The 288,358-nt window shown below is 41.6% G+C and overlaps 2 protein-coding genes and 4 long non-coding RNA genes across 11 annotated transcripts; 4 read left to right on the top strand and 2 right to left on the bottom strand.

Annotated features, from left to right (window-relative positions):
- The first annotated feature begins 80,989 nt into the window (after window positions 1-80,989).
- On the top strand, window positions 80,990-85,062 carry LOC141567941 (uncharacterized). Its single transcript, XR_012490938.1, has 2 exons — window positions 80,990-81,688; window positions 83,094-85,062. It is a non-coding gene; the product is annotated as an uncharacterized LOC141567941 (long non-coding RNA).
- A 30,116-nt stretch (window positions 85,063-115,178) lies between these two features.
- LOC141567865 (uncharacterized) lies at window positions 115,179-125,146 on the top strand. Its single transcript, XR_012490794.1, has 3 exons — window positions 115,179-115,636; window positions 124,667-124,826; window positions 124,937-125,146. It is a non-coding gene; the product is annotated as an uncharacterized LOC141567865 (long non-coding RNA).
- Window positions 125,147-127,202: 2,056 nt separating this feature from the next.
- On the top strand, window positions 127,203-135,453 carry LOC109457763 (uncharacterized). The gene is made up of 7 exons (XR_002139076.2): window positions 127,203-127,251; window positions 129,902-130,026; window positions 131,048-131,162; window positions 131,254-131,350; window positions 132,534-132,633; window positions 133,314-133,383; window positions 135,323-135,453. It is a non-coding gene; the product is annotated as an uncharacterized LOC109457763 (long non-coding RNA).
- PTPRC (protein tyrosine phosphatase receptor type C) lies at window positions 133,902-230,479 on the bottom strand. Of its 5 annotated transcripts, XM_019750883.2 has the most exons (33): window positions 230,339-230,479; window positions 230,142-230,257; window positions 182,263-182,283; window positions 178,542-178,739; window positions 176,324-176,458; window positions 173,634-173,759; window positions 172,766-172,867; window positions 171,638-171,664; window positions 169,707-169,928; window positions 168,426-168,554; window positions 167,160-167,294; window positions 164,626-164,745; window positions 160,738-160,896; window positions 159,333-159,544; window positions 154,994-155,054; window positions 153,114-153,222; window positions 152,444-152,478; window positions 152,081-152,190; window positions 151,239-151,329; window positions 151,072-151,148; window positions 148,921-148,957; window positions 148,730-148,827; window positions 147,917-148,042; window positions 146,153-146,310; window positions 145,850-145,985; window positions 144,625-144,774; window positions 142,846-142,936; window positions 141,332-141,465; window positions 140,270-140,404; window positions 138,600-138,722; window positions 138,207-138,388; window positions 136,534-136,669; window positions 133,902-135,146 (listed from the first exon to the last, which is right to left on the bottom strand). In XM_019750883.2, exons 2-33 carry the CDS (start codon window positions 230,212-230,214, stop codon window positions 134,871-134,873), a joined length of 3,924 nt encoding a protein of 1,307 aa, XP_019606442.2. In that variant the 5' UTR covers window positions 230,215-230,257; window positions 230,339-230,479; the 3' UTR covers window positions 133,902-134,870. The 5 variants fall into 5 exon arrangements, with proteins under 5 accessions (XP_019606442.2, XP_019606445.2, XP_019606446.2 ...); XM_019750886.2 differs by lacking the exon at window positions 178,542-178,739; XM_019750887.2 differs by lacking the exons at window positions 172,766-172,867; window positions 173,634-173,759.
- A 5,750-nt stretch (window positions 230,480-236,229) lies between these two features.
- Window positions 236,230-245,307, bottom strand: LOC141567940 (uncharacterized). 2 transcript variants are annotated; one of them, XR_012490936.1, is made up of 3 exons: window positions 239,351-245,307; window positions 238,322-238,707; window positions 236,230-238,234 (listed from the first exon to the last, which is right to left on the bottom strand). It is a non-coding gene; the product is annotated as an uncharacterized LOC141567940 (long non-coding RNA). The 2 variants fall into 2 exon arrangements; XR_012490937.1 differs by having other exon boundaries at window positions 238,322-238,439; window positions 239,351-245,301.
- A 28,841-nt stretch (window positions 245,308-274,148) lies between these two features.
- Window positions 274,149-287,788, top strand: ATP6V1G3 (ATPase H+ transporting V1 subunit G3). The gene is made up of 3 exons (XM_019750817.2): window positions 274,149-274,304; window positions 283,824-283,924; window positions 287,572-287,788. The coding sequence occupies exons 1-3, from the start codon at window positions 274,223-274,225 to the stop codon at window positions 287,743-287,745; spliced, it is 357 nt and encodes a 118-aa protein (XP_019606376.1). The 5' UTR covers window positions 274,149-274,222; the 3' UTR covers window positions 287,746-287,788.
- The last annotated feature ends 570 nt before the right edge of the window (window positions 287,789-288,358 follow it).

Below are 288,358 nucleotides of genomic sequence, written 5' to 3'. Positions count from 1 at the left end.
TAAAAATTCACGTGTATATTTGATCTTGCTCTCTCTCCAGTCCTTGGCTTAGCAAAAGAAAAGAAGAGAAAGGAAAGGAAAGGAAAGGAAAGGAAAGGAAAGGAAAGGAAAGGAAAGGAAAGGAAAGGAAAGGAAAGGAAAGGAAAGGAAAGGAAAGGAAAGGAAAGGAAAGGAAAGGAAAGGAAAGGAAAGGAAAGGAAAGGAAAGGAAAGGAAAGGAAAGGAAAGGAAAGGAAAGGAAAGGAAAGCAAAAAAAACACCGGCTTGTTCCTCCTTTAATTTTCTCTTTCAGAAAATGACACCAGCACCAGCCTCGCTGTTTACCAGTCATTTTTGACTCTTCCTTCATCTGATGACCCACCAAGAACTTTTCTTGTGACAGTGTCCTCAGAAATTACCTGGACTTTACCTGTTTCCCTCCTTCGCACAGTGCTTTCCTCATCACCTTCCATTGCATCTTGCTTTGCTGTGACAGTAACTCACTAACTGATTTCCCTGACTGCACACTTGCTACCCTGAGTATGTGCCAAGGACGAGAGTAACCTATCCGCAGAGCCAGACCTCCAAAGGCACAAGCAATCACACACAGCATGGGTTCTTTTATTGAAATTAAATGTATTGGGGTGACATTGGTTAGTAAAATTATGTAGGTTTCAAGTGTACGTTTCTGTAATGTGTCCTCTATCTATTGCATTGTATGATCACCACCCAGACTCAGTTCTCCTTCCATCACCGTATAATTGACTCTCTTTACCCTCTTCTACCAGCCCCTTCCCCTCTTCCCCTCTAGTAACCACTAAAATATTGTCTGTGTCTATGAGTTTTGTCTTGTTCATTTGTTGCTTTCAGTTTTATGTCCCACATATGAGTGAAGTCATGTGGTTCTCAACTTTTCCTGCCTGACTTCTTTCACTAAGAACGATAATCTCAAGATCCATCCATGTTGTCACCAATGGCAGTATTTCACCTTCTCTTATGGCGGAGTGATATGTGTACCACTTACACATAGCTGATTCCAGAATTATTCAGGGCCACGATTAACTCAGAGGGGGATGAACCACAAGGCACCAACCTGACGTTTCAACCATGGGGCCAGACAACCTGTGACCCTACAATCATGCACACATTTGTACTTAATTTTTCCTTAGACTATCCAATACTGCCAGAAACAGCACCCAGGCATAAAAATATTCTTATAATGATGGCATTTGATTCTCACATTTCTTACATTTTCATGGGTATTCAGAGAAGAAAGTGACAAAGTTGAATATTTCCATTTCTTAAGTTGCAGTTTGTGTGAAGCAACATAAATCTGTCCAGGAACAGCCAATGGCAAAAAAAGAAAAGAAAAAAACACACGTTTAATCACCTGTGAATATATGAAAATCCATTATTCATCCTCCACGTGCTGAGTCATAATGTAGACTCGATACCTTTCTCTTCGAGGAAAGGTCTTACTCTGTGTCCTATTGGACAACTTTTCTGCTTCAACCTACGTTTTCCAGCTTCTTTTTCATCGTTTTTCATGTGATTCTTCATTGCTCTGTTCAACTTTTTCTGGGCATTTATTCTTGTCTGCGAACATGAATTCACATCAAATTGCAAGTCTGTACTTTCCAGAATCTTTTTATTATTTACCCTTCGTAAAAATCTGCACAATTATGTTTCTTAATTTTTATTACCACTTTCCTAAATTTCCCCAGTTTGGAGTCACATTTGAAAATTATTTTGGTGCCTTCATGTGTAATTCTTTTGATCATAAAAATGTGAACTCATTCAAAACAAGAAGGAATTCCTTATTTTTGTCATAATACAATGTGAGTTCCAATCGCATGCCCAAACAAGGATAAATAAACCAAACTGAACCTTCCATCAGAATTGATGTCACAGTGCTTTTTGCCCAACTGAAATTTAAAATATCCAGACAGCCTTTTTTTTCTATTATTTTATAAGATATCTTGCTCATTTTTCCAGCGTGAAAATGATGAGAGAATGCTGGAGTACTCCACGTAAAGGTGATCCGATTACCGTCTCATTGTTTTCTCTCCAGAAACCCTCTCTCATTTCATAAAATGCAAAACCAGATTTCCAAGTAGTTTAAATTAATCCATATTTGTGTGGCCTCAACTGTATACCGTTAACAGAGAAAAAGGGGAAAGACTATGAAATGCATATGAGTCTGTAATTTATGACCCTTCCCCATCCTCCATGTAATGAAAACCTGAGATTTATTTTCTTACATGGTTACAAGAGCTAAGGGAAGTGGCACCCTGTGAGTGTGGGCTCCCACTGCAACGTTTCACGTCGCTGGTTAGTAATGCCACATATTAAATTTAACCACCTCGTCTTCTTGGTACGGTTACTACTCGACAGAGTTTCAACAGTTTTTTTTTTCTTCTTCTTCTTCCCCCTGCTCATTATGGAACAGATATTACAAAGGCTAAAAGGGGTCATACATTAACTGGATGAGATCCAATTATGGGGAAAACCAGAGCAGTCCTCCTGGGGAAACTGAAAGCTGGACTAAAGTGATCCCAGGACTGCACACTAAGAAGCATGAAAATGTTCACTTTTTTCCAAGATAATTTAATATATGTATGTCAGTAAAATTATGACTGAAGAAGTCACTCAGTCAGCTATAGATGCCAAGTGACTAGAATCCTTAGAAAAAAACTTCTTGATTAAAAAAAAAAAAAATCTTACTAGATACTTGCTATAGAAATGTACATTTAAGAAATATATAATTACCTGAAAAGAATTGAAAGATGCCTTTTGGCTTTCCATCTATATTTAAATAACCTTTAAATTGAAGTTACTGTTACTAGTGTTACAGGAAAACTATGGTCTCATACAAATTGTTACATAACCTGAAGTTATACAGGTTGAGTATAAAAATCATACATTGTCTGAAGTAATTACCAATATCTGAGCAGACAATGATATGTCCCAAAATATACAGATATAAACATGAATCCACTTTTTCAGCAGAAACCAAACATTATTTGTATTTCAGTTTGGAATATAATACATGTGGATATTTCAAGTATAACCTTTCGGAGGCAAAACATTACTTGAAAGAAAAATGCAACAAAATGTAACTGTGCTTTACAAAACACAATTGCAACTTTTCTTTATCTTTGACATTTCTGAAATTTTTTTCTGGAGTTTTATATTCAAATGAATAAAACAATTGCAAGGAGATATTTACTGTTAAATAAAGTTAAAGTTAAAAAATAACTTTATTTTCAGTACTTATTCTGTTATATACCAGGGTACTGTAAGTAATACCAAGAAGAGTCATAAACTTACCTCCAAATGATCTTATTATAAACATTTTTTTACGAGGAAATTAGAAAGTATTTGGTTGTAGCTCCAAACGGTTGGAAATACCTGACGTGATAAGTGAATACCCATTGCCCGATGCACAAAAACACTTGAATAAAGCATCTTTTAAAAATAGATCAGCCTGGAAAACAGCCCAATGACAAGTAGACTCCTTAGGCAACCCTGGGGGAACAGGAAACCAAACCATGGTCCAGGAGACCCACAAATTCACCTAATCATAGTCATAGGAGATAAAGGTAGTGATTACAAATGAAGACCGAGTTGAATCGATTGTTAGGAAACCTAGGTTCTGCCGGCTAACCTGAATAATGGTATGTGAAGGAGGGCTTTGCTGGGTGGGAAGGGCTTGTTGTCATCTCCAGGGCCCGTGGGGTGGGAGACGGCACCTGCTTTAGCTCTTCAGTTTCAGCTGAATCGCCCCCGACAACCTGCAGCCAGATCCCCCTCACGTCGGTCCATAGGCTCAAATGAGGTGTGAATCAATGGAGAGCGTAAAAATAGGTTTCAGTTTAGAGCAACATTACGATTTTAGACAAAAGTGGTCTCAGTTGGGCAGTGCCCTAGCCTGGGGCATTGGTCTCCCCCCAGGGCCAGTTATGTCATCACCTTGTAAAGTTTGGACTGAAGATCTGGGGCTGGAATGGAGAGGGCAGTGATACCACCACCAACCCCCCTTCGTTTTTTCTTGGTATTTCCTAACTGGGATTCCTGTGGGGTTAAGGTCAGTTTCAGCTTTTAAACTCATGTTGTCAAGGCCGGAACTCTTCCTCTTCTCTTCTGTTGGGATGTTCTCCCCATTCTTTGTGGTTATGACTGAGCCCGAGTCCCGGGCTCTCCCCCGGGCTCCACTTGCGGGTGTGTGTTTTGTTACTGTAATGGATTCACTCTATAAACCCCTCCTACATGCTGCCCTGGGTTTGCAGAACAGTCTTACATGGGGGTACCACAATCAGGACCCCAACGTGTCTCCTGTGTACTACTGCCAGTCACAACTAACTACAGCAGAGAGGCTGCGTCAGGTCCCCACACCTGCCTTCTTCAGAAGTCCTGGGCACTTCTCCTCCCGACCTTTCCAGTGACATCACGTGAGCCACATCAGGCATATTTCCATCCTGGAAATAAGCACGTGCTATAAATCAGGACTCTGTCCTGCCTCCCTTCCACCTCCTCCCAGAGTCAAACATTTACTAGCATGCCGCTGAAAACATTCCTTTTTTCAAAACCATCCCACACTTGTGCTTTGTAATCAAGCCTTGTCTGTTACCTGCATTATAAAAGTCTAAGTCTTATCATCAGACTTTATGAAATGCACGCATTTGCATAGCAGCACACTTCACGGCACTATGGATTTACCTTTGGGGCTTATTTCTACAAATGTTTGGGCAGCTCAGCTCCACGACTGATTCAGTCGGTTTGATAACATTACTCCCAAGTTTAAAATCAGTATTTAAATCTTGATTATTTGAGAACATTGTGTAAAAATAGAAATGATGTTGAACAGCAGAGTTAAAAATTAGTTACAAGAAGAAATGAATGATGTAAATGAATTATGAAATGTCATATAGCTCTTCTATTATTTTTAACTTGTTTTAATATTTCCTGAATACTGCAGAGTTTAATCTTAAGAAAAGTAAAAGTCATTCATGCTAGTTTTCTGTGGCTGCTGTGACAAATTACCATACACTTAGTGACTTAACATAACCGATTTGGTCTCAGTGCCAGGGACCAGAAGTCCGAAATCAGTGCCGCTGGTCGAAAATCAAGGTGTCAGCCAGGGCCACGCCCCTCCAGAGACACTGGTGGAGACGGTTCCTGCCTCTTCCAGCCTCTGCTCCCCTCTTCTCGCCGCCTTCTCTCCTCTGTGGGTGTGTCCTCTCCTTCCGTGTCTGTGTCAGCTCTCCCTGAGCTGCTCTGCTACAGCACACTTGTGATTCCAGGGACCCACCCGGGTCATCTCGAAATACTCCCTCTCCCTAATACTTAATTGCCTCTTTTACTATTTATGGTAATTTCCATGGGATTCAGGGATTAAAACCCAGCATCAGCCCATGGTACCACCTATATCACCTGGAAAAAAAATAAAATATTACTAAAACTCTAATCCAAAGAAGCCTACGTGTGTCTGCCATGTTTCAGAGGCCTGAATAAAGGTATTCAGTGTTGCTAAGTGTTCACTGACCACCTAGGAATGGCTAACAGGGATATAAAATATCTGTCTTATCAATATTTACAGGTTATTTTGGTTATTTTGGAGCTTAAACGTATGAAACTTTCATTTTAATGTTTGAAATATAAAAAAAGTCTTGTCTTTTCCTTCCATAAGTATAATACAATAATACCCTGTTCGCTTTAAAGTCAGGTTATTTATTCATAAACAAACATTTTTCAGCACCCACCTTGTGTTAGGTGCTGTCTTAGTTCTTACCTAAAGATTTTATGACAGGCGTGGCCAATTATGGATTTTTTTCATAAGTTCCAATGTACCTAAATCAAACTGATGTGCCAGAATTCCTTACAATCATGATTTGAATTAGCACAGTCCTACTGGAAACGGTTTCCTTGAATGCCAAGTATGTTCTCAGTGATTTGTTATCTTCTTGGGAAAATAAAGAACTACAAACTATTATCAGAGAATTACAGAGCTTTAAGGGAACAGAGAGAAGTGACCTAGTTCAGGGAAGTACAGTCCCTCTGCCAGCACAGTGGGTTGAAAAAGTCACACGCTTACTGATTCACGTTATGTTATTTCTGCCAGTGTTTCATGTTTATGTATTGATACGTGGAATTTAACAACGGAGAAATTACTCCCATGATCTAGGCAATTTAGCAGGCTAAAGGGGAGTGAGGTGTTGAACTCAGACATGGTTGGTTTCTTGATTCTGGCACATATGTAAGAGTGGACCAATTATTGACCTGGTTGTATTCGTTCATCCCAAGGGACTAGACATTGTAAGCCTCCCCACACGTGCTGTGGGCTGTTAGACTAAAGAAAGTATACGAAGGCCTGTATCATTGGTTGGGACTCTGTGTGCTGATTTGTGCAGGGACTTTTTTTTAAGATGACAATCAACTATCCTTGATGGAGTAAGAGAGGGTTTTAGGGAGAAGGAAGGGTCCTCAGGCTTTAAAGATTGAAGAAAGGGGCGAGGAGAAAAGGTGTTGCACACGCACGTAACACACACGTAGGAGGTCAGGAAGGAAAGAACACAGGGATGGTGAGTGAGACTAGCATGGTATGTTTACATGACCGTGGGAAGCAGCCCTGACTGCATTAGAGAGAACGGTGGATAATACTAGAAAATCACGTTGCATCATTAGAGGAGGGCACAGGTACTGGAGATCCTGAAAATCAGGTCATCGTGGTGACATGGGATGTGACAGGAGATTGGGAACCCATGAAGGTCTCTGAGCAGAAGAGTGACATAATGGAAATAGTCAATAATTTGCATATATAGCGAACGAGTATAAAGAATACTAATCAAATGAAATTGGGAACTGAGAAAAATATTTCTCCTGAAATAGACAATTTAATGGAAGATTGTGACAGTATCCAAATAAATAACACAACAACCAACAAAGAAGACCGCCAAATATTGATTTAATGCATCACTTAAGCAAGAGAATATCTCAGACCTGCATTATCTATGCTCTATTTCCTTGTACTTGGACAGCTGATCTATTTACTTCTCTCCAAAGAACAGGCATATTTTTCTACATGAATTGTTTGCTTTTGATGTATAGTATTTAACGGTACGATAAACTTCATCTCAAAGAGAATTCAGCACTTTTAGAAGTTATGTATTCTTTAATATGCTATGGGTTAGAATATCATGAATAAAAATGACTAAAATTAGATTCAGACCACAGAAGATAACTGCCATCATCATCATCTGTGGAAAACATGTCACTGCCAAAGAAATCACTTTCAATATGCACAAAAGTTTGTAAATTGCAATTTGACCCCATTGTATAAATTTCAATAGTCATCTGAAAGATAGAAAGAACCCATTTAAAATAATTATGTTGATTCTAAATTGTGCATTCAAATGATATGTTCAGTTCACAGACTGGGGACATGACAAGAACATGTGCCATAAAACCAAGATGAAAAGTTGAAGTTAGTTATCAAGCCTATTGTTAATTTTTCAGATGCAGGTAAGAAAGAGCTACCTCTAAATTAATCTGAAAAAAAAAAAAAAAACCCAACAGAAATTGTATGGTTATTTCTATGTGTGAGTAGTTACCATAGTAGAGATAAAATTAGCCTCAATTACAATGAGAGCTCTGTGGAATTCTTTTAGGATAGGAAAATAAATGTCACTCCCCATTAAAATGAGGCAAATGCCTTATATGGTCAAAGCAGCATGCATAATTTAATTAGATGCCCTAATATTCTGGAAAAATGACATAACAGGGCAGCTCAAATATATTTAGCAGTCTTGAGTTTTAGAGACATCGTAGCTACCCGATGTGTGTCCTTACAGAACACCATAATAGCGTCACTTCTGCTCATGACTGCAGAGGGGTCTTGGCAGATTTCTTCTCCCCTAAAACTGCTGAGCACAGTAAGAGCAGGAAGGAATGGCTGTGAAAGTTGAGAGGCAGACAGCTTGATGGATTTCATTACCAGCATCTAAGAGATCAAGGTTTGCAGCCGTCTGGGGCTGGTGAGGGCTGCAGAGGATGTGGCTTCAGGGAACGGAGCGCAGGGGAGCGGGAGAAAGGCCCTTGTAATTGAAATTCTTGGGGGGGGGGCGGTGAGAAGTTCGATTTCACTTTTGCTTTCATGAATATAAGCAAATAAGAAAAGTGATATCTTATTATTGGTAAAACCCTGGATATTTTGCAAAACCCCTAATTGGGGGCTGGAAGTCAGAGTCAGATGAAATACATCGGTGTCATTTGAGTTTCCCTCCCTCCCTCGGGAGTTGATGTGATTAGTTCAAGGAGAGCATCGGTGGGTGTGAGGTGATGTAGATGAACTAACAACACCGATTAAAAAGCTCCCCCAAAGATACTAATGAAAATCACACTATCTACAGGCACCGGAGAACATCAACAATCAAAAGGAAATAATAGTCCTAAGACATTTGCGGAGTGACATTCTTGTTGGCTGGGAACATTTGTGTTATTGTTGACCTGGCTCTTACTTCCTTAATGTCAAGGTCGTTTCGTTTTCTAGGGCACTCATTTTTAGGTTACATGTAATAGATGATACATCATTCAATGTTTTAAAAGAAGCCTAAGAATCAGTGCCATATTCATTACTTTTAGATGCTCTTCAATGATTGTAACCCTCACCTCTTCCTGTGAGGTAAGAAAAGGCATCAGCCTGACTTTTTTTCCCCCAACTGGTGACGGTGCTGGAAACTAGTACATTCTCAGTAAACGGTTGTTGGCTGACTGATTCAATCTCACTCCACATATTACAAATGAAGGAAATATGTAGGTCTGGCCTGGAGCTTGACACAAACCTCAATTGCTCCAGGAAGCTGGAAGTGACTAATAAAAGGGATGAGTCTTTTTGATTAAAATGCAATTTATGAAATAAATCAAAGGGAAAGTGAGGCTTATTTACATATGATAGGATGGTTATGACGGGAACCTGCACCCAACCTGTCTCTGTGAGCCGTCCACACTGTCAGATCTCAATGCAAGGAACACAGGTCTTTGGGGGTTGAAGGAAAGAAGTCAGGAAACCCGAAGGACAGAAGGTGACGGTCATAAGACTGAAACCACACTGCAGAAAGTTCGAGACATCTGCCACCCCCTCTGTAAGCTCTGCGTCACTCTTCGGTCTTGCTGAAAACGGACTTTTCTTTCCTTCTCAGTCTGTAGACTGAAGCTGGAATCTCTTGGTCCCAACTTCAAATGCCGACTGATTACAGGGGCTTCGGCCAGGTCCCATACGTAGGCCAGTACAGTGAGGGCTGAGCAGCAAGAGCACAACTCCTCCCGTGGCGACCTGTGAATGCAAAACTGGGACCGGACTTCCTGGAAGCCTGGGAAACCCACCCCAGAGGCATCCAGGGCTCAGGTCTGCCTCCGGCTGCCGGCAGGAGGTCTGCTCTAAACAAGAAGAAACACCTTCCGGCATGACTTCCAGGCCTTCCCTTGCTGCCTGGCTTTCACATCATTCCTGATGCCCTTGGCTGGACAGAGCCGGTGGGTTTGCCCTTGGCCTGCGGCTGCCCGTCATCTCAGTGTTTGAGTGTGAGCTCCACCATTCCTGTTTCCTCGTGCTCATCCCGGACCTGCCCCTCAGAGTGCTGCATGCCCCATGGCTGAGTGTGCCCGCGGTGCAGCCCAACTAAGAAGCATATTTTTGTCATTTCGTTTTCATTCCCAGAGGCCATTTCCGATGCAAAAGCCTAAGACTGGAAATTCCAACAATCATCCATTAAGGCAGCCAACTGATGTCACCCTCGTACAAGTGGGGCGGGGGGATCTGTTCAGGGGCGGGAGAAATGAGTCCATTTTCTTTTTAACCTTTCTTTCAAGAATGTTCTTGTTCCCATTATATATTCCTCTAAGACAAGTCCCCAAGAAGCATTTTTTTCCTGTTTTTAATGTCTTTTAAAACTATCTTTAAAATAGTACATCCAACAACTCATTTTTCTAACTGATCTTTTCACTGCTTCTTCTAATGCTTTAAAATTTTAAGCTTCACTGGTAAAACTTTCTATGTAAATTATTAATCCGATTTAATTTAAATATCCCTAAGTTATGAAAGAAGATTGCATGTGAGTAGCTAATTTTCAGATTTGGTAAGTTCTAATTCAAGACAGGGCTAATGTATAGCCTTCGGGTATTAACTTTCCTTAAGTAAAAGCATGAAATAATTTCTTTCATCCAAGACAAAATGTGGATGGCAGATGCTTTTCAAAGGGTTTAATTAATTATCTCAATTTTAGACCACCCAAGAGTTGGAAGTAGTGTTGGAATTGAATATATAGCTACAGCTCAAAGTAATGTCGTGTCTCGTAGGCCTAACAATTTTCATAATTGAAGACTTGAGCAGATAATTCGGTGTGTCTGTGAAAGCCATGTACTTACCTAGGTTAAGAGGCTGGAACTGTGGAGGAAACTGTAATTGCTTAGGCCTTCTCTATTTTATTTTCTAGGGTCAATAAGATAATTTCTTAAAGTTCATTGCCTGTGAGATACTTGCTTCCATTAAATAAAGTGTCAAATCAGTCATTACCATGGCCCGAGGGATAGTTTTGAAGATAACTAAGAAATTGCAAAAAAACAAAATAAAAAAAAAAACCTTTGCAAGAAGACCCAGGAAGACTAAAAGAACTTTCAGCAAAATTTCCATAAATATTTACAACTCCCCAATAGAGTTAAAAGTACTTCAACTTTACATTCGTTACCCGCACCTGGACACTCCATTTATACCAAGGAAGTTAGAAGAGCTCAAGTTAATCATATGAGTGATATCACAAGAAACATAAATGCCAAAACCAGAATCCAGCAGATAGTCACTTAATGGTGTTATTTGAGGATCGTAAAGTAATCTTACCTTTTATCAAAATGTTTTTTCTCCAAGTAGCCATTGTCTAAAATTTTCCCCACTGGGCACCCAGATGGATAAATGTCGCACCTAATTATACTTATTCATACTGGTGCCGTCTAGTACAATACTTTTGGGAAATGTTCTTTAACAAAATCAGTTGAGCAGCACGCTGAGCAAACATTTCAGAAAAACAGTAGGTTATTTTCAAACTCATTTTGGCATAAAAACAAAGATAAAATTAGTTATCGTGTTTTTGAGCCAAAAAACCCAAGAGCTAAGTGAAAGCCTACCAGAGTCACAGTTGTGGATGGAAGGGAAATGTAATACCTTGACTGGATTAATAAAGTAGCAGGACTTTGCTTAGGAGCTGCGGAGTCGTTCGGCCGAATTTTTGTATTTTAGACAGTGTTTTGCTTGTGTGTGGCTGAGGACCAGATAAGGATTGCCATGACCCTGGAATTCAGCAACTCTATGAGATGTCAACATGCTGTCAAGTGAGAGCAAGGTAGACAAAACGTGGAGAGTGAGGATGAGAGTTGACAGTAGAAGAGAAAAAACCAATGGGACCGGGGAGGGACTCTCTCATTGGCGATGACCAGTAAGACCTATTGAGTAGTTGGCTTCTAATCTAATCTAACCCTTACAGATGGCTTCTAGAGCCTGCCTAAGAAAAGTGTCCTCAGCGTCACCAGCGTCACGAGGGTCACCAGAGAGATTGTTACACAGACAGGCAGAAGCTACAACTGTGTCTCCCACCTATAGAATCGGTCTCTGTATTTTAACCAAGTCCCAGGTGTTTCACAGGCAGGTTAATGTTAGAAAAGCATTGCTGTTTAGTATCTAGATAGAAACACTAGATAGAGGACGTATTGCTAAGTGAAATGAAAACTTAAAAAATATCTAACACAAATCAATAGAACTGTGTTATTTTGATCTGAGACTATGTAATAGTGATACTTTGTTTGGCGAATTTATTTCTGAAAATTAGAGACTCTGCTCATAGGCTGCATGGGGGTCTGTGTAGCTGGTGCCCTGTGATTGGAAGAAAACAGAACATGTGCTTCACCTTTCATCAGCTAAGGCACTGGAAATTGGGAGATTTAAGACAATGGTAGGTCAACCTACCACTTTTTCCTTTCCACATGAAAAATGAAAACCAAAATAGTGAGTTTTTCACTTTGTTCTACAATGAGTCATATGCATATTTGGGAAACCCTGTCTGTATGAATGTTTAACTTTTACTGACTTGTAGGAAATGCGCTCCTCACACTTGAAAGAGGATAATAAATCAAGGAAACTCTAAAGCATTTTAGTTACTTAAATGTAAAAATCTAAGTATCTAAGTTCATAACAAGGTTTGACCCTTACAGAATCCAAAGAAGAGAGAGAGAGAGAGACTTTTTAGCGTATTTGGCCCAGCTCCCTAAGATCTGGCCACACATCCCAATATGTGCTCATTATAAATTCAGAACAGTTGAGAAACTTCCTGCTCGGATACGTCTCATTTTCATCTGATCCCAATTTTCCCACCCAAGTCTCAGACCACCCGTGACAAACAAAATTAATACCAAGAGCTAATTTTATAATGAAACCAGTTTATATGCAAATGTGTGAAAAGCAGGCATTCCTATGTAGCCTTTCCTTTAGAATACAAGTGTGAGGCCAGTTAGAAGTGTTAACACCGTCCAATCACTCACTCGCACGTCCGAGGTACAGAGCTCTTACCTCTTTCACTGTCATCATCGTTGTATGTGTTGGGAGTGCAGACGTGGTGCTGCTCTCATGCTGTGTTATTGTGTCAAATCATATCATTTCCCGTATCTCAGCTACTCCATACATAACAAAGGGGCTAACGGTCCCTGTCCCAAGTCCCTCACCGTGTTATTGTAGATATCAAATATAACAGCAGACGTTAAAGACCTTTGAGATGTGTCAAGTGCTGTGTAACTATGAAAGATTTGTATTAGTAAGTGTGTTTTCTCAAAGACATTTTAGGACTTATATTATGGTACGTATTCTAGGGTCCAATTCTGCAATCAATAATGTTCATTTTTGAATAAATTCTTCTTCAGAAAGTTTAAAGTTGAAACTGACCTTTTTAATATAGAAAGAAGTACCTCTATGCGATAAAAACATAGATATACTTCTTTTTTTGTTGTTTTTTTTTTACTTTATTTGACTGGCCTTGAAGAATTATAAAAGTGCATCGATACCACTTTGAAAACGTGAGCAAAACACAAATGCAAACTAGTTTATTGGCGTTATTTTTATTTTATTGTCTTCACTACCACATTTAGGTAATTTTTTCAATTTCATTTTCTCAGCTAATTCTTTTATAACTAAATCTCTGTAATGACTGTTGTATATTATATTCAGAATTTTTGAGCTCAAAATTTGAACTATAAACACAACAAATTTCAGACAATTTGAATGTTAAATAGTTCACTGAACATTCAATATCAATGTATTTTTGTTAACTTGTACATTCGGTTTTAGCGTTTAAGAATAATACATGTAGAGTTTCTCTGTTTTTTCAACATAAGGGACTACTTTAATAATTTTTATTGGTATACAGTTTGGTGATTCTTTCCCCTCAAATACACTAGTTGAATTCTCTTATAATTACTCCTGCATTTATTCATTCAACAAATATATGAGTGCCTGTTATATGCGATACAATGTTCTAAGCACTGGAAAAAATAATGGTACCAACGTCATCTCAGGGGTTTCCTATTCAGGTGGGGGGAGACACGGAATAGACATGGAAACTGAAAAATGTTTTCTGATAGCAGTAAGTTCTACGAACAAAAACAAAGCCAGACGAGATGTTAGGTAGATGGATGGGTGTCACTCTAGAAGGAAGGTCTCTCTCTGAGCAGTGACATTCGAAGAGAAACACAGACGATGAGAGGGAGGCAGCAGGTGAAGGTCTAGGGGAGGGAACTGTGGGCAGGGGAACAACTAGCCCAACAGCTTGAGGAAAGTCTGAAGCTCCAGAAAGACCGGTGTGATTGCGGTACAGTGAAAGGATGGATGCCAGATGAGGTGAGGGTGTCGTGGACAATAGGACGAAGTTGTGTCTAATTGCTCGTAGTACCCTCGAGCGTCGGGAAACGACTTCCGGTTACACCACACACGTGACGGTGGTCGCATAAGACACGAGGGAGCAGAAAACTTCCTATCACCTCCTGACATCACAGCCGTGTCACTTCATAGCCCAGGCGTTACCCATGTGTCTGCAGCGACGCTGGTGCAAACAAAGCCCGGGTGCTGGTCTGTAAAAGCACAGCACGTACATTGTGTCCAGGGCACAAGGCTCGGTCACGGTGACAAACCACTGTTACTGTGTGTGTGTTTACTACACTGTGCTTTTCATGCCCGTTGTAGACTGCACTCTCTCTACTTATTAAAAATAGTGTGTAGAACAGTACGACCCAACACTGCCTCAGACATCTCATGTTTAACACGTGTGTTGATGACACCATTTTCTCTTGTGCTTGATTTGGTCTTGAGCTGTTCTATAAATTCAGTGCAGCCCAAGTGTCCAGTGTGTTTCCAAAGTGTCCAGTGGTGGCCGGTCGTGTCCCAGGTCGTCACATCCACTCACCACTCACTCGCCGACTCACCGGTCCTGCGGGGTCCATTCGCGTCACGTGTCCTGTTTTCTATCTTTTATACTATACTTTTACTGTATCTTTTCTATGTTTAGACATGTTTATATACACAAATATCATTGTGTAACAACTGCCTACAGGATCCACACAGTCACTGCCGTGCAGGTTTGCAGCCCCGGAGCATCAGCTGCACCATTCGGCCCAGGTGTGCAGTGGGCAGGACCATCCAGGTGTGTGGACGCCTCGTGATGCTTGCATGATGACGACATCGCCTAATGACACATTTCTAAGAACGTATCACTGTCGTTAAGTGGCCCGTGACTGAAATGAATCAGTAGGTTAATATAACTAAAGTGGGAAGCAAGTGGAGAACTCTTAAGCAAAAAAGTACCATGGTATATTTTATATTTTAAAAGCTAGCTACTTTGTGAAATACATATTGTGCTGAGAGTGAATGCACGTGCAGTCAGAGAGGCCAGACAGATGATTACAGTAATGCATGTGAGAGATAATAGTGGTTTGAATGGGCATAGCAGCAGAAGATGTGACGAGAGGTAATTGCATTTAAGGTCAATTTTGCAGGTAAGCCCCGCAATATTTACTTATCAGGGGGCATGCACATGAGAAAGAGGGAAATTGAGAACAATAGCTAGGTTTCAGACTGAGCAATTGTCGGGGTTTAACCTAGTTAGAGAAAGCTGGAGAATAAGCAGTGTGGTTAACGAAGAGAGGGAACCTCAAGAAAACTGGAAAGCCATGCGCCTTCCCCAACCTCATAATTTTGATTAGTTCTTTTACGTTTAGGAAGCCCTCACTTTTACCCACCCCTGGAAGGAAATGGAGCCATCTTAAGGATACTTAAGGTTTCCTAGATCTGCACTAGAATCTCAAGACAAACAAATGTTAGGCCAGGGGAAACCAGGCCCCTCTGAGTGTATGAGTGGGTTTTGAATCTTCTCTAAGAAGAAAGGTATTTAATCCACCCTGTCTTGATATTCTAGGACTAGGATGTTATATCTGTTGGGAGCTCTCCAAGCCACCAGGCAAATGGTGGTGCTTTGCTGATGCATCAATTTTACTTGAAGATTTCAAAGGCTTCAGAGGTCAAGTTTAAGAGCCTTCACTGTAGGTAATTTATAATATCATTTATAAATTATGAAGTAGAATTTGGCGTCTCCCTGAATTTTTCTAGATAAAACATGAGGTTACAAGCTCCTAAGGGGCCTTTAGGTTTTGCCTTAAGGACAGTGGAGGCCACTGAAGGGTTTTAACCAGAGAAGTGGAAGAGCCAGGTTCCCTCTAGAGGAGAGCCATTTGGCTGCAGGCTTGAGAAAGTGTCGGTACAGTGCTGAAGATGGCAGGGTGGGGCTGAGCAGCACTGGAGGCAGAGACGGGCCCTCTTCTGAACTCTCATGCGCCTGGAAGCTCAGACACCAGGAACGGGATGGAGAGAGGTGGGCAGACTCGCGAGATCTGTGGGCAGGCTGCTCAGTGGGGTGTGAAGCCTGGATTAAGGAAAGGGAGGCTTTGCTATTAGGCCAAAGCTTTCTGTCTTTGGTCGTTGGTGGTACTAGTCACGGACACGGGTAACAACGATATCTGGTGGTCTTGTTCAAAAACAGGAAGAAATGAAAAGCCAGCACGGCAAGAACTCAGTGTTATCTATCACATCAGTGTGGTATGAGAAGGCAGACCTAGAAATGTTGTGGACAGCATGTCAGTGCTACATGCCGGAGTCTGCGGCAACATGCCACATGTGTCCAAGTGTCCCATCCTCCCAGCCCTGCTCAGCTCCTGCAGACTCAGCCTGTGGCCCCTTTTATGGAGTCAGTCCATCTCCTATTTGGTCCCTCTCTTTTCCTGCTCCCTGCTATTTTCCCAGCACTCTTTTCTTTTCCAGAGAACCCTGCCCTCCCACGATGTCCCACAGTAGGACAGCTGCAGCTTTGGTGTTTTGCCTCCAATGATGTTCAGACTTAACTTGCTCTAGGACCCGCTTGTTCGTCTTCCTGGCGGTCCAGGGTCTCCACAGAGCTCCTCCCAACACCATAGTGGAAATGAACCAATTTCTTTCCATCCGCCTTCTTCCCAGTCCAACCTTCGTGTCCGTATGTAGTGAGTGGGAACACGAGGGTGTGATGGTCTCAGCCTTGGTCCCTAATGACACGTCTGTGCTCTTGGTGACCTTTCCTAGTTCTTCCATCGCTGTCCTTCCGAGTCTCAGCCTTCTCTTGACTTCTTGGCTGCAGCCTCCATTTGAACTGATAACTCAGCAAGGCAAGCAAATTTCTAACCAATTTCGACGTCTTCATTGTGTTAAAGTTGTGTATTTCTCTGTAGCCTTGATGTTTGTCTCCTTGATGTTCAAATGCAGTCTTGCCTCGGCACTTTCTTCTTTTACTTTCATCAGAAGTCATTTCACGTCATTGCTACTTTCTCCAGTAAGATGGTGTCATCTGCACATCGTAAGTTATTGGGAAACTAAGCACCACTCAATGAAAGATAAAAATAGTTCCAAAAAGACGAGGACGAAAAATGTTCTAATTCTACCCAGAACCTGCTTAACCTATCCGAGCGGCATCCTGCTCTGAGACAGCAGAGATATTTTAGGATGCAATCATACTTCCTGAAGTAATTATCTCCCGTCTTCAAATAGACCACACGAGGGTAGGGAAGAGGATGGACGTTCCCTTGAATCTGTCTGATTCAGGCTGCTGGAGGGGCACAATTGAGAAGCTCCGTGGAGGCTCTTCATACTTCCCTGGATGACACGGAATGTTTGATGCTCTTTGAAAAGGACCCATGCCTTGTCTTATCCTACTCTTCCATGGCTTTCCAGCTCTGACCCAGTCGCAGGATTCCTCCAGAGCTCGCACGATGGGAGAGGAGAGCACAGTCCTCCACAAATGTGGCAGTTTCTATTGTTGCAGGATTCTGTGCAGGGGCTCTCGTGGGGACCCAAAGCGAAATACAGCTCCATGACTGTCCCACTAACCTCTTTTATGGTCACATATGAGTCACTTAATGGTACGATTTGGGTCTGAATCAGACACACTCACGGGCCTAGAGTGACATTCTCCATTTATGCTGAAATATTCAAATGTGTTTCACAGGAGAAAAACAGCCTCCTTATGCAACACCGATGAGAACGTATGTGGTGTGTAGAGTGAATGAGGGCTGGTTTCAATCAGGTGTCACTGCTTCCAACCACAGGACTTTCCTCGTGTGTGAAATCGCGAGAACTGAATTACTGACTCGCTAACAGATGTGAGGCGTGAGTGAGGCTTTTGCCCCTTACTTGACATACACAGTGGAAAGGTACTTACAAATGCTAAGCATTATTAGCTCGGAAGACAACATCCCTTGTTGAAAAGTGGACATGAAATCAGCGCAATATGGATGAACCCTATGGTGACAGAACACCATCCGAGTCTGTTTCTGCCACCAAGAAATGAAAGTAATAAATCGGACTCTCTGGGTTGTTGCAACGATTACCTCAAATGAGAGGGACTGGCCCCTAGTAGGTATGCAAGAAACAGCCAGCTACTACTCACTTTCACGTTCCCGTCATTTATTTCGTGTGGCTCTGTGGATCAGTGTAAATGAATAGAGAGTATTATTTGGCCGAGCCCCCCTTCCTCACCCTTCACTCCGGGGACATGGGATTTGGTGATCTCTAAGGTAACTCACACCTCTAATCTTTGCAAAGGCACCACAGATCTGTAGGTCTCTGGTCAACAAAATAATCCTGAAATAACTGAAAAACACCTCTAGCTGCCAGTTTTGTGGACATTTTGCATTACCCAAAGAGGTAAATTAAGGATGACTTTGGAAAAATCATATTTCCTCTTGATCCCTGGATAGTTGAAGCCCTTACTTTCATTTATCTGACATTGTTTAATATTTTCCAGTTATTTTTTCCCCTGCCTTCTCCGAAATGTAATAACTGCTGAAAAAAAAAAGTTAATTCTGTTTGTAGTGTCACTAGTGAACAGTTTAGTCTATTAGTTCAGAACTGCAATAAAGCTTCTTTAAATATCAACATAAAATATGAAAATTCACCCTTGAAAAGAAATTGAATTTGTGCTTCAAAACATGACAGAGTTCCGCAAAGCAATGAGACGATAATTTACTCTCTGTCAGCTCCAAAGTTAACTGGGGGAGGAAAAAAAAACACAAAACAAAACCCACAAACACGTTTTTCTGACAGGCAAACAGGCAAATCACAGAGCGAACTGCAGGGCAGGGGATAGAAAGGGAAGCAAATCTTGCAAATGCTGAGCTTCCATTCTCCTCCCACCAGGCTCTGTGAAGGGCGGCTCCAGCCTCTTTCTTAACTAATTCTGTCACTGTAAAATCCTCCAGCCATTCTTCCACACATAAAGGACAAATAATGTCGACCGGAGGACCTAGATGCTTTCAGTTTGAACTCCTCACCAATGGTGGAAAGGCAGGATGCCTGAGCTGGTCTCGGGGGCCAATCGGGCGGCTGTGTGTCTCCCACGTGACTGGCTGGCCTGTCTTTCACATGGGCTGCAATTGAGTTCAATTCAGAACTGCAGAGAGTACAGCTTTCCAGGCGCAGCTGAGCACCCGGGGCTCCGTCCCAGTCACTTCATGGAGCACTTTCCTCCCTCCCTCCTCCATGCAGCCGGGATTCTGCACCTGCCTGGGGACAGTCTGGCAGCAGCCTGTGCTGTGCCTCCAGAGATAAGGAAGTCACCCCTAACCTTTGGGAAATTGTAAGTATGCATGTCTTTCCGTCCAGTGTACTGATTGAAACAGTTGGATGTCAGAAGCATCAAATGTGGGGAGATTTCTAGGGCACTCTTTTGTGTGTGTTAGGGGAGGGTGTTCAACCTGCAGGGAGAACGTCTCAGGGACAATTGTTGCAGCTTAGTTATGTGAACAGTGCAGAATTAAGAATAAAAGTCAGGCAGGGCAGAGGGGCTGCCGGATGCTGAGCCTGCCCCGAACCCCACTCTAGGGTGCTGCTTTGTTCGTAAGAAAACATGAAGGCGCACACATATGTACTTACTTCACTTCTCTGCGCTCTGCACGTCTGATCAGAGCCGACCTGTCCCCAAGGAGAAGAAAAGACAGCCCTTGCCGACTCCACTGTCAAGAGCACTCGTGGACTTTGCAGACACCTGACAGTTATTATAATGAGCTGTGAAAGGCTGCCGAGACACTTGGGGGCAAATAGCTGTTCAATTCTGAACAATGGCTTCAGGCCCCGGCTTCCTTTTTATTTATTTTTAACCAGCACTTCTCATTTTATAATAACAAGGGACGCTGAGCTGCTTTCAGTGTTTCAGCCACAAAATGTGGAATAAAGTCCATCCGGGCCGAAGTGAAAGGCAGGACCGAGAGGGGTCGGTGGGAAGACAGACGGAGAAGATCGCTTTCTGTCTCAGGAGCCAGCCTTCCATGTATAAAGATTTTTTTTTTTTTTTTGAAATTCCTATTAGGGTGGAGTGAGCATGTGGGGGTGGGGACCGAGCTGCGGAAGCTTCTTTATAGAAGAATGCTTAAAGAATAAGATAATTTGGGATTTCTCCTTTCTAGCAGGCAAAAGCTAAGGTTAGCGTCAAAGTTAGTCATGGTAAGATTTTTTTTTTTTTTTTTTGATGGAGTTTCAAACAGAAGCAACCTACAAAGCAGTTTTTTAATTTCCAATTTATAAAATATTTGGAAACAAATGGGGGAGAACGCTCCCGTATTGTTGCTTTCTTTTCACATCCAGCTGGCGTAATCGAGCAAGGCAGTATGCCTTTACTTCTAGAATCATCCAAAGCCTTCAAAAGTTATAAGCTAAGTCTCGTAAGAAATTAAAAGGCAAATCCAATCGATGTGATTTTGACTGATGAAGATTCTGAACAACAAAGCTCCACCAAAAAGAGAGTTTGTGAGAAGACATCGCCCTCCTCATTTTTTAAAAGAGAATATTAACTCCATCAATTATTGAAAGGAATTAGTCAAAGGCTCCAGACATAACTAATTATGGCTCCAAGAGATCTGCCAGCGCAGAGCTTGTGTTCTGATTATGAAAGTCGAAGACGGTAGGATTCTTTTTTTTTTCTTTTCCAGAGAAGACCCGGACACACATTTTCACATCATCTTTTTGAAATACACCATTTTTTTTTTCTTTGTCTGCTCTCCTGTTATCTACACCTCCCCCACCACCGCCCCCTGCGCTGAGACACCTGAAGGCTAGACATAATCATCAACAGAGCCCCAGCCTGTCTGGATCCCAGCCAGTCCCCCCACACACACAATCAAGGAGGCTGCATGCAATGCCTGCCCAGCTACTCCACCGCTCAGCTCAGTGCGGACCCTGGATGGAAGTCCTGCACACACTGCGGAAAGATTAAAGACAACAATATCCCCTTTCTCTTACCCCAGACAGCCTCAATTTTTAACCCTTTCCTTGCCTGTAAAACCAAGACTCCTTGTGCGTCCCCATGCAGGTCTCAGGGGACCCTGGCCCATGTCACACAGATTCACATGCCTCATTTGGTACAGAAATCTCATCTCCACAGACCCATCCGGGATATTTAGGATTAACAGTGTGCCAGCGAAAGGAAACCTAATCTGCTGTGCTCCCGCAGTACATTGCTGAATGAACTTCAGCTGTCTGAAATCTGAACAAAGTCGAAGGTCTGTGGAAAGATTCTCACAAACCTTGGAGAAGGTTATTTATGCCACTTCTGAGGATGCTGGTCTTTAAGCATCTCTCTCTCTCTCTCTCTCTCTCTCTCTCTCTCTCTCTCTCTCACACACACACACACACACACACACACACACACACTCGTACACACTCAGGAGACACACAGCAATTATATCATTATATCACAGAGAAACCCAGGTTTGCTGGTGATGTCATCACATATAAAATTTCGCTGTTGTGGACAATATTTTTGGTCGCCTCATCGCCAGTGTCTGTTGGGTGTGTGCCCATAGGAAGTTCAAGTGTTTGCTGGCTTAACCAACACCCAGAGGAAAGGACTATCTTATTAGCAGCTCCCTCTCTCTTGAAGCTGTGTTTATGGGGCAGCGTGGGCCCATTTATCAAGATATGTGTAGTCAGGCAGAGTTTGCTGGTTCTAGGAAGCCTTGTTAACGTGCTGGTTGAACGTTCCAGAGAAGGCTGAATTTCAGTGGCATGAATAGGATGTAGAAATGGTGAGCATTTTGTAATCATTTGGGTAAAAAATGCTACACTACTGATGTGTTACGACTTGGTGATTCTCATCTGCCATTAAAATGTTTGTCACCATTAAATCACTTTTACTATTAACTTACTGCTTAAGGGAAGATTATAAACAAATGCTTTAAAAGTAATGCTCATTTCGTGTGCTCTGGGTTAGATGAAAGTTGGGCTCAAATTTCATTCTCTAGTACGGTGTTTCTGTTTTATGGGTTTACGTAAGCAGTTATCCCCAAAACAAGTGTTCAGATTCTCAATAATGTGTAGATTTAAGTACATTATTTTATTTTGCTTCACTCAGACAGAACAAAGTGTAATGATGTTACCAAAACATAGTGCTAGATCTGAGCTATAAATATGGGACAACTGTGTATACATAATGGCTCTTAATTACAAATTTTTAATATTTAATGTAAATTAATCTTCATTAATATAGAATGGCTGGGTATACTTACCAGTTCTTACATACCAAGTATTTGATACATTATTTTCTTAATTTTGGAATTTGTTCTAAATATGTCTTTCTTGCATGCTTGAAAAGGGTTAATTTTGAAAGGATTTGTGAGACATATGTATATGAACAGTACTATTTATACATCAACACACAAATTAATGAGAATACTTTTGCCAGTGTATCGTGTGATTGTTTTAAAACAAGTGAAAAAGTGTTTTGTTCTTTTTCTTCTGTCATGTTCCTATTGTTAAGAAAAGTACTTAGCTTGAAGAAGGGACACATTTTGTACTTAGAAAAAACAAGCTACACAAGTTAGGTGACATTCTATGGGGTAAGACTCCAGTGTGAACTAATAAATAACTTTGAGAAAGTCTTGGGCCTGACTCAATAATTTTTGCATAAACAGTTCTTCCAATATATAGTGGAGTGCTAGCCTGAGGATGAATTATGTAATTGTTGTATCAAAGATTTTAAAAAAATGCATAGTTGGACTTAAGTTTCACTTACTTTTCTAAAAACAAAACATGATGTTGCCCACTGGGGATACAGGTTACTAAAAAGGCATCTTTCAAAGAAAAGAAGATAATGGACTTGATTGAAATAGTTGAACTACGTAACGCCAATTCAAGAACAAATGGTTTTTCAGAGCGTAACGGAGAAAGAACAATTTACTATAGTACAGTTTATTCTTCCTGCACAATAGTAATGATTTATTGGAAATGGCAGAACAAATATAGTAAATACACAAAAACAACCAATGGTATCATATGTCAGGGATATATCAAGATTCTTGTGTGTCATATATTAGAATATTCCTAATTCAATTATTTATTTATCTGAAGACTTCAGTTAAAACCTACACTCTTGCTTAGCATATGTTGATATTATAACATGTATTCTTGTGCACATGTTTAGTATAATGCATATATATGCGTATATGTGTATATATATATATATATATATATATATATATATATATATATATATTTGAATATAGTCTTATGACCAAAAAAAAGTTGGTATTGTATTATAACCAGAGCTTTTAAATGCTTTTGAGTTAGAACACTAACACACTTTAAAAGGATGAAATTTGGGTGGCATGTCAGTTAGCTATGTTCTAGCAGAAGAGCATACTCAGATATTGGCTAAATTAGCGTATCAATGATGTAATTATTGCAAATGCCTCATATCCAGAAAATGTGGTCATCTCAAAAGATATGACTCCAGTTTGGCAAAGAGTATAAAATGTTGTTTTAAGTGAAAGGTCTCTGTTTCTTACCGTCATGAAGCTGGTTTCCAAAAGTAGACTGACACATGATTTCTCCTTATGAAAAGAGAGGTTCAGCCTTTGAAAGACTCAGCCTTCAGGCCCAGGGCCTGGAATTACTGTGAGTGGAGGCCTCCACCCCATGCAGAGGGCACACAGGAACCTCAACACTCAGTGAGGAAAGCAGGGAAACTGGTTTGGTTGCTTCATGCCTCAGATTTTATTCTCCCCAGCCTACGTGCAGACAACACTCAAAATTAATTGGAGTGAAGCTATCAAAGATATTTTCACAGTTTTCAAAAGATCTACGGTCCTGTGGACATGCCGTGAAGGAAAAGTGTCCTAAGAGTGATTGAGTGTTCCCCTGCCTGAAACTCAGTCAAGCTCAGGAAGGCTCTGGGGTCAAATGGGCTCATGAATCACAGATAGGAAATGAACTGTGTATTGCATATTTGGAGGCTTAAAAAGAAACATTTGGGATACTTTACCGTACACAGATTTGGGGTTGATTTTTGGCACATCTTTTTAAACATCAAGTCTGCAGTTCAGCTGAAATAACTTTTTATATGTATAGCTAAGGCCAGATGGCCCTGTGCTCCTTTCTTATTTAGATGAGATTTTTTCCTTTCAATAACATCTTTCTTCCTGGTCTGCTTAAAAATTCCAGCGAATGAAATCAGCACAGGATTTTCAATTCTAATTGACCATGTACAGAGGAAGGCCAGTGGAGAAATGAGTGGAGACATTGTAAGGCCAGCGGCCTCAGTTTTGTCTTTGTGTTTTTCCCTTACTCGCCAATCTAAACTCATGGAAACATTTAATTTGCATTAATATTAATAGAGCTGCAAAATTAATCCTCAGTGCAAATTATTTGAGTTGGCGATTTCTGCCACATCACCAGCAATCAAAAAAAGTTATCATGAATTTCCAGTCTCTCAGCTAGATAGTAAGCAATTTACCGGTTTCAAAAATATATTAACACATTGGCAATCATAATAGAATTAAGATGAATGCATGATGATACTAAATTTATTTTCCTTGTCACTTGAATAAATCATTATTAGAATATAATTTTTAAAATACTATGAAAATATCCACTATCTAAAATTCTTGGTTCATTATGTGTATAGTCATTATATGAGGAAAAATGTTTTTTTCTGGATACTTTCTTTGGACTTGGATTAGTAGAAGATATCAAGAATTTTTAAATGGTTTGCATAGTCAGTGTAGCTTAGCTAATTATACATGCTGTAAAATGGGGTGTGTACGTTTCCAGTTTGTTTGTTTTTTTCCTTTTTGACAAATTCTTGGCTCCAGTAATTTTCTCCATAGTTGATATTGCAAAGTTGAAGATGTTCTCGTTGTAAAGTTTTTCATTTTAAAATGGTAAAAGTGTTCAATGAAACAAGCTAGCCTTCTGACACTGACATTATTTTGAGGGATAAAGACAGAAACAGGTACCAACATATTTTTAAAGTATATGATAGAAATAAGGACAACTCCAAATTAATTATCAGTGTCATTGGCCTAATAGCGGCATTGTCTCTGATTTGGAATTCTTTGATTCTTCTCCTTCAGGTCACTTTTTCCCTCAAGCAAATCCACTAGTTGTGAAAAACAGGATGCCCCCTTGGGAGCCATAACAGTACATTCGTGTGAAAAGGGCGTCACGTGACTAAGATCAGTTAGAATTTCTTTGTATCAAAATTACACAAAAATTGAAATGTGGTTGCCCAACTGTGGTAGCACAGCTGCGAAGTCGTGTCCTAAACCACCAACATATGAAGTCAATTCTTTATGAACCTTGTCAAACTTAAATTTCTGAGGTTGTCATATATACACATCCATGTACATCTACATATATATATATATATTTGCACATATTTATCTGTGAGTCAATTTGTGTTACCTAAACATGAGAACTCTCATCAGACCACAAGTGGATGTGTTGATTAATACATCTCATCTCTCATATTTGATGATTTTCCCACTGATTTATGAATTATAAAAATCCATTAAAAATATGCATAGTGGGGATTTAGCCAATTCTCGTTCTACCCCAAAATGAATAAAATATGTTTAGAAACTTAAGAAATCAAAATATAAGCAGAAAACCTAAGCATACTACAGCGTCTAAGGTGTTCAATTATACGCATGCTTAGTTCAGTTTTACTTTTGTAATAACAGATATTGCTTAGCAGTGACTCTAGCCCTGTATGTAGGAGGTGGTGGATCATGGGATCTTGGGAAATATCGTGAAAATTATCTTGGTGTTGTAATGTGGATGGTTGAAGCTACAACAGTCCAAACTGCTAAGTGTCAATAAAGAACAGGCCTCAGAGATTCTCCCATTTTCCCTTCTCCCATGTGGTTCTGAGAACGAGGTCTTGGTTCTGCAGGAGCATGTATAATGCCAAGTCCTCAGTGGCTTCTGGCGTGTTCCCTGGGATGGCGTCCCGGCTGGGCTTTGCTGCTGTCTCCCTGCCCATCCTGACTCCATAGGCGAACAGCACAGGAGCAGTGGTCGGTGAGGGAGGCACAGCAGCCGTGTGGGCTGTGCCCCTCCTCGTGCCCCTTCCGTCCTGTAAGACGGTGATGAACAGTTGGGGACAGAGGTCCTTGGACACGCAGGTCCTGTTCCACTCCCAGCCCCCTCTGGGTCTGTTTTCATGCTCCCCCTGAAGGGTCTCTCCCCAGACTAGAGCACACATCTGGTCACTGAGCCGTCCCCTCAGTGTGCTGTGTTCTCAGCCATTTCTGCTTAGGTGAGACTCCATAACTTCATTGTGCAGTTATGGTTCACAGTCGGGCTGTTTTTTTTTTTTTTTCAATTTTGTATTTTTAAACTGTGAAGGAAGTGGGACTAATGGGGCATACGTGACATCAAAAGAGTAAGGGTAGGGGCAGATGGCATTCTGAAAATCTGCAGTGTTGCAAACAGAATAATGACCTGGACACTGAACTTGACTGGAAAGCTCTCCGTTCCAGCTCGTGGCTGTGCCCACTGGGGAGGGGAGCCCTTTGTCCATACCGTGCTTAAGGTGGGTTCTTCCTCTTTGCACGCTATATGCGATGGGGTATGTTTCCTGCGGGGAAATTGCTGTTTTGATTTCAAAGCCCTAACTTCTCCTTCAGCAGGTGTTGCATTAGAGACACAGAACCTAAGTGTCAAAAGAGACTGGGTCCAGACGAGTATGAGGGCGTGAGCTGTACCAGACAATCCGAAATGAGGAGACTGTGTCCAAAAGTTGGTTATAGATAGTTTCATCCTACAGACGGGTTATCTAGAAACCTGTCTGTAAATGTAACATCTATGTAGAGGAAACCAGAACAGAAATCCCGTTTGAGCTTTTAAGTATTTAAGCTTATCACTTTAGGAATATTCATGGAAGAGACTAGTGGTATAGTCGTCTGGTTCCCTTATACCTGTCAGTCACCGGTCAGGACGCTATTCCACGTGTGCTGGGAGAGAACGCAGCCTGCAGCCACTGCCCTGGGCCGTATAAGCCACTTTACAAAGTGCCTCTTGCCCTGAAAGGACTTGAAGATTTAAGCTGACAGCACTTGACTATGAAGAAATTCATTCTTTGATTAGTCTGAGGACAGAAAGGGGTTAATTTTTCAAATCTCTGTGAAGAGGGGTGGGGAAAGAAGATAAAAACCGAAGCAGAGACTAAGCTGCTGGTGATTTGGTTGTATTTATGGATTATACTAACTACATCTTGAAAAGAGGAAAATCAGGGCTGTAAGATGACGCTGCGGGGGTCGTTGGGACTTCTCCCCGAGTCCCCGGTCTGTTCTGTGGATGCTTATTAAGACACGGCTTTGACCTCTGCTCCCCTGATTCTACGCTGTTCCAGGTGCAATATTTTTGCAAGTGCTTTGCTGCTATTGGGCCCTGTGTGCAAGCTTCAAACTGTAAATGATCAAAGAATGCCGGGTTAGGAGACACTCCAGGAGTTACGATGCCCACGTTTAAAAAAAAGTAAAGATCTGTAAACTTATACCCACTTTCTTTCATAGTTAATAAACAGTGACTACGGTTCTCCTTCGGGATAACTGAGGCTATTCCAGTGCAAATTCCATTTAAACCAGCTTGGTACACTTGCTGCTATGATGAATTTTTGCAAGAATATTTATAATAGTGATTTCTGTCTAAACAAATTCTCTTTGAAGTGAACAGAAAAGTATATATAATGATTTCTTTTAAATTTTCACACATGTGCTCTTGGTAATACATGAAGATCTTATGTTCTAGATTTTTTTTTTTTTAAGAATTAATTTTACTTCTAAGAAATTGCATTAGCTAAGAGTAGAACACACAAAATGCCCTAGTATTTTATCCTGAAATATAGTAAAACTTTGATTTTATTTTATCTTTGTGCTGAATGTTTTGTTTGGCAGACAATTCTCCAAATTATATAAATTTACTCATTTTAAATATATATATTTTTGAACTCTGAAGAAAATGAAATCTCTAACTTATGAGAACAAGAGTTTTAAAATCTCACTAAAGGATTCATAGATAAACGTGCCTTTTTTAGCTAGAATACAAAGGTAGAAAAAACTTCATTTTTCATTGAGAAATAGTTCAAACTACACAAACAGTAAAAGTAACATAGTATCCATCCTCATATTTCTACCACCAAGATTTATAATTTTTAATATTTTTCTCAATTTACTCCCAGCTATTAAAAAATGAAGTATATAGAGTTGAAAATGCCAGTCTCTTTTCCATCTCCTGTTGTCCCTCTGGCTGCAGAAGTCATTTGCTAGGTCATCTTTCATGTCTCCATTTTTACACTTTAACATCTACTTTGTATCAAAAACAATTAAAAGTGAACGAGATATCAAATATGCAGATCCTAAATTTGCTGTGTCCAAATTTACCTTCAAATTATTGGAAAATTTTAAAATGAGCATATTCATTAGAAATAGTATTTACTTACTTATTTTTCCTTTAAAAATCATAATGGTGATTAAATATAAAGATTTAAATTAAAAGATGTCCTTGGCCTGCCTCAACTAAGTTTCTTGGTGGCAGGAATTGAGAAAATAGGCCTCCTACCTGCCTTTTCTTCACATTCTTCAGAATGGAGTCTTTCACATTTTAACGGTTTTCACTTTATGTAGGGAATTGGAAATATGGTGAAAGTTTATACTCTAATGTTATGTGCTTTGCTCTCATTTTATTGTTTTCATGAAGGAGCATTGTTATAGGTACCTTCATGCCTGGATATTAATCGTCATAGTTTACGCTTTCATAGTATTTTGTAAGGATGCTTATTTTAAAAAATTCTAAGGAGCCACAAAAGTTACCTTCTATTTGATTTGCTAAGAAAGTGTCAGCAATCTCATAGTTAAAGAAAGAAACACTACTGCGATGATTGGTTTTTACCTCTTCGTTTGGAGCCAGATTTCTTTCAAAAAGGAGCAAAAGCATTTCTGAAAAAGTGTTGCAACCGAGATCCTTCCTTGAACATAGTATTACCACGGATTTGCATGAACTGTGTGACCTCTTCATGCTGTGAGCATCTCTGGAAATAAATCATCAGAGTAGAAATCTGCATGGCGGGCACCTACTGTCAATTTAAACGTAATCTTCAGAGAGAAAGCTTCAGAGTTACATACACGTGCATTTTCCCCTAAGTTCCCTATGGATTGTTTGGGTAGCAATATAGACAGAGAGGACCATAGTCAATTCAGAACTTAAAAGGGAAAAGATACGCCCAAAGCACCCTGGGTAGAAGCTGGAGATTCTCTCCACATCAACTATTTTCAACTCGCATCTTGTTGAACTGCATGTTATTTCAAGACTGGACAACAGGTGACCCACCACTCGTAAAAATGTACTCCAGGCAATGTTTAGGCTCACACAGTCTAAGGATGGAGCGAGACACGTGTGCAAGACTCTGTCTTTCTTTCAGGTCTAGACCAGAGTGTAGTGTATCATCCACCAAAAGTGGCTTCTGATTCTTTATGCTAGGTGTCAAAAAACACACACCAAAAACGATTCAGGGGTTTTGACTGCATCATTTCTTAAAAGAATATATTGCTCTACAACATAGTTAAATTTTATTTCTTCTATAAGTTTTGTATACGAAATCATTTACTCTGACATCACACTTTTTACTATAAAATGAATTCAAGAGAACAGAAAGCTGGTCTTTACAGGCTCTTCTCTTATAATATAGACCAAAGAACCACAGACATATTCACTAAATATTTATTGAACTTTCCTTACTCTCAGCTACCTATCATCTTCATTAGCCTTTAAGGTTCCGACAATCTTTCCCTCCAGATAATTTCGCAGTCAGTGTCGCTCACTGGGGTCTGCAAAACTCTGGCCAATTCAGTAACTACCTTTCAGTATCTGTATGTCTGTTTCTGATTAGGGTCACAGAGCAGCTAAAAAGCACACTGGGAAAGCAGTGAGAAGATGGGTTACTCGATAACTGGGTGACTCTTTTCGGACCTCGAGTTCTGTATCAGAAGTTGAGGGAATCAGGGCTAGTGGACCTCAAAGTCCTGGGACTCACCTCTGCAGGGTTAACGAACACTGAGTCTATTAAGGGGTCGAGGGAGTCTGAGCTCTCAAAAGCACCTCAGTATGTGGCACCTGCCAAGTGGTCCACCCTAATAACATGTGGGCACACGGAGCTTATTCAAGACTATTCCTTTGCAGCGTTTGTTTGCACTTGGTGAAGTCCTTAGTATACAAACTCTGATTCCCAGATGTGCCTTCTGAAGGGTGTTCTTCACCTGAATGTGCTGTCCTCCTGCAGGAGTGAAGTACCATATGTACGTCGTGCCATATGGAAGGCTTAAGGACGTCTGAGATAATTCTGACCGTGCCCTTCCACAACGATCCAAATAATGTCAGGAGATAACATGGTCACTTCTCTGTAAAGATGCTTTTTGAGGAGGATATTCTATGCAAACTCTGTACTGATCTGGAACCACTGGGTTGCATGACAAAAAAAAAAAAAAAAAAAAAGAATTCACTGCATGGTAGAGCTTAACTGTTACTACTGCAATCATATGACATGACCGTGGGGGTTCCCAAATGCTGAGTTAGACATTCATACTAAGAGGGGCAGAACAGACATCCTCGAGGTATTTGAGAAGTTATTGTATTTCGAGTTAGCACGACCACTATTTTTATTCTAAGGAAGTTGGCCAGTAAGACGCTGCTGAGGGACTCTGCCCACCTTTTTGCTCTGAATTTTAGCAATGCAAATTTACTCAGATTTCTTGTTTTTTGAACAACGTAGAGAAGTTATAAATTCTCTTGCTAATTCAGGCTATGCTTTAGTTTTAAACTGGTTTATAACTGTAGTATATGTGTACTGGACATCCATGGGGAAAGACTATATGAATGGAACTTACAGGCTCAAATGTCAGAAGCAGGGATAACATTAAAAATCCGAAAATCAATAGTGCAGCATGAGTAATGGGCGTCCATGGAGGAAAATGTCACGTCAAGTGAGTTAAATAATTAGTAGAAAATGAATTACAAAAAAGCACTTGAAATATAAAGAGTTGTAACTATATTGAGCTGTTTTGTTTTGTTTTGTTTTTTTTCGCTGAAGTCTATACAGAAGGTTTAATGTATTCTTTTAGGAAATTGTAATCAACAATTTAATCAACTATTCAGATCATGTCATAAAGCAGACAATTAGAAACCAATTTCTTAAACCTATTAGTCCACCAAAATTATCTCTGCATTTACAATATTGTACAAACACAGAACAGATCCAAATTAAACCACTCTTGTAGATATCCACTGCGCATAAAATCCAAGTGTCATCAAAATATCCATAATATAAAACTGAAGAAATGTCTGTGATTTTTTCATCCTTCTTAAAAAAAAAAAAAACCCACACGAACAATAACACTTTATTCAAATAGTCACAGAAGAATAACCGTTAGCTGGGAGGAACAAAGCAGAAAACCAAAAGGTGTAACAGTAGATCATAGTAAATGTAAAAGGAGCTTCTTCGCTGAAAATGTGAAATTATTTTCCGAAATCATGTAGCCTTTCAGAAATATTTACTTACATCACGTTTGGATGCTGCCTGCCATTATGCAAAGCTGTGCTGCTTTATGCCACAGCCACACATTGATCCCTGTCATTGATGATGACATTGGACTTGGTAGGAAAATCTTGAATTCCATAAGTGCTGTCAGTGTTAAGTTGAGCATATGCATCTGGAGTCTCATTATCACTTTCTTTGAAATGAGATGTTAAACTGAGGAAGAACTGACCTGGGTGTTAGTGCCTAAATAAGATGCATAAAATGAAATGTAACAGCATTTAAAAAAATTTTTTTTTGGTGATCAAAATGTGGATTCCTTTTCTTTGAAGATATTTATTTGAGTCAAACCTCAGAGCCCAAGAATTTGGTTATCTAGTTAGCGTAAGAATATTATTTTCAACCAGAAAAGAGCCTTGGAGATGAGCAGTAGACAAGAAACTGAGGCCTGAGAAGTGAGGCAAGTAATCGGAATTCATGGAGGAAATTATCTAGAATGATAAGATACAACCCTTTCAGTTTCCCTGTAAAAATGACTAGATAAAAGAAAGCAGAGAGAGATGAAAGCACAACAGTTTCATTTGGTTAATAACATTAGTTCTGATAAAAGTCCTGCTAAAGATAAAACGGAGTCAATTTGTTTCGGTAAGAAACCTCCCCTCCACCCCCTTCTCCCACCAGAAGCCCTAACCCCTTTGTTATTCAGTGTCCAGCGCAGGCAGGCGCTGTGTATCTCTGAATACCAGGGATGTTGGTTAAGGCTAGGACCAGGAAATCATAGCACACTGTACTCTGCACCCAACTCTAAACTATTAAAACTTCCATGATGTCAGCCCATGATTCTTCCTTAGAAACAGGGAGGCTCAGTAACAGCTTGTGGGAAGGGCTAGCATTTGACCTGAAGCCCAGACTCTCTACCTGGGCACGGAGCTGCTCTCCTTTGTGGCTTTTCTTCCATTATTGTACTGAAATATGGAATAAAATAGGTTGGGGTGGGGGGTGGACATCAATAAAATACAGCCTTTTACGAATGCAAGGTGGTATTAATTTCGGAAAGGATGATGGCCAGATCTGACATTATCATGGGTAACCAATTTTTGGATGTGCAGGTCATATCTCTCTCTTGCGTTCCATGACAAGGCAGATTGAAATAGAACATACACAAGCACGTGGAAAAGGCCATTCATTTTACTGATTTAGTTAAAATGCCTGTGTGCTGAGCTCTCTTGAAAGCTGCAGTAATAGGATCTGACCTGTGTGGCCAATACATCTTCATTTCCACACCAATGGTATGTGTTCTATGAAATCAGCTTGTTCTCAGTCATGTTTCTCTGTGGTTCATCGGTTTCCTCTTTTCACTCCATTGCTTGATCAACATGTTATATTCTGCTCTTCCAGCTAAGTAAAAGTAATGCCTCCAAGAAAGCACACCAGTAATGGTTGCAAACTGAAACATTCATCTCATGGCATTTTAGTTAATGCAGTGAACTTGGCTTTGAGACAATGAGCAGTAGCACCGAAGTCCTGCCTGTAATGGCGTCGGTCCAAATGAATGTCCCACCAATAATCCTCCCCAAAGGACAAAGTTACATCCAACAGCAGACCTAGCAAACTGTCACAGTGCAGCCCTTTCCTAATCAATCTGAATGTTTATTGAATGTGAACTCGGGGGTAGACCCTGGCCATCAACATAGTGTGTGTTTTCAGGGGTTAGAAAGAAAATCCGTAGACAATCTTAATCTCGGACCAGGGTTTATGGGGTCTGTCAAGGATTAAAAATATGTACCTAGAAATCCTAAAGTCACATACCTCTCAATCTTTTTCTGGTAGTTTCTGAAATTTCTGTACACAACCAAAATTTGATTTAGTTGGAGACTTGGTTGTACTCACAAGACTTTCTCGTGACTCTTTAAGCCTTCATCAACTGGTTGTTTCTGGATGTGAAACTCTTGACCCAAATCCGCTTCTCTTTTGGAGAAGAAATGTAAGTCATTACCCGAAAATTTTCTTATTGTTTCTCAGCTTTCTAAAAAATTAGTTGTTGATTTTATGTCAGGTAGTGAAACTCACTGAAGAAACTCATTCATTCCATAAACAACAGTAGAGCATTTTTATACATGCTACATCTGAAAGAATCCTACTCTATTTATTTCATTCACTTGAAAATATCTTTGAAGGTAGTCACTATTTTACATCTGCATGTAGTGTGTCTGTGTGCAACGTCAGCGGACTGCAGAAACATTTTTGTTAAAAGTTCAGGGCAACATAATAGCAAGAGACTGGAAGCTATTTCCTGCCTGCCATATTGGCTCTAAATTCTAAGAAATTCTACAGTAAATTTGGAATTGTCTTAGGAGGTTATGTTGGCTGTCCTGAAGGAGTCCCATTAGTATTTCTCCCTGAAAAATGAGTACTGTAATCAGTCTTTCAAATGTGATAGAATCGTTATTATGAAAGTCATTAAAGAAACTCTTACCAGGAAGTTTTATAGTTGGATACTTGTTCATAATTTGCATTCAGTCTTCTCTTCAGCCTTTGTATTCATAAGTAACTTTTGACTCATTCAACAAAACATTTATGTGTTATCATGGGTTTGTTACCACATATAAGGAGTAAAGTTAAACTAACACGGTGTCTCTCGTGAGCACAAAGCAAGGAGACACTGTCCACATTGCATAGATTACGGTCAAGGTGAAAAGTCAGAGGCCGGATTACTGTGCTACTTGTTCACTGAGCTCTTGTTCACTCTAAATACTGGGCTGCATAGTCAGGAGACACCAAAAACATGAGAAGAACTTTCTCTGCACCCTCAGGGTGCTCATAACCTTGTTGATTCTAAATAAAGTAAAAAGTACTCAGTGTAGTACTTTTATTCAAAATAAAGGCTGAAGTTAAAAAAGAAAACTTTCTATATGTAGGAAATTTTATCATAAGCTTGAGGACAGCAACCTACTAAGTACACAGAATCCAAAATGAGCAGGAATTTCAAGGCATGGCATTTTCAAAGTTGTCCCTATTCAATCGTTTTCGAAGATAATTGATCTTCAGTACTGAAGACCAGAGAATTAATAATCCTACACTCTCAGACATGAAACTCAACACTGGATTATGTTCAATGTAATTTGGGGATAAATTCTATTCTTTGATTCCTAAAGTATTTGAAAATGGGAATCCAAGCATTAATCAACTGTGTCAGATCCTTTTCTGGAAAAAAAAAAAAAAAAAAAAGACCTATCTGTATTAATGCTTCTTGTGTCATGTAAGTTCAAGGAGTTGTTTTTAATCGGGTAGTTGCCACATCCTTTGATAGTATATGAAAAAGGGCTGTCAAGTCATTGTTAGTTGACTAAAATCATGTTCTCCCTGATTCTTTGAGCACATACAAGTCATGAAAGGGAAGAGACAAGTAGCCTTTGCTGTAGGATATTTGTTTCAGTAAATTGACCCGCATTTGGAAGAACTCAGGTGTATTTCAAATAACACCTGGGATCTTAAAATCCCTTTGCGTCCCAGATCCATCTTCATCAATGAGAGCATAAGTGACACACCATACTCACAGTTACTGACCACATGTTCTGCCTGGGTCAGCTCAGTCCCACATGCGATTGCCTCTAGCATCTTCCAGTTTGGTGTATTCTTGTGGCTTGAACGTGTTAGAGCATGTATATTTCTCATAGACCCAATGACCAAAAATGTAGTGGTCTCAAAATCATTTCAGAGCCGTGAAATTTACAGGGTGTCACGTGCCTGTGGGCTGGACAGATGGTGACAAAAGTACGCCCATCAACCTGTAATTTCTGGAACAATTCAGAGTTTCATAGTCATAGTAGATCATAGATTGTAGAGCCATTGGTCCCATTGACAAGTGAGGTCTTGCCACTTGAAACTTGGGGCTATGTTTCTCAGGTCCTGTATCTGACCATTGAAGCCTCATATGAATCCCACCCCATTCACCAAGGTCGCCATCAGTATCTTTCTGTTCCCTTCTATGAACAAGGGAATCAGGAAAGGACTTATTCTGACTCATCCACCGTTCACCTGGAGCCAGGTTACAGAACTATGCTTCCTGGAAATTGCCACATTGACAGCAGGAGTTTTGATTCATTCCGGGGATGGACCTGGAAGGAGAAGTGCCAAGCAACACTGCTGAAAGCTTTCAAGTAAGATAGTTTCCAGGTAACATAGGATTATTTCATAATGAGAATGAAATCGCAGGGAGAGAGCAGAGGACACGTTGTGGAGACGGCCTGGAGGCCATGAGCGCTCTGGCCTGGGACCAGGGTGGAGCGGCGAGGCTTTCAGAAGCTCTGTCATATAGACTCAGGCATGTGCCACTGCCTGTCAAGAGATTGCAGGCGTCACAAAGGCAGTGCCTGGCATCCCGGGCTCTTCTCTCATTTGCGGGAACTGACACTTCACTGTGAGATGGCAGCTCCTGAGATGCCCCTCCCAGAGTGACCACTCTGCCTACTCACACGTTCTTGGTGTCTCAGTACAAATACTGGCCTCCACTCGCCACCTCTGAGATGCTGGCTGTGGCCCACATGCAGTCTCAGACTCTGGCTTCTAGCACACGACTATGTCTCTCTGCTCTCAGTACAACCAGTGTCAACTAAATTGCCGTTGCTTTCATGTGGTTCAACGTTGTGATTCTAGAGTGGTGCATAGGTTTCCGTTGCTGAGAAAGTACATGAGAAGGAAGATAGTCATTTTGCTCCTGGTTTTAATGGTTTTCCTCCCTGGAGAGAAATAGCACCTGTGATTTGGGGAACGCTCAGGAAGAAATAAAGGAATCGTAATTCGGTTGTCAGCCTCCACCCCGGCCCCCCGTGAGTTGGAAAGTGGTGAGTTCAAGGCCGGTCATGGCGGCAGGTCAGCTCTGCAAAAGCAGCACAGGCTGACAAAACAAAAACAGAAAATTGCTATAGCTGTTTGCTGTGCTTTGGGTCCAATTTATATTCCCTAATAGAGCAAAGGAAGGTGTGTAGGATACAGGTGTTTGCCATCAAGTCTTAATCTCTGCTCATTTGATTTATTGTCTTAATTTAGCTACAGATGATCGTTTTACATCAGAGAAAATGAAATGTCAGCACAAGTGAATGAAGAAATTGATTGGGTGATTTAAAGAGAAAAATAGGACTGTGTCACTTTGGGCCCTACGCCAACAGACTTCTGAGTCACAGTTAAAAAAGAAAATGGGTTGTCATAATAATAGCATGAAATATAGATGACAATATGTTGGTCAGACTTTGCCATGCAGAAGACACATACTCGTTTGTTTCAGACGTGCATCAGCCCGTTAGGATTCTTGAGGCACCTTTTCCCCACTTGCGTTCCAAAGGAAAACACAGAGCGAAACAGATGGAGGTGCAGTAGCGGCTCCATTCCTGTGAGAGCTGGCCGCTCTGGATAACGTGGTTCAGCCTTCCCGCCGGGCTGAGAACTATAGTGGACGGGTCATCCCAGAGCACTGAGTCTGCAGGCGGGCCAGTTCTGTGGGGGACAGAGAATGAGAGACAGAGAGACTCATTCACATGCACGCCCACACACACATACACACTCGTAGTCACACACTCACACCTGCGTACTCACACACGTGCACACTCACACACTCATACACACATGCACAGACACTCACACACATGCAGACATTCTCACAAACACACACACTCACAAATGCACACGCATACACACTCATACACGCACAAATGCACACACACACTCACATACACTCTTTCACACACACACTCACACACACACCCACTCTCACACACACAGGCACACAGAGAGAAAAAAAGAGATATGAGGTATACGTACAGCTCACACACTCAGTTTTTCCTGCCACGCTTTCCAATTCAATGCCTCTCTGGAATAGACTGGATAAAGGAGCTTAGAGAACTATGCTTGCAGAGTCCCTACACACAAAATGTCAAGAGGAGAAGAAACTTCCCCTTAAAGATACGCATAAAAGAAATAGAAAGCAGGAGACTATGAAGTAGATAAAATAGTACAAGACAGCTTTAAAGTAAAGGAGAATCCTATCTTTGATTCTTTATCTAAATTAATATTCTCAAAGACAGCTAACAAATAACCTATGTGTATGTAGCAATGAGGAGAGAATTCTCCAGGGAGAAGAGCCATGACCAAAGGTTGTTGTGATTGCCAGAAGCCTCCATCTAGAACCTTAGTGAAGAGCTCTTGGGTCTGCACCAGAGACGTCTGCCCTTACTCCCCTCGCCTGGTGGATGGGGCTGCTGGCTGTAAAGGGCAGAGAGTTCACCTTCCATTTCCCCTCCGCCAACATTCAGTGCTGCTTTCATGAAATTAGGTCTGTCCTTTTAAATAAAGATTCCATTCAGCATGTCTACAAGGGCTCCTTCTGAAACTGCCTGACTATCGTAAATACTTAGAACAATGGGGCATGGCAAATGTCTAGAAAGAATATCTTGGCGTAGGAAAAATGGTGTTGCCTGAGTTTTGTAACCGATAACCATCTTCCACCAGCATGTAAACGTCCTTCGTCATAATCACAAGAGGGAAACACCTCTAGCCCGGTCGTTTCACCAGGTAGGATTAAGTAATGTTTGCAGAGAGTAGAGACAGTTGTGTTCAACAGGTGGATGGGGGCATGGCATTGTCCCATGTTTCTCCTCCGTTGTCTTCTGTTCCCTTCCCTTCCACTGATATCATATCAGCCTTGCCTTCTGAGAGCCGTCAGCCGGGGGCTGCAGCATCTAGCAGAAATAGTGTTCCAAGTCCTGCCTTCAGCACACACAATCTAGAGCCGGGAGAGTGACTTCTGTGATAGCCCGGCCTGTGTGACTCTATAAAAGCCATACTCCATTTTCCTGCCACCTTATTGGTTATATATGTGTTTACTGTGATCAGGAAATCCATCTGTTTACCATTCTCAGCCACTGGAAGAGTGCCAGATTTAAAATAGATGTACTCAATAAATATTTGTTGAATAAAAGCATAAAAACAATGGATAGCAATCCGTCTCAGGGTATGTAAGCCATCAAATCTCCTGGGATTCTATCTATCTCTGTATTCTACAGTCACTTCTTCTCCCAATCTTATAATGGTCCTTCTGTTCTATGTAATTCATTTCATTTCTCATGGTTTATTCTTTGGTGAGCTCTTTATCTGTACTTTTCAATTACTAGAGCACAGGGCCTACTCCATATCAGAACCTATAAAAGGAACCTCGATTACTTTTTCGTTACTCTACAGAGGCCACTTCCTGAGCACAGCTTTGCAAAGTGATGGGAAGGAAAGGAAATGCAATTTATACAAGAAAATCAAGCAACTCCCATCTGATTCCCCTCAATTTTGAAGGTTTCTGTATTCAGCTTCTCAACAAAATGGGGACTGTTTGATCATTACAATTTAGACAGAGAAAATTTTAGCACTCTCCAAATTGCTAGAACGATTTCAGCCCTAGAACTGGCTTTTGCATTTCTGCAGGGTTTATCTAAGTCCTTGCCCGTTCATCCAATATTTTGACAAATGTCCACATTGCACCTTCTAGATTAAGAGACTGCTGAATGACTGAAGTCCTGCTTTCAGCAATTGGTCCTCTAAGGGTGAAAAGACAGGACAAGGTGGTAAAGGAGGGGAATGGAAGGTTGCAAGAGTTGAAAGAAGGGAATCAGTGTGGCAGGAATCGGCGGGAGAGGTACACTGGGGAAGGTGGCATTTGGGTTGGGCGACATTTGGACATTCAGACAGGAGTAGGGAACAGTCATTTCAATAGGAGGAAGCAGCGTGAGCCGACTCGGGAGGCATATGGAAAACAGAACAATAGGTTCACGTAATCACGGGAAACCTTTATTTATACACTCACATTTATACACTCAAGCTCTCTGGTAAGAGCACACCAACTCTCATATGCACACGGCCTACATTTAAATGCACTTGTATGTACACCTGATACCAATACACGTTTAAAACTAAAAGCCTTCCATTTTTCCATAGTTGTATAACTTAAAACAAGAAATTCTCAATGATCAAGGTAGATTAGAATATTAGATAAGTAATAACTACATACTCTTACAGGCAATGCACTCATACCTCGCTCTGAGCCATTGCAGAAAACAAGGGAAAAAATTACATAAATTGTAAAACTCTCTTTACAGTCAGTTTAAATAGGATACGCGCCACTCACGTGAGGTTATATGTTAACGTGTTGACATTATCAGCTCTCTGCTTACATGGCAAGCTGCATGCCTGCACACTGGGACGATTTTCATGCTTTGCACACCCAGTGAACACACACACGGCGAACTTGCTAGGAAAGCTCAGGGTAAAACGAGCTCTCCCATTTATGTATTTCTACTGAGAATCAATATTTCGTCACCATGTGCAGGTCACGACTTGGCCATGACTTTCTCGATCCCTTGCGTTACTAGCCAAGATATGGCGTGGAAGGGAATGCTCCTTTCTGTTAGAATGTCAGCATCGTGCATTTGCCCCCTCGGAAAGCATCTTGCACTTTGTGTAGCTTCATTTTCAAGTGAGAAGTGTCCAGATTCCTGTGCCAAGTGGGCTGGAGCAAGGCCGAGCAGTTACGTGGGGTGCTGGGGGCTCAAGCCAGCGTCAACCTCAGTGACCAGGACACATTCTCGAGATGTCCCTATGGGATCAGCCACTGAGAATCTTTCTTACGTGGCTGCATGGGCTTTCCACACCTCCAGGAATAAAATGACACGTAGCTTGAAACCACCCTGACCTAATGAGGACAAAGATAAGGAGGAAACTAGTAAATGGCTGCTTGATTTTAGTATTTTGTTTAGAGAATAAACAGTTTGGGGAAAATACAAGTTATACTTCCTGCGTGGACCATTATTTAATTCTTGGCAGCGGCGACGTTGCCTCATCTGAACTGATGCCTGCGTGATCCTTCTAGAATGTGAGTTTGAGCCTGTCTTCCTCTCGCGTGTCATTCTCAGTGGCCATGGGCGCCTGACGCACAGCGAGGGCTGGATGGTCGTGTGGACGACCCCTGTGCTTATGAGCGGGCTGGGTGGGGTTTCCAGAATAAAGGCTTCCACAGGTGTATGTTGAGCTTCCCTTTGAGAAGGAACTGTGCAAATACCTCTGCGCACCCACGATGCTGTGTGGGGATTCTGTCGCCAATGAGGCGCCAACTGCCGCCTTCCCTAGCTCTGCAGCCCGTTGCCCAGCCCGCCGATTTCGGACTTGTCACCCTCCTCAATAGCATGAGTAGTTCCTTAAAATAAATCTTTCTTATTCACTCTTCTCTCTGTCATCACATGCACACAAGCATGCACACACACCCTGCTGGATTTTCCATGGAGAATCCGGACTGATACAGGAAGGCTGGATGTCTTGGAATGTCTGAATACTGGCCAGCCTGTTCCGGCGTGTTCTGCTATATAACTCCTCGGTCCATCCTTTCACATACTCCCTCTTAGTTTATAACTAGGTCAGTAAAAATCTGCTGGGTGTGTCGGCTTCCCCTGTGCCCTAGAATTATTTCAGCACATAGAGAGAGACCTCTATGATAAGGTCATATTTGACCTGAGTCTTGAATGAAAGGGTGATGGGAGCAATATGAATATCCATAAAAAGCTTTCCAGACCAGGGCACAGCCTGTGCAAATGGCCTGGGAAAAGAATGTTATTAAGATGCTTGGGGAAGCATCAGAGACCATTGTAGTCCAGAGTGGACCAGGGGTCAGGTCAGGAGATGCTAAGAAGGGGTGGGGTAGGGAGATCCTGTAGGGCCTTTTCAGGACACAGTTAAGATTTGGGATTTTATTCTGAATGAGATGGGAACCCCTTGGAGAGTTTGGGCAGTGGACTCACTGTGATTTGGCTTTCGATTTAAAAGGGCCATCTGGCTTCTGTGTGACTAACAGGTTAGACTAGGGGTGGTGGTGATGAGTGAGGATGAAGCATGGAGCCCAGTTAGGACCATATGGTGATAACCCAGGTGAGAGATGGCAGGTGCCTTGTATCAGGGGACCTGGCCATTCCTCAGGAGTGGAGGAGGTGAGAAGTAGCTGGATTCTGGAGGTATTTTCAGTTAGAACCAAGGTCAAGTTGTTCTTCAGCATTTTTACTAAGTAGCTTCCTACCAGATGTAGATGAAAGAAAACTCCCTTTTCCAGGGGGACTCCCTGGCATCATATTTACAGTGGCAATTATCCTCATTTTTATTCTCTAGGGAACTCATCTGTTAAGATTAACCTTTGTTCTCAGAGAGGCTGGGTGACATGCTTTGTGATGGAAATCAAGCCAGATCCCAGAGCTCCAAAGCTGCTCTTCCTTCCATTACATTTCACATGTTTCTTCTGTTTTTGCTTTTGCTTGCCCATGCGGAGTTCCAATCCATAAGGCCGTATGTAAAGATTTTGAGCATTAGGAAAATTGCTGAGTATTGACTGAATGGCTAGTTAGCTTCATAGAAAGTGGTTAGCATCTTATTTTCAAAAGACCAGCACGGTGAATTTCAGCAATTCTTTGAATTTTGTAGGCCCCCAAACAGATCATTCGTAGTTGAGCAGTTTTTAGAAGTGCGCTCTGTGAGGGCATGCTTACGTTGAATGAGCGCTGTTTTCTGTATTGCCTCGTTATTAAATATGTGTGTTTAGCATTTCAATGTTATTAAAAGCACACCTAAAGATGCCACTTAACAAACTATTTCTATGAGTAAAAATGGAAGTTTGCCAGTCCAGACTATTCAGATATTCATTTATTCTGAAATAGCCAATGACCTATATATTTTTTTTAATTCTGAAAAATCTCTCCGTCACCTCTGCATTCACTCTGACACAGTGACCAGCCTGCCAACAGGCTTTATTGTCAGGATAGTGTCAGGCTGCAGAGTATTTTTTATTGGAACATCAGGACTCTAACCAGTCGCTTCCTTTCTGTTCTTGAATAAGAACTTAAGTATTCTTGGAGAGTCTTAGCTGCTGTTGTATTTAGAATGCTAGAGCATGATGCAAATGCCCATATTTTAATCAGAAAATATGGACATTGACGTTAAAATGTCTAGGCCTCACATACTGTGGGTCAGTTTTCCTCCCCAGGAATCTCTTCTGCATGTTTCTATTAGACCTGTACTCACGTAAATTCTCAGCCTCTTGAGGCAGGCATTCATTCCTTCCTCTTGGCTTATTCTTTAAGGAAAAAAAATGAGCATTTGTCAAGTGTCCAGAGAGAATTTTTTAACCTTTTCTTCTGTCCCATCTGAGATGAGTTCTGTGACGTCTTTCAAGGTATATGCCTCTTGGATCCCTTTTTTCATATCATTCCTCAGTGTTGAGCCAATCCTTGATTACAGGAAAATAAAGAGGTGGAAGTAGGGAGATGAGAGAGTATATGACACAAGAAACAGCAGCTGTTCCTAGCCAGGGTTATTCCCTGCATGACATTGACCGGGCTATGGATATACCAGCACACCAAAAGGGCCCGACTCTGTTTAGGTACTGCAATCATCAAGGGCGTGCAAGATGGCACCCGTATGTCGGGAACAGTCTCATTGGTTAGATGGTGTCTAAGGCCCCTTCCAGTGAAATCCTTTAATGTTCCCACACAGGTATTAAAGGGACCCAGTGACTTTTCCTGTCTTAGGAGGTGCTGTAATGCATGTGCATCGATTCAGTCTAAGTAGGATAATTTACCCCGTTGAGGTCACCGGTACTCAACCTTATTGTTTGGGGTATTAGATTGATTGGAAGTCAGGCAATCTTAAACCCAGGCTGCACATTTTAGAGGTTTGAAAAGATTATGTAAGAGTAGAAATTGGAGTGTATTTTCCTCTGTGTCTTCTATTTAGCCTTGTTCTGTTCCGCTTTCAGTGAGTATACTAAATATGATGACAGAGTATACTGAAATGGTTATTTGGTAGTTTTGTTAAGTATCAGGGCCCCAAATTTCCTAATCCCATTAACAACTATTTTATATATGCATTGCCCCTTAAAATCACAAATATCTCAAATATTTAAGTACATGAAACAAATAATTAGCATAAGATATATTTTCCCGTTGAGCCTCAAGACTAAACCAAACAATTCTGTCTGAAATTATACATAGGGACTTAGTAACAGAATACAAAAAGTAAAGAAGTTCTCTTTTTATAACGTTTTGAAAACAAATTTCATAACCTGCACAGTTAACTTGGTAAGTGCGAATTATTAGAAAAGATTATTGCGACATTATGTACAATTAAAAATGAGTATTATGAGAAAAATAAATGTTGAATGGTTTTTGCTTAATAAACATTCTTGAAGGAAGCATTTTTATTACCTGAAATTATCATTTAAACTCATGTAGCAAGGTGGCTTGATCACCGTGTATTGCCATAGAATTTACAGGAAAAACTGCGGAACATACCAAAGAGAAAAGAAAATCTGTGGTTTTCCTAAGCAATAAATCGTTTTTTCCCAGATATATCAGTGGCAGTTGACTCTATTCCCATCCTATGGGAGGGGAGACTGGAAGTCAGTGAAGACACAGCATCTTATAAAAATGTTATAAAAAGGACACACACCCTGTTTACATGAGCAGAGGATACGTATTTAGCGAATACCAGAATAACAACAGAAACAGGCAGAGCTGATTTGTGTCCTGTTCTCCATGGACCATTTGACATGTCTCGTTATCACACGTCAACAAAGGGAGCAGAAAACTTCAGAGCCATTGTATCCCATGCAGCATAAAGATGTGCAATTGAGCAATACCAGTGCCTAAAAGCTGTATGGACATTGTTCTTTCACAGAGAATGTATATAGTACCATATTTTTAAAGTTTCAATAAACCTTTTATCTGGAAGCAAGTAAAATTCAACAAAATTCACGAGGCATACTTAGCTTTTCCAAGCAATCTAAGTGAATCCACAGTGTCTTAACACATTGGAAATTCTCTTAAAGCCACATCATTTCAATGTTTCATTGTAAGTCAAAAAATGCAACTTACCCTTAAAAGTTACGTTTATTTTTAAATATCCACAGATTTTTCCAAAGCAGAACTAAATCAGTTTCTGAATACATCATGGATGAAATACACTCTACCTGTTAAACCGCCAAAACAAACGTTATGCTTTTCCTTTCTAAAATTAAAATTTATAAATGTAATTTCCCCTCTAGCAAAGGAAATTTGATTTCTTTTGAAGGAGGAACACGTGTAACTGAAAAGAAAGGATAAAAGAAAGAAGAATACTAATTACACGGCAGTAACAGTTCACCATTTTGCTTTTAATGGAAGGCAAAAAATAAAAAATAAAAAAGGCCGATTTTTCTATTTTAGGCATGTTCTGTTGTTTATTATAGACGAATCAGCATTCCTAATATTTATAGACCATGTATAAGTCCAGTCATGACCTATATTTACACCACAAATAAAGTCTTAATTGTTGCTTCAATGTAAGTTCCATCACAACCATCATTTATTCAAGCATAGATACATAAAAACTCTTTAATCTTAGTGATTTCTGCGGCTGGCACATTATTAACAAAATAATGTGTTTTCCACCAATGGTTTCGATGTATATAGCAGGTTGCTGTGTTTAGAAAGATGACAATGACAGGAAATACACTGAGATGTGCACACAAAACACAGGACAAAAAGATCTCCAGAAACCTGGTTGAAGTTTGAAAGAACTTCCTTGTTTTGAGAAGCATAGAACAGTGCTAGAGTTTGGTTTGATGATAACAATGGAGCTTGAGATGGAGCAGGAAGAAGATGCTGAATTCTGAGCAGAGAATGGTACCCGTGCCCCCCACAGGTATCTCGTTCTGCAGTGTCAGTGGGCAGTGCCCAGCTCAAACCTGACAGTCACACCGACATTTCCCAGCTTGTATTGGAAATTCGCTGGGTACCAAATAGACCAGGGAGCTACCAAAGGTGTTAGAAGGCAGGAATCACCAGGCAGCCAAGAAATCCTTGTACCAGCTTCCATTTCTATTTACAGATTTTATCTCTTTAAGATGCCTTTTAGAGAAAATTTACAAAGGAATAAATACATAAATAAATACACACACAAATACAAAGAAACGTGGAGAAGGCAGAAGTCAGGAAATAGGTGTTCACTTTTTCCTGAGGCATGTTCCTGAAAAGCAAATAGAAACCAGAAAACAGTACGACAGAGAAACCATCAACATCCATCTATACGTTGTCGGGTGACATTCGTATACCACACACAAGCCCCTTGCACCGAAAGTTGTAACTACCAGGAAATTTACATGGACTGGGCTTGTAACTTTGCTTTATATATTGTAGCTCTTTGATCAAAATATTGGTCCAAGCCCAGTATTTTACTGAGACTCGTGTATAATGTGTATATTTTTTGCTTCCCGATCTCCTTTGTAAGACATGAATTTTAGTTTTTTTCTACACAAGCAGGATGATTTCCTGACTCCGTGGCACTTGTGTGCAGAGCTCACAGCTGTTCTGCTAACATCAGGCTTTCCCCATCAGTTTCATCTGAAGACAGAACCCTCTGCTCTGATGGAGCAGAAGGAAATAGTATTGTCGCCAAGACTTGGCACCTCTGTTTAACCCAAACCCTGAGAAAGAAGCACATGCAGACCATTTCACTGGATAGCGTGATTCAGATCGTCTGTGTGGTGTCTGTGACAAACCACGTCAAGAACAAGTCGGATGACCTGTGTGTATACACAGTGTCTGCCCGTGAAAAGAAGTACTTTTAAATTTGGTTATGTTCATTGTTCCCATGCAAACATATGGTTAATCCTTAAAAGTCTGTACTTTATTCTCAAAAGTCTTCTAAGAAGATCCTTACCTAAAATTTTTAGAAAACTATTTTATATTTCCAAAGCATCAATTGGCAAATGACATAATTCTAGTATTAAACCTGCTGGGCTTTGCTGTTTTATTTTTTCCCCCCAGAAAGACCTAACAAAAGAGAACTGTAATAACATTTCTTGTAATTTATGATTTATTAACATATTTTTGTGACAAAAAAAAGTACTCTGAATAACTGGCCTAATCCTAATAATCAATATATGTAGTCCATCCTCTATTCAACAAAAATTTAGTCACTTTGAATTTTTACATACTTTTCTTACTCACCTACATACTCACTAAAATTTCATAGCTTAACTAACTTTCGCTTATAATGAACAAGCTTCACTCTGATGATTTTTCTAATTCAATTGTTTCTTTAAAGTCAAGATATTCGTTCAGTCCCTTTTCTTCATCCATGGATGTATGTATGAAACATGAAACAATTTATTTTTAATTGAACCTAATCAGCTCTGAGTATTACCCCTCTGCCTTCAATGTAAACAGATAAAATGGCTTTCAGCAACCAGCTCAGTTATGTGGATGTACATTACTAGTGGGAAAAGCCCTCTGACCATTTTGTCCGGTGTTGAGATGTGACTTCCTAGGGGCTTAGCAGGAAGGTACAGGAAGGCTCTGGCCATCACAGACACTTTGGGTTTCTTTGCACTGCACCTGAATGGTCAAACTGCATCCTTTAATTTGCAAAAAGTACATCATAAAGCAAACACATTTCTGTACTTCTGCCATCATGCCTTATTCTGTTCATCCTACAAAAGCAGACATACACATTTGATTAATCTTAATTTTACATTTAACAGTTCTTAGATAGTCCCCTTCACAATAAAAAATTTTCACTTAAAGAATCAAAATATTCATACCTCAAAACTAACTGCAAATTAAGCAGCTAACTCTGTAAAAAGAAAAACCTCCAAATTCAAACTGAGCTCAATGTTTCAACGCAGGGAAACCACATATCACATTAGTTGCTGCTTTCAAGGTCAGAACTGAGATCAGGCAGTTCCCCTCCATGATGCAATTGGAAGATAAAGACACATTACTTCCCGGGGAAGCTTTGTCTGCAGCTTTAAGCACAAGTGGGTCAAGTTGCCCAGTGATTCTTTGCGTCTGTCTAATTAATGACTTGCATTTAGTTTGCCGAAGAACTCATGAATATATTGCCCCCTCCAAAAAAAATAAAAGAAAAAAGGAAAGAAAAGTATAGAAAGAAAGACCCAACAACAACAACACACACCAAAATTACCCCATCAGGTATTCTCATTTCCAGAAGTGAGCAGCAAGAATAGCCTTTAAAAATCTCATAATAATTTTTTAATAAAGAAAAGATTATCTTCCTTCATGTTTACTTGACTGTCTGGAAAATCTATATTCCAGGAAATAAGGATTTTCTGCCTAAACATTAAGCATATAAATAGCCTGAGATCACTTTCAAACACTAACCAGTGGGAGAAATTACTGCCTTCTGCAAGCATGTGTTTAAATGGTCAGAAATCACCTTGAAATGTGAAAGTAATGACCATTTGCTCTGGGTTTCCACATGAGAACTGCATAAGTGCTCGGGAAGGAGCCCCTCTTCTGCAAGACTACAAGGCTGCTTTGTTTCATTTCCCACGTTCCTGTGTATACGGTACTGATTCAGTTTCATTTGTCAGCAAATGTCTGTTTACCGGGCTTCCTGTTATTAATTATGGGAAACAGATTTTCTTGAACTATATTAGAGACGCTTTTAACTCTTGTCCACACACTTCAAGGTGAGGTACTGACAAGTTCTTTAATGTTTACACAAAGCCGGAAGCGGGGGTAAAATACATCGCTGCCTCCATAGCTTAAAACTTCTCATCTCTCACAGAAAAAAAAAAAAAAAAGGAAAAACAGAAATAATGAAAAACAAATCACAGCAACTTCTATTCCTATTCCTAGACACTGAGATAACAGTTGGGGACTTTGTTCATTGGCCACAGCGATTAATTTACAGGTCACAGTATAAATTTTGAACCCCTCAATAGCCCACAAAAATGTTTCAAAAATCAACTTGAATAGTAAAGTGGTAAAAGACAACAATAAGATATATTCCATGTAAATGTATCCATAAAGAGGCAAAAATACTGACCTGATTACAGGGTGTATTACAAAGCTTTTCATGTTGAAACATCTGGTCTGTCCATCTAGCTCTCTGTCTTTGAAATACACTTGCATGCATTAAAATCATAAAGGAGCCAAAACATCTGGAAGTTTTAGAAGAAAAGCAAAATAGTTATGGGGGGGGGGCGGGATCCAGATTAAAAAATGCAGATGTTTAATTGGGCTGTCAGTTGTGTTACGAGGAAATAAGGGCAGAAATAACCAGAAGCCACTAGTGGAAAATTAAAATAGTTTCATGAGCCATTGCCAAGCTAAGAGCAATGAAACAGGTAACATAATATGGAGAGGGGCCTTCTAAACTGGGATCTGAAAATGTTACCATGTGCAATTTTGTAAATTAGCCATTTCCAAAAAATCTTTTTCATTAGAGCACAATAAAAGTTTTTCAGACTCTCCCCCTCTCTCTTTGGTCATTAACGTCGGGCAGTTACTCCAAGTTTGGCTTTCATCAATGACAAGCTCTCCCCCCACCCTCGCTGCCCCCTTTCTAAGACCCTCTAATAATGCTGAGTGGCCAGAAATTACAGACATAGAAAAGCTGACAAATGACTGCCAGGCCCCTCCGCCAGTGCCTCGATAGTCAAAGCGCCTGCCAGACCACGCCCGAAAGCAGAAGCCGAGAGACAAAGGCACAAAGATTCCATTTTCTCAGTGAAAATAGATTTCATGTGTAACACATGAGTGAGAAAAATTGAAAGCTGACACATATGCGCAGTTTTAGAGAGGCAGGGCTGCATATTTCAAGAAGATTGAAATTGCATTTGATTGCATCAAAGCCTAACAAATGTTGTCTAACCTAAAAGTCTTTTCAGTCTGTAAAAAGACATTCAGTGGCAAGATATTTTTTTTTTTTTTTTAAGCACATGGTTAAAAAGGAGAAAGGATCTCGAGCTCAGTGGAGAGATGTTGATTATATACTACTGCTTCATAAAGAATTAACACTGGCTCATAACACAGGGCCTACAAAATAAAGGGGGAAAGTTAAAAAAAAGAAAAAAACAACCCTATGGAATCAAAGGATTCAGCAAGATAATATTAAATCCTTATGAGTATGTTTCCTATAAAAAGAATCCCCTCCCAGCAGCCCCAGGGTATCATTACTGGAGAGGCAGCGAGTGGTTTATTAGAGATTCAAACCTTGGCATCTAAGCCTTGCCAAGCATGCAAGTTTTAGCTTGTGAGCTCAGGACCCTTGGCTCCTACGAGCCCTTCTGGCATCTCACAGAGAGGGCCATCTGGTTGGCCTCCACGCCACACCAGGCCAGGCGGCATGTAGGTGCAAAAGCTAGGGCTGGGAGACAAAGCGGTATCATCGTCAGGAGACACGGGGCATGCTTTTCCTTCTCCCTAGAGTCGGATGTGCCAGGGTAACTTTTAGAGAAATGTTTGTGAGAAGAAATGAGAAAATGAATTAGGGAATTATCTTCAAGTGATACGAAAGAGGGGAGAGAGTAGGGGACTAGAGTGAAAGAGAGAAGCGAGAAGGAGAGAGAGTTTGAAGTATTCATTTAAAATAATCTTTTCATGAAAAGGAGGGAGCTCCTCCACCTGCCCGCTTAGATTTGTCGGTTGGTATGTGTTTGCATTTCTTTAATTTCATACACCATGCAAAACAGACTCAGTTGTATATGAGTAGTGATTGAAAGGCTACTTTCATGGAGGAGAATTCTATGAGAAGTTTGAAAGGGACTATTTGATAGAATTTTGTCTCACTCAAATGCCCTCAGCCCTGGGCTCTGAGGGCTCAGTTAAAACGTCCAGTCAATATTTCCATCTCAAATCGAGTCTGCTTACATCCCAATGAATTCAGTGGTTCTGTTCTTAGTCGATACATTCAATACTCACAGAATAATTGCAACAGGCTTGATATATGTGGGGAAGTGTTAGATCATTAACAGGTTAAAATGTATTTGATGGTAACCATCAGGGGTTATAGACCAAGAAATTGCCCTGGGAATAATTAATTTTTAAAGAGTTACAGGAATTATTTTTTTAATTGAGAACACATTTTGTACTCCATCACTCCCTTTCAAGATCCTGCAATTCTTAACTTTTTTATTCAATAGAAACATCAGAGAGAAAAGAAACTAACAAATGACACCATAGTCTAAGAAGAAATGACTGAAAGGAGAGTGAGGTTACTAGGAAACTTCGAGGACGATTAGAACATTCTACACACACTCTTCCCACAACAATATTCACGGTACGATACATTCTAACTAGCCTTTCCAAGCTAATCCAAATACTGTGCAACATTTTAAACTATATTTTATAATACTAATTAATAAAATTCATATTTCATCTGAGGTGTCAAAAATACCTCAGCGCTCAAAGCATTCATCTATTTGCTATCCAAAGGGAGTATGGTAGAACCCTTGTTTGGGAATTTGGGAGCATAACTTTTTTTGCATATTCAGCGACGCTGTAATTTTAGTGGGTCTTTAAGCCTCGGTTTCTCTATCCACCATATGATAGGAAATCCTTTGGGGATTTGTCGACAAAGGTAACATTGACTCCAAAATGCTAACATCCGTGTGTGCGAGGGGTCGAAGGAGTGTGTGAAACTACTGTTGTGTTTCAAAACTTTAAAGTTTCATATGAGGACCAATTCAGCTAATAGAGATAGGACTTCCCCAGGGAAATCCGTCAAATACATGAGCCAAAAGCCACACACTCACCGCAGCACAGCCCGGCTGGCTGGTGTATTACTGACTGCACTTTTCAGAAAGGTTCAACCTTCTGTAATACTAATCTGCTACCCTGCAGTTTAAATTGCTTCAAGTATATCTGACGTATTTATTTAGATGAACTCTTTCTCCCTTGTCAGTCAGTGTCCTGCTCAGCAGGTGTGCACAGAATGGCTGTGAGCTGGGAGAGCCAGTGATGCCAGAGCCCCAGACAGGAAACAGGAGATGTGTTCAGCCCCACCCCTGAGTGCCGGGGACAGCTGGGGTGGCAGGACACTAGGCCAACAGGGCTGCATACCTCTTCAGGGTGCTTCCTGAGAGGTCCCCAGAACCTCACCCAGATGCCAGCGAACACAGAACAGAATTATGGGAGGAAAACATAGTGTTTCATGGAAGATACTCAGGAAAACAGCGATTGGCTTTTCAAATGAAAGCAGTGGAAATGTATTCCTGAAAAGAGAATAAATACATCGTGTCTAATCTGAGATCAACAAACTTGTAATTCTAAACAGTCTCTCACGGTATTTTTTTTTTTTTTTAATAAAACACCAGGATTCTATGATTTAATAGTAAAAAAGAAAAAAACACACATTTGCTGGTCTCTGTTTAGCCTAATTGAAAGGGAGAAAACTACATTGCTTAATCCCAATTCACTATTTTCTGTTTGGAAAATTCAACTGTTATCATAGACTAGGAGAACGATATACATAGTATAATTTAAATACAGATGGTGCCAAAAAAAATATACACATTTTAAGAAAGAAGAAAAACTATGAAAATTGTAATACTCAATATATACCGATAAAAAAAGATGAATACAAGTCACGTTTGATTTCTGCAGTTACAAGAGGTGCTCAAAGTGGTTCCCATCAGCGTCCAGATACTTCTGATGACGGTGAACTACCGCTTGAGCAACGTTGACCAAAGTGTCCACTTATACACATTGTTTCGGCACCCCTGGTAGATACATTCATTAGTCTCTTTAAAGAAATTAAACGATAAAAAAAGCAAATATATTTGATATGTTTGGGAATAAAATCTAGATTTATTTAACAATTGTACTAATGTTATTTAATATTTTAAAACCTTTCTACACATGGGAAATACTTCCAAATGAAAACTAATCCTTATAATTAATTAGCACAGTGGAGGTAGCCAAAACTACTTCTTTTATCTCTCCATGGGTCTCTGGTTGTTATTTGACAAGACTTATTTTATGAGGGGGAACCCCAAACAAATGTCTTCTGGGGCCAAATCAGTAGCCCCAGAAAAGGGAAAATTTGGGATGTGAAAAGTGTGCAAATCTCTATGGATGGTTGGCTTGGCAAACGTCTCCATAAGAGGATACAAATCAATTTTAGTTACTTTGCTTAGTACGGCCTGAGTTTCAGGTACTGTCTCTTTTTGTTTTGTACAGGGATCTTGGCAAAATTACTAACAAATCCATAAAGGAAACCGAAGTCAGTTTGATGGGCACCTCTGATGACAGCCCCACAAAAGTCCAAGAAGTGTGTCTATCCCCAAAGGAGAGTATGGCTGCACCCTACAATGCGGACATGATTCAGGTACGTCATTCCTGTCAGTGCAGTTGAAATGCTTTGTTCTTTCCACTCCATTTCTTCTTTTTCTCCTCAATCTCTCTTTCTCTTCCTTTTGTTTGTCTCATTAACAGATGTCTTTCATAACTGATGTTGTTTACTGTTCCTTTCATCAAATATATGCCACATCACTTAGGTGAACCATCGAGAGGGCCCCTCAATACACATTAGGGGACACTAAGCCAGGATACTCGGAGCATCTCATCGGGGACATTAGCATAAGCATCCGGGTGCCAGTGAGCACAAGGCTGCCTTCAAATGGCAGCTTTCATCCTCCTCTTTTTAAATATGAAAGTAAACCTTGAAGCCCTTTGAAGGACCCAAGCAAACAACACACATGTGAAAACAGATCCACAAGCCTTTGAAAACACCCTTACGTCAAGTCTGTAAAGACTCTTAGCAGTTTTTCCAGAAAGACCTGCAGGTAAATGATGGCTTTTAATAAGACACTTGACAATCTCAATTATGAGAATCATCATTGCGTGTCTTCTGTGCCATTTCATGTTCCCAGCAGGACTTTTTTTTCTCATCAAAAGCTTCTGGGGATGTCTACTCTTCTCTGTGTGTAAAGCATATTGTAGTGGTCCCACAAAGCTGCACTAATTTTTTTTTAAAAGCAAAAAACCAACCAAACAAACAAACAAAAAAACAAGTTTGTCAAGTGGTCAGACAGACTGGAACTAGAGGATTATAGGTAAGAGGGATAAAATGAAGGGTTGAAAGCTATAATTTCTATTTCTGTGGTGGCAGTCACATCGGCTGCTGGAGACGGGTGGGTTAAAGATACGGGTCCTCTGGGGAGAGTGTGATGGAATCAGTCTGGGTGGGGAAGACACGGTACGTGGTGGGGACGCCGTCCCCCTGAGTCTCTGCTTTCCCTTCTCCACACCTGTGTCCCCCACTTTCCATTGGATTCCATACCCGTCTTTGACAAGTTCATATATTACTTTCCTTCCTCCCATTTGCTCACCTTTTTAAGCCTTTTTTTCTGACTAATTCCTTGGTCTCTGACTGTAGTCCCGTGCTGGGTGCTCCTAGAAGACACACAGCTTCCTGGCTCAGCCCGAGGCTCGTTCATCTTTGAACATACGAGGCTGAAGATTATCAGAAGTCCCTCCCCGGGAGTGGTTTTAGAGAACACACATGCATGTGTGGGTGTCAGGCCGTCCAAGCTGGAGACGGAGTTCTTTGAAGAATGAGTTATAACAACAGGACTGCCAATAAAATGATGGATACGGTGCCTGTCTAGCTTACATAGTGTTCCCTATGATGGTGGACGTTTCAGTTCGTTATCTGGCCTTATCCTTATGTTTTCTTTTTTTAACGCCTGCTACAAAGTAAAAGTTCATTTTCCTACATAAGCAAATACTTGGTTATCAATATTTCGTTCACAGTTTTTCTTAATCATCCTGTTTCCACCTGCCAGAGAAGAACTAATGATCCTCCCTTCTACTGCTCGCCCCACCTCCCACCCCCCCAAAGTGCACAGGGGCTCTTACTCTGATAGAGTTTACAGCTTAAATGGACTGCAAGGCCCTACTCATTCAATACTTTGATTTAAACCTTGGCAAGGTCCTATTAAATTTAAGATGCCATTACACTACAGGATAGCTAACATAGTCAATAAATTATTCATGGTTCAGAAAAAGGTACTTTCCAAGGTAGACGGGGTTATCGCCACGGCCGGGGAGGCTGTGCATCGCACACCTCCAGGGGGCGCCATTGGCAGAGATGAACAGTGTGAGGTGCCCTCTGGAATCGTGCATTCATGTGTCCCTTAGTCAGGAATAATAGCGAGGTGTCACAGAACAGGCGTAACGTGCTTGTTCTGGCTCCAAGAGCCTGTGGCGTGGGGGAGACCTGGCTTCAGATTTGCACGCATCATTCGGGGCTATTAGCTCAGTACGAGTCCGTCAGTAGTAACATGCACCTGCTGGGAAAGCCTAGTGTTTTAGTAGCGTGACGTTTCTGATGCCAGCAGGGGAGAAGTCCCTTATCTTCACCGCTGGTCCAATGACTCCAGAACTGACCGCTTCTCAGATAGAGTCCTCAGCCTGGCCTGGTTTGTAGATGAACCAAGACACCCCCTGGTCTGTTCATTCAACAAATGTCCCACACTCAGCATCATAAATAATCAAGCACTCAGGAAAGCAACAAATGGTTAAATTGCAGTTTTTTCAAAAACCTGTGAATACATATGGACTGGTTTTGCCAGTGAAATACGCCCAAATCATGTAGTCTTCAAAATTCCCCTGTGGGAACATGACTCCTTGCTTCCAGCTTTGGAACAAATGCTTCTAGAGGTTTTGATAACTTGTACACTTTTGATAACGCAGCAGGCAAGTTGTTGGTTGGGGCCTGGAAAACCCTCATCCACTGCTCTCTACTCAGGCACTAAAAAACAAAGACAGACCTTGGCGCCGTTGTTGATGAAGCAATCAGTGTGTTAACACTACGTTTTCTCGTCATGCGTTGGCAGAACCTCAGTATTTGCTTCTTGGCTTATAAGACCAGCTTCGGCTGATGAGGCCTCGTCACACTTACAGCTTTTGTAAACCCGACAAACAGCTTCGAGGGCGCTCACTCTGCCACACATTGTGGTGATCCCGGCCCATCCTTTTCCACAGAAGCAAACGTACCTCCCTCCACACCTCAGCCTGAATACCTGTAGCTCACCACGTGGACACCAGAACGCTGACACTCATGCCATGTCCCTGGTTTCCAATGGGGACAGTGGTAGTCTTGTGGTAACAACACTGGATCCCTTCCTTCCTGCGATAACCTCACTCTCCCTACAGCCTGACACCTGGAAGCCACAGCTATCGTAGCGGCTGTGGCTCGTGTCCTGTGGCAGGAAGCTAGGTACACCATCCAGAGAGCCCTGATTGTTCTGATATTTTCTGGCAGCTTAAGAAGCTTGCAGACTGGCGGACACGCTGTTTTGTACCAAGCGCATCTTGGAACCCGACACAAAAGCATAACTTGTCACAATCTGAACCACGTGTAGGTATTGGAGGCTGCCTTTCTCTTACCGATTGACACTGTCCATTGGGGTCAGAGACCACGCTTCACCACCTTAGATAGAGAGCACTTTATTAGGAGAGAATTAAACCCAGCGCTGCTCAAGGCATCCTACTCTCTGCTGTTTATTTGATGACCTCACATCTGTCATCATTTTCCCAAGCGATTGCTTGATGTGCTCCTATCTGAGTATTTTGGAGAGGATTGATTACTTGGAGTTAGAAATTGATTCTCAGAATATCGTGAGAACCATTGTGCTCTGTAGTGGCGTACAGAGTGCCTCCGCGAAACGTGGTTGTTAGATACTGGTTGATTTGCTAGAAATCAAGAAATCTCCAAAAGAAGTAGAGAATTATTCAGTGATGAGCATACCCCACTGAAGTCTGGGTTCACGAAATGTCTGAAATAATTTTGTGTTTTGGAGCTGGAAACACATCTGTATGTTGTTTATTCAGAATGCTTTTATTCTTGAAAAAGACTCAAAGGGAATGACTACTGGATTAATTTGTCTTTGAAACGGCTACCAATTATTATCTTTATCATAAGAGCATTAGTGCTTTTTACTCATAAAATTAAGGATGAAATGGCTTTTAGTTAACACCCTACAATTACCTTATTAATCAAAGTCATTCCCAGTGATCTCCTTGCAACTCAACCGGTTTCCTCAGAACAAATTCGGGATTGCTCCAATTCACACAATAACTCTGCAAAGATACAATGACATATGACTTTTATTTAGTTTACAGATTTCCTAATTTTTTTCCTCTTTCCTACCCTTCCTCCAAAACATGGCAGTATTCCCCCTTGTATCTTTTATTTGCCTTAATCTCCAATTTAATTTAATATTTCTCTTTGCTTAATTATTTCTTCTGGAATTTTACACACACAGTGATTAAATCTCTCGCATGATCTAATAGTCAATTTTAAATAATTATGTATGGTTTCTATTTCAGCGACAGTGATCTCTGATATGGCCGTCTGGTGAGAAATGGTTTTGTACTGTGTTGTTAATATATTTTCTGTGACACCAATTCTGTATATGCTTAAACATTTTGTCAGCTTTATTCACCGGTGCCTGTCATAACCAGAAGATACTGTGCCTTCCCCTAGTATTTTAATACTCTAATGTACACTGAGTGTTTAAATAACCATAAAAGCAATATTTGTTTGCATAGTGGTTGGTATGTTTACCTTCACTGCTCCAGTAATTTTGCTAAGACAGTCAGTCTGTCTTGGGCTGATACTTGTAACCATTAGCAATTATGGATTCCAGAAAGATGTTGACATGAATTTTTCAAAAACAACCATTTCAAAATCAGACACAAAATATACAGCGTATGCTCTTGGATTGTTTTGGGTTACCCTTCACTCCCCCACCGGCCTTTCTTGTTATGTTAACTGTAAGTCACTTTGCATCATACCCCCCCCCCCCCGCTCATGTCATAGGAAATTCTGCATCACTCTTGGGTTGTTCCTGAACATTCGTAGAAAGATGAATTATTTTCAGAATCAATAAGCAGAATTATTTTTACCTGATGGTGTTTTTACACATCATTTCTGTTTTGCAGAGGTTTGGGTCAAGTCCAGTGATGTACTCTTCACTGCCAAGGAATTCATCACACGATAGAGGCCCGGCCACCATTCGGCAGGTGGATGCTTTCTTCATGTGACACACACGTTGAGCTCTGGGGCAGGTACGGAGTGTGCCTGGAATGTGACCTCAGGGAGGTCCCTCTCTGTTCTTTACTCATCACATGCCACAGGTGAGTAGCAGGAAACGCTGGGCACACGCTTTTCCCCAGAAGATTCCCCGGTAGTGCCCATATTGGGACAGGCAGCCAAAGAAACCCTGTTTCTACTGACGACACACCCCCTCGCCAACACTTGGAGGGCAGTACTGATGGACAGCTCAGTTACAGGCTTTGGTCCTACTGTTGTTCGTTCTCTTGTTGATGGGCGTTTGGCAGAAATGCCCAGTGGGTTTGAAAGGTTTTGTACCGGAAATAGTTCCAATTAAGCTTTTTAAACTTTTCTTTCATTTTTTAAATGACTTTCAATTTTCCAAAGAACTCTCAATCAGGAAATGGACTTTTAGAACTTGGTTATGCTATGGTATAATAAAATGTATCGAGGCAGAAGAAAAGAAACAGACGATTTCTGCATAAGACATTTTGCCTTCAACTATTCAAATGCCTTGACTAGGTTCCTGTCAAGGATTTCTCACCTGATAGCAGAAATTTGACAGAATAAAATGTTACTTTTGGCCATTAAACATACTGCTTTCTATCCCCCAAATTTCATCTCTATGAGAAACTGGAAGTAGTCCTTAAGAATAATGAGAATAAAGAAATAGATACAAATGATATTTATAATATTAGGTTCAATCTTGGCAAACACATTTCTAACTCAGCGTTTATTTTTTTAAAAAGATTATTTCTCATTTTCAATATAAACAAGAATCAAAATATAAATGCTTAAGACCTAAAGTTTACTGGATCCTGGAAATTATTAGGTGAGTGCAAAAATAATTGAGGTTTTTGCCTTTATTTCTAACCTTTTAAACCACAGTGACTTTTGCACCAACCTAATATCACTGGCATGTGATCCAGACAATTTCTATGTGTGACGTGCACGTACAGGTCCCACCAGTGAGGACCAGACTGTGTGCCGACCACGGCAGCTGGCTCCTTGTGTTCGTTCTCCAAAGATGAAGACAGAGTAGATTATCTCCCCACATCCTGGCTTCCCCTTAAGAATGTAGGATCAGCGTGTAAAATTGAAAGCCCAAAATTGTTAACGTTTCACAAGGTTTGGCATAATTTCAAGAGTTGCTCGGGAGCGAATTCATTGTGATTTTGCATGTGGTTGTGGTATGTATTTTATGACGGATGATTAGCTGCTAAGGTCCCTCACAGAGGTCGTGTGTGTGCGCGTGCGTGTATGTGTTCTACTGTCTTCTAAACAACAGAGGTCCCTATTCTTTAAGAAGAAAAATGTATAAAATGGAGAAGGAAACTGCAATGTTCTGGATTTCTAAGATACAAATGCTACTACACGGCCCATGTCAAGACACTAGAAGTTAGGCCTGCCACTTTCAACCCCGATGTGTGTATTTTGGGCACATTGCTTGAGCGCTGCATAATCATAAAGTAACCTAAAATAACAATGGAAGAAAACTAAGCTCTGCTGATAAAATAGACTTTATTTTTTACGTGGTGTTAACAAAACGGCTTAGATGGGAAGTGAAATCTGTCTGAGCTCAAGACAGAAGCACAACGATGTGGGCCTACTGGGCAACAGGCATTGGCACTGCGAGATCAAAGGGACAGTTCTATCTGCATTGCGACTGCAGACCAAAACAATTTTGCAGTATTCCTGTCTCCACACTAGAGCTTATGTGTCTTTAATGGCATTTAAATTATAGCCCTTCTGTAGTTATGCAGTCAAAACACCACGTCATCTGATGAGACACCGTGTTATAATCTGTCAGTACGTCTTATTTAAAAATTCTTCTAAACTGTATTTGTCCTCAGTTTTCTCTTTCACTAGAAAAATTGAACAAATTGTCTTGTTTGTGAGTTGACCTCAATTTTTTTGCTAGAAAAATTGAACAAATTGTCTTGTAAGCCAGGTTTGTGAGTTGACCGAATCAAGCTGGACAAAAGCCACTTTCGTGGATATTATTTTAACTTAATTGCAATCAGTTTATAGATTTTTTTCATCCTTTTTTCTGCAATAACCCCTCCACATTTTTGTTTTCAGGGTTTTCAGCTTTCTTATATATGATGTGATACACGTATGTTCTAGACACATATTAAGTAAAAATCAAGAATGTGTATCCGTTAGAGAATTATAGGTTAATTTTTTTTCCTCATAGCACAGAATTTTGTGTGAAACTCATAAACACTAGAGTGACTATTATATATAAGTGAAAGGAGGTCTCTGAATTCTTCTGTAGCACCCAATATAGATGGTGTATTTCAATTAGCACTGGAAAGAAAAGTTTTAATTTGAATACCTTCTTTTAACAGAATGTTTATTATAATGACTTAATCAAAACTTTCTAAAAATTAGCACTTTACTTACAATATTCCTGCAGATATAAAAATGAGATGTTAGATTTCTACAGAAGTAGTGGCTTCTTCTGAAACATAGATATAAACAGGAATACGGAATCAATTATTTTATACTTTCAGTATTATGTATTGATAAACAGTTATCATAGGTGTTTAAAAAAGCAAAATGTATTTTGTCTAGGAGCATACGTTAGATTAATAACTGGCAGATATCTTTGCTTTCATGCTTTAGAAATACAGCATAGGACTTCATGCATCTTCAAGTATGTTTACATAATTTGAAAATATAATGAGTTTTTAAATTATATTAAGATTGAGATGCAAGGTGCTTGTTGAGAATATGATTTTATCACGCCCATGGGAGGCATTTATGTTTATTTTGTAATTAAAATGACAGTACCTTAGATAAGAGTCAACTGAGAGAGTTTATACTGGAACAGATCTGTTTGTTTCGGGAAAAAACCAACCTTTACAAATAAATTGGTTCTTAAATTTCCAAATGAGTTGGACCAGCGATTGCTCCTAATATTTTTGTGTAGAAGATCACGACTTCTGTACACTACGTGTGGAGAAGGCAGGAAGGGACTCACCAGACACAGAGTGGGCTGGAGGAGTGAGGTCTGTTCCTGGAAATGTCAGGGGTCTTTCAGATGTGTCACTTACCTGAGGACTGCAGAAGAGAGTTACTGAAAATGGGGACAATATGTCACCTTTTCATGGACTCCTGATTGGATGTCTCCACACTTAGTTGACAATTGGAAGGAAATCCTGACTGTCAGAATTCGATAAAGCTAAACGAATTAGTATCTTGATTTGCAAATATATATTTTCCTTGTGTTGGAAGCAAAAGACCCAGTGATTCTTAGGGGCAAAAAAATAGAGGAGAATGAAAAAATTCTCCGTGTGTGGAAAACAGTGGACTCGATATCCCCATTTTCTTCTCCCCCAAACCCCGGAATATATTTTAGAATTATTTCTGGGACTCTGTTATTTGGTAAATCCATAAGATTATGTGCAACAGAATGAACACGTGTAAACCTACTATCAGATGAAGAACTAGAATGGTACCCAAATGATGCTCTGCCCTGATTTCCCCCTGCCCCAGAAGTACTATTATCCAGGCCACCATGCACAGTTGTGCAAGGTGTGTACTCTACAAATGGAAGCTCTGCCTGCCCTCATGTCCAGCTGGGCCTGGTCTGAATAATGCCACTGGAAGTGGACACTGCATCACCCACGCAGATGTTCACAGTGGCCCTGCCACTGTCACGAGCTGCTGAGGGACTGATGGTCTTTTCATGTACATGATAGCTTTGCTTCTTTAAGCGGTACAAAAATGATAGCGTTTCTGGATAATCTTACTAGAACTAGCTTTGTTCCCTCGAAATTCTGTTTCTAAGCATCATCTATATCGTCGCATGTAAGTTCTATGTTTATTTACTTCACTGCTACATAGTATTTCATTATGTAAATATCCTCATTTTCTTTTTCTACTCTCTTCTTGGACATTTGGGTTGTTATCGCTTTGCAATCACACACACTGTTGCTGCGAATGTCCTTGTGTGTCTTTTGAAACATGTGGGCAAGAAATGCTCTCAAGTACGGACTAGAATAGGAATTTCTGAGTCTTAAGGTCTGTGGGTGGGTTAAGGGCATGTATGTGAAAAGCGAAACTTAAGAGCTCTAATGAGTGTGTATAAAGAATATTGGGCTATACAAGGCTTTGTTTAGAAAACCCAAAAAGGTTTCAATACTGGCAGCATGTATGCAAGACTAGTTGTACAGAGGCATGAGCTCCATTTATAAGGAGCTGTTTGGGTGGTCCCATAAAATTCCTCCCTTTCTAAATCAGTCACTCTCTCCAAATCCATTAGCCAGAAGAGGAAGCAGAGCCAGCAACCCTTTTGGTTATCTGAACATGGATTAAATGCATTTATTTTAAACCTGGGAAATGGGGATTCAAATTAGAGGATTCAGCCAAAGCAAAAATGACCGATTTTGTTCCCTTTCCCACACCCTGTTCAAGTTGTTTTTGGAGACACTGAATATCTACACCCAAAACTGAAGGTTGTGATTACAGTTCTGAGTATAGAGAGGCAGAAAAGACATACAGAAAGTTATTAGATAGGAAAACGTTTGGAAGACGTAAAGTACACGCGATACAACCTTAAACCATTTTTAAGTGTCTTCAAATACATTCCCTAGCATTGTTGTCCAGTCCAGAAAGGATTCCCACTCCATTCTCTTCATGCGTTTTACAAGCTGTTCCTGGAAACTGCATGTTAATTTTTGTATTAGCCTGTACTGTAGACGTCCCAGTGTGCCACTGACCATGTGAATTATATACAACCCTGGGGGGAAAACACAATCATCAGATGTGTGATTGTGTTTTCCCCCCAGGGTTGTATATACGAGGGACACACATGGGTTGCCCGACAAGTACGTTTTGAGACTTGCAACCCTGTGCAAAGACTGGTGAGTCGGTGCGTGAAGGATTCTTTCTGAGCTTTCCACACAGATGGCTGCTGCAAAGCATAACCAGGAATGATGAGAAGGAGGGGGGGAAGCAAGGGAATTAAAAATAAGGCGGAGGGCTCTCTATAAACAGCTTTTATTGTTCCTTAATTTCATGACCACTGAACCAACCACCAAAAGAAATTCTGCCACTTTCTTTTTACAGTTACCATTCTTGTGTATGTTAAGTAAACATACAAAAATTCTCAGATTGACCTCATTTTATTTAGAATTGTCCTTCAAGTCTTACACCTTGTATACCATCAGGTGACTTGGGCAGTAGGTTTCTGTGTTGGTTTAATGCCATCTTCCCCTCGGTGGGCAGCAACACGAGAGTGTAGACCATACACATCACATTATGATGACCTCACGCACGATGGAAAGTGGAAGGGAGAGGGAACCGTCCTCTAATGTTATCGTCTATCTATCCAGTTTATTCCAATCATTTTTTAAAGCTCTGTCTCTTCCACTTTCACCATATCTTGAAACAATTCATGTCAAAGAAGCATCTTGGCACAGGAAATGAGTAATTGTTGCTGTAGACCCTCCTGTAGGCGCTATAGACGTACCTCTGACCATATGCGATATATAAAAATCCTGGTTGTTCTGTGTAGAAACCATCCATGCATTCCACTTCCCATCGAATAGGGTCCAGACTCCTTACCACGGTGGTGAACACTCATCGTATTCTGAGCTCAGGAACTTAGCGTCTTCAAACATCCTCTCTGTCCCTCTCCTGACCTTGAGTTCCAACCATGCCTGTCTAATATGTGTGTACTATTTCCCTAACACGTGGCTGGTTATGTCCCATTACATTCTCTTAAAAACCCTGTCTCCTTGGAATGCCTCTGTCTGTTTTTCTTCGTAGATAATTTCTACTCATCTTTGTAATGCACAATAATTGTTCAAAGCTTTCCAGAGTATTTTCAGGGACTTAGAAATTAGAGAAAAGAGACTATTCAAATGGAAAAGAATGGAGGGATTATCTAGCGCAACGTTTTCATGTTTTGCTTAAGGAAACTGAGGCACAGAGAGAAGACATGGCCCAAGACCAATTACCCATCTCTTGCCAATCTCTCCAGGGGTGATCACTGCAATTCAGACAATTCTAGAATGAACCTTGGGAAATGTGTTAACCTTTCTGAATCTAAATATAAAATTGGGAATAAATGTAGGTAATCCAGCAGAGTTCCTGTCTTTCTGTCTTTTCATAATCTTTTCTGATTCCTGGATCAGCCCTTTAGTCAACATGCCATTTGTTCTTACTTTCAGAGAGAACTGGAAGACCCTATAGCTGCAGAAGTTGTGCTTAGAACAGGGCTGTGGGCTTCGGTTTCCATCATTTCAGACCTTCTGTTCACCACTTCTGCTTACCTGGGTACTTTGGGCAGGTTACTTACCTGCTGTGCCTCAATTTCCTCATTTGGAAACAGAATTGTTATTTGGTTCACTCAACCATGCTTAGTCAGAGCTTTCTCTTCTGGGCTGTGGGGATTTCTCAGTGAACCAGATAAAATTCCTGCTCTAATGGAGCTTCCACCCCAGTGGAAGAGGGCAGATAACCAACTGCTAAGTTACCCCTGCCCTACCCATCCTCCAACCCATAGTGAGTACTCTTTCTTCTTTCTGGAATTTTCTTCCTATAGATGTCTAAAGGGATAGCCCCTCCCAGCACTCAGCTTCTTATTTCAAAGTCACCTTCACTGGTTACCTACGTACTTTACATTTCAATCCCATGCTTGTCACAGTTCATATTCCCTTTCCTGCTCTATTTTAAAAAAGTCTTCTGTCTTCATGACTGTCTAACATACGATATTCTTTTACTTGTAATCTCCATGAAGGAAGGGACATTTGTCTATTTGTTCTGTACTCCATTTTACAACCCTAGAATGTGCCTGTCATCTACCAGGTGTTCATTATGTAGTTATTGAATGACTACATTAACATCTAATATAATGTCCTATAGTAATACTTATTAAGCAAACTAAAATAGAGTAAGTGGTTAGATTGTGTAACCAGGGTACCATTTTAGACAGCGTGGTGAGAAAGCCCTCTCTAAGAAGGTAACCTTTGACTAGAGATGAATGAAGTGAGGAAAATGAACCATGGAGCTCATGGAACATTCCAGACAGGAGACAGCATGTGCAAAGGCCCTGAGGCTCATTCATATTTGGCATGTTCTGTTATTGATGAGGAGGAGTGAGTGAGGGGACTAGAAGTGGGAGACAAAGCGAGAGACAACATTCGGACCATCTGTGTAAACCCTGGAGAGGACAGTGGATTTGACAATGAGTGCCTACGAAATTGAGCTGCAGAGAGGTGCTGAGAGAATAAAAGCTCTTCGCAGAGTATTTGACGGCTACATGGTGTTCAACTCAAGCTAGTTATCATCTACCGGGGGCTGATTCACAGCTCTAGGTCATAAATGAAGGCAGTGAAAAGAAACACAGAAACGAACACTCAATTTTCTTCCTAATCTATATTCTTTTTTAAAAAATTTTCTTTTGTTTTATTAGTTTCAGGTACATAAGACAAAGTATATGTATATATGTGTGTATATACTTACAAGAAGCAGTGATCAGGCATCTACATCATCCCTGAGGTGGTCTCCCAAATGGGACACGTGTCCATCGGATACCCCACAAAATCTTTACATTATTGATTACGTTCCCCAAATTGATTTTCAGAACCCCGTGGCCATCTTGTGGTTACCGACTATTTTCTAAACCTCTCACCTTCCCCTTATCCCCACCCCCCCGCCCCTCTAGCCACCCTTAGGTTTTCCTCTATGTCTCCAAAACTGTTTCTGATTAGTTCATTATCTTATTCTTTTCTTTAGATTCCGCATATAAGTGAGATCATATGGTATTTGTCTTTCTCTGTCTGACTTATTTCACTTAGCATAGTGTTCTCTAGGTCCATCCATGTTGTTGCAAATGGTAAGATTTCTTTCTTCTTTATGGCTGCGTAATACTCCATTGTATAAATGTACCACAGTTTCTTAATCCAGTCATGTACCGATGGGCATTTCGGTTGTTTCCACGTCTTGGCTATTGTGTATAGTGCTGCAATAAACATAGGCGTGCATAAAGATTTTTGAATTGGAGTTTTGGATTTCTCCGGATAGATACCTAGGAGTGGGATTGCTGGATCATAAGGTAGTTCCATTTTCAGATTTTTGAGATAACTCCATACTGTTTTCCATAGTGGCTGCACCAATCTGCATTCCCACCAACAGTGCACCAGCGTTCCCTTTTCTCCACATCCACACCAGCACTTGTTGTTTGTTGATTTATTGATGATAGCCATCTTGACTGGGGTGAGGTGGTATCTCATTGTGGTTTTTATTTGCATTTCTCTGATGGTTAGTGAGGTTGAACATTTCTTCATATGTCTGTTTGCCATCTGTATGTCCTTTTTAGAAAAGTGTCTCTTCATGTCCTCTGCCCATTTATTAATTGGGTTGTTTGTTTTTTTGGAGTTGAGTGAGTTTTTTATAAATTTGTGATATTAACCCCTTATCAGATATATCATTGGCAAATATCTTTTCCCATTCGGTAGGATCCCTTTTTGTTTTATTTATGGTTTCCTTTGCTGTGAAAAAACTTTTTAGTTTGATGTAATCCCACGTTTGTTTTTTCTCTTACTTCCCTCATGCGAGGGGATATATCAGTAAAAATCTTACTCCGGGTAATGTCTGTGAAGTTTCTTCCTATATTTTCTTCTAGGAATTTTATGGTTTCAGATCTTACATTTAAGTCTTTAAGCCATTTTGAATTTATTTTTGTATATGGTGTAAGGAGGTGGTCCAGCTTCATTTTTTTGTATGTGTCTGTCCAGGTTTCCCAGCACCATTTATTGAATAGACTGTCTTTACCCCACCGTACATTCTTGCTTCCATTGTCATAGATTAAGTGGCCATGTAGGCATGGATTTATTTCTGGACTCTCTATTGTAGTCCATTGAGCTATGTGTCTGTTTTTATGCCAGTACCATGCTGTTTTGATTACTGTAGCCTTGTAGTATAATTTGAAGTCAGGTATCGTTATACCTCCCACTTTGTTCTTATTTCTCAAGATTGCTGAGGATATCCCGGGTCTTTTATGGTCCCATATAAATTTTAGGATTATATGTTCTATTTCTGTGAAAAACATCATTGGTGGTTTGATAGGAATTGCATTGAATATGTATATTGCCTTAGGCAGTATGGACATTTTAACTATATTAATTCTTCCTATCCATGAACGTGGTATGTGTTTCTATCTAATTGTATCTTCTTTCATTTCTTTCTTCAGTGTCTTATAATTTTCTGAGTACAGATCTTTCGCTTCTTTGGTTAAATTTATTCCCAGGTATTTTATAGTCTTTGGAGCAATTGTGAATGGGATTGTTTTTTCAATTTATCCTTCTGATGTTTTATTATTGGTATATACAAATGCAACTGCTAATCTATATTCTTTATGACAACAGCCAGCACACAGAAGGCAAGTTAGAGTAGGAAAGGATATGTGGAAAGTTACGCTTAAGAACATGTACGAAGACTGACAAAAAAAGATGGGCTATGGCCTTATTTTTAAAAAGGCATCTCCCATGGAGCAATCACACCCACAGAACCTGAAACATTTTAGTCCTACTGTGTGTTACGGAGTTTCCTGTACTTATAATATATAGCTGTACTTGATCAAATAATCAGTCAATGGAATGACAACAGTTTCCAGTCATAGGATATGTTTGTTCTGAACTACTATTTGATCTCACAAACACACCAGAAGATAACCTGCCGGATCATTTACATCTCTTTACAAGTTTCCCCCTTTGGAGGAAATCATTTTTTTATTATTAATAACATCAATCCAATCCTGTGTAGGTTTATATTCATCCAAAGCAAGAGAGTACAGGGTGAACTTAAAAGACTGCTTTATTACATAACCTATCGATCAAGATTTTCTATTAAGTATTTTCTACAGTCAGCACATGGTCCAGAATTTTAAATACATGTGTTGGCATTTCTGAAGAGAAAACTTGCAAATCATTTAGTAATTCTTTGTCAAAGTAGCACCATAGCTGCTCGTCCCACTTCTCCCAAGAAAGAGGACACTACTTTCTCGAAAGACTCAAATAGGAGGCTTGGGGGATGAGGAGGGGGGTAAAACCGAGGGTCATGCTTATACTTTATAGTGGGGTTCAGTTCTTCCTATAACAGTGAGCACCTAATACTTTTAGCAAATCTTATTTGTCAAGTTCAAAAAGCACATACCCTATTTAGTTCCAAAAGGGTTCTAGAAATTGGTTGAGAAAATTCACTTAGCGTCGTAGACGGTAGGCTTTCAATTATTTTACTTGTCCAAAGGGCATGGCCATTGGGCGGACTGCCTACTATATGTGATAAATTCATCCCATTTGTCCTGAAAACTCGTTCATGTTCCCAGTACTTTGAATTTTGGCCGCCCTAATTCATTGCTATTTTATAATTCTGACACTTCAACTTCTGCAGGGTTGCATTTTTCCAGCCTGTGATCACACCCTCAGCAGACAGCCAAGCTGCAGAAAAGGGCACCAACCCGCTCCCTGCTGTCCCTCGGCTCCATGGGGACAGTCTGTCTGATTCACGTGCTGGGTCCCTCTGGACAGGAATGCCTGGGGCGGGGTTGCCCAGTCCTTAGTCAGGGGTGCTTGGTCCTTGGTTCTTGGTCCCCGGCCCTGTGAAAGCTGTCCCTTGAGTCCTGGCAGAGAGCTGAGAGGCCCTTTAATTTCAAATATTGGCAAGTAAGTGAGCTGCTTTTGAAAAAGAAGAGGGAGAGGAGGGATGGTAATGTACCCAGGGGTTTAAGAACGATATAAAAAGTTTTATTTATTACAAAATAGAAAACGTTTGACTCCTCATCCCAGGGGAAAATAATGCAGGAAAAACCCACGAAGCATCTTTGCCCTTCAGAAGAAAACAACGAGTGGAGGTTTATATGTTATGACATTTTGAGATCAAATGTATTTGAAGCAAGGGCTGGCTGGAGCGGCTGGCCGTCCGTGTGGCACCAGTGTGGTGACAGTGGTCGGAAGGCACTGCCACGTTCTAGGATCTCAGATGCACTTTTTAAAAAGCAAAAAATAAAAGAGACAAACAATTAGAATAGGGAATAAATGATGGGGGAGTTAAATATTGTAAAACTCTACGTGTTACCTTTTAACTGAAACAACACCAAAAAATAAACTCCTAAGATGAAACAAAACTCGAACAAGGGCTGGAACGAGGATGATGGTCCTGAAACTTGGGAAGAGATGGTTAGGTTGCCCATGAACTTCACTGAGCCCCTAAGAGAAGAAGAGATGATTGTGTCAAATGGCCCCCCAATCAGGAAATGACCTCTGGCTTTGTCCCTATATATTTATGGGCAATTAAGGCAACTCACTTACAGTTTCCATTTTCTTCTTTTGTGAGTAAAGTGATTTGGTTATACGAGGTGAGTGAAAAAAATCTAAAGAATTGGAAATTTGAGTACTAGTCTATTTTGATAGGAAGTGTAATCTTAGTATATTCTTTATAGTAAAAGAAATAGAGCTTGGATAAATTGTCAGAATTACTTTATCAAATCACTATTCATTTTAGTGTTACTTCTTAAAATTTCTTTTTATGAGAATATATATTTATGCTTTTAACTAAATGGGAAATGATCCAAATTATACTCTCTAGTACTCTATAATCAAAGAAGTAGTACATAGCTATTTACTGCTAGTATAATAATATATGCTCTATTTGGTATCAACTCCTCATGTTGATATTCTCTGAAATGAAACCATAGACTTTCATAACTTTAAATTTCATGGAGGAAAACAAAGAGAAAGCAATTTTAAAAGGTTTTTTGTTTGTTTGTTTTCCATTTTCTTCAGGTAAAACTGCTGTTAGGATGATGTCATATCCATTTAGAAATCTTTCTTTTTTCCTTCTTTCTTCCCTCCCGCCTTTTCTTTTATTACTAAGAAAAACATTTAAGGAAGCGTAACTTTTGGTGGAAAAAAACACTTTATTTGTTTGGATTTGGGGCTCTGATGTGCACTTGCTAAGTCAGTAGGCAAAGTGGAGGTTTGGTTTTCCTGTTTGCTTGTAAACCTAGGAACAAATGGATCGTGTCTGTTTGGGAAATTGAACTTCTGGTTCCTGAAGACTCCTTACACTTCCAAGGTTTTGTAACTACCTGAGCACACGTAACTGGGAATCCCAAAGCAAACTATAAATGTGTCAAGTTAGAGAATTAACACAACGTCCAGATTCAGGCTATTCTTGTTGAGAGATACTGAAAACAGCTCTGGCGTATATTGCTAAGGACAAAGCTCAGAAATCAAGGAAGGGGTGCTGAGCAAATAATACCTAGGACAGGTACAAAAGCATGGAAATAAGCTTAATGCAAATCATCAATCTCCATTCACTCAAACATTTCATCAAAAAGAAACATTCTATTGCACTTTGAACAATTATAAAGATTCAGTCTTAAGCAGTTTCATCAAATGCAGAAATTGGAATAAAATGCGTTCCCCATCTCCCACCCCAACCACCCCATGGACACACACAAACTGTCCTAAAGAAGAAATGCCATGTTTTGGAAAAATATACTATTTACAAGCACATAAATATACTGAATTTTAGGAGACATCTGTTTTGTATTTCTCAGTATGCTTTGTATATTTTTATTCCATTATTTCTCTCAAAGTATTCCAAATTTGTGATAATGGATGTACATCTAATTTTAAAATTTTACTGTCCTTTCCAATAAGATATCTTTAGTAACCATAGAGGCTTGCAAAACTTGTACTGTCAATATAATATTAGTTTTAACTAAAGTAAAAAGCTATATTTAAAAGCAGTAGGAAAATCGAGCCTCTTGCCATTCCTTCCGCCATATGCCCCAGGCTACCTCCTGTGCGTAATAGAAAGGAAAGCGTCTTTGTTAATATCTTTTGTCTCCAATAGACATTTTTAACTTTTTAATACTAATTTTTTAAAAAATCCCAAAGAAACGATAATATTTATCTGGACTGCCCTCAAATAAATGTCTCCAGTAGACTGTGGGAAAATACAGCAGCTCAAGGGCTCATTGAAAGATGTGTCATGGAGCCAGTCTTGTTTATCAGAGTTGCAGCCTCGTACTTTGGGTCCAGAGAATTATGTGCATTCACGGTCACTTTTAAATCAGTACAGTTAGCAAAACTGTGTGTCATTCAGGTGATCTGACAAACTTGGGCAGAGTGTAGAATTGAGAATGTAAAAACATTTGAGTGAACTTTTAGGTGAACATGAAGATTTAAGTCAAATTTAAGTGACTATTGAGTAAAAAAAAAAAACTCCACTTAGTAAACTATTTTTCATATCCTAAAACAACAAAAAGAATCGAGGGGATTTTTTTGACGAGTTATTGGCAAAAAAATTTTTTTTTCTTTTTTGGCCAGAAAATAAAAGCTGAAAATAGAACGAAGCATGATGTATTTTTATAGCTCTCCCTCCAGGATGACAGAATTTCTCTGTAAATCTCATTATGTAAACTCTGCCTTCTCTGTGGCAAGGATGAGGTGTGGAGAGAGACTGATTGGGTTGCTCAAGTCACTCAGTATGTTGGAAACTATTTTGAAGATGCTCAGCCTTTTAGGTAAACGATATAATTTGTTGTTTTCTGGTCAGAATTTCCTCTTTGGAGCAATAAGCACAATCTAACGTTGTGAGAAAGGCAGTGTTAGATACAAAATCATGAATATCTCAGAGAGAAAGCTGTAGCTAAAAACTGAAAGATAAAATAAGAGTTGTAACATGACCGTGCAATGATTAGCTGCTGTTTAGGCATTGATACAAACTGAATTTAATTAAAGCAAAATAAGTGTTGGGAAAAGAGCACTCTAGAATATGGTATGATATTTCTAACAGTATATTTTTTTGGGGGGGGGAAATATCTTCTAAGATTATTTTAATTAAACAATAACAACAAAAAATCCAAGAGAGCCGCACTTTCCCATAAGAACATTATAAGTGACGGCATCTGAACTATTAGTAAAAACGCCTCTGTGCTTCTTTAGATTGGCTGTGGAACAAAATTTCCACTTGCTGAGATTTCTGTAAACATCAATATTTATGTTAAAGTGGCTGATTTTGGGATGACATCTCCCTGTGTCTACAGCTAACTCCATGGCCCCTCAGAATTAATCACTTTGGAAGACAGCGCCATCAGCCAGGGCCTCTGCCTGCCACCCATACGGCTTTTTTGGAATTGTCTTTAAATCCAACCCCACGCACTTTTTAACCCTACTTTTTAAAGATGCTGAAAGATGACAATGCCCCTTCTTTGAGGCTGGTTCAATCTTTAAGAAATTGAAAAACGCTTAACGTTACCAAGTTTGGTGCAAAAAGCAGTTGATCAGATTGGTTCACAAGGACCAGAATTTAAAAAAAAAAAAAAGAAAGAAAAGAAAAAAAAAACTAGGACAATTTTCACCTGTGCTTAATGAAATACTTCTGAAGGTCATTTCGGTGAACAGGATCAGATTAGCTGGATATCTGTTCTGAATACCCACCATGAAGGGATACTAAAAAATAATGAGATAGGAAAACAATTTCAAAACAAATCACCCTTTCTCTGCTGCTGCCTCATACAGCCTTTCCCTATATAAGACTTGAAACAGTTAAAGAAATATTGTTTTGAATGGGTCCCAAATTATTGTATTTTCCATAGTACCCACATGTCCTGATCAATGGAAAGAATATAGAAATAGTTTCAAAACTGAAAATATTATGAGAAGTGTACAGTCTTACAAACAGTATTTTCAGGGTTAGAAACACGTCCATGGCTGTGTTTTTAAAATGTGATATCTGTGCACATCGTTAGAAGAGCATACACTTCTAACGTTTAAGTTCTGTTGCACAGAGCATAAACTTCCTAATTTAATGAGACACTGCATTAAAGAACGAGGAAGATTATTTGCCTGAAACCCGGCCGTTTGCATTGCTCTATACCCGTGATTCTGCTGGGTCCCCGAGCTCTAAAGAGCATGGACCTGTGTGAACGTTTCCGTGTCGCAGCCTTGAGGATCATAGGCTGTTGATTCAGACCTTAGACTCTAGCACATCCGGACATGGGGGACCCCAACTTGGAAGTTCGCTGCTTTCCCACGGTTCTATATAAGGTCAGGTAAACGAAGGATGGAGGGGGCGCAGACGGTATCTGATTGTGTGCCAGAGATTCATGGGGAAGGCGACAAGCTGAACACCTGCTGTGTTCAGGAAATACCTTAGGTCCTCGGTCCGTCCATGACCCAGAAACAGTTCCTGACCTCAAGGTCTCACTGCTCAGCAGGATAAATAACAAGGAGAAGCCCAGTACGTCCGTGAGTATCGGTGTATCTGGTTTTCATTTTTTTAAATGAATTGGTGTATCACAGATTCATTTTTAAAGGACATTTCACATAGAAGGACCTTTCACATTTCACAATATTGGAGCTAGGCTTCTGCAGACTCTTGATGTCCATGTCCTAAATCCACTTCACCCTCTGTTCCCCCTCGTGTGTGAAAACTCAACAGGAAATGTCAGACGGGCTCACCTCTCAGGGTACATCGCGGGACACTCTTTATGTTGTCTTTATGTTGTGTAATTTTAATAATCTTTATAATCTGTGTAGCTAATCATTTGATAACAAAAGGTAAAACAGAAGCTGATAAATTCCATACATGGGATGATAAAAAGGGGCTGGGGTGGGGAAAAACCATAGAGTTACCTTTGTCTGATGGCTTGTTCCAAATTATTCAGTGTGTTTTGAGTCTGTGTCAGTTGAGTATATCATTTAATATTTTTAGAGAATAAATATTGGTCTTCATCCTGGGGCTGTGTGATACATTTGTGTATTTGTACAATAATCACCATCTTTTCCACAATGTGTTCAAGGTACTTCTGGGCTTATCTATACTCTTAGGTGTGAAATGCTTTCACATCATGATTTTTTCGAAATCTATGCATTCATAGACCCTTTTCTAGAGGAAATTTCACAGGGTGTGCGTTTGGGTGATTCACTCATCGCTGGAAAGCACAAGCTTCATGGTTGGTGTTCAGCAGCTGCTTAACAGCCCCCAGGTAACACTCAAACTGAGATTTAAGACAGGAAACTGGGAAGAGTAATGCACTTAATGGGCCCTTCAGAGGGGATATAAAGAAAAGCACCTAAATTGACTTTGTTCCAAGATTATCTGGGTAATACTCCCACGGACTAAAAATTATAAGCTAGAAAGTTACTTGATTGATAATGATAAACAACAAATTGTTAAAAGTTCTACAAATGTGTCATTGTGTCAGTTTCCCTCTAATGTAATCTCCACTAACCACGTATGACAAATACAGGAGAGAAGATGCTTGTAAATTAAGTCCAGGAATAATTCTGAAAAATATAGTACAATTATATCATATCTTTGCTAGAAACTCGGTGTGTTCTAGCTGGATGAATAGTGGCAGGCGTGTCCTTTCAGGGGTGTAAATAATAAATTCATAAAGATCACTTAAATCTAACCATAATTTTCTACGTTTACCTAATAATGTTAAAGATGGTTTATCTCCTTTTCTGGTAGACTCATTTTTCACACAGTATGTTTTGAAAATTTAAGCCATTTGATTTTCTACAAATATGTAAATATGAAAGGACAGCAGCGCAAGAGTGAAGGTTGGATCATTTGGATGGAAGAAAACTTTCTTTTTTACTGTGAAGCCATTTTTTCATTTCTCTCTCTCTCTCTCTCTCTCTCTGTATTTTAACATATAGTCATTTCTGTGTGACTTTTTTTTGGAAGAGAAATAGTTATAAAGAATAACTGAGTAGTTCAACATTGTTAAAGTATCTGGATCATTGCTACACATTTAGTAAGGAACATTCTTATGTTGGTACAAACATAATGTCTCAATGAACTCTTTTGTCCTTTTTCTCCCCAGTTATGATTTCAGTGAATCGAGTTGCCACATGGTCCTATTGTTTGAGAAACAAGCCGATCTATTAATATTTCTTAAAAGAAAAAAGTACTGTGAATTGTTAACTGAATATGAGGTATTGGCCTGTTTGTTCTTTTAAAATGTAGAATGGAGGAAATATTAACTAAGCCCTATACAATTATTCCCTTTGGTTAAAGAAAAAAAAATAGAATAAAAACTTAAAAAAAAAAATCTCAGAATCTCAGGTCTAGAAGAAGCCATTAATCAGAGATCAAAATCAATGCATAAATCCTTTAGAAAATTAATCCACACGTATCGTATGGCATATATTTGATGAGTAACTTATGCTAAGGTATTTCATTTTCATAAGATTTATTGAGCAATGTGATATGTAACTGTAATGGACTCTTTTGGCTGGAATCCTTTCTCAGCCCACAAGCCACCCGTGGAGAGGACGCAGTGAGCTGCTCGCTATATTAGGTAAGGTCTTGCCTGGCCAAGCGTGCTCTAGAGCGTTCGTTCCCGAAGGATAAATCCTTATCAAGGTGATTTGGACAGAGTAAACCAAAATCCATGTAATGAGGATCACAATTCGGCATAAAAAATTTCTATCAGCTTTCATATTCTCCAAATATAGTACTTTATATAATATTAAAGACATAAGAAATAAGCTTTTTAGTAGAAATCAGTTTTGTACCTAAAAATTGTTAAGTTCTGCTAATCTCATTAATTTTACATTTCTGTGTAAAATAGAAACCTAGAAAGGTATCATAACTATATTTGTATCATAAATCCTTTTTTTTAATTCCCACAGACTGTACTTTGTAACACATTTTATTTACTATTTTTCAGCCCCCTTTCACCATCCTAATCATTCAAACTTTTTTTTTATTATTATTGTTACAAAGCCAGTGTTTGCTCATGGGAAATAAAATTGTATTATATACATTGTTTCAAACAGGTTGATGCAAAAACCATTTGGTATCCTGTTGATTGAAAGAACAGATGCTTGTATAATTTATGAAGCCAGAAATGCATTCACAGTATCTTCCAAAAATAGTAAGGTATGCAAATAACATCGTTAGTAGGGAATGAAGTCAAAAAGCTTGGGAAACTAGGTTGTGGACTGAATTTTGAATGGAGCATAGAAAATTTGAAAGATGTTATCAATATTCTAAAAATATGATTGTAACACTCAGCTTATAATGGAACATGATATAATCATAAAGTAATATTTGATTGTTTTACGTGAAAAATAGAAAACCCTAGCAAGTGTTTTTATGATTACGCATAGCGGGTCTCTTCCACTGACGAATTTTAAACAATCTGTATAAATAAGAGATCGGCCATCTTTACAAAAACTGGTAGGTTTTTCCTAGAAAAATACTTATTTTCTGTTATACACATATTAGTCTTAATTTTCCAAGATTAATTTACATGATTAATAATAACAACAGAATAAGACAAGTTGTGTTACTGACATGGTAATCTTTCCTGGGGGTTAATTTTAAAATTATTTGAGTTTTAGTCAACATGTCTGTCTTTTCCAAACTGAGGGATTAATCAACCGTTCCTGAAAGTCTTAGATCAAAGGAAACGACATTTCTTTGCTAAAAATAAACAGTGCTGAGCATGTTATTGGCACTATTTGTGGAAGTCACCGTGGTTGTGCTATTGAAATAATGTTTCTTCATTATGAAAAGAAATCCTAGCTTCAAGTTTGATGTGAGTTTTTCATTGTATTTGGTTCACCCCAACTTGACACTATCCTTGGGGCCTGTTCTATAAAGAAGAGGTTTTATTCTATTAAAAAAAGATGTTTTCTTGTAAATTGGTTCTTTCAATGTTTAATTGTTCACAAAGGAAGGAATAGTTTTGATAGTCCCATAGAATTTAACTTCAAAACAAGCTCCATGGGTTTTGGAGAAATGTAGTAATGTATATATTTTCATTCTTTCTTTTCCTTCTTCAGGAAGAACTCTAAATAGCAGAGCAAAGAAACACTGGAATATTTTTCTAGTAGATAAACCTTGAAACATAAAAGCATAAATATTTGATGAATGTTTGAAGTACAATAATATTTAAACACTAGTCTAATTCTGTGTAGAGCTAATGACAGATGTATTTGATTTAAAATACTGCATGGCGTAAGCTCAAAGACAAGAAACTATTTTGAAGGTGATCAGGAAAAGTCATCCTGGGAACACTCTAGTTCCACACGCTGTGTTGGTGCGCTAGGTGAATCAAGGGTTCCTAAGTTGAGGAGAGTTTAAAATTAATTGTAACTTGTAAGGAGACATCAATCCTCTCTAGAACTGCCTGTCTTCCAGGAGGGCTCCCTGCCTGTCAGTCAGTACCACCTGCCAGGCAAGAAAGCTACACAGTTGAGTGCTGATCTTACTGGGGGTGTTATGCTGGTGAGAGTGAGAGAGAGACAGAGAGAGAAGGGGGAGGGAGAGGGAGAGATTTTGAGGCCATGTAGAAAAGAAATCTAACATTTCTCTCTATCTCTATCTCTATTGCTATCTCTACCTCTATCTCTATCATCTCTATCTATCATCTATTTATCATCTTAGAAGTGAGTAAACAGCTATGTTTGAAGGGAAAAGGCATTAGAATTTTAGGAGACCTAGATTTAAGCTTCTGCCCCTTGAATAGTAGGAGTACCAGGCTATTCTTCGTAGAATATCTATTATAAAGGATTATTTAGGGGGAAAATGAACCAGTGTATGCGAGGACGATTTGGTTATCCAGCTGCTGTCTGGGAAGTTAGGGCTCCGACAGGTCCCGTAAGCCAGCGGTGGGGGGAGCGTCCCCACCCCCTGACTCGTTGCCTTGGCTGTTTGTTCCGTTCTTGTTTCACACAGCGCAGGAAAGCCCACCTTTAAAATTGCTGCAAGTTACCTGCATAGAAAACTTTCTCCGTGTACACATAGTTCATAAGTATACATTCTCTACTAAAGAAAAGTCTTAATCCGGCTTGTGATAATAGTTAATATGAGGAAAGTAAGGTAAGCAAAAAATATGGATAATTCTAGGCTTTTATTAAAAGTGATGCTCATATTGGAACTATGGTACTTCTTTTTTAAAAAAAACTTTCGCTATTCGATTAAACTCTGTAAATATTTGAGGTAGCACAGTTTTTCAACAAACAACACCCAAATGTTGATGGCAGTGAAGACTTCCAAAAACAAACAACATAAAGATGGCGACAGCGTAGATTTCCAAATCTTTCCAGAAAATGCAATTTTCTTATAAGGGCTCTATCGGTGCCAATTGGATGGATTTGTCTGTGAAAAATACTTTTAAATCACTCACAGTGTATTTTGGAACATGTGTATGGTATGGTTTTTTTATGTAGAAATCTAGTTAATAGGAATATTAAAAATCCGTCCATGTCTTCTCGATTGCTAGTAACTTGGCCAAATAGTACAAAGGTTGTGCTGGGAATGCTCTCCCTCTCCAGAGCCAATCCATGAGACATTGTACAACGTGAGTAGCGTAGAATTGTTTCCACGGTGTCCAAAGGGAGGGGGACCCGGACATCTCAGCCCTTTGGTGTCAATAGCAGTACGGTGATCAGTGCTTAAGAAGCTCTTGGTAGCAGAATTATGGGCCCCGCCAGGGAGTCTGTCTCTCAGGAGTAGAGCAGGTGGAATCTGAGCCTGGCCTGAGTGTGACCAGGCCGGATCACTCTGCTTTCTCCGTGAAGAACGGTGTCCTCTCCTTCACTGGGGCACTCTCTGCATCTAGTCAGTTTCTGCCCTGTGATGCTTTCACTCTTTCTACTGAAGTAGCCACAAATCCCAATAACCACCCAGAATGAGCATTTCTGTCATAGGCACTTTGTATAATTGGTAAGGTGAGCAAGCTAGTGCTAGAACATGGCATGAGATTTCGTGTCCTGAAGAGAGGAAGAAATCCTCTGAGAAAATGGCAGTGGACGTGGGAGAAAGGTCTTGGCAGCCCACAATGCCAGTGAAGCAGGCAGCCCACTTACTAACCAGTTTCAGAGATGGTGTGATTTCCTTTGAGGGTGGTGGGTGCAGAGGGAGGGCAGTGGCTGTCTTTCTAATGCAACATTTTCCACTTGTGACGTTTTCTGATAGTCTTTCCCTTCCGTGTGTCCAGATTGATGCCCATGGGCTTAATTTAGGTCAAGGCACCAGGCAGAGGAAAGGACTGGAGGCTGACATTGAGATGCTCTATTTCACACGCTTGCCCTCTGGAAGGACTGGCAGAGGCAGTCACTTAAATTACATGCAGGTCATCAGACAAGATAGATAATCCATTCCTAACACTGACAGCTTCGGCCTCCCAAGTCCCTGTGGCCCTTCCTGAGTCACGTCACACTCCTTCTCCGTGGTCCTCTGTCAGTTCATGTTAGGGTTTGCTGTATTTCGAAGTGGTATTTCGTGGATTCTGTGATCCTCTTGCTCCCAGCACAGAAATTGCTTTGGATTATTTATGACCTACTAACCTTAAGCAAAACTGAAATGCTTAACGTTCTCACAAGCCAAGGGAGGAGCAATAAAAGCTAAAATAAATCTGGCCTTGGTGCAACTTGGCTTTATCCTGCCCACACAACCCTCCAAAATCACGGGGAGGGGCCTATAGGAAGCTGTTTATCCATAGATGCTCGGGAAACTATGCAAGAAGGAAAACGGCTGCCATCAACCTGGAATTCTCGAATTACAAACAGTGTGTGCTTAAAAAAAAATGACATGGCACACTTTCTTACAGAAAATGTACAGTCTCGGTACTGTTGAATCTCAATGTTAAGATAAATGTCTTCCAGGCAGGGAGTAAGTCATGAAAATAAAGATGTGGAAGGCATAGGATTGGAATCTATACCTCGTGATCGAAAGCGCACATGCACTAGCAGAAAACTAAGTGGAACCAGTAAGTAGAATAATTTTTCCATATGGAACAAAAGTAATTTAGAATATAGGGCCCTAAGGTTTATTCTCTTTTCTGACACTAGGGAACCTGCAAGCAGGGACGCAGAGGTCGTATTTCCAGTTGTGGAAAATGTGAGCTGCTTGGCTTGAAGCTGGACCTATGCGATGCATGCAGCCAGGTTTGCCCAAGGAAGAAGAGCGATCATGACTGTACGTACCCCTGCCACTGCATGTGTTCGCTGAGAAGACACTGAATCTAATTTCTTCTCGCTGTAAGTGGATCATCTTATATTTCAGAATTTTAAGTGGAGTGTATTCTGCAAATGACTTCTAGCAAAGTATTTTGGGAAACAAGCAAGAACATGGCGAGGCACTGCAGTTAGTGGAAACCGCCCCAGGGCTCTGCTTATTCTTTGGCTAAATGAGTATTTTCTGTTAATCCACACTACACAGTTTAGGCCTTTGTGTGGGCAGATGCAGCAAGAGAGGGATAGGTGTGATGATGTGTGTTGACCTGACACTAACCCCGCAGCAGGCAGGCGTCAGGATGGGGGTGGTACGCCTTCCGCTGTCCTTGATCACGCAAACACATGAGTCCCCGGCCCCTGGTAATATTCTTCCCAGCAGTAACGCAGAAATGCCTACGAATGAGGCCCCTGCTAAAGGGTCTTATTCTCTCGGAAAAATTTGCTCATTTCAAAAGCATTAAATACTGCACAATTCAGATTAATGACTGGTTTATATTCTGTTTGTCACCTCAGTATGTACGTCCAGGAGATCACTAACCCTTTTCCTCTAAAAAAAATCAGTTTCCGTGTAAACAACTTGTCTAGAAAGAATTAAACAATTAGTGTCTCTAAAATATTCTGAGTGAAATCCTAGCGTGTACAAGAAGTCAGGGTACATGTTTTACTTCTCTGTGAGGGACTTGCCTTGGTTATATAGACCATGGTCACCTCCAAATCAGAATCGCAAATTGCTGTGTGTTGTCTCACCCACGGGGAATTATAACCACACTGGATGCCAGTTATGTGGGTGCAATAGCGACTTTCTGTCCTGGTTTGGCTACATCCAAACTGACTTTTTTAAGATCAATGATAGAAAACTATTCAAAATGCCTCTAAAAACATATTCAATAGCGTTGGTGATAATTTAAAAAACAGGCATAAATCACAAAACACTCTTGGCGAAAGGGGATATGAAAAGAATTTAAAAAAAAGAAAAAGAAAAGAAAATGTTGGGATTTTCATATCCAAAATGGTTGGAAATGAATAGTTTTTCAGAATGTATGGATGGTATTTACCTTTCAGAGTATTAATGAAATCTTTGTGCCATAAGCTAAGAAAAATGTGTTGCGCCGGTTTCATTTATTATTTGTTTAGTAGTTGCTAAATAAGAATTCTTGGAGGAAATTGTACTAATTTTATAACCCTATATTAGAAAAAATATTAAGTACTAAAGGGTAACACTGACTAACATTGATTTTAGGAAATCTAAGAAAATTCTGTTTAAATACATTATGTTTACCTACCCTAAGCATAGCAATATTTAAATTATAAGATAGTGTTTTGATTGGATACCTCCAGCTACTTGGAATAACAAATTCTCCCTGTCATTAACAGTGAGATTATTTCTTCTCTGGAACTGAGCCAACATAGGCATTTTTTTAGCTTAATGAAACAGATCCCTTTCTCTCACACATCGTGATGTGGAGGTTTGCCAGGCTCTTGGTTGGAAGAATCACACTTCTTCATTCTTATTCTTCTGAAATGGCTTAAAAAGCACAAAATGTACGACTAAAGCTACTCTGTTATTTCTGTCTCCCAACCCCTTCTGATACTTACAGACACTGTCACGTCAGCAGGATTCTGGGTTTCAGGTTGCTTCAGTGAACATTCAACGCTGTCGGTGAGTTTGGAATTAAAGTCAAAACCATCGACCGTTGATTGTACCCTATGGCTAACCTTCACCTACTCCACGCCCTACTCCAGAAATTGCTGGAAACCGGAAACCAAAGCTGGACACACCAGGACATCCTCTGCCCTGGGCGGACATTATTTTTTAAAAGGTCACAATCAACATTCATTGCTGTCGGTGGGTTGAACTGTGTGGACAAGCTCACTGAACAATGAATGCAACTGTGGCCCCGCTCTCTGCAGTCTCAACCCGGAGAGAGTCCATCTTTGAAAAATGCACTGAAAGTAGGAAAGTGGTTCTTTACTTTTCACATCCGCCCAGCTTTTAGGCTCATCTATTCAATTTATATCGTATGGGCAGGTTTCAATGAAAAAGGCAGCAGTTTACACAGCAGTAATACTTATGTGCATGTCCGTATGTTAGAAACAGAACTTTTGGGGCAAAAGGTTAACATTTTGTTCACGGATCTATAGCATAACCATCTGAGTTACCAGCTTCCTAGGGTCGAAGTGTGGGTGAAGACGTGAGGAAGATGCCAGCACCTGTGTAATTGGCACCCATGCCCTTCAAACGACAATGACCCTTAACAACATCCGTTTTCTGCATCATTGGTTAGATTTCCTGGTCAACTTATGACAGAAACACCAGGTAATTTTGACTTTCTCTTGCTGTGGGTGGGGACTGACTCAAATATTTCCTCTTGCTATGGAATTTGCTAAGGAGGGAAGAAAACATACATAAAGAACTATGCAACTATTGGAACACTTAAGAGAGTCTTATAGTAGATTGATTTCTCAAATTAGATTCAAATTTAAGGTTAACTTGACCCAGTTGGTTTGTGTTCCTCCTTCTAAGAACCTAGTCTGTACTATTCGACTTACGAGCATGGCCTATTAATTATGACACTATTTATCAAGAATTTTAAAATGTTTGCAAACTTTAAATCTGTCATTCTATGTCTAGGATTCTCTCTATGTATGTGTGAAGATATTCAAATCAATATTATTTTTAAGAATTTAATAATGAAAGCAAGCTACATGTGCAACGATGGAGAAATGGGGCAATGACTTTTGACAAGAATATCATAGGAAATAGTAATGACCCAACAGTGTTTTAATAGATGGAGAGTCTGCTAATAATTAAGTAAAACTCAGACTGATGATTAAATCTCAACTTACTATAGTAGCCGCCATGGGGAAGCTAATTATCCTTCCTAAGCCCCAATTTTCTCAGCTATATAATTGTTATAATATTCCCTACCTGAGAGTGTTGTTTTGAGGATAAATGAAATAATTCACGTAATGACTTTTGTATAATGTCTGACACTCACTGTTTAGTAGTAGCAGTAAACTCTAGCCTGTGTGTGATAGGATCCCATTATGGAAAAGTTAGTATGTTTACTGAACTCTCAGTGCTAGGATTTGGGTCATTTTTTTTCTCCTCTGTATTACAGCTTTCTTTTTCTTCTTTGGTTTCACAGTGATAACATCTACCTCTTTACTGTCCTAGAAGACTCTAGGTCTTGGTTCAAAATAATCACACCACAAATTATGCTTCCCTTTTGGTCAATTGCAAAAAAAATGAAATAAAGTTACATAGGATTATTATTTACTTTATTTTTATTGAATTCACACAATGATATACTGTTTCTTTTAATCCTCACAAGAGCTAGGAAATACTATTTTTTAAAAAATAGTATTCTTTAGACGGGGATAAAACAGTAATATGTCTGCTGTCTGGGAGAGGTATGGCTCTAACCATCAAGTTCCCATTCAAAATTTGAGAACCTAAGTCTTTAATTAATCGCTATTTCTAAGAAAAGGAAAACTAGCATATTCCTTTCAAAACAATATCGCAGTCTGAATTAACTTTCACTGGCATTTAAGTCAAATATAAAGACATGGTCTGAGAACAACACATGTACTCCCAGCTCTGTATTTAGAAGGATAACCTATAATTTAAGTGACCTGAGACCTGTTTGTTTTTTTGTTTTTGTTTTTTATCATAGAAAATAATCTCTGTAAATTAGAGCTTTTATCTGTTTCATTTGCAGCTCCAACCCGGCACCAAGAGCCATGGCAAACACATGATAAGAACTCAATAAATATTAGTGGAGTGACTGACTCATGAACACATCTACTCAGCAAGCAGAACCTTCAATGACTGACTCATATGATACGATGCTTTAGGCCAGAAGCTATGAGTCAATGTTGAGTCTTCCTTGAAATGTATTTTTTTCCCAGAAAACTACATACACAACAGTGGCCTTTATTTCTACCCTCTAGAGTGGAGTCCTGACATTTACTTATATATTTTCCATATATGAATTTAGCTACTGTCTTTCTTCCAATCTCATAGGAAATTAATGGTAAGACAAACCACCATTGTATGAAGCAGTGAGAAAAAAACGGAAGAACCCTGGCCCTTGTAATTTTAAAATGTCACCAATCATAAGACACATCTCAATTTCAGAGATGTTAAAAGGTAAAGAAGATGCATCTCAGAGTCAGTGAAATACAGTATTTGTCTTCAGAAGTCTACCATTGATGGTTTACCCTCCTTATATTATACAACAGATATAATTAATCCTGGAAAGGCAATGCGAGCAAGAAAACAATGGTTGAGACGTATGGGGAATGATTTTAATTTCCCCCCCCACAAATAAACTGCATGGTTTGAACTTTATAAGTGTTTAAGCGATTTTCAAGGGTTGTTTTAACTATACACGACTTTTATCCTAGACGCTGACTTTAAAATCTAAGTTTCCCCTTGACCTTCAAGGTAAGAAAAACTCCTCATTCTAAGCAGATTTTTGTTACTTTCTAAGATTATAAATTACAGCTAGTAAGAAGAATGGCCATTTATTTAGCAGCCAAATTTGTATTTTTAATCCTTTCTTTTACTTTCCACAATGCCATCGCCACCCAATATAATTTTAATGGATCTTAATTGTATTTTCCAAGTCACTACTCCATCCTCTTCCTACTGCCTCTGGGAAAGCAGATTGGGAATATTTTCAGGCTCCTTTAAACCACCCTTCCCTGCAAAGTCTCCTGAAAAATCAACACCAAGTAATAAGAAAATATTCCACTGTAGTCACTGCCTGAGTGTCTCTCAGCCCTGGACAGACAGCTCGGACCCGTGTGCAGAAAGCCTGGGCTGGTGGCACCAATTCACACAAAGCCATTTGTAAGATGCCTGGTCTGTGCCATCCATCCTCTTACCTCAGGCAACCCGCCGTGCTGCTTAAGTGCTAACACATGCTTTGCAACTGCAGGAAGGGGTATGGTTTACAGATTAAAATTAGATGCAGAATTCAATTGCTTGAGCACAGCAGAAAAAACGGGGGTAGTGGGAAGGGTGGGGACAATTCGGGCATGCCAATACTCACACACACTCAATTCCAAGACGTGGATTTCCATGAATTTCCATTAGCATTCTTGGGTTCAGGTCCTGCTTTCATCACTGAGAGTCCCTTTCAGAGCAATAACACATAGAATCTATCAAAGATTATGCAGCCCCATGAAAACGCATGTTCAAAAGGCAGAATTTATGGCCGTGAGAGATCTCTGAGTTAAATACCAGAGCTCCTTTTAGAAAGCCAAGTAGAGTCGTTTAATGACTACTAATGACATTTGTAACTTTTCAGTCGGCCATAATAAGAGTAATCAGATCGCGGGCTTCAGGGTGTAATGTGATCACCTGTGCTTTTCAGAAAGGAATTTCCGTGCACATGGACAGCTCGGCACAGCTGGCCAAGAACACTACTGGTAATGTCAGACGAAGGGGAGGACACAGCACCTTCTCCAGATCACTAAATGCCTCTGCAGCTGGTAATCACCAGCTAACACAGCCGTTAAGATAGATGCATCTTTGTGAAATTAAAAGAGCCAGTCGTTGCTGAAACCACTGGAAAAGGAAATGAGTAAGTCCGTCGTGTGTACTTGGTTGCTTTAGAGTCTAAGGTCATAAAATGAAAAGTTGTGCACTCTTCCCGTCAAGAAACATGTGTTGGGAGCCTAGTTACTTACTTACTGGCATTTTGTTAAGTGTCGGGAGATACCATCTCCTGTGAACTTGAAGTCTGGTGGCAGAGCGTTTCATCACATAGTTGCATAAATAGAGAGCTGTAAAGTAAAGAGCTAGAGAGTAACAGGGAGACCACCAGAACATTTAAAAAGAGGAAAACTGTCAAAGCTGAGTCTTATTAACTTGCAAAGCCAGGGAACACACGAATGAAGACACTCACTAACTCTGTCACCTGACAGGAGTATTTTTGGTGATGTGCTAAGGTAGGAGTGAAAACAAGCTCTGCAAAGATGACAGATGAAAGCAAGGTGTGTGCAGGGCTGGGCAAAACACATCTCACAGCGTATTGGTCAGTGGAGAGTCTGGTTAGCTCCAGGAAGGGTTTGGTACACCAAGGTCATGCAAAGTTCATGGTCTTTTATGAGCCTCAGCTGGTTAGAGCTAGCTGTGAAAAAATTTGGTTTTGATATCTTCCAGGCAAGCGCTGCTCTAGTGGAAATGTTTCCATTTACAGATGCAAAAGATAACGGGTGAAGGAGTCGGGGCTGTGGGGTCAGGGGACGGAGATAGAGCACCCCGGGACAGGAGAATTACATGTACAGACGGCAAAAGTGGGATAAGAATGGCAGTTCAAGGAGAGGGTAGAGACCAGCATGGCGTGGCTGGAGCTCCAGGCTGAGGAGGTGGGCTGTGGCGAGACCATGAAAGAATGTGTGCGCCATGTTTAAAATGTCTGCCTACTGTCCTAGCAACAATAGAAATCACCTGAAGGATTGTAAAACAAAGGGTAGGGGTAGGGGTTGGAGGGTAGTGGATGGTCTGATTTGTGTTTCAAAACCATCACTTTGGCTACAGTGTGACAGATGAACTGAAGGGTTTGCTAGTAGGAGGCAATTATCATTGTGAAGGAGAGAGAGAGAGACAGAATTAAAAACAATGAGTCTGGATGGTTTCAACACTGAAAGAGTGATAGCGTGAGGGGAGATAATAATTAGGGCACCCAAACGTCACGCTGCCCCATAGTTCATAAATATCACACCTATCCCTCCATCCTGGGTTTTCTCTGTCTTGGAGACTGTGGTTAGCAGCCTCTAAAATGGCCTCCACAATCCCCATCAAGTGACGTGTGCAGTCACCTCCTCTGGAGTGTGGCCTGGACCTAGTGACTTAATTCTAACCAACTGAAAGTGCTAGAGATGACAGCGTCGCTCCCAAGACTAGGTTTCTGTCTCGATGGTTGTCTCTTGCTGTCTCCTGGACACGCTCTGTGGGGACACCATCTGCTGTGTCCTACACAAAACAGTCTTGTGGAAAGGGTCTCATGGAGAGGGGCTTACGCCTGCCAACAGCCCCTGGAGCGAGCTTGCAAGTGCATCCTCCTGCAGTGAAACCTTGAGATGGCAGAAGCTGACCCATCACGGTGGCTGCAGCCTCCAAACAGCCCCTGAGCCAAGAGCAGCCCCGCCGAGCCCTGTGGGATTCCTGACCCACACCAACTGTGAGACCGTAAGTCTTTATTCGAAGTGCTAACGTTTGCAGCGATTTGTCACACAGCCAGAGGTGGCTTCCGCAGGGAGATCGCTGCTTACGCTGGTCGCCCTCCTTGTGTCACATTCACTTTTTAAAACATCTCCATTGAACTCTTCACACGTCTTCACTATTTTATTTCTTTTCACTTCCTTACTAAAGCTTTTCTTAAAACGTTGCTTTTTTGCTGAAATTCGTGTACAGATAGACATAATAGAAAAGTTCATTGTTTTATGTTCTAGTAGTTTCAAGATTGATCAAAGAGAAGAGAATAGGGGGGTGAAGTACATATAAACAGTTCTGTGCTGTGGCTCGGGGGTATTCTGCTTCGGTAAATTCAGCACGTTCATAGAGCAGATAAACTCAAATACCAGAAAGTATATTTATCTTCTCTGTTTTGTTCCTTGTTAGTCATCTTAATACAAACCCTGGTTGTACTTATTAAATACAGAAAACTCTGCCTTTGGGTTTTGGCTGTAATTATGTCATGACAAGAGAAAGGCTTTTAAGTCTCACTCGTGATACGTGGCCACCACAAAATAAGAATGAGCTTTGGGCATATGTAAAATCGGAAATGAGCTTCTTTCCATGAAAATCTTGTCCCCTGGATGCTGCGGGGCAGTATCTGCAGTAGCTCCCGCTCCGTCCCCACCGCACCCCCACCGTGAGGTCCTTCTCAGAGGTCCCAGCAGATTCCCAAGCCCGGGCAGACAGAGTGCACCGGCCGCCCTCCCCTGCCTCCTTGCTGTACGACCAGAGCCAGTTTCCTTATGTCGCTGTTCTTCTGGTGGGGAGAGCCCCACCCCGCGGGCACAGCACCCCTGCCCACGGGGACCCCACGGCTGATAGATAGCAAAGGCTGCCGAGCAGATGATGCTATTCCGGGGCATCTGAGACATTTCACACGATTCCCATAACAGTGTGTCCTCCCTGACCCCTGCTGTCAATACCAGCTATGGCGTTTCTGCTGTCATTTCCCATGTGCTATTGCCAAAGCTACAAATAACTTGACTCTAACTTGACAAATTGGAGCTAAACAGAAGCCATATGGTTCTCGGGAGCATACGGGGTGGTTGCCCCTCTCCCACCTCTCACACTCATAACTCAAGGTCTCAGGGTAAAAACGAAGTGCCTGCAGCTCCGCCTGCAGCTTTTCTCCCCATAAAGCCCAGGGAGGTGTCTTCGGGGACCCTCCTGGGCGGGCATGGCTCTGGCGCCCTATATCCTGCTTCCTCCTTACAGGATGAAGCTGGCCCCAGGCGTTTGAAAGCTGCCAGAATCCACCAGTACCCTCAGTTCAGATTCTCTTTTCTGATCGGCATTATTTTTTCAGACACGTGAGTTCTCTACACGACAGGTATTATGACCTTAAAACTACTCAAACACACTAGCTTTGCAAACAGAATGAGACTAAGAGTGACTCATAATGTACCTAAATTCCAAAATGTTAGGACAGGATTCTTGTTGAAATCAGGCAACCTAGGCCAATCAACAATCACCTGATGGGCGAGGTCATGTAAATCCATGACTGCTGATTGGCTAAGGAGGCAGAGTCACATAAATTCATGGCAGCTCCAACTGAAATACTATAATTAAGAGCGTTGGATGGATCGCTTTCCAGGAGAATGGTGGGAGGGGTGGCGGTCGTTCTCTGCACACAAGAAGGCATCCAGGTACAGGAAGCATCCCAGCTGCCATGGAATGGAACGAACTCTTAGGTGATCTAAGTTGAGTGGTTTATAAACTGACTGCTCATAGGATGTGACCTTCTTCCTAGAGAGCAGAGATGTTTGTTCAGATGCTGTCATTTAGATGAGCAAAAGCAGAGCTACATTCGTTCTCAGTCTTGGTATGGAGGCTAAACTTTCCACAGCTGTTTAGTGTTTGGTATATGTAAAGGCTCTTTCAAATGCAAGAAAGGGTGAGTACATCGGGGGAGTCTAAGTTACCCCATTATAAACTCTTAATAACGTCCCTCGTGTTAGGTTCTTAGATTAGCTATGTAGTCAGGGAAATGCTTGGATTGAATGAGTTAGACAGCAAGAGAGCTTGGGTGCCTATTTCCATGATGCAGTGCCCAGGGAAAATGCCAAATAAAGCATCAAGTCCTGTGGAGACTAAATCCGTTCTCCTTAGAAAGACTATCCCAGCCAACTTGAGGCAAGTGATCAGGCTCAGGAGACACAGGCCTGCTTTTGTCCCGCATGCCCAGGGTTCAATGCCAGGCTTTAGAGTTCACGTGTCAGGTGATGTGAGTTGGGGCCGGTTCCCCCACACTCTGCTTCAGCTTCCTCACTTCTGCGCTGCAAGTGGTTTTCAGCACTAACCTCAGGAGGATGTGATGAATGTAAGTGAAGGCTGTGCGTATAACACAGAGTGCTGCCTGGCGTATAAGAGGACTGGACGAATGTTAGTGGTTGCTGTTAGCAGGAATCTTGGGCACTCAGAAGCAGCAAGTCTCTAGAAGCCATGGGGAAATTAAACGGGAGGGGAGGGCGCCCATGAGTCTGAGCGGCACCAGCGGAAACATTAGTGCTCAATGTTCCATTGCTGCTGTGAGTCCTACTGAGTGTAACACTGGTCCCGCCCTCTCTCTCTCGTGCCCAGGGCTTCACATACAGGCTCGGAGCTGGAATTCTGAGGTCTGTGTCAAGCTGTCGGGGGATGCCTTATCAGACAGTGTAATGCAGAAGTCAGTTTTGCGTAAATGGGAAACTTTCTCCCCTGAGTTTACTCTGTAGCTACTTTTAACTAAAATTGAAGCATGGCTGTTACTTAGCCAGTCAGTGAGAGTTTTATATGCATCTTTTATAAGAAAAAAAAGTGTAGGATTTCCCCAGTTCTTCATTAGGGGATATGAATGTAGTGTAAAGAAGCACACACACACACACACACACACTCACATGTTAGGTTTGGGGTCGTCAGGTTAACATCTGAATTTCAGCCCCACCATAAAAACAGCCATGATTATTGCACCAGTCACAGACCTTTTGGGTCCTCAGTTTTCTTATCAGTCAAATAGCACATTGGGTTAGTGTCGCTGGTTTGTGAGACCCGTTATAAAAGGAAATCTTCCCAGGAAGCCCTGTGTGTAGAACAGACATGAGTGATGCTTGTTTGAATAAACCGGGGAGGAGATCAGAGATCGTGGAGTCCCGAAAAGTGAGGTCTCGGCCCCTTGGTTCCTGAGCAGCCCCTGGCCTGGGGCACAGGTCCACTCTGCTGGACAAGCGCATGTCAGAGGCCTGTTCTGTTTTCACCTGAGTATTTCAGCCAGAGGTCCCACCTCTCCGAGCTCTATGAACACACCTTACATGTTCTTTACTACACCTGTGGCCTCCTGTTGTCTTCTGTATATTTTGTTTCTCCCCTACTTTTAAAGCTTCTTAACGTACATTCTTAAAGGTGTGTCTTAATTGATTTTAAATAGAATAATCAGCAAACCACTCTCAAGAAACCCCTTTCAAGTCTGATGAAAGTACGAATGTGTGCGTATTAAGCAATCATCAGAGGGTCAGTCTCAAAACTCAAGGGCTTGCTCTCACTTTTGGGGTGTGAAGTTGCTCTAAATTGCCTGTTGCAGATAAGAAAGTATTTTTCTCTTGGAACTCACGTTTTATTACAATTAGCGACTATAGCTTATAGTCTGAGGTGGCAGTGTTTGGAGGAAACAAGCTGGGTTTGAAGTCAAAGAGCTGGTTTTAAATCCAATTTCTACTAGTTGCTAACTCCACGAAATTTAATCCGATTAGTCAACTCTTTGAGCCACGTGCATAGATAAAATGTTCCACTGCATCCATTTGACCTTCAGAACAACATATGTCCTTAAACACCTTCGTGTTTACCTCCTAGCTCCTTTGTCACTCCCTCCAGCCCTCTTGGATGGTCCCTGTTCTTCTTCCTCACCCCTCATCTTACCATCCCCTGGGGCCCACGTCTTGGTCATCTTTCTTTGTAGAATTCTCTGGATGAGCTCAACCAGCCCGAAGGCTATAAATAACATCTATATCCAGTGATTCCCAAAGCTAATCTACAGCCCAGCCCTCGTTCTGCTCTCCAGACTTATATACCCAACTGCACCTGGGACATCGCCACTGCAATGTCCCAGAGATGTCATACTTCTAACATGTCCACAACCAAAGTCCTTGATTTCCACCCCCAAAATCTGTTCCATGATCTACTCTTCCCGCCTGGAAAGCAAGTCAGTCACGGAACGCTATTGGCCGTTCCTCACAAAGGCCACCCCTCTGGGCAGGGCCACCCCCATTTCTGTGTGAATCGTTGCAATGGCCTCTTACCTCGCCTCCCTGCCTCACCCCACCCACTCTCCCCAGCTTCCTTCAGCCACCTACCTACAGTCTCTTCTTCATAAGGCAGAGAGAGGACATGTCTTGAAAAGTCAATCTGGTTATGCTGCTGCTCTCCTCGAAAGCCAGCCACAGTGCCCACTTTATGCAGAGAGGAAGACCCATCATGGTCTATAGGACCCGACACGGGTTCTAACTTCATCCTCTTTTGCTCTTCCCCTGTGTCCTTCCCCGCAGCCGCACTGGCCACCGTGCTGTGATTCTAACAGGCCAGCCATGCTTTGGATTTTGAACTTTGGTGAGCCGTGCCCTGGAACTGGACCCCCTCCTCACAGACAACGTCACAGCCAACTTCCTGTCCCTCTCGGGTCTGACGGGGCAGTGGCTTCTCACTGAGCCTGCACTGACCACGCTGGTTATGAAGTGCACGTGCCCCATTCTAGCCCCCAAGCCCCTCACTTGTATTTATTTTTCTTTATCCCATACCTTTTAGCTCCTTCAAGTAGATCCCATAATGTACGTGTTCACTGTGCATTCTTATTGCATAATTTTCTCTTCTGCCGTGGAAACGTAAGCTCTATGAGGGCAGAGATGCCTGCTCTCTGCATTGATGCCCGCTAACTGCCTACGGCAGTGCTTGTGCATAGCAGGAGGCGACACAGTTCTGATTGGCTGAATGAATGAATGAATGAATATGTATTTTGAAGAGCTTTAGTGAGGCTTCAGTCAAATGATTTATCTCTCACAGTACCTGGCACAGAGAAAAACTAACCAAATACTTTTGTTCTTAAGCAATTTGCTCAGAGTAAATTCTGGGGTTATTGGTTCACTGAAACTATTGTTTTCATCCGATGGGAGACGTTCCCTTATACACAGTTTTGTATGAGTCTTGAAAATGATTGGGTTGCATTAAGGAAATGTAATTTGTGGGATTTGTGTTTATTGAATCTCATGCTTGTTTGCATGATGATAAAATTTTTCTTGTAAAAAGGTTTTCCACGAGCATTTTCTCAAAGCAAGATTGGCTGTGCTGTAGTTTTTCTGTCTGCGGTGAATGGCCCATCACTGTTGTCTCGCAGGCTGTCTTTCCCTGAACTTCTGTAGAAGACACTGTCTCCACAATAATTAGCACACTGCATTTTGAAGATTTTTAAGAAGTAACTGGCACACTTCCTTCTCTCTCTGGCATATGCAAGACTTCTAAGAGTGAATCCCATTCCCATGTTCATTCTAGGTATTAACAGAGTGTGGACAGGGCAGACGAAGGGTGTAAAACCTTTGCAGCTGTGACAAAAAGAAAGTGGCAACTGAATGAAGGCTTTTCTATTGTTAGAGAGATTTTGAGCTGATAGCACAGATGGTATCAGCACATGGAAAACAAGATTCTGATCTAAAACACCTTATAAAAAAAGAAGACCATTTATCATCCATTTAAAGGGTAGTGAGTTAACAAGGCTCCAGTGTGAACGCTCTTGCCGCGGGTGGAAGGTTTATGGCAGTGTCACTTCCAGCTGCCAGCAGGTGTTGTGCTGGGTGTCAGTCTAAAGCCCCAATTCATTAATGTTTGCCGCCCCAGCACTGTACTCTTTATGACAAGAAAAACAAGAAGGAACAGTGAGTCTCTTATATGTAGCCCATAAAACTTCGCACTCTGACCTCAACTATATAAACCAGAAGTGAAAGAGGCAATTGCAAATCTGACCAATAAAACTGGTAAAGCGCCTACATGCTGGGATTAGAAGACTGTGTGTCTAGGTTCATGGGGAAAAGAACAATTTGCAAATTCCTCTATGTAGGGGATCCCAGAACTGGTGTCGTCCGTATTCTTTGCAGCATTTCAGGCATGTTTGTGGATGATTGGCAGGCCGCCAGGTGCCTCCCCCCGCCCCCAGAGCTGGATTCCCTGAGGAACTGGGGACACCTCCTGCGTAGAAAGACAACATTAGGGAACGGCCACTCTGTTGTGGGGCCTGGGTCTAATCTCATGGCGGTCAGTTTCCTTCTCCTCATCAGGCCTGAAAGACCCATATGTGTTCTAGAATGAGAGAGGCCCCCGGTAGAGATGAGAGAACTTCTTTATACTAAAACACAAACACTTTGGGACACACACTAGTGCACAAGGGTGTAGAAAGGAATCTTCCAGGCTTCTCTCAAGCAGGAAGCTTTGATGTACAAGGACCTCACCGTGCATTGCTCTGCTTGGCCCCGGTGGGGCTGGTGGTGAGTTTCCTTACAGAGAAGAAAACAGAAAACCCCTAGTGTTTTGCTGTATACAGGGCTAGAACAAATCTTTTGAAAAGTTCCTTTTTATATCCTATTGGACAGAGGTGAGGGCAAGGAAGGAGACTATTGCTCAGAATGAGGACCGGGCCAATGCCTCTTTTGCTTAAGAAAACTCCGGAAGGTGTGTTTGGGTAGCTTTGGGTAGTTAGCGTAGGTCATGAAGGTTGACGTTGTCTTCTAGAAGTCACAGGTAGAGCATCGGAGGAGGAAAAGGTCTTTCAGACGGACAACTGACCCTGAGAAGATGGTCATGAACCAAGTACTACGACTTGACCAGGAAGAAAGTTTAGTCTTTACTCATATTCATTTCATGTTTTTGTATTTATTATATCCTGATATAGTCTACAAATACTCCAACTGATTGTAAAGTGCACTGCACACAATAGCTTTTATTTGCAGTTCCATTGATGCGTTGTGGAAAAAGTGGCGTGTTCAGTATGGGATGAAGCAGGGTGAGAAAAGGGGGAGTGGGAACTAGGGACTCGGGAGAAGAAAGCAGTGAGGCTGGGTAAGCCTCCTCCAGATTTAGGCAGCGTTGTAAAATGACTCCTGTGGCTCTAATGAGATCTCAGTACCGTGACTATGTTGTAGTCCATGGCAAAGTAATTTTGCAGCTGCGCATAAGGTTATTAATGAGTTGACTTTAAGATAAGGAGATTCTCCAGGTTGGTCTAATCTAATTGCATGAGCCTTTTAGAAGCAGAGACTTCTCCTGCTGGCGGTAGGAGAAGTCAGAGAGATTTGAGGTTTAAGAGGGATTTCACCTGAGGTAGGTTCATTGTGCTGTTGCAGGGCGCAGGGAGAAGGACCTGAGAGCAGATTTTTTAGGAGCTGAAATGGACCCATGGCCGACAGCCAGACAGAAGAGTGGAACCTCAGTCCTACAACCACAAGGAACTAAATTCTGCCAACAACTTGAAAGAGTGTGGAAGTAAAAACAAAATAATAATAATAATAAAGAAAAGGAAGAGAGGTAAATCCACATGAGAACGTGTGGCCTATCGCAAACACAGAATGAAGGGTAACGATTCCCACATGTTTCAGATAAGGCTACTTTTTCCGGGGCCATTCAGCCAGGTCTTCAGCAAACTCTTACTTCATGGCAATGGAGTCTCCATGGGTGGCCAGGAAGGTGGTGGCCAGTCAGGAAAAACCTCCTACCTGTCTTTTTTCCTACTTGCCATTCTGAGATTAGGATAATCTTTACAGCATAAACATGGTTCTAGGAGATCTTTCATTTGGTTTATATGTAGAATTAAAAGTAGCTTTGGGGCCAATCTGAAGTGAGGGCTTCATCTCTAAAGGAATAATGATAGATTTTCCTCCCAGTTTGTTTCAGTTCTGCGCAAGCTATCACACAGACTAACACTGCTGCTGTCAAGTCCCGGTTTGCCTACTCGGCCAGGGGTGAGACACACGTGACTGAGTAACCCATGTCCTGTATCCCCCGTGGTCTCTCTGGGCTTCCAAAAACTCACCGGAGTCCTTTAGGTGCCAGTGGACTGTGGTTTGTGAAAGAGTGACTAACTGATCATTTATTGCATTTCTTTGATAGCTCAGACCCCCTGAGAAGAAAACGTGAACCACGTATTTTTTTCCTCAATCAAGTCACTTTATAGTTTTAATTTAATTTTTAAATTAAAGTACAGTTGACATAGAAAATTATGTGAGTTTCAGGTGCAGATATTTATCCCTTACGGAGTAACCACCAGAGTAAGTCTAGTAACCATCTACACTGTACAAATTTATTGCAATATTATTCAACTATATTCCTATGCTATATGTTACATCCCTGTGACTAATTTATAACTGGAAGTTTGTATCTCTTATTCCCCTTCACCATTTTTTTTTTGTCCATCCCTGCAGCCCCCTCCCCTCTGGCAACCATCAGTTCCTTCTCTCTATCTAGGAATCTGTTTCTGTTTTGTTTTGCTTCTTTTGTTATACTTGCATATAAAATTAGTTTCTGAGAGCTGCCATTGTAGTTTGGATGTATGAGACCTGCCATTTGGACTCCTTCGAGGCTTTTAACTGAAAGGTCTCTGGCAGAGAAAACTCAGTACTCTACCTATGAGGATAGCTGTAACTTCGTATCATTTGGTTACTGTGTTTTGAGAACGCTGCAAGTCCTTTCTCCTCTTAGCTTGATCCACTCAGTTGGTACCCAAAACTGATTATACGATATATCCTGGAGTGTTTCAAACAGCTCCTTATATCTAAGCAGATATGGAGAAGGTTGTGAGTGGCAACTTGGGATTCTTTCTCAGACTGGGAATTCCTTTCTGAATCATATCGTAAGTGTTCATGTACAATGTAGGCCTGACGAGGATTTGATTAAGTTACTTTGTACCACGTGTTCTGGGAAAGTGTTGATGACTGAGTTATATTAGCTATGTTGAGAGGTATTTTGAAAATAGAATTTAATTTTATAGGCGTCCCCTCTTTTGCATGAGTGGTTCTTTTTTAAAACATATACATTAGATGATAAAGATTTTCCAATGGTTTTTATTGTATTTCAAAATACCTGATTGGAACTGAGGTATAAATATGCAATGCACTACATTTCCCCTGCAATTTGCATTGCCTGGGAGATAGAATGAGTCCCTCACTTTCTGTTTCCAACAATAAAACATTTATGGGGAAGTTAATATAGAGTACTCTTCTTATCTCCAAGAAGCATTTTATAATCTCTTCAAAGTCAATAATTTTCTATAATTTATAGAGCACTTTGAAATTTCTTGGCATGTTTTTACTTACTTTACCTTATATTTACAATAACCCTGGGATGTGGGAAGCTAAATATTACCATCTTTATTTACAGAAATAGAAGCTGAGTTTGAAAGTGAACTCTCAGCAGAAAGAAGAATAGATACTCTATCTTATAATTCTTAGTCCCATGCGTCTTCCTCTAGACCAGTCTGAGAGGAGAGAAAAAAATAATAAAGTTTTGTTTATCAGTCAACTGGAGTACCCCGTCTTAACCTGTTCCAGTAAAACATTTTCCCTAATGACGAAAACAGCATAGGAAGAAAAAACTGAATCAGCCTTAAAAGTACTGAAATTTTTCTCTGCGGTGTTAAAGCCTTCTCGAAGCTTCTCAAGCAAACATAGAATCAATTATAAAAGTGAGAGCCAAATTAATTTACTATTGATAAGTTCTTTTTCCTTAAAATCATCCTGCATAATTCCTTCTCTTACTGTCTAACGATTGTAGGAGAAACCAAGACTACCAAAGAATCCTGTAACAAACCTTCACAAGCAGGTCATTCCAGCATTATCCTAATTTGCGTACTTTACCTTTGCATCATGATTCATTGTCAAAATAAAAAGTTAAAATGCTTTCGAGTAACACAGTTTTGGCAGATTACTAGTTTAGAGATTGCTGTACTGTTCTGTAGAGCCTAGATGCCGTGGGGCTATGGGGTTAGCTGAACAAAAAATGCAAAAAAATGTAAACAAACACAACCGGAAAAAAAAAAAAAAAAAGTACAAACTCAAACTGGAAGCCAAAGGAAACCATTGCATTGTCACCACTGAGAAATAGCGGAAGAACCTGGATGGGGTCTACCAAGACTCCTTTTAAAAGAGAACCAACTCGCGTCCTTTGCTTTGTCTTTCTGTCTGTCTGAAATGCTGACAGGACAGAAATGGATGGATGCGTTCCATTTGCCCAATTAAGTCACACGGCTAGCTCAGCTCCAAGCAAAATCAACTCCAAACCCACTGCGAAGGGCATACCGACAAGGGTACGCAGTACAGAATGTGGGGCGCGTGAGTCTTGGGGGTTTCTGTCTCCCCATGCAGTACATACACATAACCTCTAATAATGATTTGAGATCAAAGTGAAAGCATGGGAATCTTGCCGAAATGTGGTGGGAATTCAATCATCTGGTCTAGATGGCGGGCCCCACAGAATAGTCTGGGTCCCGCAGTGCTGACCGCCCAGGAAGGAGCCCTCTGACAAGCCGGGTGGCTTTGCTTGTGGATATGGAGACCCCCAGAGAGCTGTCAGGCATTTTGTGCCTGATGAGCCGTGGAGCCACGGGTGCTCCTCTGACGGTGTTTTTCCAGCCAGGGCTGTGGGGAAATAACAGACACACAAACCCCTGGAAGCTTAGGTAGTGGCCGGGGACACTGAGCTTCTTTCTAGGCTGTTTTTGGGGGTGTTGCTCAAATTCCTTAGAGAAAGCCGGAGCCTCATTTTAAATCAGTCCACTCTGGCAGAGGATTTTTCTTGCTCTTTAGGTCCGTCTTCCCACCTCCACTCTTTGCATCAACATCCGTGGTTTGTTTGTGTGTGTGTGTGTGTGTGTGTGTGTGTGTGTGTGTGTGTGTGTTTTCTCCTGTCTCTTTAAGTGTCACTTGTCACGAGTACAAGTCCCAGTCACTTGCTTGGCCTCCTCTCTGTCCTGATCATTACACTCCCCTGCCCTCGGTGCTTCCTTCCCACCCGCCTCAGCTAATCGTGCTCTTTATTGCAATGGCTTCCTGAAAAGGAACACGTATAACGAAAGCCAAGGAAGATGATGACCATTTTAGAAAACCGTTACACCCCAAACGTACTTCTAAGTAGCTGTTTCATCCTAGGCATTTTCTAGCTCCCAGACACACATGCAAAGACAAGCTATCAAGCAAATACTTATGGGTCTGTAATACATGCTATGAAGAAGTGTGATTCCATTGTGTGAAGCATTTGGCCAGAGATACTTAGGGGAAACAGACCTAAAGGACACATAGGGGAGGCAGACGGAGGAGACATGCCAGCCAGGGAAGGCCTGGAGGGAGAGAGAACACCGCCAGTCTGAGAGCTGAGGGCAAACTAGCATGGCCGCAACTCAGAAGAGAGAGAAGAAGAAACTGTGCAGCAGGGAGGAGTTACATGAAGTAGTACTCGGAGACCACTTGTAAGAGGACCCCAGGGCCTACGGGGAGATTGATGGGTTATCCAGAAGGCAGACATGATCGGAGTTACATGTTCCAAAGATGAGGCTATGGATTGGGGTGAGCTGGGAGGGGGGGCAAAGCTGGGTGCAGTTAGGAGGTTATTCCAGAGGCCTGGAGGAGAAATTGCAGCGACGTGTGTGCCGTGCAAGTGAGTATGAAGAAAAAGGATTGAATCCTTTAGCTACTCAGACATAGACACTGCAAATACGGGGGTTATGGGAGGAGAAGGTGTGGGTCACAGGAGAACAGAATAGCAGCTGCGTCTAGAAAGCAGGGGCATATAACATTAGGTACGCCATGTTGTGGAGGGTCCAGAATGCCAGGATGAGAGAGCGGTGCTTATTCTGATAGGCAGATGGGGTCACTAACAGTTCGGGGGCGTGAGGCGGGATGACTGGAGTAATACTTTACGACGGGCAGACGCATACTTTATGGCATTCCTCAATATTAAAGTCTGTTGAGTTTAAGCTTTCGCTGACTTGGAAATATTTTTGTCTGCCTTACCTCATCTTCCACTGCACTTCAATAAAATGGATCTTTCATGTAGGTCATGAAATTCAGTCTGTGTTACTTGTAAAATTCAAGATGTATCCTCACAAGACGGAGGAAGGAGACAGTATGAGCCAGGCTCCTCGGAGAGCATCAGGAGGTTGGTGACTGAGGCAGCCTCTGAAAAATACATTAACTTCTATTTTTACCTCCAACTGGACCTTGGAAGAAAAGACAAGGGGACCAGCGGTGGGCCAGAGCAGAGCTGTATCACTGCCAGGGCTTGGAAGGTCTGGCCACAGGCTCTTAATAAAACTGTCGTTGTGATTCTCATGATTTTTATGGTTGGTTTTTTGTGTTTTCTTTTTGTTTGGTTTTCTTTTTTTAACTCCAGCCCAAACCTCTTCTCTGAGTTCCAGTCTCATTTATCCAACTCCCTGCTTGACCCACTCAGATGTCTAATGGAGATCTGAACTTGAGGAAATCTGTGCTCTGGATTTCCTCCCTCAAACGCCCAAGCATCTCTGCTAGCCCTCACTGTATCTTTCCACGAGAGGCGCCACTCTTCACCCAGTTTCTCAAGCCAGAATCGTGGGAGGTATAAATGGGGTCGCCTCACTTACCACAGGTAATTTTCCTGTTTTTTTTCTTTTCTAAACACATCACCCATTTTCCCCACCCCCACTCCCTGCCTCTTGCAACCACCAATCTGTTCTCTGTATCTATGAGCTTGATTTTGGGGATTTTTTTTAGATTCCACATATGAGATCATACGGTATTTTTCTTTCTTTGTCTGACTTACTTCACTTAACATAATGTCACAAATGACAAGATTTCATTCATGTTTATGACTGAATAATATTCCATTGCATATATATACACCACAACTTTTTTATCTGTTCTCCATCGATGGACACGTAAGTTGTTTCCATATCTTGGCCATTGTCAATATGCTGCGATGAATTGGGGGGTGCAGATATCTCTTTGAATTAGAGATAGTTATAGACATATATATCTAAATATCCAGAAGTGGGATTGCCAGCTCATTAGGTAGTTCTAGTTTTATTTTTTGAAGCACCTCCACACTGTTTTCCATAGTGGCTGCACCAATTTGCATTCCCACCAGCAGTGCGGGCGAGTCTCCTTTTCCCCACAGCCTCTCCAACACTTGTTATTTCTTGTCTTTTTGATAACAGCCATTCTATCAGGAGTGAGGTGATACCTCATTGTGGTTTGAATTGCATTTCTCTGATGGTTAGTGATGCTGAGCGTCTTTCATGCACCTGTTGGCCATCAGTATGACTTCTTTGGAAAAATGTCTATTCAGGTCTCTGCCCATCTTTCATTTGGGTTATTTGGGGTTATTTTGCTATTGAGTTGAATGAGTTCCTTATATGTTTTAGATATTAGCCCTGCATCAGTTATATAATTCGCAATTATTTTGTTCTGTTAGTAGGTTGCCTTTCATTTTGTTCATGCCTTCCTCTGCTGTGCAGAAGCTTTTTAATTTGATATAGTCTCACTTGTTTATTTTTGCTTTTGGTCTTAGATTCAAGAAATCATTGCCAATACCTATGTCAAGGAGCTTACTACCGCCAATGTTTTCTTCTAGGAGTTTTATGGTTTCAGGTTATGTTCACGTCTTTAATCTAATTTGAGTTAATTTTTGTGTATGGTGTAAGACAGTGGTCCACTTGCATTCTTTCTCATATGGCTGTCCAGTGTTTCCAACACCATTTATTGAAGAAGCTGTCCTTTCCCCCTTCGCTCCTTGTCATAAATTAATTGACCATATGTGTGTGGGTTTATTTCTAGGTTCTCTCTTCTGTTTCGTTGATCTAAGTGTCTGTTTTTATGCCAGCACCCTACTGTTACTATAGCTTTGTAATATAGTTTGAAATCAGGGAGTGTGATGCCTCCAGTTTTGTTCTTTCTCAAGATTGCTTTAGCTATTCAGGGTCTTTTGTGGTTCCATACAAATTTTAGGATTCTTTGTTTTAGTTCTGTGAAAAATATCATTGGAATTTTGATAAGGATTACATTGAATCTGTATACATCCTTGGGTTGTATGGACATTTTAACAATATTAATTTTTCCAGTCATAAGCACAGACTATCTTTCCATTTATTTGTGTCTTTTTCCATTTCTTTCTTTAATGTCTTATCGTTTTCAATATGAAGGCCTTTCACCTCCTTTGTTAAATTTATTCCTAGGTATTTTATTATTTTTGACATAATTGTAAATGAGATTGTTTTCTTAATTTCTCTGACAGTTCGTTATTATGTAAAGAAATACAACAGATTTTTGCATATTGATTTTTGCATCTTGCAACTTCACTAAATTTTTTTTTAGTTCTAACCGTTTTTTGATGAATTCTTTAAGGTTATTTATATATATTATTAAGTCATCTGCAAATAGTGATAATTTTTATTTCTTTTTATTTTTTTTTCATACTATGTTGAATAAAAGTGGTAAGAGTGGACATCCTTGTTTTATTCCCAATCCTAGAGGAAAAGCTTTCAGCTTTCCCCCGTTGAGTATGATATTCACTGTGGGCTTATCATACCTGGCCTTTATTATGTTGAAGTACGTTCCCTATGTACCCGCTCTGTTGAGAGTTTTTATCATCAATTGATGTTGAATTTTGTCAAATGCTTTTTCTTCATCTATTGATATAATTTTTATCCTTCATTTTGTGTATGTAGTGTATCACGTTGATTGATTTGTGGATATAGAACCAACCTTGCATCCCAGGAATGAATCCCACTTGATTATGGTGTATGATCTTTTGAATGCATTGCTGAATTGGGTTTGCTAATATTCTGTTGACGGATTTTTGCATCTACGTTTATCAATGTGCAATTTCCTTTTTTTGTGACGTCCCTCTCTGTTTTTGGTAATGCTGGCCTCGAATAATGTGTTTGGAAGACATCCCCCCTCTCCTCTTCTTTGGAACAGTTTCAGAAGTGTTAGTATTAATTCTTTTTTGAATGTTTGGTAGAATTCACCAATGAAACCATGTGGTCCTAGATTTTTGTTTGTTAGGAGGTTTTTGATCTCATGTTTTGATTCTCTGGAAGGAGGCACAGAGTGAAGGGCAGCTCTGTGTCATTTTATGAGAAATGAAAGAGAAGAGAACTGCAAAATAATGGTGTCAACACATTTATTGTAACAATCAGAGGGTGACGTTTAGTTTTCCCAAGTCAAACTAGAAAATGGCCCTTTGTGCATTTCTGCTGTCTCTTTTTCTTTTGTGGTAGAGAAATAACTGTGTAGGGAGATTCATATGTTCACGGGCTTCACACAGCTTGTGTTGACAAAGCTCCACTATCTGATTAAGCGAGGGTCAGTAGCCAACATGGCCTGCCTTCTTGCCTCTCCAGTATCTCTTCTCAGTTCTTGGAAGTAGACTGAGAAGTTAAAATGTTGTTCCCTAAATGCTCCATGCCTGTTTTCCTGCTGTGTCTGTGATAGATATGAGTCATTTTCCAAATGTTTAAAAGACAAAAATATTATGTCAGGGCTCGCTGCAGCGTTATGAAATTCCTTGAAGAGGCTGAAACTTTGAATGGAAGCCACCGTGGACCAGGAGCCTTGTTAGCTTCCTAGTTCAACTTTGTCACTGCTTTGCTACATGAACTCGGGCAAGCCAATGTGTATGTCTGGACGTCTATTTACAGGCCTATGTATAATGAGGACATTGGATTACATAACAAATCATGCTTTCAAGATTTTGGGGGTATATGTGAGGACCCCTGTTTAACTCTGTTAGACCTGCTCAGAGACTACAAACATGGTAATGTACTGGTTATCACCCCAGAGCTCTGACAGGAAGCAACTGAGAGGGAAATAAAAGGGAGAGAGGAGGGATGGGAAAAAAAAATGCTAGACTCTAGGACACATGACTCATTTTAGTGTCTGAACTATATTTTGGCCAAATAAGCAACTTTTTTAGGGTGCTATACCCATCAGCTTAAGCTAGATTATACTGTATCAATAAATGGCCCCCAAAATTATCAGTGGCATAGAACATCAAGAAAAATGTTTTTGTTGTTGTTTTGTTTTGTTTTTAAAATTTACAGTACATATCCAGCATGGATTAGTTTGGCTCTGCTTCCAATGTTCTTCCGTCCTGGGCCCAGGCTTCAGAAGCAGCCCCCACCCAGGATGTGCCATGCTTAAGTCAAAGCAAACAGCAATGGCAGAAGCACATAAGGGCTGTCAAAGCTGCTGCTGAGAAGAGCCACCCTTCCCTCCCGCTCCCACTGTACTGACCAAAGCAAATCACACGTTCAACTCTGAATTTGGTGAGAAAGACGTATGATCCTCTGACAAGGAAAGCAGCAAACCATTAGGAACAAAAACATAATCAACTACAGGAATGTTTTTATGAAAACTGAACAAAACTCAGTGGTCCCACAGGAAAGTAAGGGCCTCCCTCCAACCCCCAACATATTAGATGATGGCCTTCAAGACCGTCGTGACTGGTGGATTTTTTTTGTACTGAGCAATGACAGGCGTGTCCAGTGTCTTCCTAGTACAGTTATCACAGTCACTCTGGCTAAATTCTGCACCAATCAAAGCAGGGAGGCAGTCACGTTCAGCTCGCTGGATCGTCTCCGGCTATCGGACATCTTCTTTTCCTCCCAACTCACAGGGTTCTCGCTCTGCCCGAATCTAGTTTGCCTGTTTGGAGTATGTGTGGAGTATTTTAAACTCGGAGTTTCACAGCTTTTAAAATGTTTATAAAGCACTATATTTGTTCAACAAATGTGGGTGAATGTGGCTTCCTGCAAAGCAAAAACGAATTGGTCCCCGCAGGAAGGCCAAGAGGTGGGCAGATGGGAAAATGTGTACCCTGTTTGTGTGTCATTGTTTTAGTGTTGTAATATTTGAGTTTCTGGAACGTTGATATCACACCTACCATGCTTAAAAGGTTAAAATGATTTAGAGCACTTTCGCTTAATAGCCTTCCAAAGACATAAGTTATTTATTTGAGTGAGAGGAAAACATTGGTCTGTAAATAACTTACAGTTTTGCCACGTATTAAAAACCAACCAATAATGGCCTTTCAGTGTTTGTTGTTTTGTCTTGTTTTTTAAGCAGGGAAGAACTTGTCCATAAACACACATATGCACTCCAGAAAATAGCCTTAGCAGGGCTCTTTAATATTGTTTCGCTTATTTATGTAAAGTCTAAGCCTTCCTCTCAATCCATATTAAAGTATAATGCCCTTTAATTAGCCAATGAAGAATCAGGAACGATCGGAAATGAATATGTGTTATATAACACGTAACACCCGACTCTCAGGTTAGAGTTACACATAGAACCAGACTCTTCAGTCATCAGGTGCCTTCATTTCCCAGAAAAATGTGCTTCATCCAGGTAGCTGGAGGCACAGGTGGACAAACATTTGGTAAAGCTAGGACTACCCTGTTTCCCCGAAAATAAGACCTAGCCAGACCGTCAGCTCTAATGTGTCTTTTGGAGCAAAAATTAATATAAGACCCGGTGTTACATTATATTATAAAGACCGGGTCTTATATTATGGTAGAATAAGACCGGGTCTTATATCAATTTTTGCTCCAAAAAACGCATTAGAGCTGATGGTCTGGCTAGGTCTTATTTTTGGGGAAACACGGTAGCATAAGTGTCTATATATATTTCCCTTTAAAACTAAGAAGCATATGGGATTCGAGATAAAGAAATCAAGGTCAAAATTTTAACATGTAGGAGGAAAAATAAGAAAAACTGTAAAGTGAAAGGAGGGAAGTAGGGAAGAAGGGAGAAAGGAAAAAAAAACGCAGCTAGAAAAGCGATTTATCCTGTCCGAAGAGTATTCCCTTTTTTTATTAAAGGGTAACCCCAGGCAATACGCAAAAGAAGGTTGTGAGATATCAGTAATCTAACAATTAGGGGGAAAGGGAACTTTGGCCAAGACATTTTCAGTCTTCCTCTGTGATTAACTGAAAACCTCACTTGTGACTTTAGAATCCCATTTAAATCTTTGTGGGTTTTTTTTTCCATTTTGCACAGATCTTAAACAGCCTGAGAGAACTAATGAAAAAATATTTTAATCTTATATATAGCAAACTAGCAACCAACAAACCCACATAGAACGAATTCGTGGGGTTGTATGCACTGCGCTGGAAGTGGCTGCATTTGTGTCGGCCGGCAGCCTGTCACAGCCCCGCACCTGTGCAGGCCCAATGGCCCCACGGGCGCAGCCAGGCCCAGTGTCATGCCCACGCTGCTGCATTTGGCCGTGAACTCACAGCGGCTGGCTCCCCAGTGGTGCCTCCCTGTCTAACTGAACTACTTTATACCCTGTAAATTTGCAGTCTGTCTGACTCCCAGAAAACAAAGCCGTCAGGCTTGCCTGCTCTCATCAGTTTAATCTTAGAATATCTAAGCTACTCAACAACCCATGTATCTTTATGTTTAAAAAAAAAAAAAAAAAATTGGCAGAGCCAGAGCTGTTATTAGAGACATGTGTTCCAGGCTGCGATCAGAAATTGTTAGTCTTTCTGGATGAACATGAGAATACGAATATTATATATTAAAAACGAATGTGGCTAATGAATTAGTCTGTGTGCTGAAATTACACAGCCATGTGTAGTATGACGTCATTGGGTCCTGCATATCAGGAAGACATCCAAGGAAAATGGTTAGTCGAGAGTCCTGAATCCGTCAGATACCCCAAGAGACTTGAGAGTGTGTAAGTGCTTCTGATGTGTTAATTATCCTGACACCTGAGCATGTCTTAGCTGCCCTCCTGTAAGTCTGAGAAGTCAGGAAATAGTATCGAACCAATGGGGCCTGATGCCACAGATACTTGGGGACAAAATTGTATCTTTTCATGATCTGTGTCCTTAGCGACCTGCACCGTCTTGGTTCCAGGCGGGGAGGTGTTGACGTCATGTAATGCTGAAGAAGGCAGAATGCTATAAAGAGGAAGAGCCATTCATTAGAAAGAAGAAAACCTTACCAGCAGGTAGGTCTGCTTCCCAGCACCCCTTGGGCAGTAGGTCACAAAACCCTTCCCAGTGTTGTGCTTGGTACAGAGAAAGAAGAAGAACGTCTTTCTTGTATCCAACACTCGCTCTGTTGCAATCACTGCTGGTCATTATGAAATCTAACCCGTATAACCACCCCGTGGACTGAGTACCATCACCACCCCCATTGACCCGGAGGTGGAAACCTTCTAGAGGTGGCACCCTTGGACTTGCACTCAGGCATTTCACACCGGGGTATCTTGATTTTTCCCCAGGCTGTATAGCAATTTGAGCCATGGACTTCTCTGGTGAATGAGAACCTTGGCTGAAATGGGAATTTGAAATGTCCTGGCTGTCCCACTTCCCATGCATAGTAACCTGTGTGTGAAGGGGTCTGACTGAGAAAAGTCGAGGTGTCTTTTATAGCAGAAAAACCAGTAAGTCATGCTCCACATGGGGACTTCCTCTGTGAACACTCCATCACCTTTCAGACATCCGGGCTGTGCTTCTCACTACCTATGGGGCATTGAGCAGTTTTTAATATTTCTCTAATATTAGTAAATCAGTTTCTTCACGATTTACTGAGCATAACAATTGTATTTATCTCCTACATTTGAAGACATAGTAAGGCTTTCCCATTTCATCCTCTCAAAAATAGTCCAAGTAGTATTAACAGGCATGCCCTGTTAAATCCATGTGACAGGTGAGAAAATTAGGAAGTGACAAACTTTAAATTAAACGCAGTGCTTTTTGAACTCCAAATCCATGCTTTTCCTCCTAAATCGTGTATGCCTACTGTAAAGCATGTTTTCTGAATTTCTAAAAACGTCAGCAAATTGTTAGGTGATAAGTTCATGGTGGGTGGAGAAGTTTATATACAGGCTGGAGCCCCTCTGGCAAGGAAGTAGCACTTAGTTGAAGTAAGAGGTGTGCCAGTCTCTTGTGAACTTGAGGTTGCTCGGCTTCATGGCCATCCAGGATCAGGCCGACCATGGTTCTGACTTTTTGGAAGGTTTCTGATTCTACCATCAGAGTTCTTTCATGTAAGCAGAAACCAGTTGTTAGAATCTCGCTGTAGCTAATTAACTTAGCTGGTTATTTCATGCTTCTAATTACACGGAATTATTGAGTTCAGGAGAATACATTTATTACCCCATGAGCCAGTAAGGTTTGTGTCCCACGACTTTAGATTCAATCCTGAAACTCATCAATAGTCTTTGAAATACTAGTATGGATGAACTAACTCCGTTCCATTTCAAATTCTGGGAACTAGATGAAGATTTACTACTTCCTCTGTAGATCTAGTTCTGTTTCATAGTATGATATCTGCTCTGCTAAGGGCAATTTGGTAGCCTTATCTTATCTCCTTATCCAAAGGATATTATTAATCCTTGGGTAGAAACAACTCGTTGTCAAAACAGCTACATTTTATGAAAGGTCATTTCAGGTTGATCTGCCCTAATGTGAGACCTGCTTTCCTAAAATCTGAAATAGACCTGCACGTTTCTGAATTTATACTTAAGCTACACCTGCCGTGCCAAGTTGAGTTTATTTTTAAACTGAACATGTGACTAGATAAATATAATACCCACGCTGGAACACATCTTTTAATGTAATTTACCATTCTCAGACCATCTGTTGTCTTGTGCAGGCATTATGGACATGTCAAACTGAAGATTCATTCAAGGAGAAACCAGAATTCTCTTTGAACTATCGTATTGCAACTGTGCATTCTGCTTCCCTTGGTTGTGTAGCGTTTACGTAACTTTGTTTTTGAAGAGTCAAGCCTCTCATGAGAGCTTTATTTTCTTTAATTTGCATTTATTTTTATGCCTTGTCCTTGCTCTTTTTATGCTCAAAGGCTACTCTCAGTTATAATTTCAAATAAACAGGATCAGCTTGCATGAATTAGAATAAAGAAGAGCTGTACACATACATAGCACGGGGACCTTTGCCAAGATATGGTGGCATCAACTTTGCTCTAGTTTTTAAAAGAGATGAGAATAAAATTCTTATCAAAAAAGGGGGGCAGATTCTCAGATAAATCCTCATGAGCTTTTCAAGTGAATGGGAATGGAAGTGGCCCATCATCTCAGACACGATATCCAACAACCTGTGTGTTTCAGCTTTCACGTCCAACACATTGGGGCACCACTGTTGGTTGACTTAACTACCTGGTCACTCCTTGACACAGACAATAACCTTACAACTGACTGCAATATGGCAGTCGGCACGTTAACCTGCACAACAGCAAGCAGACAGCTGTGGTCCTTGAGAGAAGGAAACACACAAAATGAACCCATGTTCTGCCTCCCAGCCTGCAGTGCGGGGAGTGGAGCCCAAGTGGGGGACACTGGTCCATGCCGGTGCGAGAGCTGAGACGGGAGGCTGGGCCTCGGTGAGACAAGGCCACTGGGATGTGCGGGCCAAGCTCTCAGGAGGAGGGAAGGACCCAGAGGGAGACATCCCTGACGTCTTCATGGATAACCCCGCTGGTTCTTGGCCGAGAGCTGGTTGGCACACACCAGGCGACACTCCGCAGGCTTAGCTCGCGTGGCTCCTGGAGGCTAAACAGAGACACCAGTTGTGCTAGGAGATGGCATTTCTGGCTCAGCCACAGGGAACAAGCCTTGCTGAGCTCCCCGGCATTCAGCTGGGACTCCAGAACGACATACCTTCACAGGAAAGCCTGCTACCTCGGGTAAGCGCTGAAACCCAAAAACACAGTCCAAACCAAGATTCTGAGTCTTAGCAGAACCCATCACTTATATTCCTATCGTTCTTGTCATTTTGCCTACACGTTCTTCACCTTTGATGCATTATAAATAATTCAGTAAGTATTTACTGCGTTCCTATTTTATGTATCAGGGCACCATGGTAAGCGTGACTGTGCTTTTAAACATATACAGTATATGAATATATAAAACATATATAACATATATAAATATATAGCTCTATATAATATTTGTATTATATACTTCGTACTTCTAGATAATAAACATACAATATAACAATATGTATTAGGTATAAAATACCTAACGCATCTTCCTGGAATCTGCTTTCTTCTCGTCTGCTTATTCACCGAACGGCCCACAAATACCCAAAGCAATTTCTCGGAGCCACCTTTCTATGTTCCAACTTGAAAATGATTCGTCCGAGAGCATGGTGCCCAAGGTGAAAACAAGCGCAGACATCAGAGGGCCAAGAGGGGCTGTGACCAACAGGGAAGCAGCCACCGATTGTGAGTGAGTGTATAAGGGTGGTCGGCTACGTGACAATCACCACACCTGCGCTCACGACTACTGTTCCAGATCATAAGAAAGGCACCGCTTTTCCACCCAGTCTGAAACATGAACATGAGAACCACAAACCTCAATTTTAACCTATACCATCTTTGTAGTGACATAAGCATGTTGGCATTTCGAAGTGATTACAATTCTTAGAGTCATCGGGGCATTTAGTAAGCAGATAAGTTCCGTACAGAGATTTGGTGGATTCTCTCCTGTTGATGAAACTCATTTTGAAGCTGAGGACAATGGTACAGCTGTGAGTAAGGGTGTGAAACCCATGCCAGGGACACACGGCGAATGCTGATGAGGAGAGCAAGACACACGGGTTTCCTCTCACGTGTTGGTGTGATGTGATTTCATCCACTTGTTTGTGATTTCGGTGGAGTTGCTTGAATCCACGTGTTTATAACAAAGACCAAAAAAGTTGCTTTGATACCAGTAGGAAGTGGGTTGTGCGCGGATGTCATCCTCCCAGCTGCTGCTGTTGAGCCGCAGCCAGCAGCCCGGCTCCTCGGGGCTCTGCTGGGGCTTAGGGATCACAGCTCGGGAGGAAGCACCTGGCCAGGGGACATTTAGACTAACTACTGAGACTAGTCAAGGGTTTCAGCTTAGGCAGGAGACTCTCCACTAACCTGAAACCTCTCGGAAGACCCCTGGGGCGCCAGCTCCTGTCTGGGCGAGGGGACTCCTCGCAGACAGTGATGAGAAACCAGGAAGAGGCCCCATGAAAGAGACCAGCCTGCCCCTCAACACTGGGTCTTTGTTCCCTAGCAACACGCCCTGGCAACAGGGGACTTTTACTTTTGCTCGGACAGCTGGAAATCAGCTCCAGGTTGGTCACTGTCTCTCCCAAGTGCCTCCTCCTCTGAGAAGCTTAAATCTGGACTTTATTCCTCTCGTCTCCCCTTGCCAGGAACAACAGTGTGACTAATCTGTCATTTGTTTGGGGTGTGTTATTTCTTTATTTGGCTTAAGAGATACTATCCTGTATGCTACTGGCTGGTGACATTATTATAATTCCCACGGTGAACCTGTGCTAAAGTGCTGGCAAAGACAACATCAGCCTCTGAGGGTAACTTTCGCTGCCTCCCACAAAACAAAAACCAAACCGCCCCCTGAGCTAAATGGGTACAGCCTTGCTTTTTCTTTGTGAAGTTAATCGTTAAGGAAGGAGCTAAACTGAAAACTTGCTTTTCAATAATATATTCTGATATTCACAGCAAACTTAAGTTATTCCGTCACTTTGATAAATTACTGTTTCACTCTGTATATGAAGTGGGAATAATATTGTGGCTTTCCGCAGATAATTCAAGGGTGAAAGTTTCTACATAAATGCATAGTATTTAGCACGAGACTGGGCCTTCTAACTTGCGTGGTAATTTCATTTGGGCTTAACTAATGGCTTTTCCATTCTTGCCGGGTAACCAGTAGAAGGGGGCAGGCTCCTGTGGGACCCCCAGACTGGAATAATCTAAAGGTTCCAAGCAGCTTGGGAGACGCGCTGTTGCAGAAGCCTTGTGCGGGACCTGTGGTCTGTGTTGATTCATAACCTTTCACTCCTCAGCCTTTACATTTAATACCAAGTGTTGTAAATATCAAGTTACTCCCTTCTGAAGTAACTTCCACAGCCTTTTGCAGCTCTGAAGTGCTGTGATTCTCGGTAAGTAATATTACTTCTCTTTTGCACAGCGGTTTCTTTCTTCCTTGTAGTAGATCCTGCCAGATGAATCCCTTCCTGAGGTATCATCAGAATGATGGTAGAAATCATCCTGTTGTGACAAATTCAAGCACAACAATTCAGGATAGAAGCCACAGAATTGGAGGGAACACAGAAGGAATAGATGGAAGCCACTGAAACACGATGGCTTCCAGTGCTCAAAGACAGTGCTGTGTAATGCAGTTGTGTCTTTTAAAAATGTCTCTAATGTGGCGGTTAATTTGTGAAAGAACACATTAAGAAAACCACAACATTGAAAACTGGAGTTATTTAGAAATACAGTCTCTAATTAACATATATTTGTTCTGGGGCAATTTTCAGCCATCTAGAAACTCTCCAGCTAGAGGAGTACATGGTCACTGAATTTCACTATATCTGTGTTCTTAGACAGAACCTAAAGATGTTTTCATGATTTTGTCACCAGGCTATCATCCAAAAGACCCTAACATTTTTCAACACCTAAACTATGTCACAACCTACGCTTGCTTGCAGGAACTTTGCAACCACCGCAAAGACCAAGGTGCTGAGAGCAAAAACCAAGGTGACCCTGGGGCATCGTGTGCAAAAAGGACCATGTGCAAAAGGGTCAAATGCAACAGAAAAGTAAATAGCTTGCCTAACAGAATGGGATCACCCCACGCCAAGGCCTATAGATGCAAAGGCTCTTCCCAGCCGGAGAGAAGGTTCCCTTAGCTGAGCTCACCTTTGTCACTCCCTGAGCTAAGGACAAAGGTTCTGCTCTGCGTCACCGAATTCAGTCTTGTTCTGTTGCTGAGCAACAGGAGCTGGTTTGGGTCCCTGACCAGGGACGCTTGGTAACATTTTTGTCAAAAAGAATTTACATAACCCTTCACCATCAAAGATGAATTTTATCCTGTATTTGTTTTGGAAGATGAAAGGTGCTGCATATATTTCTCTTGCTTTATTAAAATTATTTCTGCTCTACAATAAAAAGAAAAAAAAAAACAGGACAAGACAAGAAAAGAAGAAGTAAGAAAAAAACAGGTGGAAAATGGGGAAAAAAAACATTCAAGAATATTCACGGACAAGAGAGAAATCGGAGGGGTCTGCTTTTAATGCTCAACATCTGTCTTTAAAAACATATCAATAACATGATCACTAACAGCTGTTGCATTAGACTTAATCAGACATGATTTTCAAAAGGGAGAAAGAACGCCGTTGGATCGGTTGATGGAAAGTTATTACTCTGAGTGCACCCGCTTGGTACTGGCGACCGATTCAAAATTAAGAAGACAAAAACTTTACGGAGCCCCATAAACACTCCTCGTGTGTTAAATGCTGTGCCATGAGCAGCATAAACGGTCCCACATGTTTGGAAGCCTGAAAGAAGCCATGCCGGTCGGGCCATGTATTCAAGCTGATACATTTAATGTGATATGAAGGGTATTTTAAAAGTCTCTGCATTCATAGCAAGGAAGGAAAGCACAAAAGTGTGGCCCATTTTAAAAGCGGAGCAGAATGGGTCCTCTAAGCTCGGGGAGCCTGTCCCTCCCTGGGTATGTGTCACTTGCACTCACGTTATTGGAAATTAATCATCCACACGGAAATGAAAGCATCAGGGGCTGAGGCAGTTTACGTACATTGGGGAAGAGGTTATTCCTGTTTTGTGTTAACTTTTAGTTTGCTTGGAGACAACCTGTCAGCCCTGTGCCACTCACCTTTTCCCACGAAGATGTAATGGCAAACACCAGGTTCTTGCATGGAAGTAGGGTGTGTTGTTCCAAACATAGGGAGAATTCCAGCACAGAGTATTTCTTAGTTCATCTACCATTTGCTGCTAGACCTGGTGTCCAGTAAGACGGAAAGAGAATTAAATGCGCTTGTAATGCTCTCTAGCAAAATAACACCTGGAAATATGTAGAACGGGCGTGTTTCCTCCAGGGTCAGATCCATGGAGACTGTGGTGGTGATAATGTTTCCCGTGTGATGGTTACAATACATTGTAACTGAATTCCCTTAGAAAACATAGATTTCCAGCCAGAAAGAAGTCCCCTTAAAGGACCAAAACACCAGATTTATCTTTCTCCTTATTTATTATAAATAAAGGCATAGAATAATTGTCGACAGGACTCTTATTAATACAACAGCACTTCAATTTTTCTTGTAAGAGGAAATTATGTTTTGTCATGATTCTAAACGACGTCCTACAAGATTTAGGAGGACAGTCGTGAGTGCGAACCACCCCGTATCCTCCTCTAGCGCACAGAACGGTTATCACAAGCATGTGTACCCACATCCCACATTAAAAAATGGTGATACCCAAAGGGGTAAGGGGATGGGCTTTGCTTTCCTGGTGTTCAGTCACAGAGCAAACACAGAGCCATTGCAGTTGGCATGTGAATGGAAATTGAGAGAAAATAATGACTTCTGTCTTGAGTGGTGGGGAAATAGGGGGTGTGAGTCTGAAAGCTTTACTGGTCACGGGAGAGCTGTGCCAGGCCCAGCAGCGTGTGCCCGACAGCGTCCTGAGGAAAGGAAAGAGCACACCTGTGGCAAGGCAGGGGATGGTGAGTGCCCGGGGTGGCTCCAGCGTGGCCCTCATGCCCAGGGAAGGAAGGGGAAAGTCTGGACAGAAAACTGAACCCCTAAACTGAAGCTGGGTGATGAACAGGCATTAAAGCCATGCTCCCATAGCTGTAACTTTTTTTAAATAAGCACCCGACTCCGTCTGAATACATCATTTTCAAAGTCCTCTCTGAGAAGCCGTAGGATGTATCGGGAGATTCATCAGAGATTGCCGTCGGGGAGAGAGAAGAAGGGGAATGAGTTCTGCCAGAGATGAGCCTTATTCACCCACAAAATGTTATGGAAGAAAGGAGAATAAATATAAGAAGGAAGGAGTTTTGAAAACCACTCTTGAATATTTTGAAGCATGACAAGCACAGATGCACAAAGTTTCTATTGGGTGGTTGGGTGGTTGGGTGGTTGGTTGGTTGGGTGGTTGGATGGTTGGGTGGTTGGTTGGTTGGTTGGGTGGTTGGTTGGTTGGGTGGTTGGCTGGTTGGTTTTTAAAGCCATCTGACCACTGTGTGAAGAATGGGCTTGAGGAAGATAGACCATTTGTGAGGTCAATGCATCAATTCATGTGGGAGATCATAGATGCTGAAAATAGGCCAAGTGAAAACGGAAAGAGGAGGACAGATGTTAGAGACGCATCAGAGGTAGCCCGCTGAGCAGACGGTGGCAAACTAGCAGGTGAGATGCTTTGAAGATGGCGGTGAACAGCAGGGCCACTCTCAGTGGGCTCCGGGGACCAGCAGCATTCACATCACCCTCGTCTCAGCCCCCACCCCACACTAACTATATCAGAATCACCAAGGTCAGGGAGGGGTGGGGGGAGCCCCCCAAATCGTGCTTGTAACAAAGCCACCAGCTGATTCGCCTGCCTGCCAAAGTTGTGGAAACGCTGCTGTGGCGGGTGAGCCAAAACGCCGAGGCTGGTAAGTAGAGTGGAGAGCGAGTGTAAATGAGTGAGTTATGTTTAGAAACCAAGATAATTGTTTCAGTTTTGGATATGTTGTACTTGACATCGTAAAGAACAGCCAAGTAGCTATTTAGAAACATGGGTCTGGAGCTCAAGACAGGAGTCGGGGTGGATTATCAATTACTATAGTGCCTCCTGTTTTAAGGGATAAACCCCTACATCTTCGTGTCTTAACCTGTGGCATTTATTTTTCACTCATGTAGAGTCTCAACCAGGGATGCTTGATCAGTCGGTCATTAAAGGCTTCTCTGGCTGGTGGCCTCACCAGTGTGGAAACGGGCTCACCAGCCTCCGGCTGCAGGAGAGGGAAGGCTTGGTAGCCAGCCTGCAAAGTATGCATGCCACCTGTGCTGCTGCGCAGATGGGAGAATGCAGTTCTTTGGTCACATCTCACAGCAAGAGAGGCAGGGAACTACGTATTCTGGCAGGGACTCCCGGAGAAGGACAGAGGTTTGATGAGACATTGGCTGGCCTCGGCCACTCTGGAAGACAGCAGTTTGGGAATCAGAAGTACAGGAAGTGCTCTCTGACACCACGGAAGGGGACAGGATGGCCCGTATAACATGTATTTTGTCAACAAGTGACACACATCACACAGTAAGATGTATTGATTTGCTAGTCAGCCAATGAGATGCAGTGCGTAATTGTGCAAAACAAGTTCACGACACTTCCAGAAGCAACGTAAACAGGGAATCAAAGGAAGGGCAGTAATATGCAGGTAACAGAGTTGTTTCGTCTTCTTTAGGAAGACAGCTTATTTAGCTAGAGGTTTGTTAGTTTGTTGAGATTGGAGGACGTACATCAACTCTCTAATATATTCCATTCTTATCCTAAAAGTGATTATTATAAAGAAAGTAGCATAGACTGCTTCCTTGAATAGATGCTATTTATGTGTGTTAATTTTTCTTGGTAGTTTTTATGTTTTAACTCTCCTCGAAGTGCTCAAAGAGTTTTTCTCTTACATCGTCTCAATCTTTTTTTTTTTTTTTTTTTTTAAGTCATATACCTGGTAGCGAGTGTGCTGGGTGATTTGAGAGGTGATAGAAAAAGGGCTCTGCGGAAAAAGGTTTTTATCCAAGATGCTAAATGTGAGTCAGTGCTCTTCACATAGAAGGGACTGAGCGTTCCAGCCCTGATCTAATTCGATAGCTGGAAGCCATGACCCATTGAGCACTATGCTTTCTTCTTCAGGAAGCATCCCCTTGCTGGTGAGCAGGGGCGAAGGAAGGTGACGTGACTCCTTTATGTGGTGTGCACAGCGTTTCCCCATTTAATCTTCATCGGCCTGTGCAGACTTGTTCAAGTTCCTGAGTGCCGGCTCAGCAGTTTCTCATTGGCACTCTCCCTCCCCCTCCCCCGCCCCCAGCACATCTAGAGCAGGGGCTGCAAGGAACTCCAGGGCCTCGCCCAGCACATGTGAAAACAATGGAGCAGGAGACAAAAACAAGCAGAGACCCACAGGCCCGACGCGGGAAATATGTTTGAAATGTTCGCTCCATAACGTCTCCTGGTAAGTTGCATGTCCAAAGTAGTTCGCTCCGTTTGCATATTGAATATTTGTATTTGACTATATTATCTTTGTATTTGCATATCCCTTCATTTGAAGCCCTCTCCCCTACACAGGCTCATCATAGTATAGTCAGGAGTGTGTTGTAAGGCACCAAAGAGAGAACAGCTAACAGACTCACAACAAGAACTCAGTAAAGACCAACAGTTACTTTGATTTTGTGGTTTTCTGTCTCCCGTGCCGTCCCGAGATGAATTTCCCCACATGAAAGAGCCGAGGGTGAATGGAGGTTTTTCCTGCCCTCTCCAGGAGACAGGCCCCACAGTTGACGGTGGGATGAGGGATGCTAAGATGAGGGATCTTAGGGGGCCGCTGACCTGAAGGGAATCGTCACAGCTGCTGTGAGGTGGAGGGGCCCTTAACCCTAATACACTTTTCTAAAAGCGGCTCCCTTGGCAATGAGCTTGCGATGTTACGCTGCTTCCTTTCTTGCTGCCAGTGTATGTCGAATGCATGTCCTGAGGTCAACAGTGTCCCCAGACCATCTGAGCTCAGTGTGTGCCTCAGCGCATCACCCGGGGGACCAGAGGGAGGCCGAGAGCGGCAGGGACATCCTACCGCCCCTCTGTCTGGAACATGCTTCCCTCTCTTCCTCAGAAAATTCTAATTATACTTCAAACGTCCCTTCCTTCCTAACATGCACCCTACTTTTACCCCCGTGCCATCTCAGAAAAAGTCTTTCCCACTACTGAGTGTGTGGGGGCAGAGCCCCAGAAAGCAGTTTCCAGGCTCTCGGCCTCACATAGACAGGTGCTGGCTCAGGTAGTAAATGGCCAACTGTGATTGCATGGCCATCAGCTGTGGCTAGTTGGCCATCAGCTGTAACCAGTGAGCCATTGGCCACTAATATAACTGCTGTGGCTACGCTAGAGAGGGAGGAAGAGAGAGAGGATGGGGGCTAGCAAGAAGATGGCGGCTGGGCTGGCAAATGTGGATGGCGGTTTGCGGACAGTGTGGATCCAGCCTCCAATGAGAGTATAGTGCCGCCAGAGAGAATATAGTGGTATGACTCCCCTACCTATGGCTCCGTGGGTGTTCCTTTTTGGCCTCACCATATCCTGCGTTCTTGTGTGGGGAGCGGGAACAGAGACCCCGCAGGCCGCCCTGCACAACAGAGTGTCTCTCCAAATTACAAACAGGAACACCTACTTTAAGCCCCAGGACAGGGGTTGCTTCTCAGTGTGCAAATTTAGTGTCATCACATCCTGTGTTTCTAATTCAAGTGGGCATCTGCTCTTCCTGGGAAAGCCAGAACAGGTAAAAAACCATTTCAAGTAAAGTTCAGGTTGTAGGGGCGTGAGGGGTGCCAGCTACAAAGCAGAGACACAGACCACAGAAGTGGAAGGGCCATTCCAGTGCTGAGAATTAGCTACTGGCCGTGCTGTCAAAGATTTACTGGAAGAAGGTAACTTGGTTACATATAGAAAGTAAATAAACTGAAAGGACAATTTTCTGCCAATAACCACAAGCGTCCTAAAATCAGAAACCAGATTGATATCCATCCAGAAAAGGTTGGGTCTTCATGTCAAAGAAAAAGAAAAACCTTGATTGGCCCAGAAAATGAACAGTATCTTTAACCGTGAGGACATGGTTTTTATTTTCCTGTTTGTTTTAGTTGTGTTGCCATTTTGTTTCTTTGTCAACGTCTACTGAGGCAAGTCGCTAACATTTGTAGAAAGCATATGCTCTGCCGGATGCTGTGCTGGGGTTGTGCAGATGTGTAAGTTCCAGAAACACAGAAAGCAGCTGGTAGGTGGGCAGGCAGCAGTGAGCAGGCCAGGGAGTCTCCAGTCAGCAAGGGAGAGTGACCTTAGTGACCTCTCCTTGTGAGCCATTGGAGAACCGGAACAAGATCCCATTCTGATCAGAGATGTGATATAGCAAAGGTCCTGGACAGCGGTGTATTGGGTAAACCAGAGGTGAGAGCAACTGCAGTCCAGGAGTCTGTGAGGTCGTATTAAAATACTCTAGTCCACAGGCAGCTTCCATAGGCCTGTGGCAGCAGGCATCCAAAATGCAAAGCTTCCCGCGTCTTTGCAAAAGGAGATCAACCAGTCCTGGTGATCCTGGGCACCGAGAGAGAGGACTGGTTCAAAGCCTTGACCCTGGGGCATGGGGAGAACGTCTGTCCTGTCCACCAGGACGAGAGGGCAGTGCCCGGCCGGGAACTGCCAATGTGAGATCGTTCCCTCCGAGGAGTGGTTGGTACCCGACATTGTGGTTTAGAGGCTGTGGAAGTAAATAAGATGCAAATAGCACCATCCATAAAGGGGGAAATAGGGTTACATTTCATTCCATTAAAAATAAGGACTTTTGTTTGTTAAAATATGCCGCGATAAGAGTGATAGTTCATTGTAGAGGAGACTAAGGAAGAATTCACCTCATCGTTGAACATGGTCAAAATTCGAGTCATCGCCCTACAGTTAGGAACAGGCCAGCAGGACCTGTCGTCCTGGGGGAATCCCGTCCTTCTTCCAGGTTCCAGGCTCCACACTCCTGTTTGAGAACCTGGAGGTGACAAGCGGGAGCTAGGTTGGGATGAGTTGGGGGAACGGCAAAATAGAGCATTGTTTTTAGAGTGGGGGGTGGGAAACAAGTCCGTAGTTCAGAAAAGTTAAGAGAAGAAACAAACTTGCAGTGGAGGCTAATGAAGCTGTGCCTGGGTGTGACGCCACAGAACCAAGAACACAGGGCGACGGGCCTCGGTGACAAAGGAGGGAGGACCACGCCTCACACCCCAGGCTGCAGGGAGCCTGAGGGTGGGGCACGGAGGGATTCTGAGTTAGGAGGACGCTTCCTGAGGAGACACAGGGCATCAGCTAGCCCTCCAGAAAGCAGGAGGAAGAGTCTGTGCTTGGGACGGTCGGGGGCTGCGTGCACTCGACCCCGGGGAATCGGAAAGGCTTTTGCTGAGGGGGACAGAGTTTAATCACCGATCCGTGCACAATGCACAGGACACACCGACTTCTATTGTTGTTGTTGCCGTTGTTGTCATGTTTTTGCATCATTTCAGATTCACTTTCCTAATAATATTAGCACTTGAAGAGCCGAGGGAGAGACTGTAGTTTTCTGCCTCCCTGCTTATAAAATACGTTAATAGGCAAAAATAGAAATCAAAGCCATGTCTTTTTTTATGTGAAATTACAGAGTACACATTTAAAACACAAGTTTCCCTTTAACTCGAGAGGCAGACCTAAATCTTGAGGGCTATAAAAAAAAAGAAAAAAAGGTTTCACAAGGGAAGCTGGATTTTTAGGCTAATGAATGCAACTCTATTTTTGATAGCAGGCTGTGTGTTTATATAAAATGGAGGAGCATTTTAGGCCAATTAGTGGCTTGCAAACCCTATACTTTTTCCAGCAAGGGCTAAGCTTGACGAACTTGAGATGTTAACACAGAAAAGTGTTGGCAGGAATCGTGTGGTTGGCGTGACTCAAGGCAACAAAGCTTTAGCATAAATTCGTTTTTATTCGTTAAAAGAAAAAACAAATTCTGTTTGTTTTTGTAATACAGTTTGTTGGTTCTTTTAATTTGGGGGAAAATTGGGGGAACACCAGTCCTCACAGATGCGAGAGGCCCCGGCCTTTCTGAGCCAGGCCCTGGCGGCACCCACCCACCTTGGTCGGAGGCGGCGGGGCGGGCCTGTGATGCCTGGACCTCAGCTGACCCAGCAGTGCCAGCCAGGCGGTGGCTGCTGTGTAAGCCACACGGGATTATTCAGACCACGAAAAGGGAGTCTGGCAAATCCCCCACCAGCCCTTCACCTTGACTCGGATGCTTTGGCCACGGACACCGAGACGTATGGACTGCTATTGCTCCGATGGAACGTAAAGGTCCGCAAGTCCCCCTCCTTCGTTTTGCACGTAGGAGAAGTGAGAAGGCCTAGTTCAGTGCAGTCAAAGCTGACTGGTCAGAGCAGTATCTGACCCACCCAACTCCCAGTCCAGGGCTCGCTGACACAAACTGTGCAGTCAGCAGCTCCTTTGGCTTTCAGGACACGAGAGGCTTTTTTTAGCCCCAGGCTGGAAGAGATGGCATCCATGAAAATCAAATGGCTGGCAGCACAGCTACTGGTAAAATCGAAATTGCAGATTTCTGTGATCACTTTGCACGTCCCTCAGCAGGCATGGACCCAAATGTCAACCGCAATTCCCAGTGGCAACGAAGCTGGGGGCTCTTGCGGGAACATGCTGTGACTGGTGCTGTTGCTTACTTAGGTTTTCAAGCTGGTAACATTTCAAGAGTTGGGGTGCAAGGTTTTCTTTAGAAGAAGTCTGCACCGAGCATACGTGGGTCCTGTCGCCGAGGGTTCCCACAGCTCTTTCCCATGTGCTCTGGGTGCCCTGACGACACTGTGAGGCGCTGGGGCCAACATTTCTGGGTGTTTCCACTCTATTGTCTTCTTGTATAGCCATAGAATTCCTGCCCAGTCAGGGTTCTGCAGAGAAACAGAACCAATGGGATAGATGATAGATGATAGATGATGATAGAGAGATAGAGAGATAGATAAATAGATGGATAGAGATATTTCTTACAGGAACTGGTTCACGAGTTTATGGACCCCCAGAAATCCTCCATCTGAGTGTGCCAGCTGGAGAGCCAGGAGTCCTGATGTCTGAGGGCAGGAAAAGATGGATGTTCCACGTCAAAGAGAGGGAAGCAGCCGTTCCTTGACCTTTTGTTCATTTGGGTCTCAATGGACTGGATGACGTTTACCCAAACTGGTGCTGGTGCAGCTCTTCACCGAGTCTACTGAATCAAATGCTGATCTCTCCTGGAAACACCCTCCCAGACAACCGTAGAAATAGTGTTTTACCAGCTATGGGGCATCCCTTAGCCTGTCAAGTTGACACCTAAAATTAACCATCACAATCCCTGATATGTATATGGGCACAAAATGAAGGCCACCTATGGCAGCCTTCCTTGCAGCGTGGAGTGGCCATATGGCTGCGTTCTGGCCAATGGGATGAGGGTGGGGACACAGTGATGCCATTAAAAGGCAGGGCACACTCTCCTCCCTTTCCACTTCCCACCTGAATGGTGCCGAGGCTGAGAAACCTTGACCTAGATGATTTAGAGATAGCCTGAATGAGAACTGCAGAAGATCGTTACTTATAAATGTCAGTGGTTGTGTGACCTGGGACCCCTCTTAGGGCATTTCCTCAAGTTAAATTGCAGACACTGGTAGTTGCCACATGGGCTCCAATGGGTATGAGAGGGGATAGTACCAAATGCGATCACAGTGCTTGGCTGCTGTCACGCAAGCCCAGCCTGCAGAGTGGGAAGGCAGACGGCCACTGCGGGTGGGACAAGGGGGGCAGCCACAGGAGCCTTTCCCCCCCACTGCGGGGGTTTCCTCCGGGAAGAAGCGGGACTCTGGTTACTGCCGGGGGCTCTTTGTCCTGAATTCACGGTAACAGGAAGAATGACTCAACGCCCAGACTCCAGGGCTGCGGGGGCTGAGTCTGGTTTGGAACTTCCTCCGTCGAGTCAGAATTGGCCTGGGAACTAGATGAGTGAGGCTGAATGTCAGGATGATTCCCAGAGATCTGGGGGCCCCGCCGAAGGCACAGCGGGTGGGAGACGAAGCAAAAGCGATGCAGCGTCCTGGCAACAGGGATTTTATTAGCCTGGTGGTTTGAGCTCAGTTTTAATAGCCAGTGGACCTACGCTGGCCTCCCAGATGTACTACTGCGTGACTGGTGTGGTACCCATCTCCACAGCTTTAGAGTGGGGGCGATAGCTACCTTTTGAGGGCCGTTTATAATCGCCGTCATCTGCTGAGCTCCTAGGACGTGTCAATTCCTCCTCTAAACATTTGTGCACTTGGTCTCGGTAACTGTCACTACAAGCCTGGGAGGTGGGAACTCTCAGGATTTCCAGGTTACAGGAAAGTGACCTGGGGCTCAGGAGTCCAGACATAGTGCCCTGACCTAACTCCACTGCCTGGTGGCTTTGCCATTTCAGCAGACATGAGAAAACATGCAGTGCTGAAGACAGCACTGGCTTGGGTCATGGCCTTGCGTAAATGGTCACTTTTCAAGATTTATCCCCATTTTAGAGGTGAAAGCATTGAAGCTAAAAACAGCTAAGTAGCCTCCTGCAAATCGCATGACTGAGGGGGTAGGACAAGACAAACTTCCAGCGCTGGGGACCTCGCCCCACGTTCTGCCTCACAGCAAAAGGGTGCAAGCCATTTGCAAGCAGCCACCCCACCCAGGACCATGCAGCTGTGTTCAGCCAGCTCCCAGAGGTCGAGACAAGCGCCGAGCTCTTAAGGACAAAGCCTCGTCCTCCTCAGAGAGGATGTTTTTGTTGTTTGATGCCTCTTCAATGCAGCAGCCAAGAGCCGTCTCCACCTCACTGCCTGCCTGCCCCTCCTTTGGGCAGGTCCCAGCTGCCAGAAGGGCTCGAGTCACATGACCTCTGCTCACTTCTGTTCAGGGAGTTTCTCGGCCAAGAGGAAAACCATTAGGTGTCAAGTTGCAAGTAGAAAGCATCCAAGAAGCTGCCTGTTCCAGCACCAGTTCCTGCCAAACAACCTTAAATAAACTTGGTGGAGGGCAGATGTCTAAACCCATTCTAGACATAGTACATTTACTTGGTTAGATTAATGCATAGAACTCTGTGTCATCTAACTAATTAGTTTGGGTTCTAGAAGCAGACAATGGACTTTGCTCCCCTTCTGATTCTGGGTTTCTTTGGTGTAAAATGCGAGTCAATACACTACTTAGAAAAACAAAGAAAAATCTATGTAAAGAGTTAAGTAACTATTTCTTTATATTTTTAGTCAAAGGTGAGAGGTGAGGTCAGGTAGTTTCTCGGAGAATCGATGGCTGCATACAGAAGTCACACAGAGAGAAAAAATATGGACACATATGAGGGGAGATTTAATACAGCCAAAACTGTAAGTAAACACTCAAGATGTTTTGCCTCCATTTTGTAAAAAATTTTTTAAAAATTTCTACACAATGCTTTCTCTAGGAAACAGAAGGAACAGTTTTATTCTCCTTTAAAAAATATCTATCTATCTAATCAGGTAGCATTGCCTTATGTTTTACATGACTTGGTGACTTGCCACCTGATTTCTCCACCACAAGGTACTTAATTTAAATGCCCCTCACCAAGCCCAGAAGCTGGAGGCTGAGCTCCCCGTTAGAGAGAAGAGGTTGAGAGGAATCAGGAAGCTTCAGCTCCTGACACTTGAAATGGGGGAGACATGGCTCGGGCGTTGAAGACAACAGGACTCACCATTTCACCTTTAAGCAAAATGTATTTTCTCAGGAGAAAATCCACATGGGAGAGAGCGCAGATCTCTGTATTCATTTACTGAAATGCTCCAGGAATAACTTGGAGGAACCTGGGTAGAGTTCAAAGCAGAGGCTGAGGCTTTCTGGAAACCCAGAAAAATCATTCAGTAAGGAAGGGTCAGATGGGCCAAAAGCAGACGCTCCAGGAAGACAAAGCAGGCGTCACAACTGAGAGGGAGAAGGAGGAAGGTGGGCATCTAAACGTCATCCTTCGTCCTCTGAGGGTCGTCAGAAGTAAAGCAGTGGGAAATTACCTGAGCAGAGAGCAGGTCAGAAGGGCAAATAAAACCATAAAGTAAAGGGCAGAAAAGTTACAAACACAAAAGGAGCGAAAGGCCCCAAATCCAAGTTGTGAAATCAGTTGGCTCAAAGCGGCCATCACGAGTCACGCATCAAGGAAAACTTAAAGTACTTACAGTTGATAAAAGAATTCCCTTCTCTGAGGATGGCAGCAGCATGAAAAAGAGAAAGTGCACTTATATAAAAGCAAGGTCATTGGTGCCTCTTGGCATGAAGCTGTGGAAAAGGAAGAATGCTTGTAAAGAAGAAAGGAAAAAGCCCTTAGAGAAAATGGTCTCCAGCTCTGGGGCATGTTCTTGCAGGCGGCAATCTCATCCTGGTGGCCCGAGTGCAGTGTAAATAGTCCTTCTCAGACAGAGTCCAGAGGCCGCGGGCTCTGACTGGCACACAGTGTCTGCATCATTGGGGTCCACACATCAGAGGCCACAGGTAGGCGACAGTGAGTCCAGAGTCAATGCAGGTCATGGACCGATGGATAGACCCTGTGAAGATGATCTGCTGGCCACACACCCTGGACCCAAGTGATAACTGACCACATGGCTGAGGAGCCACGTTCTCTCGCAAGCTACTGCTTCCCACACGTGCTCACCTCATGGGCACAGATAAAGGAAAGTAGCTAAAAAAGCACATTGGACTAGACCACGTACTGAAGATGTTGCCGAACTCAAGGGGTTCACCACTTGGGGTGTTCTGTTCAAGAACAAGGTAGTTTTATTTACTTGCAACGAGTAAAGGAGATAAGGGATTCATATCCAAAGTTCTGTGCCCTGGAAGGGAGGCTGAGCCGTTGCTTTTATACACTATTTGGTTAATTACATGTTGATTTCTTCTTTGCAGTTGGCTACACTTATCCCATTGCATTATGGTTCCATTGGTTGCAGTTGCGTCTGCAAAATACTGTGCTACATTGCAGCACTTAGCAAGTACAGCACGTACTGAGAAATGCCCAGACCTGGAAACATTTGTCCTACCTAACAAAGAAGTTGTAGTTCTTACATGAGGCCTGTTACTACTGTGGATGACCCGCCTGAAGGTGCTTGAGGCTTTAGAACCATGCAAGGACAGTGGGGATCAATGTCAAGGGGTGCGAGCCGTCCAGCTCACCTGGTCGGCATGCTTCACCTTCAGGAGGGTTTGAGCTCTCCTGACGTTATGACCTGTAGAGTCAGAGAGCCACCCAGTAAAACAGATGCATGTAAACAAACCTCGAAGGTAAATAGAAAGCCCTGGAAGTAGGTGTACAGAGAACCTGCGCCCCACACAGACGAAGGCGAAGATTCAAGTGCAAAATATACTGCAGCCAAAGAGGTCATTGTTTCTTGAAGTGGAAAGGGGACACACGCCTTCTCCCTGTTTTCTGCAGCGTGTGGAACTTCCAGTGGACAAATGCAAATAACCAGAGACAGATAAAGAGAAGGAAGACCAATGCCGCAGTTTTGTACGATGGGAACAGACTGGGAAAGTGCACACACAGAAGTGTCCAGGCTGCTGGTGTGTTTGTCAGGCCTGAGCCGCATCTCTGCGTAAGTGTATTTGAGTACTTATCTGTAGCAGGTGCGTTTTCCAGGTTTTTGAGACTGCTGCCACTTACTATTTTATCAGCCTTTCTCATTCATTTCTTGCTGTTTTCCAGACTCTAGCTCTTGAGCAGTTCTGGAAAGACCCGGAAGTCAACATTTTCAGAAGCATAACCTCTACAGATGGTCAGCCTAGCAGAGGGAAGCTTGGGGCCCAAGGAAAGACATGCCCAAAATCAGAACCCCCACTAGTGACGACAGAAATGGTTTCTGGTGAGAAAGTGCTGCTCTAAGAGCTATCATAGCTGTTTCAAAATGTTTGTAATTAAAACAGAGATTTTATGCATACATATTTTTCTAAAACTTATACTTCCTCAGGTATTATTATCAAACAGTATCTAGTTTACCATCATCTATCATTGTTTAGTTCTCCTCAAATGCTTTGTTTCAGAAGCTATGCAAAGAGGAAAAGACTTAAACTTACATGAACTCAGCCCGCCATCTGAGAAATACCAAATCTCGTTGGTAGAAAACACCTTTGACTGGCTTTCACGTAGCCCAGAAGACACCACACACAGGGGCCTTAGTGGACGTCCATTTGTATCTGATGGATAGGTAAAGCACTTGTCGCATTTTCTGATTTGGGGCAAAGAGAACTGTGACTCCACCTAGAGCTCCTTACATGCTTTTTGACGTGAAAGGAGCGAGTGTCATGGGGGACGGATGAAGCACATGCTTGTAAAGATTCCAGGTGTGAGATCCACGTGTGGAAGTGAGGATCTCCCAGAGGTCCCTGCCGCCAGAGCTGTGAGATAGGAGTGGGTAGCTGCCATGGGTAAGTGGACATACCAGGCTGGTCCTGTTTGGGATGATGGGATGGAATAGGGTCTAGAGAAAACCATTTTGCACAGAAAGAGTATGATTGACTTGTCCTGTTGGTACCATTGCAAATAACTGTGAGTAAGCGTGAAGACACAAAATATCAGCATGCCCGTGCAAACCTATAGTGCAACCGTGTGGTTTATTGACACGTAAGCTGTTGCATTTAGAAGCACACCCACATCTGTATAAAACTATTGCAAAGGTTTGAGCACAGCCTGGTGGACATTCTACAAGAAGGTGCTGAAAAGCATTCCAGCACATCTGTGCAAAAATACTTGAGTATGACAGAATTACTCAAGAAAATGCAAACTGTCCCAGTGAAAGCTACTATTCTGTGTCACTCGATAATACAATATAAGCACAAATCAGAAACTAAAACACACATTTCCTCAAATTTGTTTTTATTCCCCACTCATTCCGAAAGGAAATATACATTTTGAATGAAAAAAGTGTCCTGGGCTGAAAACTTTATCTTCACAGACTTTTTTTCCCCCTTTGTTCAGAGAGTTAGTTTTTCCCATAGAATTAACTTTTTAAAATATTTTAAGAGTTAATAATTTGGTCTTAGTCAAAGAAAGGAGAAATTGGAGTTTAAAAACAAGTTAATAATAATTTGTTTACATAAAGAGAAATTCTTAGAAATCCAAATTTAAATACTGGTATATTTTATCTCACTAATAAGTAAAAATTCCATTTAGACTAATAAAAAAGTATAAAGTAATTGGGTAACTTATTTGTCTGGTTTTGTCAGCCTAGCATACAAATCCCACTAAATAAAATTTGTATTATATATAACATTTATACACTTATAAAAACTTATTTAAAAACTTTTAAAAATACATATAAATATGTTTTGTATTTCTCATAAAGCGAGGGCTAGAGCAGCCACTTTGGTTGCGATAAAGATCTGGCTGCCAACTTGGGAGATTTATTTTCCCGGGAGCATTCAGGGGACTCATTTCCTCTGACATTTTATATTATAAATTATTGGGGTCAGAACCCTTTAACTCCAAGAATTTTGAATCTTCTTCCAAGACGTTTTTATAGTTTTTGAAGAAAATTTTTATCAAGCGAGTGTCTAAACAACCCCCAGAGTTTCAACATCACATTTATTGTGAACACACAGCCATATTTCTTTGTCAATCTTTTTATTTTCTTTAAAGAGGGTATGCTTTTTTAAAGAGTTAAATATCCTATTTTTCCTAAATTAATGAGTTAGTGTTAAGACTTATTATTGAAATGTGACTATTTCAATCATTGAAATAAAGAGTATTTCAATGATTGAAATAGGAGTATTTTACTGCAATTGGAATGGAATGTGTACTTAGCTCTCTACAAAGCTTCTCTTTTTTTAAATGCTAGAAAATTATATTTTCCCTTGGTGAAATTCACTTCTTTGGGAACTTATTGCTACAAAAATGAGATATTTTATGCTTAAACATGCTTTATCTATTAAAAACATTCACGAAGAAATTCATCAGTGTTTTATCTGCCTTAATAGCATCACTTCTTTGGGCCCCTGGAAACTTGATGACACGTTCCAGCATCGGTAGGTCCTATTGCACGACACTGGTAATACCTGTGCAGTTAGGTAAGCTGGAATTGCTCAACATGCATTTCGGTGGAATTAATCACATGGGTATTTGTGCACGTGTCTGATGAAAGGAAACTCCACTTGTGACTTCTGAGGCATTGCATTTCCATCGCGGCTTTAGAGCAATCCCCATTGCTTGTCTTAAAACTTGGCAGGTAGAGTGAGAAGTCATTTCTGGGTAAGAAAACTCGTTGGGGAGGGACTAGAACCAGAGGCTCGCTCCCCTCTGAGACAAAACTCTGCAGGCAGTGCCCAGGTTGTTTCGTGGCTCCTTTAACTTCCTCCTCGACTCCCCCATCCTGTGGCTGCACCCCTTGTGCCACAGGAGCAGTGAAGCTCTGCTCTCTGCATGGGGTTTGTGGCAGACCACAGAATCCCCCACAAACCGGCTTCCTCCCACTTAATTGCACTTCCGCTCAAGTGTCCCCAGAGCCTAACTTGTGTCAGGAAAGACAAATGGCAAGCTCGCTATTCAGGTGACTCACAATGCAGGAAAGACACAGGGGAGCACATGTGCCATGGAAGGTGCCGGAAATGGCCGGCGGCGGTGGACAACCAAAGAACTAAGTATCCTAGAAGCTGGGAGAGCAGCACAACCTTTGTTCTAAATGTAGAACTTAAATGTGGTGACGGGCTGAGAAAGCAGGGTGCTCGGGTCAAGGGTTACCAATAGTATTTTACTGGAGTTTGATACCAGTCCACACCTGAGACGTTATGCCATGACAGAAACGGAAGTTGACTTGTACCGACAGCATCTAAAACATGCTCTCTGGCCACTCCAGTGTTCTCGCTAGTTGCTACAGGAAAGATGCACAGAGTTCCTGAGTTTGAGGAGCTGGGTTTCCTGGGAGAGGCCCCTGCGGAAACGTTATAGCAGGACTGACATGTACTGTGGAAGAGTTATTAATACAGTCACTGTGCTGTGAGGGTCAGGTGATGGCAAGCAGAAGACTCTGCTCAGGCAGCAAGAAGGTAGGCCGAGGCTGAGCGATCCTTGGGATGATGGGTTAGGAGATGGTGTTAAAGGCTCAGATGTCTACCAGCCAATGAAAAGAGCTCAAGTGAACTCATCAAGAAAGCACGAAAGTCTTGAGTTGCTCAGAGGAAACAGATACAGAGACAATGCCTGGAAATGGGGAGAAATGTAATAAATATGCTCAGAGAAATATTCTGGTTATAAAGTATCAACATGAGGTGATTAACAATGAAGATCCTGAGAATAAATAAGAATTTTGTTAAGAAAATTATATTTTAGAAGGAATAAGTCAATGTAAGATAGACAAATAGACTTGTAGAGAGAAGACCAAAAAGACAAGGAAATTAAAAAAAAAAAAAAAAAAGCAAAGTAAACATAAGAAGATCAGGGAATTTGGAGATTTAATACAAAAAACAAGGTAATTCTCACCCCATCATACACACACACACACACACACACACACACACACAGAGGCATGAGATGGGGGTGGATGAGGGAGAGAGAGAATGGAAGGGAGGAAGGGGAGACGTACATAGCGTTCCAGTGGATGGGAACCTCCAGAGCCAACATTTTGTTACCGAGCTTCCCTGGTCAGGGACCCAAACGAGACTGGGTTCAGTGAGGCAGAGCAGAACCTTTGTCCTTAGCTCAGGGAATGTCAAGGGTGAGCTCAGCTAAGGGCACCTTATCTCCTGCTGGGAAGAGCCTTTGCGTCTATAGGCCGTGGCGTGGGGTGATCCCATTCTGTTAGGCAAGCTATTTACTTTTCTGTTGCCCTCGGCCCTTTACACACGATCCTTTTTGCCCATGGTGCTTTTTTCACACGATGCCCCAAGGTCATCTTGGTCTTTGCAGTGGGGCATCATTTCAGTTCCCGCAAGCAAGCATAGGTGGTGACATAGTTTAGGTGTTGAAAAACGTGAGGGCCTTTTGGACGATAGCCCAGTGACAACTTGATTTGTCTCCAATAATTTCCAACTTCAAAGAAAGATGTAATAAGGAATTTGTCCATATGACATTTTGTAAACTGTACAGACATTTCTGGGGGGCAAATCATGAGATGTGAGGTTTCTAGGTAAAAGTGGAAACGCATCTGTAAATTTAATAACCACTGCCACATTGCCCACGCTAGGGTTGGCTGTTTATTTTGTGCTGATAAACATCACAGAAGTCCTGATTCTCCCCACAGCCCTGAGAACAGGGTGTGGACAAATTTTCCATTGAGACTTGTCTCAGTGTAGTTTTAATTCGCATCTCCCTTACCTGAGGGAGGTTGAGCGTCTCTCATGTATTTAGGGCCCTTCATAGTTTTTGTTCTTGAACTCTCTACTCCTTGGACTATTTTCCACTGGATTTGGGATGGTTTATTACTTTTGTATTGGTGCTTTTCTGTATTGCTTGCTTTTATAGAATAAGACTGTGTCAGTTTTACAAAACAAAATCTAAAATATACACATACCATCAATGAGGCGTTTGGCCTGATAAAGTCTAGAAACACCTCTTTGGAGACAGGCGAGAAAAAGTGAGCATAGAAGGATCGAAATATACTGTAAAATGGATGAAAAGAAATTCAGATGACTGGCTTCTTTTTGTTTGTTTGTTTGTTTGTTTGTTTGTTTTTTGTGAAAGAGTCAATGGCATTTGGTGACAATAGAGGCCATGGAGACGAGCTCAATGCGGAGCAGGAAAATAATCCATTCACCACACGGAGGTTTTGAATCAAGCTCAGACTCCAGTTTGGAGTCAGCCAACAGGTAAGTTAAGTTTCCAAATTAATGGTAGGTCCCAGCAGAGGAGCTGCAGGCACGGATGTGGGAACAGTGATGGGAAAACCCTGACTAACACGGGCTGGGCTGTCAGGAGTGTGTGGGCGCTGGTGATGGATGCTGTGTCCAAGGATTCAAAGTCAGGCACAGTCACAAGGGAAGAATTGGGAAGGGTTGGAGGACTGGAGTTCTCCAGGGAGTCACTAGGAGTTCAAGACCATGCCCAGCTCTCATTTCTTTTGTTGTTGTTTTCTTTTGCGAAAATTAATATCAATGCGTGTCTTGCACTTATAATAATTTCAGTTGCTACATAAATCACAAGACACAAATGTCCGATAATATTCCCGGAAAGATATCTTATATGTAAATCTCCAGAGAATTATGTTAAGTAATGAATAGCCTACAAAGTATGTCTGTCACCTAGCAATGCTAGATAAAATTAATCTCTTCCTTTAAATTATATAAATATAGGGTTGATTGTATTTCTGAAATTCATTTGTTCTCTGAATGACTACAGGGCGTTGGATTAAAACACACAATAAAAATATGTACAGAGAGACTCAGTGGGTGTTAGCAATTTGACTGAACTTGGTGATTTGACTGGTGTTGACCTTTTTTAACTTCCTGCATTTAAATTGTGAACAAATATTTTGCTACCTCTTGAAGGTACAAATACAATTTCCCACTGACTCTCATCAAAGAGAAATTTGACTTCCATGATTTAAACAAAGAGAAAACTGCCAAAGCATGTTTTATTTACAAAAATAACTCATTTCATTTAAGAAGTCCTTTTATAAAACTAAAACCCACGGTGAGCCCATCCGAGAAGCACTGGACTGTCTGAGGAGAAACCCACCCACTTGAAGTTACGCTGGAAACTCCAGACTACAGTGCTTACATCACTGACATGTATCCTCTCACAGAAGTCACATGACTCTTGCTGTTGCAAATAATGCTTCTTGTATGTTGAACTATGTGTGGTCCTTCATGTTGTACACATGTCTTTCAGAAGGACACCGAGTGACTGAGGATTTACTGAATATTCAAAAATAATACACAGATCAAAGTCCAGAAGCTTCTCGGGTGAAGAGCCAATGGATTGTGAACTGTAACCTCATCAGAATGTATGTCCATGGGAAACAAAACAGTAGCGGGGGGGAAAGGCATGTTTTTAAGAGATTATGTAAAAATAATCAGTGCTCTGACGTTCCGTAGTGTTATCTCAGTAGCGTACTGTTATGTGCTATTGTCCACAACGACCCACCATGATGTGTGAGACCTCATGGGAGATTTGCCGGCCAAGTCGTTCAAAGTAAGCTTACTTTGTTTGTTTGTTTTCTGTTATGTCAAAAATATCCAAACGTTTGGTGTTAAATCTTCTGCATCTTCTTTGTGTTCCCTCCCTGTGTTTAGGTTAGGTTGTCAATGCAATGAAAGCAAATAAATATAAATGGAACCGCTTTTATAAAGAGATTTACATGTCAGTTTCTTATGACTATAATAACCCATTTCTCCCCTTTCTCTTTTATGATGTCTAACGTATTACAAAAGCCATGAAATGGAACTCATGAAGGATAACAGAGTCCGAGTTCATGAAAAATCTGAATTACTGATCACCAGTAAAAACGCTCGCTGCCCAGTTACCTAAGCCCTACAGTGAGCCTGTGTTACCCAGTGGGGACAGGGTCAGAGGGTGACCCCACTCTGTGCCACCTTCGTCTGTGTCAATAGTGGGCACAGTGTCCCCTACCTGTGCTCCATCTTTCCACGTCACAGAGTATGCATGACCAGGCTACACAATCCATAAAAAATCAGCACGAGATTTGTGTTCTTGAGAAGGGACCAGATTTGCCTGGTCTACCTGAGAGATGTTACTGAATCCAACAAATTCTCTTTTTCTGGAAAATTAAATGTAGGTGTACCAGAGGTCCCACTCTTACTACATATGAACAAAGAAAGCACTGGGTTTGGGGTTGTTGTTTTTTTTTTTAGAGCGAAATGCATGTGTTATCTTGCATAGAAAGTCCATTTCTAGTTCTCTGGAATCCCAGAAGGGAACAGCTAAGTCAGAAGAACCAAGGTCCCTGGGACTCACTCACCACAGAGAGTTATGCTCTCCTAACTGTGGTTTGCATGTCATGGTGCCCTAGTAGTTTGTTTCAAGTCCTGACTGATGGTGACAAACATACTGAAATGGGACCCAAACCATAAGGACGTGTTCTGATTACCAAATTGAGAGACCGTGGAACAGTGCCATTGGTGATTTGTCGTTGTGTTTGATTTCCTGGCACTCACTTTACTGTTGAGGTGACCTTTGTGTGCATTATGAAAACAATCGTTGCCCAGGGATGTTTAAGAGTGTGTTTATTTTGTATAATAACTTTTATGTTGTGAGTTCAGATAAGCTACCATGGTGTAGAGCATTGTTGAGACTGCACGTTACCCGTGGTTTTGTTTCCAGTCCTAACTGTCATTTGCTTGATGTGTTATCCCAGGCTGGGTACCAACTTTACTCGAAGACTCAGTTCGTCACCTATAAACCGGAGACTCCGAGAGTACATGCTGCGTAGAGTTTGTCTTGAGAAGCAAATCCAGGTAAATCATTAGTACCTGGCAGGGATTGTGCCTCAGGAAATGTTAGTTATTATGATAACAGTTATTATTGTTATTTACAAGTAATGATACAGGATGCATTGTGTCAGTATTGAACTGAGAGCTATCTCTCCCTGATCACGACTTCTCATATGCCGGTGAAAAGTTTCCCAGCTTGCTTCTAAACCAATAGAAATCCCCATGGCTCTACTTTCTAAGTATTTATTTTCTATCTTCTCAAAAAGATACACTTGAGTGGGAAAGACACATTTGAAACACACAACATCCACATTTGAAAGATGTCACTTGCAGCTGAAACCCTCTGAATAAAATCTTTACTTGTAGGTTAGTGAGAACTTCACATTTTTACTATTTGTATTTTGAAGCAGATCACAGATAAAATAGACATGTATAACACTAGTCTACTGAGCATGAGAACTGTGCGTTTTAACTACATTATTATCCAGTAAGAAGAAACAAGTCAAGTTTCAGTTGGAGAAACTGAGGCACAAGAGTTTGAATGACTGAAAGAAGGGAACGCCAGCTTTGCTTCTTTTTGGTGCTTGTCACTAATGATTCCCAACCCCCCTTTTTTCATTAGAAAGTAAAGAGAAGTAAGTAAACAATGTAAATTAGAAACGATTGCTTCATTCTAAAATTCACTTCTTTTCACATGTTTACAGGGCACTACTACACAATTGCTGATTTTGCATGTACAATAAGAAAAGAATTAGAAGGATGAACAAGATAAAGGTGAGTTGAATGGAAAACAATTAGTGATGTGTAGTTAAGACACTGAAAATCAGTCAAGAGCCTAACATAATATTGAATGTCAACTATACTAAACATTATTTTTAGATAAAAAGTTTTTAAAAATAAAATCAGTCAGGAGCATGAAGATATAGAAAACCAAACCAATGTAAAGGTAGTGTGTGACTAATGTATAAGCTGATGTAGAATTCAATAAAAGGAGCTTTGTTTATTTTATTTTTTTTGAAAAATACCATTTTTCTTAATTTTTTTTCTAGATCTTAAACCATTAATAAATTATGGATCTTTTTAAAAAAGTTTTGAGACCTGTAAAATTGTTCTACAGAAGTTAATTGCATAGCCTATATCTTAACATGTGCTTATATAATGCATTTATGAACATGTAACACATTTAATTTATTGTGCACAAGAAAAGATGATTGAATTTTATGATTATTGATGGCAATTCTTGGTAAAAAGCAGTCTAAGCATTTAAGAAATTCAAAGTAAATGCACGTCAGTGAAAGTCAAGGATGGACTTTAATATGGAGAATATTGTACATGCAACATTATATGTTTCCTGTCATCATTTTAGCCCATAAAAATAGCTATATTAAGTTCTGTATGTAAATATTTAGCACAAATACATTTGCAGGATTCTATTTTTATCTTATGGATTTCATATATACTGCATTTATTTTAAAAAGTTTATTGAAGTTCAATTGTAACAAACATTGTTTTGGGTCAAAAGTATCAAGCAATGTACCAAACATATGATTATATAGAGAATAATCCTTGTTGCAAAATGTAAACACCATCTGCAGATAACAAGGTAGGTTTGCTTAAAAATCTTAAATTAGATTAAATAAGCTTGAAAAGAGACCAGTCTAAATGCTAACAGATGGACGACAAGGTTTCCAATGTTAATTTAGTTAACTTTCTTGTTGGAACTCTACACACACACTACTCTTATGTCTATTTCTAGAAGTAAAATACTGAACTATAAGCTATATAGGAATAGAACAAGGAGGACATCTAGAGGTCATTCTATAAATGTACATGTTATCCTTACGCAGCGCTCATAGACAATTTGATTTTAAAAACTAGATGCTTTCAACTAAGTTAATATTTTCAGTACAAATATTTTTTCTTCAGACAAAGGACACAGTTTCTCAAAACTATTTAGATTCACTTGAAAACATCTGCCTACCACACACACACACACACACACACACACACGTAAAGACTGCCAAGAAATTATTATTTTTTTTGCTGAATGACAGATAAAATTTTAAAATCAGCATGAGACTGTACAAAACATTGTGGCAAAACTGTCTTAAATATTTTCTACAGTAGTGAAACAGAAGTGCACCACCAGTGTTGGTCCAACTCCCATTGTTAACACATCCTGTACCTATTTTGCCCTCCTACTTCTAGAAAAATAGAAATAATATTTCACATGTTATAAGCTTCCCTGTTCATTTCTTTTCTTATGCACTTTGGGTCAAAGCAGGACTCGCTGGGCCGTTGGCAGAATGTTCTGGCCCCTCGGGGCCACTGGAGGGGGTGGAAGCGTCAGGCTCCTTGTTTTCTTCTTGGGCTGTATTTGGGGCACCAGGTGGACGCACAAAATTAGCATCCTGTTTTGCTTTGTCCACTTCATTGTCAAATTCAATTTTATCTTCTTGTTTGGTGTTTTTCTTAACTTGTCCATTCTGGGCAGGATAGGTGCCAGCAATGACGTCATAGAGGAATTGGTATTGCTCCTAGGAAAGGAAATAGGCAAGGAATTTCGTAAAGAAAGTCGCTGTTTTTTATATCGGATAAAAATTCGCAAGAACAGGTCATGTACTTGGGAAAGTCCTGGGTCACAGAAAACCACCCTTCTGTGATTTCCTAGAAGGAACATCGTCAATGACTGACTCTCCTTGCCGTTCTACAGGATGGGGAGGACGCTTCGAAATTTACCTTGGAGCCGCACCAGGCCAGTGTCCACCCTCACAGGCCACGTGGGTGTCCCTCCCGCGCGTGCACCCAGGATGCCAACTTGGGGACTTCATCCCTTGGCTGAAGGCTTCGCTGCATCTAATCTCAGGCCAGGCATCTCCGGCCTATGCTGACGGTCACAGGTAAACTAAGTGACCTCATTCATGTCCTCCTTCTGATTTCTCTGTCATTTCACTTGCTACGTTGTCACAAATATCTCCCGTGTCCTTACACTACCCAAGTGACTTGATTAATGGCAGGTGCACATAGCAGGCAGTCAATACACTTTTAAAATCAAGAGAGACGTGGTCAGTGTCAAACACAATGAATGAAAAGGTACCTGTATTCGAGTGAGTACTTAAGTTTACGTTGTGACTAGTTACTAATTCCGCTGTGTGACGGCCACTTACAGAGCCTGCACCTTAGGTTGATTTCAGAAACACCACACTTATCCTCTCTGTCTCCCCACGTCTCTGTGACGCGGCTTTGCAAGCCCTCGTAACAACAGGTGGAGCCCATTTCCACCCCCACCCCAACAAGCAGGCCTTGTGACCGGTTAGGAAATAAAGACATGTTGTGGCCTTCCTGAGTCTGGCTCACTGTGGCTCTCCCTCTTGGAACCCTGCTGCCTTCGTGTGACAATGCCTGGGCCAGGCTCCTGGATGAGGAGAGACACGTGATCCACGTACCCCTGCTGTGGCTGCAAAACGCTAACCAACTGCGGGTCTATTGACAGATGAGGTCATTCTGGACCAGCCAAACCCCACCGGGCCCACCAGTGGTACCAGACATCAAGTGCACCTGGCCCAGATGGCCTCGGCCTGACGTGGCCAGCAGAGCTAGGCAGCTGGTCCAACAGACCTTGAACTATAAGAAAGGTTATTTTTTTTCAGGCACTAAGTTATGGGGTGGCTTGTTACACAACAACACTCATTGATACAGGATTGAAGGCGGGAGGAAGGAAGCGTTCACGAGCCCTTAGAGAAATGCTTGCCAGCCAATCACTGGAGAACTCAAATTAGGTCTCTTATCATATTGATAATAATTCAGTGAATTATCACATGAAAACGGAAGGTAAAATAGGAGAACAAAAAAGTGAATAGAAGAGAAGGAGAGGAAAAGCGGATGGGAGGACAGGAAAGGGGAGAAGAGATGAGGTGTACTTACAAACATGGTGACCATTCCCGGCCTGGCTTTGCGGAGAGACTTGACTACTTGGAAAACATCAACCACTTCTTCCGTTTCCGCACTTTCCAAGAGATTTAACAAAGCACAGAACATTCCTGTTTGCTGAGATCCATCTCTAGAAAAGCAAGAAAAGGTGAAAATGTAGTAATTCTACATTTCATGGAGAAAATGATCGTAGAATAAAAATTGAAAGAGAGAAACAGGCTATATTCCTCATTTCATGCTTATTGTATTATTTTAGTCCAATCTCCTAAGAGCCAAAAGTTCCTGCTAAATGCATTTTTTGAGAACGTAATAATCCTGTAGTCTAAAACTCTAAAACTATTTGTCTTAGGCTTTAAAAATATACTTTCTTCTATTGAGTACTTTACAGATTATAATGTATTTTTATTTATAGCTATCTGAGGTTGTTAGGACAGATATGATAATGCCAATTTGAGGACATTGAGGTTTGCTGAGAGGAAGGCATGGCTACAAGCTGATGGCACCAGAAATAGTGGAACTGAAATTTGGTAAACTAGTGGAACATATGCCTTTCTCCTTCTCTCTCTGCCTCTCTACTGCTTTGACAAATGTTTACACTCTGTATTAATAGAAGAATGATACCTGGTGGAATTATTCATTAAAAAGAGGGCCACCAAATGATTAACTGAAGTGTGAGAGAGGTGCTACGTTATCATGAAGCTCTAATGTAAAGAATGTGTCACTAGCAAGAGTTTATTTATCAGACACACTAGGGAACATATAGGAGGTATTCAACCATATCCTCAGAAACACATACGGTTTTAAAGCCTAAACTTCCCTTCTTCAGCTTTCTTTCCACATACATTTCACCTTTGAAAATACAAGTATATGCTGAAAAGTAGTGTATCTGCAAGAGCTCAGTTCTAGTGTATTCTAATAGTAATAATGAGGCTTTTTCGAAAACTCTAAAAGCATTTCCCCAGGTTTACATTCTCACTTTACTTCACTGTTTTTCATCTCTCATTTACTTTAACATTTTATGTAAACATTTTATAGTATATGCCTCCGTCTTTCAATATAGCTCTTATTTAAGGTAGCTATTCAGGCATCTATCACTGATGAAAGTTAAGGATCTGCCTAACAAATTAATGAAATCAAGTATTATTGTGTATATTGTTAAAGTCTTTGCCTTTTGGGTCAGTTTAGATAATCAAGTGAAGGGTTTCAAACCAAGGTTGCAAAGCAGTAAGATTTCAGTTACTGCTGTATTACACACATTTATTGGAGGCAAAGCATTCAGGCCTCTGGATTCTGTTAATACTTACCAAGTGGATTGATGCATATAAGCATAAATCCATCCATCTGCTCACACCTCCTGCTCATTAATTCATTCAGGACATATGACATTCCAGGCTCAATGTTAGGCACTGGGGACTCAAAGAGGCCATGACACTGGTATTAAGAAACTCACAGCCTAAAATTACTACACTACAGCATCATCATTTCTATTCCATTTCTATAGCAGGTATGCGGTCGGACATAACTGAGAAGCGACTGACTCCATCACAGGCTTTCGCTGTGGTCGTGCATTTCACACACCAGGATGAGGAGCATCTAACAGGAAGTGGGAAGCAGGAAGTCAGGTATGACGGCGAGTTTCAGAGCACATGGCGTCAAGTGCCACCCACCTGCAGTGGACGAGGAGAGGCGCGCTCTTGTGGTGCTTATTCCCTCCTTCGGCGGAATCCCTCGTGGGAAGCTTTTGTCTGAGCGCCTGAATCATAGAGGTTAGTTCTTTGGGTTCTGCAGGGAGCTCCTCCCCTTTCCAGTTGCTGTACTGGTATTGGTACACGGTTCGGGGCTCTTTCCTCTGAAACCAGAAATGAAGGGAATCTTAGCTCAAGCGAACTTCAGCCAGTTGAATAAGTGGATAGTCATGTTTTTTTGTTCACAATTACTTTCATTTAAATCATTATTCTGCAGACATTGTGTAGATAGTTGCTTTGCTTTCGTGGAGTAATTTAGTTTTTCTGCCAGATCAATTGCATCACAGAGATACACTCCTGGAATTGTTTATGTACCTTGGAATGTCTCAGTTCAAACACACGGAGGGTGTAAGCTGAAGATTGGCTGGTCTCTTTCATATCAACTTCTACGTCTCCATATGTCTGCTTTCCTTCCCCCCAGTACTGAGCGCAGGCCTCCTAGATAAGAAAAAAACATGATTCAACAGCGTCTACACAAGTGTTCTCTGTCTCTCTGTCTCTCTGTCTCTCTCTCTTTCCTCTTTTCCTTCCCTCTGTTTTATTTGAAATGACTGTTGTAAAATTGAAAGCTGCCCATAAAATTCTAAAATCTACTCTAAATATGGTGGACATCCATTCAGCAGACACATGGTGTTTCCTTGTGCAGATGAGGGAACCTAGGAGTAACCACGGTGGCCAGACACCCAGGAATGGCCCTGTCATCTCTCGTGTCGGTCTTGGAGATTTGTTCCTCCCATCCAGACCTTTATCGTCACCTCTTCCCAATTTACAGACTGAGCTGCCATCGGTCCAGACCCTGCAGTAAGTTTGACCTCACTGTCCCCCCAGGGGTCCCCTGAGGACGGAGTCTGCATCTTTGGAGCTTCGTCTCTGTATCTCAGCCACCGGCAACATCAGCAGCTTTATCTGTATAATTTGACTGAATAACTCCGCTAAGAATGAAGAGCAAATGGATCACAACAGTGTGTCCTCTGTGCGAATGGTTCTCCATCAACTGCAGGCCTACAACTGCATTCCTCCCTACACTCCTGGCCCTCTTCCCAGCTCTTACAAGTTAGACGAAGGAAAAGACTGCTGGAATTAATACATGCTCGAAATATAAACATACATGTCTTTTTTAAAAAGAACAAAAAGTAAAAATAAGAAACAACTATCCATGTCCAGGGTAGGGGACCAGAGAAAAGAGAGAGAACACAGGTAATAGAATTGCATGCCCATGACACTATTCATTAAAAACGCTTTAACAGATGTCAGCTGATGTGTTTGGTGGTAAGACTTAGTAGGGTCGACTGCCAGGAAAATCTTGATAACTCGAGGCATTAAAGGAAGGATCAAATGTACGTCACAGGCATTAAGCAGAAGGTCAAATTAGACCTTAGGGTCGCCTTCAACTACAGAATTTCATAGCAATGGACATGGAGAAGGCAGAGTTTCGACAAACTTTTCAGGTGTTTTTGTCTTGCTAGAAGAATAGCATCAAAATGGGAAGAGGGCACTTTAGGTATATGGCATGTCAGTAAATGAAGACTCAGTGATGGAGATGCAATGGTGTGTTGAGATCTAGTCAGTAAACCCATTGTCCAGAGTGGAAAGTATGGAGAACATAAAAATATGAGGGAAATGGAAAGATAGCTGTGGGCCAAATTATGGAGGGTCTTGAATCTCAGACTGAGGAGTTTGGTTTTCATGGTGGGGAAATAGAAGGAAAACGTGACTGTTGCATGTTGTTCTTAGAAAGCTGGCCCTGCGATCGCCCTGTTAGAGAATCTGTGAGCAGGACGCCAGAGAGGGGATGAAGAGATGTCAGCCCACCCTGATGTGAAGAGCACCACGTGGATGGAAGACGGGAAGAAGGAACAAATGAAACTCTGTGACAGAGGCATCAAAAAGACGTGGGTATAGCGATCAAGTAAGTAATCCAAGAATGGAGAATGATATTTTATGATGGAAAGACTTTTAGAAAAAAGATTACTAGAAGTACAAACCTGGTCTCCATTCTTCAGCTCTGTCAGCATAACAATAACTTTGACTTTTCTTTGGAAAATCATCTGCCAAAAGTCACCGATGGTCTCTTTTAGTGGTCCCTGAGCAGCGATCATCACTTCAGGTTTCCAATAACTCTTAAAAAAAAAAAAAAAAAAAAAAGTGGGACTCTGTTCTGCCGACGAGAGAGTGGATTCTTACAGTAACCAGTTAGAAATACAATCATTTAATTTTTATATCAGCGTTGTTACATGAAGACATTATGAGTCTTCGGTCCAAGAAACAATGCGATATCTATTTGTAAAATTCTTATTTAGTTCATGATAATAATTAGCTAATAATATGAAATCAAGATTAGAACACATTATGTTATAAAACGAATGTTTTCCTTTCCAAAACTACCTTTTTTTCTCCACAAAGGTTAAAGTGGTTATAAAAAGAAATTGCACACACATTTCAAATTATGTTCATTGTGTCTCTACTTGATTGGTGTCTGTACATTCTTATGGTAGCTGGTCATTAAAGAAATATTTTGGGAATGTGTTTTAGGAAAATTTGGAGAAGAAATAAATCCAACTTAGTGTATATGTAAAAAGGATTTACTGAATGACTGAAGGTTTCTTGTTCGAATTCTCAGTTTACAAAAATTGTAAAGAAGCGTATGTGACACAGACTCACCTAAAAATTCAGGTTAATAGGAATGAAAAGTTTTTAACTACACAAATATGCAACTTTCATTTCCTTAAAAATTGGGTATTTGAGTAAATATAAACATTTTCAAATGTTTATATTTACTCAAATTATTATTTTTCAAATTAATCTTATAGTCATATTTGTCATAATTTGTGACTTATAGCATTTTTTTCAACTTGTCCAGTTTTAATATCTTTAAGCCTTTCAATAAGTTAAAATATAGTATTAAAAATTGAAACTTTCATGTCAATCAAGATAAAATTATGGCCACGCTCACCATTCTTTTATAAAATTACTTAATGCATGGCCATAATAACATAGACATATTTTAAAAGGGTTAGGCCCCAGGCTTTGGAAATGTAAGGACCTACCATTACAAAAGATGCATTGATGTATTTGCTGGTCTCTTCTGTGTCACTGTCATCCCCAGAAGATTCATCCGAATCATGGTCACTCTCTTTGCTCACTTCCAGCTCATGTTTCAGTGGCACTCTGTTAAAGTCATCTGTGTAAAACAGATTAGCCGTAAGCCTTCCTTTAAGAAAAATCAAATCTCTGCTTGACTGTCACGTGGAAATGAGACCGTAATTTAGAAGGGACACATGGCACTATGTAAATTTATTGATCTACATGGAATGAGATGTGATGAGATGCACATAAAATTCAGTTCTTATTAACAAATGATAAAAAGAGGTCTGAGAAAAAGAAGGCCCCAAAAGCATTCCAGGAAAAAAAACACGGGTCGTAACTCTATATTAAACAACAAATAGGTATCGTAACATTCCGTGTGATTATTCAGTCTTTGACACACATACTTCAGTTTTCCGTGGAACATTATTATTCTGCTTGGTATGTTAAAAATGTATGTATAAGTTAATAAAATACATAGCTTAGGTCAAAATGCAGTGTTCAATTCTATCGTAGTAACATTAAATTAACAATGTACAATAGGTACCTCAGATAATTATTTAATCAAGAAAATTATTTATGCCATAATTTCTGTTTCTCTAAATTTCTTTCATGTCTAATGACCTGCTCAAATGATCTGATGAGCCATATCACCATTCAGTCCATATTTTAAACTACATTCATAAGAAAGTTTTCAGAAATTAACTACGTCCACCATGCAATGATCTGATCTGTTCTGCCGCCCAGCTTCTTAGTGTCAGTTATATTTTCTCCATGCTAATTTCAGTGTCTACAACTGAATACAATTATAGTTGTGCCAGATGTGGTCCTATCAAGATGCTTATGTAGCAGAATTCAAGTCTTGAAAACTACATATGTTGATCTGTTAAGTTGGATGAATGGCAGTTTACGGAGTACTTTTCACCAACTGCCGGCCTCCCAGGTGTAAGGCTGGGATAAAGAGAAAACAGAAGGGAGCGAAAGCACGTAACCTCTGCTGTTTGGCAGTCACCCTGGAGGAAATAACTGAGTTAAGCTAAAGATGACACAGAACTGGTAGAGAACTTCGCCTTTTTTCTCTCAGATTCAGAGGTTACATCCCTCTGACAACCCATGTCTGAAATAATTGGTAGGAAGAAAACACTGAGCACAATCTGTCCTCCAAGGTCCTTCATGAAAGTTTGGGGTTCAAAGTATTTGCTGGAACTAAATGTTAGGTATCCTGTTAATGATTCGCTACGGTCAAGCCAATGTTGAAAATGTGCTTCAATATCAGTTGTGGTTGTGTGTCTTACAAATCCCAAAGAGAGCTTGTTTATCTGATACATAAAATAAAATAAAATAAAATAAAATAAAATAAAATATAAAATAAAATAAAATATAAAATAAAATAAAATAAAATATAAAATAAAATAAAATAAAATAAAATAAAATAAAATACAAAATAAAATAAGATAAAATAAAAAATACTACATACATGGAATGATGGAAGAATTCCTGTTTTTACGTTTGTTTTCTTCTTGATTTCCAATGTGCTGTGTCCTCCAGCTCCTGTATGTAGGGAGTCTCTGAGAGGAAAAAACAAATAGAGTGGAAAAGTCCTTTAAAATGTAAATATTGGCTTTGTTTATGACTATGGCATAAGATACCCCCTAAGGAAAAGTATTTCATCAAGTTTTGCAAAATTGGCATACATTCCCGACAGGTCACAATTGGTAAGTCTGCCTCTGAATGTTTCCTTTTAAGTGCTCAGATGTTTAGGACTTCTGACGTGGTGAGTTTGAACTAAACATACACATACTTATAGAACAGAATACGCTTCCTAGTTAAAAGCAAAGCAGCACGGCTTGCTCTTGTACAAGTCGAAAGCCCTCTACAGAGGTGGATTATTACCCGTATTGCAGAAAGCCATGGGAAATGATTCCAGATGGTCAGAAATAACCTCGCAGACAGAGGACCCACAGAAGACTGGGCTCGTGCTGAACAGAGCGGATACTTCTTTACCCTCCCAGATCATTTTTCTTCCACTCATAGGAGCTAGTCAGTCAGCAGGACCTACCAGTTCCACAAGGGAAGCTCTCCAACCCTTTTCTCTTTCTCTCCTTCTGCCCTGCTCACTTCTGTCCCCCAAGCTCTCCACAGATGACCTTGCTTCACATTTTCTTGAGAAAGAAAAGGCACTTACACAAGAACTGCCTCAGCTTCCCATCACCAAATCTAGCAGCCAACCTCCATCTCTGCTCAGTTTCTGTCTTCCTTTGTGCAAAGAAGGACTCATTGCCCTGTGTCTGTCCAGTTGTGGTCACTGCCCGTGCTCTAGACCACGCGCTGTCCGGCTTCCACTTGCAAATCGCCTTGACTTCTGGGCCTAGCATTGTACTCACCACAGACCGGACTTGACCACATTTGTTCAGTGAGAGAATTCACTCGTTTCAGTGACTCCACATAGGAGTGTCTCCAGACAGCAGACGTGCATATGTGGTTTAGAAGGGTTACTGTGGTGAATAGGGTTCATTTCTTGGCTCACAGAACAAGAAAACACTACAAAGCCTCCATGTAGACAGCCCTGGTAGCCTGCGGGGTCTTCCTGGCTACGCTGGGCCCCTGGTGTTGACTGCCTTGGTTGTTACTGCACGCTCTCCCCACAGCCCCATCTCAGCCCCACTTTGATCCAAAACATAGATTCTGCATCTGATTAAAAGTATGTTCCCAGTCTGGTGAAACGCTCTGATTTGACCAGTTTGGTAGTTTGCAGAAAGGTTCGGTAAACTGGTAATTGTAGGTGAAAGACAAAAGTTACAGGACATTTTTGTGACAACTGGGCAATTTGGAGCTCGCCACACTGACTGAAGTCACAATGAGCTGCATCCTGGGTTAGCTCCCGAGTAATTGCCTCGTAAATAGGTTAGGACGTGTATTATCCTTCAGTTTCTGCTTCAGTTTCTGTACGGCTTCAGCCAGTACAACTTCCTAAATAGTCATAAACTCCTCTAATTATTTCCTTTACAAACCAAAACCAGATGCAGGTTTTAAAGGCAAGATGCTACGTTGCCTTTGGCGGGGCAGTTCTGTGGCTCTGTAGTGTTATTTTTACACTTTAGTTTAAACCAGCTTAATGAGGAACGGTTAAAAGTGTTGGCTGCAGAATCCGATTTCTACCATTTGAACCAGTCTCCTTCCTAATGGTTGTGTGACCCCCACAGCACTGGGGCTTTCATCCATAACTATTCTTACTGTGTGTTATCACTGTTGTTACCTGGAATTCAGCCTCCAGAGGCGACGGCTCGCTGGGGGGATCCCTTTTCTTCATGTTGGACAGATACGGGTGGAATTCAGACAAGCTTACTTCTGTTTCTCCAAACTGATTGTACTCCACCAAGGCCTGATGGATTAAGATGTACTGTGCCTACAAGTTCAAGGGAAGACGGAGGCAATTACCTGATGGCTGACAGTCCTATAAGTCACATTTGACTAAATTACATTACACACTTCCCCAGTTTTGCTCATTTGGGACAATGCATGGAAAAGAAAACTGGTATCTGTAACATCTAAATATTCTGGAAGTCAGTTCTCACAGTTCTCTGGAATATGATCAAATTTCATCTCAGACCTTTTTTCCAGCAGTGGGGAAGGGAAGCTTGCTACATAGATTAGGCACCTACTGTGTAGTGTAAAGCTATTATCTTATTTCTAAAAATGAAAAAATTAAAAATAAACATTATCTATTACTTCTTTCAGTGACTGGTCCTAAGTTAGTAAGTCAAATTACTAATATATACCACTATAATAAATTTCACATTATATCTAAGAGAAAAAAAGGAAGTTGATATTCCATAGCGCACATTTTTAAAAGAGTTTTCTAGAACTTTTTAAAATAGAGAAAATTCTTTAAACACACACACACACACACACACACACACACCCAGGTTGTATGTTATGACAACCCAGACTGTAAAACTCCTAACCATCTATCAAATTTGAATCCACTATTTTAAAATAAAAGATGCATTTCTGATTAAGTTCAAACCTGTTTCACCACCTGAGTCTGGCTGTATCCGTAAACCCTATTCTTTTTTTCAACAAGAAAGCATATTTTTCTTGCTGACAACCTGTCTTTATATAATACTTCTACACTAACATCTACTTGTATGTGTCTATAAACATTATACATCTTTGTGCATTTTCTTAAAAATGATGTAAATCTTGTCCTCTACGTTTTATTTGCTGACTTCATGCCCTCGTTGTCCTCTTCGGAGCGTCTAACCATGTGGAAAGAGAGGCCTCAGTTACTCCTTTCGGCTTCAGCGTGCCTCTAACTACAATTGGTGCTTACCACACGCTTTAGTTTTCAGGAAGTTAAAAGAAAACTATTTGTACCCACTGTGTGAGGTTGAGCAGGATTCGGCTTTCCTGTAAGATTGCACTGCCACCCCTGGAAGAGCTGAGTGAGACAGAAGTGGCGGGGGGCACAGCATACCTACCTCTACTTGAACCATCAGGCATCTCTGCTTCCTGAGCTTGACCACGTAGCCGTACACGTCCACTCTGCCCTCTGCCTCCAGGCCTTCCAGCATGGCGTCGATGCCAATGTACGTGCCAGTGCGTCCGACCCCAGCACTGACAGACAGACAGACAAGTGAGTGCCGGACCGGGAAGGAACGGAAAAGCGACAGGTGAAGCAGAGGAAAGCGCATGAGCGTCTCCCCACAGACGGTCCCACAAAAGCCACGGCCTCAGGGAGGCTGGTCGGGCCACCCAGGCCGTGGTTCCGGGGCCCTGCCTACCTGCAGTGCACCAGGATGGGGCCGCTGAAGAAGTTGCTGAAAGCGTTCACTCTCCTTCGCAGCTTGAGGAGCAGGTGCGGGTCTTCTGGAACCCCGTGGTCTGGCCAGCTGGTGAACTGAATGTGGGTCACTTCTCTCCCGGTTGCCTTTTCTTTTTTCTGATTGAGAGATGATACTTTTTCTGAGCTGATATTTTTTTTCCCCAAAGCAAGCTACCTGACATAAATAAACGGAAAGGGGAGGCAGTACACAAACGCCTCGTGCACGTGTTGTTGTTTTTTTCAGCCATGGTTACATGTTCCTTTCCAATTAATAAGCAGTCACTGAGATGGCATGAGGATTGGCATGTCCTAACCAGTAAGCAATGACTTACCAGTAGGGTAAGTAACATGTGGGCGGTGTAGCAGAAACTGCTAGAACTTCCATGCGCCAAACCAAAAGCAAATGCACAAGAAAATGTAGATTTGATTAATTCTATTTCTTAGGCCCTCTCATCTTAGAAGTGTCAGCTGTAGACAGCTGAGGAAAGGCAGCCTCAGATTACAGTTCCTGTTTGCCCCAGTTGCAAGGTAACAGCTAGAACGTGCGTAATCCATCACTCTGACCAGGCCTACAGAGGAACCACCTGCATTTAGGTAACAGGAGAAGCAGCAGAACTTGGTGGGTTGTACTTCTCTGATAACAAATAGCTGCGTTAACTCAGAATGGTGACGTCCCACTAGCCAATGGAACCAGATTGGCACCCTGCTCTGCCTATCACGCATGTCTATGGATGGGGACCTTTGTGGCTCAGTCTGTCATTCATCCACGAACCATTGGTGGGATTTTTCCACAGCTCCGTAGGCATAGCAATTAGTGATACCAAGGGAGACTCAGAGAACTTTGGGATAAATACACAACTGATGGATTTTTTAGTGCAGAAAATGTACATATCTGAACCTCGTATAGAAATGCAATTCAGATTACGGAAAACCCTCCACTAAGTGAAATTTAGAGAAATATTCAACCTTATCTATAAAGACCTCCAATTTTTAACGGCTTTATAAGGATGTTTTTCATATACCGTCAAATTCATTCATTTAAAGCGTAAAATTTTTATTGTATTCAGAGTTGTAAAATCATCACTATTCTCTAATTGTAAAACATTTTCATTACCCCCCCTAAAAAAACACATTACTGATTAGCAATCATCCCTATTCTGCGCCCGCGCCCTCAATCCCGAGCAATCACTAACCAACTCTCTGTCTCTATAAATTTGCCTGTTCTGACTTTTCACGAGTAGAAACACACACATGTGAGAACCTCCATTTTAACTATCCGTCAAGACCACACCGCGAGTGTTCTTTTCTAAACTAAACGCTTTATCTCTCCTACATTGAACTTGATACTTCTTATAGCGGTGTCTAATTGTCCCATTTGTACAAATATTCTTTCCATAATGGTAATAAACACATTGAGAATAGGGACCATTCATTCAGCAATCCAGTCATTTATGTAACACACTTCATAAGCTCTTTTCTTCCTACTTCAAGCGTCCGCATTATGAAGGCTCTGATGGGACTTGGACAGATAACCGCTTTCACCAGGGACAATCACTGGTGACTCTGGTGGCTTGTGCTACGATTCTAACCCAACCCTTCCTCCTGGGGGTCATGAAAAAGCATTTCTCCCAGGTATGTTGTAATTCCTCACATTTCATAGTTCCTACCTGTCTTTTTCGACTAACAGCACGAAAATGAACATTAGGTAAGAAAGCGAACTCACGTTTGTGACGTTGAACTTCTGAATGATATAGTCTGGGCATCGTTTGTGCTCGTTGATCTTCACGATAACATCGCCATACTCCCGGGTGCTCTCTTCCATCGATGGCCAGTATTCTGCACATTTGTTCTGTGTTTTTAAAAAATCGTTAATGATGCCAATGTTCCATTTACATAAGCTTTTCATTAAACATTCCTTAAACAACGGCTTAACCATCGGAAATGCTCAACACAGTCTCTCCTGTAAGCACAGCTGCAATTTAAGCTGGATGCTGGGATTAGCTTCCCTTTCCACGAATGAGCCCTGAAGGATTTCCTTCCTGCCGCCTAGCAGGGGACGACCTTCCCAGGCTTAGCTGCATAGGAAAAGTGGACGTGCTTGGGGGTCGGCAGAAATGCTGTGGTTAATTTCAGGCTGGGGATGGGGAGGCTTTCATGCTTCCGAAAGCCACATCACACGAGTTACCACCCATGTACCCACGGTCAGGTTTGTTTCAAGTATACCCACAAGTACTTGTGAAATCAGCACATAGAAATGTACTGAACTTAGAACGACACTGCCGAGAAATGAGAATCAAATTTAAGACCAGCAGTTAACCGGGAATGTTTAAATTGTACTCATAGGTACATATATGTATATATGTACAAATTTTGTTTTTCTACAGGTCTGAAAACTTGTAATCAAGTGTTATGTTGCTTCAAACAGAGAATGGTCTGATTGTGTCATCAAGCACACACACGTGGCATTTGGATACGCGATCCAACACTCTCCTTTCCTAACATCCACCTCCGCCCTAGCGAGCTTCTGGGTCCTTACCCTGTTTCCTTCTTCACATCGAGTGACCATGACAATCACCGTGGCTTTCTGTTCCCAGATCATCCTCCAAAAGTCATCGACAGTTTCATCCCTGGGACCTAGGCGGTAAGCAAATACGAACTAAGAAAGAGCTTCTTCAAAGTGCTGCAAAACATGGTTTCAGGAAGCTAGTGGACGAGGAGCTACATTACCTTGTGCAGCAATGTACTTCCTGGGCTCTTTGAAACCCTGTTCAAAACACACACAAAGGTATGTCATTTACTGAACACTCACTCACTCCTTTACATACACAATTGGAAGTTAGAGGAAGTTGCTTTCAAGCCACCATTTCTTGGTTGTGGATTTCCCTGGGCATTTCCAAATGATAGGGGGATCTCATTAACTCGCGATCAGGCATTTAAGTGTGCCAAACGTGGTCGTTAGCGTGTACAAACAATATTTGTTTGTTGACACAGTGGCTTGCATGGGTCATCGCTGTATACCCCAAACAATTGAAAGACGACTTGGCCCTCATGTGGGCTGGTACAGCAATACACAAGGGTAATCGAGGCTTCTCTGTGCCTGATACCCTGCCAGCCTTACAGCACCATCTGCCACAGCTTCAACCTCCTCACAGCCATGGCGTTCCCTTCGAGATTTTCACTCTGTTTCTTTCAGCAAGGCAGCCTGAGCTTAGCCCCCCTCCTACCTAGACTCCGTCTCAGCCATTCTAGAGAACAGACAACTTTCATTTCATTCTCTGCAATGGCAGCTTTCTCCACTCCTGCTGCCAAAAAAAAGGAGGAGCACGGAGCCATATAGGATAGTGGGCTAATTTCTTCCAAACTATCTCACGTTCCTAAGATCACCTCAGCAGTCATAGGATGCCTCAGACAGATAGATAGCTTTGCCATGCGACGGAATTCCATCACACGGGCCATACAATGTCATGATTAATTTCAGTAACTTCTTGAAACTTCTTGCGACCTCGTATTATTCATACATTCATTTATTCAACACTTATATGGGTTACACTATGACAAGTCCATGTCTAAAAGCTGAAGACACTTGCTTTCCAGGAGCTCCCAGCTCTGCTGGAGAAACGTAAGTGTAGCTCAACAGCATAATTACCATACGTATTTGAATAGAAAGTAGATATTTTTCCTCCTTAGAGACTATCTAAATTCTTATAAAATTAAAAATTCAGAGGGAGCGTGACTCTACTGACACCTCCAGAGCTATGAGAGAATAAATTTCTGTTGTTTTAAGCCTCTCAAGTTGTGGTACTTTGTTATATCAGCCCAGGGAAACTAATATATGGTGTAAATTAATAAACATATTATGATAATTTAATCACTTCACCTACTCCACTGAAGGTTTATATATTCAAGTAGCTCAAAACAAACAAACAAAAAAGCCCTCAATTTCAATTGAGTGTTTTTTTAAGGAGATTTGCCGAGCCCTGCTCTTTATAATGATAATGTATATATATATATAATCTCCAACACAAATGTTTTAATTAAATAAAACATGATTCAGAACAGTGTGAATGTTATGGTAACATCTTGGATAAAGGGGAGATAACAAATGTGGGCATTTTCTTGTTTGTAAACAGCAACTCCAGCTGGATAAATAAGGAACCACACAGGCCATCTCTTGTGCTATGTGGGGACATTGGGCAGATGGTGCATTGAGTGGGAGGGAGATGTTTTCCAGTCTCTCTATGAATTGATACTGCTTGACATTTTGACATATTTAAGAATTTATATAGTGAATTTCATTTTTAACTATTTTGGGTAAATTCCCCATGCGCCATGTTTGTTTTCAGATAAAGCCAATGGTCGCATGACCTGGGTCCACGAGAGCGCCCCATGGACGTGCAGTGCTGTGTGACGCACTGAAGCAGAGCGGTTTGGAGTCAGGAGGCCTGTCCGGGTCCCAGCCCAAACCTCTACTATTGTACCCGGTCCAGGAACCTGGGGAGGCAGAAGCCCCAGCCCCCACCGGGCGAATGTGGGCTCTCAGGGGACATACACGCTCAGTCATCATCTGATATCCCGCCCTGGGCACCAGGGTATTTTGATTCTTAGTATCATTTTGTTTGTAGAGAAAAAAAATCCTGTGTTAAACGTAGTACTGATAGCAAATAAGAAATAACTATTCTTGCAAATTGTAGAAAGATTTTGCTGTTTGTGGTGGTGACATTATGGGCTTACTACAAACTCTTTCTAGTCATATTCCTAAAATTTTGCCATGGCCAAGAAAGAACTGAATGGGAGGCAAGATACAAGGGGAGTGAACCTGATGGAAGACAACAGGATGAAGATACAACCCAACCCAGCTGTACAGGCCTTTCTACTCACGTCAATGTAGCTGGCATTGATGTAGTTTGACCCCACGTCTCCGTTGAGCTCAGACAGTTCCACGCGGTTATAATCATCTGTTCAGGAAAAGGACAGTGTAAGTTAGTGAAATGGTGAATAACCAAGTAGCCCAAACACGCGGGATCGTGTTCTCCAGGGTCACTTACAGGGAAGAATGTCAACATAGCGGTTTTTATTCAGGTTGAAGGATTTCCGAGCCTCCTTGATCGGAAACTTGCTGAACACCCGTGGAATGCTCTGGAAGACACAACATCTTTGGGTCACAGCACATTCCAAAAAGAAAATAGCTTTCGGGGCGGCTGGTTAGCTCAGTTGGTTAGAGTGCGGTGCTCTTAACAAGGTTGCCGGTTCGATCCCCACATGGGTCACTGTGAGCTGCGCCCTCCACTACTAGATTGAAACAACTATTTGACTGGGAGCTAATGGGTCCTGGAAAAACACACTTAAATAATAAAAATTAAAAAAGAAAGAAAAGTAGCTTTCCCCTTGCGGCTTCTCCGAGTGCGGAAAGGAGACGTCCTGCAATGCGCATCCTTTATACTGATGGCCAAATTGCACAACAGTCATTGACATCAACATTGAGAAATTACACCAGAAAACACTTAGAAAATGAAGGATGGACTACTTTGAGACTAAGTCTCATCCTTCAAGAAGAACTCTTCCATGAGAGGAAATTAAGCATTCATTGCTCTGCGACTTGAAAAATCATTGAAAAATATGTACTTGGATGATTACTGAGAATATAAGGACACACTGAGCCAAACAGGTTTGGTGACACAACTTCACAACGACGAAGCATTATTGTGAACTATGGACTCGTTCCCTAACTACGAGTCACTCTCCTGGTGAGTGAATATCTGCTAATAATATCTGCTTTGATACTATTGCAGGATTCTGTGGGGTGAATTCTAAAGGCAAATATATTTAAGTTGGATTTATCTTGATCACTGAGTACAATTCCTCCTCCTGGATGGAGATGAGCACACACCTGAAATTCAGCCAGAAAGAGTCTCCCTTCATCAGCAATCTTCCTCTTATACGTTTCCAGCAAGTTATCAGCATGGATCGGCTCCACGTTCATCAGCTGCTTTTCATCATCTGCAAACACATTGAAGATTCAGGACCAGTGTGGTGTCTCTCCCGGGTTCACACATGTCATTACATTTACATCTTAGAGTTAATGCTTGCTGATTACATAAATACAGTGATGCACATAAATACAGTGATGCTTCCTCATGGTGTCAATGGAGCAAATCCAGATTAGATAAAAGTTGAATTCTTATTTAAAAGGAATGGCTTCCAATGTGAGGGGGGGAGGTAATTCAGCGTTAAAAATAATACACATACTTACCCCTTTCAACAAGTTCCTGTTGTTCATCTAAGTTGCTGTGAAAATAAGAAACATAAGTTTTTATAGCCTTCAGAAACAGAATTCAGTTGGCATTCAATTTATGTTTAATGAATGTATTGAACAGAGGAGGGAATGGAAGCAGGGAGTTAAAAAAAGGAAGAGTGAAGAGGGGAAGGGAGGGGAGGGGAGGAAAGAATAGAGGACAGAAGGGTGGAAGGGAGGAAAAATGGAGGAAGAAACCAATCAAGGGTTGTCTGCTACACTCAGATAAGTGACTAAATTATTTTAAAACTCTTGTTTGTCATAAAACGCAATTGTGCCTGGCCAAAGGAATACATCTGCTTCCCTGGATATTTTTATTCCTTTCTTTTGCCTTTGTCATTCCTAGATCCCTCTGACTCACTTTGTACTAAAAGAACAGACACACATTCTTTTCATTGATTACTATTCAAAGAAACCCATAACCTTATTAGTGAGTGTAGAAAATACTAATATTGAAATATAAACCAAGAAGACCGTACTGAAAATCTTTGAGCAAAAGTTCAGTGATGAACTGGACTTCATGCTGTCTTGTCACTGTTCCCTTAACTGGTTGCGAACTTGCCTCACAGCTGGGTGCTTGCATCATAATTAACGTCATGATTTTTTTCATTTTGAAATCAACTCTTACCAGGATCTTTTCTTATGCAGGTCATAGATTTTATAGAGAACAATGAGCAGGGCAATTGATGTCACAACAATCAGAAATACCAGGAATATAATCAGTGCTCTAGAATTATCTAGAAATGAAAAATAACACATGAAGAGAGATTATTGTGTCAGATAGTTGGTTGGATTCTTTAAATAATCATTTTTAAAGTACTTAGATTTTGCTATTTTTATTTATTTTCAGGTTTTCAAAAGACAACAGATTTAGAATGAGACTAAATACAACACATTCCTGATGTTGTGAATCTTGCCTAGATTATTCAGAACCAACAAAAACACTTTGTATCTTAAGAAAACACTTAGACTATAGAAGAGCGATTCTCTTTCCTTCCTTTAAATAATGTCCTCTTACGAGATACTATCATGTAGATTTAATTCTCTTTCTTTCAGCCTCTCTATTTGGAAGGGATCAAAGACGGAATCTAGTTATTATAATTCTCAGAAAAAAACTCATATAGTTTAACTTTATATGCAGAAGTGGGTAGCTTCCTATAGGGATCAGAAAGGCCTCTGCCCCACAAAGATAAACTTTCTTACCTGCTCACTGAGGTATGAAACCAATTAACCAAGAGACAAAAATTATGTCATTCTTTGGTTAGGATTACACTCACCCTGATGTAATTTTTCACTAAGGTTTAACATGAAGTCACACCCTTTGCTGGAGGAAGGGCAGAGAAAAGATAATGTATTCGAAATATCCCTCACCATGAATTACTGTGTCATACTTTTCATGTACAGTGAAAGTACAACAAAATAACAGAGTGGCACCAGGACCTCAGACCAGAGCCAGGTGGGTGAGATTCGGATCCTGGCTCTACCTCTTCCCAGTTGGGACCTTTCCGTCTCCATTCTCTAATTCCTAAAACGAGCTTCCACCAGTTGATTCCCAGTAAACGCTTAGCATAATGCCTGGGACATGGTAAGTACTGATTGTTCACTCATCACAAAAGATATTTTTGTGTCTGACTGTGCACCCACCACTGCTCTGACCACTTCAGATACCTATGAAAACAAAGATTCTGGTCCCTGTGGAACTGACCTTGTCAGGCAGGAGGACAGCCCATGAACAATATACATCATAACCACGCAGATGCTAAAGTAGACTAGGACACTATAAAGGCTGGGTGTGACCCTGGGGCAGGTGTAGGTGGGGCAGAACCTGGAGACAGGAACACGCCTGGCATATGCCCATGGAGACCATGAATTCTAGGTGGCTGGAGTGGGGGAGGGTAAGGGTCCGATTCTTAGGGCCTCCGAAGCCACCCATGAGGCCACACAGGGTTTTGAGCTTCGAGGCATGGGTCAGGAAGGCAGGTGGCGAGCAGGCTCCAAGGAGAGCAGCGGCTCGGCTAGGCATGAGAAAGTTTGAAGAAGGAGGAGACGCCCAAGTCAAGCAGCCACATTGTCATTGGGGAAGGCTTATCTTAGCTTCACTTAGGTAAACCAGGGGGGATTTGTGTCTAATGCCTGCTTCCGCCAAGCACAGCACCGATTAAATAGATAACAGCCTCGAAAACAGCACGCAGACCGACGTGCTTTGTTACTAACGTGGAGAATGGCATAATCACAACTTAATGCTCTACTCAGAGAAATCCTTTCACGAGTATTTTATACAATCAACAACCCTTAATAATTGAATCGCCTCACTGAATTTTAAGATGCTGTATTTTCATATCTTGTTCCCCTGTACATTTTTTCAGATAACTTAAAATACTACGTTTATGGAACATGTACAATTCAAACATTTAATAATTAAACACGAGATAATGTAAAATAATAAAGCTTTGCGAGTGCTAATTACATTTTAATATAAATATAATCTATAGCCAAGTAACAACTTACAAGATGTTGAATAAGACACACTGTCTCGAAATCCATCATGTTCCCCGTTGTTGAAATAGACCTGAAGGCCAGTAATAAAAGAGAAAGTCACTTTCTGAGGCCAATGTATATACAATATGTCTCACACAATGCTGCTACTTTTCATTAAAATAGACTGGTTACCTTTCATTTAAAGCTGGAATTTCAAGGATATGTCAAGATTTTATCAAATATTTTTTTTTCCAAATATTTTTTAAAAGAAAATATTTAACAGTGAAAAAGATATAAAGAACTCTTAGCCCATTTAGCAATAATAATAATAATAATAATAATAGTTGTAAATAGCAAGAACAGGTGAAACTGAAGGAATCAAATTCTGCATATAAAAATATTCATAATTTAAAGTTAAATTCCCTATTAATAGGCTAATATCTTTACAGTTTATTTAAAATGTAATTCCACCATATACTGTTTACAAGAATTACACATAAAATGCACACAAAATTTTTCAAAGGGGAAATGGGAATACTATAATGTAATAATCACCATATTTATATTAAAGTGATATTTGTTCACGCAGTTACAATATTTGATGCCCTGAGTGTACAGGGCAAAATCTACAGCAGAGACGTAACTCCCATAAATACCTGCATCTCATAATACTGACTACAAATGAACCAAAAACAATTTAGATATACAGGGAAACTGACAAGAGAAAGAAAGCAACAAGAGCAATAAAAGCAAAAAACAAATGTAAGTAAAAATAGATCTGGATCCTATCATTAAAAGAGATTGACAAATATAATAAATCTGAAAAACATGTACCTGAGCTTTTACCCTATGGAGGATGTATAATTTCCCCAGTATTCACAGAATAGTCATAAACATGTACCATGTACTAAGTGAACTATAAAAAATACTCTAAATTCCAAAAGGCAGAAAGTGTAAAGACCAATGATCTTTTATTAGCTAATAACTAATAACAATAAAAAAAAATTCAAGCACCAGAAGTGTAGAAACCGTCTCTTAAAAAAAAAACAGATAAATTAGTCTTCTGAATTACAATATGAACTCTTTAGAATTTTCAATAATAAGAACTCTAAATATCCACTCCTTAAATTTTATGTCAGTCATGGAGAAATTAGAAATTCAGTCATGGAGAAATCAGGGACAGGGGCTACAGTCAAAATTTTACCAAAGCTTTAATTATTTTTTAGTTAATAAAAAAGAAAAGAATTAAATAAATGGACAAAAAACACTTTCAATCCCCAAACTACCTGAAAAACATGAAAATAAACCTACACAAAAGAAAAGTAATAAATTAGCAATAACAAAAACAACTTCATTAATTTATCAACCAGCGACCACAATGATGAACGAAGCTAAAATGACTGTTCCCTCACGAAGATGTAGGAATGGAAATGAAGTAAACATACAAACAAGTTATGTCATATGCAATGAAGAAAACAAGACAGGCTGCTCAAGAGTGGGGAAGAGAATGGATAACTGAATAACAATCTCCTCACTTGAATTTCAAGATTGTATTTTAGTACGATATTTACCTATAATTTTTCAGAATAACTTAACCATATTTGACAAACGGAAAAAGAAAATGCTGAAAAGAGAGAAGAGCATCAGGTAAAGTGCCTAAAGGACTAAACCTGGATGTATTTTAGAAATTAAAAAAGAAATCAGTGTGCCTGGAGCTTGGCAGGCACTGAGGAAGTGGTGGAAGCTGAGGTACAATGCACGATAGGGAAAAACAAACTACTTCTTCCACATGGACTATTCTTTGGAAGAATGTAGGTGGCACACCCACTGAAAAAAGTCTAAAATATCTAAAAAGAACAATCATATTGAAGGAAAACATAAATGCTCTTAAAGAATTCTGCTCTACATTAAAGAGACTACAACAAAATCTTCCAAGGGAAAAAAATCCTTCCTATCCTCTATAAAGTTATAAAACAGAAAAATGTCTACAGTGTTTTATCACGTTAGCATCTCCTTTACACGAAAACATGACAAGAATGACACCCACGTCTATGTCACACCTTTTCCACCCCCTTTTTGAACGACCTCATTTATGGATGTCTGCTCCTAAAGACTTAATAAAATATTAAGCTGTTAAATTCAATAATACTTTAAAACAATAATACGCAATGACGGAGCAGAATTTTCTCTTGGAATATGACAATGATTTAGCATTAGGGAAACCTATCACTATGATTCACCATATAAAGAAATCACATCATGGCAACATAAAAAAGATTTGATAAAGTCCAACCTATGTTTCTAGTTAAAAAAACAAAAAACAAGAAAGCTTACATGTATAAGAACACTTTTTTTCAGGGATAAGGGATATGAAACCAATTGTCAACATCATATCAAACAGTCAACTATGGAAATTCCCATTAAACCAAAAAAGTAACTGATAGATTTGAATAAAAATAAAAGGGAGAATTGTGTATAACTTAAGGTGCTATAAAAGAGAAAAGCAAACTACAAACTGAAAACAAACTTTGCAACTCATATGACAGAGATTAATATTATTAATATCCAAAAAGCTTCCCCAAAGAAAACCAGACAAAGGCAGCAAAGAGCATGTAACCATAACAATAGCAACAAAAACTGTATTTGTCCTCAACCGCAAATAAAGACGCCCTAGGAAAACAAAAAGAGATGCCAATACCATATTTCACTGCCCAAACATCACAGAAAAAGCAGGACCTGTTATTCACCAATAAGTGTGTTTAACAATTACTGTTTCTAACAGAGATCAAAATAGGTATGGTTAGTACAGAATGATAAAGCCATATGATAGAATCCTATGCAACCATTAAAAATTACATAGTAGCAGAATATGTAACATGGAAGAAGGTTCATGACACAGTGATATATGAAAAATGCAGTTTACCAAACTGTATTCAGATATGTTGAATATATATGAATGTGTGTTGCATATTATGGAAATTGTGAGATAATGGAAAACATGTATTGGGTATTGGTCTCCACCCCCGGTTTCTGGCACTGAGCTTCTGGAACTCTTGTAACTTCCTGGGTGACAGGAGTGTCTTTAGTTTTAACGAGGTGACTCTGGGCGGGCTCCTGGATGGCTCCTGGGTGGGGCTGATCACCAGAAAGACCAAGCCATGATTAGAAGCTTGGATTTTTCAGCCCTGCCCCCCGCCCCCCTATTGTCTTGAGAAGGGAGAATGGCTGGAAATGGAATTAATGATTGATCGTGCCTCCATGATGAAGCCTCCATAAAATCCCAAAAGTACCATATTCGGAGAGCTTCCGTGTGGGCGGACACCTCCACACCGGGAGGGTGACACAGCACAGCCCCATGGGACAGACCTCCTGAGCCTCTCAGACCTCGTCTCATGTGTCTCTTCATCTGGCTGTTGGTTTGCTTTTAGCAAATTAATTGAACCCAATGAGGGGGTCATGGGAATACATCATTTGTAGCCAAGTCAGACAGAAGTTATGGGTGACCTGGGGACCGACTATCTGCGACTGGCATCTAAAGTGGAGGCAAGGCAGTCCTGTAGGACAAAGCCCTTACCCTGTGGGATCTGACACTGTCCCCAGGGAGAGAGTGTCGCAGTTGGATGAAATTATAGGACACCCAGCTGGTGTCACCAAGACTTGCTTCCTGTGGGGAAGAACTGGCACAGGTCTGGTGACCAGAAGTGTCAGAAGGGTTTCATGTGAATAGTAAAGGAGACTCACAGGGAAGAAACACAGGAGATGGATCGATTTGTGTGTTTTTTTCTTTTTTCCCCCATAACAGAAGGGAAAGGCTGAGTTTTTCCATTTTAGAAGTATACACACAAAATATGATCAGTAGGCAGTGAGCTCATGAAGGGTGAGCTTTTTAATTGTCTGTGTTCCCTAGTATTTCCTAATATTTATTTGTACAATTTTCTAACCTCAGGGTACCTAGTTAAAAACAGTCACGTTAGTAAAGATTAAAAAAAAAAAAAAGGAAAAGAAAAGATTTAGCAAAGTAATCATCCATTGTGCACAAAGCGTACTTCCTGACACAGGAGCAATAATTTAGTGAGAAATAGTATGAAGTGCATCAAACTATGTCATCAGAATCTTGAAGGTCCTATTGGTACTATATGATATATTGATAATATAAAGGTAATTTGCTGGTATCATATTGAAGGTCAAAAAATATGCCGACAAAATATCTGCTTGAAACTACGGTGGTTAGTACTAGGGGGTGAGAATTTGGAGTCAAACATTTCAGGCTGTTGAGGTGTGATGCACTGGTTTCCGTTACGTAAGGTCTATGTAACAGTCACTATCATGTATATCAATACTATTGCAATTACAGAGATGATAACCTTACCTGAAGCGTGTATGCTGTTGAATACTGAAGATCTCTTACTTGGAAATGGCACGTGTTTTGTTTGGACTTTTGAACCACGTGACCTCCAGTTTCGACTTCCAAATGATAGAAGCCTGAGGTGGGGCCGTTGAACTTGTCAGGCGGGTCACAGCTCACATCCATACCGTTATCTGACTTCTGTGCGACTTTGATGTTCCTGACCATGGTTGGCGCTATATCCAAAGCAAGAAAGGTGTGTGACTTTAATCGTTGGGTAAATGCACATTTAAACTACTTGATGCTATATGTGCACACTGTCCCCTATTTTAAGTGTTCATGTGGGGGGTGTGGACAGGGAAATGAGGTACATACAGGAAAAAGCACATATTGTACATAGCAAAACACCTAAAACGAAACCACCTGGTCATTGGTGGAGATTAATGAGATTGCAAGTGGTACTTGAACCCACAGCCTCTGCGTCATCCTGTATGTAAGGAGCGTGTAGAATGCGAGAGCAGAGAACAGGGAACCCCGGCAGCCTCCATACAGCCCACGCCCTCCTTTTGCGATGTGCCCACGTCAGCCAGGCACTCATCTACCTGGCTGGACTCTCCAGGATTGGCAGCTAATTGTTTCCTCTGGTATCACAGAAATTCAGGAAAACAACCAAAGTATAAAACTCGAGGACCTGGACTCTTTAACCCCAAGCCTCAATGACATGCAGAGCATTTTCTGCCCAGCCCTGAGGGGACAAAACCCTTCCACGAACCTGGCTCCAGGTAAGGCCCCTGCAGTCTTACCCTTGGGGGTCCCTTCTTCCCTGACCTTGCTGGGCCCAACACTGGCCTCAGAGGCAGACCTAGCTTTGGGCCTGGATATGATGGGGCCATCACACTGGTGGCAAGAGCCAAGTGCCATGCGACGGAAACCCCACGTGGAAAATGTGCCATTAAATAAAACAGTCGGCAGTTCAGTGTAGCAAAGAGAAGAAAATGCTGACAAACTATTTTGTTTTATGAGGTGTTTGGTCAGGTAAGCAGAGGCTAGCAAGTGACTGCTTTGTGAGTGAGGCATGATTAGGTGTCTGAGAGCAGTTACTATTTTGGACAGTAAAGAAAACAACAAACAACGTGTTTTTAGCTAAGTTGGTTAGGTACATACTTGCCTGAACTCTTACAGATTGTACCAGTTAATATGCCCCCGATGCTTCATTCTTACAATTCTTATGATTATACCCGAAGAGTGCAGAAAACCCCAAAACACCGTTTTTAAGTTGTATTTCAAATTATTCTAAACCCTAGATGTAAACAAATGTGCCAGATCAATTATTTCCCAAATGAAGCATAAACAGATGTACAGTATGTTAAAATGGTCATACTTTGCTCCTTACCATTCAGAGAGAGAAGCATGAAAGCGTGTCACTTACGTGATGCTTTTGTTTGAAATACACATGTCACAGGAATTCCATCACGTCTCACTTGCCCGCAGACGTAGGCATGCAATGTTACTTTATAATGTGTATACGGATTCAAATCTGTGAGATTAAAGTTGGTCATACTTTCATTCAGATCGCGGCAATTTAAACCTCAGGAAAAAAAAAAAGGAAATGTTTATTAAGTCATTAAAAGTCAAGATTACCACATATTTAACTGGGTGTCTGCACAAAATCATTCCTCGCCAACTCCAAACCGAGTGATTGAGAGATAAATACGTCCTCATGCACAGAGGGCCACACAGCCATCAGCCACTGGATTGGACAAATTCCATTGTTATAAACAAACTCAGATCTTCGAAAGTTATGGTTTCATATAACTATTTTGGTACATAAACAACTTAATAAGTTAAGGCACATTTGTGAAGATGGTCTCTCTCCTTTCTGAGAAAACACAGCCCTCAGTGGATATTATGAAAGTCCTGAGTTGTGCTGTTTCAGAAAGATGAATTTTTAGTGAACGTTTCTGATACTTAACCTCCAAACTTTGACCCCTGATATTAGCTACTCTGATGGATTTCAGATGTAGGTCTGTACCATGCGACTGTGATTGAAGCGGCAGTGGAAACGAGGAAAGTTCACGCTGGCAGTCGCATCTGAGCTTTTCATTGAGAGTTGAGAGATGAGTGAGACTGAGTAGGTAGAAGGTTGAAAAGAAAAACCAAACCATACAAGCGTTTTGAGTGTAGGGACAAGCCTGAGTGAGGCAGCAGATTCTGCCGGGGGGGTGGGGGGTGGGGGGTGGGGGGCACATAGGCCGTAGGACTTTGTTTCAGTGTGTTTTACTTTTCAGGCAGAAGAGTTAGCATTTGTGACACTGAAAAATCACTAGGCACTGATTATTTTTGAGTAGTCAAGTGGCTCCAGGAAAGAGGGGTCCAAGGGAGGTGAGAGTGGCAGTGGCCTTCGAGAGAGCAGTCACAGTGATGACAGCGAGATGCAGATGAAACGATGGCTGGGCCACTCTGTGTACCGAGCACTGGCTTACGCAAATTAACTAGCCATCACCACCACCCTACAGGCTGGCACCCTTGATATGATTTCACTTTGAAGATGACAAAACTGGGCCAAAGAGACACTAAGCAATCTGTCCATGACCTCACAGGAAAGGAGGGACCCTGGCACTGAGGTTTCAGGGTTTGGTGGAAAGGCCAAAGCACTTGACGCGGACACCTGCCCCCTCCTGCATTTGAGCTGTTTTTCTCAGAAGCCCCGTGTGGGGGACCAGTTAAAGATTTATTTGGCTCAGGGCTTGAGATTTGTTTTTCTGTGAGCCCTCAGGGACATGCCGTTCCTTATGTCATGCATGGCTCATAGAAATGACTACAAAGACACTGGCTTCCTGACTTGTCACCTCTTTGTTTTTTAGAAAGTATCTCAGGAAATCCATTAACAGCTGCCCACATGGAACTGCTCTAAACTATCTTCTTCAACAGTAATCTAAAGAGTATAACCCGCTGATCCCCACAGGATTTTGTGCTGCTTAAAAACTAAAATATAAAACAGGTCGTTTTCTCTTCAAGAAAAAGAAGACATTACATAAAATCATTTCCAGCAGCATCACTGTGACCTTGAAGGGTGAACGCTGGTTTCAATAACTTTTGAAAAATAGTCCTTTGAGTGCAACGAAGTTCCTCCATTATTGAGGAAGCGTCATTGTCAGTTGTCATCAAGTTTATATCCAATACTGCATTTGCCTACAGTATCTCAAGCTAAAAGCATGAACGACACAATTGCAAAAAGAGCACAGTTCAAGCTGTTCAATTTGATCATTTATGTTAACTTCTGTGATTACCCAGCTGCGTCCTATGAGCTATGGAAACATTTATGCCCTTCTCCTCTCAGAGTTGTTATTGAGAGGTTTAACAGAATCTTCAAACATTATAAAAACACCCGACAGAGGAAACGAATAAATGTCAATTACATTTTTCCTCCACTTTAACCCCTAACTTTCAGAGACACTGACATGATTGCATTATGAAATAATGACATAAAACTTAGTACCTAATTTAAAAGTAATATAAGCTGCAATAACAGTTCAGAGACTTTATTCCTGTGGATTGTTAATAGTGATTTTATCTGAAATAATGAGAGTAGTTTAAATAAATGCTTTAACAAAGCTGGAATGCTATCAAGTCCGACTTCGGTAAAGTGGGAGAGGGTCTCACACTGCCTATGTTTCAGGTGAACAAGAGAAGCAAAGCAGAGCACCCTTCCGTTCAGGGTGCTCTGTGTTGATCACTACGAGAGAAAGCGGGTGGCATGTGGGCAGCTTCCAAAGACACCCACCCATCAGCAGTCAGCGCACAGCCCAGGACACAGCTGGATTCTGTTAGCAGCGAACAGTTCGGGAGAAAAGGGCACACACAGAGCCTGACATTGCCCAGCTCCCGCTTCCTTACTTCCCCGCCCCTCCTGTTTAAGTGTTATATTTGGGTAGTCATAAATTTGGGCCCCACTAAATAAGAAGGGATGGTAGTGGTGATAAACACAAAACAAAACAAAATGAAAAAACACACATGAAAAAACTAGTACTAGTTGCAAAAAACTCCCTCATCAGACTGCTGATAACTCACTCACTACGTCATTCTAAGCCTCGTTATGCAAATACTGGATATTTCAAACTGTATAGAATATAAAGCAGCAATAAACATTTCTCCATAAATTTCTACCATATACTCTGGCATAGAAAATACGGTGGAGGAGAGAGAGTACAGGAAGGGAGGAACAGAGAGTAGAAGATTCAGAGAAGAGAAACCCAGACAATGCGTTCATCGGGAAGCCCAGCCCAGCGTTCGTCCGAGGGCTGTCAGGGAGGCAGAGGGCATCTAATCGTCTTGCGGGTTTATCTTCCTGGAACTTCCACTTCCCTTTTCTCATAGACCCAACGTTTGTAATCACCGTGACCCCAAGTGCCTTGCTGATATTTCTCATCCACAGCACTTGAGTCCTCTTATGCGAACCTAAAAACTACATGTGTGTTTAACGTCGCTTTAGTGATTAGATTACTAAGATTCCAGCAACCAGCCAAGATGATATGTTCTTGAAATATAAAATAAGACCCTGAAGAGAAACGGTTTTCTACTTTTTCAAATTCGGAAAATGTGTCTGGTTCCTACCCACCAGACGAGGATGGAGGTCAGTGAGAGGTTCAGCTGAATCCCACCTCCCACAGGTGAAGGGCTGTCTCAGGCTCCCCGTCTGCTCACACGTGGTCCATGGAGGCTCAGTGCTTTCTACAAGCATCTGAGATACTTCAAGTTGTCCAGAAGATGTTTCTTCTCTCGTCTGGAGGACTCGGGATTGAACTAGTCCCCAGTCCCTCTGCTTCCACGGATGTCTGATTCTAACCAGAACTGCGACCCAAGACTCCACCTGCCATCAGACTGGCTTCCGTGGCTACATGGGTGCCTCTTCATTTCAATGCACCCAATATTTTGCGTGCACCAAACTGGTGCCAGTTTTGGTGGTGTTTGTGGGCCTGAATAACGAGTTCAAACCCGTGTGACTCACTTATATAAAATGTGCAAGACAGGAATGGGTATTATCTCCCAGAGCTAGCCTTTCCCCAGACTTTGGAGTGTGCAGACTGGGGCTGAGACAGATCGACACAGGCAGGCAGGCTGGATGCTCCAGGCCGTCATCATGGCCGGACTGGGGAGCCCACTGACAGCGGGAGCTGTCCTCAAGCCACCTCGTGCACAGGATGTCCTTGCTGTCACTAGGCAGACAGCTTCGATGCTCACGACCTCACCCTCCTTTCTAGCTTTCCAATCCTTGATTACTCTTTCCTGATATGGAATTAAATTATATACAAATTACCTGAATCATTATAACAAAGAACATAATTATTAAAATGACTTGTAGAAGGAGGCTTCCAGGTAACCACTGCAATCTTTGCACCTTGAGCCTGGCATCTAATATTCTCAGGTTCTCTGGGATCTGTGGAAAGAACGAGAATAAAAAATAAAAATTACAATGTGGAGAAGACATTCTTCATAGACTAAGCATGCATTATTAATAGCCATATTTTAATTAATTATGAATTAATAATGAAATTAAACAAAAGACAACTGGTCATGTTAGTTTCTTTAGAGGTCATTTAGCAGAGTGAAGGTCACTCCTGAGTGGCACTGTGACACCTAAGCACTCCCCTGACTTGAAAATATCTAAGAACTTCCTCTTTCTCTCATATGCATTTGTGTCTGGCTACCTTGGGATTTCTAGATTTCTCTGTGCTGCAAGTCTGTTGTTGGTAGCACCCATCAACTTCACAGTCATTATTTGAAAGGGCACTTGTCATTGCTTCCAGTCACCAGGCATCAGAAGTCGAGACGAAGAATGTGATAAATGCTTACATCAAATTTATGAGGCATAGTTTACATTCAAACACACCCATCTGAGGTAGAGTTTGATGAGTTTTGACACCTATGTAACCAGCGTCACAGGGAAGCGATAGAATGTTTGTACCGTCCAAACAAGTCCTGTGCTTTCTCAGTCAACTCAGCTCCCTCACCCAACCCCAGACACCCTTGGAACCGCTTTCCGGTACTACCGACGAAATGTGTCTTTTCATCCATTTCATAGATAAAATCAGAGGAAGTACTTTCCACACCTCGCATATTCCACTCGGTAGGTACAATGTTCTAGAGATGCATTCATGTTGTGTCAGTACTTGGTCTCCGTCTCTGGTGAGTAGTATTCCTTTGTAAGGATATACCACGTTTTCTCTCTTCACTCAGTTGTCGATAGATATTTGGGTTGTTTCCAGGCTTTGGGCTATTATGAATGAATCTACTATGAATATTTGTGTAGAAGTCTTCACGTGGACGTGTTCTTTCCTTTTTGGTGAATACCTGGAGTGGCATTTCTGAGTTATCCCTTTACATTCTCACCAACAGTATGGTCAGTCTTTTCAGTTTTAGCCATTTTAGTAAACGTGCAAAGTCATCATCTCATCGCTGTTTTAATTTGCATTTTCCAGATAACTGATGATATTGAGCGTCTAGTTACGTGCTGGTTGGCCATTCATATATCTTCTTTTGTAAAGCATATGTTCAAAATGCTCACCCATTTTTTTAAATTTATTGGGGTGACAATTGTTAGTAAAATTACACAGATTTCAGGTGTACAATTCTGTATTACATCATCTATAAATCCCATTGTGTGTTCACCACCCAGAGTGAGTTCTCCTTCCATCACCATATATTTGATCCCCCTTACCCTCATCTCCCACCCCCCACCCCCCCTTACCCTCTGGCAACCACTAAACTGTTGTCTGCGTCTATGAGTTTCTGTTTCTCATTTGTTTTTAATTGGGTTACTTGATGTCTCATTTTGTAGTTGACAGAGTTCCCTATATTGTGAAAAAATTCCCTTTGTTGAAAAAGTTAATTGTGGATTTTTGTTGTTGTTGTTCACAATGTATGGCTTGATTTTTTATTTCCTTAATAGATTTATTCAAAGAGCAAAAATGTTCAATTTTGATAAAATCCTTCCTCCTCCTCCTTCTCCTCCTTCCTCTCTCTCTCTCTCTCTCTCTCTCTCTCTCTCTCTCTCTCTCTCCTTTTTCCCTTCTTCTTCCTCCTTTTCTCCACCATCATCTTTTCCTCCTCTAACATGTAGATTTTTTTTTTTAATCCCATAACTTTCTTCTACTGCTTATAAGCAATGCCCGCTATTTCTCTGGCTTTCCTTTTTTACTGGTGACTCATCAATTGCCACACACATAAGCAACATTTTTTTCTAGAAGATTCCCAATTGAATTGGAATCTCTCTACTTCCACTAAATAAGAGTGGGAGTTGAGTACTTTGTAGTTCCTTTTCTCCTCCATCTCCCAAAAGCTATCTTTTTCCAGAGTTTTATTTTCCAATTGTCATTAATTACATCCTTCTTGCTATTATCTATACTGCTGGCATTTTAGTAATAACAATTATTATTTTGCTGCCAATTCTTGGACTTACCACTGTGTTTTATTAGCAGATGTGCTCGTTGTACTTCTCTCAGAGGCAGGATCTACTAGAGGGGCAGGGGGCACCAGAGGACCAGAATGATGCTCAGGGGAAAAGGGCATGAAACGGGCAATGAGTGAACACACACTTCACTTACCTCACCGTTTCGCTTCCACCACAACCTCACAACAGTTTACAGTTTGCAAAAAGCAAAACAAGCAAAACCCTTGACAGAGGTTTGGATCCCCTGTCATTTATTTCTAAATAATTTTACTTTAAAAAAATGATACAAATCCATTTTCTGAAACCCTTTCTCCATATGTATAACATCATTTTCAGTGATTCTCAAGTAATCATAGAATATAAGAAGAAATTTTATGCATAAATGTAAGTAATATACTCACTTCCAAAATCTGTTCGCACAATTTTCTCTTCAGTAACTTTATAGTTATCATAGAGAATTTCTGAGACACAAGTATAATTTGTGTAGGGTTGCAAGTCGTGCTTTTCAAATTTATCTTCAATTCCAGTACTATTACCTGAAAGAAATAAGTAATGCGTATGAGTATATTAATGCAATATAAGACATGTAACTTTTATTTAGATTTCATATTTGTAATTAATATCTATTAGATTGAAAACCTATGTAAATAGTCAAAATAATAAGTAAAAGATCCTGAAAACTACTAAAACAATACACTGTTTTGCCACACTCAATTTTAAAGAAAACATTAGGAAGTAAAACTGAATTTGAGAGTGTCTCTAATTTAACCAGTGGAATTAGTTCATTGTTCTCTGCTCAGAAACCGAGACTACACCTCAGTTAGCCTTCACCTAATAAATATTTCAGGTCATTGTTTTATCATCAGTCCAGCATATGTCTGTTCTTGCTTTCCTCATACAACTGGTATCACAGTCATGTATCTTCCCTGTAACAGGATGGTGACAACCGGGGTCACACTTCATCCTTCGTGTGTGTTTGTGTGCATTTGTCTGTCCTGACAAAAATGGCCTAGAAGATGGCTTTATGCCAAGGAAGGGAGATTCCATCTCAATAACCCCGAATAAAAAGGAATCAAAATCATAATATTATTAATCATTCAAAAGTAATGATATTTCAATTATTGCCCCCCACCAATATGAACCCCAACTTATCCCTAGAAGCACGTACTGTTCTTTATCCACTTCCCTTCCATCTCAATGTTCTAGAAGCTGCTGGTGAATGTTGTTGGTGAAGGGCTGACCAAGTAAACGCTTGAATCATATGGTCTTGCCCTTTGGGCAAAACATTGGTTTGCCGTTTCATTTTCACAGAATATGTACCATCGTTTTACAACACCCTTCTCTGACCATCTCTTCTACAATACCTTGTGTGTAACAGTTGCCAAGAAAATGCTTGTAAACTGACTTTTACGATTTCAAGTTATTTTTCAGGGGGAGTGCTTGTCTATTTTGTGAATGTGAGGGGTATAGAGAATACAGTGATTTGATTCCAAACAAATGAGAGAGAATGAGAGAGACAGAGAGAGACAGAGACAGAGAGAGACAGAGAGAGACAGAGAGAGACAGAGAGAAGGAAGGAAGGAAATACAGGAGGGAAGGAAAAACTAGACAATATGTAGCACAACTTTTTACCACAGAAAATTATCTGATCAATGCTATATTCTTACCACATGTAAATCTGTATTTAAATTTATTTCCATCACAAGTATTGTTCTTGGTTTTTTTCCAAGTTAAACAAATAGAAGTATTTGCTTTTTCTTTCTCTACACAGTCACTTAACTGAAAACTTTCAGAATCTGTCAAGAAGAGGATATAGAAATAGGAGATTAATATTTCATAACATGTGCCCTGTGCTCAATTGAAATTAATTCACAATAAATACTTTGGCAAACATTTAGATTACTTTTTGGAAAAGTCTAAACTTAAGATTTTGTGTTCCTTGATTATTTAGTTTGTTCTTTTTTTTTTCATATCACACATTTTGGTAACATTTTATTTAGAATTTATGTATATGCTACTTTTAAAAAACAGAATCCAAGCAAACATCTAGTTAAAACTGCATCTTTTTTTTTGCATATTTGAAAGCACTCACTCCATTTTGTTTTCTTATTTACATCTTCAATTTTCTCATTTACGCTTTGATTTTACATGGAACAGTTCTTACACAGAGTATGGGGCTTCCTCGTGGGCAGTGCAATTCTTAAAAATTATGTTCTGTTTTTAATTGATAATTGATTTTGGTAATAGTTTGAGAAAATGAGTAAGTTACATGGCATTTTTCAGAAAAGCATCAGTCTTACCCTATTTAAGTGTCAATAAATTGATCGATAATCTTGAATTATGAAATGATGTGAGAGAGTCAACAAGTTCCATAGTCCCCGAATCCCTTTCCCAAGTGCTGTTAAACTAAGCTCCAGTGGAGCGGACAGGAGACCTGACTCCCTTTTCTTTCCCAGATGCAGCAGCGCTGGCAAAAGCAACTGGGTGGGCTCCACGTGAGCACCAAGTCTCCTTTTTTGTGTGAAAGTATTTTTGTTCTTTTCACAAACATGAAACCCTTGACTTTGTGCTTTTCCCCAATATATTCCAGACACACCTGTATTTAAAAGAATAAATATGTTGTACGTATATATTTAATGACTTGAATGAAACAGAGGAGGGAAAAAAAACGCTTGTGCCTAATCACTGAGTGGGAGAAATTGTATCTAATCTACATGAACCAACCGCTCCGTAAAAGAAGTGCAGGGAGGGGGTAAGGAATAAAAACAGAAGGCTTATATGGCTTTATGAGTTTGGTTGAGCACAGAAGTCACCCACTGGCCTCCTGCTAACTTCTTTTCCCTCACCCTGTTCTCTCACGTGCCTGGCTCCCGTGACCCTTGGATGGCACCATACATGAAAACACCCTGTTTTTATAAATGTACAAGTAGTAATCAACTTCTATTTACCTGGTGGTACATATAATGTTAAATTTTTAGGTGCTGCAGAGTTGCATGATGTATCAGTTATATTAACACTGGTAATGTAACATGCTTCTAGGTTAAAGATGATGTTGTTTATACATTGGATAGGAGAACACGTCAGTTCGTCAGCAACATTGAGTTTTGCATGAAATGATCCATTCCCATGGTTATAAACATAAGCCACAGAAATATTGGCATACATGTGATCTGAAAGAAAAGAAAACAGGGAGGATTATTTTCCATTTTCCAGAATGAATAAACCTACGTTAAATGCAGGCGCCTTCACATGTATTTTCAGAAATATCAAACCATTAACAGAATAGCCCCGGGAACACGAAAAGAGAAGACACCCATGAGGTGCTTCCACAGTATTCTTCCCTAACTTCCTTTCCTGCGTTATCAAGGACCCCAGCTTATAAGTTTCTATCTGGATGATTATCAGATTAATGTCCGTCTTCCTAACGTGGACTGTGTGCCATGAGAGCCAAGGCCAGTCCACTTTGATCATCACCAAACATGCAGGTCCTTCCAGAAAACCTGTCATTAGTGGGGGCTCAATAACTACTTGTTGAGTTGATACGGGCATGACACCCAACAAATTTCTTCTTCTTGCTGTCTAACTTCCTGTGCTTTCTAAAACGTAGTTCTTGGTGGTCTGTTTCTCCAAATACGTGGACCGTTAACTATTTAGACAACCCAGGCTGCATCATTCCTTTATGTATGCAAAACTATTGATAATAAACCATCCTAAGCAACTTTCTTAGTGTCAGCTCACATTCCCGCCTTTATTTAAACACATTCCATTGACTGGTAAAAATATCCTTTCAATGAGTATTAATTTATTCGTTCATTTATTAATGCAACAGAAGTGATGAAGCCCTCGTGATGTTTATGACCACTGTCCCGACCACTTGGGACACGGACAGTCAGCTTTTGGACATGAACAGTCTAACGTGGAGAGAGGCGCAGATGTGAGTTGCCCAAGACGTACAAACACCTAAAATCAGATTATGCAGAAAATTATAGGGCAGGAAATAGAGAGAGAAATCTCTTCAGAGTGGAGAGTTAGGAGGAGGTGGCTCACTTTATGTTTTAAAATATGAGCAGGGCATGGAAAAGCAGATGGAGGGAGGGGGTGCTGGGTGAGGATGGGGTGGTCTCCCAGGTAAAGAGGAAGAAGAGCAGGAGGCAGGAAGAAACGTTGTGTATGTCAAAAACTGTAAGCCGTTCCTCATTACTTAAGGGAAGGGCAGAAGGAGGCAGCGATACAAGAGGACCCTGGTGGTAGATGATAGCACTCATCCAACAAGCCTGTGAAGGTTGGTCTGTGCACTCAGGGTTCAGGGGTGCACTGAAAGTAGGGACTGCAGGGGGGCAGGTAGAAATGTGGAAGGGGAAGCCCTGGCCGGGAAGAAGGACTCTGCTTCCACTGGGAAGGGAGGCAGAGACTGGGGAAGGGATGTATACAAAGTGGTCTCAGGCCTCTGCTTTGAGCCAAACCCAGGCAAGTGAGACGGACGGACAGACAGAAACAGATACATACATTTTTTTCTTCTTGATAAGCCTTTAGGTAGTATCCACATTCCATGTACATCATTACACTGAAACGTTGCCCCCCCCCACCCCAAAACAAACTTGTATCCATGTTACAAACACCCCACTGAAGGGAAATGCCCCCCCCGCCGAAGTGGTTTACGAGTAATTATTAAAATCCTGGTACTCAACACGAGGTCTGAATACGACATCAAAGGTTCTTGTCCTGAAGGACACTGGCTCTGAAGATTTGGAGGTCATCATTGGTGAGAAATCAGAGCAGTGAGTTTGGCCTGCTAGGGGGTCTCGGAAGCTTGGCATGAGGAAGTAATTAAAGTGCTATTGGAAAGAGACAGAAGCTGCCCCTATGCAAACAAACTTACCACATGGTGGCATAGTTGTAGTTAAATCTGTAATGGAGAAAAGAAGAATGCAAATTATTAACATTTCATTTTTAGAATCTCTCAGCTGTAGTCATATTGGGAAAGGGAGGTTTATAATGTTTCAACTTCGTAAACTAATGTCTGCTGAGTTAGCGTTGACAGACAACACAGGGTTTGCAGGGCCTGGAACAAACATTTCCATCTCAAATCTTCAAATGTTATAAACTAATGAGCTAAGCCTAGAAAATATTTTTTTGTTAATTTTTGTTAATAAACACAGTTGTGATAATAATCATATGAAGACTTTTTGGGGCACACACCTGACTCCAGTATGACGACATGACTGACTATTCACACAGCGAAAACCATTTTCAACGTCCTCATCCCCTGAATTTACCTCAAACTAGATTTTTTTATAATTATAACCCCAGGGAGTTCAGTTTACACCTTTGTTTAAAGAAAAACAGAACAGAAAATAGACGTGGGCTGCTTCATTCTCTAGCTGGACCTCTGTAAGCTGTTTGCACAGATAGTAGGTCCAGCAGATTGAGGGGTATCTTGTGTGAGCATCAAGTTAACTGAAGACGGAGTTGCAGACGTGTTTTGCGGGGACCCAGAGAACTCTGAATCTGGTCTTTGCATTGGAAGGATTTGGGGAAGGATGGTGGCCTCGCAGGCTCGGCCCTGCGAACCACTGGGCCCTCCCCGCAGCCTGCCTTTGTCCCCACAGCCCCACTGAGTGGCTGAGGTTCTGTCCTCTGCTCTCATTGCTCACTACCTGGGATGGAGAGTCCGTTGGTAGGACTGTTCTTTTCTGTGCCAATACCTAACCCCATTCTTAAGAGAAAGAAGTTCTAGTATATTTGGTCATTTCTCCACACGTTTTCATAAAGTACACAACTCCTGGAGGATGCTAATCCAAGGACGTGACACTGTATGACAGCCACTGTGCTCCCTGCTCCCACCCGCTGTCACACTGCAAAAATAGAGCCGTGTCACTGACTAACTGCCCTCCTGCCCTCAGGATTACAACCCTCAATGGAACTTGTCAAAGGAGGGACCCTTCCATGAGCCCGTCCCAGGCCCACTGCAGTGGCATGGCTGCGTGACTGCGGGTGAAGCTGTCACCTATTTTTGTGGAGGCCAGACCAGTGATTACTGTCGGGCTCTGCGTGCGTGTGAGGTTTGCTGTAAGGTTCTGCGTGCGTGGGGTGTATGAGAGGTCCGAATCTGCAAGGCAATGAGCAGAAGAACAACAGTTAATGAGCCTGCCACATGGAAGGGTGAGGGGAACATACAGACCCAGAACTTCCTAGCCCAATCTTCCCTGGAGGGGCCCTCCTTCGAAGGAACAGATGCTTATTGTTAAAACAAGAGCAGGCATCAAAGATTTATCTACACGTGGCCCTTTATGATAATCACTAATAGTTCGAGCCATTACAAACACTGTAAGTGGCGAGGGAAGCATTCACCCCTCAGTGTAATTCTCACCTGGCGTGTGCTCTCCCTCAAACTCCTCTTTTCCCTCACGGTTATGACGCCCTTACTTTGATTACTAATAAGGATGCCACTTACTCTTTTGCACTTTGCATTTCACACCGGCTTTTTACGTCTTGAGCCCTCACAGCAAGCCCTTAAAATGAATCTTATGAGAACCGTCTTTGCAGAGGGGGGCACTGACCCACAGAACAGAGTCGTCACATGGGCCCAAGTCAGCCGCACAGTTGGAGAGGCTGGCTCTGGTCCCCAGCCCCATGTCATCAACAGCTCTTATCTTTCTTCTCTGCCATGAACTTTTCCCATATGAACAAGGAAATGCAATATGGCCAGGAGAAGCTTCCCTGGCAAGGCTCTTATCCGTGTCCATATGCAAAGATTTATAAAGAACGGCGATCCTGCCGACCATATTTGGTGTGAAATAAAAGGGCTGCCTCTGAGGGTCCAGGGTCCCTCGCCTCCTCCGTAACCTAGGACACCTAGAGCATTGCAGGCCGACCTGAGGAGTTGTCTGTGCTGATGCCAGACATGCGTGTGGGTGAGGCAGCTGGGCTGCTGCGTGCAGAGCTGGGGGTTGCTGCTGACGGGGCGCGGGTGCTGGAGAGACTCGTCTCTGCTGGGACACCTGCAATCAGAAAGGTCGTCAACACTGCTGCTTGTTCCTGCCACTCCAGGGCAGTGGCCAGCCAGCCAGGGTAAATAGGATCGGCGGAGGCTGAGCCGAGCAGCAAACACCCAAACACTTCTGCTGCACCACAGTCTATGCGGTCTGCAAAACTACAAAACACAGCAACGCTACCCGAGAGATGACCGTAAGGGCTGATGACTGGAAACCCATGAAGCTTTGTCATCAGAACCCAAACTTTAAAAGGACCCGGGACCTCAGGAGACAGCTTGGACCGCCTCCAATATCAGAACTGCTGCAGAGTGATGGAGTGGGCCCCTGGGTGCTGGCGGGAAGACCCCAGGATGGAGGTGGATGGAGCTCTGGGTGCGTGAAGCCCGGCACAGGCAGAAGCGCCACCTGCCACGTGCTGCGAGCCTCCACGGGGGGAGAGGGGGGCAGCTCCCTGGGGAGGGGACCCTGCTGCGGGGGCTTCCTTCTAATTTTCTTAAACTAGAGCCAAGCGGGTGCAGCTGCAGGGCTGAGGGGTCTTCCTTCCCAGCTGAAGGTCACAATTGTGCTTTCACGATGTAGGCTCCTCTGGCCAGGAAACGCCCAGTGGGTTTAGAACCGAAGAACACCCCCGGGGGTTCTACTGACATCCCCCTGATGTTCCAGCCGCAAGGGAGCTCATCGGTACGGACGGAAGTGTGCCTTGCTCTTTCTAGTTGGGATTGTCCGTAGTCAAGCTGCGAAGCCTGAGGCACGTGACGTGTCCCCAAGTCCCTCACCCAGTATTCCAGCACAGACAGCCACTGTGTGTCACGGGCTGCCTCCGGGAGGACTGGCGCTATGCTGGCTATCACGGCAACAGCAGCGGGACTACGGCCACCCCTAGGTGAGCGTGTTGGGTTATTTCACTGCCACAGTCACCGTCACCTGATGTCACGGTCACCAGGGCATCGTCAATCTTCATTTGCAGCCCCATTCTCAGTGTTTTAGGAGGGCCACACAGGCGGGCCCGTTCTGAAAACGGCTTTGATGCGAGCCCAGGCCATCCGCCCATCACAGCCTCAGGTCATGTGCCTGTCCCGTGAGAACTGAAAATGCACCTCCCAAAATTCCGAGTTTGGATTCCAGCCCTGTGTTCAAAGGCTCTAACCCCCACGTTTCACTGAACCAGGCTAGAGCGAATGGCACAAACCCATCCTTCAGTTTGGGGTCCTGGGATGGGGGGAGGCTCCAGCAGAACAAGAAGCACGTGGAAGGGTTTTCTCCCCCTTGAGGAAAAGTCAGACACAGAACTGGCTCTCTGGGAAGTTTTTACATCAGCCAGGTTTGTTTTCAGCCTTTCTCCTCATCTGTTTCTGCGACTCTTGTCACTAGAGACCCTATCCCCATGCTACTCTGAGCACCTGCCCCCCCCATAGCCAAATCCACTACCCTCCTGCCTCACTGAAGACTGTCCCTTGTGTAGGTGATGGTTTAGGAGTGGCATTTACACTTTTAATAAGGTTAATTCATCCTAATAGCTTTTTTAACGTGTGGAATTAGCCGCTGTGAGAGGAAGATTGAGGGCAGAGCACGCCTGGTCTGTGGGAGCAGCAGCCTCCGTGGGCCCGTCCTGTCTACTTACTTTACAGCTGCTCCCAGCCCCAGTTTCTGAATCTGTGAAATTACCAGAAAGCTCCAAATCTTTTTACTGCCGTTCCCAGGGCAGCCGGAGAGGGTGGAATGAGGCAGGAGGTGAGAATAGCTCTTTCCCCAGCTGTTTAGAGTCTGTAGATTGCCTGGAATGACTTTTTATGCCCAGGGAACAGTTTTACTAGTTTGAAATAATAATTATGCTGTTTGATATGTTTGATTCACACTTAACCCAGGGCCATTTCCATGCCAGCTCTGTGGGCTCCCCATTTATACCTTCAACTTTCAGGCACTTGGGCCCCGAAATTGACCTGTGTGTCTGTGTAGGTTTGTAACCTGACAAACATGCCTGTATTTCAGGATGAAAAAGGGCACCATCACGTGACTTAGACACTGATTTTGGAAAGACCAGGGCGGGGCCACTTCACCTGGTGTTTATAAATACAGAGGTACTGAGCTGAAAACATCTCATGTTTACGTGGGAAATATGAGCATCTATTTCTTTTTCCTTCTTTTAAAAAGCAATTTCATTGTGGTCATACTTTCTCAGGGATAATACAAGTCATCTGCTCGTCACTGTTTGGTTTATGGGAAGGAGGTCTTTCAGTAAAGAGTCACACCTATTATTCTCTATTCCCAGCAAAATGAAGCTTTCACTGTACAATGATATTTGCCCCAAATAAAAAGAAACGTCTAGGAGCCTTGAATAACTGTTTCCTTCTGAACAGCTTGTACCCATATGCTCATAGTTTTTGAGCTTTATTATCTCATCTCTACTACGAGGACCTTGGCTGTGTGGCCTCCCAGACTAAGGGTACCTAGGAAAGCAGGACATTTTGAATGCATCCCTTGGACGGGTGGTTGGACCCCTCACACCACTTTCAAACACGGACAGCTGCCTGCCCCTTGGCATTTGCCCAACGTCTGAAGGAATTGCAAACCTGATGTCTCATTCGTTCCCGAAGACAAGATGAGTGGGGTGACAGAAGCATTGTGGCTGGGTGTCTGAGTGTCAGATCCAACAGAGGATGTCTGCGAGTCTGCCTGCGTGGAAGACAGCGGACCTGGTGTGACACCTAAGGCAAGAAAGGGACATTATTTCGTCAAGATTTCCCCCACTGCAATGGAAAATGTAAATACGAGGAGGGTACAAGGAGCAAATTGCTACCATTTACCAAACTCTGAAATGACCTGATCGATTACCACGTGTGTCTGCCCATGGGTAAGTGCCTGAGTTCCGGGAGGTTCCCTGAGCAGGCTGAATGCAGCTGCCAGGGACGACTCAGGTTTCCAGGCGGCCTTTGTGACTTCTGAGTCACTGAGCTTTCTGAATTCTCCATCAACGTTGCACACTGAAAACTGGGACATTGCTTTGTGGGCAGAATAAGAAAAGAATCTCCCCACATATGGGGTCTCTGATAAATCACAGATAAAGGAAAAAATAGAAAAATCGACAAGAGATGTAACAGACATACATCTAATAGGCACAATGGCCAAAACGTATATGCAAGGATATTCATTATCATGAAAAATGTAAAAAATGGAAATTAAAAAATATATTTTTAACTACCCTACTAGCAGAGTTTTAAAAGATTGGTAAGATCTAGTGTCAAAAAAGATGGTGGAAACAGCTGCACACATGCACACAGACCTTCACAGATCCTGGACCCAAAGTCTGGAGGGCACATCGCGCTGAAAATGTGTCCTTAAGGAGCAGGATCTGGGGACATAGCATTTGCACTGCAGGTATACGTGTGTGTAAAGCCTATACATAGTATATATGTGTACACACACACACACACACACGTACTTCTATACTGATGTTTTGAACATGCATAAACTATTTTTATAAAAATGATATTACATAGTTAAATTTAATGCTATGCATGTGGACATTGATTGCAATTATTTTCAAAACAAGAACAATTTTGGAAAGGTGTGTATGACACTGTTGGAAAACAGATGTAAGGGATTATTTTTTCTCTATGTACATCAGTAAGCAAGACAAATGTGACTGCATTCCACAACATGAATCAGTGGTAAACATACATTAAATAACACGTATAGAGTTGATCCCAGTAGACAATTGAACGATCACCTCACAGCAAGGTCCTTGTCCAGAAGAGAAAATGTGTTCTTTTAGTTGAAAGCCTAAGAAACTTTCCAAACCAATTTCCCTGTCAGTCTTACTGTGCCAGAGAAAGTTAGTATTTTTAAATTATTTATGCTTATTTCTCATCCATTCCATTTTAAGCCTCTCTTTCCATTGTCCACAAAATTTCTGGGGTGGTGTTACATGTGCTTGTTTTTTTCAGACTACAGTTAACGGCATTGCTAAACATGGGCTTAGCCTCTTTGATCAGAGTGTCTGTAGACCTGTTGGCCTCAGAAAACGGAAACAAGCACATCAGTTCAGAAAAGACACGCATATCACTCCTGTCATTCCATTTACGTCCGGAATACACCGGCCCACCTGACGTTAACCATAAAACAAGCGAATGGCTGGTTGTCAGGATTCTGGGGAGCGTCAGGTTTGTGCCGGCAAAAACACCTCCCACGCCGCTCTGAGATTTTGCTATGGATATGGCCACACGACCTGACAGCCCACCTTGAGGACTCACAACCTGGATTACTTAATTTTTTAAAAAAATAATTCAGATGTCCCAGGAAGAAATCCAAATGGCAAAACCGGAGTATTAATCCTCAATGTGATTTTCCAAGAAAAATAAGCTGTCTATCTCTAATCATTTCCTGATTTTGAGAATCTGGAATTGAGTAAAGAGAGGTTCTGCTCTGGGGGCCCAGGTGGAGAGGGCAAGACTGACAAAGCCCTGAGATAGGGTTCTGACCTGTCCGGGCTGCACAAAACCGAGGTGAGCAGGGCCGGGGACAGGGCAGCATGTGGACACCAGAAAAAGTTCCCCTGATTTTACTCGGGGGGCTTCCCTCCCCCGCTCCCCCCAATAACATGCATTCATTAGTCAGCCAAGATTATACAAACCCCTAGATGTCCCCCATTTTATACACTTTCATAAAATCACATACATAGAAGCTGAACACATAAGGTAAAACTGTTCTGATAACTTCAGAATTCCAAAAAAAAAAAGGAAAGAAGACAAGTTTCCCTAAACCCATTTCAGACGACATCTCTACGCCAACCTTTGGTGTCAGGATGACTAGCATTTCCCAAAGAGTTGGGGGCCACTTCCGTGGTAGGGCTGCCTTGCCCAAGACGTGGGGTGGTCTCTGAGGAGTTACTTTCTCGTTCAGAGGTGCTTGCGGGTGAGAATGGAGTGGAGAGAGCAAGTAAGGGGCTAGTCGGAGGCCAATCACTGGACTTTTGTGGCGCGTCCGTTCCTGTGACATTAATGGGAGATGGAAGAAGGAGAAAATAAATATTGTGAACCATATCCTGAAACGCATCCTCCCTGAGTGTATTATGTATATAATATCCATGTACATGTCCATACACACACCCTACAGATGTGATACATGGTGCACGTGTGTATACGGTGTGTATATATTGGTAAATACATACACGTCTACCCAGACATGTATGCACGCAGAGCTGCGTACAGGCGTGTAGATATAGCATGAGGATGTAGATAGAAATCCAGCTGCGGGGCAGTGGCGGAAGCTAAAAATGGGCAAACGGAGTGGAGAGCGGCTTTTCCTTGCCTCTCTCTCAGAATTCAGTCGCTGGGATCTCGCCTCTGCAAAGCAGTTGGGTTGGAAGGATGAAGCAAAGTGCTGAAAGACGATTAAAAGAAACTGTAAAAGATTTATCCATGAAGAAAACAATAGAGGATGATAAAGTTGGAAGGCGATTGTTAGGGGGACTAAGGTTTCAGGAGAAAAAAATAAACGGCAAAAGCTCTAGGTACGCATGAAATTTAAAAAATCAAATTCAGACAAAGCAAAGGCTGGGTGAAAGACTGGGAAACAAAATTCACAAACAGCCGCCGCACAAGTGACCCAAGTCTATGAAAATGCTCTCAACTTTATGGTAACAAAGGAAGTCCAACGGACATGTTGAAATAGCATTTTCTGCAGTTTCAATTCTTTAGAAAAAAGATAAATGTGATAAGACAGTGTTGAAACAGGATCATGCACAGCTCATATGAACCTACAAATGTAAAAGCTTCCTGCGGGGCAAATTAACTCCCTGTGTTAAAGGCCTTCGACTTTGTATGTGTGTGAGCTTTCTTAGCAAGTGTACTTCTTTATAAAAGAAACGGGAAAATACACCAAAATTGTTTTTAAAAGACAAAAAGCACCCTGTGATCTGTTGATCTTGGGATTATAGAATTGTATTTTTTTCTAAGTTTTCTACGTGTGATCTGTGTTTACTTCTATGAATAGCAAAATTTGTTTTTCAATATTTGATTAACACAAATTGAGTTCTATCCCCCAAGTATTTTAATTAATTCTGTTTAACAAGATTGGGGAAGAGGGAACAGCACAGATTTGGGGAAAGGGAGAGAATGGGAGAAACAAAAAAAAAGGAGTAGAAGTGATAAGACTGGAAAGAATTAGGATCTGAAATGGAGCGGTTACTGAATAGAGAATTAAGGAGATAGAAATGGGAAGGGCACAAAGAAGGCTTAGCTTCTTGCATTAACATCAAAGATGTAGTGAAATCAATTTTTACTAAATCCAGACAAAAACCTTCTGAACTAATTGAAGTGCCCCAACGCCAGTGCACACGCAATGCTGGCAGAACTATTCTGGGATTACAGAAATCCAAAGTGGCAGTACGGCTATTATATGCACGATTTCCCAAAGAAAATGTTCAATTCCTAAAATTTCACAGCCCAACAACTCACAAATAAATAATTTTACTAGTAAACTTTCACCCACAATTACATACCAACATATCCAACTAGTAGGCGAGTAGCCTGTCTTCAGTATAAAATCCTAAATCTAACTTTAGGGTTCTCTCACTTGTTCTGTTTAGAAGGAAGGGCGGAGGGTGGGGAAAAGATGGAAGGAAGAAACGGGGGGGGGGGGGGGGGGGAGAGAGAGAGAGAGAGAGAGAGAGGAGACGGGAGGGAGAGAGGAGACGGGAGGGAGAGAGGTCCTTAAAATCCTGTGTAATACCATTGACTCACTTTCATCATTATAGACCTTAACAAACGATTTGTTTGTTGTTTCAGGTGAAAGTATCTTTCCTGTTGGGGAGGGGTTCCTGCGATCCCTGTACTTTTGAGAGAAAGGTTGGGACATTCTCCTTCCATCAGTCACTCCCAGTCTTTTGTTAGATTTGAATTACAAAGAAACTAAAAGGGAATCACTCCCATTCCCCCACACACTAGTGCTATCCTATTTTGATCAGTGCCCTTCCTAAAGATGCCTTGTGGCCAAGCAAACGCAGTCCTGCGTGGAGGAAGCCAGGCCACCTAGGAGCCTTGCAACCCTTGCAACACGTCTTAAGCTCAGTGTCCATCCCCAAGTTCCATCAGTAAGACTTTAATTCAGGGTTAGAAAATAGGCTCCCACTGCCAATGTCACATTGTCCCTGTACCCTTGCTTTGGGGACAGTGCTGCTTTCCACTGATTATATTCTGTTGGCAACATGTGGGAGAGACCCTTCTCTTTGCATTTTTGGGTCATGATTTTAATGGCCCTGGTTTCCTCGTTTGGAGGCTTGTTATAACAGAGTCCAGCACAGAGATAATGGAAACTCTCTCAGGGAGGTGACCTGTCATCTACCATTTTCAACACTCACTCCCCAACCCATGCCATTCTCATCCGCCTTCCTGCAAAAATAGCCAGTGGAGAAGGTGATGGACTCACCCCTCTGGGAGAGGTGGGGGTGCTAAGCTGCCTGGGTGTAAATGGCACAAACCAGTCCCAGTGTCCTGTGCAGTGACGGCTGTCATGCATTTCTAAAACCTCCCTGCATACTATGAAACTATAACATCCCAACGGTAGATCTTCTTAAAAACATAAAAGAGAATCTGCTTCTTACGCAGATCCAGGAGTATGTTGTTACTGTCTGCCTAGTGCTTTGTGGCCATAATTTGGAATGGATTTTCCTTTAATGACAAAAGTGACCCCTTCAATAACCCAATTCCCAGAGCATTTCCAATGTGCCTCCTTAGAACAGTGACTGAGTACTAAATCAGCTTTGTCTTAATGGCTTTACTTACCTTCTTAATGTATACTGTCAACCGTGTGATTAATCAGGAAGTTTCAATAACAATAACATGTAATAACATGCATTTTCAATAACAATAACATGTAAGTGATGTCATTAGTTTTTAACCAAATGCAGCCTAATTTTCTCTCTTATTTTGCATATAATATGTATGGATTTATTTTCAGCATCTTTGTTTAAACTTACCTCAGGACTAGGATACTTGTTCAGAGTGTGGATAGAGTTGTGATAGTGGAATTTGAAAGTAATTATTACAAAATATCTTAATAGTCTCAAAGCCTTTCTCTTGAAGGAATAAATATGCATACACACATATACAAACGTAATTATGTTTAAAATTCTCTCTAATTTCTCATGTAATTTTTTAACGCATTTTTTTAACTATCAAATTTTCTAATCTAACTTGCATTGATGTATTTGTAGTGTTACAATTTAGAGATTGGAATCCTGCCATATGATTTCCTGTCAAGTTTAAGAAAAACTATAATTTATACATAATAATACAGATACAAATAATAATATGTTCAGGTAGTTATCAAACTTTGTGGCTTAAAAGCAGGAATTCTAAGAACAAGAGAATGTGCAAAACCAGTCACGATTACAAAGTTTATGCTTACAAAATGATTTCACTACATAATAACAGAAAAGTCTATCAACATTAAATATATAAACTTTGCCACAAAAAAATAAAATAAATAAAATACAAATATTAATTCTTACCAGCAGGAGTTGAGGTAGTTTCTGCAAAAAGGAAAACAGACATCTGTTAGAAAGTTTCGAATTTCCTACAAACATATGTAAATATAAATATACATCATCTCTATGTTGACATTCACAAAATGACCATTTTCAGTGCCTTTTACCCCAATGAAACTATATTCCTTTTCTTGATGTCAATGTTTCCAAAGCCCTTGTGTGTCAAAACTTGTGCCATTAGTTTTGAATTCTCAGGTTAAACAAGAAAATGACTAGAATAAAGAGAGCTGTTGGAATTAGTTTCAAGCTTGCAAAAGACTTTGGAAAATGTTTTGGAAAGTTTTCCCCAAATGCATTATTTATTTAGACAATGATTATCTATTGAGAACCTACTAAGTGCTAGACATTATGCCATGTTCTAGGTATAAAATACGATCTTAAAAGTGTGTTGATTTGCAAGAGAAGTAACCAGAAAAACAATATTAGTATAAAAATAACTAACAGCTCTTGTATTTTAAGTGAAAGGAAAAAGTCACCCCAATAGTAACTCTTTATAAAGAATTTAGCATGGTGCCACATTCAAAATATTTAAGTTGGTTTGTGTGTGGGAATACATGTTATATAACACACATTTATCAGAGAAATATATAAGCTTTCAAATATCTAAAACTATTTTGACATGCTCCTTCTAACAACTTAATTGATTCAGTTAGGTTTAAGAAATAGGTATTGTTTTGCTAGTAGGTTCTAGGTTCGAACTGATAAGGGCATAGCACTTCCTCCTGGAAAAGCTTATAATCCATGAGATATGCATATACCTCCAGGGGTTAGCAGAGACCTTTAGGTCACACAGGTACCTGCTTCCAACTAACAATAAAAATGTCTTCCATCTGAGCTGAAGAGAAGAAAGAGAAGCAGCTGCCGCTTCTCTGCAACAATACGCAATTGCTGAATGATTCTGAGCAAGAGTGAGTGCAGGGGAGAGAGCCAACCGCTCTGAAGACAACAGTTTTGGGGGAAGAGCCAAGGGCAAGCCTTATTGGCCATGACAAGGATATGGAGCTTTTCCTGGGAGTGATGGAAACCATCGGATCAATGCATGTAGAGGAGAAATCTAATAGATTAGGTGAGAGAGAGAAAAGAAGAATCTTAGTGTAACCCCCACAAGCCCCAGCACTAATTCCACAGACCGTTATACTCTGGGGTTCTGATTTATTAGTTTGTTGTCACCAAAATATGTAGCACAAATGATATAGAGCATTTTATAAAAGGGAATTCAAATTTGTCATATATTTATTACAGAAATAAAAAAAAGAATGCTGGAACAATAATTTCTTTTTGAGCATGAGATTAGTGTAGAGACACCAGAAATATTTCAATCTGTAGACCAGTGATCAGCCCACACAGATTACCTGCCTCAGAGATACGAATTTAATTCCAGGTGCATTTTTTTTTTAAAGCAAATACATGACGTATAGCTATTTTCATGAGTTTTCAAAAGGAGGGCAAGATAAATTACCAAAATGGAGAAGACAATTGCTAGAGACGTCTCTTTTTTTTTTTAAGAATAATTCAGAGAGGATATTTCATTATTAACTGTTAATATTTACGGAGTGTTTCCAGGGTGTCACCCTAAGCTCTTTGCTGGCATTGTCTCCCTTCAGCGTCCCAGCACCCCTCAGCGGCTTAGAGAAGTCGAGATTCTGGCTAAGTTCACAAGGCTGGTGCCTGCTCGCCCGGGCTTGACCCCGAGCCTGTCTGACTCTGCAGGTCACACTGTGAACCCTGACACCCCGCTTTCCTCATTAACTTGTCTTCACTGCCCTTCGTCTCCATCCGACCTCTCCACGTGGGAATTCTTTCAGCCAATGTTTCAGGTTCCATAGAGGCTGGTGTTTATTAAGAGCTCACGAGCTGAGTAAAAGAACATCTCAGTCAGAACTGGACTGCAGAGTACACGACTAGCTCAAATACACTTGGCCCGAAGCATAGATAGTCAGGTTAGATTATATATATGTATGTGTGTGTGTGAGTGTGTGTGTGTGTGTGTGTATGTGTGTGTGTGTGTGCATATATATATACATATATGGTACAGATGAATAGTGGAGAAAATCCAGAGGCGTGTCAATTTAATTTACTACAGGATACGATTTTGACAGGAAAGTCAACCAAACTACAGTGCCGTCAAACAAAAATAGCACAACTCACAGACCTCTTGTTTAGCTATGAAGACGCTTCCGGAGCTTGGGAACAGAAGAACCTATCTATATACCTAGATCTTTGTCTCTCTATACCTATAGCTATAGCTGTATCTATTTCTCCATCTATAGCTATATATTTCTGGTCTAATTGTGGCCCCATAGCCAACATTTCTCCATACCCTTTCATGTTTAGAGCAACAAAACTTGGCACCCATGGAAAACGACATAATATCTAAAGGTCGAACGCAGAGCCTTCTGTGTTCATGCTTATGGCCCATCAGGGCTTCTCAAATTGAACATGCATTTTCTTTTGCACCCGTTTATCTCAGACTCTGATCCTAAATTTCTCCTCTGAGTGAGTGTTAGGCTATAGTAAAGCACTGCAGCTTATTTTGTATTCTATTTCATTTCCTTTGTAGAGTACATCACCTCTCTCTCTCTCTCTCTCTCTCTCTCTCTCTCTCTCTCTCTCTCTCACACACACACACACACACATACACACACACACAGCCTTTTTCTTTTTGAAAGAAAATTCCAAACCATCAGCATCACAGTTCAGACTCAATGTGAAACTTAAATTGTTGGTTCTCATGGTCACAAAATCCCTGTCAGCAGCTTCTCAGTCTCTGTAACACTTGCAGTCAACATGAAAATTATTGAGGTCCTCAAAACACCTCATAAAAGCATTTTCAAATTTCAGAAATGCAAGCCACTCCCTAATTTGAGCTAATGTCCTTAAGAAAATATGTAGGTATTGCAGCAATGCCACTTGAAATGACACTTTAATTTCAATGAGCCATATCCACTAGATTATACGAATTTAAAATTTTATAATTAGTTGTTGAAATATCAAAACATTTAACTATAAATCTCAAAGTAGAAAGACATATAAAGGCAGCCTACATGAAAGAGCCTAGTTAACAACCTAATATCTAAAGGATCTGATCCCCCCAAAACCATGTATAACTTTGACCTAACTGGAAGCAGTACTCTAATAAATGCTCCCATGGACTCTGTCTTCCACAGGAGGTAAAGCAGAGGACAGATGAAGTCACATAAGTATTTAGCAGAGACTATGCTACCAAATATCTGCAGTCATTTGTCACTGCCCCTTGTCACATTTTGTGATTCTTCCTAAAGTCTGTGAACAATGACTGCCAATGTCTGCTGCAGTTCACGGGCACACATGTTCTCAGAACATTGTAGGTGGGAAAGACTGGGCGGAATCTTGAGCTGAACAATAAAAGCCAATGAGATTGGTTGTAGGAGCACGTAGGTATGTCATGAGTCACCCGGGGGGCTACAGTGCTTGTCACAGAGCCATCTGCCTGGCCAGTGCCACACAGGGGCACTAATGTCAGTCGTTTGCAGACCCCCGACTTCACGGATCGCTTGGAAGCAACCACATATCATTAGTGGCGTCCAACAGAAGAGTGGGAGATTGCCTTGAGATCAATAACACTCCAATATGCGTAAACATTATATATGAACAATGCTGGGCCTGGAAAGCAGGTGAAGAACTACGTGAAATAGCAGTGGGCACGAAGGGGCACACGTGCAGGTGTGTGACAATGAAGAGAAGGCATCTGTATTTCTAAAAGTATGAACTGCGTTGAGCTCTGTCTTCCATTCTATAAACATATCAAATAAATATAATAAACTAGAGGACGGTAATGTACTCAGTGTTTTTACATGTGATCCTTTGACTTTACTCTTTCTGGGACATTACCTACTCTTTTTTTTTTTTTTTTTTTTTTTAACGTTAAGTGCCTGGGTTTTCCTTTAGACAAAGGAATATTTAGAAATATTCCAGTAGGTGGCACCATAGCACCAAAAATCTGTAAATCATTCGCCAGCGCTGTGTTCCTGGCAGGGTCCTGCTCAGAATTCACCAATGGAACGGACTCGATACCTGAAGCAGATGAAAATGGAGCTGACAGACCACTTAATCTTCAAAGCTGTGCTGTTCTCACACGTGTATTGTTGCTGAATTTACCTTTGCCAACGTGTTTCTTTTACAACTCAAAATGTTTAAGTGGTCACAATTCAGTTACCTTGAGTCATACCCCTAAGCGTCCTATCAGAGGTTTCAGCAAAAACTAGGAATTGGTTGAATGAAAATGACATTTCAAAAGACGTACGTGGGCTTTACCTGCCACCCATTCCCATCCCGGCTCCCAAAAAAGAAATGGGATGCTATTGCCAAGGGGACTTCAATCTGTCTGGTTCGACCAATCTAAGAGAAGTACAGGGACAGAGGGTGACAGGCAATATGTGAAACAAAGAGCCGTTCTCAGTATCTGCCATATGACGAACGGTGACATCCTCTGAAGGTTGACAACGCAAACCTGCCCTCCGTAAACATAAAGGAAAAAGCAAAGTAAGACAAAACAGGGCCAGTAACACAGACATGCGTGGCTCTCCTTGCTTAGTAAGGCATGATAATAAGACAACACATACGTAAAACAGAGGGATTCACCTTTACTTACTCTGCAAACGAATGGATGACCCACAGACGCAAATGCAACAAATCATATCAAATTAAAAGGAGTAAGCACAGTGTGCAAGTGGCAAACGAGATTATTATCTGGATTTCAGATAGGAAATAGTCTTTCCTTCCCTCCCTTAGCGAACCAGTAAATAGAATAATGATAAAAATGATGGCAACAGTTACTGAAACGTTATTATTTATCAGACGCTATGCAAATCTCTACCTACGTTTTTGTACTTAATCATCCCAGCAAGCTAATGGGTTAGCAATTATTCTTCCCATTTTCTAGGGAATGAAACTGAGACTTACAGGAATTTAGTAAATTGCACACGGTCACACGCATAGGATGTGGGAGAGGTGAAGCAGAGTCTGTCTAATAATAATTTCCTTATGCTTTTTATGTTAAAATGTTGGTTATATTGTTATGAGGTCTGGAATCCCATGAATCAAATAGTTGCTGCTTACCACTAGAAGATAATTTCAGAGATTTCTAACTTGTATAGAAATGTAGGAATTTAATCCACTGATATGTATTTCCTTTGATGGATAAAGAACCAAAACTCAGGGAGCTTAAATGCCTTTCTGATTTCATGTACCGTAGTGAGGCCCAGGGTTTACAAGCTCCGCCAGTGGCCACAGAAGTTCAGCACACCTTTGGGGGGGCCTCACTCTGAAATACTAATGGACATCCAAGAAACACTAGCCTAAGGCCTCTGACAAGACAGAGACCAAGAGAAACAGAAGGGAGACTCGGGAGGAACAGACAACACAGGAATAGAAGAAACTCTGGGACCAACGGCAAAACTGCAACTCACGTTCTCAGAAATGAGACAAGATTGCATCCATGAACAGAGAACAAGGCTTAGAAAAAGCAATGTTGCAAGATCAAGAGGGGGAGTGAATAGACACTGGCTAAAACCTTTGGGGAAAAGAAAGTGGTACCACAGAAAATACCATTGAAAGAGGGCGAAATAGCTTGAAGTGCCTGTGTTTGCTTCTGGAAAGCAGGAATTGACGATGGGGAGAGGGATGGAGGTAAACTTAACTATAGACTTTAGAGTGCTATTTAAACTTTCGATACATACGCACACATCTGAATGGAAATATAAATAAAAAGGGTATCAGTATGCAAAACCGAGGATACAACGGGCAGATGCACTGGGCCCTGGGATTGAAAAAATCAAGGGATTTGTTTTTAAATATGGCAATCATACGTAGCTATTGCTCCAACACTGTCATGTGTGACCTCACAAGCATTCCTGTTCACATGGGTGGGCATGGGTGTGCACACATACACACATACCCCTAAATCTATAAGTGTGCATTGCCATATCTTGTACATTTGGTTTAAAACATAACGGTATCAATTTCAGCCACATTGATTAAGTAAACCAATAACAACAAAAACATTAACAGAGGCAAGATGACCATCTACAAAAGATTGAGGACTTTGCCTTATTTTCTATCTTAAAATATTTACCTGTAAGTCATGAGGAAAATAAAAATAACTAGATGACCACTTCCTGTTTAACAATGCCCAATCCGAGGTCTTTGATTTAGATTCGTAGGTTTTAAAATGTCCTGTAGTCAAATTTGTTTCAGAAGTATGTCATGCCACAAGCCCCTCAGAGAGAATTACAGAGTGTATTACAAAAAGAAATTTATGTAGCTTCCTTTAACCCCAAATCTCCCTAAAAGTGTTTGCATAAACAACGTGCTTTACCATGGACATACTGCAGACATAGTTATGGAACCCCCAAGTGCCCCCGGACATAGCCTGTGGTTCTGGTTTGTTTCAGTTATGGATACTTACAAAGAGAGAGCGAGAGGGTGTGAGAGAGAGAAAGAATACGCAGTACTGATGACACTGATTACTACAAAATCAGGGTTTGTACTTATCTTGCTCTGCAGGCGATGAAAAACAAAAATTACCCAGGTTAAATCAGATTCAACACTCTGGGCTCCATCTCGGCAAATTCTAACTCAGGAGATCTGAGGTGAGCCGAGTCTGTGTGCTGGAACTTTCTTAAAGCTCTAACGGTAATTATGATGGGAACAAGCATTCAGAACAAAGGTGCAGACACTGCCTTATGCATCCATTCTTTGAAAACATTGCCCCAATAGGTTAAGTCTTACAATAATGTCTTTTTGGTTTCTTATGAAAATGTCTGTTTTCATCTATCTAAATCAAGGGTAAATGCCTAACTTACATACTAAAAGATAGCAAGAACTTTTTAATTGCATTAATCCCTTAGCATAGAATTTGTAGCTGTTTGCTTCCTCTAGGGCAGGGTAGGGACTATGTAATCAAAGACACACAGGGATCTCCAAAGGTGTTTGCAGCAGTGGTGAGACTGTTTCATTGGTGTCTTTCATACTAGTACTGTCAGAATACTTACTATTTAATAAGCAGATACTATGTGATGGCCCCAGGCTAAGTAATTACGCACATTACTTTATCTAATCATTACAGAAACCCTACAAAGTGGATGGCATTATCTTCCTTTCACAGATCATGGTTCAAAAATAAATAAATCTATGCAAGACAAAAAAGCTCAGAGCCAGAAGAGTTTGGTTTCAAACGCCGATCTGTCTGACTGTAAAAAACCCATGCTTATCCAACCAGACTCTGCGAGAGGGAAAACTATTTCATGCTAAACCCAGTAGTTAGGCTAGAGAGCTGAGACTCAACAGCCAGAAAATGTCACGGATGAACCATCGGGATGGAATTCAGAGGAAGTCACATGTGAAAACTTATTTTTTAAAAAATGCAAATTGCTGGACAGTGACTATGAAAGAGGTAGATTCTCATTGTTTAGGGGAAAAAAATGTGTGGGTGGGGGGCAGGGTAATGTGAGTGGACTCCTGACAACCATGGTATGAAGACGTCCTCCAGAATTTTTACCCAAATCCTCAAAGGAGGGAACAGCTAAACACTTTTGAAAACGGTTTACTGTCCTCATGCCGGGATGCTTTAAAACAGAACAAAAGAAGAAGCTGGTGCTGAGGGAACCTGTGTGCTGTACAAGAAGGTGGTGTGAGGAAGTGAGTGGGTGAGTGGGGGTCACTTGGGGCAGAAGGGGGTGTGGGGGCGGGGAACGGGGGGGGTGCCTTTATCTATTCTGTAATGAAGGACTTACAGTGCCATCCACAAACACCTTTAAAGGAACCAGGAGTGAAACCTAAATTATGTTGTGTGTGTGTGTGTGTGTGTGTGTGTGTGTGTGTGTACTACAGACAAGACAATAAAAAAGAAACAGACAACAAATGCGAGGTCCCAGGGGGTCCGCCTAACCCACTAGGGTCCCATGTCACAGACGGGATGGGTCAGATGTCCACAGAAGCTGTGAAAAGAGCGAGGGCTGACCCAGGGCCTACTCGCCTTGTCTCATTTCCTCTTAATGAAAACTCAGACCAGAAACACTTGATTTACTCTCAGAATCATGAAAGGAACCTGGGCCTAATGGGAAAAGCTGCACTTTCAGCTAGAGGAGGTTTTGAATGTGTTGCTGCTTGCACAGCTCGGAGCCACCAGCAGTGTCTCTGCCGCCTTTGTGGCTTCTCTTCGCTGCACTTCTGTTTTTCTGCCTTTAGAGGAAAGGAAGAGGTGCGGGCATGCGGTTAGGCCCCCAGCCTCCCGGTGGTGCAGTGCGTTGCCATAGCAGCAGCACAGCCAGCCCTATCTGGGGTCAAGCCACAACTTCTCCAGTTTGCACCGAAGCGGTCTGATTCGACATTGCACTGCTACCAAAAAAAAAAAAAAAAAAAAAAAAATTAGCTTCGGGCTCGTTTCTTTTGGTTGCAATGAAAACACGTTTCAGAAGTAAGGCTGGCGATGAGAGGAGGGCCTTCAGCGGCGAAGCCCTGGGCAGCGCTGTTTTCATGAGACTGAAGTGAAAGCCAGTCTCACCTTTGATGACACAGCAAGTTGCCTGCCCTGCCTTCGGCCGACAAGGCCATGGGATTCATTAGTGACATAATGAAACCTGGAGAAAACTGGTCACATTGTGGAGAAGAAAAGCAGGATAGATGTGCCTCCTGGTAAAGACGATGCACATTTCTCTTACCTCGAGGTTATCAGGGGGCCAATCAATTGAGGCAAAGCTACTTCCCACTTGGGCAGAGTCCTTGAGCCTCACTTACAAACACCACCTACCACTGGGCCACACCGCATCTCAGCTTTGCAAGCAAGAGTCCTGAGCTAAGCAAGGCGAGTAACTTCCTTACACCACACCCCACGGCTCATGAAAGCTGGTGTCTGGAAACAAATGTGGAGGCTCATTTTGCCCCCTTGGCGCCTGAGCTGACACGCCCCAGCCCCCCAGTCAGTAACAATTGTCCATGCAGAGTATTTCTACCAACTGCCTTCTGTTTTCACTAAAAATAATTGCTTCAGGATATAGGACATATTCAAATAATTCATTAACACCCATCAGTTATGAATCCTGGGAAAGGTTAGGGAGATGACTTTGTATTGAATGGCTGTGGAAAGTGTCATAGTTGGTTTTTCATGCCTTTTTATGTCAGAACAGTTTTCCTCTATCTTGAGTAAAAAAGGACCATATTTTGAATGCTCAGGATATCTCTATGTGACACGCATTATCATCCTTATTTTATAAACGAGGCCGTGAACGCATGGCAGTTTAAATAAATTGCTCCGATCAGAATGAGTCACAGGGCAAAACTCAACCCCAGGTCTACCACATGCAAAGCCTCTGACCCCGCACGAGCCGTGTGGGGCCGCCTCCCGGGAGGAGAGGACCCAGGGCACCCATGTCGCGTCTTGCTCTTGAGCGTCAGTACATAGTCCCTGAGTGTCTAACGTCTGGGCTCTGGGCTTTTTCCTCTCTGCTGCCTTTACCCCTTAACCATGTCCTATGTCACCTTTTATCCTCAGCTTCTAAACTGCAGCTTCCTCCCTCCCTTCCAGATTCTTTTACCTTTAAAATGTGCTATGTTGCTCTCTTGTTAAGATGTCTTAGTAGGAGATTCCAAAATCTTTACTATGGTTATTCAAAAGCTTTTCACAATCCATCTCCAAACCGCCTTTCCAAAAACGTTATCAACATGCTTAAATGAAATCCCATATTTCGTTTCAAAGCCAGTTCAAATGCCATGACTGTAAGCGCGTTAGGTTTCGGTGCATGTCCGCTCTCTCCCTTTCGCTTGGACATTAGCCGATGTCTTTCCCTCTTTTACTGATCCTGAATCATAGCCATCCTCAAGACTTGGTTCAAATTCCAACTTCCTGACAGTTTTCCTGGTCTCCTCAGGCCACCAGGGCCTTGAAACATTTGGAATAGTAACCATGTGCCCCACTCATGGGGACGCATGTCACAGACTGACTTATCGTCTTTGTTTTCTTCCTACATGGAGTGGTCCAGTTAAGATCACAGACTCTGGAAACAGCACACAAGGGTTTGAATCACTCCATTGCCGCTCTGTAGTGTGTGACCTTGGAAAAATGACAAATCCTCTCTGAACATTAATTCCTTTTCACTTAATCTATAACATCTACACAGAGGGCTGTTGTGGCTATTAAATAAGACAATGCTTGGGAAGCACTTAGGCAGTAAGGAGCACTGAGTACTTCTCATGTGGGACCCAGTGGACGGTCATACTTGTCATCACTGCCATCACCATCCTCACAACGATCACTTTTGGGCATTAATCCCATTCGTGTTTCTTAAAGGCAGCGTCCCTTGTATCCTACACAACGCCTAGTGCATGGAACGTAAATAACAGATATTTTTGGTTTTAATCTGAATATAGTTTGTGCCTATGGTCCCACGGTAGCAAAACTTGGAGAACATAATTTTGAAACTCATAGTAACATATGCCATGTGTAAATTCTCATTTCAGAAGATGGTATTGCATTTCTTCTGGGCACTTTTATGTGTTCGAATTGTCATACATATGTATATGTATGTCATACAAGGAAGCGTGAAAGGCAAAACTATGGCCATAGGAGCTGGGCTTGGCACTGCCCTGCAGCTGACCTGGTTTTGCAGCCCAGCTCAGCCAACGAGGGCCTTGTGTGGGTTAAATAATGTTTGCAAGCTTTTTTCTGAGGGGACAGAACGCTCACACTAGCATCTGTACAGGATGACATGAAGATTAGATGCAGCGATACTTGCAGGGCGCTTCCAGAGTGCAGAGGTGGTCGGAGAAGTGTTCAGGCAGCTGGCACTGGTCTGTCCCTGTGCCTCATCACTCAGTGGGCACCAGGGGTAACAATTTTAATGCGATTCTGGAATCCAGTGACAGTTAAATAGTCACTTAATTGGCACATGAAAATCTCATTTAATGTTTAATGATGAGTTAGGTAAGAGTCTCTATGTGTCTACTGTCTTGAACTCTGGCGTTTTGCCTGATTTTTCTACGATTATGCAACTTGTGCTGGGCAGGGAAGGAAAAGATCCGTGTGACTTCCGCAGACTGCGAGGCTGAGTGTGCCCGAGCTCGAACGTGCTTATCACACTCAGCGCTGAATTTCATCCTCCTCCTTTGCACTTCCCCTCATCCCTGGGGGGCAGGGGGGGCTTGGAAGAAACATTATCAAAAGCAAGGCTTGTGAGTGACAACAAAGATGCCAGCCCCCAGAAAGACAGGACTTGTCAGGGACCTGTCCTGTGTGACCCTGTCCGTGCAGTCTAACGGCCGCCTGCCCTGGGCTCAGTCCCAAAGCGTGGCAGGTGACACAGCACCACACAGCCTGGAGGACCCAGCTTCTGGGCAACCATCCAGAAAACCACCTCAGAACCCCTCGCCGATTGATACAGATCTACCATCTGTTTCAATGAAAGGTTTTCACAGCTGGATGGAAAAAGGCCTGGCCTCTTTTCGGCTTCATATTCAGTTTTCTGTTCCCCCTTATTGATTGGCTGAGGGATTCCCAAAAGTCAAAAAGAGCCTGCTAGGCTTATGTCACACCTATGCTAAAGTAGTCACGTTTAAAACCTCAGGACATGGCTTCTTTAGGCCGGGGTCCTCACGGCGTCCTGTGCCAGCCTGGGCACACACACAGCACGACACTGCATGTACTGAATTAAAACTGGCCTGACTGCCTGAAGTGACATAAAAGCAGTAAGAACAACAACAACGGAGAGTGGACATGTAGAGGCCTAAATAAGATGACTCAGTCCTGCTCTGTTTCTCATTTCAACCATTTATTTTACTTACTTTGAACCTTAATCCCATCCAGCACCGAAAGCCTCAATTTTTATGGATCGGCCTATCAGCCTCCATGCTGAGGCAGGGATAATATTCTGCTCATCGGCACCAGGCTTCTAATATTCTCTAGTTGCCCTTATAAATGAAACCAGCAGTGACAGCAGAAACGACCCGCCCATTTCAGATCCAGGGGTAAACAAAGTAGACATTAGGGAAAGGGAGACCTGGCTTCCTTTGGTAGCAACAAAACCTTCCAGGGAAAGTGGGCCCCGAGTTTTTCAATCATCAATTCATTAACATATTTTCCCCTAATCTACAGAGATAGAAACTGTTTTTTTGGTTTTTTTGTTTTGTTTTGCTTTTAATGCCTGACCTATCACAAAGGAAATCCAGTTCTGGGTGTAGAATGTCGGTCATCTCACGTCCTAAAACAAAGAGCAAATTTGGGCTGAGATAATTCTTATGGGAAATCTTATGAGAAGCACATACATTTCTTGTTCTTTTTCATTATTTTGTCTCTTTATGATCATTTACTCCTGGTGAGGAGGAAGGTGAGGTTAAAATTAGGTAGGTTCTTATTGTTAATGGGATAGTTTCACTGGCATATACTTTTTAAAAGAATAAGAGCTAAATGTGGATAATGAAATAAAGCTACATTTGAGGTATATTCAGTGAGAAAGTTTGGGATCTTCTTTCTATCATATACCACAACAAAATTACACTTTCTTTAAAATTTAGAGGTTTACTTCTCACAAAAGTTAATTCCATGTTGAAAGATAACAATTATGATATTCATAAAGTGAGTAGAACTGAGAAATATTCTATATTTTGCAAGGATGACTGCAAAATTTGTTCATCATTCTTTACCTCAAACCCTTGAAATCAGGCCTTCAGATCAAACGTAGGTGAAATTCACATACTATCTGACTGTTAATAACTTTTTTAAAGGATTATGCAAATAAAGGGGACAATGCTTAGTCTCCAAATGTGGAATGGGAATTCTAGGAGGATCGTTTTACAGTATATGGTATGATGAAATGTTTTGGTAAATTACATATAGATACTTTGGTGCACGCATGCGGAAGGAAAACTAGAAGCAAATCATATGCATGTTACACTAACATTAATAGTGACATTAGTAGCCATCTAATGAATAGATCTCTGTATTTAAATTGTTACAAGGAATCTGTTGTATTTGTCATTAGAAAATTAATACTGGTTGTATGTGCCTGAGAGAAACTTACTTAAAACTACATTTAATTTCTATATTTTGTTCCTAATTGGCTTAGATACAATGAGTCAAAGAAATCTAAAAGAAACACAGATATGTCTTTAGAAAGGAAGGATCCTGTGATACAATAGTTTCAATTTGTGAACGCTTAAACATATGCTGACACATTTATAATAAATTAAAACAGTTGCCCCCCTGAGTATCTTAGAACTGATAGCAATGTCTTTTTAAAATGTCTTTTCCTTATAAAAGAAGAAAATAAGAAAATACTTGAAATCACTCAGAGAGCCGCCCACTGTAGTAACAGCAGCAGTCATAACCATAGAGGTGGTGACAATTGTTGACATTGATTAAGCCCTCACTATACACTACCACTAGGACACGGAGGAGCTTGGATAAAAAGGCCCCCTTTACGTGGCACCTGCCCCTCTCACACATTTTTGACTAACATTGATAATTCCCCTCCCAGTTACGCCTCCATGTATCTCCCAATCAAATATCTCTTCCAGATGACTATTTCTGTCACTCCAGTCCTGGGAGGGGCTGGGCAGGACATGCAAATTACCTCTGACTGGGAAGTCATCCAGACGAGGTGCATGGTCCCCCGGCCCCCCAGGCCCCCGGCCCAAGGCTCCGGTCAGAACTCTGCTTCTCACCACTTACTACCTGAATCAGACCTTAAGAATGAGATTTACCTTCTGATCTGAAAACTGTCTTGCGCTGGTGTGCTGAAGGTGAGAGCCATGTAAAGAGGCAGGCAGGTAGCAAGCATGCCACAGAAGCGACAGCCTTGGTTGTCGCCAGGGCTGCAGATTGGAAGTAGACATGACCACCTGCAGAAAGGCTATTGCAAATTTTGAGTAGGAGTTTCTGAAAGGCAGTCTGTATTCACGAATATTTGAGGAAGGGAATCTATACGTGAATTTCAAAGAGGGGAATCAGGGCAATGTAGGTAAGGAGAAAACACTGTCTGACAGTATAATTGAGTGGAACATGCATAATTAGGGACCACAGATCTTCAAGCTTCAATACCATGGTGAAAATTAAATGACAGCATGTTAGTGATTATATTGTAAATTACTCAGTCCTAAAATAAACTTAATAAAAAAATTATCTTGAAAATTACTTAGGATTGGCCTCTACATTGAAGAAAGAGCATCAGAATTCAATTTGTACATTTGAAATCCAAATGCAAAAACATTCTACCGCATATCTGACCAGTAACTCTTGTGAAGTTTTATGATCATGAAAAAACAAAGACAGAAAAATCTGTCCCAGATCAGAGGGGACTAAGGAGACATCACGAATAAATGCAACGTGGTATCTTGGATTAGCTGCTGTAGCAGCAAAAGTACATGGGTGGAAAAACTGGCGACTTCTCGATAATTGCTTCTTAGTTTTGCCAAAAGCACTGTGGTTATGTAAATGTTAACATTAGAGGAAGCTGAGTGAAGAAAAAATGGGAAGTCTCTTTGCAATTGTTCTCTCAATCTGAAATTATTCCCAAATGTAAGGTTATTTTTTACAAATTCTGTATTTATAGTTCAGAGAAAGATGATGTAATTTTTCTTTCATTTTCAAACAGAATATTTTTGAGATCAGGGCCTGTTCAAAGCCCATCTGATACACGTTTGCAGTCATGGCCCAGTCATCACACCGTCAAAACGAAGATGGTGTAAACAGCCATTACTGAAAAGACAATTGTATTCCTGGTGCCATCACGAAAGGTCATGATGGAAGAGATAATAAAGCTTATCTAACCATTACCTCATACATGAAATTGCTTTATAAAATCTCTACTCATTGGTTGTATGTTCATTCTTAAACATCTTTATGGAAAATTCACTCACAACGTGTGGGTGTCGATAGCATCCATTATCTAAGGGAAGCGAGGGACCTTCTGCTCCAGATGCACTGAAAAGAGGTGGTGTCCCTGCTACTGAATATATGGAGCAAGCAAATGCAGGGAAACAAAGGTCTCTAGTTTAGGAAGAAAAGTCTGGATTAAGTTGAAAGTGTATAACTATTATTTTTTTCAAAAATAAACGTTTTAATTGCTACTTTATAGCATACCAAATGAATATACAAAAGTCTACTAATCCATTTTAAATGTTTGTTTTAGAGTGTTTGGTCCTCATATGTATACATGACTCACCCATAGTGTAAACATCATTTAATTACAGCAATGTTTGGAGAGCAGTACATTATGAACACCTCAAGACTTCAAACTTCTTAAATTTGGCTTTGCTTTTTAAAAAATACCAGCAAAGTGAAAAGAAAAAAAAAGAAAAAAATCCACAAATCAAAACACGTTTTCTACCATATTTCTGGGGGAAAGTCTAATATACTCTGAGAGTGTATTATTCTATTATCTTTTATCACATTTTCTTTATTTTCCTAAGAGATAATATTCCTTATAAGAGACTCCTGAAAAAAGTACCATCGAAGTTGAGAAGGACACGTCGGCATCAGGCAGAAAAAGAAGATGAGTCTTTTCAAGAAAGAGAACAGTGTGGCCCAGAGCGGAGAACGCAGTTGTTCTCCATGGCTGGGAAGCAAGCTGAATGGGAGGAAGGGGCTTGAAATGCGCCTGGAAGGGAAACGTGGTGTCAGAAGTATGTCCTATTACACAATGAGGACTTGGAACATTATCCGCCGGCAGCAGGAATTTGGATGAGGTTTGGGCAGCTGGGAAATCCCATTTGAGTTGTGCAGACACATGCGTGGTCAGGGACGCAAGATCAGGATACAGGGTAGAAGACCGCAAAATGCTAGTAATACGTTCAATTGCAACTAAGAGAGAGAAAAAAAAAAACTCCAACAGAATAAACACCAAGGAATTTATTATTCCACCAAAAAGGGTTAATTCAGTGGCTCAGTAGTGCCTCAGAGCCCAGGTTCCTTCCACATTCTTTCTCTGACATGCCAGGGTCTGGACCTAGGTGCCCTCAAGCTCTCAAAATGACGAGGTGTCATCTTCTCATAACATACCAAGCATTCTCATGACATTCTCATGCCGTACAGGAAAGGGGCCTCTTTCCTTTCCGTTTCTTTGTAAAGACAGAGGACACAGTTTTTCCAAACCCCTTTTGCTTTTCATCGGTCTACACTGCACCTCTGTCAGAGGGACTCCTGCCGCCTCGACTCACTTGGACTAATCGCGACCTGAGTTTAGGTCACATGGAAACACCTAGATCTCCTTGAACGTGAAGTCACTACAGGACTAAAGAATTAAATATAAAATACATTTCTCTTTAAAAATGAAGGTTTCCTTAGCAAGAAAAATACAGAGGTGCGGGGACGACAGCCTCAGAGGCTGCTGTGGGAGCCCAAGTGGCCTGAATGAAAGGGTGGCAGTGGAAACAGAAAGGAGTAGTTCAAGAGAGATGAAAACTATAGCCAGAAATGTTTCATAACTGAGTTAGGGGAAATGGAGAAATTCAGAATGGGTTCGAAGGTCCTGGCTTGGGCTACTGTGTGGAAGCAGATAGAATTCAGTGGTTCAGAGACTGTGAGCATGAACAGGTGAATAGAAGCAGATTTTGAGCTCAGTTTCGGGAATGCTCAGTCTGAGACGCCATGGGATACCAGCTGGAGATGCCTGGTACATATCTGGACAGAGTCAGCAAAGCTGGAGAGGGAGGTGGCACCAACTTGCAGAAGACAAATTAAGCAACGGGACTGAGTGATATCACCTGGAAAGGTGCCCACACCAACATTTAAGGGGCTTTCAGCAAAAGAGGAGTCAGACAACTGAAGTAAATAAGACAACGACCTAGAGAAGGTGGTGTCACGGTTCATGAACACTAGGGAGGAAAGAGCTGCAAAACGAAGTCAGGCGTCCAGAATGACAAATGTCTCCAAGAGGAGACGCACAGGACATGCTCAAGCTTGGTCCACTGGATTTCATCGTTTAGAAGGTGGGGGTCAAGGTTGTGATACCGAGTAGCTGTGCAAGTACTGTCAATAGCTATTGGGGAAGAAGTCAGAAAACAGTAGGCAGGTAAGTGAACAAGCAGTGAGAGAGTGTGGACTATAGGGCCAGAAAAAAAAATCTTTAAAAACTCTTTGAAGGAGAAGAAAGAGAGATAGAAGAGTAACTAGATAGAGATCTAGAGGAGAGAGAAGGTCCTTACTTATTTAATTGCACTGTCATTAAAATCATTTCTCTCAAAATTGTTTATAAATTGTTTGGAATCTATGGGAAGAAAGTTCTAGATAAAAAACATCATGTAAATATTTCTGGAGTTTATTACATACTAAAGCCATTAGGGAATTTTTAAAAGTTCTTTTTAAGTCTTTGCTTTCATATTATATATTGGATGTGTTCAAAGCTATCTCATGTTCCTTTTTCTATGTTTTTCTTCAATGGTGTTTCTTTTTACTACCAATCTTTAACCCCCAAACTGATCACATTTACCATTTAGGAAGTTGAATATGATTTTTATACCTAATAGGGTCATATAACAATAATAAATTATTATTCTTAAAATGTTGTTAGAGATTTTGGCTTCCAGTGTCTTTCCTTAAAAATTCTAAGAGAAATCAACAATAGAAATTTTCCTATTTAATATTTAAGGCTGTCTGCCATGTGGGCTAGCCTAGCTATGCCAGGCGTGCATTTCACTTGTGACCTAATTTGCATTTGCTGAATGAAGCCAAAAAGTATTATGTCTATACCACTATCAAAACTGAGATAAGTATAAAAATGAATTCAAATCAGAATCTAATAATACTTTTAGGCTTCATTTGACATAAAAAAAAAAAACAGCACTTGTTTTTACGTTTATGAATTAAGAGGCTCACAATGGGAAACATAAAAGGGGAGCATATATTAGTTTTTCTTTACTAAGGTCCTTTGAGGGATGGCAAAGAAATACCTGATTGGAATTCATTCCCTTTACAAACGCAATTGAGAGTGTGGAGAAAGATGGTGAAGAGCAGTTTGGAAAAAACGATCCCAGCATTCACCAGACTTTATACCTCAAACACTAGGTTACTAGTTGAGTTAAAATATAACCTGATTTGTAAAATGTTCTCCATTGTATCTCTTTGTACAAGAACTAGGTTTCTCTCCGGGAGAGGTGGGGTCCCAGAGAGACAGGCAGGGGCTCTGGATTAGACCCTGGCCTGGCAAGTCAGGTGTTAACCACGTCCTTTGTTTCCACATGTGAAGGATTCAGCAGTGGAATGTTGGCGAAGGTTAAAACATGGCATGCAGATCATGTGAAAACTTTAACGTGAAGGAAAATATTTTAAAAGAAATATTAAGCTTTTAAATCTTAATTACATAATTTCTTTCAAAAGAAGTAAACTTATGTCTCTGACTTTATAATTTAAAAAAATCCTGATCAAACAATTCAATTATCTTCCCACTCCCTACCTCCGTGAAGCCTTTATAGGTAGACTTACTAAGTCGTCATATTAGTTCTTAGCCGATCAAAGGAGTTAACTTCTTTTCTAAGCATATAATCATTAATAGTATCAGAAACGAAAAGGCTACCCTTCAGCTATAAAACAGAGCAAGTCATTTACAATTGGCATCACGTGTAAGACGCAGGAAGGTGAAGAATGAAGGTTCTCAAGGTTTAGAAAGAAAAAATCTAGTTCTATGAATGCGCAGCAGATTTGGCAGTGGGGAGGCCCACGCCATGCAGGAAAGGGGACAGAATGCATGAAAGATGGACGTGGGTACAGGTGGGCGGGGCGGACACCAGAAGAGCTGGCAGGTGACCCGGAGAGCATGACCAGTCAGAGAGACAGAACCTTGCATAGGAAATTGGTGGCAGAGGAAACAACGTGAAGATTTAGTCATTTCCAAACATGCTCTAAAATCTGCCACAATTTGAAAATAGGTGTGATCATTTTCTGTGGTTTCTATGCAACCATTTAGTTTTTTCTTTGTAATTTTGGCCCAGTGGCCTTGCTGTGGGTACACTATCACCCATGCGATTTGCACTGAAGTCATTCCTTTGAAATGAGGGCCGAATATTATGCTGCATCATATAAAATGGTGTTTCATAAGTCAACAGGGAGCAAACGTTATCGATTTCACATGTTTCAGCCTCTATGTCACGTGTCACCTACTGTGAATATGAAAATACCTTCTAGCTAAATGGATGATAGCCCTCAGGTGGTCTTGCTGCTTGCAATATGGATGGAGGGCAGGCTTTTGTTCAACTCTCTTTATTTCCCTTCAATATATACCTGCTCACCAAAGGGCTCGAATTCTTCCATACAGAGAATGGATTCACCAGTTCTGAAAGGCTAACACGTCCACCGAGCGGAGTCTGAAATCTCTGTGGCCCCATGTGGATCACCCTCCTCTAGAATCCAGTCTCAGTTGTCTCAGCTCCTTTACTTTCACTCTCCTGTACCCTTCTCACCTAACCTGAAAATGTCCTAGACGTCTTCTGGAGCACATTTTAACTGCGGCCGTATTTCTCTCTTCCCTTTTCCAATCACCTTTCCTGCTGCAGAACCTACCTAGGAATGCCTTTCCACTCACTCTCCCCTTCACCTTGATCATTTGTCTTTCCTCCAAACCATGCAGTTGGAATTATTATCCTCATTTGGTATTGACTTGCTGAATGCAAGGGCCCCGTGTATCCTCCGGCAGGCTGATCTTCATCTAAATCCTGTCTGTGCAGAGCAGTGGTGTGGAAGGTGTCTGGCAAAATTAAAGCAATCTGTACGCAGGCCCATACCGCAGACATCTTAATGCCGTCCACTTTTTTGCGTGTTATGCCCTCCCCCCTTCTTCATCTAGCTAACGCCTAGATGGTCTTTAAAACCCTAAATTCAATGACATTATTTTTGCTATCATGTCACTCTGTGCATTTGTTTTTATAACTTAACACACTCTGTTTGAACCTTGGATTTGAGTACCTGGAACGTTCTTCCACCATTTCTGCTTTGAATCCAATGTCTCTTTCCGTCATGCCATCCTGAGTACTCTAGCAATACCCCACTGTTATTAGAGCACATTGTAACTCTGCCTTCTGCATTCAGGATTAGCAACCAGCTAAATTCCTATTTAGTTTTCTAATATTCGCTCACTTACTCTGCAAACAAATATAGTGCCTGTTCCCTCACTCACCCCTTGTTTATTTTTATTCCCATATGTTCTCATGCCGTGTGCCTGCCTAACATGCCTGATACAGAAACTATGTGTTGTCCAAATCTCAGGCTTTCAATTCTACCAACTACCTGAATATTTCTCTCAACATTCCAGCTTTCATCGATATCTTTTTTCTACATGTCTGTGGCACATTGTGAATTGCTGGTTTCATGCATGTGTACATGTCTTATCCTACGAATAGAGGAAACATATTTTCAGGGCAGAGACTGTGACTTTTTCTTTTCTGAGCTCTCCCCAGTGTGGAGTTCACCGCTTTGCAGTTAGTAACAGCTAGAATGAGTGAATGAATGAATGAATGAATGAATGCCCCACCCTTTGTGGTCCATCAACAATGCAACCAAGCCAAAATCTTGGCTTTCCAGACTCATTTGGCCAAAGAAGTCAGCATCTTACATCACCACTTATTGAAAGATAGACTTATTCCCATCTGAGGCAAACTTACTATTTTTCTTTGATCTCTGTACATTGGGAAGCTTGTCAGACAAAATGCCCTCATAGAGATTCAATCATATGAAGTGACGACCAGCTATGGCAACGAGCAGACACAATAAATATTCAAAAACTTTTCATAATCCCATTATTTCTTTTTTAACTCAGCAGTAGAGGCTGGAAAACTAGACTGTTTTCTTTCAAAGGGTCTCTCTCCCACTCCCTAAAGTCCTGAGGGGCCATATGATGTATTTCCAGCTAATAAGTGTAGACAAAGTCTCTGGGGAAGGTTTTCATCTCTTTTTCTTGCAACAACAAAAAGAGAAAAGACAAAGCTCACTAGGAAAAATCTCTTGCCACTTTGCCCTTCCCTCTCTTCTTGCTGGAATACAGATGAAAGGTATGGGTGTACAGCAGCCATCAAGAGACGTGAGATGGCGACACAAGGACAAAAGTCTATGGAGTATGATGGTGGGAAAGACACGTGAGAAGAGGTTGGGCTGCTTACAACGTCCATATGTCTGTGCCCATCATGAGTTACATTCCCCTAGATGTCTAGTTGGGCAGCTCTTTATGTGAAGCACTAGTAACTACATTGTATTTCGTTTGCCAGCTGAATACAAAGCTGACTGATCCTGTAAACTTCAAGGACCACCCTTGAGGCTTCTTGCAGTCATCTGTACTCAAGCAAGGCTGCCTTTCATTTACAAAGACAATGAAAAATGAATCTCCTATTTGAAAAAGTATATCCATGGTAGCAGCAGTCATAGCCTATCTTGAAAATAGTGTTAAGATACTCTGGGTGGTGAACACACAATGGGATTTATAGATGATACAATACAGAATTGTACACCTGAAATCTATGTAATTTTACTAACAACTGTCACCCCAATAAATTTTTAAAAAATAGGAAAAAAAAAATGAAAATAGTGTTAAGATAATTTTGTTCGTGGAATATATTAGGCCTTACTAAGGCAGAATATAATCTGCTCACCACCAGCTCTGTTCTGACCCTCTGCTTATTTAAAGGCTTCTCTTATGTCACATCTTAAACTCGGTTAATAGATTAACAGACCCTTTAGTTTTACATTCACTTCGACATCTAGACATGTCTCGCAAATGCTTTAAATTACTTCTATCTCTTTATAAGAGATCAGTCTTACAAATAGTTTCTATAAAGTTTTGACCCAGAAAAGATCTGTTAAATCCAGACAATCTGTTTTGGGGCCACTATGATCACCAAAAGAATCTCTCCCTTGTGGCTTCCCTCTCCCTCCTGCACAACACACACACACACACACACACACACACACACTATTCCAGACACACCTGTCTGACTACTTCTGTTGTTCAAACCTCTATGTGTAGATGCCCACAGTCTCCTTACATCTTGAACTGTCAAGCAGACTGTTTGAGCGGACTGAAAGAAAAGAGCTGCCCTGTGTGGGTGAAGATACACTCACGACAATAGAAACAGTGCATGGGCTCGAGGTGTCTTCCCAGGACTGGGAAGAGAGTCCCTTCCATTTTTCCATATTCTCATTTTAACCTTAATGTGTGAATTCAAATTTACTTTCCAACACTTTGCCAAATATGTTCCTTTGTCTGGGCCATGGCACTTCTTGCCACACACTGTATTGAACAAACTGGAATGTTTCTGTTGTGTTTGCTGGTCAGAGGTGACGAAGCAAGGAAGAGGGACATGTACTGGGTTCCGAGTTTATCTGTTCTTGGAGACACACAGGAGTGTGGAGAGATCAGGATGAAATAGCATCAGAATTGTCCCAGTTACCTTGAGGTAGGACTGGCTGAGACAGCCATTGGGTCCACCATTCACAAACAGCCATTGGGTCCACCATTCACAAACAGCCATTGGGTCCACCATTGACAAACAGCCATTGGGTCCGCCATTCACAAACAGCCATTGGGTCCGCCATTGACAAACAGCCATTGGGTCCACCATTGACAAACAGCCATTGGGTCCGCCATTGACAAACAGCCATTGGGTCCACCATCGAAAAACAGCCATTGGGTCCGCCATTGACAAACAGCCATTGGGTCCACCATTGACAAATAGCCATTGGGTCCACCATTGACAAACAGCCATTGGGTCCACCATTGACAAACAGCCATTGGGTCCACCATTGACAAACAGCCATTGGGTCCGCCATTCACAAACAGCCATTGGGTCCGCCATTGACAACTGCTCTGCATTGTTCCCTGGGGAGCTGACTCTCCCGCTTCCTCCCTCTCTGTCTCCAGCTGGACACACACACACAAACACACACACACACACACACACACACACACACACACACACGCCTAGCTTTCCTTCTTTGGAGCATTTTGATGCTAAAACACACCCTTCAAAATGATACTAAATAATAAGATGTATTCCTCTAGAAAATGTGATATTCAAATGCTTTATGAAACTGCTCTAAAAGGCTGTAGGAATGTTCCAAAACTGTCCTCCTTGGACCACCTTCCATTCCATTCAGATTCAGAAGATTCTCTCCAAATTGGAAGACTTGAATTCTCCATCAGAAGCCCCCAGAACTCAGCCCGAAGAGGATAAAGACAGCAGTTTTCTCTCTCTCCTTGTCATAAACCATTGTTGATGTGTGAGTGTCATGAAGTCAGGTGAAGAGAACTGAGGGAGCGTTTGCTCCAGGGTTAGACTCGCTGAGGCACACACAGGGAGGTGCGGGCAGTGGGAAAACAAGTCCATGACTCACATTCCGGTGACTCTCGGGGTCATGGAGCCTCAGAGAGAGACTGTGTATTCTGTCTGAATAGCCTGTCCCAGAGCATCACACACACAACCCTAAGGTAAACTTCTGAGAAGAGCTGCAAGCAGCTCCTGGCATCTCTCAGATGGAATTTCCAAACTTTCCAAAAGCATTCACTAACTATCATTCAAGGCCATTCTACTTGAGTTTATCATCAAGTAACATGACGCTTACAAGTGATCAGCTGACAAAGCAGAAAAGAACCCAGCTGCTTTCTACAGGGAAGCAGTTTCTATGCTGGGTCCCCATGAGGTCACCTAAGGGTCCAAAGGAACAGCGCATCCTCTGAAACCTGGTCTCAGAAAGAGCGGGTAACGTGGTTAGTCTACACACAGCATCTTTCCATCTCTTCTTACCAACCAAGTAACTTTTTTCGCTGTCAAACACTTCACAGGGACAGCAGAATTCATGTCTCACAGCCATTTTGAGCAAATGTTTTCCCGTTTTGGTACACTTCCCTTTCAGATGTGGGAAGAGTGTCTGTTCCTTTTTTCTCACAGCTGGCCAGACACTCTCTGAAGGAAACAAAATAAAAACCCACACTCTCACCTTAACTGTCCACAGACCAATCTTCCTAAAACATATATGCTCATATGGATATACAAAAATTATAATAGACACTGCCTTAAATATTATTTCCCTTCTTGTTCACCCCGTATATTCTTCCCATTTGACATATTTCTCCTTGGATGACCTAAAGGCGTGTGGGGGATGGAAGGGAGTTTAGTTCCACAGTATTGAAAGTGTTTACTGTTATTATTACTACAGAAAAATTCTTTTGTTTGTGTTTCCTCCTCTGCTGGGAGGCAGGTAACGTGAGGTCATGCATAAAGGAATAATGATAGAAAGAATAATAGTACAGTGATGATAATAATAATTGCTAACATATGTGCCACTCATTTATTCTTTAGTACCTGTGAGGTAGGTACTCAAATTATCACCGTTTACAGATGAGAAAAATCAGGCACACGCAGGTCAAGCAACTTCCCCAAAGAAATACGAGAAGCGACAGAGCTGAGACTGAAAGCCAGGAAGTCTAATCATTAAAGTCTGCATTCTTAACCATCCACAACCATCTTGTAATGTGTACTATCTACTAAGGCCACCAGGTCGGTTCTGGATTCAGAGGGAGGCTACAGGTCGCCAGAGTCCAGGAAGGTTGTTATCTGCTAGACCAGGCTTCTAACGAAAGTCTCCTTCAGCTGTTTACAGAAACTCGCCAGGTCCTCAGATGACTCAGAGTCAAAAGCGTTTCCTCCTACTGCCACAAAGTCATCTGGGCCCTTTTATGCCGTCCCAAGAAGTTTGCGCTTATTTAATTAGATAAAGGAACCTCATTGCTCAAAGTGTTCCTCACAACGCAATTTTTCAAGGAGAGATAAAAAGTCACAGACCTTTATGATTCAAATGGTTACCACGGCCAGTTGGTTTGGCTCCGTTAATGGACTGAAAAGAATGATATTCCGCCAGGTATTGAGGGAGCAGGTGCACCCAGCAGGGCTCAGGTCTAGGGAATTCAGAGCTACACAGAAGATGTCGTCATGAGTTCACTCCTGCCTGCCGTGTAATTGTGTCAGGACGACGTCTCTGTTGAACAGCCGAGTGATTACAGACTCGGAGCGTGTTGCCTTTTCTAAGTGCACAGACCTGGGAAGTGAGACCCAGATGCTCTGATGCCCCGTGGTTGGCGCTCGGGTGACTCAGCCCCTCCCTCCCACACTTGGACAATGGACACTGGGCACAGTTACAGCAACCGCACAGTGAGAATGCTTACTCTAGAATGAGGGTTTGACATGAAGTCCTGGAAACTAAAGGAGAAACCATGATTTTCATAACTGCTATGAAACCATCTAGACGAGGCAGTGGCAGAGGCAGACATGTTAAAAGTGCAGAAACACACTTGTCAGAGAGCTAAGGTTTCTGTAAGGCTGTTCTGAAAAAGAAGAGTGGGACTGTTCAGCGTGTGCAAAGTCCCTGGTGGGTCTGAAGCTGACAAAAGGCAGAAGCATCCAGAAGGAGGGCAGGGCGCTCTGCAGCTTTCTCAGTCTTCATAATTACTTTTTCCTTTCTTCTCGCTCTCTCTCCATCCTATCCTCTTCCATTCCTCTCATTGCCACCAAATAAACCACTCCTACCTATGACATTCCAGTTTAAAATATATATGGATATTTATATTTATGCTAATGTAGTCTTGTTTATGTTTTTATATATTTATCTAAACACACAGCTCCCAGAAAAGTCCCAGTCAAAATGACTCTGAAATCAATCTTGGCTCTGCTTCCTATCAGCTATGTAACCTTAAACAACTTACCTAATTTTTTGATGACTTACCCTCTTTATCTATAAGATGGAGATAATAAACATATGTACTTGTACGTGCAGGATCATTGTGAGAATTAGATGAGTGACTGAATGGAGGCATTAAATATAGCATCTAGCATATTTCAGGTGTTCAACATTATCAGCAATTTCAACGATTATTTTTATTGCTATTATTAAAATAACCAAGAAACACATTATCTGAACTTGACTCTGAGATTGCTAGTGTTTAACACAATATGGAAAGCTCGCCAACCAGTTGGACATGGTAACTTCTCAACTGCCATTCTTTGGAAGAAAAATGTTTGCTGAGTCAAGATACCAGATCCCTGAATTACTGTGTCCAGTGCAGCACACGACATATGAAAATGGAATGGAAAGCCAGGGATATTCAGAAGAGGCTAACCAGAAGGGGTGCAAAACGGCACACCAAATACAGAAAACTTAAGAAAATGTAGGATTTTTTTTCCTAAGAAGAAATAGCATAAGTCAGAATACAAGATATACATTCAAATACTTGAAATATTGTTATATGGAAGAAGATCTAGGCCTGTTCTTTGTTGCTTATGGAAGGGAAAGAATTTTATCCAGTTGGCTTAAGTCAATGGTTCTAAAAATGTGTTCTGGAGACTCAAGGGATTCCCCAAGAAACTTTCAAGGTCAAAATGATTTTAACAATAATACTAAGATATTATTTGCATTTTCTCTCTCATTAGTAGAAAATGGATGTTTCCAGAAGTTACATGACATGATATCGCAACAGATAGAATGTAAAAGCAGATATGATAATTCAGCTGTCTTCTACTAAGACAGACATTCAGTACAGATTTCTATAAATGTAAAACAGTGCCACGATTGATATTAAATCTTTGTTTTGAAATATGTGGTTATTTTTCATAAAAGTGCTATTTATATTAATGTATTGGGTGTATTATTAATAAGTTAATAGTAAGTAGTTTTAAATTCTCGGTTTTTTTCATTATGGTAAATATAGACATAACTCACATGAAGAAAAACTCTTCAGGGCCCATAATTATGTTTAAGAATGGAGTTTATTTTATTTTTAAAGAATGTTTAAGAAGGAGTGCTGAGACTAAATTGGTTGAGAGCGACCGGTCACATTGTAGGAGATCCTGAAGCCACAAATTTCAAATAATTTTAGCTATTTACCACTAAACTAGGCTTTTCTTTTTAAAAAGTGGCCTTTAGAAAATATTCAACCAGTGATTGTATGTGGTTGAACTTACTAATATATCTTTCAACCCAGATTGTGCAATTTTCTTGTAAAAGGGATTGAAAAGGGACCTTACTGAGAATATTGTTCTCACAAGGCTGCTGAGAAAGTTAGCAGACAGGCATGTGGTTAGGGGTGGAAGTTTGGGGGTGAAGCAAAAAATGAAGAACCCTAGTGCTAGATATGGTGATTTTGAGTCGCTGTGCTGGTGGCAGGGTCTCTGCTGGAGAGAACAATGAGGTTCAAAGACTTACTACCAAAGTCACCTGGATTTCCTAGGGGGACCTCCTCCTGGGAGGGTAGAGACTGGCTTTCATGATGGCCTCACAAATCTCCCTTGAACATTCCAGAAACCAATAGTTGAGACTTTTTCAAAGAGAAAAACTGACAGAAGCACAAATGGCTTCTCATCTAGACTATGTCACAGCTGACATCCTGGTCACCTTTACTCATTGTTCAGATTTTAACAATGGTATCAACTCAGAATATATACAGTATATTTTCTCTCCTCGTCCATATAGCTTTATATCAAAATTTTGACTCGCTCAGCACAGCTGCACAAAGATAAATGTACAGAGCGTGTGAACACAATTCACAGACGAAGAAATGCAAATGATGATAAACAAGTGAAGAAAACACAATAAAAATCAAAATTGAGGTTTTGAGAACTACCAGCTGTACCTATAAAATTAGCACCGTTTGGAAACAATGAAATTGAACTCTGGTAAATGTATGTGAAAGGAGACCCACATACCCTGCCAGGGAAAGCATAGGCAAGAAAGACTTTCTGAGAAGCCCGTTGGAAGTATGCAGATAAAGACCCAAAATGTTCCTAGTTTTTGACACAGAAATGCCAGGTCAATGACTCTATCTGAAAGAAATGGTCATATGTCTACAGGCAAGGGTTTCGTGTAATGACATACATTTTAAGGAAAATATATGCAGCCAAGATATTCTTCGTTGACTGCAAACTTACAAACTAGCTCCACAGAAAACGTAAGTAAAATAGCCCTCAGGACTAAACTGGATGGGTTATCAAACACACACTGTACATTTCCTCAGACACCCCTACACATGTGAGTCTCCACGGGGCAGCACCTCCACGGCGGGGGACCCACAGACGTTCCACATGGGAGGAGCCACACATCCCTCATCACTGCTTTGTCTACTAATGCCTGGCATAAAGTGCTGCTTACGTGATTTGTGGGTCATACCGTCATTGCTGGTCATTCCTAATTACTAAGCAAACAATACTATGGCATAGTGTGTGTCCAGCGACAGGCAGAGCAAAGCCGTGGTCAAAATCCAAAGAAGCTGGTACGTCCCTCCTGCTTAAAGCCTGACTCGTGCGGACATGCCCTCCGGCCCAGGTGTCTCCCCTGGCCCACCTTGCCGCCCCGAGATTTTAACCTTAAGGAAATAGGATCTCACATCTCTAAGATTAAGAGGAAGTCACTACTTGAAACAACTTGGCCTTTAACTGTGAACCCATCATGAACAATTTACAAAAATATTCTATTGACAAATCTTGTCTGGGAAGAAAATTATTTTTTCTTATTGATGCCACAGTGGCAGCAGGGAGCCCCCAGTGCCAGAACTTGATGCACTTGGAAGGGGAGGGGGGGCACGCCTGCTTATTCAACTTAACGTGATCAGGTGCTTAGAAGGAAAATACTTTTTCTTCTAAAGACTTTTACTCCAAAGGGAACGGAGAACTGGATTTCTTCTCTGATTACCGTGGAAAGCAACCAGAAAACTGTGCTGCTCTTCTTAAAGTCTTTGGGGGGGGCGGGGGGGGGGGCGGGGTGTTCATGATTAGAATTTTCCAGAAACTAGCCTGAAAGAACAGAAGAGCAATTCCACCAAGTGTTGTCGTGTTGTCGTGTGTGTGTGTGTGTGTGTGTGTGTGTGTGCGTGAGAGAGAGAGAGAGAGAGTTTCCATTTAGTTTTCCAGTCACAAACACCACAATGTTAACCTGTCAACCACCTTTTGGGGGTGAGAGGGACAGGAAAGGGTAGAAGAGACACAAAAAAATGTGTTAATTTAGTCTGTCAAAGATGAAGCAAGAGGCTTTGCAGCATGTGTTACTTCACACAGAAGAAATGCGTTCTCATCCTCTAGAGATGGTAAGTCACGGCAGACATTCTCAACTGCCCACGTCATCCATTCTCAAGGACGTAAAGCCTTTCTGTATTGTGTTTCTTTAATGAGCACAACTACCACTGCACACAGTGCCTCACTGTACCCCTTCCTTATACAAGAAAGCTACATAAAATCACATGCAAGCACAGCAGTTTGCCATTTTTCTGTCAGAACATCAGTCATCAGTATGTCTCTATGCAAAATAGTCGAGAATATTCTCATGACACTAAGCTATCTCAAAGAGTGATAAGGGCTCGCTCACTCATTCATTCATTCACTCATTCATTCATTTCATTGTTAATTCAACAATTGTATGTTTAAAAGCCACTCTTTAACGTCAGGTACTGAGGATCCAAAAGCAAGTAAGTAAAGTCCCTCCCTTAGAAGCGCTTGTATTGAGAAACTAAAAAGGAAGGGAGGGAGGGTATTCCAGAGGACAGGATCCAGGGTTGTTCCCGCGGGGGGTGGGGGTGGGGATGGGGAGTGCCATCGGCCTGCGCTCTACACCTCTTCCCAGGAAACGTGAGAAAACCAAAACAAAACTGCGCTGTTCCACAAAGCTGGCTACTTGACCACAGTTTAGTTTAACACATCCATTGAGTATCTAACCATCACTAGCCTATTTCGGTATCATTATGGGAGAGAGGTTACCCACACCTTTTTTTATGGCACATGGGGGGAGCCAATGGCGACAGAAAGGCCAGAAGAATTGGTTCAGGATGAGGACGAGGTACTGAAACGGGAGATGCGATGCTGAGTGCAGAGGAGGCGGCTGTAGGAAAGTAACCGAGACCTGCGGTAGAGCTGCCAAAGCAAAATGGACATTGGACTTTCCTCTCATCTGGGTGGAGCTTGAAAAAAAAAAAAATGAGCAAAGTTTTCTTACAATATTTTGCAACTTCTCCTTCTGTACTGTCAGAACCCAGAAGTAGCAAGAGAGTTAAAAATGAAAACATTGCTTATTTTTTTCAAATGACAATTGATATTTTACCCACAAAAGTGAGTATATTTCCTTCAGGTATGTTTGGGATTTTCAGTGAATATCTATAACGAATCTATTTTTATTTAAAATGAAAACATAGTTTATTTGTGACATCCTTTATCTTAGCCTGGGGAGAAATAAAATCACCATTGTTCGACTCCAATAAAAACAGAATATAGAATGGTTTATAAAAGTTAGATTTCTTTAAAGAAGAAAAAATCTAAAGCCCCACTAATCTGGTGGCAGTAGTCAGTATCAGAAAAGGTTCTTTTCTCCACAAACATTTATCAACTAGTAAACTTGGGAAAGTCGTATTTTGTGAAAGACTAATTTTCAACACTGTGATCAGAAAAAAAGACCCTGCTGACTTTTTCTGCTCTCGTAACCAAATGTTGTAGACATCAGTCCAAACTTTGCTTTCCCAGAAAAAGATAAATCAAAATATTTATTCTAGATATCAATACACATATAAACGACAGGTGTAAAATGACTTAACCATCTTATGGTGAGATTAAAATGTTCTGAGAACATAAGAAACAGATCGTCCAATTGAAGCAAAATGATTTCCCCTCCCAAATTTGGTCCCCTTGCCTTGTGAATGTCACTGTTACAAACTGATAGAGGTGTGCCACCTGGAACAATTTCTAGTCACAGGATGTGGCTGCCTCACCTTCCTTTTTTTTTTTTTTTTAGATTTTTATTTGAAAAAAACTACAGCTAACATACATTATATCAGTTACAGGTGTACACCCTAGTTATTCAACATTTATGTCTCCATCTGACAGAACATAACCAACCTGTGTGAGCTCTCGGCTCTCACTTTAGAGCCACTAAACTCTCCCTGAGCACCTGCCCCACCTCCACGATGTGCATTTCTCGTAAAACCATAAGTTGGGCAACTTCCTCAGGGAACTTGGGCCAGTGCCTGGCAGCAAAGTGACCCCGCAGTGGGCAGCAGAGATCATCTGACTAGCTCTCCGGTCTGGCATCCAGGGCTAGACACAAGTTTCTGATGTCCCTTCGTAACTCCTGCACAGACACTGTGTCTATATTATGCTTCCACCTGCTACTGGCAGGTGTCTGGATCCAATGGGAAAATGTGAGGGTGGAAGAGGGAAAGAAAGAGAAGCAACGAGCTCTCTTAATTTAAAAACTGAGGTTGATAGGTGTCTCTCTTTCTTCCATGTGCCAAGGATGCAAACACATCTGCGACCCTTTCCACTGTGAAACATTTAACATTTGTTCTAGCAGATCTCGTCAGAACCAACTGGACCACACTGCTGAAATCATCTTAGAAAGGACACCTAGGATTTAAAGTGAGTCCCCATTCAACTATGAAACAACGACCAAATTGTTGGGCCCCTTGGCACAACTGGTAAATACATAGGTCATTCTTACTGGAAAAGAATTATGCCACTTACAGGGAATGAATTTTTATGCTGTTTTGTTAAGCCTTCTTGGACCTTTCTAATATTTAATATCTTGTTGCTACCAGAAAATTCTCACCTGTGAGAATTTAAGTTTCTAAAAATTATCCGATGTCCCCTTTGGTCACCGGGGCCGGAACCCAACAAACTTTACAGTAAACAATGCTTCGTGAGTATTTTCAGTAACGAAGTGTCCAAGAATCAACCACATCATCTAGAAGAGCACTGTATTACTGCAGGGTGAGTCCTGAAGAAATGAGTGCTACTATAGCAGCCGCTGTCCAGGAAGGAAGTGAGGGCTGACAGTTTTGCCCTTAAGGGACATTTCAAAACACCTCAAGTCATTTTTGGTTGCCGTGACAGTGGGGGAGGAGGGGATGGAAGGTGTGCGACTGCATAGAGTTTGTAGAGGCCAGCGATGCTGCTAGATGTCCTACAAGGCACAGGACCACCAATTATCCAGCCCAAAAGGTCAATCGGGCCGAGGCTAGGAAACTGGACTAAGCCATTCCTTTCGCTGAAAAAGGAATGGAGGCTTGAAGAAGTCAAATAACTGATTCAGTATCACACATCAGACTCTAAGTCTAGTGAAAGTGAATCAGTGATAGAGTTAGGATGCAAACTTTGTCCCTGAATGTCTCATCTGATACTCATTTCATCGTATGAGACAAAATGGGTACATCCCTCGTGATGTCCAGGAGGACTTCTGGGACAAATGTCCTCATTTTGGGGGTAAAATAGGACAAATTATTAAGTGTGCCTGAGGGCCAGTTCTCTTGCCATCTGGAAAACAGACTAGTTGAAATAGATGATTTCTAAGGTGTCTTTTTTTCTCTGCTATTGTATTATTGTGTAACTAACGATGCTTCCATTATAGGAGTCTCCAAATACCCCGAATTCCCTTTCTCTCTTTAGACTTCTTCTCTAGGAACCCTAAACCAAATAAAAGCAGGAAATATTGCTGCCAATTAAAAAAAAAAAAAAGTGTCTTGAACAATACTTGACTCTCAGTAAATAGAGAAGAACAGAATAAAATTCAAATGTGCTACCTAAAAATAAAGAAACAAGAATAAAGCCACCCTCATTGTCGCCTGCTTTAGTGAGAAGACAAGTTCTTCTGGTCCTTTTACATCCTGTGTATATAGTAACTTATTTGGACTATATGCATGCAATGTAAAGACTGGAAAAATAAAAGAAAATCTGCCATGCAAACAGCAAAGAGTTGTTACTGAATTGATTGAATTGGTTTGACAGATACAACCCATTGGTAAACTTCCTGAGATAAAAGCCATCCAAACTATTCATAGACCTGTAATTCAGCCTTAGGAATTTTAATATTGTAGACAGAAGAATTTGATAACTGTTTAAAATGTTCACTTTAATGCTTATGTATTTAGAGTAAGAGAGGGACCGAAGCTGCTTGGTATGTGCTGTGAGTTTTAGACGAAGGACTTCAGTGGAGTAACGGCTACAATTGAAAAACAGGGCCATGGAGAAAAAGAGAAAATGCAGCTAGTACCTTAACCTGTGTACATAAATTTGGGGGGTTCCATATAACTTGTAAGTCCTCATTCTAAATCTTCTTTCATTATAAAATAAGAGAATACGATTTTAGATGTCAGGTTAGTTCATTCCACTACCTAAATCTTTTTCAATCAGAAGAAATTAAGCTATCAGTTTCTTTTTGACACAGAAAGAATTTTAATCTCACCCATGTGCCATCATTATTGTTCACCTCTGGACCTTTTAACAAAGTTTTGATGGATCTTAAATCAATTAACACTATAAAGGAGAACATCTGTGGTCCTAATACTTTTTCAGACTCTTCATATTGTTTCTAAAGGGAGTTTAACATGCATTTAATTAAAAAGGCCATTGAGAATTCCATAATTCATTGTGTGCTAAAACAGTAGATATTAAAATCATGTCAACTGTATTAACAGACATGAAGCATGGGTGTCTGTTAGAGAGGATGAATAGAAAAGTCAGGGGAAGGCATGTTTTCTCGTCCATCAAAACCAGATGCTCAACTCATGAAACAGGCTTAGCGTGGAAGGCAGTTTATGGTACCTGATACCCTTAAGAAGTGTCACTTCAGAGAGAATTCATGGATAACAAAAGCCAAAATAGATTCTTAAATGAATTATGCTTTACTTTTATTTGAAAGGAATTATAGTAATTATTTTCTAATTCAAATATGGACTGGAATCATGGATAAATTAAGATAAGAGACACATGGTTTTTTTCCCCAGAAACACCATTATGTAAATATTTTGATTTAAAATATAAAGGTTACTCTTCAGCAAAAAATAAATCCAAGATAAGCAATTTTTATAGAAACTGAAGTCAAGATGGTACAAAATTGTGGGTTTATGGATTGGACTGATTCTTGTCCTTGGTCTGTTAGCTCTTCAGCAAACACAGACGGTTGTAGGATCATTTGATTACACAACAGGAGTCCACACCGACAGTGAACATTCCACATGTCTGTGCTTAGATTTATCGGTTAATAGGTAAACTGTTTCTTGTTTTCTAAAATCAAGATTTCAACTTGCATTCCAACTCTTAGAATAAAAAAATCAAAAGAGAAGCTAAGCTATTAATACAATGGTAATAACAGAGCCTGTGCTCCTTTAGAGTTTCCCAACTCCTTCAAGATGTGACAACGCCTTATTTTATTTCATTCCATTACGCTTTTTTATGATGTGCGTTCATGTTTGTTTTCTATAGCCAGCCTAAACTCAGAAATGCAAATATTAAAATTTAGTTTAAAGACAAGACATTCTATTAAAGATAACCAAAAAAAAAAAAAAAAGAGAGAGAGAGAAAGAAAGAAAGAAAGAGTCACATTGGATTCTTTGAGCATCATGCTTTTTTTTTTTAATTGAGTGATTCAGATGGATGGGAAACATACATACAGTTAAATTGTTGTCCGCAGACAAAACCTTCAGTTTTACAGTGCTCCTGAAAAGTAGAATGTGACAAAACTGGCACAAATTGCACACTTAGCAACTAAAGGTATTTTTATTATTCGTACTCCCCGTCTTTGAAGTACTTCTCTGTGCCTCACTCATTTCACTTGCAGAATTTTGAGGTTCTACCTGCCTTTGATCTCTTACTAGCTGTTCTGACCCTTCTTTCATCCATGCCTTCTAGCTGCTCTCAAGGCAAGGCCACCATCTATTCTTAGACCAGGGATAATCTTTCATTTCAAAGGCCTTGGTGGTTTTCTATTGCCGGTTACCCTGAAAATAGCTTCACTCTTTCTCTGTGTGAGAATCTCCCTTTCCTGAACCTGGAGTTGGACTCATGGGTTCCTTCCCTTCTAAAGGTGCCGTGTGTCCAGAAGGCACCACCGCTCTTGACATTTAAATGATGAGACACCCCTTTGATTGAGGGGAAACTTATTCCTTTCATTTGAACTTTATCCTTGAAATAATGGGCAAAAAAGAAAAAGTGATATTTGCAGGCATAATTGAGCTAACCCAACTGAAAATGGATTACTTGGGTTTAGGAGGCTTTTCTCTCCTGACAACTGACGTACAGCCAGATTTTCAGCACTGCAGCAAATGCTGCTTCCTGGCTCACTGGTACCAGTGCCTACACGTGTGTTTATCTAGTCCCCACACGCTAAGACACTCTTGGCAATAAATCCGTCCTTTTTCTCTCGCTCCCTCCCCACAGCCCCCCACCCTTCTCTCTCCCTTTCTCCAGAGCCGAGCTGAACCAGAAGTACTAAACAGCTGCTTTATAGTCTTATGAAAGTAAGCAGGACAGGAAGAGAAAGCCACACCACCTTCTCCTGGACTGAGCCTTTGCAATATGATTGCACCGTTAAAATCACCGTCGATGGCCATAAATTCTGACGTGCTCGTTTTTCCACGGAAGCAAAATACCATCATTCAAAACTAAATATCAATAATGTTTACCTTACTTCCTATTTTGATTCAACCATAATTCTCTTTTCCTCTCTGAAGACTAATGACCAGGGGTCGTCTGAACCTTTATTTTAATGCTCTGAGGAATCAGAATGAAAATGTACAGAGAAATCTAGGGCCGGAGAGCAGTGTGGGTGAAACACCTTACCGAGTGCCAGGCATAAGGGATGAGCTCAGTGTCACTTTTTCAATTTTGATACTTAAAATTAGAACAAGGAAAATTACATTGAACTATCCCCTTTTAGGATACGATGATCAGTACAGTTTATGATAAATATTGGGGAACACACGAACAAATTTCTTTATGTTAAAGCCAAGCGCAAGCTAGACTCCGTAATGAGTTGTATATTTATGCCAAATGAGACCACATTTATATCAGAGGTTGACAAACAGTGACTGGCACGTGGGACCCTATTTTGCTTGTTAACAACTGCTTTCCTTATTAACTAACCACCAGCTACTATAAAACCAACTTGCTCTAAATCTATATCTCTTTTAAGGTAACTACCCAAACCAGAAATTAAAATTTTATATACCTATGTTCCCAAAAGAACAAACCTCTGTTTGTATGCTGTGTAATTATCTAGGCTACTAGGTCCTACCTAACATAAGCCTAAGTGATAACCAATTATTTTTTAAATTTATTCAAGAAACAAAAGATTTAAAATTTGATTTAGAAACAAGCCATTTATGTAACTAATTAACTCGCAACAAACCTGTTCAAGCATCTGCTTCAATAGTATTTTAAAGTATGTTTATCCCTATACATCAAAACAAAATATACAACCCAAGGGACTCGACAGAGAATTGCCTTTTGCAGACATTTCTAGTTAAATGTCTAATCATTAGTCTCTCAATATCTTTTACATAGCTTTCATTAAAACAAATTATCTTGTTGTACCTTTCTTTTCTTAGTAGCTAAGCTAGCAAGATATATATATATACGTATATATGATATTTAATTTTTCCAAATACTGTTATAAATTCCTTCATATTTACTTCCTTGATAATATTAAAGTTAAGTAAGGGTATCTAACAATAATTAGTATGTTCACAACCACTGTCCAATCAACCTTTCAAGATGAGACATGAATTTGGATTTTTATACGGAATTTTCTGGATTCTCTTTTTTCCATCATCCAAAGCAAAATATTTTTCTCCCTCTCCTCTCTGGCTCCCCTTTCTCAGTCTCCTTTCCTGGCTTCTCATCCCAAACCCTCCAAATATGGAGGGTGCCTAGGCTCAGGATGAGGCCCTCTGAACTTGGCCATCTAAACACTCTCCGTACACCATCGTGCTCAGCCCCTCGCCTGTCAGTTCCCCTGTGCATTCTGACTTCCAAATGTATGGCTCCAATCAAGACCTAATGAGCCCTGCACTCCTAATTCCAGTTGGTTTCTAGACCTCTCTGGTTGGGTGTCCAATGAGAATTCAAACATTAATATGGACAAAACAGAACCCTGATTGCCTGGCCTTAATTGGGGTGTTTCCCATCCGAGTTGCTCACTGGAAAAAGAAAGAAAAATGAGTCATTCTGTATCGCTTCCTACTTCCCCTCCACACAGCAAGTTCTCTTCATCTACACAACGCTGCCCTTCCCCCACCTCCACTACCAACTCTTCCGCCCCATCACCCCCTCCCCCCTCCCACCGGTTGAACTGGCTTCTAACGGGTCTCCAGGCTTTTTGACTCACTTCCAGTCTATTCTCCTCACAGCAGCCAGGGGAGTGGCTTGAATATAGGAATAAAATTAGGTCATTCCCTGCTGAAAAAGTCCAAATGGCTTCTTCCCACTACACTTAGGGGAGAGACAAATGCTTTCCATTTCCCACAAGGCCCCATGCCCTCTGCGTATCTCGCCACCTTCTCCACGCACCACGGCTCAGCACCATCCAGCAGGCACCTGCCCTCCTTTCTCTGCCTGGAACCCGCCAATTTTTTGCTTCTCTCTGAAGGTCCTTTGCACCTGCGAGTTCCTCTTCACATGAATCTTTACTTTCTTGTCAGCCAACAAGTACCTTAATGACACCTCTTCAAAGAGGCCTGCTTGATTGCTCTGCCTGATGGGCCATTCACCACCACCCCCAAACTGGCCAGTTCCTACCCTATCATTGTGTTTCATTTCATGGCACCAGTCAGTATTTGAAAATTTCTCAATTATCTCTAGGTTTTCTTGTTTGTTTTCTCTCTTGCTAAGATGTAACCTTCACAGAAGTTGGTACCTTTCGGTTGTATTTACCGCTGTGTCTGCACTTTGTGTAGTTCCTGGCACATAGTAGGAGCTCCATGAACAGCAGGTGGATCAATGAGTCAATCGTCTCATGTAATAGCTACTGCCATTATTCCCATTGCACAGAGGAGGAGACTGAGGGTCTGAAAGGTTAATTCCCTAATGTTTCATGATTGGAAAGCTTAGAGTGGAATCCAGGCAAGATAAAAGTAGAGCTTGTCTGCATCCAACATTTCTAGAATTATGTCTTCAGATTATTTTTATCAGCTTTCTGGCCCTTTTCTTCTATTTAGTGACTTCCCTCAGATCATTACTTCCTCTCAAAGCCAAAACTCGGAACTGATATCTTCTGTTTTGTTTATTTTTTCTTAGCCATTATATTAATATATCTTGATCATAGCTAAAGTATTAATACGTAAATTCAGAAAATAAAAGTGTGGATCCCTGAAAAGTAGAAAAAGACTTTGAGTGTATTAGAAATAAATTATAATCTTCACTTAGAAACCAAAAGGGGATTTGGAAACCTAAGGCTAAGAAGTGAAAGTAGAATATTTGGCCTAAATTATCCAATCGGCAACTCACATTCATCATAGCAACCAAACAATAAACAATTTTTTTCTTTCCTTCCCTTTAAGTTATAGCCAATTTGTTTTGGAGTGGAAATGTAAGCGAGCTCCCACCTGATTCATTGAACATGTCTCCTGAATGACTATGAAAAGATTATCTGGTGTGTACATTTCCTGGAATAAGATAAGAACCTCAGTGTTTTCCATGATCAAAGTGTTGAATAAAGGTCAAATTACTTCCCTTCCACTTCAAAAACAACAACAACAAAAAATCTAGAAACTTTGGTAAATTATTCAATAGCTTTCACTTTATGTCACATCAAAAACCAGTTAGGCGGGGGGAAGTCCATTCTTTCCATCAGAGACCCCGTGTGTGTTCTGTGAACCTCCTTTCCAAGATGATGGGAACACACCACCTCTGCATTATTCATGTGGCATCGGCATTCAGAGCACAGGAAAATGAATCAAAGATGTCTTTGCTTTTTATAGGGGACCCATGGTCTCAGCTGCCTTAGGTTTTGCTACAGAAATGGAAGGCGATCAGGGCACAGTGGCTCACCCGTGTAGCTGAATCAGGTGGCCAGGGCTTAAATGTATGTTCCACGCAAGTTACCTCTGAGAAAGTACGAACGACCCTCCACTCTTGGCGTGATTTGCCCACCATCATGAGGTCATGTCCTCAATTACCTGGTGATTAAGCTGACCACTAAGAAGGCTGAGTAACCCAGTGGGGAAAGAATAAACCTAGAATCAGATCCAGGGCAAAATCTCAGCCCTCACCCCCCAACTCCAACTCCTTATTAGCTGGTGACCTTGAAACATCACCAAAAAGAGCTATGGATTTCTATTTTATTTTCCATTTAAACCACGAACCAAACCAACCAAAATGCATTGGGGCTATCGGCTAGTTCCTCTTCCCATCGAGCACCTTGATTTATCAACACCTAATAATAGTCTGCACAGCTTAGTATCACTCTAGAATCTCCATCGCCGAAAGCCTGCAGAGGAAATCTGTTTGGAGCAGGGCCTTGGTGTAGGCTGGCAAGAAGAGAGTTTCTACTTAAACCGTGCATTATATGTAGATTTAAAAATAATTTTTTATTGATAATTTGTAAAAAGAGAGAATGCAAACAATTATCTGCAGATCATATATATATTTTATATATATATATATATATATATATATATATATATATATATATATATATGATTACTTTTTGGAGGAAGCTTATGGAGAATTTGGAAGATTTAAAACCCTGTCTCCAAGCAGCCGTTGCCTCAGGAATAGAGGATCATAGAGGCTGTGGTATCCCCAGCTCGTGGAACATGGGAAACTCTCCTAAATGGTTGCTCATGAAATGAATCCATGAACAAATACATAGGTTCAGCTAAGCTAATGAAATGAAGCCCTTAGAAAGTTTTCAGGTGATGGGTGTTGGGAACCTGTGAGAATTTCTATTTGCCTCCTTATTCACTTCTGTATTTCTCAAATTGCCTAGAATAATCATGGTTTACTCAGGAAAAAACTTGGGATATGCAATTTTATACACAGCACATGATCACAAGAGGCAAAGTAGGAGGGAAGACAGAAAAAGGAAATGTTAGCAAGGATTTTGAGCAATATTTTTTCTTTCTCCTGAAATTTCTATTTCCTGAAATTTTCTGTGATGGAGAAATTTAATCATGAGAAATTCACTTAAGTAACAACAACAACAAAAGGACAGACCTGAAACTGATTTTGTGTGTGTGTGTGTGAGTTGTTAAGTGTTTTCTACATACAAAATTGGGTTACACTGACAGGCCATCCATTCATTTAACCAAGAAGCACCCAGGATGAGCTGGTACTCACTGGTCGATAAGCAGAGAGACCCAGTGAGAGCAGATGTGAGCGCCCCAACTGCTGAGAGAGACAGCTACGTGCAGGGACCTCCAAGAGCCCTCTTCATGGGAACATGGCGGCACAGGGACACCTGTCCAGGAGTGAAGGTGTGGAAGGGGAGGGGCTGCCCCTGCGGGAGGGCTGCCCAGAATTAAACTTTGAAGAGCAATTATAACTTGCCCAGTTCAAAGAAAGATGTGGAGGAAAGAAAAAACAGAGTGGCCAACCGTTTGGAGACCGGAAAACAGTCTAGTTTTAGGAAAGTGCACGTTACAACAAGACTATATAAAATATGTCACAAAGGGGTGAGAAAGCTGGAGACATCGAGAGGGATTAAATTAGAACTGTGTACCATGGAATAGCTAGTATTTTTCTAAATTCAGTGACCAAAATAGGATGTTCTGACGCCTTATTTTTGACCCCGCCCACCATTGAAAACTGAGAACATTTTAAACTTATTATACGGATGCTTCTCTTTACTTTTTGATCCTCCATTCAGTAAGAAGTTGGCACAAGGTGTATAAGCTAATCAGAGAATGACATACAAATGAAAAAGAACTAAAATGTAACAATTTTAGACTACACAGCACTCCTCTGAGTGTTTTTAAAGTTTCCGCTGACTGAGAAATAACCACAACTCTCAAAATTTAAAAATGAATCCTGCTAAAGAGCTGTCAATCGCAAAATGAATGTTGCTGATAGATATATCAACACAGTAGAAATTTGAGAATGGCACAGCCTGCTCAATCTAAATTTGACAAAAGTGAAAAATTGCCTTATATAAATTACATTTTACGTTACATTAAAATGGAAAAAAGAAGAAAAGAAACTAGCAATGGTTAACACTGCACACAGGAAATTTTGTTTCTGACTAAATAGAAGAATTAAAACCTTTTTGAAATTTAAGACGTATACTGTTTGCCAAGCAAAATTACACTTATGAAAATCATAACCATAATGGAAAATTCCCAAAGGCATAAGCTATCATCAGCAAAATGATGTGGATAAAAATTCATTCATAAATTTAACAGTAATCATAAAAACAAAATGAAAACTGGCTTTGTTGAACATTAGTTCAGTAAAATAAAAATAAAATGGAAAAATTAGTAACGATTTAGTCAGGTTATATTTAAAAATTATTCAGGGAATTAAATTGGCTTACTAGAATATTTTCCTGTGAAATCTATCCTCAAGGAAAACTCATAAATGTTGGTATATTCTAATTAAATGCTTATTTTCATAAAAGTTGAGTCAACACATCCTTGAGATCAAAGTCACGGGGCCAGTGCGTTCCCTAGGCCACAGGAAGCCATTGAAGGAGGGATGGGCATAGGTGAGCTTTACCTTTCACAGAGGTCATCCAGGAGGGGTGGGTAGGACACGGTAGAGAGTGAAGGGAGGCAAGATTTGAGACAATCAGATGTGTTGTTACAATCAGATGTGATTAGAATCCTAGCAGAGTTGGGAAAGGGGATGGATTTACAAACTATTTAAAAAGACTCCAGACTATCCTGAAAGATCCCTAAAACGGGGTACAAAGTTAAAAGAACGCGAGTATCTCTAAGGGTGTATTCCTCTGCAGCTCTCATCCTCAGAGTACTTCCAAGGGGCAGGTGTCATGTGTGATCGTGTTCCAATGGGAGAGAGCTCTGTGCTCTGATCTCATGAGGTCAAATAAAGCGAAAATAAAATTATAGCTTTGCAGAGTATCTCAAGGTTTTCAAAGCATTTTCACAAATATGACCCCTTTGAATGCCCGCGACACTTCATAGATGAGGAAAGTGTATCTCAGAGGTGGGAAATGGTTTGGGTCAAGATCGTACAATTCGTTGAATTAAATTTTCAAAATGGTTTTCTCTCCAAATGCCATGGTATCCTCCAACCGGAATGGCTCCTGACTCATTTCCCATAATGCTTAATACTCCTTTTATCAGTAAACAAATAACTGGAGGGGGGGGTTGTTTTTGTTTTTACTTTAAGGGGAGATATTTAAAATAGAGCAAACACACCTATTGCCATGATATCTTCTCTTTGATGTTATCTCTTAACATCAGTTATTTATATAGGTTTCTTTAATCTATTTTCATGGCCATCAGATTTGAATATGGTTTTTGTTTTATTTACAATACAGATGATTTCTTCTTGTCTATCAGTCATTTTCGTCCTTATCAGCTTTTATTTCCTAATAAGATGATTCTGACCTGACGTGCACTCAGCTCTTGGTAGCAGATCACTGTTTTGGAGGTTTGATGACTTTCTTCCTGTTGCTCGCATTTTGGTTCAAAGTAATTTTTAAAATATATGGGCGGCAATCAATTTTACTTAAATATCATTGCATGGAGTGACCACTTTATTACCCATGCAATATATATATATACAGGAGAAATTGAAGTTTTAGTAAAGTAACTTTTTCACTTTAGAGACTTGTGTCTTATTTTTAGCAAGAAAGAAATGCTTAATCTTTAAAAATTGTACAGCTAAGCATCATGGGAGATGTTTGAGTTGGGGTCCTCAGTAAAGAATCTAAGAAGAACATTGATAATATTGCTTATTACTTTTTCAGAAGTGAATCAATACTATGAATGGACACAGAAGATGCTTATGTATTTCACTAACATTGACTTTATGTATATTTATGCTTGTCCCGGCTGAAGGAGTAGAAAAGTTTTTGCTTCTTTTTTTTTTCTCTTGTTTTTGTTGTGGTTCCTGAACACACAATACTCTGCTAAAAATAGTCATTCCCCAGACTGAAATTGAAGTAGCACACTGACATACTAAAAATTTTAGGTGATAATTTGATATTTTCTACTGTAAATACTGGTTAGGGCCATGTACACTAAATCTAATAGTTACCATAATTTTTATTTCTGCATACTTCAGTGTTATGTAGAAAGAGATGGCAATCACAGATATTGCTAAACGAACAGCCTGCACATTTCGTTTTCTTCATTCCTCCTTCCCTAAACAGCACTATGTTTATGTATGTGCTAGTCCTTTGTTAACAGGCAACTAGTATGGGCGTCGATTACTGATGAAGTTATTTAGACTAGAGTGAAATGAAGCTTAAGCAGAGACTCAGTTCGATTTCCATTCCAATTTTCTCCTGTGTAAATAGGCCTATAAACATACAAGATGGCTGGAAAAAATCAGAGATCTGGAGCAACGCCGGAAGTCTCCCTCTGCACCAAGACGACGTACACACACGTGGTCTGAACTCTAAACCTTGCCGACATGAACTCTGGGCTTCCACCAATGAAATTAGTCTACCTGAGTGCAAATTGCTATTCTTGGTCCACTCAGATGGAAATCCATTATCCCTTTATGGAGTAGGAAACGATGCCCGGACTCTCTACAAACTTCTCTGTGCACCAAGCAACATGCAGCATGTTTCATCTTCCCTGTGGCCTTGGAGCCAGCCCCCTGGCACGAGCATCAGTGCCCAGGCCGGTACCGGCGAGGCTGGACCTGAATTTGTCTTGTCCCACTGCTAGCAGCGTATCTCCCTCCCCATTCCTCACTGTTCTTCCTATTGGCATCTGTGTCAGAAGAACAAACTGACCCACCAGATGAAGTGTCATTCGTGTGACTATCCAAAGAGTAGGTGAAGGAAAACCTTGTTTAGGAACAGCATTGTTGAACTATGGATTTTTAAGGTGCCAGCGAATCTTTCCGGATGAGAGGTAAAATGGGGAGAAGAAAAAAATAGAAAAAAACAGACAAAGCCTATAAAGACCCACATCCAAAATTATTTTGATAAAATGGTCCTACTGCCTCCATCCTCCCTCTTTGCCTCTGACTCATTTTTCGTCTCATGTTTCTCCCGCCTTCTGTCCTCCCTTTCTGAAATTTTTCTTGTCCGTCTCCTCCTTCTCTTCCATTATTATAATCTGCAGTTTTGTTAAAACAAACAAACAAACAAAACATCCCTTATTTTTCCAGTGCCTGGTAAGAAATCAGGTACACATGACACCAAAAAAGCATAAGACATAATTTCTGCTGTCAGGTAAGTTACAACGGCAGTAAGTAAAGAAAGAATAAAAATACCACCATCAACAACCACCAATGGAAACAACATGTGAAAAACCCCAAGGAAAGGTGGTAAAAGTGTAAAATTTCAGTGGCAAAATTTTGTGGCAAGAGTGATAGAAGAGAATATTCGAGAGGAAATAAGATTTGCACAGAGCCTTAGTGGGCAGCCGTGAGGAAGTGTAGAGGGGGTGTTGAAACTGCCTCCTGCGTCGTCTGTTTTAATCAGTCACAGAAGAGAAAGAAAAAAAAGATGCCTGCCCAGCTCTCAGCTGGTCAGAGGACTGTTGCTCTGGCAAGGAGTTCAGAATGCACAGCAAAAGCAGTGAGCAGACATCAGTTATTTCCCCCCTTTTATCTTACAATTTCGAGCTATAGAGTGTGGAAAGAAACGGATGAGACCCCAGACAGAGGAAGAACCTATTCTAATACCCCAGGTGGAAATGATAAGGCCATGAATTCAGGAGATGAGGAAAGCAGAAAACGATTTTATAGATGTTTAGAAAGTAAATTAGAGGACTTGGGGAGCCTTTACATATATATATTTCAGAATATATGTATATATTTTGCAAACACAAAACGAGATGAAGCTTAGAAAAGAAGGCAGGTGCCCCACTTATGAGGGATGAGTCAGGAGATGGAAAATTGGGCTCATCAACACGGAGGACGGAACTAGAAGAAGCTCTGAGAGTAGGAAACACGAAGGCAACTGGCCAAGAATGGAAGCCTGTAGAACCCCAATATTTAAATGTAGACAAACGTGGAGAACCAGCAGACAGATGGTAGATGTGTGTGTGTGTTATGTAACTACATAAAAATATGCTCATTTATTTCTATATAAGTATGTATTTATAATACACACATACATATACATTTATATATGTGTGTATTATGAATACATATGCTTGTGTGTACTATGTAACTAGTGTATATAACACACTAGTATGTATGTGCGATTCCTATGTACATGAACAGAGTAGAAATACCTACGAGTATATCCCACACTAGTTCATTGTTACTGGTGAGAGAATGTCACGTGACCCAGAACACGGACAAGACCCAGCTCAAGCCAACCAACCTGCCCCTGTGCCTCCTAACGTAGAAAGACCCGTGACCCCACCTTACCTTTCCTCTAATAAAATGCATTCTAAATTCCCGTAATGAGAAGGGTCTCAGGCAGGTTTGTATTGGGAAAATACTTTTTTTTAAAAAAATCAATAAATAATCATACTGACAAATCTCTACATTGCAGAGTATTTAGAACATAAAAGGATTGCTTATGAAGTTCAATTCATAATTTGTTTTGAACACCTGTGATGTGCAAGGCATACTCCATGTTTGCAACCTGAGGTGTTTCCTCTTCATGTCGATGGCAAAATGAAGAATTAGGTGCAGGAAATGAATCTTAACTGTTATGACTCATAACTCACGTTCTCCAAGCTGTGATGGAGGGATAAAGGTGCCTGAAACCTTATTTAGACCCAGTGAACATTCATCTCTATCTGCATTCTTGAAACCATCATCGTCCCCCAGAGTTAGAGGTTTTAAACAAAGTTTTGGTTTCCAGCTTTCATGGCAAAAAAGCACAGAGCACGGAGATTACCAGTTTTTGTGTAAAACTTACCCCAGCATTGTTGCCCTGACAAAGCTGAACTTCCTTGTATTTTGGAGATGAAGTAACATGTCTGAATTGTGTACATATTTATCCACTGATGTCTCTATGCATTTGGCCCTATTCTTTATATCTTCAGAGTATACCATATAGATTTGATACCCAAAAGTCTAATATTTCCTACAAACATTAAATTTAACACATTAAAATAAAATATATAATCCAACTCATTGGTTGCTAATGAAGAAAAATATATAATTTAAAGCATTAATTAAAAAATAAAGCCTACTAACTTCCCCAATGATACACTGAATCACAAAATGTCTCTCAGAACTTAAATGCATGATAAACAAGATTTGCAGACATAGATGATTGTATCTATTTTTTTCCCCAAAAGTAAGTATATATTATATTTCAGGAAGATTATCAATGCATTTGAGAAAATTGTTTGCTCTTGATTCTTGTGTGAGCAATTGAACTTAAAAACTTGCTCTTTCCAAATAAATCTATGTATCTCCATTTAAATTGATTTCAAGGGTTTTAGATCATTTTATACTCTCAACTTGATTATAAATTCAAGATGTTTCTTACGGTAAAAAACAGTTAACAGACTGAGTTGAAATTTTTATGGTGGTTTGCTCTATGGGCAACAATATTTTCTTATTCCTTGATGCTCTTTCAGAAATGTGTTGCAACGGTTCCTGGGTGGGAACTTTTAATGGAAGTTTACTCTGATGTATAATACACATATGATCACCCTATTAAAATTGTCATCCTTTATCATTGGTTTTTGGTTATGATAAACACCCTTACAGGGAGGGTAACTTGCTAAACATTTTGTGTTCTGAGACAACATGGTATACCTATATAAATGGCTTTAATCCATCTTTGTGGTTAAGACACACACACACACTATCTCACACTGCTTTGCACACTCCGTGCTTACACTGACCATGTACCACACTCAGGAGGTACCTATACCCTGACGTTCAGAGGAAAGGAGAGCTGTGGACAGTCAGCAAGAAACATTTCTATGTCAATTCCGACAAGCAAAGCTTTTAAAACCAATGTTCTCCTTTTTTTTTTTTTCTAACTGACTTGAAATGCCTACCAAAATACCATTTCCGTATCCTTCCAGTAATAAAAAACAGCATTTTCATGCTACATCATAAGCAGAAATACTAACTATCAACTTATTAGCTACATTTAATCATCAACCAAAATGTACTCATGTCCCGAACTGAAACTGTTCCCAAAAAAATGCCCATTAAACAGACCCAACAAAGATCTCCAACTTAAAGATCTCCAACTTAAATAGGTACCGAGAGTCCAATTAGTATCTTTTCCTACAGAATACCGCATTTACATGATTGCTGGGTTTACATATTTTTATCTCATCGAGGTTCTGACATGTACCCATCCCCAGGAAGGGCGGTGGCTTCGTAAGAATTTCCAAAGCAAATAAGCATTGAAACTGTTAGTAGGGAACCAAAAACTTCACTTCCAACACATTCTGTGATGAGAATACACAAAAAGTTACTATTTTATGAAGTAGCCAAGTGTATTGTTTGAAACTCTATAGCTAAGTATTCAATAAAATAGTTCACTAGTAATCAAAATTTGAGGAAGCAATCTTCTGGCCGGAAACAGGGAGTGGTTTACAGGCAACCAAAGCCATATTGTGACTTTTAAAAAATTCATAAATTTTCTTAAAAGGATAAATAGTCACTTATTTTGTTGTTAAAATTTCCTTGGACTAAGTTTACGTTTGTATACTTGGAAGGCTTCGGTAACAATGTGGCTTTGCTAATACCCTTGAACAGTCCGTAAACAAAGATACAGATAGACAAGGTTTTCCTTGCGAATTGTGATCCCCCCCCTCCCCAAACATATATGCCTTCTTAAACAGAAACAGTGTATTCTGTCGCGTAGCAAGCCACCTCTCTCTCAACTACAATGCCCTTGAGCAGGTCACAGCCACCTTCATCACTTCCAGTCACCAACCCTTCACTTATTTTTTTGTCCATTTCAAACCGATGGCTATCCACAAGGGAAACAAAAGCCGAGGAAAGGATGATATCCTTGGTCTTACCTGCACCAGACACTCCTATGTCCAGAAGGGCACAGCCAAATATGAGAAGTCTCAGCCACACATGCATGGTCATATCTGCAAATCAGCCGTATTCCTATGACACAGCATGCGTCCTTCTGAAAAGGCAAAATAATGGTTATCTCTGAAAAATTTTTCTCTGTAAAACCAAATCAAAAATAACAGAAATGAATGCATACTCTTCACTGTCGTCTTGTCAGACGGGGAGCAATTTCCTCCTCTGTCACCCTAAGAACAAACCACTTGCTAGTGACACGGGCTGCCAGGCAATGATGTCAGTCAGATTCGGTTTTACTAACTTCTCCAAAGTTAGCAAAGGGTCCTCTTTACAGGAAGTCAAGAAAGTTGTTTAAACTGAGTGCAAAGGCATCTTACTTCCTTACTTCAAGCAACTAGACTTAGTAGGCCTTTTACAAGACTTTTTTCCTTCAAGGAAAATGTTTTTGGAGTATCTAATTAATGCTCCCTTACAGTACTCATTACAAAAAACAAACAAACAAAAAATATATTCTCCCCAAATAATCATTTTCTTAGCTAAAAGGTGAAAACACAAATTTAGCACAGGCATACCAAAAATGGGGGTTGGCAAGATGAGCCACGAGTAGGAAATACCTGTGTATGATTTAAAATGACCAAATGAAGGAATAAATAGCAGCCTATCTGGTTATTTTTGGCAACTGGGACCATTGGCCATGGGGCAGTCAAACCAATTTCCTATGCAAAAGCCCTCTCAGAGAGTTTAGCAGGTTGGTCCCAAATCTTTCACTAATATCCTTGTGGGGCCAGGGATGAAATCAGAATGTCCCTCCACTACAGCAAATCCTGCTTCAAAAAAATCAGTGCTTCTGTGACTTGAGATAGTCTTAGAGCTGCTCGTGAGGGGAAGAATTGCCATAAAAATCAAGAACTATCTTTTACAAAAGTTAACTTTTTTTTCCCCTCTCAGCAATACTTCCCAACCTTCTTGATTAAAAGATACATTAACATACTACAACGCTTTTCGTGATCCTGCTGAGGTCCTTAGTACATCTCTAAATTAGAAAAATGTCTACTGGCAAGAAGCCACTACAGATTCAGCAGTACAATGAAATAAATTGATATCGTTATCACATGTGGTTTATTTAAAAATCATAGTGCACACACATACCAGGCATGATTCTGTGAACTATAGGTAATGCCTTAGGGACGTCTACACAGACAGAACCCTTGCCGGAACTCTCCAATCCCCAGTTAGGAAGCACTGTTAGGGTCCTTGTGTTGACGGAAATACATCTTTTGATATTTATAAACTTCTTTGTTTTACTCTCACTTTGGCTGTTAGGAGCTACAGGGCCAAATTTGCACACACATACCCTTTGTACAAACAGAAGTAGTCCCATAGCTCAAGTTCTGGATAATAGCATCATAATAAGATTTTTGTTGTGATTGCGATTTTATCACGACGGTTATGATCATAGCTAACTCACTGGGCTGTCCTCACCTCCAGGACGATGCGTCGCCCTTCAGCTGTGTAATCTAATTTGTACAACAGCCTGCGAGAGACCTCGTGGTTTTATCCCTCTTTCATCCGGGAAGTTCAGAGAGCGTAGGGGATGGGTCCAAGCTCTCGCATGTCGCCAGTGCACAGGCTGTGTTTGGAACCCTCTCCAAGTTTCATCTCACGTTCCTTCCTTTCCTTACAAACCTTCTTCCTTTTTCCCCCTTTCCCCAATCTTTCTTACTAAGGATTTTTATCATTTTCAATCTCTAAAAGATAGACTAGTGATTCCATAAAAATGATGTGGTTCTCTTTTTGCAAAGATATTTTTAAGTAAAATAGCCGCGAATGTAAGCTCCACTTTTCAGTAGGTAGGCCTATTGAGACATATGGCAGTGGTTCCGAATTTAAGACCAGTGGACCTTTGAACACCAGGATTAGGGGCACCAACACCCCACACAGTCAGAAATCCAAGCATAACTTTGACACCAACCACCGCCAAAAAAAACTTATCTACCGTCATCCCTAGAGATCCACAAGGGATTGGTTCCAGGCTCCCCCATGGATACTCAAGACCCCCCTATAAAATGACAGAACAATGCACACAGTCAGCTGTCAGCATCCACGGATTCTCAACCCCAGATGGAAAATACTTTTCCACCTGTGGTTGGTTGAAGCCACAGATTCAAAACCCACGGATACAGAGGGCTGACTTTGTAGTCATTGAAAAAATTGCACATAAGTGGACCCTCACAGTTCAAACTTGTGTAGTTTCAGGATCAGCTTCAACTCCACAGCCAATTTCTTAAAATCCATTTGCAGTGGAGAACTACTTGGGGGTTGGGATTGAATATCCTCAAGCAAACACTTGTGTTCTGTTGTGTTGTTATTATGGCAGCATACAGAGGAAAACACATGACAATCCAGTACAAAGGAGCAAAGGATATAAGACATACTCTGTCCATAACAAGCTAAACACGGGTTTAGAAGCCTTAAACAGACATTTTTAAAGAGCTTTGCAGACATAGTAAGAATGTCAGAGATTCAGTTCCAATTCAGGCAGGTGGATAGAGATTCAACCCAACGCATACTAAGATGAACTAGCACCAAACGAGGAGAATGATATATTTTATTTTCATGTGTTCAAACGGAGTTCAGGGTCTACAGGAAATAAGAGACTGTGCGTGGCACACTTTATACTGAGGACACTAAAGGTGTAAAGAAATAGAGCACCGTGCAGGGAGAAGTCAGTAAGCAAATCTGCATAATTCAGGTGCTGGCAGAGCAGACACAATCGTGAGCCCGAGGTCTGAGATGCCTGAGGCCCAAGCCGGGGTGGGGAGGGCGGTGCTAAGAAGGAAGGCCCCCGCAGCTCGCCGGGGGACAGGGCATCGCTCGCCTTTCACTAACCTGGACACCTAGATGGGGTGGCTAGCGGCTGGCCTTTCCAAGGGCATCCAAGGAAATGTCTGCATTGTCTCTCACAGGCCGAGCATCTGGGCCGGGCAAGCAGCAGCCCACAAAGTCCTGTAGAAATGGAGGGCGTGTGTGACATGCTGGTGGGAGCCACTCTCATTGATTCTGAAAGAGAGAGTGGGCAGGCTGCTGATAAACGGCATTTTTAAAGAACAACTGGGGGTTGGAGGAACAGGTGAAAAAGGTGAAGGGATTAAGAAGTGTAAATTGGCAGTTACAGAAACAGTCACGGGGACATACAGGACAGTGCTAGGAATATAGGCGGTGATATGGTAATAACTGTGTATGCTGTCAGATGGAGACTGGACTTGTGGGGTGATTGCATCGTGTTACATAAATGTCTAACCCCCATGTTGTACATCTGAAACTAATATACTACCGCATGTCAACTGTAATTGAAAAGTAAAATTAAAGAGGAACACCTGAGGCTGGGAAAGGACCAGGAAGTAACATTCGAGTTTATACGTAAAAAATAGAGTGTGGTATTTCCTGAGTGGTTGAAACAGTATGTATTGAAAACAATTTCAAAGTTTCACCAATGCAATTTCAAAATGATCATAGCTGATTGATGTCTGATAGATTGTTAAAAGCTAGTTAATAGATTGTTCAATGCAAAATGATATTTTACTTAATCACCATTTTCCAGGTTTTGAGTTACATGTAGTAAAGGTTTTATAAAGACAGAAACAGATTATACGAGGTGAACTGCAGAAACAGACATTATTCATTCATTCATTCAACAAATAGTCATCCCCTAATATAAGACAATCATTTTTCTGTTCATGAAGAAAGAAAAATGCCGAGCAAAAAACACATGTGCTTCCCTGCCTTCAGTGGAAGGGACAAAAGTAATTAAGTTAATCATTAATTAACAAATGATCATTCCAGCACACAGGAGGTACTTGATGTTATGGAATAAGCACATAATAGGATATTTGATGCAGTCGTGAGGTCAGGGGATTTTGCCTGAAATAAAAAGCAATGAAGATAGACCTAAAATAATAATAGAATGTAAGTGGTCGTGGGGAGGAAAACGGTATTCTGGGCAGAAAGAATCGTCTATGTAAAGGCGGAGAGTGTGCACAAGGATTAGGAAGAGGCATGTATGGCTGGCAGAGAGAAGCAGAACCTGGAAATTGCAGTAGATAAATGCACCAAATCAACATAGTATCCACCTTACACTCACACAGTGCTATGTGTCAACTGTATCTCAAGTTTTACAAAAAGAAGCGAGGCATGAAAACAAAGCAAAAAAGATGACACGTCAGAGGGATAATAGCCAAACTCTGCTAGGCCTGTGTGTCCCAAGAGATTTATCTTTATCTTCAGAGAAATGGGGGGCTCTGGAAGTGCTGGAAACCTTGTTCTTGAGTCTTCTTGCCAATGATAATCTGTGTTCCCAGACGTGACACCATCACTTATCTTTCTGTCCTCATCTCATGTCACTTCTCAGCTGCACGAAATACAGTTAAGTTCTTCTCTAACCCTTTTCTTTGTCAGTTTCCAAAACACCATCATCAGCTGCTTTTCGGGGACCCTCCGCGGCTTGTCCTCAGCAGCTGCCATGTTGGGTCCTCTTCCTCTGCCGGACTTCTAGGTCATCACACATCAAAGCTCCATCGTCGGCCCACTTCTCTCTTTCTGGGTGAGTTCCTTCATGCTGATGTCTCGCAAGTATATATCTCCCATCAGATCTATAGTTCAGGTCTCTGGAATCACATTTGTTATTCAACAGAATGGGGAAGTCTCGACCCATCCCTTTTTTAAACTGCCCCAACTCCCAATCTTATCCCAATGTGTCAATGTACCAGCCTACATCCAGGAACTTCTGCCGGAAACATTCGTTTTATTTATTTTTGTTGTTTCTCCTTTTCTGCCACAACTACATTCAATTTATTGCCACGTCCCCTTTGTTCTAGCTCCACCCGCTTACTCGAGCTCCATTTCCAATTCTATTACTTAGGACCAAGGTACCATCATGGGTGAAACAGCCTTGGAACTGTTCTCCAAGCTTCCATTTTATCTCCCTTTGACATTGTCCCCAGAGCAATCGTTTTGATCTCCTCTAAATACACACCAGGTTGGGATACATCTACAGCACCTCTGAATACTTTTCCACTTTGCACGCTGAATAAAATCCAGCCTCTGTCCACATTCCTCAACTCATTTAATGCCTGTTTCCAGCCACGCTGGTCTTTTTGTTCTTTGAAATGCCAAGCTCGTCCCCACTTCAGGGCCTCTGCCCAGCATGCTCTTCCTGCTTCACCCCCACCACCCACTCTTTACATAACTTCCTTTTAGTAGCAGCTTACATGTCGCCTTCTCAGTGACATTTCCCTGACCATCCCACTTAAAAGAGGCCCCTCTCTGCTAGTTCCTGTCTCAGAATCTTGTCTGTTTTCTGATTTCTGGAGGACGAGCCATGAAGTCTAAGGAGTAAGTGTTTGGTACCATTTGATATTTGTTGAATGAATGAATGAATGAATGAATGAGACTCACACGTGAGGCTGTGGTTGGCCAACATATTGGGGGTTTTGCAAGAGTAGGAGATGGTCAAACGCTTGGGATGCTTGTGCTCTAGTACAAGGGATGATGGTGGAAGAAATGTTTACCAGTTCAATAAATGACTGAGTTAGTTACCATGAACAATAATAAAATCTGATACATATTCTTATCCGTGAACAAAATATTACAGGAGCACAAAGGAGGGAACACGTCTCCATCTTTATCGTTTGATCTAAAAATACATTCCTGCAATTCTGACATTTCATCTTTTGAAAATGTCGGTGTTAAGTGAGGAAATCCATGTTACTTAGTAAAACTGCCCTCTATCTTTGTATAAAATGCAAATCCAGGGCCTGCCTGGTGGCTCAGGCGGTTAGAGCTCCATGCTCCTAACTCCAAAGGCTGCCAGTTCGATTCCCACATGGGCCAGTGGGCTCTCAACCACAAGGTGGCCTCGAGTCCCACAAGGGATGGTGGGCAGCGCCCCCTGCAACTAGCAACGGCAACTGGACCTGGAGCTGAGCTGCGCCCTCCACAACTAAGACTGAAAGGACAACAACTTGACTTGGAAAAAAAAAAAAAAAGTCCTGGAAGTACACACGGTTCCCCAATAAAGTCCTGTTCCCCTTAAAAAAAAAAAAAAAAAAAAAAAAAACCATGCACATCCAGACAAAAATAAGTCTTGTCAACGTCAAGCTGCATAAAGGGGTGAGGTGCTGCTCAGACAGATTTTCCTACTTGGGGATTCGAACCTTGACTCTTCCAGAGAGCTTAGTCCTCGCATCCCTGTACATTACTGCCAACGATGTAAAATAGACAATGCTGATATAAATAAGAAAAAGGGATTTTGCCTAGTGGTCAAGAAAGATGGCTGAATCCTAGTTCCAGCAGTGATTTCATCGCTAATATGGAGTTAAAACACTCTTAGTGTTGCTATAAGAACTAAATGAGTTAACAAGCATTCAGGTCATGGTGTAAACACAGTAGGTTATAACTAAAAGCATGTGCAATAGAACATACAACCTATTCCTCCTTCTGGCCCCAAGGAAAGAGAGGAGGAGAGACCTGGGAGGGAGGGACGAGGACCTTACACAATCGGTCCTTCCGGCAAATCACACGATTGCTCGATTGCTCGATTGCTCGAGCCCTGGCCTGACAGCTGCTAGAGGAAGAGAGGAGGTGAAAGAGTTAGATTGAACCTGAGATTGGAGGGTTTAACTCAGCTGGAATGATCCTTTTTTTTTTTTTTTTCAACCCAAAATAACTCGGAAGTTGTGAGACTTGCCCTATATATTTCCAAGAGATGGAGAAGGGAAATTCAAAATGCTGTTTCTTTTTTTAAATCAGCTTAAAAGCACTGTCAGTTGCAAGATTTCTTCTGATTTCAGCAATGTTAAAACATGTTTTATAAAACGTGTGTCTTAGAATCACGGAAGTCGCTGACCAGAAGCAGGAGACAAATACGATTATTTAATGTTTGCATGTCGATGAGCTCAGATTGCTTACTAGCCAGTCATAAATATAAAGAACTCTGATACAGGCAATGACTGCTGAGACCAGTTTCCAAATGGGCCTCCCAGAGAAAGTCTTGTAGTTTTTAACAAACTAAGAGAATATTCCACTCTGGCCTCGTCTTCTGTGGACTCCAGAGTTCTTGTTTCCTAAGGCCCTAGCTGAGACGTGTGTGGTTTACTGCAGGCCTCACATTACTGATTATAAAACATGTTTACCATTTGTTGGTTCCTTTGAGGTCTGCAGGATGTTTCTCTCCCTCTCCCTCTCCCTCTCGCTCTCCCTCCCTTTCTCCTTCCTTCCCTCTCTTTCTACACTGGCTCCTGGCAGTTCATGACTGTTCTTTCTGGTCTAGTGAAGCTGCAAAGCTGGATGCATAAACACAACATGCACCAAGGTTAGAACAAGAGATAAACTAGCTCCCAAATCCTATGAGGAAATACAGCGCTGGAACATATGATGGTGTGAAACAGAAGTCACACCTCTCTGCTATGTCCTCAGCACACGCTCCAATTATGACCTAACATGTTCTCTCTAAACCATCTCCACTTTCCCTCAATTCCCTCACTACCATGACGCCTTTGTTACATTGCTTAGTTTACAGTTCTTTTTTGGAACCATGAAAATGTACTACCTTATATACAAAATAATATATCGGCAATCCATAAAAAAACTAAAGCGTCAAGATTGTTTGACAGGTAATAAGGTATCAGAAACACTGTGTGTCTCCTAGAAAACAAGAAACGTTTTTAAAGGTCAGACGCCTTTGGTGCCAACAAAACCCCATGCTTGACAATCATGAGTTCAGACGGCTTAAAGTAACAGATTGGATGCCTACTTAATTAATTAACTTAGTCTTCATGATAACACCAAATATTATTATTTTTCAGCAAAATAGAAAATGAAAACCAGAAGATGGTGCACACTTCCCTTTGCCTCAGTTGTTCCTGATGCTGCCTTCACACGTCTGCTGGGGTCCTTGTCTTCCCGCTCCAATATGTTAGCCCCACGTGCATTTCTCCATCACTTGTCACATCCTCAAACTCTCCGTCGTCACTTTAATATGGAAGCACTGGCTGACGGTAGTTTTTTCTTGGTCGCTCTGCTGATTTGAAAATGACGTCAAATAGTAGTCTGTGTTTTACATATTTTTTCACTCAAAAAAAAAAAAAAGAAAAATCTAAAATTCTACCTTTGAATCAGCAGGGGTTTGAATAGCGCTGTGGGACAGCCGCAGACGTCAGCCATCAGTAGACAGGGTTATAAATGTTGCAAAGTGTGCAGTTGCAAGCTAAAATTTCTGAATCCAGCTTGAAATCAGTCCAAATAAATAATGGACGATCAAAAACAACACTCCTTTCAGAAAGCTAAGAGCAAATCTCAAAATTTCAAAGAACATAGGCAGGCAGATATTCCAAGGTCATCATGCAGAGTCACAAAGTAAACAGTGTTACTACGACCAGCAGTAGGAAGTACATTCAGCGCCTACTATGTGCCAAGCACCGTCTGTCCAAGCACTGACATGAATGTTCTCGTTCAATCACAGCACCAGTGTGAGGTTGGTACTCTTGCGTCATCCTGTTATGGATGGACGAGCAGGCCTAGATTAGTGAGGAAACTTGCCCTAGTTCATTTACCAGTTCAATAAATGACTGAGTTAGTTACCATGAACGATGATAAAATCTGATACATAGTCTTATCAGACACAACTTAAATTTGAACACAATCCAACCCCCAAAATTTCACCATGAAGGAGATTTCATTTACAAATAATTTGAACTCTATGTAACTCAGATGGAAGCAGAAATGAATCGAGTAACATTTTCAATCAAATATACCCTCCTATCTCAGAAATAATGAACAATGCAAACACTGCATAAAAAGCATTATTTCTTTTCAGGGGGTTAACACCTGATCTCTGCTACCCAATGTCTAAATATTGCTGTTCGAGGCCCTGTTCTTCCTCCCTGTGTTGATGACCTATTGACACCCATGAAATGAAATACCGTAGATTCCCATGGATTCAAATACCATCCATATTTTCTACCCTCAGCCCAAACCTTATCTCCGTGCCCTGCCCCCCATTTCCTATTGCCCAAAATGACAAGGCCCTTGGGCATCCCACAGATAACCATGTCGAACATGAACTCTTGATTTCCCCCTCCTCAGCCTGCCCGCCTCCTGCCCAGCACACTCCACCAGACGTAGGGCCACCACCTACCAGACATTTGGAAGTCCTCTTGGATCTCCATCTTCCTTGTCCCCCATCGTCATCTCAAGCGGCCAAGCCCAATCCAGAAGCAAGTTCTCTCAAGTCTGTGTCTAGAATGTGCATTCATTTCAGTGCTTTCTTCCCACTTCCACGACTGCCGTGTGTGTGTGACACACTGCGCTCCTGGAAACTAGTCCAGCCTCCTAACCTTGCTCTCAGCTTGCACTCCTGTTCTCCTTGAAGCCATTCTCCACAATGCAGCAAGAATTTCTCAAAATGAAAGTCTGTGTTATGTCCTTGCATAAAATCTGTTTAAAGCTTCCACTTGCAACTCAGATAAAATCCAAACTCCTTATGAGAGCCCTGTAAGTTCCAGCCCCAGCCTGGTTTTCACACCTGATGCCGTCAGCTTTGCTCTCTGCTCCTCCCATGTTTGTCTTGATCCCATTACAGATGCTGTAACCCTCACTCCTTACTTGTCATCACCAAGTCCTTCTCATTTGGACATCATGGCTTAGCTGTCAGGAAGACCTCCCTGGACATCCTCTCCAAACAAGAGCCCCAACTCTGATTCTGTCTTTCTTCTCAAACCCTAATCTTATCCTTTGTCACATTTTCAATCTTTGAGATATTTTTATTTGTCCATATATTTACTAGCCTTTCATCTGCCCTTCCCACTTGAATGTAAGTTCCAGGCCAGTGAGGGGCCTGTTCGTCTTGTCCACCATCGAATCACTGGTACCAGGAAGAGTGCCTGTCTTTTGGAAGGTGCTGGTCGGGGGTTTTTGACCTTTGTTGCTTTAGAGAGAAGCATTATGTTTAGGGGAAATGGTGAAAGGAAGCTCTTTCCCTCCTCTCTGGTCAGTACAGAAGGCAAGCATGAGAGTGGGACCTCAGCCCCCAGTCTGAACACATGAAAGGGCTGCCAGCTGACAACATTCCACCTCACTGATTTAACATGGACTGGAAAATCAAGAGGGCTGCTATTTAATAATAACTTCTTCATTAAAAAGAAATCAATTATCCTCGTTTGGAAACATCTGGATGAATTATATATATATCATGGTCAGATCAGAAAGAACTTTTAAAGTTTATTAGCATGAGGTCAGAAGGCTAAGAGCTATGCGAAGTCTAAAGTCTCTAGTTCTACATTTGATCCTCATTTCTAAACTAAAGGGGAAGGTAAGATGGAAGTAGCTTTCTTTTTTTTTTCTTCAAGTTTGAAATCAAGGCAAAGAGATTTTATCACTTTAATAACTGAACAGTAATTATGAGAATGTTCACTGACTTAGGAGGAAATTATTCGACAAATACCCTCTGCCCTCCAAAAGTTTCCTCTTTTGGGAAGAGGCTGTAGGTCAAGTGTGAGAGATTAAGGGTGACCACATCTTCTTTGACAAGCCTGGGACAATAGAAAAGGTCTTAAGAAAATGGCAGCTTCCATTTCCCGTCTCTTGAACATTCGCTCTTGACCCCTCGAGCCTAAGGTAGCCATATGTCGAAGTCATTTAAAGTAAAGGTCAGCACATTTTTCTGTAAAGGGTCAGAGAGTAAATGTGAGGTTTTCAGGATATATGGTTGAAGAGAGTAGCCAGTAGTTAAACAAACATGTGTGGCTGTGTTCCAATAAAGCTTTATTTACAGATACATATTTGGGCTTCATTGAAGTTTCAGACTCATGGAGCATTATTCTTCTTTAGATTTTTTTTTTTTTTTTAACATTAACACATTTTAAAACCTTTCATTGCTCATTGGCTGTACAACAACAGGCTGCAGACTAGATTTGGTAGAAAGGTAGAGCGATGTCCGACTGGCCACCGATTGTTCCAGCTGTCAAACACTGAGACACCTCAGCTGAGGTGCCAGGTTTCAGGGCAAGATGAGCTATCTGGCTGTGCGCTATCCAAATTCTTGGTCCCCAGAATCATGAGGCAGGATAATAATAGCTTGTTTTAAGCCCTGATTTTTTAGACAGTTTGTTAAGCAGCAACAGATGACTGGAGTAACTCTTATTATAACAGACACAACAATGAAAGGCAACTTTTAATCTTTGAAAACTCCATGACTATCTCACTAGTCTCACCCCTCACAAATGTCCGTTCCCATTGGGCCACATGAATCAACAATTTTGACTGTATTTATCAAAATAATTGGTTTTCTTGGTTCCATTATCAAAATGAGCAGTTTCCATTAAAAATGACGTTGAACGCTATGCGTTATACTAAAATCAAATAGGAGATGAGTTTTCTGGTTTCACCATTACGATTTGAGACACAAACGAAGCCGCCAACTTCCCAAATTCAGGTCCTAAGAACGAGTTTCCTTCCCTACCCTGTAACTGACCTACGGTTTTTGTCACCCCTGCTAATTCACCCTCCTTCCAGCCCCCCTTTGAGCACGTTGTCCTCCTCTCCACTGTCAGGTCCTGCAGCCCTGAAGGAGCACACGACCCCCATTCATCCGCGTAGAGCGTCCTCCCGGTCAGAGAAATGGCTCCCACAGGCGGCATAACCCAGTCAGAGGTAATTCGCTTCAGGCAATCTGAACTGGCATTTCTGGGAAAGAACTTTCACTCTTGTTTTTCTGCTAGACTGAAAATTGTAACAAGGAAAATGGCTGGAGTCTAGACCTTCTCTTGCTGTCGTACTAATTTCCAACCTAGAGCCAAAACAGCTTAGATGCCACGACAGGGCTGCGAACTCAGAGATGTGGGGAAACATGTCATTTCTGCGTGCTTGGTCTAGGGACAGCCCTCAGTCTCTGCTTACAGGAGACGAAGTCACATTTTGTGACAGTTGCAACAGAAAGTGGCCTGAGTTACCACACGGGAAAAGACTTTCCTGCCATGGACTATTCCTTCATTTAGTCTTGAACCAATGTTTGTAGAAGTATATCAAGTATATTCCAGGCATCAGCGATAGGACATCAGGACACCAAAACCCGCCGGAGCACAGTCCATACCCACCAGCAGCTCACTACAGAAACAGACCTATGAACAAATAATTAAGATGCAGTGTGAAGGATCATTTCATTGTGGCCTAAAGGAGGAAGTCATCAAGGATGCTTGAGGGGACAGCAGAAGGTGCAGAGCCCACTGAGGGGTGGGGGAGGGGCAGCAGGCCCAGCCCCCCAGCGCAGAGCGTTCCACTAGGACACCTTGTTTGAGGAAGTGCGAGTTCAGTGTAACAGAGCCAGAGTGCACAGTGGCAGCATCTGCAGCGAGGGGCTGTTCCCAGCCCAGGACCGGCCTGGGATGTGATACTAGCGGTTCAGAATCCCTCCTGTGGGCAAGGGACGACATCAAAGCAGTGTCAGCTGGGGTCGAATCCAATGACATTTATTTTTGGTAAATCACTCTGTCAGCAGCATAGGGTGCACGTGACTGACTGGAGGGGCAATATGACGAGGGCCAGAACCAAAGGAAAAGCCAGGAGGCGGATGGTCCGGTAGATGTGGGTGAAAGTAAAGGCCTCTTTATCCTCACCCAGTTCCAAGCGTCTTCTGTTCTATACCTTCCGAGCACTTCCTTTTTCTTCCTCTCTGCCGTCTACTCATTTCCAATTTCCTTCAAAGAAGACTGTACAACTTGGTAGCATCCCGTGTTCTTTATTTCATCTTCTTTATGTCCTGGTGCTTCTAATAAACTTTTGGTAGATACATTACCTCTCCCCTCCTTTCCCCTCCCCCCAGAATGTGTACAGTGACAGAAAAGAGGACAATGGAGTGAATCTGTGATGTGAGTGGCCCTGGAAAGCGAGGGTGAGTAAGGAAAGACTTGTCGAACCTTAGCCCTGTTAGGGCGAGGACCCTCTGCCACAGCATATCCACGTGGTCTTCCACCGACACATGGTGGAGGAAGTGGCATCTTGGTCTATAAGATGCAAAACAGCTAATGGAGGGCTCAGATGTTGCACTTCACACAGCCCTCTCTGTGTCTGATGTGGGCGGAAATGAGCTCCGCCTACAACGCTCCGCTGGGCCGAGGCGTCGGAGCGGGCTGGTGCAGGTGCAAAGCGTGGGCTGGGAGCCTTGGGGCGAACCTCTGAGAGCCAGGGGGCCCCGGCTTGTGGCAGTCAGTTGGGACCGTATAAAGCCAGAGGCAAAGTGGCCTTCGCAATGGAACCTGGCCCTTCATCTTACTCCGGAATGCCCTCCTGACTCAAACGCGCAGCTCCTTGGGGCTGCACAGTCAGGTGCTGGGAGCAGGTCTTCTGTGGTGAACTGAGCAGGCTCCCCTCTGCCCAGAGCCAGGGCCGGGCGCCTGCTCAAAGGAAGGCGGTGCTTCCCCTTTTGGCAATTCCGGCTCAGAGCCCAGCCTGCTCTCACTGCCCTGCAAAACCTCCCTGTGCTGGATGGGGAGGCAGGGCTGCCCCCTGTGGGACTTCTTTCCAATGCTGGGTGGAGGGGACATGGGAGGGAGGTGCAGGAAGCAGCAGCCTGGGTCTCACAGTGCAGGCTGTTGGCTAGGGTGATGCTGAGCCCCAAGTTCACCACTGAGAGCTGAGTTCAGTGGCCAGGATGGAGCCGGGGTGGTTGTGGCAGAGGCAGCACGTGTCCTAGCGTTCACATGTAGGTGACACACACTGTAGGCAAAGCAGCTCCTCCAGCCAGGACAGGCCCCAGCCACCCCTGACACACACATGGAGCTCACGTACATCCCTGTCCTGGACTCGTGTACGCATCCTAACTCGAGAAAGTATCCTTCTCTGTTTACATGAAGAATGTGTGATTTCAGACCATGTGGATAGGGTTGACAATCTCTATTCTGCCCAGAAACAGGAGTTTTCTGTTTCAGGGGGAGCCCTTCCCTGGTCATCATGACTTTCGTTGTTTATAAAAAGGTAAACCAGTGACTGAAAAGAAGCAAAGGGGCAGGGTGTGCAACAGGACTGTATCGATGACAAACGGACTTTATCTTCTCAGGTGTAGGAGGGAAGGATATATTTTCATGGTAGTCATTGGAATCAAGGCTGCAGAAAGAATTCAACTCATTCTGTTAGATTCACCCTTTTGATCCCAACTGACCCTGACCGAAGGCGATCCTTGGATCCGGGCACTTTTCGTTGTTGTTTTTTGCTTTAAACTTTGTTTCTTTGAAATACAAGGGCAAGGTCCATGTTTGGCTGTGTTGGAAGAGAGTTAGCCTCCGTCTGGTTGTCTGTGGTGATAGTTTTAAACGGGCGTAAATAAACGTAGGCTCTTCCAACAGACATTCATGGATGAACTTGTCTGTCTTCCTGGAAAACGGGCGTGCTCATTTATGGATGGAAGAAGTAGGTTCTGCAGAGCACATTTTGGAAGATTCCTTTGATGTAGAATTGTGTGTGTGAGTGTGTGTGTGTGCACACATGCATATGTGAACACAAATGTGTACATAGATACAGGTCCAGAAGTGTGGCTTCCAAAAGGGAAACAGTGATTCTCTCTGAGTGTTAGACACTGACAGTCTCTTCTTTGTACATCGCAGTCTTGCTTGGTTTTGATAACGATTGTTAAATCACTTTAAAACACAAAAGTCTGGTACAGCAATTCAGTAACACATTGACTGGAATCCAGTCCTATACGAAATCCACGAACTTGTTGACCAGAAACACGGTCTACATGACTGATAAGGACTTTCATAAGAAAAATGTAATGGCAGGAAGCTATTTTTAGGGGGTATTTATGCTATTTCTTCTCCTTTTCCACTTAGGAAAGCATTTGAATATGTGGTTTTTATTTCAAAGAATTTGAAATTCTAAACAGTAACTGCCTCCAACACTGTACTTCCCTCCCTATCTAAGGAAAGAATTATTCATATACTGTAGGCAGGCGAACCCATTAGAAAAGCACGGCCAACTATTACATTTTCAATGAAAAGCTCTTTCTACCCATTTCAAGTATCATTAGCAAGGTAACCCATACATCACCTGAGAGCTGTCTTTTGACTTACTCTCACTGTGTACTTTAGACTAATCCAATGTCGTATGTCAATTAGATCTCAACCAAATTGGAAAAACACTTTTTAAGTTTATAAGATCTGTAGTAATAGCATTTTTTAAATTACTGATGTTCATATTTTATATTTTCTGTTGTTTTTCTTGATTAATTTTGCTAGAGACTTGTACTAATCTTTTCAAAGGACCAGTTTGGGGACTTTGTTCATTTTCTCACATATATTTATTTTCTTTTATATTTAATTGATTTGGGTTTTTCATATACGTGTGTGTGTGTGTGTGTGTGTGTGTGTGTGTGTGTGTGTATAATTATTATATATTATTTCCTTTTGTGTACTTTCCTTTGGTTTGACTCCATTCTGCTTTCTTGAGATGGAAGCTTATACCTCATTTTTCTTACCTCCTTCGTCTCTGAAGGCATTTGGGTTGACAAATCCTCTAAATGGCCGTTAACTTGTCTACAATCAGTGTGACATGTTTATACATTAATAAAAGGTAGCAGAGCAAAGATTCAATGCAGGGTGGTAATGGTTCAGGTAACACTGCGTCATGTGGCCAGTGCTGACCACCTAAGTGACAGCAACAATAGAACACTTATGTAACTCATAATAAACGCAGCCATGGGCATTGAGGTCTATATTTTATAGGATCAAGACCCTCCATTTGGCCCAAGAAAACAGTGGATGAAGCGTGAACTCAAAATGACTCAGAATACGTATTTTCTGAAATAATTTTCATCTCGAGCTTTCTGCTCTTCTAGTCTCAACCTTGCCATAGGAAAATACAGGCAGATCATGAAAATGAAAACAATAAAACAAACTCATGTGATATTCACTTATCTTTTTAAGTTAGCATTTACTCTTTTGAGGTTTGAAACTAACTGTCCTGAAATGATAAAAGTCTAGATTTATCGGAAGCATTTGAGACTTAAATTGAACATAATAATTCGGACATAAAGGGATTTAAATATGGCATTGCCAACATTTAATTAGAACTATCATATCTGGTTTTGCACACAATGACTCACACATTTATGAGCCTGTGATTATTGTTTGCATATTGAGGTTGATATTCTCTGACTTTATTACTCATGACTTAATTATCATTAAACTGATTTTCGGTTTTGGACAGAGGGTGTTCTTGAAGGGATGGGTCTGAGTTGATATAAATGGGAAAATAGTTCTCAACTAATTTCCTATTCAAGATGCGTAACATAATTATCTTTGAAGGTCCAGAAAGTTTGAACCAAAATCTTGCTGAGTTTCATTAAGTAGATGGACTATTGACATGTTCATAGTTCAATAAATGGCAAGCATCCAGCTCGCTGGCGTTCTTGACCTTGGAGGAGCCCAGTGTGTCTTAGTCTTGGCACCACTGACCTTGGGGTCAGATGATTCTTCATTGTTGGGACCTGTCCTGAGCATCGTAGCGTGTTTCCCAGCACTCCTGGCCACTTCCCACCAGATGCCAGGAAGACTTCCCAGTTGCAGTGACCACAACTGTCTCCAGGTAGCATCAAATGTCCTGGGGGTGGGGACAGAGGAGGTGAAATTTCCCCCAATTGAAACTACTGGGTTAGACATTACGCATTTTTAAAAATGAATAAAATACAATAGAAACAGCGCTATGTTTACCTGGCATTGGTTTAAGACCACTTTCAATGCACGCAGGCACACGATGACGTTCGTTCTCTTTAGGACAGAAATGAAGAGTGATGCTGCGTTACCTGGGGATAGAGCTAAACTACGCCATCTAAGTAACCCCGTGAGAAAACACGCACAGGTATTGTCACTGGGTCGTTCTCTGGTCCACGGAAAACCTCCATCTCTCACACATAGGAATGCAGAAAAAGTATAGCTTTCCTTTCTTTCTTTCTTCCTTCCTTCCTTCCTTCCTTCCTTCCTTCCTTCCTTCCTTCCTTCCTTCCTTCCTTCCTTCCTTCCTTCCTTCCTTCCTTCCTTCCTTCCTTCCTCTTTCTTTCTTTCAAGTTTAATTTTATTCTTTTTGTCACAATTGCAAAAGGAATTGAGTTTTGTTTTTGTCTTTGATTTTATTTATTTTTCTGAGATTTCATTGTTAATACACAGGAATGCAATGGATTTTTGTACGCTGACTTTGTAGCCGGCAACTTTACTGTATTCGTTTATTATTTCTAATAGTGTTTTGGTGGAGTCTTGAGGGTTTCCTCTATAAAGCATGTTCTAGTGGTAGTTTTTCAAGGGCAAAAGAATCTGCTTTGTATGCTCGGAAGTGACTGACAGTGCGAGGGAGCCTCTGCATTGGTCCCTGCTGCCGGCCTGGGAGTGCCAGCGGGGAGCGTCCTGGCCCCATCACACTGGCCTCCTGTTGTCACTTTTGATGTGTGCTGGCATCCTGCTCAGAGCTGCTTCGCCCTGGGCAGCTCCTTCCAGAAAATATTAACGAGCACAGGCATGGAGGCACCAAGCGCTCTCCTGCCGGGATTTTGACCGGAGGCCACAGATTTGGGACTGACTTTACAGCTTCATAGCATGGTTTTCATTTAGTCACCTTGAAGATTTGTATTCCTCAGACTTGCAAAACGCCCCTCCCCCCGTGCTTAAGCCCAGAGGAAGTTTCTGTTGCAGAACCCAGTCAGGTAACTAATGAGAGAGTTTTTTCCTTCTTCCAAAAGCACTTTGTGTGTGTGCACCCGTGAAATCACCACGGATATCCCTTACGTGGTCCCCTCCACCAAATTATCTCCTATTTATCAGAGTTGGTCACTCTGAGGAGCTTTGAACCTGGAGTTTGACAATCGAAATTTTAGATGTCTCCGGAAAAGACAAGACAGTCTGACTCTTAGAATTAACTTTCGCCACAGAGATTTCACCTTCGAATGACCTCAGGGTGGTAGATTTTGCTCCATTTAATGCAGGTTTTCTCAATAGTGACATTTTGGTTGGCTAATTCTTGTTGTGCAGCCTTTCCCGGGCATGCAGCCCTGGCCTTTGCCCACCTGAGGCCAGTAGCATCCTGTCCCGCAGCCCCAGGGGACAACCAGAAAGGCCTCCAGAGTTCGCCACATGTTCCCTGGGGGTGGTAGTGCCCTGCTGGAGATGTCACACAGCTCACAGGAAGTACCTGTCGTTGGACTGTAGGCTGGAGCTTCAGGGCTGTGACACATTTACTACCAGACACTGTGACAGCCACAAAATCAGGGGGCTTTTTTTTTTCCCAGAAGGAAAACTCTTATCAATTTAATTTTTAAAATTTGCCAAACATCTTGATATGAACTAGAGAGAAACTCACTCAGGAGGAAGCCAAAGGTTTTCATTTTTTTGTGAGTGGCTTAAGCGATAAGCGGATTGTTTTCATAATCAAGACAAATATGACAGTTCTCTCCGACAGTTACACACTCGTTGCACCATTTTTATCCTGATCAGGTCCAGAACCTCTGCACTGCAGAGCATCGGGGGAAGCTGGGCCGTGAGATAAGGTGACCTGCTGTCAATCACTCAATTGTGATTGAATAATAGGGAACCAAGTGACTTAGGAGTTTAGCAAGGAAATATCACCAAGGCAACAACTGACAAACTATACACATAGAATTCTTCAAAATTAAATTAATTGATGTGGTCTTTACATCATGAGGGCATAAGGCGTGTTTAAAAAATATATTTTTAACTATGTGCATTTTAATTTTACAAAAGAGTACAGATAGCAATGCAACTGAGTAATTCCTGATTTAATTCAAGTAAGGAATTAAAAGAGAGCTGACCTGTTGCACTTTATAAGCATTATCCTTGACGCACAAGCTTAAATCAGGATCATTTGCGACAACCCATAATAAAAACTATGACAGACAGAACAGGGCTTGATATATAACAAGTAGAATAATCACACAAAAAAAGAAAAAAATTAAGATTCAAAACAAATAGTGACACAAAAATACCATCATATGTTACATGTAATCGCTTTGCATTTTGGTGTATACTTTGGTTATGACACAATAAAGCATAAAAAAGTAAATAGTAAGATCCCAGTCAACCACAAGCAGATAGTTTTCCATTATTGTCACTGTTGCTAGAAGCAGGGGTGGGGAAGAGAATTTTGTCTTGCAATAAGCAAAACAAAGTAGGACGAGGGGCTACTGGGTAATGTTGGAGATATTCTTCCAGGAAGCATCAGAAAGGGGTGTTGGTCTCTAGAAACTTCTCTCCCTGTGTGGATTTTAAATGGAAAGCTAGCTTACTTGTATGCATTATGTCACTGGCAGCAGCGATTGGAGAAATTCTACTGCCTCGGTTTCTGAAGCTCCAAACATGAACAGAAACAGCAAAACTCTACCAGTAGATTTCAAGGTTAATTAAGACATTGCACTTTAAATGACTGACTTTGGAGTAAGGGTGGTGAGACAAGAATCATCTTTAATTAGTGTTTCGATTCTGGGATAAATTACCTTCCATCCGAATTGTTTTTGCTTAGCATGGGCTTTAGATCAGGATAAGGGACAAAACATGAACAGAGAGATGTCAAAAGAAGACAATCACCACACAAAGCCAGGAGCTAGAAAACTTATTATAAAAATTATTTGCTTCTGACTAAAGTCCTCACTAATAATCTAACAAGAATAAGTGGAAACTAATATGAAAAATGTTGTTAAGTTTTTATATTACTTGTACATAGTAGATATGTATTTATGCTTAGGTTTGACTGTTTAGTAAACTAGACGTATTATTTTATATTATATTTTCCTCTTTGCTTTGTAGCCATGCCCCCTGACGTGTGAGCTATGAACCACTTCTGATTTAATGACGTGGTTTGGTTGTCTTTATTCAAGCTACTGGCCTGTCATCACTTTTGCTTCCTCCATAAAACGTGAGTGCAAGTGACACAACATTTCTGGGTGGCAGCATTAAGAAATCCTGCAGAATTACAAAACACCAACCCAGGTTGTTGATGAATTAACTCTGAAATCACCCACTCCAGACTTCTTATTAACAAAGAAATAAACATCTTCGTACTTGAAACCACACTTGGGAAGTTTTTCTGTTATGCATTAATTCTTGCTGATAGAGGAAACACTAGCCAAGTAGCAGTTTGGACAGGAAAGCAAGTGTCAGCAGGTAAGTCATGGATATGGTTGTAGGAATCCAACTTAACTGAAATCTTAACTGATAGCATGTGATGGGATGAACTAGATTTCTTTTTCATTTATTTATTTTTTCTTGGGTTAGAATCTTTTCTCAATTACCAAGGCATCTTGGTACAATGGAAGAATAGCGTTTGCAAACAAACTTAATCTACAAATCCACTCCTCTATATTTTAAGTGTGCGACTTTTGGCCAAGTTACCTAACATTTTTGTGCCTCTGTTTCTTCACCTGGGAACAGTTATCTAGGGATCTAAGGTTATCGGAAGAATTCAATGAGATAATGCATGTAAAACACGCAACGCACAGGGCCTGGCACATGGTTAGCCATTAGGAAATGGTCTGTGAGGATCCACTTCCTCAGGAAAAATTCACACACAGGCTTGATGTGAGAATCAAATGTGACGACGCATATCGAACACGGAGTAGAGAGAAAGTTCTCAGTCACCATTCATCGCTGTGTCTCTAGAACAATACCCACGGCAAATTTATTATGGGACCGTTAATAGATGCTTAGCTATAACTGTTTTCATATATAATTTCTGCTGGAAATAAAGTGCGTAGTCAAAGAAAATGTCTATTTTTACAATATGGTAGAATAATTTGAAAAGTGTTAGGATCTACTTGGTTTGAAGTTCTTGGAGGTCAGAAATTGAACCTAAATGGGAGGGGACTATAATGAACTAATTGCATCCATTGGAATTAACATCTGAAGGAATGTCACGTGAGAAAGGAGACAAGCACAGAAATCTCAATACCATTTATTGATACTCGAGTGAGGCTCTGCTCCCTGCCTTTCTCACCTATTTGGTTACAGCACAGAAGTTGAGCTTACCCCAGCTGAGACGCACGTTGGGTCCTCCCTCCCTAGAATGCTCCCTGACCTGTGTCCCTGGGCTGGGATCCTGAAACCTGGTAGAGCCCCAGACATTGGCAGCTGTGTTTCTAACCACGGCCTGGTAGCCCAGCCACGGACCCGAAGAACCACCACCTGGCTTACGATGTGGTTTTCTTTTCTACTGGAGCATGAATAGTTTCACCATTATACTTGCTTGGCCCAATCAAATGTCAGAGATGTGTGACTTCTGGGTGGCAGTGCTAATAGCTAGTGTACGATTCACACAGTTACCTTTTCCTACCACATAGTCCCAGAGGCAGATCCACAGCTGATCTCCGAGTGACTACAACGGGCAGAGCAAAAGGTCCCCTGCCCAGAAGCAGAACTGTGTTCTGTTAAGTCTCTGCGATGTTGAGGCTGTTAGCTTCCACTGCGCAAGCTTCCCAATCCAGATAACACCCCTATTAAAGGAAGCTCCCCACCCCACAATGAAAGAACTCAGATATCCAGATTGGGGCGAGCCATCGCAGGTGTGCTCCATCTACCTGAATTCAAGATACTAGTAACAAATTAAGGTTTCAAAGGCCCAATGGCAGGGGCCATGTTTCCACCTCATTATCTGATTGATTAAAGCTCAAGGACAAAATGGAGGGGGCCATTAGTCAGGGTTCTCCAGAGAAACAGGAGAGAGACAGACAGACAGACAGACAGACAGACATTGATTGAGGAACTGACGCACGCTGTCATTGAGGCTCAGAAGTCCCACTATCTGCCCTGTGCAAGCTGGAGACCTGGAAAGTCAATGCTATGATTCAGTCTGAGTTTGAACACCTGAGAACTAGGGACACCAGTGATGTAAATCCCAGTGTGAGCACAGGAGAAGATGAGCTGAATGTCCCAGCTCAACAGTGAAGCAAAGGGGCCAAGTCCCCCGTTCCTCCCTCACTGTCCAGGCCCTCAGAGGCCTGGAGGACGCCCACCCACACAGAGACTCAGTCTGCTTAACTCAGTCCATCCACGCAAGTGCTAAGCCCAGCCAGAAGCGCCCTCACAGACACACCCAGAAATCACGTTCAACCTGGGCACCCTTTGCCCAGGCAAGTTGGCCACAGAATGAACCACCATGGCGGGGAACACAAACAAATGCAAAGAATCAGACGTCACTACCAAAGCAGGGAGAGCTCCTTCCTGGGCTTCCTCCCTCCACTGCTGTCTGAGGAAGCCGCCAGCTCTCCTCTGAAACACTGGCTCATCTCACACGTCAGTACGACTGACTTCAAAAACCACGAGGTGATATGGTTGAAAGTAATGGATTTTTGTCCCCTTTTGTTCTTTTACTCCATTTCCAGTGAGATAATTGGAGTATTTCCTTCGTAAGGGAGTCTGGGAGGGCAACCAAGGGGGCCTGCCAGCTCCGTGCCCATCCATGGAAGAGCTGCTTTGTAGGTGACACGGTCACTGGAAGGGCCCTTGTCACCCCCACTTTCACTCTCCCTGGGAGCAGAATGCACATTTACACCAGGCCCCACTTCCACGCTCTTTCCAACCCTTGAAAATGCTCACACCACTTCTTCTCCAAGGCTACAAAAAAACACACCTGATAAAGTGTTTGCTTCATTTAGAAACTGCATTACTCATGGATAATTGAAAGGAAAATCCTACAGTTGCCTCAGCTCACGATTTGAAGGAGACTCCAGGCCCGGGGTCAGTGGGGAGGAGCTCAGGTGGAGCCTAGAAAATTCCCTGAGTTGAGGAGATGGATCCAAGAGTTCCGGGGAGACCCACAGGGCTGGTTTGCAGGACAGAGTCCAGGGAAGTAGAAGGCTACCCGGAAAGAAGCCTCGAGACCTGCAGAGGGACCCCTGAGGGCTGAGCAGAACGTGCCCATGACAGACGGACTTGGTCATTGGGTCACAGCTTTTCCACCTGCATCCACAGCCCATTTCTGTCAGTCTCCAAAGCTGCCGCACAACACAAAGAGCTATATGTTCAGCGATGGTTTCAGTTTAAAGGAGCCTTTATTTCCTCTTCCAACTCATATTTCAGAGGATGGCAGAGTGGCAAATGCTGTCTCCATTCCTGACTGGGAAGGCCTTTTGATGGTGAATTTGTCTCTGGGCAGTCAGTGGACAAGTGCATTTTGGGAGCAGCTTTGGAAACAAATGCCTGCTCCAAAGTCTGGGAACAAGTTGTGTGCCAGGCCAGGTGCTGCCTTGGGGCCTGTGGGTGTGTAGGCAGGCTAAATGCACCCCTTAGGAAGCTTGGAGAACATTCTGTGGTCAGCAAAGAAGCCTCTCTCTGACCAGAAGTGCAGAAACACAGGCTGTGCGTCCAGCTCAGCCACCCTGTTCTGTGCCCTCAGTCATCCCACTTAACAATGCTTAATGCACCTTCCTCATGAGTGACCCATGAGGTCTGGATCCTCAGGGTCTCAAGTCCACTTTCTGCATCATCTTTGTTGTCATCCCACCAGCCTTCTGAGGACCTACTATGTCAGGACATTGGATAATTTACAAGTCATCAGAGCAAGAAAAAAAAAAAGTCCCCTTAGCCAATTTCTATATGTACGTGCACTGTACTCCACTGACAATCAATTACTCCCCTGTACACCTAGACGTATTTCTATCTATTCAGACAAGGGAGCAGCTGGCTTCCCACGTGCGACAATTCCTGCAGAGAGGTCCCCTACGCGGAGTTTCCAGAGAGAATACAGGACACCCAGTATAGGCAAGTATTTGGGACATGTTTATACTTTAAAATATATGATTTATTCAAATTTCAAATTTAGTTGGGTTCCCTATGTTTCTATTGCTAAATCTGACAACCTGACCCTTAAACTGAGTGGGAAACTGAGCTAGCCCTGAAATACTCAATCTAAACATGGTTTTTACCATTTCCAGTATACCAGACCAAGACCAAGAATAGGACTTAAGAGAGGGGAAATAGTCATTCAATAGAAAAAGAAATTTGCTAATCAAGCAGACCTGTACCCCAAAACATGATCCATTTAATGAGTACCCCATCACCAGACCAGATGACCTGTATGGAGTCCAGCTTGTGGTCTGCAAAATGGGAATGTGCCCAGCTCAGGGGACACTGAAGGCAATCCAGTGAGGTGAAGGAAGCAGAAATGACAACCTGCAATTTTTAACTAAGAAAGAAGTATTGTACTATTATTGAATAGAAGAGCTGAGCCTGGTCCTCTGTAGGTGTCAGGAGGTGAAGGTGTCCTGAGAGATATGTGACACTTTCACAGCAAAGGGAGGTCAACAGAGAGATGCATATATTCATTTTCTGCACTATTAAACTGGATGGATAAAAATGTTTCCAAATTTGGTGCTTTGATTCACCACAAAGGATGTGGCATCTTTAAAAATGTATAAGCGTAGTTTTCTAAACTTAGATTTTCCCATACAATGTCTGCAGAGTTTAAATTCATTTTCAAAAACAGGAAACTCCAAATCTTCCAATTACCATGCAAAAATAGCTCATGGACACCAGGGATGGCAGGAATTACTGGGTAAATTTCAACAAAATCCTTTGTTTAATTGCTGGATGAAATTTAGTACCATAATTTAATAAGCACAGTTAGTAACGTGTTGCTTTTTCTTTCGGATCTATAGATCAAGTTGGCATATTTTTTTTTTCAGTTATGACAACCATTAAAGCTAAGTATCAGAATTGCTTTGTCATAAAATTTTTGGCAATAGTGAAGCATTTCCATATTTTCCATGTATGAAAATATTTTTATACATCTTTGTGAAAACAAAAGTTTTGATATTTTACTTTACATGTAATAATAGTTCAGAGCAATTAAAAGGTTTTGAATTGTTCATAATAAAACAAGATCTATTATAAATTATTTTTATTTGATCTTTACCTCATCCATTTATTTTAAAAATTGGTGCGTATTTGATTGTATCTGAGTACATTTGAAAATTCATATAATGAGTAAATAATATTCAGAAATTAGAGGTGAATGCTTAAAAATGCTTGTCAATAACTGTGTATTAAAATATGTTTTCAGTGGCTGGTACAAGTGTGCATCAGAGATAGTTAGGGGACATTCCAAAGCTGGGCTGAAAATTTATTCAAAATGAGCTCTATGTTTTGTTATTTTTTCTTCCACTCTGAGTTTATGATTTTTCAGTAATTCCATGTTATCCCAGGTAAAGCTGCTTTCTTTTGGAGGGTTCTGTTTTTGCAAAATAAAATTTAATTAGGAGACCCAGACCAGAATTATTCTTAAATTGCTTTTTGCTTCCAAATTTAGTGGAACATAGATAATTCTTTATCTTTTCTTATAGTAGCTCAGCTTATTTAATATCTAATCTAATCATTTCTACTACAGATTAAACCTACGAGTATTTCCTCTTATAACCACTCAAACAAATGACCTACAACTCTGGACTGGAAGAAGATTGTTAGGTACTTTTCTTTAAAAGAGACTTTCGTCATTTTTAATTTGGTAAAGAAGAGAGCAATCTGTTCTTTCCTTCTCTCTCTCTCTCTCTCTCTCTCTCTCTCTCTCTCTCTCTCAATTTGATTACTTTTTAAAAAATAATGCATTTGTGAAGTAGTTGAATAACAAAACTAATCATTTGATTTTGTATTTGGGACTAAAGAGTTAACCAAGAAATTAAGAAAATATTAGATGGAGGAAAAAATGGACAACTTCGGGTTCCTCAGAAGTGCTATGCCGTTTTGGAGAGCTGAAAAGAAACAATTGGACTTGAATTCACATGAACTTAGATGTTAATAATATGCATAAGTGTGACCTTTTCAGTAGGGGCAGCGCAATTTCAATAATATAAAGTTAAAAGTCTTTTTTAATTCAGGAAAGAGATAAAGTAATGGTTTTATGACCAAAAAAAATGTTCTTAGTGTTTTGACTAGGCCTCATTTTACAGGCAAACTAAATACAAAGGAAAATATTTTAGGGGTCTGCATTTATTGTTGGATGCCATTTTTCTACATAAGAGGTATGTAGTAGAAATTACATATGCATATAAAATCAACACATATGCTGATTTTTTTCAGCCTGGCTAAAGTAATTGAGTTTTCTAAAATAATTCCTCTTATTAATACTTTGGTAACTTATCAAGAAAGGTCCCTAGAAATTGACCTTTAAACACGTAAAATAGCTCACTGAATTACTACACACTGACAGCAGATAAGACGAGATAAATGGACCCTCGGCCTGAATGCCCTCAGGTCTGCAGGGAACTTGTGATTCTTAGGGTTTCACTTGCCTGCAGCAGACTTCTACAATGCACTGTATTGGAAACAGGAGTTACTGATAAACCTTCACCAGCATTGTGGTTACCAAAACCACGCTAAGAAATAAAAAGAGGGAATCAGTAAAGAAAATAAAGGCTCAAATAAAATAATGTGACATAATAATCATCTTATTTTCTGTGCTTTTTCCAAGATCATAAACCCTTTTTCGAAGATCGTCCAAGCTCTTTCCCTCTCCTTAATTCCATTTAATTTTCAGGCGATACATGGAGATCTAGCATTCTGATTTAAGCCCTAGTTCCCAGCACTCCCGTCCACCTGAAAAACATACCTTTGAAGGCTTAGCTTATTTGTTGCCTCTTTTGTGAAGACAGCCATGATGCATCCAGAATATTATGCTATGCATCCTCAATGGTTACCATCAAGATGTTTAAAAACTGTCTTTTCAGTTGGAATATGAGCTCTACATGGCTAGGCACATACCCTGTTCCTCTCTGTATGCCCAGTGCTTAGAATGGGCCAGCTCAACTCTGATAGATGTCTGACAAATTCAAGAATACAAGCAAAAGAGAGGGAGGAAGGGAGGAAGGGAGGGAGGGAGGGGGGGGAGAGAGAGAGAGAGAGAATTGATTAAATGAATGGAGAAACGAGTGAACACACGGTATTTCGAGGGGGTATTGGATGTGTCACAAGTCGTTTTCAGAGTTATAGGAAGAGCATAGCACATTCTCATTTAATATCCTCTGTTAGGCAAGCAATAGACTCAGCCCCAAGCACTGGATGGAGCGAAGCCCCAGAGTGTGGAAATGGAGTCAAAGGTAGTATGCAGCAAGGAAAAGTTCGTACTAAATCACAGCTAAGCAGATCATTAAAACAGAGCTGTCAATTCAAAAAGCCTGAGCAAAAAGTCAGAATCCACATCAAATACAAAGGAATGGAAACAGGGAACGGTAGATGAAAGAAGAAAAGCACAGTGAGAGAATCCCGAAGACAGAGAGAGTAAATACTACACTTCTTTGTGTGCTAGCAATGGTCTTACCGCTCCACGTGGCTAAGTTTCAGATTCTGGAATAGGCAGCCTGAATTCAAGTGTGGGTTCTGTGGCTTACAGGACCCCTTACTTTTAGCATGACATTTCATCATTTGTAAACCAGGGATGACAATAATACCTGCTTCATAGTGTTAGTGTAGGAATTAAATAAAATGTGTCTGTAAAGCATTTCGTTAGTTCCTAACACGTAATCAATAATAAATGTTAACTACTGTTTTTAGGAAGTCCTGACTCAATGTGACAGATGAGCTAAGATAAGAGAGTAAAGAAAAAAAGGAGTGTGTGTGTGTGTGGGGGGGGGGGGTCCTGGGAAGGGTGATAGTATTTATTTGCTGCTTAGACTAGTCCTGGTTTATGTATGTTGCCTTCGTATTTTATTTGGTTAGTATGTTCTTTTACTATCACAGAAATTTTAAAAATAAAATGTGTTAGATTATCTTTAGGATGTCAAGATAGGCATAATTTTCTGAAACATGAAATAAGAGATACAAATTATAAAGAAAATAAGTAAGGTCGGACTGTGTCAAATTTAAAATTTCTGAACAAAAGACAAACATTCCCCCAAAATGAAAACTTGCACTAATATTCAAGAAAATGCAAATAAAGTGCAATGATGATTTTACTTCTATAATATCATGTTCCATAAAAGTATGTTCTTTGATTACTGTGCAAAACTAGAAATCAATAGGAAAAAGGCAGTACAAAGTATCTAAATGTTTAAAAATTAGATAATATATTTCTAAATAACCCATGGGGCAAATAATCTTTAAAAATATGTAGATGAGATCAATGAGAATTAAAATGTGGCATATCAACACCTTGAGAAGTAGCTAAAGCCATGCTTAGGGGAAAATTGATAACACTGATGAGTATTTTAGAAAAGAAGACAGGCTGAAAAACAACAAATGGTTTTCACTGATCTACATATCCATTTAAAGACACTTGAAAAAGAAGAGCAAATGGAACCCAAAGAAAGTAAAAGAAAGGAAATAAATATAAAAGCAGAACGAAATGCGAGAAAAATGTATTGTAGAATTAACAAATCCAAATGTTTCTTTAAAGAGAGTTATAAAAGTGATAAACCCATGCTGATTGACAATTTTTTTTACAAGGTGAAAACTATCAGGAATAAAACAGAGGGTGTTCCTGTAGCTACTCATTCCAGGCAGGCATTTCCACTTAAAGACTAAAGCAAGTCCCCGAATCAATGCAATAAGGGAAAAAAGTATGTCATTCTTTCTGTAGAAACAGAAAAGGCATTCAATAGAAGTCAATATCTATTCAATACTCTCATTGAAGTAGAAATAATAGGGAATTTCATTAATCTGATTAAAGAAAACAAAAATACCCACGGCAAGCACTCTATTTCAGGGTGAGATATTGAAAGCTTTCCTCCTTGGATCCCAAATTAGACAAGGATGTGATATCATTTTCCCAAATCAGAGCAGAAAACTCAGAATTGCATGTAGGTTAAGAAGGCCTAGGAGTGTGGACCCTAAGTTTCTGAACCTGTTCTCTCCGCGGGGGTGGAGGAGGCAAGGAGAGAGGGAGAAAAAGGGCAGGAGGTAATTAGCTCTCGCTCCCCCTTTTTTCTTTCACTTAAAAAAATAAATTAATTAATTAAAAAAAATAAAATAAAATAAAATAAAATATATATATATATGAAAAGGCATTTAAAAGACAGAAAAATGTAAGAAGTACCAGAGGCTGGTGTGAAGATGCGGACGCTGTGGGTGTGACAGCGAGAAAGAAGGTGGCAAAAGGCCAGGCGACTCTGGCGACTTACAGGGGCGGGGGCGAAAGGTGGGCGGGGCCGGGGAGAAGTGGGCGGGGCCGGGGAGAGAAGTGGGCGGGGCCAGGGAAGGAAACACTTGCAACCCCAGAGTAGGTTTTGGAACGTCCCTGTGCTTTGTTCTGCTTCTATTTTATTTTTAATTGGGGTGCACTAAATGCTCCTAAATCCCGGTACAAATTAGATGATTTGCTTTTCACTGAGTCAGAAATAGCCATTGTCTCTTTTGACTAGGATGAAACATTATCAAAACAAAAGAATGAAACAGCTTAAGATGATTCTCATTTCTTTCAAAGCCCCCCGCCCCCCGGAAACGAAGACCAACTGCTTCTCTCTGTTATCACCCTGACAAAAAAGATATTCTGCCACACCCTGAATTTAATAGAAATATATGAGCATATACAACAACCACCTACAGTAGAAAAAGCCTCATCGGCAATGACAATGCCTAAAGTGGTAGTTTCAATGATGACTCATGTGACAATAATCATCACCAATAAACCTGTTTATTCCAAGTAAATTTAATATGTGGATTTGAACTCAATGAGATGCATATTGCTCTCTGTTACAGCTCTTACAAGTTAATACAAATAAGTAGTTCTTTCCCGATAGAATCTGTATAAAAAGGCCACTCACACAGTAAAAACACACAGTAAAAACCCCATTTGGACCTGAGTCTGTGCTCACTAATGGTTCGTATTCAACCGGTCGGCTAGCTTAAAACATCAACGTCAGAGCTGTGATACAGTCAAAATCGCCGGTATGTTGCATTTGCCACCGGGTGATGTTGGTATCTCACAGGCACAGCCAGACATTCTAGGCAAAATCAAGGGCTCCTCTCTGTAACAGGGGTCAGTAGTAGAGACTATGAAATTCTGCATTCAGTCACCAAGGGACCCTGAAAAGCTACCTTTGTAAATAAAATACTAACGAAAGCCACCCATCTGCGGGCTGACTGTGCCAGTGTATCTCAACCAGAGCCTCCAAGTCCACTCTGCTCACGCAGGGGAAACTGCCTGTTATTAAATTGTTTTTTCCTGGGGGCAGCAGACAAAGGTCCATTGAAGTCAGGCAGGTAACGCCTTAGCCCCATCACCCCCCACTCATTCTCCAGACTTTATGGAGCCAAAGTCTGCACTGCCAATCAACACGGAGTCATGCAGTTGTCTGTCACAGGACCTGGCTTTGCAGCCACCTAGCAGGGTGGCACCAAGGAAGCTGATACTGGAGGAAGGGACAAATGCTTCTGCCCCACCTCACCCCCGGGGTCTGTGTATTTGTGTGCTTTGCTATACAATCAGCATTTTCAAAGAAAGCTATAAAGTTGGATCCCCCAAGTCACAACTCTTGGGATATGGTTTTAGTCTAGAGAAGACAATTCTAACACAAAACTCTTGCTTCAGATCTTCAGCCTCCCACGTGCCCCTCCTAAGCAGAAAGGGTCCGAGGCCCAGATAACGACTGATTACGTTTTGAACATTTGGTTTATTCATTTTAACTTGTATTGTCTTCCACAGTTCTGGAATTCTGGACACTCTGGTAACTTAAGTGGAGGTGGCGTCTCCAGCAGAGAGGGATCCAGTTTTTACACAGCAAAATGCAACGGAACAAATGATGATTAAAACTAAGGTAAGTGTCAAAAAGAACTCAAGTTTGTCACTTCTGAACTCGGCCCTTCGAGCTCACATTCTTGCCGCATGACTGTAGTTTAGGCCTCAGAAGAAGACAGTGCTCTTGCTATTTATGACTTTTCAGCAAATACTGTGTTTCCCCGAAAATAAGACCTAGCTGGACCATCAGCTCTAATGCATCTTTTGGAGCAAAAATTAATATAAGACCCGGCATTATATTATATTATATACCCGGTCTTATAGTAAAATATAGACCGGGTCTTACATTAAGTTTTGCTCCAAAAGACGCATTAGAGCTGATTGTCCAGCTAGGTCTTATTTTCGAGAAACATGGTAAATCAAAACAGGTTATTTACTTTTTTTTTTTTTTTTTGTGATAGAAGAAAATATTTATCAAAAAGGTCATTATGAGAAGCTATGGGAAGTAGAGGGCTTATGCATGACTAGTGCATCGGGAGACAACTTTATAGGGCAGAAAGCCAGAGTTTCGAGAATTCTATCGCCCATAAATAATCTGCCATACATGACAGAAGATTTCCTGTCTTTTTCTGCTGCGCAAAATGGAAATCCCTGGGGAATGCAATCAAAATATGCACTGAGGTTTCTCATCGTGCGTTTCTTATCCTTTTGTGGGGACTCAGGCCTCTGACAGGCTGAGCAGGTGCATCTAGGAGGCGAGTAACGTGAAACTTTGTTTTCTGTAGTTCCTTTTTTTCATTTCGGAAACATAAACATTTATTAACTTTGTTCTCTCTAGGGGACATGACGTACCCCAAAGGTAGGGAGTCAATTCCATAGTTTTCCACAAGAGGTACACCAGTTGTTCCAATGAGGGGAGGGGCAGTGTGGTTATAGATCTGGGAGAGTCAGGAAGAGCTTCTTTCCATCCAGGTGTGAAATGTCTGAAAGCCTGGCAGAGGCTATGCATCTACCATGACCTTGGAGCTAGGACGTGCTTGGCAAGTCTGCATGGGAACGTATGCTGCTTACCTGAGCTGGGGCTTCTCGTTCCCCTCCCTGGGAGCACAACACTGCGTTCTGCCTGTGACCCACACGGGGACAGGCTGCAGGGACAGCCTGCTGCTTCTCAGGTGGGGTTTAAACAAACCTCGCACACGTATGGGTGCAGAGGCTCTGGGGCATCTCAGGATCAATGCCAGGCCTTTCCCAAAGCAGCAGCTTGACTTGAGGGCGGGGCAGAGTGGGAGTCAAATAATTTAAAGTAAATTGACTTGTAAGTTATTTTAAAAGATAACAGCAAACCAGATTTTGTGGAGTAACGCACAAAATCTGTACAAATTGTAAGATGATCTTAACCAAATTTTGGCGACTTCACCAAAACGTCACACTCCTGCAGCATCCCATCCCATCCGGGGCTGACAGTGTCTTCTGCTTCTGGAACTGCTTTGGTGGGACGTGTGAGAGGAATGACAGAGAAAAAGTAATGCTAAGCTGCTGGGGTTCCCTGCCAGTGGTGTGAATATGGTCAGACGCTGCTCAAAATAGATATAGAATAGCCAAAAGAGTGTCACCAAAGCAATATCACAGAGATTTTTTTTTTTAAAGGAATCAAATATGGCACTGTAGGTAAAAGCCCTCTGCCAACTGGAGAAAAGGGAAAAGCAGATTTTCATTCACGTATTCTTTTATGTAGCAGATGTTTATTGAGCATTTACTATGTGACAAAACTCCACTAGATCTGGTGCTTCTCTTCGAGGAGCCTACAGGCTAAGAGGGAGACGAATGACTCCGTCACTTCTACACAGGGCACGGGAGAGATGCTTTCTCTAAGTTTAGTGACAGCTGAAAGAAGATAAAGGAATGAGCTGCAAGGAGACGGACACACAGGGGCCCCGGTGTAGGAGCACCTCTCATCTGTTAGAGGGAGACCATGTTTGAGGAATCAGATCGGATGTGTGTTTCTCTCCAGAAACGTTTCACGGGGAACAGGAAGGTAGCTTGGGTTTTTCTTTTTCTTTTTTTTCTCAGCATTCAAGCCTTTCCCAGGTGATTACAAACAGGGGTTTGAATGGATAAGGAAGGAAGTGGCTTTCTGGAAGGGTCGGGCGCCTTCAGGAGACATGGGGAAACTGCTGAGAGAGGGCACATGACAGATAATGTCCATGGACGGAGGGGAGGTCCTGTGTGAGGTTAGACACTAAAGCACAGGGGTCATTGGAGGATCTGACACATGAAAATAGATCTAAAGGTCGGGGAACACAGGTTATAAGCCAACATGGCACGTCTATCTCCCCAGTTTTGTAAAACTAAGGACTTGGAAGGGTACACATAAAAAAATGTTAATCGCGGTTACTGCATGGTGACAGAATTACGGGCCCATTTTATTTTATTTCCCCTGTCCTCTGTGTTTTCCAAATTTTCTTTGTGGACCATATATTGCTTTGGTAATTGAGAGAAAATTAAAAACAGGTGGGGTAACCCAAAAATATGGGAGTAAAACCAAACAGGTAATTAACGACAATCACTCCCAGGCCTGAAGAAATGGAGAGTGACAGTGGGCACCCTGAAAGCGTCACAAGCTGACTGTGAAGTATACAGATGTGACACACTCACTGGACTTCCTTCACATCTTCCCCGCACCCATCTTCCCCTCTGTCACCCGGAAACACACATGAAAAGTCCCCCACACAGTGTGAAATTCACAGCGCACACATACACACACTCAGCCCTGCACTTCCTTTTTCTCAACACAACCGACACAGGCAGCCACACCCTGTGCATCTCTGAACGTTTCTGCCTGGCTATGGATAGTTTTCACACAGGAGGCTTTGGGGTCACACAGGAGGCTTTGGGGTCACACAGTAGGCTTTGCCACAAGGTTAATGTATTTGGAAGGCTAATTTAAGTCAAGAAAATTCCCTGTTCAATAATTCCAGTTTCCCTCTCCTGCCTCCGTCTCCCTACTCCCATCTTCGCTTCCAACTAAACACATGCGCAGAGACAGATTTCTCCCTGCCAGGCCTGCAGCTGTGGCGTGACAAAAGAACAGCACGTGATGACCCTCTAATGTAGTTGTGGTCACATTTCTCTGAGTAATGGATCAAACCACTGTCCAGGCAATTGGACGTGTCTCTCCAAAAGAACATCCGCCTGAAACCCACCGACATTTCCCTTCCACGGCTCCAGCATCACTGCTACATTCCAGTCCAGGTCTATGGACAACTCATGAGTCTGGCTATTTAAAAAACAGATTTTAAACTCAGTTAAAGGAAGTCATGATAGGCACACACTAGGTACGCTCACGCCATCTTTTTTATGAACTGCTTTTTTTCATCTGCTTTCCCTCCTCTAATACCAGCTCTGAGGCCCAATCCCTTTTGACTCATTTATTCCACCTCGTTCATGGGCTTGTTTTTTCCTTCAGTACCGTGTTGGTCCTGGGAAAGGCAGCATTGTTCCGTTTAGGCTGGAGGTCCCACTGTCAGTGTCAGGTTGGGCAGGATGAATCTTACACTCAACCAGACGGGATCGCCTCTATTTGCTGCACATATGTTTTCTGACAAAATTTGGATTTCTTTCCTAAACTCTTCAGCTTTAATTCTGTGGTGACTTGCATTATTTGTTCTGGAAAATGCAATGCATATGGTTCAGAAAATACCTGAGACCTTAAAGGAGGCCAAGTTTGCACAGGGAACCCACTAGCTGAGGAGGTGTCAGCATAAATGGGATGGATCCTGACCTTGACTTAGACAGACCTGCGTGCAAATTCCTTGAGTGCCTTTAGGACATGACTTATGAGAAAGGAAGGAAGGAAGGGAGAAAGGAAGGAAGGGAGGAAGGAAGGAAGGAAGGAAGGAAGGAAGGAAGGAAGGAAAGAAAGAAAAAAGGAAGGAAGAAAGAGAAAGAAATTAGTTGAAGTCATTGGAGGAGAGAAAAAACTGTCCACCTTCTGGCAGCCTGTACTCCTGTATTATACTTCTAGTGAAACCATTAACCTCTAGAGACACAAATCTCTCCAACAAAATCAATTATTTCATTACTTAATTTAGACTTTAATATTCTTTCAAAGTTATCAAACTTAAAATTGTCTAATCAAGCTAAAAAAAAAAATCAGAATCTGCCTGTGATCATATATTTTTTTTTTTTTACTGTAACCTTATCTCCTCTGTAACCAGTTCTTCTCCTCCCTAAATTAAGAAAGTAAAACCTCTCCCAGAGAAACTGCTCCCAGATATAGCCCTTCTGACGGACCCGTGTGAGGAAGAAACCAAGGAGGGGTAGAGAAAGAGACAGAACACGACACTCGCTCTGGATCTGCTACCTTTTCTCACTTGCTGGTTTGGAGGGCTCCTTGGTTTCTCCTAGGACCTGTGTTTGAGTTGGGGCATCCGGACTTTTCCAGATTGCATGCTGAGGGGTACCACGTGCTTCCGTGTGTCTCATCGTCCCTCCTGAGGTCCCAGTGAGGAGAGGAGAGGCACGAAGGCGGTACAAAGAAATGAGGCCCCGTTCTAGCAGCAGACCCAGAAGCTGTGAAGGCAGCCAGCTCGTAAAAGCGAAACCCTGGAGCCCTAAACCACCGCCAAGAGCTCTGCTTCCTCTTACTCAGTACTTAGCTTTCCTTAATACACCTAAGTTCTCAAAAGTGACAGCAGCTTGAAGAAAGGGCTAAGGTAAATTGTTCTGAATGCTTCTGTCCCAAATCTAATGCTACCCATTGCAGCCAGGAGGCGTGGAGGCTCTTTGCAGTCAGAGGAGCTTTCCAACACTGGGAGCTCAGGGCCGACAGGGAGAGTTCTAACGCAAGGACCCAAACCCCAAGTCCATCTCCAGGCAACACCATGCTCAGGACTCCTCCAGGCTCCAGAGTGGTGGGCACCGGTCACCTGCCTCCCCAATATCCTACATCAGACAGGTGCTGACTGGTCCATAACAGCCGCCCCAGGAACTGGCCTCCTGGTCATGGGCAGGTAACGTATAAGCTTTTTACCTTAGACTAACGACAATGACCCTGTTATCTACTAGGTCCTTAACCTCCAGAATAGAGCCTATCATGTACCAGTAGATACTTGCTGAATGAATGAATGAAGAATGAATGAATGAATGAATGAATGAAGTGCTCACATTGCAATAGACACTTAACTGGACGACTTTGTGTGCCATCGCATTTAATGTACAAGCTTACAATCACCGAGGGCAGGAACTAGGCACTACTCATCGCTCCGTGTGAAAGGGAAGGAGAGGAGCTTCAGGAAGGTTAGGTGACTTGCCCGAGCCAGAAGCAGAGCTGTCTGATTCTAAAACTCCTTTGGCAACACATCGTCCCCTCTTATCCTCAGTCTTAAAATCGAGGATCATTAAGGAACCATTTGATAACGGCCGTAACGGCAACAAAATCCTTGCTCAATGTATTCTAAAATATCCTTCCAAGAAAATGAAACTTTCCTGCGTTTAGCCATGCATTCAGGCAACGCACATTTCTTAAGTGCCTACTGCAACGTGCCAAGGACGGTGCCAGGTTCCGGGATAGTACAGACAACTTGGGTTCCTGTCCTTGGAGATCCAGACAGGCCCACAGGTAAGTGGAAACCCAACCTACAGAGGGCTGGCATCATTCTGGAGACATGCATGGGTGCTGTGGGCACACAGAAGAACACCTCTGCCCCCTTCCTCCAAAAATGGCACACACGATATAAATGAAGGCGGCCCGAGGCTGAAGAATGGTGCTGGAGTCTCAGGCATTCAGCTGAGAGTATCGCAGGCTGGTGTCTGGCTTCAGAGGGCATACGCATTGCCTCAGCCTCATTCGTCATTGCCAATCATGCTAAACGTTCACTCATCTCTTTGCCAGTTTAAAAACTGTGTGGGTTTATTTCTTAAGGCCTAAAGCTGTATTAAAGTTCTCTATTCTCAGATATTTCATCTCCTAATCTTTTAATCACTCTTGGTGTTCTCTCAATAAACATCACGCTCATTGTAAATAAATTGAGGGGCCAAAAATTAGAATCAGCCCCCTAAAAACATCCTGGGACAATGGTATGGGTCACGTGAAGAGAACTGTCCTGCTAGTCGAAGCCTCTTTACCCGTCCGGCTTACATGGGTAGGTTTCTATCTGTGCAAGAGATTCCTGACTAACAAACGGCACCCTTCACGCCCTGCCACGTCTCCTAATTAAGCAGGTGCAATGCTCCCATTTCCCATTTCTCTTTTAGGTTGCAGTCCTCCAGCTTCTGGATTTTCCCTGTCTTTAGAAGTGTCCACGTGATATAGGTTTTAGGTTCACTTCTAAGCAAATTCAAATTAAAATTAGTCCAGGAGAAGAAACTAGCAAAAGCAAACACACAAACCCGCTGCAGCTTCTAATTAAGCAGGTCACTCATTCCGGTGTGATTTTTCCTTATTTACAGTTAAACAAGCAAAAACATTGGTCTGTTTGGATGAAAACACCTGCCCCACCTGCTGGACACTGAACTCTGTGCTTCCTGCCACAAAACCAGGATGCTTTATGGAGTTCACCTTCTTAAAAGACTATGAAACTATTATGAAAAATCATTGAATTATTATTCTATCAGCAAAATACTGCAGATGCTTTTCAGAGCTACAACAGTTGGCTGGAAATACAGAAACACATATTTAACATTTTCCTTAAGGTTCACCTCTGATTTGTAACTGTACTTCACTGGAACTCTTTTACTAACAATTCAAAAGAAAAACCAAACTATGCTAAAAGCACTTTGTAATAGTTCATGCTTTTGTATGTCATTTTGGTACAGCATATACAAAGCGCATGTATTTTTACAGTAGATAGATAGACATAGAAATATTAGTAGCTAAACTTTCTACATCTCAGATATTTTTCTAAGTGCTTCTCATATATCCAATCCTTTCATCTTCACAACTCAATTACTTTACAGTTGACGAACTGGAGGTACAGAGCAGTCGACTAACTTCCCCAAGGACGCACAGCAAACACATGGCAGAACCAGGCTCAAGAGCACATGGACCAATACAAACATTATATGAGCCACGTATGTAATTCTGAACTCTCTATTAGTCACAGTAAAAAAAGGTAAAGAGAACGATGCGATGAGCTCTTATACGTAATATTTCACCCAGTACAGCCAAAATGTTATTTCAACATGCAATTATTTTTTAAAAAATTGACACGATCTTTTGACACGCTCTTATGCATACTAACTACATTTTCAGCGTTCAGCAGGTGGTCACATTTACAGTACATCTCACTGTGGACGAGCTGCCCACAGCTGGCGGGTGTGGCTGCCATTTGGCACAAGCAGCTCCGGAGCCCAGACAGATTTTATATTATTTTTATTTGTTTGATGCTCGACATTGACCCATGTCAGGCTTTAAATTGATGGACCCTTCAGATTGGGTTAGTGGATTTCACTTACATAAATATACATCACTTCTAAACACTAATGCAATTATTTCGTGTCTGTTTTGACTTCCGGTGGAGCTATGAGCATGAGCTGAGAAGCAGTGCCTACCCCCGAGGAGAATGGGAACGTGTTTTATGCAGAAGAGCTGTCCCCAAGCTGCTCCTTGGCACCGTGTGCCTCAGTCCCCCTCTGCAGTCTCGGGCCCCTTCTCCCTCCTGCCCGTTTCCACCCATTTCCTCCTGCCCCAGACTGCTTTTCCAACCAACCTTCCCTCTGTGTGTGAGTTCCTAACACAATGAGCTTCAAGTGGTCCTCACAAGCTCCCTAACATCCTTGCACAGCTTCCTGCACTAACGTCTCTGTGCCCAGTACTGTGCCCAGTACTGCTTTGGCCAAGGGCAGATGACACCTTTGGAGCCAAAGCTGCAGGACTCAGAGTCTCCCAGCACCCAGACAATGCACCTGGGGACAGGGCTGTCCCAGGGCAAAGGCTGCGCTGGGCAACCCTTGCTCTGGGTCTGGCTCCTGGCACTTTCTCTTTGACACCTTCCCCTCCTTTTATTGAGGCTTCCTGAACGTTCTCCAGGGTCACCTGGGTAACTCAATGGGTACTTCTTCTTTCCCTCTCCTGTATACCCATGAAGGAGGAACTAGGTTCAAAGAGCATTTTGGACACTCATAGAAGAGTTAAAAAAAAAAAAAAAAAAAAAGAGAGAGCTCATGAAAGGACAGGATGGGGCGGGGGAAAGGTGAAAGAAAAGAGGAACACCACGCCTTCCATGCCTCCCCGACAAGTTTGTAGTGAGCGTGGTCATGGGCAGATGGTGTGCAAAGCAGTCTCGCTTCTCTAGAAGACGAGCTGGGGAACACCCTCTTCCCCCTTATCTTGTGATATCCTAAGTCCCCAGAAGCAATTTTTACCCCAACCCAGGGCACTGCCCCCTGGGACACCATCAATACAGCAACAGTGCTTCCGGCAGTGGGGTGTCTGAACCCTCTGTGACTCAAGGAACCCGCTTGCAGGCTACCCATGCTCAGCTCCCATCTCAAGCCCACTCGCCGCCTTCTCTGATAGGTTGGCAAACAGGCAGGAGAAGGTAATGCCAGTGGCTGTTGAGGATGGATGTCTACAAACACGTGTGTACACACCGCCTTCCTCCCGCCTCCCCTGCAGCATATAAACTGTCCAACGTGACTGCAGCATATTCAGTGCCTTCCACGCTAACCCATGAATGGCTCATCCCTACCTCTCTCAGCAGGAAGACAGAATACCAGGCAGAACGCACGGTGAGGGTCAGTGTTACATCCTGGTCCTGACTTGACCTTTCAGGAGCCAAATGTCTGGGACAAATGACCTGAGTCGCCTGTATCTCCGTTGCTTCATCTATGAAATGGGCAAAGTTGTGCCTGTCCCATTTAGTTCACGGTGTTACTGTGAAAGTCAAACGAGCTGTAATGCACATGCAAGTAAGTGTTCAGCAAAATGTCAAGCGCTGTGTGCACATGCTGAGTGCTGTGTGCTGTTGCTACTTCACAGTCACGGGGAGGGGGTGTCCCCCGCTGTAGGACACCGCAGGTACCCGTAGCACTGAGAAATTTACAGAGCTCAAGCCAACGGGTGTGTGCCCCATAGGCTACACGGATTTTCCAGAACTTATGACCTGTAGGCAGATCCAAACTATGACACATAAAAATTGCATTTTTTGCAACTTGTTTTCCTTTGATGGAGAGCTACATGTCACAGTTCAAGGGTGAAGGCTACTACCCTGATATTAAAGCCGAACATTGAGTGACTTGCTAGTCTATTATTCTTCACAAAACCAAGCACAGTGAGTGGCATATGTTATGGTTACAGGTTGATTGTCAAACAGAATGAAGCAAACATTTCAGGCAATCAGGAATATTTCCCAATTGCCTGTCACACCCCATTCACCGTTAGGCGAGTCAGCTGTCTGAGAGCCAGAAGGCCAGACGCTTTCCTTTTGTTCCTGTTGGTCTGTCAGTGGTTCTCAAACTTGAGGATACACGGAATTACTATACATGTCTTTGAAACAAACCAAAAAAAAGCAAATTCAAGTGAACCAAACGTTCCAGGGCTTCCAAGGGTTCTCGTACGTATCTCGACATGGGCAAGCCGCGGACTTCAGGATCTAAGCCAGCATTTGAAAGCTGCATGTCCACCCCAGGACGGCCAGTAAGAGTACTCAGTGCTACCACACAGATCCCCTCACCCTCACCACTCCAGCAGCTGACCCTGAGGACTTCCTATATGCCCGTCATTACAAAACACATCTTTTATTTATTATGTCTGACGCTCACAACAACAGACAAAGGTGGAAGGGAGGCCCTGCGACAGGTGTGCACACAGCGCTGAAGGTTATCGATGGAGAAGGGATCAGCAGGTCTGCGAGGTTCTAGAAAGTTCCGGCCTTTAAAGTAGACCTTGGAAGTAGGCTCTGAATGATTTCTTTTCTAAGCAAATAAGAGACAGCTCTTCCAGGCAGAAGGAGGAATCTGACTGAAGCTGCAGAGGAAGGCTTTTGGTGTTGAAGATAAAATGTGTAGCGTGGTTAACCCACTGGAGGGAGAGAGGGGAAGAACTCAGAGGATGAGACAGGGATAAGGAGAACCACGTCCCTCCCTAGTGGCAGAGATAAAAAAATAGAAGGTGCTCCATATTTGACTTATTATTTGTTTTACACGTCACTGCCCAGCCACAGTGAGTGTGTGACGTACATAATAGAGGCATCAGCTAGTTTTCTTTTCCTGAAAGACTGGAGTTCCCGGTTTTGAAATACCTAGAAGCTGCAAGGCTTCAGGAAACCAGGAATTAACCTCCTTTTCACTGCCGTTCAGATTCAAGGGCTAAACCAGCGCAGGCAGAAGGAGGAAGGAGCAGACTGTTAGCTGAACGAGGCAGAAGTGATGATGGAATGGGTGAGAAGAGGAAGTCTGAGTAGAAATGAAACTGCAAAAAAGAGAAACCAAAAAGATAGACACGGAACGCTGGCTAAATTTGTAATTGCAGTTATTCAAAACACTCAACATCAAATTTTTTTCAAGTGAAGTATGAGCAAAAATCAGAAGCGTTTCACTGTATCCCTTTCACATTCAACAACTGGATCTTTTCTAAAGGGCGCGGATTTTGTTTTTAAGATTTTTGTCATTTTTTAGTAACAGTTTTTTGTATTTCGCACTAGTAAAAAAGAAATATGCAAGTATTTTGAAAAGAGAATCAAAGAGCAGGGACCTAAATATACACTATATGAGTCCTGCATTTCCTTTTTTTTAAAGTTACTATGAGTAATACATCCATTTCTCTTTCCTCATCTGAAAAACCAAATCCCTTTCTAGTCCTTGGATTTTTTTATAAAAATGTATAATCGAATACCCAAATTTATCATTAAAAATAATAATGGCAACATGACATTATAATATGATAAGTAATAGTATTCATAAATTATGTTTCTGATAGGGTGACACATAGAAATCATAACGTTAACATGCCATCAAAATAGAAACCAGACACGATTTATGCCACTCGAATTAAAGAAGAGCGTATTATTTGGTTTAATTGCTAGGTGGCAGGAAAAACTCTTTCCTCACACAAATGAAGAGAAGGAAAACTTCTGTCATAAAGTTAGGAGTTACGGTGAGATCGTAAAGGAAATGTGATGACAATTTCCCGTCACTGATCCGTTCACTGCAAGTTACAGACGTGTAGACAGAGCCCACTGATACTACCGGATGCACTGACGTCCCCCCAAAGTGGTCATAACAACCGCCAGACTTTGCACACGGGATTCTGACAGGTGTTGGAGAGCTTCGTCAGACCAGAATTGAACCTGGGCGTTGCGAGTTCTGAGTGCGTCCATCAGCTTTTAGCACAATTATCCCCAATGTGGCCCACGGACGCCCGGGGATGTACGTGGTGATAGGAAGGGTCCCTGAAACACCGCTTGTACTTCACCTAATATATATCTTCTGTTCTAAGTAAATGTTTGAACATATATTGTCCTCCAATGTGCATATAGAGGATGTATATTGTCCTCTAACTTAAAATACACGCCCATGCACATTCTATCATTTACGCAAACTGACTAGAATGAAATAAAAACGAAGCGTCAGTGAAGGATGCGGTTTGGCCAGGAACGTGCGTCTGGTGGGAAAGGGAGGCCTTGGCCGGTGAGCATCTAATTACGTCACTTGTTCAAACTGTGACAAAGTCATGATTCTTCAAGCTTTTAGGAGACTGTGTTTTTCTATCCCAGAGGGAAGAATCATCTTCTCCCAAAGTCCTTCCAACCTAGTGTCTCACCAGTAACCTCACTCCACTCGACTTACCTTTCCTCTGAGATTCAGGACCAGGCCTCATTCGGGGAAATGCATCCAGGACATATTCAGTAAATACCGCTGGCACAGGATCAAAGCAAGTTCTTAGACCATGTCCGCCTAGCCATTCAGACATCACAGATGACCTCCATCCTCTCGGTTAGTAAAAAAGTGCTAAACCAAGGCCTAAACTGTGCCGGCTGGAGACTCAGGATCCACTCTCCACTCTGCCTTCACACGTCTGTTCATACAATGACAATGTGTGGTCACCAAGAGCTGTATCTGTTCACGTATCTATTTATTCCAGTTGTACTTGTTATTGTAATGACGCAACAAAATGCAATTCTATAAACTGACCCGATAGGAATGCAAAAAGAAAGACAGGTGATCCTTTGGGGAAAATAAGAAAGCTGTTCCTTTTGGAAAAATGTGCTAAAGGTTATGTTGTGATACAGGTATGGATGATGCGATGACTGAAATGCCAAGGGAAAATGACCACGAACGCCTCACGCGATGTAACTCTCAGATTGCATCACAATTATCTTTAAATCTGGGCCCCTAGTTAAAGAAATTGAACCTAGTTTTCCTGGGTGAGACAACAAAGGTACAGTTTAGAAAAGCACCGATACGTGAAACTCCAACCTTCAGATTATTTCTGGGTCATAAAACCTTTGGCCATACGAGTAAGTCAAAAGATTATGTTTGCATTCCAGACAAGACTGTTAGATACATCTAAATGATACTGTATAATCCTCCACTCTGACCAGCGTTCTCATTTGTCCAATCCCTACTGGATTGAACCAAATCAAGTACGATGGAGTTCCCTGGCCTAGCTGAAGACAACACCCAACATAAGAAGTGACTACTGTAAAATGCATGATTTTAGTTTAACTTCAAAACCTACAGCTATAATTTCCCTTATACTGGTTCAGTCAGTGCATAATTGATCCCTGGAAATGCAGCATATTACATAACTAGAGAGCCATGCAATTCCCCCCCAGAAATCCTTCTGTTCCTGTCACCAGAGGCCTGGAGAGAAAAGGGAATGGCTCCCTCGCCTATCTCCTGTGCACAGAGCCAGGAAGCCTCCTTCCCAGAAAAAGGTAAATAAATTTGTCCCAAGCAGATCGTTGAATCACCAGAAACAAATAAGAACCTAAAACTAGCAGTGCATAGACAGAGAACAAAGACAGATCTTACACCTTGAAAGAAAAGCTCGGTACACAAGTCAATATTTTCTGGAAGAAGGGGGAAGCCAATCTCCCTATAGATACCTTCCTCATGGTTTTTATAAGGAGACTCATCACCCCATTGAAGTCTCCGTGTTTCATCCAGAAGAACTGAAGTTCGCAGAAACCATAGGTCCTCAGCTTCCTCAGAGTGACTTAACTTGTTTTTCTGGATTCCACCCTTGGACTCCCCTAAGGGCCCAGCTCTCTGGCCCCGTCAGGCCATTTTGGAACCAACAGCAGTGTTTAGAGTTCACTGTTGACACCACAATCTGAGTTATGTGGTGATTTCCATAAGGATAAACAGACTTGTCCCTTCCCAGATTTCACAGAAGCCACTCGACCTGAAGCCAGCCGCCATGACCAGCCAGTCCCAGGGGATCCACCAGCTCCTTCAGGCAGAGAAAAGAGCAAAGGACAAGCTCGAGGAAGCCAAGAAGAGTAAGTCCCCATTCGGTGTGAACTCCGAGGGAGTTGTCACAAAGTAGAAGGTGGGGGTGGGTGCCGTGGGACGAGCTCGGAGCTCGGTGGCAGGCCAGCTCTGGTTCAAATCCTGGTTCAGACTCTGTCCCTGTGAGACCTGGGCCAGTTCCCTAAAACTACCCAGTCATAGTGGGGACAAAGTTCCCCAACTCAGATCCTTTCGAGAGGCCACATACAAAGTGAGACGATAACGGGCATTGAAGTCATGGGCGTAACTCTGGTTGCTGCAACTTCCCTGATGACACCACACCCCAGTGTCTCAATACTGTGACCGGCTAAGAGAGAAGCAACTTCCAGATGGGATTTCCTTGCTGGTGAGAAAATGTGAGCAAGTGCCCTCCCCTCTGAATGCATCTGTTCCTACTCCTGTGAAAGTATGACAATCAGACTTAAAAAGCCCCCTCCTGGTGGCTTTTCCTCTCCAGTGTTTTAAACTACTTCTATTTTAGTCTCATTTTCTACCTTTCTATTTAGTCATGTGTGTATACACTTACCCATCGAATGATCTCGATAAAGTCCAACCCCATTTAGTCTCTTTGCTGTTCACAACAGCCGCGTGAGTTGGGTATTACTATTATTCCCATTTTATGTCTGTGGAACCTGAGAGGCCATACTTTGCCAAAGGTCATCATTTTTTAAAATAGAAAATATCGTGCTAGGCACCAGGCTCAGTGTTGATTTTGCTTCCTTCTCACATGAGCTCTTTTTGCAAAAGGGGAAAATGATGCTTAGAGAAGAAATTACACAATCGCCCAAGCCCACACTGAGGGTAAATGGTGGAGGCGGGAACTGCATGGGCAAGACCTCAACCCCAGCATGACACAAAATGTGCCTTTCCTATGCTGGATAAACCTACCTCGCAGATCTGCAGCCCAAACTCAAGCTGCTTGGGCCAACACCTCTGCTTTTCCCACTTCCCGTTTCATCATTACTTCATCTGTAATAATGTGTGTCGTGAACTTCTTTCTAATTCGATCTAAAGTCCAGCAAGATAGGGGCCGTGTCTTAAAACTGTGGCTCGTGTAACTCTTCAGATGAATGTGGTGATGGGAGCAGAGCAGGTACAGACACAAGGTGGCTGAAAGGTACTGAGTGCGAGTGGGAACAGTACTTGACTATGCAAGAGGCAGGGTTGGGAAGCCTCTCGGGGCACTGGGGTTTTCGTGGGCAGGTCGATCATTTCCCTTTCGTAAAACAGCTGGATTTCCTGCACACTCAGCAATGTGGGCACCAACAAGCAAAGGAAAGGCTCTATGTGGAGGCACTAAGAGAGGAAAGAAGGAAGAAGATCTGGAGGCACACTTTACCTACTTCTCAATTTTTGTTTCTACAACACTCTATGCAAGTGCTTGCAAAATGGCATGAGTGCAGGGTGATTTTACAGAAAACAAAGCCGCTGGTTGAGACAGTGTAGAAAACTCCCTGACCCTTTATTCAAATTTCTTTAACCACATTTAAAATACCCAGAACAGAAGACCAACTTATTTTGAGATATGGAATAATTATGTTACCTTTGCTTCCTCATTATGGAAGAAATAAAGTGACAGTATTGAGCACATGTATAATAATGTTATTGGATGATTCAAATGATTTTTACCAAGCAGCTCTCCTTTTCCAAAGTCCTTAGATAAGAAAAGTATTGTGACTCACGGAACCTGTTTGGGTGGGAAGCATTCCAGCCCCAGGTTCCATAATTAGCCAAATGTGTTTTCCTTTCCTCATGAATATGCTGTCTGGGGACAATCTTCCCTCAGAAGCCAGGATTGGAAAATACATACTGTATTATTAGTACACAAAGTGTTCATTGTATCTGCCAATAACTTAAAGTCCTCGTGTGCTTTTTTCCTTGGTCTTTGTTCATGAATATTCAGGCAAATATTCAACCAGTACTAGAAATATCCAGGCCTTAGAAACGTTGTGAAAAATATTTTGACTTTCAACACCTGACCCCTGACTCAGTTTTCTAGAGAATGTTAGCCTGTCCCTTTACCTCGCGAAGCACAGGCTTGAGGCCAGTTGTCCCTGGAGAGAGCCATATTCTCACATAGCTTTCAGCAAGCAGAAGTGGGTAGCGATGGCACCCGCAGATCACCTTGTAAACCTTCTGTGGCCAAGTACAGTATGACTTTGTGTACCTGGTACTTTGTAACTTCTCTCCTACGTCACTAGTTTTTATTTCACTCATATATTGCATAGGATTTGTGGGGTGCCTATTCCCAAGCCACTCTGATGTACATACACACTGATGAAAAGACCTAGACTATTCCTTAAAGAATTCCCCAGAGAGACAAATGCATCCGTGAGCATGAGAGAAAGAGAGAGAGAGAGAGAGAGAGAGAGAGAGAGAGAGAGAGAGAGAAAATAACATGAAAGGTACACGTAGCCGTCATCTTTATAAACCCATATATTTCACTTCCTGTTTTTTTCCTTAAAGAGATTTATGGAGAAGCTGCCATACATGAGGGCCAGATAGAGACTCCGAATGAGAGTCTCCACAAAATCGCAGTACTGAACATCATGGTAGAAAGTGTGTGGTCACTTCCTCTTTCTTAAATCCATTCATTTGAAAGCCTCCCGGAAAACTTGCGCCTTGAGTCTTTGCTAGAGCAGGCCTCCTGAATGGACATTTAAAGAAGAAAGAAAGGGAGGGCGTGGGGGAGGGAGGGAGAGCACAAACAGAGCAACTCACATGTTCATCGTTTTAGGAAACCACAAGATTCATTGGCAGTAGCGTTTACATGTTGTGCTGCAAAATCATTCAGCTATTCCATGAAGGAGGCCTGCCTCAGATGCTGGGAAGGAGTTTCCTACACAGCTCACGGTGTAGCTGTGTCACCTTAGGGGTACAGATAGTGGCTGTAGACCTGGTATCAGGAACTGTCCCAAAGCCTGTTAGGTCCATGGAAACAGAGCTGACGGCTCCCGCCTCCTAAGACAGCTGCCTACTGAGAGGGACAGTTTGGAGGGTGAGGGTGGAGGGAGCAGGTTATGAACAGGCTTTAAAAGCTGGGATATCAGGCAGCACAGTAGAGAAACCACCACTTGGAAAAAAAAAAAAATGTTTGTGTCAACTTAAGTTTCTTGGTGGAAGTTATGGAGCATCTCTGAGCTTCAATCTTTTTGTGAAATAAAAACATAGCCAAGATGCTTTAAGGATCAGAAAACTCTACCTAAGATAGTAGAGTACAAACGAAACAGTTGTTTCTACTTTTAATAGATGGAATCAAACAACCGAGTCCCATTCTTTCTGACAACCGCAGCAGGGTCCATCCCCGAGGGGACGGGCACTGCTTCTGGCGGGATGTGTAGGAGAGCTCAGATCGTCGCTTCTGTTCCCTGATTATGGATTAAATCACATTTATGAGTGAAGACACTCACACGGATTTGTATATGCAAACCAGTCTCACTGTTGGGTTCAGTTTAGATGGCATCGCAGTGGATTGGCACTAGCTTTAAATGATCTCACTCGAAGTTAACATCTTTTGCCTAAAAAATGGTTCACTCATCAAAACATGAAAGTGGGTGTGTCAGGCCAGGACAAGTTACAGTGGTACCTCAGTTTTCGAACGTCTCCGTTGATGAACATTTCGGTTTACAAACGCCATAAATTTTATGGGTCTATGGTATCACTAGATAGTAAAATTCATGCTAAATCTGTGGTTTTAGGGGTTGATTTTAAAGGTGTGGAACGGATTAATCCATTTTGCATTACTTTCTATGGGGAAACCGTGCCTTGGTTTTCGAACGTTTCAGAACTCAAACGGTCTTCCAGAACGGATTACGTTCAAAAACTGAGGTACCACTGTACGTTGTTACAACGGAACATCGGACTTCACCTGAGCTCCAGGTCTGGGGTATCCATCGAGGTTGATTAGAAAGTCAAGGTCCCAACATCAGCAGGAGAAACAAAGATTTGTGTTTCTCTCAAATATGTGATCCTTTTACTTCTCACGGCTGGTTAGGAGAACCGTCTTTGTTTCATTTACACCCACTGCAAACTTGGAAAACTCCCCAGCTCTGTATTAACACCATTCTCTAATGCTCAACAGCACATAAAGAACCCATATTTTATTATTTCCGAACCTACGCCATAGCCTCTCCCACAAATAAACAATCTGTCTACTTTGGCAGCGGCAGAAAAATAGCATTTCTGTGTAACTCAAAATTACAACTTACATTATGGGATACAAATGGAAAGACGTGATAAGCAGTGCAGATGTGCAAATGTGGGTATTTGAGGAACCAAACAAGTAGGTATATCAGAAACATCCTAACAAATAGCAGAGGCCCCCAAAGGTCCCTTAAGCTTGCTCTCCTATGAGGCCCTCATTGAATTCTGCTTTAGTGCAAAATTAATACTTAAGAAAATATTTCTACTTAGATAATACTTGGCTAACACAGTAATGCAAATTAGTTGGTGTGGGTCTATAGGATGCAAACCATCCATATTTTTAAAAATCTGCTAATTGCCTATTTGTTCCCAAATATGCAGATATTCTGAATTATTTAAACAAGCCCCTTGATTTAGTAAAATTCTTCACTGTGCGAGGGGATATTTTGGTCCACGAAGACATGACTTTTAATAAACTAATAAAAGAGAAGTTGTTATATTAGAACTCCAAGGCCCTGTTTTGTGTGTTTTGTAGGCCTGTAAATACTTCCTCTTTCTTTATAGTCCACAGACTAATGGGGTATTTGTAAGTACACTGGACTTTCATTTCTTCAAGTGGGTCATATTAAAATAATAACCACGAAACATTTTCATCTATTAATACCATTTGGTAGTATTCCATCCACGACCTGCACAAAACTCCATATGATATTTTTTAATAAGGAAAGTCCAAGTAAAGGAAAAGCAAAGCCCAGACCCAGAAAGATGAATAAAATCAAATGGATCAGGGACAAACGAGAGGCTGGTTCTTTGTTTTCCTGGGGGCTTTTTAACTTTTCCAAAGTGTGTGACAGGAGAGCAAAATACAGCACTGTTTGAACCCGGGCTGGACTTGGTCATGATATTAACAACCCCCGAAGCCAAGAAAGGTTGCTGCTTTTGTCCTGCTTTGTTTTCTGAGTGGTAGAACGGAATCAAAATGGACCTTAGGAACAGGTAGACATCTCCAAACATGCCCAAAGTCCTCCTGGTTTTCCTAGCAAATCAAGGTTTCCTCTATTCTGTGTATGCACCTTTTTCTCAGGTGACACACACGTTCAGATACCTGTTCTTTCCACCGTGCTCAAGTGCCTGGCTTTGCCACCCATTCGCAACGGGCATTGCTGTCTCTGCATTTCTCATGCAGCCTCTGTATTAGTTCCCCAGGGCCCCTGTTAATGAATTCCCACAAACTACGGGGCTGAAAACAACAGAAATATATTCTCTCACAGCCCAGGAGGCCACAAGCCCAGACACAAGACGCCAGCAGGACTGGCTGTATCTGGGGACCCATCCCATCCCCAACTTCTGCTGATGCCACAATCCCGGCGTCCCCTGGATGGAGCCACATCGTTCTAATCACCGCCTCTGCCATCACATCGTCTGTGCTCTCTGCATCTCTCTCATCCCTGAATGCTGCCATCCCCCAGGCTAAGACCTCAACCCTTTCGTCTCCTCATTCTGTTTCGTCCCCTCCATTCCCGTCAAACCCCACTGCTCAGACTCAGACAGCAGATGAGCCGGTCTCTGGGTCCATTGCAGACCTTTCTGCTAGATCCCAAACTGGTCTGTCCAGCTGCCTTCTGGATATCTGCACCCAGATGTCCTTGGGGAAGATGACACCAGATGTCCTCGGGGAAGGTGACACAGGCTTCTCTGGTGACAGACAGCCAGAGCTTCTCCTGAAACTCACGCTTTACTCCCCACGCTCCTTCCTAGCGAGAGGCCGCGGGCAGCTGGGCCCACCTTCCTAATAATGGTTACACATGACTACGTACGCTTGGTGTAGCGCGTGACACACATTTGTGCAGCTGCTGCTCCTGCCTTTCCGCACTAGATTATTAAATCCGTTCTGTAGATGAGAAAACTTGGGTTCAGAAACTCTAACGTGCTCAAGGCTGCAAAACTCCTGTCTTATTCTGCGACTAGTGTCTCATGTTGAGTCCTGTTCAAATTGGAAAATGAAACCCCATCCTTCCCCTCAGAAAAAGGGTCCAGAAGCATGTTAGCAAGCCAAGCAACAGAGTGGCATTCTCTGTGTGTCCAGGGACCTTTGGCACATTGGACTCAGTCCACATGTCCTCTTGTCACCAAGAAGCCAAGAAGGCCCACCCGAGAACTGCCCCCTGCCTCCCACACAAAGCACAGCTCTAACGTGCTCAAAATTGATGTTCCAATCCTGTCCTTACAAATCTCCTGAAAATCCATCAAACAGCTTCCTCTCCTTTTTTTCCGCCCCTGTGGCATGTATCTCAGCGATGGTTTGTTGGATGTAGAACATCTCTAGCTGCGTAACAAGACGCATGTCTAAAAATGAATGAATTCACTAAAGGGGGACCGGTTACAAAGAATCCCCTAAAATATCTCCCTGCCTTTTTTTCTAGTCCCCAAAATGGACTGCCCATCCCTGTGTCTATCCTGGCTCATCTGTCTGTCCTGCTTACTGTCTCCCACCTCAGAAATCTTTCCTGACCGCCCCTCGCAGCCATCCCTGTGTCCCGGTCTGCATACCTAGACCTATTTCTTATACTTTTGACTTAACTCTGATAATATGAGATACGACTATTGGGGTGGAGGGGGAGCACAGATCCCATAGGTTTTTAGCAGGTGTTTCCATAAAGGTGATGATTTTTAATGGTCAGGGAACAAGCAGAACCAAGATTTGTGCTTCACTGTTCTCCTGGTGGATTTCGTGTATTCTTCACAATTCTATGTGTTTTGCAAATTTCCCTTTGGAAGCTGGAGCAGCATGGACGCACTTCCAAAGGGCAGTTTATTTACATCACGGGTGGCCAGTGGCACATTACGTGTGTTTCTCTATCCTCTCTTCCTAGCCCTATGCATAATGTACAGTAGACGTCCAATAAGTATTGAATGATGGATGAATGAGCGAAAATCATCCTTTCTGGCACAGTTCTTTCGGGCCTGCTTTAGCAGTATTTAAAATCAGGATGCCTAATGTAACCACATTTTCTAAAACGAAAATCAGACATTTGGCCTGACTAGCCTGTGTGACCTTGTAGGAACTTGGGGACCTAATATTTAATGGTCACGTTTAAAATTGGCACTGCCCCATGTGGTTACCCCAATGTGTGATACAGAAGGTACTGAGAAAGACGAATGTAGACCCCTTTGGGTTCACAGCAGCCATCTTTTCCACGCGTATGGAGAAAGAGGTCTAATTTTCAAATTTGGAGATCTTCGCGCACAGATACGAAGCAATCCAGAGGATAAGCTGGTGGATATGATGAGTGCATTTTGCTCCACCTCTGATGAAACGGCGGGCTTTAGGCTCCAGCCTCTCCCACTGGATTGAATCAGGGATGGCGTCTGCAGCTCTCGCCCAGGCAGCTGCTGAGTCTAGCCAGAAAACGGCTGTGCCGGCAGCGGTCTCCCTGTGGCTCTCCTATTTAATTGAATGAGAACCAGCAGGTGACTGGTGCCATGACGGGGGGGTCACAGACACTCTGAGCCTGTCACTGTGTGACGGGGCTAATATACAGCCTCTTAAGTGGAGTGCTGGATTCTGCTCAGGGGTAGGGCATACAGACCTCTCCCTGTTATTATTATTATTTTTTTTTTTTTTTACGGGCTAGAGTCATGACTTTGAAACCAAAATGTTTATGTATTATAGAACTAAGATGGAGAGGAATGATGTTTTATGTGATTTATTTTTATACAATAGTTACGTATCCTACAATCTATCATTACTAAGAAAATGTGACTACATCTTAAATGTATTTTTATCCTAATGTTAATGAGTAGTAACGATAAGACAGTAGCCTGGGATTAAAACAATAGATTTCCCTACCCACATACCACCTATTTCTTCCGTGAAGAGTAAGTTTGGTTGCCACAAAATAGTTATACCGGTAACTGCGGAGAATAAAGGCATCTGTACATACGAAATGACAATGAGCGTTAATGAAGAGGGAAAAGGTAAGCATTGCTGGTAATGAGCCCTAAACCTCAGGCTTCAGAACAGCACTCATTTTCAGCAGACCAGGGATTTTAAAGAGAATAAAGACAGACATAAATATCTGTTCTGAATGAGGTCTGCTGAGACCCATTCAAGGGTAATAGGCATTAATTAAAAGAGACACATTTCAATCTATCTTTTATATATACATCTATAGAGACATACAGTGACTAGCAAAGCAGCTCATACCCAAGAGGAAGGGAGATTTAAAAACCATCTACACTCAAATGCTACAAAGGTGTCTAACAACAAAAGCACATGAAAACATGTACCTACATGACAGATAAAAATTTATGTTAAGATTTTCTTTTATGCTACTTAATCAGAACACCGTTATTTAGTTCAAAGTCTACATAATCTAACAAACCCTTGGCAACAATTATAAACAAAAGCTTGAGACATTATCAGAGAAAAGAAACTATGTGAACTTAAAAGAATGAAGGTGTTTAACTGAAATGGGAAGACAAGAAACACAGTTTCTTTAAAGTTTTAATGACCACAAAGCATTAGAACGTAACCCCTCAGAAGGTGGTAGGTAGTGGGGGCGTAGCCGCAATTAATATTAGTCTATAACCCCCCAAACTTCCTCTGGTTGTCCAAAAAGTCATGTGCTGAGCTAATGATCCCCACAGCATTGAATTTGTCTGAAACTTTCATCTACGTCGCTGTCTGCTGGCTTAAGGCTTACACCTTTGCTCTTAATAAAAGAAAAGAGAGCTACTTAACTAAACTCCTAGCCATTAAAAACAATTGGTTTTACAACCACTTTCAAGTACCCCCTCAGAGAAAGCTACTGGAGGAAAAAAATATCTACTTTGATGTGCTGTGGGGCTTAATCAGACATTCTAGAGTCAAGAAATGGCAAGGAAAACAATCCCAATAAAATGCTTTAAAAAATTGTAAGTCAGTTTGATAGAGTCTGAGTTGCATGTTTGTAGGGTTTGGAGCTCCGCCAGTGTTAATCGGATCCAGCTGGTGTGGACTGAGGGATTCCTGGCAGCAAATCAGGACAGAAAATCTGACCAAATAATGTCTTTTCGAGTAAGTGACAGCGAAAATCTGTTCTCTGGCTGTTAACTGCTGTGAGTAAGTGGGCAGATATTTTATTTAAACATGTAAGTGTGAAAGAACGTTGTCATTTCCATGTTCTAAAAGAATCCAATGTGGGGGAAAAAGGAATTTTCCAATATCTTTTTTTTTCTTTTTTTTTTAGTGAAGTTTGCCATTCTAGAAAAAAGTTCATCAAAAAATAATGCAGACCTCACCTTGTATGTTTACAAATCCAGCTGGACAGTCCATGCGTATTAAAGAGAAATAGCATGTCTTTTATGCCACTGTTAATTTTCAGGAAAAGTGAAGCGAATAAAGCAAGCTAAAGATGAGGCGATGGTGGAAATCGACCAATACAGGATGCAGAGAGATAAGGAGTTTCGAATGAAACAATCTAAGGTAAGTCAGAAAGTCAGCACTGGCTTTCATGCAGCATAGACTATAAGATTTTAATATTCATTAGGTGCTGTGCAGAAAATACACTGGCTCAAGCAGATATAGTTCAACCAAGGCTGAACATCCAACTAAAGCTTAAACATTACCAAATTACTGATTTTTCATTTTCCATGTCAAGGCTTTTTGATTTGTTACCTAAAATGTCAATCAATCGTTACTCTCTCACACATATTATATATTAAAAATCATATTCTCAAACATACAAACTGAAGGGACTGGTTATCAAGTATTATTCCTACCACTGATGATTCACTAGCATATTTCAGTAAGAAAAAACTTCAGAAAACATAGTTTTTGTCAATTAATGTTTACTAGTAGAATCAATGAAAAGTGTTATACAATGTTACAAAATGAGTTGGTTGGGCCAAATTTCCTTTGGTGAATTCAAGGTTTACAAATGACCAAAGTAGATATTCTTACAAATTGCTGGAAAGTCTTCTAGTGTTGCCTTATGATTTCCTTTCAGCTGGCTGGGGTCATTCAACAAATCTTTCATGAAAGTATAAAGAAAGGCTTTTTCCTACACGAGCATTTTAAAAGTATCTGTTTACAATAAAAAATAAATGTGTGAAGTTTTCAGAGCCAACACCCTCCTTTCGTGTTGTGACATGGACTAAAAGAAATTATTAAATTTCCTGTACCATAACTAAAGTTTATATGGTATTTTCTTTGGGCCTCAGTAAAACTATAAATAAAGCTCTGTGCAGAAGCCGGACTTTGCAAGACAAACTCCACGCAGCTGGGAAATCTCTCCGTTAAAACTTTGATTTTAGTGCGAGAAGATGTGGGGCTTGTGTGGGATCAGGTAAATTGTATCCCAGAGCAGGCAAACCTTTTCCAGATTCTTAAAATAAAATGTCCTTCTTAGAATCAAGTGAACCACTCAGCAAAAATAAATTCTTCTTATCAATATTTGTAAAGAGGAATCAGAAAATCCATTTCCATCCATGAGTATACAGCCGTCTGTGACTGGCCCTCGGCTGTCTCTCTCACCTGACGGCTCTGAAAACGGCACGCACTTACTTTTTACTATATGCTGGAGATTGTTTTGAAATGCTAGTGTAGGAAAAAGCATGTCTTTATATTTTCATGAGAGATGTATTGCACAAAGCCAGCCAGGTGAAAAGGAAATCATAAGGAAACAAGCAGAAGATTTTCAGCAATGTGCAACAGGATCTACTTTGGTCATTTGTAGCATCATCTCCTGCCTGCGTCTCTGCTTGTTCTAGCCTAACCATGTCTGTCTTCCTGTTGTTTCCGAAACAGCCTGAACACGCCACTACCCCAGAGCCTTTGCACAGGCTGCATCTGCTCCCTGAATCCTCTTCTTTTACAGACACTTTCCTCTTTCCTTTATCTCTGCTCAGCTGTCAGCTTCTCGTCCTGATCACCTTATCTAAAATCGTGTCTCATAAAAAAGAAACGAATTTCCCCCTTACAGTTACAGCATTTATCACTACTGGCTGTATTACATATGTACATTTTGTGCTTACTGTCTATTTTTCCTTCCGGACTCTAAGTACCAAAATGGCAGGTCTTTTGTTTTGTTCTCTGTTGTTTTCTTCAATATGGGAATCATGTCTGTCCATAGTAAATGCACGATACATTTTCGGTGAAAGAATGAATCAACATTTATTCTATGCCTTTTTTTTTTCCCCCCTCTTAAGTCCTGTCATAACCATGACGCTTAGGACCTGAGAAAATAATCATGCTTAACACCAACCAGCTTGTATCATTCTGTGTAGGAGATTTCTGAGATCTGTACTACTCGTTTCAAGGAATAACAAAACTGACCCTAAGTGTAGAAAGTGGTTAGGGTGAAATCTCGAACTACTGTTTCTCCAGAAGCATCTCAAGGTGTAAATCTGGTTGGAGATGTTTGTTCTCTGCTTGGGAGGATAATTAAAACTGCTCATCCATCGCTCTCCTAATTAGAGCCCGAAGCCCGTTTTACAGCTAGTTGATCAAAGGCGCACAGAGAAGGGTCAGCAGGCTTAGGTCTCAGCCACCTCAAGCATATTGTAACGCCGTCGGCACAGCCCGTCCCTTGTCTGGACCTCCAAGAGTCAGACATACTGCTTTTCCAGTTCAGTCTCATCATTAATCCAGGGCAAGGAGGCAGACTGGGAGGAGACTCAAGAAACCAGTTTTCTACTGCTGGAGGCGTTCCACTTCCAAGTCCCTTTTTTTGTTGACCTTTAACTCTTGTTATGCTTTTTTTTTTTTCTTAAGTCTCCTGACATCAGTTGAATCAGATATCCCAATGTGGGTTGGACATCAACAAATACTGTTGGATCAAAGGTTAACTATTCCCTTGCTTATCATTTCTACCCAACATAGCTTCTACTGAAGAAGGTATTACATGGCTAAAAAGAACTGTAAACTACAGTGAAAAAATTAAATCTGTTGTTAATGCAACAAAAGTTAGATGGACCATGGATCTAAATGGGACCTGACAATGGTGGCTTTGGGCATACTGGAGATTTTTAGATCTTTAATCTTTTTTCCTAAATTCATATTGTGAAAGCATTCTGTTTCCTTGAAGGAACCACAGACTTGAGAATGTGAAGCGGTGTGCGGGTGCTGACCCTCGGCTTTCCCTTAAACTGGAACATTTGCACAACTTACAAAGAAACCTATGGAGTGTTGAAAGATTTCCCCCACACCATCAGTCATTACACTGTAAAGCTGCACACGTCAGTCTCAACACTGAAATTTTGAAAATTAAAATGGAAAAGTGCTTTCATAGCACCCTTGAACCAAATGTACCATTACCTGTCACATAATTATCAACTTCTAATTTATATCGTGTCCCAAAATGCCAGACAGCAGGCTTCTGCCAGCAAGAGCAACGGAACCCAGGTAATGAGATGCCTGGCGATCTACTCGTCCTGTTCAGTTCAGCAAACGTGGACTGAGCAGATCCTTTGTGGCAGGCAGTGTCTGAAGCCCTTACAATTCACCAGGGAACAAATGGCCCGTACCCTTGCCCCTGTGGAGTTTCCATTCATTCATTTAAAGACCTACATGGCGTAAGGAAGATATGCCTGTGCCTGTGAAAGTCTCTTACAGGGCATATTGGGATATACTGGGCATTTTCAGCATCTTCCTGAAAAACAGGATCTAATAATTCAGATCATGTATTTTAAAAATTGGCCAACCAGTTATTGGCTGTTTAAAAACCAGCAAAACTGGGTTCAATGATGTCTTTCAACTCTTCATTGAGAAAGTAAGCAATAGGGAAGACACAAAAAACTGAATGGAAACTTATAAATACATGCAAATGCGATGAAAAATCTTCTAAGCATGATACAATGACTGTGAACTTGTATTGGATTTGTACGGTGCAGAGGTCAGCTTATAAGTAGAAGCAATCTGCCCCGGCAGTTTCCATTTTTTAGGAAACTTTATCCATCCCACTCATGGTATTGGGAAATCCCATCCATTCTCTGATCAAATACTGGAAAAATAATACATAAAGTGTACACTATCGAACAATCATAGATGAGTAGGCCAAATTTAACTTACGAAACAATTACAGTTTAATGTGATGTCTAGTGCAGTGAATTCCGTGTGTTATATTTTGGTAGATAATGGGCTCTCAGAGTAATCTGTCAGAAGAAATAGAAGAGCAGACCCTGGAGAAGATCAAAGAACTGCACGGAAGCTACAACAAGTACATGGAAAGTGTATTAACACAAGTTTTGAACATGGTCTGTGACGTGAAACCAGAAATCCACATGAACTACAGAGCCACCAACTAAATGTGCCCCTATTGCTTAATAAAGGATGTGTGTGTGCCACCTGGCTGCTTGTGGCTTCGTGTTTCCATTGAGAGATTTGAAAGGTAAACCCTACATTTACTAGACATCTACAGATTGCAGTGTGACATAATTCACACATTAGCACTGAATTTAGAAGTAAACAAATAAAAAGTTGTTACCTCTTTTCTGGTAGCAGGTTAAATGACCTTGTCCTTTAACTTGAAGTCAGGAAAGCAGAGTAACATATTTTCTGACACTTGACAAAAACTTGACTACTTTTTGGGTGTGTGACGGTTTGGTTCTGTGTTTTTCTTCTCCTTTTCACCAAGTTTAAAAATGTGTTCTTAGTTGCAGTTGTTAAAAAGATCATTTTTAAAAGAGGATATAATCATGATTCTCATACAGATAGAAAGTAAACAGATGTCAAAGATTCCATTTAACTCATAAGTTAATGAGGAGACCACTAAGATGCTGCCACTAGTTCAAAGGAGCATGCTAAGAACTTCATAGAAAGAAATTGGATGGATGGATGGATGGATGGATGGATGGATGGATGGATGGATGGATGATGGGTGGATGGATGGATGATGGATGGATGGGTGGATGGATGATG

This window comes from Rhinolophus sinicus, linkage group LG12 (assembly GCF_036562045.2).
Source record: "Rhinolophus sinicus isolate RSC01 linkage group LG12, ASM3656204v1, whole genome shotgun sequence".
In the NCBI taxonomy this organism is placed as follows: Eukaryota; Metazoa; Chordata; class Mammalia; order Chiroptera; family Rhinolophidae; genus Rhinolophus; species Rhinolophus sinicus.
Note: the sequence above shows the minus strand (reverse complement) of the source record. Positions and strands in the feature narration are given on the sequence as shown.

What these genes read in the sequence shown, in the direction of transcription:
- PTPRC (XM_019750883.2), bottom strand. Translation starts at nt 230,214, where the DNA reads ATGACCATGCATGTGTGGCTGAGACTTCTCATATTTGGCTGTGCCCTT. An exon ending in CAACAGCATACACGCTTCAG is followed by an intron (nt 155,055 to 159,332) that starts GTAAGGTTATCA and finishes ACTGGCCTTCAG; the next exon opens with GTCTATTTCAACAACGGGGA. An exon ending in ACAGGAACTTGTTGAAAGGG is followed by an intron (nt 152,191 to 152,443) that starts GTAAGTATGTGT and finishes ATGTGTTTGCAG; the next exon opens with ATGATGAAAAGCAGCTGATG.
- ATP6V1G3 (XM_019750817.2), top strand. Translation starts at nt 274,223, where the DNA reads ATGACCAGCCAGTCCCAGGGGATCCACCAGCTCCTTCAGGCAGAGAAA. An exon ending in GCTCGAGGAAGCCAAGAAGA is followed by an intron (nt 274,305 to 283,823) that starts GTAAGTCCCCAT and finishes GTTAATTTTCAG; the next exon opens with GAAAAGTGAAGCGAATAAAG. An exon ending in TTCGAATGAAACAATCTAAG is followed by an intron (nt 283,925 to 287,571) that starts GTAAGTCAGAAA and finishes ATATTTTGGTAG; the next exon opens with ATAATGGGCTCTCAGAGTAA.